Raw genomic sequence first — 288358 nt, forward strand, 5'->3', positions numbered from 1 at the left:
GAGATGGAGCAGATGGGTGTCATTGAACCCTCAAACAGTCCGTGGACTGCACCCGCCATGCTAGTCAAGAAGAAAGACCCATTCTGGCGGTTTCGCATGGATTATCGCCACCTCAACACTGTTACGAAGAAGGACTCTTACCCACTACCCAGGATTGATGACACTTTGGATTAAATCGCTGGGTCTGGCTGGTTTAGCTCCCTGGATCTCCGCAGTGGCTATTGTCAGGTGGAGTTGTCACTGGAAAGCCAAGGCCAAGACTGCATTTACCATTGACCAAGGACTGTGGCAATTCCAGGTTATGCCATTCGGGTTGTGCAATGCCCCAGCACCTGATGGAGCAGGCACTCAAAAACATTCCTGGTTGCTGTTGTTTAGTCTATCTGGGTGACCTGTTGGTGCATGCAAAGGACTTTGAAGGGATGCTGAAAAATCTGCGGGTGGTCTTTGACGTGATCCATGGAGTCTCAAAAAGTGCATGCTACTGCGGAAGGAAAACACGTACCTTTGACACGTGGTGAGCACCGCAGGCATGACCACAGACCCCATCAAGGTGGCCGCAATGCGGAATTGGCCCATGCCCAGCGACGTCGGTGGGTTGTGGAGTTTCCTGGGACTAGCCTCTTACTACTGCCGATTTATTCATGGCTTTGCCACCATCGCCAGCCCACTGCATCGGCTCATGGATAAGGGGAGTTCTTTCTGCTGGGATGGGGCTTGCGGCACCACATTTAAAAAAATCAAGCATTGGTTCAGGCTCTGGTGTTGGCGTATTCACACAAGGACCAACCTTTCTGGCAAGACTGATCTTCATATTGTGGCACATACAGCAATTCCTTTTTTGGACAGACCATACCTCGCTGACATGACTCCTAAATTTTAAAGACCCTGAGGACCAAGTAGCGAGGTGTTTGGAGGTGCTGCAGGATTATAATTTTGAGATCCAGCATCAACCCGGACGGCTGCACTGCGACATTGACGCACTGTCTCATCACCCCTGTGAGGCTGGGTTAGGCCACTACTACCAGCAACTGGAGGAACGGAAATGGGCAGTACAGACAGTGGTGGCATCTGCCAGCCCGGCATATGCTGACTCAAAAGGCATATGCTCCACTGTAGCAGTACTTCGTGGGGACCCCGATGGAGCGAGTGGCCGTGGACATACTCGGCCCGTTTCCCATCTCAGAAGCCGGGAATCACTACGTCATCGTGGCTATGGACTTCTTCACTAAGAGGCCCGAAGCATGTGCAATCCCTGACCAAAGTGCTGGCACTACGGTGGGGAAACTAGTGGAGGAGATGTCCTGTCAGTTTGGAGTTCCTGAGGAGATAAAGGCCAGAACTTCGAGGCAGAGGTATTTGTTAAGATCTGTCGACTGTTGGGGGTGTGGAAGACCCGTACACTCTCCATCCACAAAGCGATGACCTGGTGGAGCGGTTTAATCACACACACCTGTGCACACACACAGCTGGAAATATTCACCAGCAAACATCAACGAGACTGGGACCAATATCTAGCCTTGATTCTCTGGATGTACCGAACAGCGGTACAGGAGTCAATTGGATGCACCCCTGCGGCTCTTATGTTTGGCTGGGAACTGTGAACACCTGTGGACTTGGCCTTCAGCGTGCCCCCATAGCCAGAAATTCCTGGTGGCCTGAGTATGGACTACCTCCATCATCTGTGGGAGTGTTTGTGGACAGTACATGCCGTGGCTCGTGAGCGACAAGAGGCAGCAGCTGATAAGCAAAAGCGGGCCTATGACACACGTACTAATAGTCGAGACTTTAGTGCTGGCAAAAAAAGGACTCTTCCAATTTGGACAGCCATTGGCAAGGACTCTGTGAAGTGTTGGCAAAAATTTCAGATGTGTTCTACGGGGTCGGTTGGGGACTCTTAGGCATTGGACAGTGGTGTTACATATGGACCGATTGGCTCCATACTAGCAACAGGCAGGGGTCCTGCCAAATATGGACTTTGGAGCCGAGGAGAGCATGTCTAGTCATGCATTGCCAGTAGGACAGATGGCACTGGAGTCACCTGCACCTCCTTCCCCAGGAGAACAGGTTACAAGCTGGCAGCAGCAGCCGCAATGCACCCGTCGGCGCCCTGTGTTCTTATGGTATTATGTGGTGACAGAGAATTAAACTGCTAAGAGCTGCTGGGGATGGCAGCCTCTTCGGGTGGGGGCAGTGTGGCACTGGCGGGTACCCAGCATGCATTGCAGCCGGGTAAGTAATGACTGAGTTTAGACTGAATAACTCAGCCATTCTGTAAAAGTGTGTGAAAAAGGTTTGGGGTAGTTGATTGTTCTATTGAAGTGAGATGTATTTACATTCTCTTGTTTGTGTATGTGGAGGCGAGGGCGTGGTCAAACACCCGTCTGATGAGAGAGGAAGTGGTAAGGAGGTTCACCTGAGATGAATTTGCTGGTAATTACTGTTTTTGTGTTTGTAGTGAGAGACGGGGAGATAAGAACAGCCCGGTGCACAGAGAAAGCGAGAAGGGCACATGAAAGATTGCGTGTCTGTTGCTGAGTGTTTTATGTATACTAAAAAGCAGATCTTAATTTATATATGCTGAAAAGCCAACCTTTGTTGTGTGTAAGCTGAAAAGCATTTTCTGTTTGTTGATAATTAAAACCTGACTCACGTGCAAACCGGCTCCCGCTTCCTCCTTTATCTGTCCGACAATGAACTTTGCCACACTGGTGCCGAAACCCGGAATGGAGGAAGGGTAGACTGCTATGGAGTCATCATCGCAGCTGGAGGAAGTCTTCCAATCCCTCGCCAGCATCCACCAGACCCAACACCAGGCCCTAATGTATCTACGGGTGGAATAGCAACAGCGTTTTGAGACGCTGCTTTGAGGCCATGAGGAGGACCGATGGGCGTTGCGGAGCTTGGTACCCCAGGAGGTGGCGTCCACCGTGACCCCGGCAGTAGCCCCATATAATTCTTGCTAAGATGGGGGCGCAAGATGATCCAGAGGCATTTCTGGAGCTCTTTGAAAATACAGTCAAAGCTCTGAAATGGCTGCGGGTGCAATGGGCAGTCCATCTCCTACCGCTGCTGACCGGGGAGGCCCAGCTTGCGGCTCAACAACTTCCGATCGCCAACCACCTGGAATACCCCATGTAGAAGAAAGCCATTCTGCAGCGGGTCAGCCGCAGTCGAGATGAGCACTGCCAGCGGTTCCGATCCCTGACACTGAGTCAAGTCAGCTGCCCATTTGCCTTTGTTCAACAGCTCCGTGACACCTGCCGGCGGTGGGTGTTGGCTGAGGAGGACAGCAACATCGGTGATGTCATCAATCCCATGGTACTGGAGCAGTTCGTCTCACAACTGCCAAAGGGGATGGCAGAGTGGGTCCAGTGCCACTGACCAGCATCACTGGATGAAGCAGTGCAGCTGGCGGAAGACCATCTAGCAGCGTATCCAGGGGCCGACGCGCCCCGCTGTCTTTCTCTCTGTGGTCTCTCTCCTCCTCTCTCTCCCCTCCTTCCTTCCACCCTGTCCCATTCCCCTGAAACCGGTTCCCCGGCCTCGGGGGTTCTCTAACATGCCAATAACCTCTGTCTCCGGTGTGGGCTTGAGGTTTGGGCTGGTCTGCTGGAGTTGCGGGGAACCGGGACATGTCCAAGACCAGCGCCCGGTGATGGAAGTGGAGGCGTTGATCTGGGTCCCGACACTTCACAGACTGCCCCCGATAGAGCAGGGATGTACCAAATACCCGTGAGTATTGGGGGGGGGGTACATACCAAGCCTTGGTGGATTCAGGTTGTAACCAAACCTCCATTCATCAATGCTTGGTTCAAAATGGGGCATTGGATGCAAATACTCACGTGAGGGGAGGTGTGTGCATGGGAATATTTACGATTATCCTGTAGTGACCATCACTATTCTATTTCGGGGTCAGAAGCATAATATTGAGACTGTAGTTAGTCCCCGTCTCACCCATCCACTAATGTTGGGTACCAAATGGCCGGCTTTCTCAGCGTTGTTAAAGGGGTTGTGTGTGGAAGTGTCCTGCAATACAATGAGATGGTGTGGGGTGTGCAATGCGCTGACTGGGGAGGCAGAGCCGGGACCATCTATGTCAGCTCAGTGTCAGGATTCCTGCTGGGGATTTCCCTCTGGAACAAACACAAGATGAAACCCTTAAGCACGCATTTGACCAAGTTAAAGTAATTGATAGTGAACGCCTTCAGTCATGCATTGCACTCACATATCCATATTTTTGAATTATAAACGATCAATTGTATCAAGTGACGCAGGACGCTGCGGACAAAGGAAGATACAAACCAGCTGTTACTACTAAAGAGCCGTCAGGAAATGTTGTTCCATGTGGCTCATCATAGTCCGATGACAGGTCACTTGGGACAGGGGAAAACACAAAGATGACTGATGGCCCATTTCTATTGGCCGGGCATTCACGGGGATGTTAGCCGGTGGTGTGCGTAAATTTATAGAGGGAGAGGATCGCCTGGTGCTGTACATTAGTTGGAAGCTCTCTATGAGAGAGACGAAGTACAGCACTATAGAAAAGGAGTGCTTGGCCATCAAGTGGGCAGTCCTTATTCTCTGCTACTATTTGTTGGGATGGGCATTCACCTTCTGTTCGGACCATGCCCCGCTCCAATGGCTCCACCGCATGAAGGATGCCAATGCCCAGATCACCAGTTGTGTCTGTTACTGAGTGTTTTAAGTATGCTGAAAAGCGGATCTTTATTTGTATATGCGGAAAAGCCAACCTTTGTTGTGTGTAAGCTGAAAAGCGTTTACTGTTTGTTGATAATTAAAACCTTAATGGCTCCTTGTTCCTCCCTTATCTGCCTGACAATGAAGTTTGCCACAGTGTCTTACCATTATGTAACATTGTAGTCCTCAGATGTTAGTGCTGTATATCTGCCATTGTGTGTTTGTCAGTCTCTGTCAACATCCCATTTAAGTGACATCAATAAAGGAGACTTTGTTGATAGCTGAAGTCTGTGTGACGTTGCAATAAGGCTGCGTTCCACTTCACTTTTAACATACACTTGCTAACTCCCCTAAGCACTTCCCCTCGGGGGAATCCCCGGTGTCATTTTGGAAGTCTGTTCCACTTCGTTGAGTGAGCAAGGGAAGTTTCTGTTGACAGCCCCTCAACCCCTCGATTTTGACAGAGGGAGTGAGCCTACCCTGATGTACGCTTCAGGCAGCTCCATATCCCACAATGCAACTTGATTGTGACGTGACAGCAGACTGCACTTCATAAACCCCACACCACACAACCATGTGTAACCAACCAATGTATGATGGAAGTGAAGTTAGGTCAGTTAAGCAGTTTAGACAAGTTATATTGAGATTTAACAGCATAATACTTGTAGCTACCTTAAACTAAATCTGTTTATCACACAGTTATAGCCTATGTGTTCATTGTTATGTTAACATTTTCATTTGTGTAAATCTTGATTAATCCTTTCTAACAATTCATTCTAATAAAATAAATAAATAAACGTACGAGATTTATACATAAGCCTCTGAAATCAATTTCTGAAAACATTGTTTTCTCAGGTGCAAAAATCACTAAATAATTCCACAAATTGACATCAGCCTTCAACATGCTCCAAGTGATCAAGGGTTAAGGGTGTTCCAGTTAAACCCATTGCACGTCTTCTACCAGTAGTGGACACTCGCACAACGTAAGCAGTGAGTCCATGAGACAGAGTGAAGTTTGTGAGGGAAGGAGATAAAAATTTGAAATGGAACGCAGCCTAAGAATGCAACTCTGTTCTCTGTGTTCTTAGCACTGAGAAATACCTAGGCCTATGTTATTGTGTCAGTGGGCTTGATACTGTAGCTAGGCAGCTATATAGATAGCTAAGTATGCTAAGTAGTTCATTTTCACAACTGCTGTCTATACAGTATGTTGTCTCAGTAGGATTGTTTATAATTGGAAAAACAGCCCCATCTTAAATGTTTAATTTGAAGAGTAAGCAGAAATATGGCTGACTAAAAAGAACCATGTTACCATTGGTTTTGAAACAGCTATGAGCAATAAAGGTCAGCACATCTACAGTGATCATGTGGACATGCAAGTTTAAGGCTATTATCATTTCATGCTCTTATTTACTGCAAAAAAAAAAAAAAAAAAGTATATGAAAACAAGAAAATATATAGCTATAAGGTGCATGCAGTACAACCTCATAAAGATCTCATTATTAAAGGAAGTCTCATTATAAAAGAATGAAACAATAAGAGGAAAGAGTGAAGGACGTGGATTTTTTTTAAGGAAAAACTCTTGCTGGCAGAGTTTTCATTTAAGAGATAAGAGACAGTGCTGCCTGCAGACTTTCTGACTGATCTTTTGTCTCTGTGTTTTTCACAAGGACTTTCTGCACACTATCTACCAAAATTGTATTCTGTTTCAAAACTTAATCTTCTCTGTATGTCTCTGACCTTTAATGTAACTCATTTGTGTGACTTTGTTACAAAAAGTAGGTTCCATGGTGGTGGTACCATGGTGCAGTGATGGTATCAGATTGGTGACACTACAGTACTTTGATATACTGTATGCCATTGTATTGAATTATCACCATGTCCATGTCCCATATTATTAATGTGGTACTCAAAGGTACTGTAAAGAAATCCGTGGTACTACCATAGTACATGTCCAAAAACATGGTATTGCCATGGTACTTTTCATTAATTTAGGTCATCATTTTATGCAGGTCAGTTTATAAAGTATGCTTGTTTCTGTTCCATACTTTTGATTCACATAGAAAGGATCTTTTTTTTTTTTTTTTCATAAATGTTTCTTTATTTTACCAGCACCAAAAAAAAGAAAAAAGAAAAAAAAAAAAAGAAAAGAAAGTTTGTACAGACAATCAAATTAAATGCAACTCCCAACCCCTCCCATAACCCCTGCTCCAGTTGGGTATGCAACACAAATAAACACAGATAAAATAGATAGGATCTTTGAAGGTAGAGTTTACACACAAGAAAAACACATGACATCAAAATGGCCCATTATTAGAGAAAAGCTGAAGCAAGCTGAGAATGAATATGTTAGAGGAGAGACTGAAGCAAATAGATGCTTGATTTGTTTTGCCCCAGCAGTTGCAGTTCCATTGGCATCCACAGAAGGAAAGTGTTGATAATTATGTTCCTCAAGCATCCAGTGACTACTAATGATTCATAGGTAGGAACTTCATTAATTGTGGGAAAATTGGTTGTATTAGCAGCCAGACAATCAACATTGTGCATGCAAGAGCGTATCACATAATACAATAAATATAGGAAAACTAGACAAAGTCTGCATTATAAAGGAGATACAAGACACACAATATACACAATATACATTACGATGAAAATAGATGAAAAATGTTATAGGCAAGAGTAGGCTACATTTTACATAAAAGCAAGTTTTTATCACAATATGTACAGTGCACAAAAAGAATGCACATGCATCATATTGTACAGCGATTCACAAAAAATTGGGCATGCATTATATTGTACATGTTAATAATGCATAGAATTGCATCAGAACATATGTAAAGGCCAACATCAATAGTAATTCAATTTAAATTGCACATAAACTTATTGCACCATGTATTTTATTCAAACTTGAGGAAGCTGTCCCAGTGCACCTAAAGCCAATGGGGCTGTAGCACATGGTGTCTAGGAGCCATACGTAATCCAATATAAAGCTACCAGACAGTGGGTGAATTTCAACTGTACTCTTCTCATTTTGCAAAACAGATATAGACTCTAAGAAGGCCATTTACAGCCCAAGGGACCCTGCTTGCAGTGCTAACCTTAACTGTTACTGTACCTCATAAATCAAACCCTGCACTTAAAAAAAAGCATTAAACATTCCAGCACCACTGATTATCCACCTCCATCCAAAAACACACACTCCCACACAAACAAGGTTATAATCTCAAATAGGACACAAACACAGATGCAAGATGAACTTTGACCTTCTAACACCTCTCCTTGCTTGAAAGCATGTGACAAGGATAAAATGCCTTTAAAAGAAAACTCTGAAATGTTAGTTTGGGAGGAAATGTGGTATATGATGCTTGCTTGATGTTCCTAAACAATAGATTCCTAAAGCTTTTCAAAGGTTCCTCAAAAATGTATTTTTAAAGTAACATCATGAATGTACTTAACATTTTCTCATATTTTTTTTTTGGCTGTGAGTTTGTGAAATTTCTTAACATAAGTATGAGCGATTGTTATAGTGATGCTTACCTTAGCACAACAAACAAAGTAATTTTCTGTCATAACAAATTTTATGATATTACAGGTTGTTCCATTTGTAATCCTTGTAACGGAAAATGGGGAACAGGGTGATCTAGCAATAAATGGTACTGCAAGTTCTGGTTGCAATCTAAGGTCCAATTTCAAGCAGGAAGAGCAGAAATCACCAGGGGCTGAAAAGTTACTGAATCACAATCCTGCTCTGTCACTCACTGTACCCTTGAGATAAGCACTAAATCCCAGTGTCTAGGGACTTGTACTGCAAGTCACTCCATTTGGAAGGTGTCAGAGCAACAGGAGACATCCGGAATATGTTGCCGTTTAGGTCAGGACTGAGCGTAGCATTCAAGTGAACAGTTGCAGTATGTCATAATTAAGCCCCAAGCACTGAAAGTGCAGAGGCCCTATTGTTTTTCTAAAGAATATTATTATTATTATTATTATTATTGTTGTTATTGTTAGGGCCCAAGCACTGAAAGTTGAAAATGGCCATGTATGTGTGTGTAAAATTTCATGAAATTTTAAGCATGCCAAGTGCCTCAAAAACACCCAAATATAGGAATAAAGGAATAACACCAATTCATTTTCCCAAGTACAGTGCTGGAAGTTGAATGGAATACAACATAAGACATTAAGGCCAGTGTGAAACATAATGTAATATACAACATTAAATGTTTCAAACAGTAGAATGCTGCATACAGTAGTAGTTCTCACATGACCTCACTGTTTAATTCAGCAATTTCTAATTATCTGAGAAATAAAAATCTAACAAATAAATACACATTTTTAACCCAATTTTGTGCTAAAATATGTTAACTGTTGGCTATCTTATAAGATAACATAAAATAAAATGGAACTGTTTCATTCATCACAAGGTTGAGTGCATTGTGGGATAAAGTGAGTATTCCACACAGTGTGCTAGCTGAATGTTGCATATTTTGGCAAATATACTACATCATCCAGGTCTTCAAACCTACCTAAAATTTGCATTCTGTGTTCAGTATGCTTACTGCATGCTACTTTCTTTCAGAAATTGGTAGCATGTCATTCCAAACATCCCCAAGATAGATGCTATTTACACAAAGTGCAAATAGTGATAGATGCTATTTACACTAAGTGCAAATAGTGACAGATGCTATTTTCACTAAGTATAAAAAGCAACAAAAAGCATCTTCTTTGCACAAAGTGCAAATAGCATTAGATGCTAATTGCACTCTAGTGCAAATAGTGGCAGATACTCTTACACCCCTGTTTAAATACTAACATACAGTATAGTGCCATCACTGCAGCATTTTTATTGTGTTTATTTGTAGTCCCACAGACACCCTACACCAACCCCTACCCCTAACCCTACCTTACAAAAATTAACCATGGTTTTACTACAGTAACCATAGTATCACCATGGTATTTTTCTAGTAAAATCATAGTAACCACAAAATTAAACATTATGTTTAGCTTACAATTAACTACTATTAACAACATGTTACTGTTAACCCATTAAACACCATGGTTAATACATCAGAACTATATAGTTTCCACCAAAACACATGGTTACTACAATATTACTACAGTAAAACCATGGTTAATTTTATCCAGATCAAATCCTTCTCTCAACTCCCTGACCTTCACTCTGACCAAATCACTGTGAGGAATCTCTTTTATTTATTACTATAATTAGTATTATAGAAAATATTAAGAGTAAAGACATGGGGAAAAGTATGTCAAGAGGTGGGATTCAAACCCAGATTTCCAGCCTGACAACACATACACATACCATCATTACACCCACAGCTACTACAGCTGCACATGGGGGTGCAGTTTGTCATAAAATCCTGTGTTTCCACCAGACTATTGGAGTGCAGATAGTCACTTAGTTATCCAATCTCTTAATCCACTAAATGTCTAACCCACTAACCAGTTTAATGTCTCTGCCCCATTGCGAAAAATTCAAATATGTCCGCCTTCATTTGATCAGCACTTGACCCCAAATAAATCTGTCATGGCTGTCTTGGGTTTGGTCAGAGCAGTGGTGGGCGGAGTTAGTGTAAATAGCCTCTGCCAACAAGATGGGCTATTTGCACTTGGTGTAAATAGACACTGGATATTTAATTGCCACCACAATAGAGTGTAGCAGTCTTGTTCCAGAAGTAAAAATACCATTCATTTATTCCATAGGGGGAATTCATTTTATAAAAATAAATTATAAACATTTAAAGACAACGCTACTGAAAGCTCTGAGGTTGTTAATCTATGGTATTTACCTCTGTTGAAGCCATCAGTCTGCATTATTTTAACTTCATTAAAAAAAAAAAATCATGTTTAATAGCAGAATTCCTGGTGAATAACTACACTACCCATGATCCTGGGGGGAAATCAATCCACCATACAGAGAATTGCAGCAAACAAACCACAGCAAAAGAGCTCTGCAGCAACCGCCCTCTTCATGGTGTACTGTGAATGACGCAGTTGAGTCGGTCTCCCTACTCTCTCAAACTACTTATATATTTGTATATTTCTGTATGTTTTGCAATAAACTTAAAATATATTGTTTCTATACTTATATTCTACAACTTTAAATCAATAGTTTGATATTTTTTCATCTTTTTTAATTTTAGTATTTCATTCACAATGCTCATGGGATTGTAGTTCATTCCCTTATTAGAGCCGTTAAGTACACAGTCTTGTACCTTTGTCTTTTTGTAGTATTTTCAAATACTTCTCTGTTTCAAATCAATGTTTGTAATGCTGTGATTCACCTCGAAGCTGGTTGGTTTAGTTTGAACTGTTTTATGAAGGATTTTATTAAATCCCTATGGAAAAAAAAAAATGTATGGGAAAAATTGGGAGGGATCTGGTGCGCTCTATTGTCCTGGAAATAATGTTGATATAATATTAAACAATGTACAGTTGGAGATTTTTCTCTGGAGGTCAGTAAGCTCTCTACCCTCAGTAAGCTAAGTGTGGTATAGAGAAATTCTGAGCAGCAGTTGGATTCCTAATCTAGCTCAGCTGGAAGTGTCTGTTTGTAGGATATTTGGACAGTGGTTGGTGTTTATCCTAATTCTGTTCTGTTATTTTCTTCACATTCGCTGTGAGCACTGTAGTTAGTCCACTGAAGCCTGCTGCTCTCAGTAGTTTCCACCACTGCAGTGTAGTGATAAGGAGCTGAGAGTTTGTCTTGCGGTTCCATTTTATCCTCTTTCTGGCTGCTGTCCAAACCTCCATCATGGGGATTGTGTTTACAGATTGTATGGATACAGCACTGATAGTGTGGACTTTGAAGACTGTGTGTATTGCCAATTAACATTTTAATGAAAAGCTCAGAATAAACAACATGTGTTTTCTATCATAGGTCTGTATTTGTCTCCTCAAACTGCATAAATTACAGTACATACACTGCCGTTCAAAAGTTTGGGGTCACTTGACTGAAATGTTTCTGATGATCTTAAAAACCTTTTGATCTGAAGATGTATGCTTAAATGTTTGAAATAAGTAAAAAAAAAAAAAAAAAAAAAAAATTAAAGGACCGAATAATAAAGAAAAGCAGCCAATAAGTGCCCAGCATAGATGGGAACTCCTTTAATCCTGTTTTAAAAGCATTCCAGTGTGATACCTCAAGAAGTTGGTTGAGAAAATGCCAAGAGTAAGTTTCTGCAAATTTCTGCAAACTTTTGAAGGGCAGTTTTGTACACAGCCAATTAATGTAAAAAATGTGTTACTCTTTCTGCTTTAAACAGACTGCATTTGAGCATTTTGGCAATTAGTAGGCCTACAACAGATTAAAAATGCAAATAAAGGAATAACAAATGGATATTTTAGATCTAATTAGATTTGTGGCGTTTTGTAGGGTAAACAAAGTTTAGTAATTTAACAAACAAACCACAGCTTATGTAACCCACACAGTCTGTCTCACAAATCCAAATCAAGTTGATTATTTATGTGCTGATGTTTAATTAATGAGGATGACCCATTGCACACACAACATTGGTATAGTTATATAATATCAGAGAGTCCCCATAGATCCCCTTTGATCTCAAACAATAGTGCTAAAATTTCAGGGACATTTTTAACCTTCTGTTTTGTGAGAAAATTCCTAAGAACTTTTCGTACAGGTCATCCTTCCATCCATTCATCCATACATCCGGCGGAGAGCGAGGGTCATGATGTGCCCCCGGGGAAGAGATTGGTCTCTCTAGAGCTACGCTCTGCATTTAAAGACAGGCGTGACAAGACACCATTATGTGACAAATCAGGTGTATTTTGTCCCACTGCCAGTTTTTATTTATTTGCACAATTTTAAGCTTGCTTACTTATTGATGTTTGGAGTGTTTGTATAGGTGTACCTGTAGGTAGGGGGCCCCATTTTGAAAATCTGCTTTGGGCCCCCAATGCTAGGGCTGGCTCTGCATCAATCTATCCATCCATCCATACAACCACATACATACATACTTACATACATATATACATTCGTTCTTCCATCCATCCATGCATCCATACATACATTCAGTAATGTTCATACAAACATACATACAGTACATCATCCATCCATCCATACATCCATACATACATCCATACGTTCATCCATCCATCCATCCAACAATTCAGTACATCTATCCATTCATACATACAGTTCATTCATCCATCCATCCAACCATATGGTATATCTATCCATCCATCCATCCATCCATACGTTCATCCATCCATTCATCCATCCAGTACATTTATCCATTCATTCATACAGTTCATCCATCCATCTATCCATCCATACGTTCATCCAACGATACAGTACATCTATCCATTCATTCATACAGTTCATCCATCCATCCATCTATCCATCCATCCATCCATCCAACGATACAGTACATCTATCCATTCATACATACAGTTCATCCATCCATCCATCCAACCATCTGGTATATCTATCCATCCATCCATCCATCCATACGTTCATCCAACGATACAGTACATCTATCCATTCATTCATACAGTTCATCCATCCATCTATCCATCCATCCATCCATCCAACGATACAGTACATCTATCCATTCATACATACAGTTCATCCATCCATCCATCCAACCATATGGTATATCTATCCATCATCCATCCATCCATACGTTCATCCATCCATTCATCCATCCAGTACATTTATCCATTCATTCATACAGTTCATCCATCCATCTATCCATCCATACGTTCATCCATCCAACCATACAATACATTTATCTATTCATACATACAGTTCATCCATCCATACATTCATCCATCCATCCATCCATCCATACATTTTATTTTATAATGTGTATTCTATATTGTGTGTATTGTATAATGTACATTGTATGTTATTATTTGTATATTGTGTTCTGTGTAATTATGTGTATATTAGATTTTAAATTGTGCTGTGTAAATCTGATGTTTATTGTAAATTGGTATATGTCTCATCACTGTCACGACTGCTATGTTGCTCGGAACTGCACCCAAGAATTTCACACACTATTGCAATTGTGTATATGGTTGTGTGACAATAAAAGTGATTTGATTTGATTTGATCCATCCATCCATACAGTACATCTATCCATCCATACACACATTCATACATACATCCAAACACACGTCCCTCTGTCCATACACACGCACGCACACATACATACATTTATACATACAGTTCTGCACATACATACTGTGCATACATAACATGGACATTATCTTTTTATAAGTTACATTTTATATGAATGTATAAGGTAAAGTACCAAAGTACTTTTATGTTGTTTAAAATAAGTTTTGTTGTTTTCAACAGCTTTAGATTAAGTATAGCATGTCTTACTGGAGGTCACTGCTACTGTTTAACTACTTGAAATGTCATGAAATTACCCTTTATCCCACCCTGATAAACTATCCTGCGAACTCCTGAACCCACATTTATCCCAGAAAAGCCAAATTAAATCTTAAATTTATGCCAGTTTCATGCTAATAATTAAGCCCTCTGATACACTAGCCTATACCAATTAGTTTACAACGCCTTTCATGTGCCTTTATTACAGAGGATGCAGTGAACTAGACCTTGTAATAAGCGTGTGAATGAATGTATCAATAGCGGGCTGATCTCTGTGCTGTGATTGGCTGATCGGCGGGATGATCAGGTGCTGGAAGAGGATGCAGTCAGCCGCTGGATATCACTGCGTGAATGGAGGAGAGATACGTGTAGTGAGGAAGAAAAGAAAGCTGGCGATAAAGGGATAATTAGTTATTAATCATTTCATTTATTCTTAACAATATAACTTAGTCATTGCAGAAATACACCGCTGTAAACAGGCGCAAATCCTGTAAATCAGTTCGCACCAGCCGGCGCCGCTTAAGTCAGCGCGCGTGACAGTGTGTGTGTTTGTGCCCGCGTGGGAAAATCAGAGATCAGCAATCAGTTGAAGTTTACCGAGCCAAACACGCGCGCTCTCATTCCCTGTGTGCGTGAAGAGGGCATGCGTGGACGTCTGTAGCCTGCGGAGGTTGAATTCGCGTAAGTTCTTGCAGATGTCATCACTGATTCTTTGTGGATGTTTGCTCGGATTGCACAAGCTGCTTGAATATAATGACTGTGCAAAAGGTTGTGTCTGAATTGTACAATGAGAGGATAACGCGCGTTGAAATTGAGTGTCTGGTGCATGAAACTCACTTAGCATGCTTATTGTAGCGATCGATAGCTACATATTATACATGCAACATGTGCCAGGTGCACCTGACACATCTGACTATTGTTGGATAGTTTCCTAGTGATCTGTTTGTTTTTGCATTCATTCATCCTTTTTTTCTGCACTATTGCACTGATTTTGTACTTGATATTAACATGCTGGAGCTGTGCTTGTAAATGCATTTTGTGAATGTAACATCAGTGTTTATATCCCAACAAAGTGCAGTTCATTTAGGCTGATTGTTACATTAGGGATGGATTACTCAATTAATCATCCTCTCCGCATGCATTGAGACAACCTGTCTGTGCAGCTAGTTTGATTCATTTTTCATATGACAGTGTATAATGACTGACTGATGCCCACTCTGATGTTTGGCTGCATTGTTTGGGGTATGCAGCGCACATTTGGTTAAAACTGAGTAATGAGAGCAGTGTGGATTATTAGTGCTGTGTGGATTATTGGTGTTGTGAAGAAGGGAATTTGGTCCCAAGAGCAGGAAGAGTTTAGTCTCTTAGTTTGTGGCTTGCTTTCCAGGCTTGGCATGTCTATCTAGTTTTCATAGCTAGTTAACTGGTATACGGTATTTGTGAATATGGTTCAGTTTATCCATGTTTTGTGTGGAAATATAATATCTACCAGTACTGGCTGATATCAAGGAAGTGCAAATCATTGTTCTAAAAGTGTTTTATAACACAGCGCTCTGGAATACTTGATTCTGATTCTAAACTGTATAATTGACTATCCATCCATCCTAGTAGATTTGTTTAGCGTTTTCAAGGATGAGGATGTTGAGGACATCCATGTTGGCATCTGTCTAATTTTGATGGATATTTTTGTGCCAAAAATACTCAATTTGATCGGACACCCAGCCTTTGGTGTCAACAACAAAAGATATGAAAAGTGTTTTCCTCTCCTTTTTAATAGATGATAAGCCTTTTTTTAAATTTAATTTATTCTGTTGTAACTACATGATCATCACGACCCATCAGCTGAGAACCACTGATAATATATGCTTTAGAATATATGTGAATTTGCTGTTTTTAGGATATTTATCAAATATTTGTATTAGGGCTGTTGATTTACTGAAAATGTAAGCAATTAATCATGCCCCTCTAAATTCTGTAAAAAGCCTTGATGTTTTTGTGTTCTGCAGTCAGCAGTGGGCAGCCTCAGCTTGGGCTGTACCTAGAACTCCTGGGACTATACACGCAAAGCACTTTGTCAAACCAACAAGGGCAGGCAGCACAAAATGAATACGGAGCCTTTCAGACACCGTTTACATCTGGTATTAAGATGCGTCTTGGGTGAGCCCATCACATGTGGTCAGGCAAGACACATTGCCGTTTACACTGGTCGCTTAAATTTGATTCCTGTGACCATTTGTGTTTGGATTTGCAGGGGATGGACTCTGTTTCATGACAACATACATCAGTCTCTATGTCAGTGTGTTACTGCATGACATTAAAGCGCAACATGTCAAAATACGACAAAGAAAGCACAAAAGAAACAGTACGCTGTTTCTCACAGATGCATCTTAATTTAATTTTAACACAAATGCAGCATTTAGAGCAGAATTATCTGGTTTAGTGGATTACCTGTATTATAGGAGCATTGGGTGTTCGCGCTTCTCATCTGTGTTAATATCAAACACACTGAAGAAAATATATGAAGCTTTTATATCTCCGCGATTGGACGGTTATTTCCTTTTAAAGCCGCATGTAACCGACAAAGTTTAAACTCTTGTTTTAGTGCAGCGGTTGATTGACAGGTGAGGGGTGGTGCTTCACTGCTGTCCGGGACACATTCAGGACGGATTAGTGTTTACACTTCAAATGCGATGTGGTCATATGCGTTTTTAACCACATTCGTATGTGGTTTTTGTGATCTGATCACAAAACAGTTTAGACCCCGTTTAGACCTGTATTTAGCACTGACCGCATGTGATCGGATCACCAAAAATGCATCTTAATACCAGGTGTAAACGGGGTCTCACAGATTTCGTGCTTTTGCGTTCAAAGACAGTTGGACAGAGCACAATAGAATGCATAGATCTTGAGACACGTTTTCAAAAGCTGTTTTCCAAATGACACACTATACGCTGTGCACTTACAAAATATACTATGCACTCAGCTATGTAATATATGAATTTTCAAAGGGTAGTATCATCCAAAATGGAACACTCAGCCTAAAGTTTTTTTTTACTACATGGAAGCATTCGCCACTTAACAGCTGATGAAGGGCCTGTTTACACTTGGCCACTTACTGCGTTTTCACTGATCGGATAGCTATCCAATCATGAAAAGACCAGGTGTAAATGCCCTCCGAAACGCATTCGAGATGGATTGCTCAAACCACTTCAGGAGGTGGTTTGAGACGCATTCCATTCGTAACTCGGTTAAGTGGAAATGCTTCTGGCTGTTCAAGATGCATATGTAAACTTTACTACGCCCAAACAGCGCTACGCCAGCATAGGGAAAACACGACAGTGTATTTGCAGAGGGCTCGCGTTGCGCAGTAAATAATAACAAATTAAGACACGGATGCACGTTGCAGGAAAGACAGGACTTTTTCTTCATTTATTTGATGCAGATCACTAGGGAAACTGAAACTAAACACTCAATGAGCGCAGATCATCTGTTAAGCCCTAAGGGGGGAAACACTATGTGCACAGAAACACTTGTGCACTGTTCAAAGTCAGTTGGAATCAAATAATAAATCATATCTTTTAATTTTCTGCCTGGCATTAGCATAATCACGGAAGTGAACTCTGTGTTATTTGCATATAGCACGGGAATTGAAGATCGAATTTATATCTGTTTGGCGGAGACACATTGATGTGGCCAAGTGTAAATGGAATGTGCTTATTCAATGGGATAGCAATCTGATCAGTAAAAACGCATGAAGTTACCAAGTGTAAATAGGCCCTAAAGTGACATTTCAAACGCATGTGATGTGTTGCCACTAGCTTTAGCTCTTTAGCCAACCTCAGTTCAACATTTGTATCTCAAACAACATACATATTCACACACCGTGGGGTGATGGTAAGGCATTCAACTTGCATTGATAAGGTGCTGTCTTCACTGAAGTATCGCTAGTTGCCACATTCTCCATTATTTACAACAGTTTTGTCAGACCAGCAACATATCTATTTAACTCCGTGCCTTTCACTGCATACGGCAAGCCGCGAGTGCTGAGTGCATCAAGTGTCCAACTATCCCACACTCTGTTTAAACATCCAGGTACTTATAGTACACTTCTTTTTGATGCATTTTCAGTGTTAACATACTACTCGCACAACTTACACTACAAAATGAAGTAGAATAGTGCAGAAGTATGCAGTTTGGGATGCACACACAGTTTCACTCTACTTTTACTCGACATAGCATCTTAAAATGTGCATTAATAGCACGAAACAACCAAAGTGAGATGTTCCAAGTAAGAGCTGTCAAATCGATTATAGTATTTAATCAATTAACAGCCCTAGTTTGTGTACAATAATCTGATGCAATGCTTTTGACTTACTAGGAAATGAAATTAAAAACTAGCGGTTAAGGTCTTCCTTTTTTAAGATAAGTAGATGTTTGCAGGTACATCAAATAATGATATATTAAAAGGCAGAATTTGAGGCAATTTTTTTTACTTTATAGCACCATACTATGGCTACTGTACCAAGAGGCAGCTGGAATTCTGTCATACAACTCTCTTGTGCAATGGGAAATTGCACTCAGCATATTATGAGCAGCTCTGAATAATGATACTTAAATCAAACACGGCAGGATGTTGAGCTGAAATGGAGGCCAGTCTGACGGATTGTGGTAGTTACGTTTGAGCCTAAAAGAGAATGAGTTTTCCTCCTCCTCTCCAGTCCCATTATTCAGTACAGGCAAATGACCCAAATGACACACAGAGAAAAGCAATTACTCCACACAGAGTGTTCCTTATCCCGTATATTGGGGAATAGGGGAATTTAAACCTGTTTTTCTTTTAATAAAGTGGCAGACTGGTAGTTATGAAACCTGGGTATATCATTGGCATAAATGAGCTATAACTAGCTGTTTACTTCTTTTGCTACTTTTAATTTATACCTAAATGGCAGTTTAGTTTGACCCATATGTGCATCAACCTTCTTGCCTTCATTATTAACTCTGCTTGATAAGTGGTGCTTGGTAAGGAAAGCATCACTGTTAATACTATAGTTCATACTTAGGGTTAGGGGGTTTTCAGAACTCTTAACATTATAGATGATGTGTTTGTAATTATTATTTTATTTTTATATTTTCTCCAATCCAAATTTAATATGTGGAGACATTTATATGTTAACCATTCGTAGACTGATTTCCTCAAAGTGTAACACTGTGCCTTTGTGACACTTTCAAACATTAATCTGTTTGTTTGGGCAACTCATCCAGCCCGACACAGCAACACTGTCTCAACCAGTGGTGTGAGTTTGGGTCGGGACTATCTGTTTGTACAACCAATGGCAGATGGAGGGTGTATTCGGAAATGTTTTTAAAACCACTGTTTATTTTAGCAATTCTGTTTGGTGCTTGTGTGGCAGAAATTGCACACTCCAGCTTTAAGTATAAACTTTGGTACATAACTCGTCCTGCACTGTTTGTGTGAACATGAATGATGCCTCAAATCATGTGGCTTATTGAGGACAGGTGTGCTATTACTTTTTTAAGGAATGAAACTTATGATTTCTACCTGGCAGACAAAAAAATTGGTGGAAAGAACCCATAGATTAACATTGAAGGAGGGACCTGAGCCATATCTTGGAACCAGAATATCATAGAGGGAGTATTTACACTTGGTCACTTCATACAAAGTGTAAATGCCCTCCAAGATGAATTTGAGATAGATAAACACCTGATCGCTCAAACTACCTCCGGAAGTGGTTTGAGACGCATTCCATTCAAAATCTGTCAAGTGTAAATGTGTGTAGCTGTTCAAGCCACAAACAGTGCTACGTCAGCATAGGGAAAATGTGAAACATGACAGCTGCTACCGAGGATTTGCGTAGGGCTCGTGCAATAAATAATACCAAATTAAGAAATGGATGCAGGTTGTAGGAGAGACAGAATATTTTCCTTCATTTTATTGATGCAGATCGCTGACAGAATCAAATAATAAATCTTTTACATTTGCTGCAAGGCATTAGCATAATCACGGAAGTGAAGTCTGTTACATTTGCTTATAGCGATGGAATTCAAAAGTGGATTTATGTCAGTTTGGCAGAGACACACTGATGTGGCCAACTGTTAATGGAATGTGCTTATTCAATTGGATAGCTATCCGATCAGTAAAAACGCATGAAGTGAAGTGTAAATACCTGCAGAAAGTTGGAGTGTTGGCTGTTTTCACAACCTAGCAACCACATAGCAATGGACTGAAAACCATCATGAACACCTTAGCAACCACATAAACCACCTTAGCAACCAAAATAAATATGGTAGAATGGCAGCGAGTTTTGCATGGGTGCCTTTACAGAAATCGGGAGTTCATGGCAAATTGTCCGCAAATTCCCCACAGATAATTTTCACATGCAAATGAGATTTGCAGCAAACTTGCGGCAAATTGTCCATTGTTGCTAAAGGTTTGCCGGAGGTTCACCACTACTGGCGATGAGCTGTAAACTTCTGCCAAACATTTGCGGTGAATTAAAAGCTAATTTGCATGTGAAAATAATGAGCGGAAAATTTGCTGCATATTTGCGGTAAGTTTTTTAAGGGCGAGCACATCTCTTTCTTAAGAACCTCATGAAAAAGTGAGGCAAAAGAAGGTTTTTTTTATTTTATAGGACAACACCTTGTGCTGCACTGTTTGTGCTAATTAGCTGGACTCCATAAGAGGAGTTTGGACTTTGAACAGATGGTGAGTATGACACAACAAGGTTATTGTGAGGTCATTGTATATACCCTATGTGTGTGCTGTATCCAATATGCCCACCAGGAATCTTGACCATGACATTGTCCTCAAGAGTACAGCACATCCAGAGCTGACCCACATAAAATCTTTCCTCTTCCACACCCGAACTCTCCTGTTCTGTTTTCACTCTCAATGTGCACTCAAAAGGACCAAAAAGTACAATGGTATTACTATGTGTAACAGATGTTTGTATTTGGATCAAAAGGAGGAATCGGGACATGGCAATTCCAACTCAGGAATGTCACTTTTTATTAACAGAAAATAAACACGTTTGCTTAAAGCGCAACGGTGAAGCTTCAATTTAAACAGTCAAACGTTGAAACACTGCAGCGGCCAACACAGAAACAACTTCACTGCTGGGCTCTCTCTCTCACATTTGGTGGACTGGGACATCTTATCTCCCCCAACTCTCACTGTGAACATGGAAACGGTAATTAGTCACAATTCATCAAGGATACAGAGGTGGTAAATTTGATGAGCCTCACCTGTATCCATATGCACTACCTCATAATCGACTTCCCCAACTCGCCGTGTGATCTCAAAGGACCCTTGCCACTTTGCGAGTAATTTAGAGCTTGATGTGGGTAATAATACAAGTATTTTATCTCCCTGTGCAAGCTCCCGTAGCCGAGCTCCCCGTTATACAGCCGGGACTGACGTTCTTGAGCCTGTAGCAAATTCTCCTGTGATAGACGCCCCAGTGTGTGGAGTTTTGCTGTCAGGTCAAGAACGTATTGAATTTCATTTTTGCTCTGTGAAGGTCCCTCCTCCTAATTTTCCTTCATGATGTCTAAGACGCCACGTGGCTTATGCCCATATAACATTTCAAACAGGGAAAACCCCATGGAGGCTTGCAGGACCTCTCGCACTGCAAATAACAGGGGTTCGAGCCACTTATCCCAATTTCAAACATCTTTGTGAACGAACTAATGAATCATATTTTTAAGGTCTTATTAAATCATTCAACCAAGCCATCCATTTGTGGATGGTACACGCTTGTCCGAATAGATTTAATACCCAATAATTCATACAGCTCGCGTAGTGTACGTGACATGAAATTAGTGCCCTGGTCAGTGAGGATTTCTTTCAGAATCCCCAGTCGGGAGAATATTCTGAAGAGTACCTCCGCAACACTACGTGCTGAGATGTTGCAAAGAGGCACTTCTTCCGGGTATCACGTTGCGTAGTCCACCAGAACCAACACAAAGCGATGCCCGTGTGCTGACCGTTCTAATGGCCCAACGAGGTCCATGCCAATTCTGTCAAATGGAACTTTGATCAGCGGAAGAGGGCGCAATGGTGCTTTTGGTGTGGCCGGCGGATTCACCAGCTGACATTCGCGGCATGTCGCGTGAATGCCCAGCAAATAGAAATGGGCCATGAGACGGCTTAGTGTTTTCCCCTGTCCCAAGTGACCTGCCATCGGACTATGATGAGCCGCCTGGAACAACATTTCCCGATGGCTCCTTGGTATCCCCAGCGGGAATTCCCCTAAGGGCTGGGGAAGCCGAGGCTTCCCACTCCATTACGTCATCCTGACACAGAGCTGACGTAGAAGGCCCCAGCTCCACCTCACCCATCAGCGCATTGCACATCCCAGACTGTACTATTGTATTACAGGACCCATCCACACACAACCCCTTTAACAATTCGGGAAAAGCCAGCCAATTAGTACCCAAAATTAGTGGATGGGTGAGGCGGGAACTAACCACAGTCTCAAAGTTATGCTTTTGACCCCGAAATAGAATAGTGACTATCACTGCAGGATAATCGTAAATATCCCGTACACACACCTCACCTTCACCTGCTTATTTGTATCCAATGCCCCATTCTGAACCAAGCATTGATGAATGGAGGTTTGGTTACAATCTAAATCCACCAAGGCTTGGTATGTACCCCCCAATACTCACGGGTATTTGGTATGTCCCTGCCCGATCGGGGGCGGCCTGTGGAGTGTCGGGGACCCGGATCAATGTCCCCACCTCCATCACCGGGCACTGTTCACGGATGTGTCCTGGCTCCCCGCAACTCCAACAGACCGGCTCAAACCTCATACCCACACCAGTGGCGGCAGCTTCCCCCACCTGAGAGGAAGAATTTGTAAAGCGGGGAGAGAGAGGCCGGGGCACCAGTCTCGGGGGATTGTTCCACCATTTCCGGGGAACGGGATAGGTCGGAAAGAAGGAGGGGATGTGGGAAGGGGAGGGACCACAGAGAGAGAGAGATAGAGTGGGGCACACCGGCCACCGGGTACGCCGCTAAATGGTCTTCCGCCAACTGCACTGCTTTATCCGGTGACGCCGGTCAGTGGCACTGGACCCACTCCACTGTTCCTTTCGGTAGTTTGGAGATGAATTGTTCCAAAACCACGAGATCGATGACACCCCTGACGTCGCTCGGCCAGCACCCACCACAGCAGGTGTCACAGAGCTGTTGAGTGAAGGCAAACGGGTGACCGACATCGCTCAGCATCAGGGATTGGAACCGCTGGTGATGCTCTTCGGGACTATGGCCGACCCGCTTCAGGATTGCTTTTTTCAGCTCAGGGTACCTTAGGAGGTTGTTGACCGGGAGCTGTTGAGGCGCGAGTTGGGCCTCCCTGGTCATCAGCGGTAGGAGGTGGACTGCCCATTGCGCCCACGGCCATTCCAGACTTGGGCCGTGTGCTCGAAGAGCTGCAGAAAGGCCTCAGGGGCATCTTGCTCCCCCATCTTCGCCAGCGTCACATGGGGGTTCGCTGCTGCCAGGTTCGCACCAGACAGGCGCTTGACCACGGCCTCACCTCCACACTGTGTTTTTTTAAACATGGTACCATGGTAATACCATGTTTTTTTGGATAAGTACTGTACCATGGCAGTGCCATAGTATTTTTTTAAATACCTTGTAAACTGTATAATTGTAATCTTTTAGTTCTATGATTGAAAGTAACATGGTTTTACCATCTGATACTATCACTGTACCAAGGTAATGCCACTGTACATGTTATAATGGTAGGTAAGGTAGTCTCCCATTAAATAAAATAGCAAGTTTGAATGTTAAAAGACAAAATATCTATCTACACCAAAAATCTAGCAGTCTTTTGAGGCTCAATATGAAACTAGTATGACTTCAGGCTCCATCATTATCTCCCTTGTTTCTCTCTTGATATGTGCGTATTGAATGGCTAGCACTAAAGCGCTTTACTGTCAGAGTGAAAGCAGGTGCGTCTATAAAAATCTTGCCACCATCTGCGAATATAAAGGTGTGTGATGAGCTTTGGGTGGTTGTGTGAAACTAGCCTTATTTGATATTTGAGAATATTTGATAATTGCAGAAATGCTGGGTAATGAATAGTTAGTTACTGATTCATCTTAGTGTGTGTGTGTGTGTGTGTGTGTATAAGAAAGAGAGACAAAGAGAGAGAGAGAGGATTGTAAACAGGTGGAGTGTAATGTGATTGGTAGAGCTTAAAGGGCACAGCTGACTGAGTCATCACCCAGAGGCTGTGTTTAACGTCATACACTCTCTCTCCTTCTCTATGTCAGCATCTCTCTCCCTCTTTCTAGTACTGTCTCTGACTCTTATTCTGTAATTGGCCCACCTCCTTCAACACAGTCTAATCCTGATTCCTTTTTTTTCACAACACTTTATCAATAAGCAGATACACACAGGTAGACACGTCCACATAAACCATCTAAATGGGGACATACAATAGACGTCTATTGCTTTTATATAAACAAACCCTAACCCTACCACTAAAAGAAAAGACTTTGCATTTTTATAACTGTAAACAAAGTGTTTTACAACTGATGATGCCCCAAATGTCCCCAATGGGAAGTTTTTTCAGATTTAGCTCACTATTTGCTCCCAAACTATAGCTACACTCACACACAGACACATAGTCACAGTGCCCCCTTTTGTTTGTAACCCAGCTTCATAACAGTTCAGTAAGCAGAATGAACTAAATATTTGGCCGTCCTATTAAAACTCTGGTGGATAGTCTTGTGGTTTGTTACACTGCGTATTTCTCTCAATCTCTTTATATTATCGGTCACTTTTCTCTCTTTGTTTGCCTCTGCTGGACCGGTTCTGAAATGTTCTGATCCATTTCAGCCTCGCCCTCATGAACCAGTTTAATGAGAGAGAAAGAGAGCAGGGATACAGGTAGAATTCTTCCCAATAGCTGTGTGCATTAATGCAGGTCTAAAGCCATGTGTGCATTGTACCGATCATATCTCAATGTGTATGTTTGCTTGTTAAAGATAACCTTTTTATTTTAGGAACTCTTTAGCGTATTTACTTTTTAATTTTATACTTGTGAATGTATGTCCAGTTAGGTCTGTCTGTGGATAAGCTTTGGTTGCTGTGCTGTGGCATGGCTTTGTGATAAACATTTGTAATTGCATATTGCCTGCCTGACTGTCAGCTTTAGGGATGGGAATTGTAAGCAATTTAACGATTGTGATTCCTATTCTTTAACAGTTCTGTTAACGATTTGCCTTTTGAGGAAGAAACATTTTGAAATAAGAAATGCGATTTTTATTGCATTCACTGCCCTCAGCAGTCAAAAGATTCTTGTTCAGAATGACTTTCAGTAAATTTTCTCTCTTCTTCCTCAGTGACCTTCAAGCTTCCTCTCGCAACTCTCCAACAACAACCTTTGGTGATCCCAGCATCTTGACCTTTGACCCTGGACTCAGAAAGAGTGATGGGGCGTAAGCTGGACCTGTCTGGTCTGACCAATGATGAAGCGGAGCACGTAATCCAAGTCGTACAGAGAGACATGAAACTGCGTAAGAAGGAAGAGAAGAGACTCAGGTAAGAGCACGTATGCATATGAAGACGTCTGTCAAGTTTATATGCAAATTAATTTGACTGGCAATTTATGCAGAAGTGTGTATGTGTCTGAGAGGCAGTGTGTGTACGCACTTTCTTGTGTCTGCTCTCAGTTTTGATGACTGAGTCACTCCATTACCTGAGTCATTCCTGTTTTGCAGTAAATTTTCATGTCCCTATATACATATATTGTATGTCTTATAGGGGTTTAACGGTACATGTATTCATCCCAAACTGTCACGGTACTGACGTCACGGTTCAGTGCATACAGTCAGACGAAGAATAGATCTGAGTCAGTCACAGGCGATCCACACGTCAATCCAGAAGGGGGAGCGTGCGGTAATGCAACGCTGTTTGCTAACCGCCACAACAGGAAAAAGAGCAGAAGAAGAAGAGACCATCTATGCACCAACCCAAAACAAGAATGGCTTCTCCTAATACACAAGTTTTGTTTTTCATTATTCTATTTATTTTGTACTTTTATAACACAAGAGATGCTTTTCAGTTTTGTAGCTGATTGTGACCAAATACCTTTTGCTTTTATCAACCCTACAAAAAAATATGGCCTATGCAAGAGTGCATTCTGTTTACTGCTTAGTGCTTAATACACTAAAGGAGGCTGTACTGTACCAACTACCTCAGGGGGGACTAAATGCCGCTAGGTGGAACAAACTGTAATTTGCACTACTGTCTGTTCAAAATAAATGAAAAGAAACCTAGCATTTGGGATTTGTTGCTTTTTCCTGTTGTACCGAACTCGTATCAAACCGTGACCCCAATTCCGAGGTGTGTACCGAACCGTGACTTCTGTGTACCGTTACACCCCTAAAAGATAAAATATTAAACAATCAGTCTTAATGATGTAAATCAAAACATATATTTAGTTTCTATTAGTTTCTATTATTATTGCTATGCTTCGTCTAAATATTAGAACATTAAAGTCACCATGAATTCAAAATTGACAGTTCTTATTGTCTTATTGAATGTTGCTGTTTTTATTGTAAACGATTTATCTGTGCACATTATTATTATTTTTAAATGGTTTGCCCTCTTAAACTTTAATCAAAAACAACAACTTGCCCCCACCTCGCAATAACTTCTCTTCTCTGCTGATGTATGTCCTGGTGCGAGGGCTGGGGAAAAATGTTGACCAATAGCCAGACGAGTTTCAATCCCTCCCCACCAGCCCCGCATCATTCAAATGATACGATCACAGCAATTGGCAAACAACATGTTGAATGTGTATTTTATGTTGCTCCCCTCCCCAAACCCTCTTCTGGATACCCAAACTACCCTGTTTGCGTGCCCGCTGGCTTGAATTTTTACATTTCAAAGAAGGAGGGATATCGGAGAATTTGCGTTTGTGTTGCTAGGGCAAGTTGCTGGAGTTTATTTATAGTTTTTGTGCAGCCAGAGATTTCTTGATATGTACAGTTTGAGTAAGAGTTCTTCATTTATTATGTTTGGTGTATTGTGATAAAAAAATATATAATATATTGTTTTTTACTTGCTTGTTTCTCATTTATCTGTATTGGCAACGGCTCCCACTTGATCATAAACAAAGACCGCAATGTGATGTGTGCGTTTGTGGACTGGTTATGTAGTAATGTTCGGTTCTCAAAACTTTTGAAAAGCTGGCCGGTATTGAGATCACGTCACAAGTTTTCCCGGTAAGCGACACTGACATGAGCAGCATGGTGTAAAGGGGTATGTGTGTGTGTGGCTGTAAACTAAAACCTGCTGGCTATTTTTTTAAATGGGATGAGTCGATCGACGTGTCCCACCCCCAATTCCTGTTTCAGTAGGAAATACGTCAAAACAGCAAATCGAACAGCGCTCGTCAAGGCACTTCAGTGCGACTTTAAGAAATATTTCAGGTGTTTCTTCATTTTCTTTATTCCTTTCTCTATTCAAAATGTTTCAAATAAATGTTTTGTATTGGTTTTTCCTGTGTCCTCAATATCACTTTCTATCTGATTAGTCTTGTTATATTCCTTTAACAAAAGTCCTTAATGACATCATCTTCTAGGAAATGCATCATGTTTGGAGGGAAAACAACAACACAAAATGAGGAAGTTTTAGCAATTGATTTTATGAATTTTGTCATGTTATGTGGTATTGAGTAATTTATTTCACTTTAAAATATTCCATGCTTTTAGATAAAATACAGAAATTGGTATCAATATTATCAACATTTCAAAATATGGTTAAAAATATATCAAAATTAACTTTAAGTTGACGCCCTCTTGTAAGCCTCTATCTATCACCTTAATTGCTAGCTTTAGCTCTTTATCTCCATCATGTTAGTATCATTATTTCCATTCTGTTAGGTCCCATCCCTTTAGACACCCTGTTAATTTCTTAATTTTCATGCTGTTAGGTTCAATATAGTGTTGTCACGATACCAAAATTTAAGTAGTCGGTACCGATACCAGTGAAATTTCACAGTTCTCTATACCAATTTTGATACTACAGCAACAATGTGCTAATATGGGAATGTGCTATTGAACACATTCCTTTAGCCTATTTAAAGGTAAATTTCAATGTAAATAATAATTTTAAAGATATGCATGCTTCCTTAAAGTGTTTCTAAATTAAGCATGCATTGCTTAAATTTTTAAGCAGGCCCTACTGAAATCTGTTTTATTTTTCCCCCACATTTTTTAAGTAATTGTTCCAGTATTCCATGTTTAAAGTTTAATTTCATCATCAAAATGATGTCTAATCAAATTAATTGTTAAAGGTTTTAAAAACATTTAACAAGTAAAAAATAGAACAATTACTTTCCAGCACACCATTGCATTTTTTAACAAACTTTTATTCAGGATTATAGCACTCTTGCTTGTGATATATTGCTTAATTTTTATCATAATTATTATTAATTTTATTATTATTCAGTAACCATTATTTATTATTATTATTATTTTTTTTAATTATTATTACTACAGTGAATATTACATTTTACTATACAGTTGTAATATATTTCTGTTGCAGTTTCTTCAATTTCAGGCATCTAGCTTTTATTTTGAGTCATGCTTTTATTTTGACGTGTGGTTTTGACAGAAGCTTCACTTTTTCTGGCGGATAAACATTTTGCAACACGGCCCAGTGTGATCATTAAAGCGCAAATGCTGTTATTTCATTATATAAATATATAGTCTATGCTGCTTGCTTCACAGTGGTTTATTGCTCTGCTTTGACACCTCATACAATGCAAATGATTCTCAATATCTGGAGTTTCTAGTGTATGAGCAGTCGGCTTCATCATTTAAAGCACGCAGCTTAAATGCAGACTGATTGCAGCCTTTTGCAGTTTAATAATACCAAGTCAGACTTGGTACCAAAGTACAAGTACTTTTGATAACATTAGTTCCATACTTATAGGCATCCTGTTAATTTTTTTTATTGTGTTTTTGGTGCATAATAATATATAAAAAAGTAACTGTATAGTTAATACATTTTAAGTGCCTGAGCTTGACCAGAGCATATTTTTCAGTATCTACTCTACCCTATTATAGAAATACTTCCTTAAATTACAAAACAGGCATATTTCATTTTTTAAAAAGCTATAAAGCTCAAAAGGTACAGCATAACATGAATTAACTTGTTTTAATGCCAAGGGGGAAACATACTATATATATTTATATACCACTCTTTTCCTTCTACCTGTCTTTCTCTCTCTGTTATTAATGTTGCTTCATTGGTCAACTACTTTTTCCTCTTGTCATTTTGATGTATTCAGCAGCTCCTTAGAATTGCAGAGGGTATCTAATGACAGGGCTGTCAGCGTGATGTATGATATTTATGTTCTAAAACTGTGTAACGTGGTTGTTATTGCATTTCCTGGCTAGAATACGGATATGCATTGGAGTTTATGCATACGGTGAAAAGGCTGTTCTGCTTATATATCTGCCTAAAAAAAGTCAAAAATGTTAAATAACAATGTCTCTAACAACACTTCAGTTTGGCAGTTAGGATGCTGCGAGATTTCCTGTGTGAGGGTAGATAATTGGAGGGCAGAGGTTATGGATCTCGAGATTGCTCAGTGTTGTGATTTTGAGTGTTGTCAGACTTGACTCACTTTGGTCAAGATCTCTGGCTTCTTTTTGTTGAGTCAGCACTGTGTCATTGGCCCCTGAAGGGCCATACTCTCAGTGAATGTGTTAGATAATGCATCTCCATGTCTAGCGTTTTTACTGAGTGCTTGTCAACAGGGCTGTGTGAATTATTTGGCATAGAAGGGAATAATCTGTCATTGACTCAGTAACGATTTCATTGGGGCTTTCAAAGTGGCTCCAACTAAACTTTGTGGTTAAACTGTTTTAAAGGTCAGACTTATTTAGTCATTTTTGACATACTCATCATCTGACAGTACACTTAAGAGTTTTGAAGACATGTAATCAGGGCTCCAGACTAAAAAAAAAATGACTTAGGAGCCATTGGATCCTAAACTGAAACATTAAGGAACCAAAAGGCTGTTTTTAGTTGCCAAATCACAGAATTGCTCGATTTAGATTGCTGTTCAGAAACAAGAAAGAAAGCCGAAGAAAAGGAAGACAGCTGACAACCCATTAATCTGAGGTTTAATAAACAGTATATATAGTTGAGAAGTTACGTTTGCATTCCTTTTTGTTTCATAAATGTTCACACACCTTTCATAATTTGTATAAATATAAGAGATAAAAACATTTATTTAATACTGCTCTTCAGAATCTACATTACAGATATTTACATAAAAGTATAGTATGCATATAGTAATGTGTTGTCTTCTTGAGCATCAGCGAATGTGTGCACCTTGTGTAATAGTTGTGTACAAGTCCCTCAATAGACCTTTTCACACTTGGTTTTGGAACGTGGAAGTAAACGATTGCAGGATGAACTTCGACAGCGGTGAATGGGAGTGAGTGGGAGACCACAGCAAATATTATTTTCACTTACCCATTCGCTCCAAGAACAAAAGAAAAAATCCACTATTACATTTGAATGACTTTCCAGAAGAAAAAAAAAATAGAGAGCAGTGGATTAAGACTGTCAGATGGGAGATGATGGCAAATTTACTGTCACACTCTCAGCAGCTGCAATCGAAACCTCCTCGCAGCTGTGGTAATTAATTTTTTAAAACTAATTCCAGGGTAATATAACACAAAGCATAATGTTATAAACCTACACTCAATATTTTAAAAAAAATTAGCATATAAAAATGTTGCTAGATTTACACTGTTAAGTAAGGCAGAAACGCATCATCACAGTCTGTGAAAAAGGTCTATTGTCCTAAGTGTTAAAAGCTTGACTATATATATAGATAAATATAATTTAAATTGTTTTAAATATTGCCTTAGTCTTTCTTTACTGTTACCGGCTGGCCCAGACACAGAGACTACGAGAGTGCAAACTGAATGAAATCCCAGATGCAGTTTATTGTGCTACTCCAATCCCAATTAATAATTACCAGAAGAAGAAAAGTGGTACACAATATGGGACTTGTAATTATAAAGAAGCCAGAAATACACATGGGACTCTTATTTTGAAATGTCTGCATTCCCAGTTGTGAGCTCACTGATGGGTGAGTCGCTGAGAAAGTGAATCTGATTCAAACTGCTAACCTGAGCTCCTGAGTTCAAACCCTCAGTTCTTTTCGGGTGATTCATGAAAAAGACCCGGTTCAAAAGAGTCATTTGGTCACGACACTCTCACGCTGGGTTTGTTGTTGGGTGTGGTGCAGCAAGCTCATCAGAAACAGAAAGAGTGAAAAGTGGCGCATGATACACTGGTGCGCGCTATAAAGATACATTCAATAACACAAGATGATATATGACGAAACCGCATATGAATGCACACAACCCGACTGTCACCAACGGCGACTAGGTTTTAAATTATTGTCGCAATCAATTATTTTTGGTTGCGTTTGCGACCATTTAGTCGCAATCTGGAGCCCTGGTACTGATTGAATATTGTACATAACATGTCATTTATAAAATTGTACAGTCATGAGCCGAATTCCTGACATCATTGAAATGCTTTTTACCATCGAATGCTACCTTTGCAGGTTAGATACAGAGTTAAGGCATCAAGGTACATCATCATGCCATGACAAATCTTGTCTACTAATATTTCTTCATTTGGTTGGTTTTAGAAGTACAAAATAAATACAGTAAATGGATCCTTTGCTGCTTATGATATCCCACAATCCTGTTGTTGGTGGAATGAATTAAAATGGCATCTAATAGAGTGGTTGAAAAGTATATTAATTCATAAATATTAGTTTTTTATCTTTTTTTATTTTATTCTATTTCTATCGAGAAAGCAGCACTGCAGTTATTAAATATTTGCTTTACAGTATCTCACAGAAGTGAGTACACCCCTCACATTTTAGTAAATATTTTATTATATCTTTTCATGTGACAGCACTGAAGAAATGACACTTTGCTACAATGTAAAGTAGTGAGTGTACAGCTTGTATAACAGTGTAAATTTGCTGTCCCCTCAAAATAACTCGACACACAGCCATTAATGTCTAAACCGCTGGCAACAAAAGGAGTACACCCCTAAGTGAAAATGTCCAAATTGGGCCCAAAGTGTCAATATTTTGTATGGCCACCATTATTTTCCAGCACTGCCTTAACCCTCTTGGGCATGGAGTTCACCAGAGCTTCACAGGTTGCCACTGGAGTCCTCTTCCACTCCTCCATGACGACATCACGGAGCTGGTGGATGTCAGAGACCTTGCGCTCCTCCACCTTCCGTTTGAGGATGCCCCACAGATGCTCAATAGGGTTTAGGTCTGGAGACATGCTTGGCCAGTCCATCACCTTTACCCTCAGCTTCTTTAGCAAGGCAGTTGTCGTCTTGGAGGTGTGTTTGGGGTCGTTATCATGTTGGAATACTGCCCTGCGGTCCAGTCTCCGAAGGGAGGGGATCACGCTTTGCTTCAGTATGTCACAGTACATGTTGGCATTCATGGTTCCCTTAATGAACTGTAGCTCCTCAGTGCCGGCAGCACTCATGCAGCCCCAGACCATGACACTCCCACCACCATGCTTGACTGTAGGCAAGACACACTTGTCTTTGTGCCCCTCACCTGGTTGCCGCCACACACGCTTGACACCATCTGAACCGAATAAGTTTATCTTGGTCTCATCAGACCATAGGACATGGTTCCAGTAATCCATGTCCTTAGTCTGCTTGTCTTCAGCAAACTGTTTGCGGGCTTTCTTGTGCATCATCTTTAGAAGAGGCTTCCTTCTGGGACGACAGCCATGCAGACCAATTTGATGCAGTGTGTGGCATATGGTCTGAGCACTGACAGGCTGACCCCCCACCCCTTCAACCTCTGCAGCAATGCTGGCAGCACTCATACGTCTATTTCCCAAAGACAACCTCTTGATATGACGCTGAGCACGTGCACTCAACTTCTTTGGTCGACCATGGCGAGGCCTGTTCTGAGTGGAACCTGTCCTGTTAAACCGCTGTATGGTCTTGGCCACCGTGCTGCAGCTCAGTTTCAGGGTCTTGGCAATCTTCTTATAGCCTAGGCCATCTTTATGTAGATCAACAATTATTTTTTTCAGATCCTCAGAGAGTTCTTTGCCATGAGGTGCCATGTTGAACTTCCAGTGACCAGTATGAGAGAGTGAGAGCGATAAAACCAAATTTAACACACCTACTCCCCATTCACACCTGAGACCTTGTAACACTAACGAATCACATGACACCGGGGAGGGAAAATGGCTAATTGTGCCCAGTTTGGACATTTTCACTTAGGAGTGTACTCACTTTTGTTGCCAGTGGTTTAGACATTGATGGCCTTGTGTTGAGTTATTTTGAGGGGACAGCAAATTTACACTGTTATACAAGCTGTACACTCACTACTTTACATTGTAGCAAAGTCATTTCTTCAGTGTTGTCACATGAAAAGATATAATAAAATATTTACTAAAATGTGAGGGGTGTACTCACTTCTGTGAGATACTGTATGTCTAAAGCTCACTTGAATTAGTTTAAGATCATTAGACATGATGTTATGTGGCCTTCTCTGAAACCAGTTTCCTTCAATGGTACCTTCATTCTAAAACCCTACCTACTGTATTTGTTATTAACTAACTGAACAGCAATGCCTTTGATTTTAATTTTGGACACAGTCATTCTGTCTTTCAAAGTTTGGAAATATGTATATCCCACATTTACCTGATGAGTACTTTGTGTAGAATTACCGTCTTTGAGAAAGTTCACAACCTTATCCTTCAGCCGTGAATAGCCAATCAGACACCAGGCAGAGTTAGAGGAACTCTGTGTTACCCTGAAATGTGTTAGATTGTTGATCAAACACCAGCTGGCTCTTTTGAATAGCACATGGAAGTACACACACACACACACACACACACACATATGCTGAGCTGAGGGGACTGATGTCCTTGTATACCAGCAGAGGGGCTCATTAAAGGAAAGCAAGTACTTCAGGTGCCTGCTTGGAATTAGATTTGTCAAAAGCTATACACAGAGGGAAAGATGTTGCTAAAAACTGATACTGGAGAAACACTTGCATTGTTCCAAAACCTAGTGAGTTGCCAACAAAGGCAGCATTTTCAGCATCAGACATGAAGGCTATTCCAAAAGGTAGGCATCTTAGGCCACATCCACATGTTTACAGCTCTCATCCAAACTAGAATGGTATTTTCCTCCACTTTCAAAAAAGCTCTCCATTACAGCACACTTTGGAAAACATTGACATTATGAAGCTGAAAACAGAGTTTTTAAACAAAAACTGATTAATGTGTATGTGGCTCTAATTATGCTGCTTTCTAAGGTACCTGGTTTTAAACAAAAGCTAAGGCAAAATAATCCTTTGTGAAGAAGGCTATGCAAGAAAGCATTGCAACAAGCTCATTGAAAGAAATCATTTCAAGATGGCTGACGAAGCGAGAGGAATGTTGATTATAAATAAACTTGTATTACAGTCAATACTGAAAAGTATTAAAAATAGTCTGATGTAATTAAACATGCTACCCAATATTTGTTCATGCTATGTATTTTCATGCTTATTAAAGTGTCTCCCCATTAACTTAGCAACATGCTAACGTCAGGCTCTATCAAAATCAATTGTGAGTCTAATCACTTGTGTGGGGCCATGTGGAGTGAAAGCCTGTGTAGACCATTGCAAATCAGTAATTTATGAGGTTCTATTGATAGTGTCTAGTAGGGCTGCTCGATTATGGCAAAAATCATAATCACGATTATTTTGGTCAATATTGAGATCACGATTATTTAACACGATTACACACTGACTTTGGAAACATTGTGAATTTATTGAACTTTTTTAAAAAACTTTTCTTTTTAACAGTGGATTTCCTTGAAATTGAAATGGAAACTGCACTGGGTAGAGGAGGAGGCTATTGTCATATGATAATTATTTTATGTTACGTATGGTAGACAAATAAAGAAAAGCCATCGCCACCATTAACAGCAGGGATGCTCACTCTTCTATGGAATGAGATCTACTTTTTCATGATGTACTTGCAGCAAGGTCTACCATGTACAATAAAGGCTATACATTATTAAAATATCTATTTCAGTAGTCGGAAGTGAAATTTGATGATTCTCAATACCAGCTTCAAAACCACAACAAATAATAACACTAACCAATATGTTAATTATGGAAGAATGGTTTCAAGTTCTTAAGTAATTATTCAAGACTAGAAAACAGTCCGTAATATAATAAGAATAAAAAACAGCAATGTATAGATATAGATAAAAAAAATAATAGAACAAAAAAATACAAATGAAGAAAATTCAGTGCTTTTTTAACAGCTTTAAATGTTTTTTAACAGCAGTAGGCTATCAAGTATTCAAGGAAACATTCAGAATGAAATGCAACATAAAACTACTACTGGTCTTCACTGTATTATTATAATACATTAATACTAAAGTTACCTATTAAAGAGCAATGAGTTTTTTCTCGTTTTCTTGTTATGGTTGTTTGATTATTATAAAGACACACTAGACGGCAGCAGGTCAATTAGCTTACATTTATATGTTCAAGTCCGACATTTTAATACAAATCCGCTTTTTTCTCCGCTGTTTACGTTCACTTTAGATATCACTCTCTGTGTTTACATGAGTACCTCACCAAGATGGGCATTTCGGCAGAATTTTGAAAACACGTGCATGTTCAGCACACACACATACACCGCCTGTCAATCAAACAGGGTGCAGCTGTTACTAGATCGTTAGTGAATTATACAATTACGTGCTCTGGATTACTTTCAACAGCAGAATAAGAATATGAACTTTCTAATAAGTGACACAGACCTAGGCTATCACAAATATAGACAGTTATTTTTTCCATTATTGATGTTTTAATCAGTCTGCTTGTCCGGTCGGGCAAGTAAAATTCTCTTTCACTTGCCCCTTCAAAAATCCACTTGTCCTGGACAAGCGGACAAGCATTAATATCGAGGCCTGATTAAATATTGTATACAATGTTCTCCGATAACAATTTTTTTTTTCTGCATTATAGCTCCTAAAGTAAATGTACATTGTTTTAAAGGAGTTATAGATATTATTTTGGAAAACAAGCCAAAAAAGACTAATCAAAAACGTATTTTGTTCCAGTGTATAATGGGCTAAGACTACACTCTCTCACCATTTTGTTCACTTCGATCCATCTTTAACTCACAAAAAACAAACTTTCTCTTCTTAATAGAATAGCTGCGTACACAGATTTTCTTCTTGATAAGATACACACAGTTAAAGTGACACATATATTATGATTCACTACGTCGCGAGCCATCATGTTATAATCTAGCTGCAGCAAACGTGTGCGAGGGACGAGCATCCACGCAGGAGAAGTTTCAATCTCTTCCCCGGTCACTTTACGTAACTCATAGACGTGCAGAGAAATGCCAGTTTCTGGGTTTATTTTCATAATCTTATTATTTGAACTTTAATAAAGGATGCTTTAAAAATATAACACGGGATGTGTCATTGCGAAACGGAATGCGACACAATAATCGTTTTATCTCGATTATCTTGTTTTCATAATCATTGGAAGCCAATATCATAATTGAAAATAAAATTTGATTAATCGCTCAGCCCTAGTATCTAGTACCGTATACCGCATATTTTTCAACTGTATCAGTGTGAACGTGGCCTTAGAAAGCAGCTGCCTGTAGGCAGTAGGTAACAAGGCTGGTGGCTAGGTTTTTAAACAGAGCTTGTGTAAATTAAGACAAGTGTCTGTTTCTTTCTTCTCCCCCTTCTCTCCCCCTCTCTTTACATTGACTTCAGAGTTTGGACTTCAGTCTCAGCCTCAAGTGTCTGTCTGTGTCTCCGCCCCTCCAGCAGTGAAATCGATGATAGTGTTGGCCTGTGTCTTGTCAGCTTGGCTATGCTTCTGCTGCGTCAGTCATATTCCTCTAGATTAGTTTGGTTGTGGTAAAGCCCAGCTCAGCAGGGTAGACACACGATCCACTTGACACGTCTGGCTGGGCACACAGCATTGACTCTAACCATGCTTAAGTCCAACTCTTGGCTGTTGGACAGGCTTTTGTGGCCCAAATTACATTCATACCACAGACAAACAGAAGTTGATTGTTGTCCTGTTGCATAGCGGTGATTATCTAGTGAGAGAATCGGATACTACAACTCATGACATGATTTACCAAACAACCTTTACACCATCTGAGTAGCTTTGAACATATAAATCAGTCTTTATAACACTGAAGTTCCTAACAGGAACAGGAAGCTAATAAAAGACTGATTTTAAATGCTCTTCATGGTGAGAAATTCTGTTAATGGTCACTCATGCATGCCTCACTAATACTCAACAATGTTTAACAGGTGATTCCAAAATAGTTTGATGTTAGCATGTTGCTAAGCTAATGATTTTATACTATAATGAGCAAAAAATACACAACACAAACAAATATTGGGTGAAATAGTGGGATATAGTTCGATTAGGAAGTATTTTCTATTAATAGATTTAATTACTGAATAAGCTACTTATAAACAACTAGGCATGGGCATATTTACTTGAAGTGACAGCAAAGATTGATCATGAAAACATAATAATCACATGGCTTTCATTTTTAATTTTGGGATTGGTTGTGACGTTGGGTGTTAGATTGCAGTCTGATTGGTAGACACTGTACATGGTGACTTTAAGTCCAGGGCAGTAACAATACTCAGTACTCTGTTCTAGTATTCTTGCGCTCAAAAACAGCATAATGGTACGCAACTGATGGAATAGAATGGAACAAAATCAAGGGGCCTTAAGATAAGTTTTTAACACAAGAATGTACACTTGAATTATCATGTCCAATTTTAATTTCACAATGCATTATGGGATGTCCTTATCTGTGAATGCTCCGTGCGATCCTGGCTTATTTTTTGGACAAAACGAGGTATAAGGGGCCGTTCACACCGAATGCATTATTGCATCCATCTGCGCTGTTTTTCAGTAGTTTTTCTGGGTAAACATGCAATAGACAGACATCTCTGATTTTTCAGCATCTTATGCTGGCTTGCCACATTTTTAAATTGCTATGTCGGTTTCAAAAATATGTCAACTTTTTAAAAAAGTGCCTTTTTCATTGTGCTGGGCAAAACTTTTTTTTAACACAAACATAATTTTGCATAATTTTGCTGCCTACAGTTCTGTGGAGCTTTTTTGTGCTGGAGGGATGTGCCTAGAATGTTGCCTAGGTAGGAAGCTCACTAGGTTTTGGAACAGAGCTTTGAGTGTTTCAGTGCAGTTGTTCTAGTTCATTGGTTCCCTCTCTGGAAACATTTGAGTTTTGCAGAACAGCTAACATACATTTAACCTTTGCATTCACAGAGCAGGTGTCGACTAATGTAGAACTGATTAAATTATCCAAATCCTGACTATCAATTATATAAAAACTATGTTCATTTTTTATGCCTCACATTGTGATGTCTTTTTGAAAGAGAATATACCATGAGATTTTAACATTTTCTAAAGTCCCTACCATGATGCTAGGGTGTTGCAGGTTGTTGCCATTGTGTTGCTATGTGTTTTCTGAGGTGTTCTGTGTGTAGTTGGCTGCTAGGTGGATGCTTTGTGGCCAAAGTCAAAAGAGCCCATCCCCAAATCTTTAATATTCTGCTCTCTAGATATTGCTTACGTCTTTCCTTCAATGTAATGTACTGTAAATCAATGAGATTTATTTCAGCCGTTTTATGGGCGAAAATAAATCCAATAGCTTAGAAATGTAAAGCACACCTCTCCTGAAAAAGTCACTTGATTTTAGGTGTCATTAAAGACCGCAGCACAAAGCACCAAAGTTTAATACTTTAATACTTTTTTCAAATCCCTATCCCTTAACTGTACTAGTAATAGCAATAGTATTTGCTTGCCTTAGTGAGCACCACTAATTAATGTTATGTATGTGTGTGAGTATCATGTACTGTGTGAAAGGCTTCCAGCTCCTTTGAAATTCTTGAATATTCTTGAATGTAATTAGTTGTCCCTCTTTATGATATTTATAAGTAAGCCCAATGGAGAAATAATGTATTCCACAAATGCTGCATTCGCGGAGTTTAGGAGTCTCAGATGGCATCTTAAACGGTTCCTCAGTACCAACAGCTTGAATGCTCACAACAGCTGTGGGGGTATCCACCAGGAAAGAGAAATGGGATGAGTTTTAAGGTGAAAGTATTATTCTTGAAAACAGACCAGAAGAGTGCGAAGACTACATTTGAATTTCACTGGAGTGAGCATTCATTTAAAAATGTTCACAGAAAAAGATCCTTTACGAAAAGACTGAATATAAACATTTTATTGGTGTATATGCTTTGATGCAAAACACTGTTGTTATTTTGGTGTTAACAGAGTCCAACACAGTGCAGAAACTCTTGAATTTAATGATGCATCTTTGCATTCGTGATTTTTAATATATGCATTTTTGATTGTGCTTAATTATGAATCATAAAAGTGAATTAGCCACTCAATCTCTCTCCCACTGTTCTCTTTCAGCCAAAGACTTTGAGTTAATTTACTCCCTTGTTTTCCAAGATGTGATATTTATATATTTTAACAAAACTATGACACAATGCGCTAGGTATATCCTAGCTGTTCTTGACAGATAAAAAATACAAAGTCCTTTTTTCTTCACTGACAGGCATGCAAGATGTCCTGGTACTTAAAGCTAATTGCATTTAGTTGAGGAAAAATCATGGAGAGACTGCTTTTGATTAACTGAGGAGAATGCCAGTTATTCTCAAGGCAACTTAAAAAGCCCACACTTACATTAATAGAGTCCACACACGTCATGTGTATTACCCTGAAGATTTAGAAATTAGAAAAAAAAAAAAATACCATCCTAAAAGCCTTAATGTCACATGGATAAGTTGTGCTTCATTATCCTATGGACTGATGTTCTCCCCATGTGCCAGCTCGGGCACATTCTTGCATCGTAAGCACATTTACAGTGAAGCACGGCTGGAATTGACTGCTCTTAATATGTATTACTGTTTAGTTTACAGAACAGGATGTGCATTGCTACTCAAGCAAAAACTGAAGATGAAATTACATAAATACACAAATGCCATTTTATTAGCAATGACTGGTTAGTTAATTGCTTATAAGTGGGGCATATACTAAAGGAACAGTTCCCCCAAATTTGTTTTAATTCTGCCACTATTTACTCACCCTTCATATTGTACCAAACCCAACTGGATCACAAAAGGAGAGATTTAGCAGAAGGTCAGAGCTGCTTTCTTCCATACAATGAAAGTGGCTTCCGAAGTGACACTAAACACATAGCCACTTTCTTTAAGGAGCCCTGTTTCCTGTTTTCCCTACTGACTTCAGTGTGTTTTAGGCTGTCTCCCACATCTAAAGAGAATGGCAGAAAGATCAATCTATTTATATGCTAAATGGAATGGAAAAATGGCTTGCGTTAACAATGTTTGCCGCACCAAAAGCCTTGAGGTTTTCTATAACACTTGCTTCTAATTAGTTTTAGGTGTTTGTTTTGTTTTTTTACATAGAAATAAATACTGAATTTATTGGTGCTCTACAAGTGTATGCCACCCAAAGTTTGCAGCCATAACGGTTTTAGTAGCTATTAAAGTTCCATATTTTTTCATTAGTGAAATGATTTATGTACATTAATCTTTCTCACATAATGGATTAACATATTTTATTTAGTACTTAAAAAGGCTCTTTGACCCAATACTATGATGTGACTTGTATTGTTTAGGCATCAAAAAGCCTTTTATATTCCTTAGTGTGAATAAACTCCTTTATGTTTTCACAGATCTTGTAATTTAAATGAGGTTTTAACTCAACATATTAAACTATATTACAATAAGGACAGCACTAACATGTGACTTTCACTGTAAAGTAGCATTTGTCAAGGTTAATCATACCCAACACTTAACCTTACCCTTGGTGGTTAATCTGCCTCATACTGAGTCCTAAATGCAGAGTTCCCCAGTTAACGTTTATTTAAAGGAATAGCTCACCCCAATATGACAATTGTGTTATCATTTATCATTGTGCTATCATTTACTCATGTACCAAACTTGATGGAACATGAGTAGGGTTGCAAACTTTCTACCAGCCAAATACACACCCCCCCCCCCCCCCCCCCCACCACACACACACTGCAAGATGCAACGCAGCAGTCAAAGAGGTCGAGCATGTTTTCATATGCAAAAATGTGTTCAGCACGGCCCCCAGCACATGAAATCAAAAATTATTTAAAACAACGATCAACCAAATTTCTAGCAATCTTCACTTTTTATAATTACTACCTGTTGCCAAAAGAACAAAATTGCAATCAATGGCCACGACATTTGTCTGTTAAGCATTTTCTTCCATTTTTAATGCTCAACAAAATGTGCTTTCCATTTAATGTTGGGCTCATCAGTTTATAAACAGTATATTATTAATATGCTATAAATATATATCACTAAAACATAAATTTGCTTTTTTCATAGCCACTGTCTTAGTACAACCATGTATTATAATGGGTTTTTATGGTAGAGAAAACACTTAACATAAAATAGTGTGGGCTACTTCTTAGATCACAGTGTCGTAGATTGGCAGTATAGTGTTTATCACAAGGGAAATGTACGAAAATCACAAGTAATGCATAGGTGTGTGGTATTTTGGAATCACAATGGTGGGAGACAGTTATCATGCGCTTGAGCAAGGCCCTTGACCCTATCTGCTCCAGGGGCGCCGTATCATGGCTGACCCTGCACTCTGACCCCAGCCTAGCTGGGATATGTGAAAAAGAAGAATTTCACTGTATATGTGCAAATGTATAATGTGTGATAAATAAAGAAAATTATAATTAATTATAAATTATTATAATTAAATTATAATTAAATTATAATTATAATTATAATTATAATTATATTTTTGACCATATTCTCCTACTTTTAATGAAAGTGACAAAAACATGACAAAAGACAAGCACTGATTGTCATTGATCTGACTTGTTCTTTCCCCAGACCACTTCTGTCAAGTGTAGCGTCCACGTAAAGTAAAGTAATATCTCAGAAACTCACGTGAATGATGTCTGTGTTTCAGGTCCATTTCTCTCGATGTGTGAAATGTTCCCAGCAGTTTGGGTTTGAGACACCAAAATATGGGACAAACGGCTTCCCATATGATTTCAATTCAGAAAGCAAGTTTGTTTGCTTAAATACTGGACGATTCCTTATTATATGGGACGGTTGGCAACTCTGAACATGAGGGTAAAACTTGATGGAAGGTAATTTTTTTCTTCCTTCCATGCTGTTCTTTTCCATACAATGGAGGTGAAATGTGATTTCATGCTAAAATAATTACAATAACATAACATTGAAGTACCAAAAATGTGATCCATACAACTCGTGTGCTTTATTCCAAGTCTTCTGAAGCCTACGATAAATTTGTGTAACAAATTTAAGTCATTATACACTGAAAATCTTTTACATCTGATGAAGCTCTCAAATCTCATTTGTGCTTCTTCATATTCAAACCTGCCACATTGCAAATAGTTACGAGACACTTGAGAACCAATAGAATTTAACATAATCAACGTCAAACATAGTGCGTCTAATCTTTATGTGTCAAGTTCAATTACGCACAAGTGCGACTGAGATTTTCAGTGAATAGCAATTTTCATCTGTTCCACGGAAAGTTATATGGTTTTGACAGAATGATGGAACTTCTGTATTTTGCTGTTAGTTTATTTGTGAAAAGTGTTTTTGTCCTAGCTTTGAAAGTCACAGCCTGGGAGCTGAGCTGTGATAGAGTTGCTGTAAGTACTATATTTATATAAAACGCTGCCCATTCCCTTCAATTGGGTAACGTAATGGAAATCAGTCAGACACTTTAGTGTTGCTTTTATGCAGTGAAAGTAGGAGCAGTTAAGTGAGCTGGATAAGTGAGTCGCTTTTAGGATGTTGAAAATGGCAGCTATTCTTTTGAGTGGTCATGATGGGGTGTTGAAAGTGGATAGCAACATTTATGATGCCTATCCTTTCTGTTTTAAAATATTCAGGGGCAAATTTGCTAAACAGTTGTGCAACTTTAGCACACAATATTTTAGCGCAAAACCCTGCATCTTACCACCCGCAATCCAACTTAACTAGCTGCTACATCCACTGCATATTCAAAGGTACTGAACACTCAGTAATTTAATGTTTATGTTGTCTTGGGCTTGACAATTGGAAACGGACACCTAGGGGCTTGGTTGCAGCATCATTCAAACAAGAGTTTTCAGTTATCAATGCCTTTGTAGAAATAGAAGTAAACATTGTAGTCAGCCATGATTAATTGAATCTCTGATTGAAAGTATTCAATAACATGGCAGTGAAAGATTAAGTGAGTAGGATTTGGCTGGTTGATCCTAACATGGCAGTGTTGAGTGCTCATGATTTTAAACATATGTTTCAAAATTACAATTCATTTGTTTATGATTAAAACATTTTTTATGAGAAAATAATGTAATTTTTTCAGTGCAAACATACCTACTTTCCATGCAAATGAGGCTCATATAAAAAAGCTTATAAAAAGCTTTGTATTCGTAAATGTCAGCACTTTCAAAGTCTTGGCAATGCCACCAATTTTCTCCTATTAATTTTGGTATGAGTGGCCTGACTCCTTCTCTTTGTACTAGCACTATGTGCCTGACAAAATTAATGTTGCACTATAAACGTCAACTGAAAGCAGGCAGTAAATTAAATTTGCTTTAAAAGGGATGTAGTTCATCAAATGTTCATCAAATTGCGAACATCACTAATTTTGTGGGCATGTTTGCATTTGCATAATTTCTTTAGTGAATCAGGTGTTAAAACAATGCAAATGACATACAAATTCACAACGCTATCAATATTAAGTACAATTCTTTCTTAGTGGATTTGGGTGTGCACATGTGAAATGCAGATCTGGAGCTAAAGTGCATGTATAAAAATACATTCTCCATTGATGGGTCGCTGGCACAAGCTCATCCCTTCTTAAGCCTCCTTTTCATTGCATCCGTCAAACGACAGTCGATAGACCGGAAGTCATTAATTTCCAATGGAGAGTAACACGGGCACTGCGTGGGGTTCTGACCATCTCCAGATGCAAAATTTTTGGATCTGTTTTGAGCTACGGCTTTGTTGAAATATTTAATCTCGTGCAACTAGACAGTATGCGACCGCCCGACCGGAAGTAATGCATTCATACATAACTATTAGCGCGAAGTGAAAAACAGCGTGACTGTTTATCACAACTGCCACTAGGGGGAGAAATACATCATATGTGAATGTCAGAAAGAGTGAAAAGGCGGCTTTACGCAGAGTGGCTCACATGCGCGATTAATTCGGGCTTCCATCGATATCGTTGCACATGCAACCCATTTAAATTTTACATGAGAATTTGCTATTTAAAAGTACCATGGAGCAGTTCAACCATCATGTGAAACGTCTTGACAGCGCTGACATTCTGAACAGCACTAATGAGGGAAAGAGAAATCACCTGCTGCCCAGCACTAGCATCAGTTATAAGACTTTACACATTTATACATCAACACCCTTTCTAACATTTATCCCAGTTAACTGTAACAGAATTTTTCATTACAACTGTGGAAGTTTGTAAAAGGTTCCAGGAATAAGGAAGGGAGTAGGAAGCGGGTGGCAGTCCAGGTAAGTCAAGTTTTAATGGATTTTCAGCTTCACAATAGTATATGCACTTTATTCATTTTATTTTATATGCAATAGTATTCAGCTTCACAACAAAATAGGCTTCAGCTTCACAACTAAATAGGCTTCAACTTCACACTTCGGGTTTCTTTGTTCCCGACTCTCTCTGACTCTCCGGCCTTCCCGGCAGCCTTTTCAAGCCTGTCTCCATCGTCACTGTAATGATACACTGGTGTTTAGTGTTAACAATCACCAGGTGATGGTCCTTAATGCTGCCTCTCTCCCCAGTGACAGACACATGACCACGTCCCGCTTCACAGAGTTGTAGCCAAGAAAACCGCGGATAGCATGGATAGTTGGCATCAAATCATGGGTATGTAAGTACTTTGAATTGGATTAAACTGAAAAATAAGCTGTAATCAAATCATTGATGATCACTTGTGTGTGACGTTATTTTTTATATTATTATCTGTAGACTTTTTTTCAACATCTGAAGTACCTAATTTTGTTGTGGATATCCAAATGTGAATACTAAATTTGCACTTTTCAGAGAGCTCAATAAAATATTCAAATCATATTTTGGTTGCATTTGAGGGCAAAAACAATTTAATTGATTGTGTAAAATAGGCACATAATATCGGAATATCGATCGCAGGGCCCTGAATCGAATCAAATCGAAATCGTATAGCGGCAGACTTTGAAGTATCGGCAAATATCAGATCGCAGGCCAAGAGAATCGATATAAGATCGCTTTGTGATGAAACGAATGATTTACACCCCTAGTTCTGACAATAATGGGTATATCTACACCCATTCTCTGACTCTTTGTTGTGTGCTGAAATTGTCTCTGATTAGAGTCTGATTAACATTGAAATGAATGATAAACGGATGCTGTGTGTTATCGTGTCTTTCCCAGCTTGAAGTGGCACGTAATTCGACAACAGTTTTGAAGCTCTAAAAAAAGCTCTCCTGGCATATTTTTATGTGCTACACAATGTTAAAGCCTAGCGATTAGTGGGTTTCTGCAAGTTAAACTTTCTTAGGAAAACATTTTTTTAATTACACACTTCTCCTTTAGCTGTTTATTATTAGGGTTCTTTCTTAATTAATAACTCTTTGCAGTGCCTCCTGAACTTCCTCATGGATTTTCTCTCTTAATGTCCTGAGCAATACTGATCAGATCCAATTACAAACTAAATTGTATACTGGATACACACACACACACACACATCATGTTCATACTTACACAATCTAATCAGGCCTATTAATAACAGAAGCAGCAGTAAAATTAAACGATAGTTAACGAGGGTAGACGTGCGAGATTGACGCTTTAATCGACCTCATTCCCACATTAAAGATCACTGCCCGAATGGTGCTAAAAAGCAAACCAGGGAGTAAGAAAAGTCACTAAAGGAGAGAAAGAGTGAGACAGGGAGAGTTGTAGAGTTTAAATGATGGAGTGCGGGGTAATTTGCTGCGTCATGTCGCGTTCTCGGTTGATTTCACTGAGCGATCATGGGAAATGGGCTAGAAGGGATATGTCTGTTTCTGTCAGTGAACTTAAGCAATATTCTTTCTCTTCCTAAGATTTCCTCACCTCAGCCAGGGTTATTTTCATAAACTGAAACTAAGATGAAAACTATTGATTTAAAAACTTTTTCGTAAACTGAAATAAAATAAATATTGCAAAATAAATTACAAACTAAAATGAAATGAAACTAACAACATTTAGTTAAACTAACTGAAATAAAATAATAATAATCACAAATAAATTATCGTTTTCGTAATCATCAAGCACTCACTCATCACATAGCGGAATAATCTGACCTGTGTGACTGTGTAGGTGAAGACCTGTAGATCACGATTGAAGACAAGGGACACAAATGATGGTACAACAGAGCCTTGTTGTCTCGAGTTTAATTATGAAACTAGCAAAAGCAAATGCATTGTCACGTCTGATCATATGACTTGTGGTGTCTTAAAGTAAAAAAATCCCACAATTCTGGACGTGCATTTGCAAAGCAATCATCGCAAGGAGTGTAAATTAATTATGGCTAAAGATGCGGAAAGGAAGAGTACCATCAACAATGATGAAGCCTGTGCTACTTGCTCTCAATAGCTATGTTTCCATCCAAGTTGCGAATTTAATTTATGCGAAAAACCATATTATCGCAAAAACAATGTGAGAATAAAGCCACGTTTCCATCCAAGGGTGTTCAAAAGGATAAAATCATCACTTATGAAATAGCCACTGTGAGTTTTTTATTAATAAAATACTGGCGGTTTAGAGCACGCAGACAAAACACTGTAAAACTTTGTCTCATGTTTGGGAGTGACAGCGTGTCACACACTTCTGGGTGTGCTATATATATGCGTTCATCTATCCTTATGACTATACCATGTGGATCTATAAGATATTTTTCTAAAGTGTCAATAAACCTTCTCTTCCGTACAGTTCAAGTTTGTTTTTGAGTTATTTGCTCTGCAAACTCTGGTTGGATTTTCTAGACACCGTTATTTCAGGATGACCAGAGCAACATTTTAGATACGATGATTAGCCTGCTGGTTAGACCAGTAATGAACGAGTTTTTCAGTCACATGACCTTTTTGATGCGCATCTTTTATTTCTAACAAATTAAATAGGAGTTTGTTCGGTAAATGTGCTTCCATCATAGTTTATGCGCATTTCTTCTTATCGAATAAAACATTTATCCATCTCAAGCGAGTGTATACATTTTCTATGCGCATTTTGGAGAATTATTTGCATCTTGGTGTTTCCATCCAGCAGTTTTTATGCGATATCCCAAAATGCGCATAAAAAACATTGATGGAAACATAGCTAATGTGGGAAGCAACAGATTCTGACCATGTGTTTTCAAAGATATGGGGTTTTGGCAACAAGTTCATATGAATATAAGAAATGCGAAAATACACTTTTCTTATAACAATGTTTCATATAACATATAACAGTTTTATGTAACTTATGATTTGCAATCATTTGGTTCTTGGTAAAATCGAGCAGTGTAGTGTAACGGCAAGAACAATGAGTAGACTTTTGCCCCGTAACTTTTTAATGTACTGTGGCGATGCCGCAGCACCATTGAGTGGATTGTGATTTTTTTTTTTTTTTACTGTTTACCGTTTCAGTTGGCAGAGTGTTTTTTAAAGATGTTTTCAGGTAAAGTTACTTTAACAATTTTAACAATATTCATGAGTTCTGAGTATTTCTCACTTATTATAAATAGCCTACATATAATGATTCAGAATGACCATTCATTAATACCAAGCCACAGAAGTGCACAAGTTTTTGCACAGATGGTGTGTTTAAAGACTGAACATAAACTCAGCAAAAAAAGAAACGTCCACTCTCTTTCAACTGCTTTTATTTTCAGCAAACTTAACATGTGTAAATATTTGTATGAACATAAAAAGATTCAACAACTAAGACATAAAATGAACAAGTTTCACAGACATGTGACTAACAAAGGGGGGGTTAAAATTAAACAGTAACAAAAGTAAAAGTCAGTATCTGGTGTGGCCACCAGCTGCATTAAGTACTGCAGTGCATCTCCTCCTCATGGACTGCACCAGATTTGCCAGTTCTTGCTGTGAGATGTTACCCCACCAAGGCACTTGCAAGTTCCCGGACATTTCTGAGGGGAATGGCCCTAGCCCTCACCCTCCGATCCAACAGGTCCCAGACGTGCTCAATGGGATTTAAATCCGGGCTCTTCGCTGGCCATGGCAGAACACTGACATTCCTGTCTTGCAGGTAATCACGCACAGAACGAGCAGTATGGCTGGTGGCATTGTCATGCTGGAGGGTCATGTCAGGATGAGCCTGCAAGAAGGGTACCACATGAGGGAGGAGGATATCTTCCCTGTAACGCACAGCATTGAGGTTGCCTGCAGTGACAACAAGCTCAGTCGGATGATGCTGTGACACACCGCCCCAGACCATGATGGACCCTCCACCTCCAAATTGATCCCGCTCCAGAGTACAGGCCTAGGTGTAACGTTCATTCCTTCGACGATATACACAAGTCCGACCATCACCCCTGGTGAGACAAAACCGCGACTCGTCAGTGAAGAGCACTTTTTGCCAGTCCTGTTTGCTCCAGCGAAGGTGGGTTTGTGCCCATAAGCGACGTTGTTGCCGGTGATGTCTGGTAAGGACCTGCCTTACAACAGGCCTACAAGCCCTCAGTCCAGCCTCTCTCAGCCTATTGCGGACAGTCTGAGCACTGATGGAGGGATTGTGCATTCCTGGTGTAACTCGGGCAGTTGTTGTTGCCATCATGTACCTGTCCCGCAGGTGTGATATTCGGATGTACCGATCCTGTGCAGGTGTTGTTACACGTGGTCTGCCACTGCGAGGACAATCAGCTGTCCTTCCTGTCTCCCTGTAGCACTGTCTTAGGCATCTCACAGTACAGACATTGCAATGTATTGCCCTGGCCACATCTGCAGTCCTCATGCCTCCATGCAGCATGCCTAAGGCATGTTCACACAGATGAGCAGGGACCCTGGGCATCTTTCTTTTGATGTTTTTCAGAGTCAGTAGAAAGGTCTCTTTAGTGTCCTAAGTTTTTATAACTGTGACCTTAATTGCTTACCGTCTGTAAGCTGTTAGAGTCTTAACGACCGTTCCACAGGTGCATGTTCATTAATTGTTTATGGTTCATTGAACAAGCATGGAAAACATTGTTTAAATGCTTTACAATAAAGATCTGTAAAGTTATTTGCATTTTTACAAAATTATCTTTAAAATACAGTGTCCTGAAAAAGAGACATTTCTTTTTTTGCTGAGTTTATTAAAATACTTCCCCATTAATGTATTCTCATTTCAAATTGTTTGTAAGTGCTGATTAATATATAGTATGTAGCACAGAATTTTATTTATATACAGATTTACTCATTTAGCCTACTATTTAAATGTAGGTCCATTGTGTCCTTACTGCCAAACAAACTACAATTTTAAGAAGAAATTACTTGGGGAAACTGCTTATTATTGTAACTATTACTGCAGGTTATTTCATGTTTTTATAAAATATATTGCATCCCCATCATTACTGAATTCTCGTTCTTTGTGGTTTTATTTTACAGTTTTATTAGCCTGCTATTTTAACCTTAGCTGTGTTTACTTGCATTGTTTGGTGTGGCAGACAATTTATATAAAAATAATTAAGGGTCATTTCATTATACTCATATCAGCCATATCACGAGTCTCACCTTTAAAATATATTTTTGTGGGAACAACCTGTCTTTAAACATTAATGTGTGGTGGATAAATCACTTGAATTATCTTCATAAAGAAAGAAAGAAAAGGGCTGATAATGATAAACAAAGCTGGCAATATCTCAATAAAATGCATTTTAGATAGCAGTCGAACAAAATATTTATGTGAAAATAGCATGTCAAAGCTCCTTCGGTCAGAGACTGCTGTCCTGGTGCTGCAGTTGAATACTATTGCTTGCTGCAGACTGTAGTGCGATGACGTAGTGGATGTAATCCTCTGTGTAGTGGATTTTAGGGACGTAGTGGATGTTTTAATGCACATGCATTTTCACATTTTAATGTGTTGTGTTATTACTGTAGTGTACTTAACGGTCATTAATAACCTTATATTTATATAACACACACACAGCGCCAATGCTGGATGTGCTGAATAGCCTCCGTCTGCTGTTTCAGGTGTCAAGGAACCGTACCTTGTCATCTTCCCGCATCTCAACCAAGTTGAGCCATCGGTGGTGCTCCTGGACCACCAGGGTGGACATCACCTTCTTGAGAGTCCGCGCCGTGACCTTCGTCACCCGGGGAGCGAGGTCAATCGCTGAGCACAGCTCCTGCATCAATCCCGGGTCAGAACTACCCTTGTGCAGTTCTCTTAGCGCCTTGGCTTGGTGCACTTGCAGGAGAGTCATGGCATGCAGGGTGGAGGCAGCCTGTCCAGCGGTGGCGTTTTGCGGGCACAGGTGCACCGCAACCGCCTTATCCACCTGGGGAATCGCTGAGTACCCCCTGGCAGCCCCACCATCGAGGGTAGTGAGAGCGGAGGAGCTCAGAGACCAGGTTCAGGCAGTGAAAAGGTGCCGACCACGACCTCGTGAGCTCCTCATTCACCTCCGGGAAGAAAGGGACCGGGGCGGGGCGCAGCCGTGAGCGGCGCTCCGAGCCCAGGAACCAATTGTCAGGCTGCAAGGATTCAGAGGGGGTGGAGGGTTCCACTACAGCCCGACACACGCAGCCGCCCGGGTAAGCATGGCTGCCAGCTGCACGTCAGGCTGCGACTGGGAGACCGCACCTGAAGGCGGGAGCCCAGTCGAGTCCTCAGCATCAGACTGGACAGCCCACTCTCCAATGCTGCAATCGAGAGCTCATCCACTTCGCGATCGCCGAAACGAGATCGTGAACTCGCCTTGAGACGAGCCGGCGGTCTCATCCCAGCGGGGCAAATGAGTGTACTGGGGAATGGGAGGTCTGTGGGGAGTTACCCGGTGGAGTGGCTCCCATTGGGGTCCCCAAATCACCCCCAGTGCTAACCGACGTGGCCTCAAACACGTAGGTAGAAGGACCGAGGCGGGGAGCCTCTGAGGTGGTCTTTCCCTCTAACGAAGGAAAAACCATGACCGTAACGTTGCCATGGTCACACTCTCGCAGTGAGAACATGACCCGTCCACGAACGCCGTCTCCGCGTGGGCAGCGCCCAAGCACGTAAGACTGCGATCATGGCCATCGGAAGCGAAGAGGTAATGACCACAACCAGGAAATACACACAAATAGAGAGGCATCTTTAAAAAGACGTTCTCCGTTAATGCCACTCTTTTAGAAGGGAAAATATACTCTTTCAGTAGGAAGAATATACTCTTTTAGCTGCTGAAGCACCCAGAGGCGTTCTCTGCACTTCACCAGTGCAAGAGGGGGAGAAGCCGCTGTAATGCGTGTAAAACCAACAGCTTTTCGAGGTGAATGGATCGGCAGAGAAATTCAGCTTGCTGAACACAACCGCTCGGCTCCGAAGAGAAAATCTGAATGAGTGGTTGTGAGCCAGCTCCTTTTATACCCGTATGTCCAGGGGAGTGGCATGTAAATTCCACTCGCCAATTCCCATTGGCCTTTTTTCAAAGATCAGAGGTGTTCGGGGCTCCCAAGGGCGACCCCTAGTGTCACTAGATCGACACAACGTCGAGTGAGTGACAGATAGGGAACCAAGGTTATGATCATTTAAAAAGCTAAGCTGTATTAAACTTCATAATTTGCACTGTTAATTAACCTCACTGCTAAATGTGAACATATTTATGCATTTAAATACAACTTCTACTATTAAACTTTGTAAAAATACTGACTGCTCCAGTGCAAGTTTTTGATGCTCTCCGCAGATGCTGGCCAACTAATTGAGTTGTCCCATAATTAAACCAAGTGCCATTTTTTTCTGTCTTTTATTTTTGTCGATGTTGCCTTTTTTCTTGTGATATCAAATCATTTCAATTTATATTTCTTTCTAGAGAAACAATTTCACTATACTAAACATAGACGAGCACATTAGTACACCAATAACACAAATAACGTTAATTCTTATGCATAAAATATAAGATAGATAAAAAGTTTGCCAATTGATCTTAAATTTAAAGATCCTGCTTATTTTAGATGTAAATAACTTTGGAAGTTTTCTGTTAATTCCTAAACTGTAATTACTAAAACTAAAACTGAAAGTGAAAGTAAAATATGTAAAAACAAAGTAGAAATGTGTTGCATTGTGAGGACCTATTCTTCTAAAAATCTTCATATGTGTTCTGCAGAAGAGAGAAAGTCTGGGATGGCCTGAGGGTGAGTACATGATGAGATCATTTTCATTTTTGGTTGAACTATTCCTTTAATACATCTTTAAACTGAGATTTATATTTTCATTATCCTGGACATCATATTTGTAATTGACCCATGTATGAATGTAAAGTAAAGGAGAGAGAGGAAAAAAGCAGACCCGAGGAGATGGAATACAATGTCAGTATATTGTAGCTGACCGCTAATTTGTTTGAGCTGACATTGTACACACAAGTACACACACACACAAACGGCAGGACTCATTGCAGTCTAATACGTTACTTTTGTCAACAGCAAGCTGGGCAGCCATAGGGGCTATTCAGTCTAATTCTTGAAGGAAAGAGGAAGTTAAAGTAATAGAAGAGAAAGAGTCATCTGTCCTTCAGCAGATTGTTAGATCAGCAGGTGGTGTGCTTCTTCAGGCCTTGTTTGTTGCTCTTGGTCGAAGTTTTAAAGGCTATAAAATGGCCAAATGTTTTTTTTTATAGAGATAGGAGATCTCTCTCTCTCTCTCTCTCTCTCTCTCTGTTTCAAGTTAACAAACTTTAAATAATTTTGTATTTAATAAAATTAAATGCAAAAAAACAGAGGGGCCTGGGTAGCTCAGTGGCAAAAGTTCGCTAGTTCGAATCCCAGGGCGTGCTGAGTGACTCCAGCCAGGTCTCCTAAGCAACCAAATTGGCCCTGTTGCTAGGGAGGGTAGAGTCACATGAGGTAACCTCCTCGTGGTCACTATAATGTGGTTCGTTCTCGGTGGGGCGCGTGGTGGGTTGAGCGTGGATGCCGCGGTGGATGGTGTGAAGCCTCCACATGCGCTATGTCTCCGTGGCGATGCGCTCAACAAGCCACGTGATAAGATGTGCGGGTTGACGGTCTCAGACCTGGAGGTAGCTGGGTTTTGTCCTCCGCCACCCAGATTGAGGCAAATCACTTCGCAACCACGAGGACTTAAAAAGCGCATTGGGAATGGGCATTCCAAATTGGGAGAAAAAAAAATGGTTTGTTATACTATTTGTTATTTTTATTTTCTCTCTTTCAAGATTCAAGCACATTATATTAATTGCTTTCTCAGATTTGTGGATCTTTTGAGTTTGATGGTCTTTTTTTTGTCTATGTTCGAATGAACAATGACTCAGCACTGCCTTTGTTAAAGCCCTTTATCCATATTGTGTTGTTCATTTTCAGTTAAATACAGCTAGTCTAGAAAATAAACTGAGATTAAACTATAAGTGTGAACTGGGGTGTGTAGTGCATGTGTGGAACTACACACCAGAACAATACTTGGAATTCTTTACCTGTTAGTCATCACCTCATTCAGTGAAAATGGCATTCTTAAATAACCTGGATAGCAGCCTTTCTCTATCTGTCACTCACTCAGCATTGTGTCGATGTAGTGACACTAGGGGTCAGTCTTGGGAGCCCGAAACACCTCTGGTCTTTGATAAAAGGCCAGTGAAAATCTCCGAGCGACGAAGGTCACGGCGTGGTCTCTCGGGCGGACGATGTCCACATTAGTGGTCCAGGAGCGCCACCTGTGGCTCAACCTGGTCTAGATGGGTGAGGCTGACAAGACACGGTTCCTTGCTGCCCCCATCTCCCAGGCTGGCCTATTCGGCGACACAGACGAGGACTTTGCCCAGCAGTTCTCGATGGTGAAGCAGCAGAAGGAGGCTATCCGGCATATCCTGCCCCGGTGCGGCTCAAGATCCCACACCCCGTCTGCTTGTCGCCAAGGGTGTCCCCCTGCGGTGACTGCACCGGCTCCGCCGCAGCCTGCCCCTTCGGCCCGGCCCCGGCGTGGAGCCCACCGCAGGAAGCATACGCCACCTGTCTCACTGCCGGCCGCTAAGAACCCACGAAGGTCGTCAAAGCGCCCCTGAGACGGGCGACCCAGGGTCGACGAAACCCACTGCATTGGAGCTGGTAGTAAGTTCACTCCATCCCCCGGTGGAGGGCCGGGTGGAGAATCTTTTGTTGCCTTTTTATTTGATTTTGCCACATGCCCAAGCGCTGCGGTACCCAACAGTTCAGCAAAAGAGCGGTTTCCTCCTTCCCTGGGTCACATACCCAGTGTGCACGGTCGTCATCACGACCACCGTCCACGGGTTTTTCCTTGCAGGATTGGTGCTCCAGCGGCAGTCTCCCCGCCCCTGCGCACCCAGCTGTGGCACACATCTGCCCCCAGTGTGACAGTCTCCATGGGTTACGAGGACAGGCCTCTTCCTCCCCTGTCCCAGGCTGTTCCGGGGGTGGTCACAAGGAACCAGGTAAGTGCTTCGATGTCCCTAGACTCAGCACGGCCACGACATGGTGTGGCACCTCGAGCTCTGCCCCGCTGCGAGGCCCCACCTGCGTTCACAAGTTCACAAACTATGTTCCCTGGTTGACTTCCTCCGAGCCCTGTGGCAGTCAAGTTTTCGGAGAGACTCACTGCTGGCCCAGTACATGTGCTAACTAAGAGTTCTGGGGGTAGACGGTGTAAGGTAACCCCATGCGATGTATATCTTCCGCTAATTCGTTTCCCTGTTGGCAAACTGCGTCTTCCTTGGGCAGAGCCCCCTGTGCCACAGTCTCCATGTTTGTAGCAACTCCTCCCCCGTTGGGTAGGATCTACCATGAGAATCTCCACATGGTCGGCAAGACCATGTGACGTATTTTCCACTTAAATATCCCCCCCTCTCTTTGGGCTAGGTGTGGTCTCCGCGGTGTCCTTCCCTTGGGAGGGACACCCCCCAACTAGACCTGGCAGCCCAGTCGGATAATCCCCCTTCTTTTTTAGGGAGTGGAAAAAAAGAAGGGGAAAAGAGGCCACGACCGGGTTAGCCTGTCTCTATCTTTTGAGTAGTCGACTTGTCACCAAAGGGCCGTTCAACACTCATAACTATGTTGGGGGAGGTTATATGTCGGCCTGGTTCGCTGGCTACAAGGCACACAGTGGTCTGACCATCACACACCGCCAGTTCACGTAACACAGTTCAGCCAGTTGTGGCGTTTTGTATGGGGACCACTAGTGTCACTACATCGACACAACGTCGAGTGAGTGACAGATAGGGAACGTCCTGGTTACTTGCGTAACCTCCGTTCCCTGATGGAGGGAATGAGATGTTGTGTCCCTCCTGCCACAATGCTGAACTACCTGCTGAAATGGCCGGACCTTGTCTCGGCTCCTCAGCATAAAACCTGAATGAGTGGTTGCATACCAGCTCCTTTTATACCCGTATGTCCGGGGGAGTGGCATGCAGATACCACTCACCAATTTTCATTGGCCTTTTATCAAAGACCAGAGGTGTTTTGGGCTCCCAAGAGTGACCCCTAGTGTCACTACATCGACACAACGTCTCGTTCCCTCCATCAGGGAACGGAGGCTATGCAAGTAACCAGGACCATCTGACACATGACATATTATACTGCAGTATTCTTACTGAATGTGAAGATTCTGTATTCATATGACATTTTAAAAGCACAGGTCTCCTCTGTTCTGTGTGTATTGTGCCCTTTGACACCACTGTATCTGACTATAAAGTCTGTCTGAGAGATGTGTCTGATAAATAACCCTATAAAAGGCCAAACCTAGCCTATTGAAAATGAATACAAGGGTTTAATATGGTTCTAATCAGATGTGATCTAATATGTGCAGGTCTGTTAAATGTCACAGCCCAGTGTCATCAGTGACAGAGTCTTAATCAACCAGTATCAGATACTATAAGAAGGACTTTTCTCTCCCTCCCTTTTAAAAAACAGCCTAAACCAGCCTGAGATGGTTAGCTGGTCTCCTTGCCTGGCCAAGCTGGTACGGCTGGTCTGTTTTGCTGGTTTTAGAGGGATTTAGGGCTTTATACCAGCTTGTCAATCCAGGAGACCAGCTAGACCAGTTAAACATCTTAAACCAGTTTAGACTAGCAAACCACCTTAAGCTGGTTTAAACAGTTTTTTCTATCCAAGGGTTGTTTCTACGTAGATCATTCATAAAATCAGATCATTTGATCATATTTAATTAATATTCAATAATATAAACATTTATTTTATAATTAAACTTGAAATCAATTTTAATTATTTCATCATACAATTATTATTATTATTATTATGATCATTGTTATTATTTATGACCATAGTTTTATGTATTTGATTAACATAAAATAAAATAAATATAGTTTTATTATTATTATAAATTATATTTACATTTTATTAAGATTTAAATGTTAGTAATATCAAATTGAATAATATTAAATAATTAGAATACATTTTTGTTATATAAACTAAAAATAAAATAAAAATTGGAGAGTGAGCCATCCCACCTGCTCTGTAATTCCAAATCAAAAGCAGATCATTATAGAGTTTTATGACTCAAGCTTTTAGGTATATCAGGAAGATTTTGAAGCTCTTAACCAGTTCTGCAGAGGTGTGATAACTCTAGAACCTACTGGATAATATAGACACACGTACACACACACACACTCACTCGTACACCCAGTATCTGTAGTTTGTTCTCTGATCTTTTGCCAAAAAGCTCTTCTACAGAAGTTATTTCTATTTTAAGTGCACTTTCCTAAATTTTCTGAGGCAGCATTATTCCATCAAACCCAATTTGTTCTGTATGTCCTTCCATCATCTCATTTCTGTTAACATCCATCCATACATACATACATACATTTATTTTCCCCTATGATGGTTTTCAAGCCATGACTCTGCATAAATATTCCTCTTTACTTCACTGCCTGTCTTTCTGTCAGTTTGCCATCTACAGCCTCTGGCTTATAAATGTGTTTGAACCAAATCTGTGACTTGCCTTCATTCTGAGCAATCTCTCATTCTGTAGTGAAGATATTTGGCAGAATAGGAAGGGAGAGGGTTCCTCTTCTATCCTGTTTAATGTGTTGCAGGTGTCAGTATGGCACTACCATACCGATGCCCGCAGGTGCCTCTGTCTGTCTGTCTGTCTGTCTTTCTCTTTCTTACCTTCTCCCATTCTTTTCCCTAGATGAGATACAGCATTATGCATTCTATTACTCAGCATCTGAACTGACAGTACAAGTGTAGAGAAGAATTTCAAAAAGTTATAAAGGAAAGATCAGAGAAGGACTGTCAGAAAAGAGAAGGGGGGCAAGAGACATGAGGGAGATGAGAATACATGAATGAATAGTGAAGGGCAAGGTACTATGCTCATGAATGGGTTTAAAATGAAAGAATGAGCTGCTTATTTCACTGTTACAATTTAAATGTGGGAGCAGGTATGTATTTTTATTTCCATTTGTGGCCCATAATAGAGCAGGTTGTATAAATATAACTTTCTGTACTTCTTTGTCTTTTCAGACTCCACCCAGAGTTAAGAGATAGTGTCAGTCTCTGATGGCATATCCACAGAGAGTTTGCTGATTGTCTAATGTATATTGCACTCACAAGTGGCAATAACTTTCTCAAAACTGAAAACACCACTCTGATTGGCTGGCTTCATGCCTTTATGGCTTAATTTCCAATAGAGCACAACACTGCCTGCCCACTTTTCACCATTCTGGGTTCTGGATTTATTTTTCTCATTCATTTTTTCTATTGACCTGTTTCAGTGATGTCACTTTTTCCTCACAGCCACCATATTTGTGTCCATCAGCGGAAGAAAACAATGGCGGTGAATGGAAAAACACCCGAAAAACGATATCAAGAAAAACATGAAAAATTCCTTTTGATCCATGCCAAGTCCCAGGAGAAGTTCATACAGGTCTAAAGACAGCACAAATATTGCAAAAATGGACTTTCAAGGACACTTGATATTTTATCCACGATTAATCTCTGTATGGTAGGGGGTCTGAATTGTGACTGGCGAGTACACACGCCCACAGGAAGGGATGATCCTTTCTGTATGAATGTAAGAGCTGCTTTTAATTCACTTTTAAACAATGAAGTTGAAATAAGGTGGACTGATGGTTTCAACAAAGGCATGTACCATCGATTAACATTCTTGGCACTTACGGTAGGTCTATCTTTAAAGGTTTATGTTATCGTTGAAAGTCATTTCCCCTATGGAAAAAAATTATGGGATTTTTACTTCCAGAACTATAGTGCAACAAGCTGTTTCCAGAAGTAAAAAACCCATTCATTTTTACCATAGGGGAATTTATTTTTAACATGAACTTATTAAACTTTATGGACATACCTACCGCGAGCTCCATGGTTGTTCATCAGTGGTATATGTTTCTGTTGTAGCAGCTGTGTACGTTATTTAAAAAATTATGTTTAAAAGCAGATTTTGTGCTTAATAACTACACTACCCATGATCCTGAAGAGAAAGATCCACCAAACAGAGAATAGTGGCCAACAAGGTGCACTAAAAAGCTCTGCAGCAACCGCCTACTTCCATGATGCACTGCGAATGACGCAGTCTCCCTGCATTCTCATACTACTTTTATGTTCTATATCTGAATATTTCGCACAATAAACAAAAACAAAATACATACTTATAATTAAGAATTTTAAATCAATAGTTTTACAATTTCCATCGTTTTTAATTCAATTTCGCGATTTGCAATGCTTGACATGATTTTAGTTCATGATGAAAGACATTGGGTAGGTAGTCCTTGTACCTTTTGTCTTTTTGTTTGATTTTCAAATACATGTTTGCTTTAAAAAAATTTATGTTGTGATTCATCTAGGAGCTGGTTGTTTTGGTTCATGGCTTAGAACTCTTTTATGAAGGATTTTGTGAAATCCCTCTGGAAAAAAAGACTTAAACTGAGAGAGTGTGTCCGAGTTCCGAACACTGCTAGGAAGACTGTTCCATAGTTTGGGAGCCAAATATGCTAATGATCTCCCTCCTTTTGTGGATTTTTATATTCTCGGTATTGTTAACAGGCCGGAGTTTTGCGATTGTAATGAGCGCAATGGATTATAGTGTGACAGAAGGTCACTTAAGTACTTTGGAGCTAGACCATTCAAAACTTTGTAAATAATTAACAGAATTTTAAAGTTAATACAAATCTTAACAGGTAGCCAATGTAATGCCGATAGAATGGGGCTGATATGATCATATTTCTAGTTAACACTCTTGCTGCTGCATTTTGAACCAACTGAAATTTATTTATTAAACCTGCTGGACATCCTTCTAGTCATGCTTTACAATAATATAGTCTTGAGGTCATGAACGCATTAATTAGTTTTTGGCATCAGAAACAGATAGCATGTGTCATAACTTAGCAATATTTCTGAGGTGAAAATATTCATGGCATTTAATTTTTTAAAGACATTTTTAAAGACACTTAGTAACAAGTAAACAAGATGTATACCACTTATTCTCAGAGTTATGTCCAATTTTAGATTTACCTAACCCTAAACATTGTGTAAAGAAGGAACTGTGATTAGCAACTTTGCTTGTTATCAGGCAGTCTCTTCCTGTCTAAGTGAGCAGTTCTTGACCAGAATAAGCTGCATTGTGGACCAGACTGTATACACAGAGTTAACATTCTGACTCTACAAGATAATGAGATGGGCTTGAAACCCACTTTGTATGGGTGTTTGTGAGAATGTGTTTACTGCACACACGCACACACACAATCACACATTTCTGTAACAATGAATCTACACCCTGAATTTCTATGGCAACAGGAGATCCTGAGCTTTGGCTCGAGGGTTGTTGTGTTAAAGAAAGCGAGGAACCGCATTGATCTCATTTAGACTGATGTGACAAAACCAAGAGCCTGATTAAATGTGCTGAAATTACAAGTGCAGATGAACGTGACCTGAGAGAATACAGTCTCGCTGATTGAACATGTGTCAGTGAGTTTATGTGTGTGCGCACACTGTCAATTTGTTGTGGTTTGGAGTTTTAAAAAGATATTGATTTCCTCCTTTTTTGGAAGGCATGTTTCACATTCTGGGGTGTTTGTGTGTCTGACCTTGTTCAGTATACTTCCACTGGATTTTCTTTCTTAAACGTTCATCCCCCCCAAAATATTATTTTTTTCATTATTTACTCAAATTCTTGTCACCCATTATTTTATTGTATTTGGTATTTTAATTAATTTTATTTTGTTTTATTTTATTGTGAACTATTCCTTAAGTTTTCTCATACAGTATGCTCATTTCCATAACATATTCATCTACAGACATCTCTTCCTGTGACTCTCAGATCCAAGATCCAAATCTATTTTTAACTGATCGGAACACAGTGTTTTAGAGCATTGCTCTCCTCTGTTGAGCCATGTGTATGTGTGGCTTTGTGACAGGTTTATAACTGAACGTGAGGTTGAGTGTACATGTTTAAATGCAGAGGCATGAGGTTGTCTATTTAATGAGACTGAGCTTATTTGCAAACACTTCACCAGCGGATGCCAGCTGTTTAATCACTTTCTCCAACTTAAGTAGATGATTAAACAAAGCAAAGCTAGCTAACCTTTTTAATAGTTGAGCAAAGCGATAATATTGATGAGAAAGTCTCTCTCTTTGTGTATTTTTCTGTCTTTGTCTGTCTCATGGCTTGTATAGTTTCTTTCATTTCCTTGGTGGATTGAAGGCTTAGTACACTTGAGCAATGTAAATCCAGTACAGTCTGAATAATTTGGTGTGACGTGCGGCCATGGGCGGGTTTACGATTTCTGAGGCCCCAAGCAACCGACCAACACGTGGCCCCATTTAGAACATTTTTGCTTAAACTTTAAATTGCATAAAATTTATTTTAAATCATAATTTTAAATTCATCCTATCAGCCATCGTTGCCAAGTACATTCAAAACGTTTAATGAAATAGAAATCTAGTTAAAGATAATGAATGCATGTTTTCCAGTTTTTCCACAATACAGGGATTAAAAAAAGCAATATTTACCTACATTTATTTTACAAAACTTTTTTCTTCTTTTTTAATGAACAGGGTATGCAAAACCTACTGCTTCACTCAATAACATTTCAGAATTCAGTTGTTATTTATTATTATTATAACCTATCAATTATTTATTAATGTCCAGATTATCATTAGAATATGATACAATATTATTATTATTATTTTGAGGATTTGTTGTATACAATAGTAATATACTGTAAATCTGTCTTATTTACTTTAATTTCACCTTATATTCTAATGCTGCAGTGTATTGTTCACCATGTTGCAGAAGGCTGTATTTTTTGTAAGCATCGTAGGCAAAATTCATAGCAGTATTGTAACAGTAAACAAGGCATGGCGGCCCCTCAGCACACTAGAGCAGAAGGTAAAAAAACATTAACGTTTATCAAGCGCTTTGCTTGGTGCCGAACAATCTGGAATAATGTTAAACAATTAAAGTCACCTCTTTGCAACCTGAACTTGTTCAGAATGTTAAATCTTTGTGACACCAGCGCTAAAAACAATCTAGACGCAGCGCAACGAATGAAACAGAACGCCGTGCGTTTTTGAGACCTGAAGTTCTTTTTAAATTGACACAGTGCCTAAAAATGTGCCGGTCCTGCGTGAGACACTGATGAAACAGTGATATGCGGTGCAGGAGTCAAGGACATTCATCCAGCACATTTACATAGGAAAACAATGGAAAAACAGAGCAGAGGCATGCAATAATGCGTTCGGTGTAAATGGCCCCTCATCCGTTCGCACGTATCTGTGAGTGAGAGCGTGTGGGCGAAACAAGTTCGGAAGGCCTGCGTATTTTTTCATAAATTACAAACTCGAACCCAAGGTCCTACTTGAAAAACTGACCCGAGCCCGGCGGACCTCTAATGTGAACCGCTCTGAGAACACTGACAACAGCGTATTCGTGCGTGTACCCAGAACATGTTACTCTTCCAGTGGTTATTGGAGCTTTCCTAACGGGGTGGGGGGGGGGCCCGACGTCCGGGGCCCCAAACAATTGCATGGTTTGCGTGGTGGTTAAAACCGCTACTGCATGCGGCAGAGATAATTTCATAACAATTCTCTACAGGGCATCTTTTATTAATCTGTTAGGTTATGTTATGCTGACTATATTGGCAAATTTTATGAACAAAAATTATTAATAATTTAAAGTGATGTTTTACAGCCTACTGTATATGTTTGTTTTAGTTTACACATTTTGTTTTGAGATTATATTTTTTAAAATGTAATAATACTATAATAATACTATGATACTCCATTAATACTAATTAGAATACTGTCTACTCTAAAATCTGTAATCATGTGTTTTTAATCATGCTTTTACTTAAGCAAGAGTATTCAGATAGTAAGAAATGGCCAGCAGGTGGTGCTGTTGTGCAGATAGTCTGAATTGTGTCCTTCCATCTCTGCTCTTCTGTCACACAAGCCCACTGCAGCATACAGTATATTGTAGCGAGCAAAAGGTCACTCTTTTGTTAGGTAATGGTAAATGGTCCTAAATGTCTTCATGTGGCCAAGTGGGTATGACACCAGTCTCTCTGGATGGTGTGTCAAGGAGAAATTCAACACTTTATTACTTTATTAAAACACTTTGGATTGGAAATTTCTCTGTTCTTCAGTTGGTCAGTGGAGAGTGCACGCTCTGTTTTTTAGAGCCCGGATTCAGTTCTTTGTGGGTATCAGTCTTACAGTTGCACAATTATTAAACTTTTAAATATCTCCGGAGAATGTAACAGTGCTTCTTTGAAATTCTACAATATATATACTTTTCTCTCTTTTTTTGGAGTAGGCATGAATGTGTAGAAATGTTTTATTTATTTTTTTCTCCCCCTTTTGTCCCCAATTTGGAATGCCTAATTCCCAATGCGCTCTAAGTCCTCGTGGTGGCGTAGTGACTCGCCTCAGTCCGGGTGGCGGAGGACGACACTCAGTTGCCTCCGCGTCTGAGACCGTCAACCCACGCATCTTATCAGGTGGCTCGTTGAGCATATTATCGCGGAGAAATAACGCATGTGGAGGCTTCACGCTATTCTCCACGCGCCCCACCGAGAGCGAACCACATTAAAGTGACCACGAGGAGGTTACCCCATGTGGCTCTACCCTCCCTAGCAACCAGGCCAATTTGGTTGCTTAGGAGACCTGGCTGGAGTCACTCAGCATGCCTTGGATTCGAACTTGCGACTTCAGGGGTGGTAGTCAGCGTCTTTATTCACTGAGCTACCCAGGCCCCCATGAATGTGTAGAATTAATAAATGGTGTAATAAAATGTTTTTGTTGTTGTAATGTGCACATGCACATTGTTGTAGTGTGCAATATAACATCCTCTCCTTGTCTTAATTAAACCTTTAATGTGGACATAAATGTCATTTATCTTAAAGGGTTAGTTTACCCAAAAATGAAAAATCTCTCATCATTTACTCACCCTCGTGCCACCCCAGATGTGTATGAATTTCTTTCTTCAGAAAAACACAAATTAAGATTTTTAGAAGAATATTTCAGCTCTGTAGGTCTGTACAATACAAGTGAACATTTTGACACCCCAAAAAAGCACATAAAGGCATCATAAAAGCAATCCATATGACTCCAGTGTTTTAATTCATGTCTTCAGAAGTGATATGATAGGTGTGAGTGAGAAAAAGATCAATATTTAAGTCATTTTTTGCTAGAAATTCTTCTCTCTGCCCAGCAGGGGGTAGTATGCATGAAGAATGTACCAAAACACAAGAATAAAAATGTGAAAGTGATCTGTTTCTCAACCACACCATCATATAGCTTCTAAAGACACTGATTAAACCCTGGAGTCTTATTGATTACTTATACGCTGCCTTTATTTGATTTTTGGAGCTTCAAAATTTTGGCACACATTCACATGCAATGTATGGACCAAAAGAGCTGAACAATTCTCCTAAAAATCTTCAAATGTATACAGCAAATGAAAGAAGTTCATACACATCTGGGATGGTATGAGGGTGAGTAAATGATGAGAGTTTTTTATTTTTTGGTGAACTATCCCTTTAATAATACTGTTGTTAGCTATTAAGTTTGCCCTCCCTTTCTCTGTGGCACAGAAGGGACTGTGCCTATAATGATCCTACCATTCCATGAGTTAAGTTGTGATTCACATTGAAGAGGTGCACTCCAAAATAATTCTACAGATGTGGCCTCAGTGAATCGAATCTTTAATTCTCTGAGAATGAATGGAAGGCTATAAGAATCACATCAGAGAAAGCAGGCAGAATGAATTGTTCTGGTTCAATTTTCAATCCCTGACCCAGCATTCCAAATAAATATATTTTTGTCAGAAGCAACGCACTCAAAAGTGGGAAATAGGAGGTTTTGAGGAATGTTTACGCTGCTCATTTCCATACAACGATAGTTTGAACCTAATAATCATGAAAATGATGTGACTGGTGAAATTCTTGCAGAATTTAATTACGTGGTTCCTTACATGTGTTGCGGAAGTTCTGAGGTAAAATGTCCACTGTGTGGTGCTAAAAGCGAGTAAAATATTCTTTCAAACAGATTCACTTTTTAAAGTTAATGCTCTCAGGTTTTGAATCAACAAAACCTACCTCTCTACCCTAAACCGTAAACCTAACAAATAGTATAATTAAAAGCAGAGGTGAGATGAAAAATGCAATTGCTGAAGCAACCACATCATTCAGTGGTGCTTCTAGGAAATTTTGTCTCACGTGTTGACATGCTCTTCAGGACTCTTACCCCAGTCCTTTGCATCATAAGTTGGGGCTGACATCTATCAGCTGAGCCACTGCCAAATTTGATCATACTTCAACAAGCTTATACATGTAGTTGATTACATAATGCAAAGGTTAAAATGTATTACATTAAAAGACATGCACTATAGTAAAAGTGTTTAGATGCCATAAGATAGAGGTGATTTTATGAATAAATAAGATAGAAGAGTTAATGAACTGATAATCTGCAGTTTTTTCATGTGAAAGTAAATATAAAAGTCATTGCTGTTGTAGTGCCTCGAGTGATCATTTCTCCAGGAAACGGCCGCATTATGTACAATTTGCCAAGTAAAAATCATTTAGCAAAAACATATGTATGGTAACGGGATACATTGCGACCAGGATGACTATTATATGTGATGCGCTCCACCAAAATGAGTCATAAGTCACAATGGGCCGTTTTTAGTAAAATGTGAAATTTGGTCAAAAGATTTCAGTTTTTTATAAAACAAGTCTCAGCTTTCAAATTATGTCAATGTTATCATGAAATTCAAACTATAACTTTTTTTTTTTTATTTGGTTTGCCATCCTTTCAGCTGCTGTAAATTTAAACGGGAGCGCTGCATAGTGTCTCTTCTCCAATCAGGACTCCTCATTTACCTCAGGAAAGTTATCCAATGTTCATAGTTGGTTAGCTTGAAAAAAATTAACTCTACAGAAGATAATATTCCTAAAACCCAAATACCATCACTGTCAGAGATGCGACAACAGATGCGGAGTAGAACATCCGAGTGCATTGTCCGAGCCTGCACTGATGTTATAAACAGTAGATATAGATGTACACTTGTACACTGAACATGCAAGACCAGCGGTCTTTGTTTTTTTTTTTACCAGTTTTTTATGACCAGTTTTTTTTTTTTTTTTACTTAACGCTTATGCATTAACAAAAATGTCCGCATCAAAAAACTGCCATAATAATATTATATATTAATATTATTTTCCACTTTCAATTAGTTAATTTTTTAACCAACATCAGTCCTGATCATAATTACCAAATATTCATTCATTTTCAGGATTTTAACCCTTTAAATTGTTTATATAATGCCACTTGTTTTTTTTTGGAGAAAAAAAAACACAAAAGATGAATTATTTTCCATATGCTAAATGCTAAGGGGAAATTTAGTTTTTTTGAGTATCACAGTCTGGGATGTGTCAGTGATTAGCAACAACATTGATTTTGATGCATTATTATTTTTTGTGCAGTGTCAGATTAAAAATACAAAACAAAAAAAACAAAAAACTCACACTCAGTACCTTAGAGGACAAAAATGTCTGCGTCAAAAAAACTGCCATAAAAATATGATATATTAATATTACTTAGATGTTTTTTAAACAACATCAGTCCTGATTAGAACTACCAAATATTCATTCATTTTCAGGATTTTAACCCTTTAAATGCCAGTTTGTTTACATAATGCCACTGTTGTTTTTTACACACACACACACACACACACGTTTCTCAATACACACATAAAAAACACACTCTGCCATCCATACCAACACACCCACACAATTTTAGCTGCATTATTTATTCATCTGGCCTGCAGTGCTCTATAATACAGCAAACAGAAAATAGGAAAAAAGCATGTATTTGCTCCATAGGCAAACCATGAGAAAAATGGTGCCATCTGGTGGAAAATCTAAAAAATTAAAATTCTGTAGCCAGGGCTCCGGAATGAAAGAATAATATCACATAATTAATGATTTTATGCTTTAGTGGCACTGGGATCAAATAATGCAGTTTTAATGGGTTTCAATTGGGACATTTTTGTCCTTAAGATCCTGAGTGTAACTATTTTGTGTACACAGTGTGTTATAGATGTATTATAGGAAATGAGGTTGAAATATCAAAATTTCCCCAAAAATATAGTACACACCTTTGGCAAAATTTATGCCGTTAGCATTAACAAAATGATCGAAAAATCAAAAATGTCCCGAAGGTCGCACAAGGGTTAAATTGTTATTTATGTCTTAATAATTTTATGTATGCATGAATAAGTCTTACAGTTCTGTCATTTAATGTCTGAAAATTGTTTGGAATCTTCAGAGTGTTTTCTCAAACACAAGGTTTTATGACAGCCATCCTTTAAATTATTATATCTTGGTAATGGTTTGGGATAAAAACATTAGAAAGCTGAGATGTTCCTTTTTACTCTAGTGCATAAAATGTCATAATGTGATTCTAGGTCGATGCGACTCAAAATTATGGAGTTAGGACACATACTGTATAGTCATATGGTTGACTTTTATGGTACTCTAATGGGGCATTTTTGTACTTTTTGGGGCTTCATATTATAAATTCATATTATAAATTACCGTCCACTTACATTAATTTTCATTTTTGGGTGAGCTGCTCCATTAGAATTAGGGCCAAGTTAGACAATGCTTCAAAGAGTATAAATCAAAGATTCATTCAGGTCATGGGAGGCTACAGACTCTGAAGTGTGTTTTGGCTCAGGGTGCTAAAGTCCTCATTGGGGTAAAGTAATCTTCTTCAGTCTGTCACCTGCCGAGCGCTGTGAGGAATTTGCTGATGAGGGAACAGTGTGTGTGTGTGTGTGTGTGTGTGTCTCCTTGCAGTTACAGTATGTTATGTGTCTGTTTGATTTAATATTGAAGTCAAGATTGGCAAGAAAATCATTGAAAGGGGGAGAAATGAGTGAAGCCAAGTGAGGATGATGGAGAGAGTGCAAGATCCTCTGAGATGCACTGAGAGCGCCGATAATAAGCCGCAGTCGTGGGGAGGCTGACTTGCACTCTGTGCCCTCGACATGTGTTGCCTGAGATAAATTTCTCAGTGTGTTTGCTGTACTGTATGTGTGGGACTATGTTTGATTGTCTTGAATTGTTAAATGTGCTCTCTGGCTTTTTCTCTGTGAATTTTGTGGAGGCCTTGGGGCTGGAGAGCACGAATCCATGAATTCGGTTACAATAACGTCGTAAATGGACACAGCAGTTGATTTGTTTCCTCTAAAATCACATTAAAGGACATGCCCTTAAACTATATTAATCCCATAAGCTTTCTCTCTCTTTTATTTCATCCTGCTCATGTTCTTTCTCATCACTTTATGTCTTCTACTCTTCATTTGTAATGTATACTCTTCTCCAGCATTCTTTAGACTGACTGGAGAGCCCTGGAGGTCTTTCTTCTGATTTCTCAGAAGCCAGCTGCTTTGTTAATGGTTTGTGTATTGTTTGTGTCTGTAAGAGGTCAATAGGTGGTCACTAATTTGCCTTGATTGCCACATGGCATTATATTAGACAAGAGAAGGTTGCATGCCATAACAGTGTGCTAAAGCAGTGGTTTTCAACTGGTTTTGCCACAGGAAGCAAATTTTACAAGTGGCGACCCAATTCCAAAATTGTTTATCATACAAAAGTAAAGAAATAAAGTTCTTAGATCAAACAATGGCATTTTTTAATATTACCATGAATTGCACTGGCTCAACAATATGCAAAATTATTGAGTGTTTGGTTCACAAGCCATGTTTATTGTTGCAATTGAACTTGTATTCAAAGGAATATTCCTGGTTCAATACAAGTTAAGCTCAATCAACAGCATTTGTGGCTTAATTTTGAAAAAAAAAAAAAAGACAAAAAAAAAGAATAATCATTTTGAATCTTTAAAAAAAGCAGAAATTAAGCTGAGCCATTTACAATGGAAGTGATTGGGGCCAGTTTTTGGAGGGTTTAAAGGCAAAAATGTGAAGCTTATTTTTTTTTAAAAAGCATTTACATTAATTCTTCTGTTGAAACTTGTGTATTTTTTGAGCTGTAAAGTATGTATAAATTGTAGTTTTTACAGTAGTTTTAAGGTTTTAGGGTTTATGTGTTACATTGTGACGGCAACAAAATTGTAAAATTGGATAACTTTACACAGTAAAGGTTAGTAAGAGATGTTATCACACCAAAATCATGTTATCACACATATTGTTTATGTCTTGTGACTATACTTTTGAAACAGTGAGTATTTTAACGTTTACCAATTAGCCCCATTCACTTCACTGTAACACAGATTTTGGCTTTTTTATTTTTTAAAGGAAAGGAGGAAGTCAAAATTATTTTTTATGGTAATCAACATGGACACATGCTGTCGATTGAGCTTAACTTTTTTATTGTATTGTATTTTATTAACTTTTTTTTATGTATTGAACCCGGAATATTTCTTTAATGTAGTCTGCGTCATATTTTCTTTGTATAGATTTTTTCATGGTTTTTGAGGATGAGGGAATGTCACACAACACAGGAAATCGACATGTTGCTTTGGAAAGTACATATACTCATAAATTAACTCCATACTGCTGAATTACTGACAAGCACCATCCCCCACTGACATTTTTACATAATTTCAACTGTAGTCACCTTTCACTCTAGCGTGAACATCCTCAGAGACACTGGTTTTGGTCCCATGGAAACCAGGAAGTAATCGCCTTCACATAAACAATGGTGAGCGCAATTCAGAGGTTATAATTTTGCTCTAAGGCTACTGTACATTTTTATTCCACTGACTGTTAGGTTTAAGCTTGGGGTTTCGTTAGGGGGTAGGGTTAATAAAATATGCATTCTGGTTAATTGTAATACATCATGATTGCAGACCTGTCGCCCTGACGTCTGTGGTGATGAAGTCATTTGAGAGACTGGTGTTGGCCCACCTGAAGGACATCACTGGACCCTTTCTAGATCCCCTTCAATTTGCTTATCGAGCAAACAGGTCTGTGGATGATGCAGTCAACATGGGATTACATCATATCCTGCAACATTTGGACAGACCAGGGACATATGCAAGGATCCTATAAGCTATACTCCAGAATAAATTACACCAACTCTTTGTTCCCATGTCTATCTGTCAGTGGATTACCAGCTTTCTGACAGACAGGCAACAGCTTGTGAGACAGGGGAAACTCACTTCAAGCACCTGTACAATCAGCACTGGTGCCCCTCAGGGATGTGTGCTCTCCCCACTACTCTTCTCCCTCTACACCAATGATTGCATCGCCAAGGACCCCTCTGTCAAGCTCCTGAAGTTTGCAGACATCACCACTGTCCTCGGCCTCATCCGAGATGACGATGAGTCTGCATACAGAAGGGAGGTTGAACAGATGGCTGTCTGGTGCAGTCAAAACAACCTTGAGCTGAACACGCTCTAAACGGTGGAGATGATTGTGGACTTTAGGAGGAACACCCCAACACTGACACCCCCCTCACCATTCTAAACGGCATTGTGGCAGCAGTGGAGTTATTCAGGTTCCTGGGCACTACCATCTCGCAGCACCTGAAGTGGGAGACCCACATTGACTCCATTGTGAAAAAGGCCCAACAGAGGTTGTACTTCCTTTGCCAGTTGAGGAAGTTCAACCTGCCACAGGCGCTGCTGATACAGTTTTACTCAGCAGTCATTGAGTCTGTCTTCTGCACTTCAATAACTGTCTGGTTTGGTTCAGCTATGAAATCAGACATCAGAAGAATACAAAGGACAATTCGGACTGCTGAGAGGATTATTGGTTGTCCCCTGCCCCCCCTTCAAGAACTATACACTTCCAGAGTGAGGAAAAAGGCTGGAAAAATCACTCAGGACCCAACTCAGCCTGCCCATTACCTTTTTGAACTGTTGCCTTCTGGCCGATGCTTCAGAGCTCTGAGCACCAGAACCGTCAGGCACAGGAACAGTTTTTCCCTCAGGCTATCCATCTCATGAACAGTTAAATTGCCCCATTGAGCAATAACTATGTGCAATACACAACTTAGTCTTTTTTTATATTTATCCAACACATCCAACCTTTCCTGCCATTTCATTCCTCTGGAAAAAAAAAAAAAAAAAACATTTGCACTGTACATAACAGATTTGTATTTGCACTGTACATAACAGATAACAGATTTGTATTAGATTGCACTACGTATGTGTATGTGTGTATGTATGTATGTGTGTGTCTGTGTGTGTGTATGTACGTATGTGTATAACTATTTTTTATTTTTTATTATCTATGTCTTGCTGCTGTTTTTGTATTGTTTTTGTATGGTTGTACACTGGAAGCTCCTGTCACCAAGACAAATTCCTTGTATGCGTAAGCATACTTGGCAATAAAGCTGATTCTGATTCTGATCATTTACAACTAAAAATACAACTCGCTTTTGGCACCCCTGCTGGAAGGGAGTGGAAACTGGAGCTCATACATGCCCATATGTTCAAAAACATGTCTAGCTTCAGCCAAAGGGGGCATTGGTTTGAATTTCATTATGCACAAACCGATTTTAGCAGCAAAACACTCTACCTACTTTTGCCGAGTTGTCTGATCAGTCTGTTTGGCTAGCTTCTACGAGTAACAGATGAATTTTCAAAATACCTAATGTTTGATTGGATGCACAGCCTTTGATGTCAAAAATAAAAGATATGGGAAGTGTTTTCTCCTCCCTTTTGAAAGCTTAGAAACCAATTTATTTTGCGACCCCAACAGTGTTCAATTTCATGGTTAGTGGCAGTTATTTGTATCTTGCATTGTTTTTGCTGTCTGTGACCCTGCATTTACAGACCTGTGCTTGAGTGTGTGTGTGCAAGGTCTATAATGTATGGATAATATAGTTTTTGGCTTGATTTGTCTCAAAAGTGCAGCAGTTTTAATTTTAAGAGTAAGTGATTGTGCATGTCTCTCTCTCTCGCTCTCTCTCTCTCTCTGTGTGTGTGTGTGCATGTCCGTGTGCTCTTTAAACATGCATTGCTTCAGTGTAGGCTGGATGAGAGAGGATGTGATTAGTACTTCCTATCATTTGGCTGATTACAGGCTGACTGTGCGCTGAGCTCAAGTGTCTTATTTTAATGCCACTTAACACTAACATCTAAGACTCAATAATAACTTCATATTTATACCATCACAAGTCATCTGTTTCCTTCTTTTCACATTGCCTTATGTTGTGTTTACTCTGTAATGCACAGCACATTCCTGGATATGTTTTGTTTTCAGTATACAATTCAGACAATTTACTGACAGCTGTAATTGCAGATACTGTATGTTTATATGAAGAAGTACTTGGAACTGAATTTAACTGAAATGGAATGGAGCTTCAGAGTTTAGTTCAACTGAACTTTAATTGGCCGATATCAAGGTCTATTACCGGTCTTTTGAATATCAGCTTGTCCACTGCTTGCAAAAGTCACTCATCTTTATAATGGTTTCTATTCATAATTACTTATGCTTTATTAATAAATATTTATGCTTTGTGGAGTTCCTCTCTAAAGTTTTGGAGCCATAGGGGTGCAGAGCTGCTGTGATAATTAAAATCTGCTTGTGTTCTTCATCCTGTGGGCTTTAATAATTACTGAGACTCTTGTAAGTGTTGGTGGTCCTGAGAAAGCCCATCTGATCTCTAAACACAGGAAACACAACTTCTGAACTAAACGTACATTTTCCTCCTCTCCTTTTACCTTGCAGACCCATTACAGAGCAGTTTGGTTCATGCTGAACTGTTTGTGTATGCTTGAGTGGGTTTGCTCATACTGTATATTCTCATAAAGGTCACATATTTAAACAGTAGAAAACTTTAATCTGAAAACATCTGTTCAGCTAATGGCATAAAAGCCTGAACCTCTGAACATGACCACCTGTCCATCACAAAGTCAACAAGAGAGAGAGAGATACTGCGTCCTCACTATCTAACCAGATTACTGTAGCATTACTGTAATCAGTAAACATTAGAGTATGATACACTCCTGTGTTGACAAATAAACTCATCCACACATAAATGCACACACTTTTTCTTGCATTGAAACTGAGCATGTCTAGGTAATATATGTGTGTTTTTTTATATTAATGGCACTCTTATGTGCAAATGTATATGTATGACTCTGTGATAGAATTGCAGCTGGATTTTTCTCAGTCCATTAAGCTGATGCTTTTAAGATCAAGCAGAACCAACTCTCACTCCCTTTTTAGCCAAACACAAAGATGTATGACACAAAGTGTCTGCCAAGAACAAAACTGTTGAGACTACTATGATAACTTTAGACCTCTAAATCTACAGGAAAGTGACACTACAATGCTGTCAAGGCTTCTCATTGTCTGAATTCTCACTTGTACAGAATATATACCTGTATGTCTAAGCCTGGTACTGAATGTGCTGTATGTACAGTACCAGAATGTGTCTTTGGAGAGTAATTAAGATGAAACACAGTTTATTTCGCTCTATAGTGGGACTGTACAGCATATTAAAGAGCCCTGCTGTTTATTTTCTGTGTCATTTTGTGAACAGGCTTGTTGTTTTTCAGAGTGGTTCTCAAGGGAGTGGTAACTAATTAAATAAAAAGCCAGTTTCTGTCTGTGAGGTTTTTTGTAGAAGCAAATAGGTGCTGAGGTTGTTACTACTTTTTTGCAGGTCATAATTTAAAAGGCCATATATTTTTAATTGATATGGATGCATTATTGATGGTTGCTTAGCTTCATTGGGCTGTGTAAGATCGCCTAAGGTGAGTGCGAACATCTTTGTCTGTAAGTATTTTATGGTTTCACTACTAAAAAAGAACCAAAAGGTACAACGTTTTTGTCATGCACAAGTACCAAAATGGTTCTACCATATTTTTTTTTAGACATCTACCGTGGTAATACTATGGTATTCTTGGAAGTACCTCAGAGTGCCATGCAAATACAATAGTTCATTCATTTCACTACCATGGTATGTCAAATAACCACTATATTACCATCTGATAATGTTAATGTACCATAGTTCCACCCCTATGCTTTTTTAAAGGGTGGTAATGCTGTGGTTTTATGGACATGAATCATTGTAGGACCATTTTTTATGGACATGGGAATTCCAAGGTAACTACTTTGGAGTGTCATTAAATACCATGGTATATGAATGATAATCAATCAGTATCAAGTCAAGTTTATTTTAGAGCACATTTAAAAGCAACAGACGTTGAACCAAAGTGCTATACAATTGTAAGAAAGCCAAGTTAAGTATAATAATGATAGTTATAATAGAAATTGTAAAGTTGTAATGTGTATATCAATATTTTTTTTAACTAAATTAGCACTCAACTGGGCTTTTCATACTTTTTAACCCTGATAACATAATCATGGGTTATCTTGTTTCATGTTTCACAATTTTCATACTTTATTCTGGGTTAGTTATTAATCCTGGGTAATCAGATTTCAAGATTTCACACTGTATATTTGCAAACCCTGAGTTAACGTTCTTATTTGCATATTAAGATAACAGATGCAAAACCATGCATCCTGTTTTAAAAGCTTAAACATTTACCAGAATAGGATTTAAAATAATAATAATAATAATAATAATAATAATAATAACACAATCTAGGATTAATCTACTTTGCACAATGAGGCACTGGATCAATTAAGTTTTTTTTTTTATTATTTATTTTTTATTACTATTAGTTTCTCAGATACATTTAGTATGGAATGTTCCTTATTAGAAGCATGCCAGTGACTGTTCTTTAGCAGAACACAGTAGTACATGATATTGTAACATCAAGGTCAAAAATGCACATCTTCAACTTTTGATATCAGCTAAAATACAGAGGCAGTAAAAACAACAAATCAACACATTTTCAGACCAAGGAAAACAGGTGTTGTTCATTCAAATCTACTTACATTAATCTATGCACATTTTCTTACATAATCAGTACATGACATTTCTAATGGCATCCTAAAACCTGCCATGCACAATCCCACACATCCTAATGTAACATTGGGTGATTTCTATAATGCACTACATATCATTTTGTCCCCTTTGGATGAAGATGAATATTGAAAGGAAAGTCAGAGCATTCATATTCACCAGCCAAAAATGGCATTTCATTCAGATCCATCCGTCTGAGGATCATATCATCACAAAGCAGCTTATGTGTCACATGCAATGCCCACAAGTACATCCTGTTGGTACTGTGAAATTTAGGCATATGATTGTGAGACTTCTGTTTATTCTTCTATTTGAAAAATGCATGTACAGTCTGAACTATTTTGTCTGGTATTGTGAATGCATCAATGAGCGCTCTCTCTTTGAGTGTGTGTTTCTGTGTTTGCCGGCTGTCACTTTGTCGTCCCTTAATGTTTCTCAATTTGACATAGTGTGACAGGAGCTTCACTGATGCTGTGCCTTAATATAGATCTGTGAATGTGTTTGTGTGCATTAGTAGCTGTGTTATTTGTGAATGAATCACAACATGGGATACATAAACGGCTGTCTACTACACTTCACCTTGACAATTCTCCACACAAAATTGATGTTTGAAAATTTAGTGAATTCTCCCCTATGTGTCGATATTTTGTATAAGGATAGCAATTAATTCTATGTCTGTATGTATTTGTTTGCATGTTTGATACACAAAAAAAAGCTCTCTCTTTTAGTACACTCTCTCTCTCCTCATCCCTCCTCCTGATTTTCTGTCTCCACAATCTCTCCTCTATGTGCTCATTATACTTCTACTAACACACTCCTCTTCCTATCATAATCATTTTTTTTTCACTCTTTTCTGTTTCCTTTGCCTACTTTCTCATTATAATTGCTCTCCCGCTCTGTCTCACTCTCTCTCTCTTCATGTATTTGGCTTTTTCCTTTTCAATATGTCCTCTTTCATCTCTTTATGTCATTTAGACATGCTTCCTCACTTTATGACATTTACAAGACTTTGCTTTTCTTTTTGTCCCTCTTAACCCCCATACTGTAAATGTTTAAAAAGTCCTAGCTATGGAGTGATGGTAGTGATCTAGTAGAACTGTAGATACAGGCCTGGGAGGAAAATGTTTCCAGTTTTTAAAAAATCTAACCGGTTAAATACCTTTATTATACAGGAAGTATCCTGGGAGATAATGATAGTACTATCCACACAAGCTTGTAGCAGTAATGTAACTGGGGATTGTCTCTACCAATTTTAGCTCATGCCTGCATTTGTATCAGTGTGTTTGTGATGTATTTCTCAGAGTAGCATTGTGTTATGTTATGTCCCAGTAGCACATTTCAGGAAAAAACTGTTTGGCAGAGCTGCATTGCACACTGTCTGATTTAAACGCTCTTTGGCTGATTAAATCAACTCCCAGTTTCAGTTTGGCTCCTCCAGAATTCCCAAACTTCCTCTTTGCAACCAGTGTCTGACCTTCATAACCTCCATGTTATTAATCCAATTTTGGTGACAAGCTGCTGAGTGTGGGGGTAGAAATATGATCATGTGTGAGAAAGAGAGAGAGTGAGTTGCAGCAGTGAACAGGGAATTTGGACTTTGCTTCTTCCATGCAAGATACAGATTTTTCATTAGGGGACTTCCTCATTTAAAAAATAAATTTGTGAATATAGCAAACATCTTTTTTTTTTTTTTTGTATTATAAAAATTAAAAGGTTGTATTGAGCAGTATATAAACTCAGCAAAACAGCTTTTATTTTCAGCAAACTTAACATGTGTAAATATTTGTATGAACATTCAACAACTAAGACATAAACTGAACAAGTTTCACAGACATGTGACTAACAGAAATGGAATAATGTGTCCCTGAACAAGGGGGGGGGGTCAAAACTAAACAGTAACAAAAGTAACAGTCAGTATCTGGTGTGGCCACCAGCTGCATTAAGTACTGCAGTGCATCTCGATTTGCCAGTTCTTGCTGTGAGATGTTACCCCATTCTTCCACCAAGGCACTTGCAAGTTCCCGGACATTTCTGGGGGGAATGGCCCTAGCCCTCATCCTCCGAACAAACAGGTCCCAGACGTGCTCATTGGGATTTAAATCCAGGCTCTTTGCTGGCAATGGCAAAACACTGACATTCCTGACTAGCAGGAAATCATGCACAGAATGAACAGTATGGCTGGTGGCATTGTCATGCTGGAGGGTCATATCAGGATGAGCCTACAGGAAGGATACCACATGAGGAAGGAGGATGTCTTACCTGTAACGCACAGCATTGAGATTGCCTGCAGTGACAACAAGCTCAGTCCGATGATGCTGTGACACACTGCCCCAGACCATGACGGACCCTCCACCTCCAAATAGATTGCGCTCCAGAGTACAGGTCTCGGTGTAACGCTCATTCCTTCGACGATAAACACGAGTCCGACCATCACCCCTGGTGAGACAAAACGGCGACTCGTCAGTGAAGAGCACTTTTTGCCAGTCCTGTTTGGTCCAGCGAAGGTGGGTTTGTGCACATAGGCGACGTTGTTGCCAGTGATGTCTGGTAAGGCCTGCCTTACAACAGGCCTACAAGCCTTCAGTTCAGCCTCTCTCAGCCTATTGCGGACAGTCTGAGCACTGATGGAGGGATTGTGCGTTCCTGGTGTAACTCGGGCAGTTGTTGTTGCCATCATGTACCTGTCCTGCAGGTGTGATATTCGGATGTACCGATCCTGTGCAGGTGTTGTTACACGTGGTCTGCCACTGCGGGATGATCAGCTGTCCTTCCTGTCTCCCTGTAGCGCTGTCTTAGGTGTCTCACAGTACGGACATTGCAATTTATTGCCCTGGCCACATCTGCAGTCCTCATGCCTCCATGCAGCATGCCTAAGGCATGTTCATGCAGATGAGCAGGGACCCTGGGCATCTTTCTTTTGGTGTTTCTCAGAGTCAGTAGAAAGGTCTCTTTAGTGTCCTAAGTTTTTATAACTGTGACCTTAATTGCTACTGTCTGTAAGCTGTTAGTGTCTTAACAACCGTTCCACAGGTGCATGTTCATTAATTGTTTATGGTTCATTGAATGAGCATGGAAAACATTGTTTAAATGCTTTACAATAAAGATCTGTAAAGTTATTTGGATTTTTACAAAATTATCTTTAAAATACAGTGTCCTGAAAATTTGACATTTCTTTTTTTGCTGAGTTTATATATATATATATATACTGTATACAGTTGAAGTCAGAAGTTTACATACACTTAGGTTGAAGTCATTAAAACTAGTTTTTTAACCACTCCACGATTTAATATTAGCAAACTATAGTTTTGGCAAGTCATTTAGGACATCTACTTTGTGCATGGAATTAGTAATTTTTCTAACAATTGTTTACAGACAGATTGTTTCACTTTTAATTGACTATCTCACAATTCCAGTGGGTCAGAAGTTTACATACATTAAGTTAACTGTGCCTTTAACCCTCTGGGGGTCCTGCTGGATTTTTTCCGCATAACAGCGAAAACAACTTAAAATACTCTGTCATTTTTGGGCATACAGATAAGTGTAAGACATCATTAGAAAATATAAAGGGTCACAATAACAACAAAACCTTGTGCTTTTGTAAAATAAAGAAAATAAAAAGGGTGCGCTTTCAGACGTCTCTGTCTCCGCGAGCATCTTTCTGAAACACGTCACAAAAATTAAGTGAAACTCTGCGAATACTTAGACAAATATGAAACATGTCTAAAGAAAGCTTAAAATGTCTACTTTTAAATAAAACAAATCAAATTTAAAACAAATATTCTCCTGCAATATAATCTGTATGAAACAAAGCAATGTACAGTTTCTCCTGGCTCAGCTCATTATCCCTAATGAGATCACACCCACCAGCAGAGCGCGCTATTCATATGGTAATGTGCTGAGGCGATCAATGCAAATGGTAAACGCCCCCCAACAATGCCTTAAAAAACATCAAGTTCATCATCAGATTCATTCACTTTCCTGCGCGTTTGGAAGATGGCACACTACACAGGTGAGGAAGCTCTACAGATGTTCCTGCATAGTGACGAAGAGTTCACATTTTCCTCAGAAGAAGAACGGGACTCCAACGAGGAACGTTTGCATTTTGAAGAGCGTCTTGATCCAGCCGAGGATACAATTCCGGATGAGTTAGTCATTTAGTTTTACTTGCATATTAGTTGACATGCTATTTTATATAAACATGTACATATTTTACTAGCTGGACTATTTCCAGACCTGCCAGCTAGGATTCAGAGTATTGAAATTTGAAATATGTCCTAATAGGCAAGTTTTAGTTACAGTTAAATGTTGTTTCGGCTAAAGCAGGTATTTAAATTGTATGCTGGATGATATAAATATGATATATAATATGATATAAAAATAATATGAATGTTTAGATTATATTTTAACTAGTGTTTATGCTGCCTCATTATTATCAGCGAACCTTGTGCTTGCAAATATCTGTTCGGGTATAAATGTGTAAAATGTGCTGTAAATATGCCCATATTAGAAAATCAGCATATTAGAATGATTTCTGAAGGATCATGTGACACTGAAGACTGCAGTAATGATGCTGAAAATTCAGCTTTGATCACAGGAATAAATAGCATTTTACAATATATTCAAATAGAAAAGTTATTTTAAATTGTAAAAATATTTCACAATATCACTGTTTTTGCTGTATTTTGGATCAAATAAATGCAGCTTTGGTGAGCAGAAGAGACTTTTAAAAACATTAAAAAATCTTACTGATCTAAAACTTTTAAATGGCAGTGTAGGTCTAAAGTTTTAAGTAAAGTCTTTCTGTAAAGAAAATGTAAAGTCAGATTACTTCTTTTAACTTAAACCTGATTTTGTGAATAAGCTACAAACATTCATTCTCTCTCAGGGGAGGGGTCTTTGTCTCCTCAGGTGTGAATCACATCAATATTCATGATCATCCACGCTTCCTCGCATATGGCCTTTCTAACACTAAAAGTGTGTTACAGAAGTTAAATGACTATATTGTTTTGTATGAATGAGTGATCAGGATGGTTTTCACATCATTTTATAGCACAAAATCTAGGCTACAAGATCCAGTTCTCAAAAGTCTTGTAAACAAATAAACAGTATGTGTTATATTGCCTTATTTCAGTGACTTACAATTTTTGTTTTTTCAAAAACCATGCATAAATGTTATTTTCTCAAAAATACAAACATGTACATACATGTTGCCCACATATTATTGTAGCCCAGTTTGTGTTGAATACAGTGTTATCAGACTTTAGCCATTAATATGTTTTAAGCAACTGAAAAAAGCACAAATGGCAAGGCATGTAAAAACGTCTCCAAGGCCCAAAACACCCTCAGACCCCAGAGGGTTAAAGAGGCCCTATTATGCTTTTTGGGATTTTACCTTTCCTTTATTGTGTAATACAGCTGTTTGTGCATGTAAAAGGTCTGCAAAGTTACAAAGCACAAAGTCCACGCCAAAAGGAGTTACACTCTCCCACAGAAAACACTGCTCCTGAACTGCCTGAAATGCCTGGTTTGCAATCCAGCCATTACTTCCGTGACAGCTATGTCACTATGTCACACATTTGCATAATGCCTGCCTCAGGAATGACGCTGCTCATGAAGCCTCCGGAGCTGAAACCCGGTTATGGTAAGGACTGTTACATTTCCCACAAATGCTCCAAGCAGTTGACCAATCACAACAGACTGGGCCAGCTGACCAATCAGAGCAGACTGGGCTTTTCAGAAAGGGGGGGCTTTAAAGAGACAGGAGCTACAACAGAGCGTTTCAGACAGAGGGTGAAAAGAGGTGCTGCAGCAATGTACAGTATGAGAAAATTTATGTGTTTTTTGAACATTAAAGCATGTAAACCTATTCTAGTAGACCCACAAAATAAAATCATGAACCTGAAAATGAGCATAATATGGTCTCTTTAATGCAATTGCTTGGAAAATTCCAGAAAATTATGTCAAGCCCTTAGACAATTAGCCAAATAGCTTCCATGTAAGTATGGATGTATTTTAAGGCCTACCTTCAAACTCAGTGCTTCTTTGCTTGACATCATGGGAAAATATAAAAAAAATCAGCCAAGAATTGTGGACCTCTACAAGTCTGGTTCATCCTTGGGAGCAATTTCCAAACATCTGAAGGTACAACGTTCATCTGTACAAACAATACTACGCAAGTGTAAACACCATGGGACCACGCAGCCATCATACCTCTCAGGAAGGAGACACATTCTGTCTCCTAGAGACGAACATAGTTTGGTGTGAAAAGTGCAAATCAATCCCAGAACAACAGCAAAGGACCTTGTGAAGATGCTGGAAGAAACAGGTAGACAAGTATCTATAGCCAGAGTAAAAACAAGTCCTATATCGACATAACCTGAAAGGCTGCTCAGCAAGGAAGAAGCCACTGATCCAAAAGGTTGCTCAGCAAAGAAGAAGCCACTGCTCCAAAACTACCATAAAAAGGCCAGACTACATTTTGCTAGTGCACATGGGGACAAAGATCTTACTATTTTGGAGAAATGTCCTCTGGTCTATTGAAACACATATTGAACTGTTTGGCCATAATGACCATCGTTATGTTTGGAGGAAAAAAGGGTGAGGCTTGCAAGCCGAAGAACACCATCCCAACCGTGAAGCATGGGGGTGGCATCATCATGTTGTGGGGATGCTTTGCTGCAGGAGGGACTGGTGCACTTCACAAAATAGATGGCATCATGAGGAAGGAAAATTATGTGGATATATTGAAGCAACATCTCAAGACATCAGCCAGGAAGTTAAAGCTCGGTCGCAAATGGGTCTTCCAGATGGACAATGACCCAAAGCATACCTCCAAATTTGTGGCAAAATGGCTTAAGGACAGCAAAGTTAAGGTATTGGAGTGGCCATCACAAAGCCCTGACCTCAATCCAATAGAAAATTTGTGGGCAAATCTGAAAAAGTGTGTGCGAGCAAGAACGCCTACAAACCTGACTTAGTTACACCAGTTCTGTCTGGAGGAATGGGCCAAAATTCCAGCAACTTATTATGAGAAACTTGTGGAAGGCTACCCAAAACATCTGACCCAAGTTAAATAATTTAAAGGCAATGCTACCAAATACTAACAAAGTGTATGTAAACTTCTGACCCACTGGGAATGTGATGAAAGAAATAAAAGCTGAAATAAATCACTCTCTCTACTATTATTCTGACATTTCACATTCTTAAAATAAAGTAGTGATCATAACTGACCTAAGACAGGGAATGTTTTCTATGATTAAATGTCAGGCATTGTGAAAAACTGAGTTTAAATGTATTTGGCTAAGGTGTATGTAAACTTCTGACAATATTTTTATTTGGAAATTGGGAGAAATGTTGCCAGTACTTTATAGAATAAAACAAAAATATGCATTTTACTCAAACACATACCTATAAATAGTAAATCCAGAGAAACTGATAATTTTGCAGTGATCTCTTAATTTTTTCCAGAGCTGTATATAGTTAGGTATATACACAGCATATACAGTTGTGCTCAAAAGTTTGCATACCCTGGCAGAAATTGTGAAATTTTGGCATTGATTTTGAAAATATGACTGATCATGCATATGACTTTTATTTAAGGATAGTGATCATATGAAGCCATTTATCATCACATAGTTGTTTGGCTCCTTTTTAAATCATAATGATAACAGAAATCACCCAAATGGCCCTGATCAAAAGTTTACATACCCTTGAATGTTTGGCCTTGTTACAGACACACAAGGTGACACACACAGGTTTAAATTGCAATTAAAGTTTAATTTCCCACACCTGTGGCTTTTTAAATTGCAATTAGTGCCTGTGTATAAATAGTCAATGAGTTTGTTAGCTCTCATGTGGATGCACTGAGCAGGCTAGATACTGAGCCATGGCGAGCAGAAATGAACTGTCAAAAGACCTGCGTAACAAGGTAATGGAACTTTAGAAAGTTGGAAAGGGATATCAAAAGATATCCAAAGCCTTGAAAATGCCAGTCAGTACTGTTCAATCACTTATTAAGAAGTGGAAAATTCGGGGATCTCTTGATACCAAGCCAAGGTCAGGTAGACCAAGATAAATTTTAGCCACAACTGCCAGAAGAATTGTTCAGGATACAAAGAAAAACCCACAGGTAACCTCAGGAGAAATACAGGCTGCTCTGGAAAAAGACGGTGTGATTGTTTCAAGGAGCAGCATGGTCAAGTTGCCAGAAAGAAGCCTTTACTGCGCCAATGCCACAAAAAGCCCAGTTACAATATGCTCGACAACACCTTGACACACCTCACAGCTTCTGGCACACTGTAATTTGGAGTGATGAGACCAAAATAGAGCTTTATGGTCATAACCATAAGCGCTATGTTTGGAGAGGGGTCAGCGAGGCCTATAGTGAAAAGAATACCATCCCCACTGTGAAGCATGGTGGTGGCTCACTGATGTTTTGGGGGTGTGTGAGCTCTAAAGGCACAGGGAATCTTGTGAAAATTGATGGCAAGATGAATGCAGCATGTTATCAGAAAATACTGGCAGACAATTTGCATTCTTCTGCATGAAAGCTGCGCATGGGACGCTCTTGGACTTTCCAGCATGATAATGACCCTAAGCACAAGGCCAAGTTGACCCTCCAGTGGTTACAGCAGAAAAAGGTGAAGGTTCTGGAATGGCCATCACAGTCTCCTGACCTTAATATCATCGAGCCACTCTGGGGAGATCTCAAACGTGCGGTTCATGCAAGACGACCAGAGACTTTGCATGACCTGGAGGCATTTTGCCAAGACGAATGGGCAGCTATACCACCTGCAAGAATTTGGGGCCTCATAGACAACTATTACAAAAGACTGCACGCTGTCAGTGATGCTAAAGGGGGCAGTACACAGTATTAAGAACTAAGGGTATGCAGACTTTTGAACAGGGGTCATTTCAGTTTTTCTTTCTTTGTTGCCATGTTTTGTTTTATGATTGTGCCATTCTGTAATAACCTACAGTTGAATATGAATCCCATAAGAAATAAAAGAAATGTGTTTTGCCCGCTCACTCTTGTTTACTTTAAAAATGGTAAATATATTACCAATTCTCCAAGGGTATGCAAACTTTTGAGCACAACTGTATATATATATATATATATCAGTTGTTTCAGTTTATTTATCCCGTAGGAAATTACATTTGCGCTTGTGACACGAAACACATAACACCATAACAACAGACCACACAAACAGTACCATACAAGTCCAGAGCAATAGAGAATCAGGTCAAAGCATAAAAATATCATTTTCATACGTGTTAAAATACCATTGTTACAAATGTTTCAGATACAAATATTAAAAAGGGTGTAATGTTTAACATGTCTCTAATGAATTCAACATGCCAACAGATACAGGGAAAAATGAGTTCCTGTATCTCCTAGTTCTACCCCCAGGCACTCTATATCTGCAGCCTGAGGGAAGGAGTTCAAATTCTCTGTTCAAAGGATGCTCAAAACAACTAAGTATTGAATAGGCTTTCTTTAAAACACATTCCCTAAAAAGTTCCTTAAGCTGAGTCTTTTGAATTCCTATCACTTTCAAGGCAGTTTTAACCAGCTTTATCAGCCTATTCTTGCTGGTTAAACTAATGCAATTAAACCATGCCACAACACAGTAAGACATAATAGAATCTATAAAACTACAATAAAACAATGTCATTAGCACACTGCATACCTTTAAGGAATTCATTTTCTGTTGGACTTTCTTACAAATAGCATTAGTATTAGCATCGAAACTCAATTTGTCATCAACAATTGTACCCAAATACTTGTATTCTGATACAATCTCAATATACCTCCCTTGAATAACTGTCGGAGTGACAGGGGCGGCAGACCTTCCAAAGTCTATAATAATATCTTTAGCCTTAGCTGTGTTTATATCCATACAGCAGGTTTTACACCAGGAAACAAAGTCCTCCACCACAGGACCGTGAGATACCTCATCATCCACTAAAAGACTCACAATGACTGTATCATCAGCAAACTTAAAAACATATCTATTATTAAACCTACTCCTGCAATCATTGATGTACAAAATAAAAAGTAAGGGAGAGAGAACACACCCATGAGGGGAGCCTGTAGATAAATATAACTTGGAGGATAGAACCCCATCAGCTCTCACACACTGGGTCCTATTTGATAAAAAGTTAACTATCCACCCAACCAGGTTGGAATTCAGGTTAAAAAGTTTGACAAGCTTCTCATCTAACACATTCCACAAGATTCAAAAGTGTGATTATGGCATCTTCAATGCCCCTCCCTGCTCTGTATGCAAACTGAAGTGGATCCAGCATATCTTCCACATGCTTCAGTATCTCGTCTAACTAGTTTCTCTAAAGTTTTCATCACCGGAGAGGTAAGTGCTACTGATCTAAAATAATTTTAAACTTTAGGATTCCTGCATTTAGCCACTGGAACAATCGTAGCATGTTTCCAGATTTGTGGGACAGTTTGCATCTGAAGTGAAATATTGAAAATAGATGAGAATATGCTACTTAGTTGTGAACTGCATGACTTCAGCACTTTACCACCAATATTATCTGGTCCAGGGCTTTTATTTACTTTTATCTGAGTAAAAAATCTATAGCCATTATAGATGCATCACTATTAATAGCATTTGTGCGTTGCAAGACAACATACCGTTCTTCATTTTGATCCCTATTACACCTTAGATAAAATTTGTTTAATTCATTAGCTAAATGCACATTAGAATTATACCCATCCAGAGAGACCATATTTCTTTTACCCTCTTGTAGTCCAGTCATTAATTTCATACCATCCCACACAGCACTGAGACCAGAATTTGTGAACTGAAGTAAATTTTTTTCTTTATATTTAAGTTTCACCTTCTCAATTACTGCCCATACCTCTTTCCTAATAACAGAATAAGCAGTTCTACCACCACTTTTAAAAACATCCCTTTTCTTCCTAAGCAGAATTTTCAGTTTACCGTTAATCCAAGGCTTGTTATTCGAATGACAGGTGACCACCTTAGTAGCAATTACATTATCAACACAGAAAGAAATATAAGTACACACAACATCAGTAAGTGCATCTAAATTGTCAGAGGACTCGTGAAAAACAGACCAATCGGTGCACTCATAGCAACCCTGTAAGGCCACTATATTGTCCTGATTCCACTCCTGGACCTTTCGTGTCTCTGCGCAATACAGTCTTGTAGGTTGGAAGCAAGCGCACAACACTGTGATCAGAGTAACCCAGAGGAGGGTCAGAAACAGATCTATAGGCCCCCTTGATAGAGTATGACAAGTAGTGTACTGATGAAAGTGCTTTTTTACAATCACTATGGTTAAAATCACCCATTAAAAAGCATAGACCATCAGGTGAAATGGACTGGAATCCCTGCAACATTGAAAAAATCACTTCATTTGCAGTTTAGGTATTTGCCTTGGGATGAATGTACACAACCATCAGGAAAACCTAAGGAAATTCCTTGGGCAAGTAATACGGTCTCACCGATACTGACAGTAATTCAGTGTCCGGTAGGCAAATCCTCTCCCATACAGTCACATTATTGAACCACCGAGGGTTAATATAAAAACATACTCCACCTCCATGTCACTTTCCTGTCGTTTCTGGATCACGGTCCAAACGTACTGGTAAACCAAATCCATCAATATTGAGAATAGAATCTGCATCGTTGTCAGTCAAGCCACGACTCCATGAAAGCCATCACACACACGGCCCTAAACTCGTGAGTATGAGAAACATGGGCCTGAAGTTTATCAGTCATGTTTTTAAGAGACTGGACATTAGCGAGGACTATAGAAGGCAGAGGCAGGCGTTTTTTCCCAGTCAGCTTTCTCACTCACTGTCTCACACCACCCTTCTTACCCCGTTTTCTAGTTTTGCTTCCCAGTGCGCAGTTTCTTCCAGAGATGTCCTCAGAAAACTGACAGTCATTAGAGGCACTGATATCATATGAAGGAGAGTTAATAAATGGCCAAACACCAGATTATTCCTGTTAAGTCCCAGGAGAAACTCTCGAGTATACTGGATCCTGTTCGATAATGTTCCAGCCACAAGGTTAAAAAATAAAGTTAAAGATAAAGTTAAAAACATCAAAAATACGATCCCCATCTTGCTTTGGCTCAGAAACAAAGAAATTAGAGAATCAGTTTACATTCCACAGTCACCGAACACAAACAAACAAACATAATCAGACAAACTCAAACGCAGACACCTGTTGCTGGTTGCCACAAGAGCAGCGCTCTTACGCTGGTGGCCAAAAGTTTGGAATAATGTACAGATTTAGCTGTTTCAGAAGGAAATTTGTATTTTAATTCACCAAAGTGGCATTCAACTGATCACAATGTATAGTCAGGACATTACTGATGTAAAAAACAGCACCATCACTATTTGAAAATGTAGGGCTTTACTGGTTGTTTAGATCAGTGTTACTATCAGAAATAATTAATAATTATTTTTGTAGTTATTAATCAATATTTAAATTAATTAATTGCATCTAACTCATTAAAACCTCATATAGGACTCCAGTAAATGTAGTGTGCTACGTTTAGGAGCAAGTTTGGTTATTAGCAATAATTAATAATTATCAAAGATGATTATTAATTATTAAAATCAATAGAACATTGATGAGAATCAATGTTAGCTTTTTTTTAATCCTTTAAAATCAACACTTATCAATTGTTAACATCGATGAAACATTAAAATTAACACTAGCTTATTGATCATTCTAATTCAATCAAAGATAATTATCAATTATCAAAAATCAATAGAATATTAATAAGGATTAACATTGACGGGGCACCACCCTGGAATCAGGGACTAATAACCGAATATTAAAACAGTCTCAATATTAGATTGTTTTCTTAGGAAAATCGACATCCGAAGAATATCCATTTTCGAATAAAAAAACAATGAATGAAGGTTCGAATCCGAGCACTGACATCCCGTCAGCACGACACAGGCGTATGCAAAACAAACCAAAACACTTCTCTTTGTAATATAAACAAAGTTTATTTATGCAGTAATATCAATTAATAATTAATACAATGCAGTCAATAAACTTCCGACTTACAACTACAAACTAAACAGTGATATGATTAGATATGGAAATAAAAATAATCCTATAACACATAAGGTGTGTGTGTGACAGTGTGTGTGTGTGTGTCAGTGTGGTTAGTGAGAGAGAGAGAGAGAGAGAGAGAGAGAGAGATTATTCAGTGACAGCCCGAAAGCTGATTTCGCGATAGCTGGAGATGAAGCAGCCGTGTTCATCACTCAGAGACGTGGTTTTACGAGCGGGGCTCGTAAATGTCCCTTGTTATTTGACTCTTTAATGGATGAACTCAGTTGTTGTCTCACCCGCGATGGCGAAAATGCACAACAGTCCAATTTGGTTGGACTACAATACAGCAAAACAAATTCGTGATAATTAATACCCTGAGTATTAATAATGAGCGGACATGGCGGTCCGTAAACTGTACAAGCAAAAAACCTTGAAACACAAGAATAACACACTATAATATTCTATCTCTGCCCAGATGTAACCTCTTACTTGAATCGCATGAGGACACAGGTAGAATGTGTTTTCCTCCGTCCTTTAACTCTGACCCGGTTTCTTGAGGCTCGTGTGATGACGAGAGCCGTTTCCTTGCGCTGTCGGCGGCCGGTACGTTGATTCTACGCTGTTGATTCTCGGCGGGCTGGCGGAGAACTCAGAAATGTCGACTTGATTGAAGATGGAAGAGAAATCTTTAATCTCTTCACTTCTGTAGGCCAACGGATGAAGATGCGAATTGCTCGGCGGTCTCCTTCGGATCCGTTAGAGTGTTTGGTTGAACACAGAGTAATCTCAACTCGTCCAGCGAGATGGAGATTGTATGGCTACAGTTTCAAGTCGGACATTACTTCCTTATGCCACGAGGTTACACCGGAGAGCAGCAAAAAGCTACGTCCGTATTCGGTGAACGAAGTCGCCGGAAGCCACTTTGGAAGCATTTCAGAATTATTTGAAGTCCTGATGATGTCATGTTTGAGGGACGTTCTGTTGTGTGCCTCATCCAATAGGAGTTGAGAGCTCGATCCTTTAGAGGGCAAGGCTTCATGGATCCGTAGTCTGTTTTGGACTCCCTTTGTTTGATTATGGCGCGATTTTTATCAGTAAGATTTACGACTTAGAAGGTGGGGGCTTAAGTTATGTTTTTACGACTGTGTTAGGCCTGCCTTTGTCTTCTATCTGAATACATGAGGCCCAACAAAAAAAAGTCATTTTTGATCAAATCTAGACAGACTCCATTTCCAGCAGCCATCACTCCAACACCTTATCCTTGAGTAAGCATGCTAAATTGCTAATTTGGTACTAGAAAATCACTTGCCATTATAATTCACAGTTGAAAGCTATTTGGTTCGTTAAATGAAGCATAACATTGTCTTTGTGTTTATTTTTGAGTTGCCACAGTATGCAATAGACTGGCATGTCTTAAGGTCAATATTAGGTCAAAAATGGCAAAAAAGAAACAGCTTTCTCTAGAAACTTGTCAGACAATCATTGTTTTGAGGAATGAAGGCTATACAATGCTTGAAATTGCCAAAAGATTTCATACAAAGGTGTACACTACAGTCTTCAAAGACAAAGGACAACTGGCTCTAACAAGGACAGAAAGAGATATGGAAGGCCAGATGTAAAACTAAAAAGAGATGATAAGTACATCAGTCTCTAGTTTGAGAAATAGACACCTCACATGTCCTCAGCTGACAGCTTCATTGAATTCTACCCACTCAACACCAGTTTCATGTACAACAGTAAAGAGAAGACTCAGGGATGCAGGTCTTATGGGAAGAATTGCAAAGAAAAAGCCACTTATGAAACAGAAAAACAAAAAGAAAAGGTTAGAGTGGGCAAAGAAACAGAGACATTGGACAACAGATAATTGGAAAAGAGTGTTAGGGATCTTAACCCCATTGAGCTTTTGTGGGATCAGCTAGACTGTAAGGTGCGGGTGAAGTGCCCGACAAGACAGCCACATCTATGGCAAGTGCTACAGGAAGTGTGGTGAAAAGTCACCTGAGTATCTGGACAAACTGACAGCTAGAATGCCAAGGATCTGCAAAGCTGTCATTGCTGCACGTTGAGGATTTTTTGATGAGAACTCTTTGAAGTAGTTTAAGATGTTCTGAACATATTTTTCAAATTGTAATAGTAATTTTTCACATTATTAATGTCCTGACTATACATTGTGATCAGTTGAATGCCACTTTGTTTAATAAAAGTACCAGTTTCTTTCCATAAGAGCAAAATCTGTACATTATTCCAAACTTTTGGCCGCCAGTGTGTGTGTGTGTATATACAGGTGCATCTCAATAAATTAGAATGTTGTGGAAAAGTTCATTTATTTCAGAAATTCAACTCAAATTGTGAAACTCGTGTATTAAATAAATTCAATGCACACAGACTGAAGTAGTTTAAGTCTTTGGTTCTTTTAATTGTGATGATTTTGGCTCACATTTAACAAAAACCCACCAATTCACTATCTCAAAAAATCAGAATATGGTGACAAGCCACAAACATTCATTGCCAAAGAAGCTGGCTGTTCACAGAGTGCTATATCCAAGCATGTTAACAGAAAGTTGAGTGGAAGGAAAAAGTGTGGAAGAAAAAGATGCACAACCAACCGAGAGAACCGCAGCCTTATGAGGATTGTCAAGCAAAATCGATTCAAGAATTTGGGTGAACTTCACAAGGAATGGACTGAGGCTGGGGTCAAGGCATCAAGAGCCACCACACACAGACGTGTCAAGGAATTTGGCTACAGTTGTTGTATTCCTCTTGTTAAGCCACTTCTGAACCACAGACAACGTCAGAGGCATCTTACCTGGGCTAAGGAGAAGAAGAACTGGACTGTTGCCCAGTGGTCCAAAGTCCTCTTTTCAGATGAGAGCAAGTTTTGTATTTCATTTGGAAACCAAGGTCCTAGAGTCTGGAGGAAGGGTGGAGAAGCTCATAGCCCAAGTTGCTTGAAGTCCAGTGTTAAGTTTCCACAGTCTGTGATGATTTGGGGTGCAATGTCACCTGCTGGTGTTGGTCCATTTTGTTTTTTGAAAACCAAAGTCACTGCACCCGTTTACCAAGAAATTTTGGAGCACTTCATGCTTCCTTCTGCTGACCAGCTTTTTAAAGATGCTGATTTCATTTTCCAGCAGGATTTGGCACCTGCCCACACTGCCAAAAGCACCAAAAGTTGGTTAAATGACCATGGTGTTGGTGTACTTGACTGGCCAGCAAACTCACCAGACCTGAACCCCATAGAGAATCTATGGGGTATTGTCAAGAGGAAAATGAGAAACAAGAGACCAAAAAATGCAGATGAGCTGAAGGCCACTGTCAAAGAAACCTGGGCTTCCATACCACCTCAGCAGTGCCACAAACTGATCACCTCCATGCCACGCCGAACTGAGGCAGTAATTAAAGCAATAGGAGCCCCTACCAAGTATTGAGTACATATACAGTAAATGAACATACTTTCCAGAAAGCCAACAGTTCACTAAAAATGTTTTTTTTTATTGGTCTTATGATGTATTCTAATTTTTTGAGATAGTGAATTGGTGGGTTTTTGTTAAATGTGAGCCAAAATCATCACAATTAAAAGAACCAAAGACTTAAACTACTTCAGTCTGTGTGCATTGAATTTATTTAATACACGAGTTTCACAATTTGAGTTGAATTACTGAAATAAATGAACTTTTCCACGACATTCTAATTTATTGAGATGCACCTGTATATATATATATATATATATATATATATATATATATATATATATATATATATATACAGTACTGTGCAAAAGTCTTAGGCACATAAGATGTTTAACAAAAACATTTGTCTTAAGATGGTTATTTATATCTTTAGCTGTAGTGTATCAATAGCAGTGGCGAATTCTCAGGGCCAGCAAAGCCTTCTCTGCTGGCCTAACATGCCAAATAAATAAATATTTTTCATCCTTTCATTCTCAATCACCTTTTTGCCTATGTATTTTTAATCGCTTTCCACTCTTAATTAATCTACAAACAGAGAAAAATTTAAAGTTTATCCAGTCAGAATTTATTCCTTGATGCTTACAAGCAAAGTATGAAAACTGTTTCACAAATTACATGCTGGAAGCAGCACGTGAGTCTGAGCTTCACCCACTCAGGCCTTCAGAATTTCTTCAGAATCCCTCAACAGTGCAAATGAATGAGCAACTAAAGTCAGATTGTCAGATTCATCAGCCAATCATATTTATTTATTTGTTCTTGTTGGGTGTGAACTTTAGGATATGTCCCGGTCGAGGCCTTCTAGCTGGCCTTGAGTGACATAATCACGCTTTAAGTGACGTAATTTGAAAGCGAAAAGGGCGAGATCTTGCTGACGAGTCGACTGTCGTTAATGCCTCTATCGCCATTGAGAAAGAGATCCTTATGGATTTTAAATCCTGAGATGTTCTGCATGACCATGTAATTGCTTAATTTATTAATCAGGAAAGGAGGGCTGATTTTCACTTCAAGAAAATTGGTAAGTGCTTTTTGCATTGTTATGGCAACATCAGGAGTTTTCTAAGTGTAAATTAGGCAGCTTGAGAATTCAGTGTCGGATCAAGTTTTGAAAAGTTTTGATTTTACAGCTTCCTACTAGGAAAAGTGTAATGGAATGCATCTTGAAGTGAGAATTACAACTTGTAGGATCATGCAGAATTTCTCAACTCTCAACAGGGAGATATTCAAAGTAAGTGATAAACATTCACTTTATTAAGTAATATTGATAAATGAGTTCATTTCCACATTACATGATATTAAAGATTGTTTAACACACTTGCAGAAACAGGTGTATAAAACATTATAATCTCTTTTGATAATCGTACACCTGTAGCACAAATGCTAGCGTTGCAGCATTGTTTATCAGTTGGGTTGCTAGGAGATATCTCTAATGAGTGTCAAACCCCTGCCCCAGGAGCCTCTGAAAGAATTTCAGTGGAACCACTGTCTTCCGCCTGAATGCCTTCAGACAGTTCAGCACCGACTGTGCACGCTCGCTCATGAGGCGCGCCGTCATCGAGATTGAGTCCAACTCCAAGCCGAGAAAAGAGATGCTCTGAACCAGGGAGAGCTTGCTCTTTTCCCAGTTGACCCGAAGCCCCAGCCGGCTGAGGTGCCTGAGCACCAGGTCCGTGTGCGCACAGTAACTCTCGAGAGTGAGCTAGGATCAGCCAGTCATCGAGGTAGTTGAGTATGCGAATGCCCACTTCCCTTAGCGGGGCAAGGGCTGCCTCTGCGACCTTCGTGAAGACGCGAGGGGATAAGGACAGGCCAAAGGGGAGGACCTTGTACTGGTACACCCGGCCCTCGAAAGCAAATCACATGAAGGGTCTATGTCATGGTAAAACCGAGACGTGGAAGTACGTGTCCTTCAGGTCTACCAATCTTGATGCCGGACGCTCGCTAGAATGTGTTTTTGCATCAGCATATTGAACGGGAGTCTGCGTAAAGCCCGGTTCAGTACTCGCAGGTCCAAGATTGGCCGCAACCCACTGCCTTTCTTCGGCACGATGAAGTAGGGGCTTTAAAACCCCTTCTTCATCTCGGCCGGAGGGACAGGCTGTATCGCACCCTTCCGTAGAAGGGTAGCGATTTCCGCGCGCAAGGTAGCGGCATTCTCGCCCTTCACTGAGGTGAAGTGGACGCCGCTGAACCTGGGCGGACGCCTGGTGAACTGAATCGCATAGCCGAGTCGGACGGTCCGAATCAGCCATCGCGACAGGTTGGAAAGCGTGAGCCACGCATCCAAGCTCCAGGCGAGGGGGACCAAGGGAACAATCTCGTCGGACATACTGGCGGGTGGGGCCTTGTGGCGGGGCGGAGCTTGAGGCGCCACGTCGAAGGGGCTTGAGTCGAGGGACATCGAAGCACTTACCTGGCTCCTGATACCCACCATACAATCGGTCGGGGACGGGGGAGGAAGCATGTCGTCCCCGCAGTCTGTCGGAACCATCCCGGTGTGGGCATGCTTGTGCCACAGCTGGGCGCTCAGGGGTGGGGGGGCCGCCGCTGGAGCGCCAAACCTGCCGAAATGGAATGGTGGACGGTTGTCATAATGACGGCCGTGCGCACTGGATATGTGAACCAGGGAACAAGAAAACCCCTCTTTTGTTGAACTTTTGGGTACCGCAGCCTCTTGGACATGTGGCGAAATTAAATGAAAACGAAACAAAAGATTCTCCAACCGGCCCTCCACCGGGGGATGGAGTGGTCTGTTCACCAGCTCCAGAGCAGCGGGTCTCCTCGTATCTGGGTCACCCATCTCAGAGATGCTTCGAAGCCTTTCTCGGGTTCTTGGTGGCCAGCCGTGAGACGGGTGGCGTCTGCTTCCTGCGGTGGACTCTACGCCGGGGCCGGGTCATGGGGGTGGGCTGCGGTGGAGCCGGTGCTGTTGCTGCAGGAGGATGCCCTTGGCGATGAGCAGACGGGGTGCGGGGTCTTGAGCCATGCCGGGGCAAGATATATTGAATGGTCTCCATCTGCTGCTTCACCGCCGAGAACTGCTGGGCAAAGTCCTCGACGGTGTCGCCGAATAGGCCAACCTGGGAGATGGGGGCATCAAGGAACCGTGCCTTGTCAGCCTCTCTCATCTCGACTAGGTTGAGCCAAAAGTGGTGTTCTTGGACCACCAGGGTGGACATCACCTGCACGAGAGACCACGGTGTGACCTTTGTCGCCCAGAGAGCAAGGTCGGTCGCCTCATGCAGTTCCTGCATCAATCCTGGGTTGGAACTACCCTCGTGCAGTTCTTTCAGTGCCTTGGCTTGATGTACCTGCTGGAAAGCCATGGCATGCAGGGTGGAGGCAGCTTGTCCAGCGGCGCCATAGGCCTTAGCCGTCAGAGACGACGTGAACCTACAGGCCCTGGACGGGAGCTTCGGGCGTCCGTGCCAGGTGGTGGCGCTCTGCGGGCACAAGTGCACTGCGAGTGCCTTATCCACCTGGGGGATCCCCAAATAGCCCCTGGCCGCCCCACCATCGAGGGCATTGAGGGCGGGGGAGCTGAGAGACCGGGATCGGGTCGTGAAAGGTGCCCTCCACGATCTTGTCAGCTCCTCATGCACCTCCGGGAAGAAAGGAACCGGGGCCAGGGGCGCGGCCATGAGTGGCGCTCCGAGCCGAGGAACCAATCGTGGAGCCGCGAGGGTTCAGGGGAGAGTTGAGGTTTCCACTCTAACCCGACGCTTGCAGCTGCCCGGGCAAGCTTGTCGGCCAGCTCCGCATCGGCCTGCGACTGGGCGACCGTACCCGAGAGAGGAAGCCCAGCCGAAGCCTCCGTGTCAGACTGAACGTGCCCACTCTCCGATGCTGCGCTCGAGAGCTCATCGTCTTCCCGGGCCCCGAATAAGAGGTCGAACTCGCACTGAGATGAGCCGGCGGTCTCATCCGAGAGCCCGACCAGGACAAGCGAGTGTGCTGAGGAATGGGAGGTCCGTGGGGCGATAACCGGTGGAGGTGCTCCCATTGAGGTCCCCAAATCGCCCCCAGTGCTAACAGCCACGGCCTCACATCCGTAGGTAGAAGGACCGAGGCGGGGAGCCGCTGGGGTGGCTTGCTTTCTTACGAAGGCAAACCATGACCACAACGTTCCCATGGTCATGTTCTCGCAATGAGGACAAGACCCATCCACGAACGATGTCTCCGCGTGGGCAGAGCCCAGACACGTAAGACAACGATCGTGGCCATCAGAAGCCGAGAGATAACGACCGCAACCAGGAATAACACACAAACGGAAAGACATCTTTAAAAAGACGTTCCGTGTGTGCCGCTCTTTTAGTGAAGAAAATATACTCTTTTAGAACATACACTTTTTGTTGTTTGTTTGTTTCTGCCGAAGCACCCAGGGGCGTTCTCTGCACTGCACCGGTGCAGAGGGGGAGAAGCCGCTGAAATGTGCCGTAAGAATCCAGCAGAGGAGTTGAATGAAAATTGCAGAGAATTCAGCTCAATGAATAGCACCGCTCGGCTCCGAAGAGAAAATCTGAATGAGTGGTTGCATACCAGCTCCTTTTATACCCGTATGTCCGGGGGAGTGGCATGCAAATTCCACTCGCCAATTCCCATTGGCCTTTTTTCAAAGATCAGAGGTGTTTGGGGCTCCCAAGAGTGACCTCTGGGGAACTAATTCTCTCCACAAATGTCATGTCAAAAATATTCAACCCCCTGAAGTCAGTCATTTGTGGAGCATCCTTTACCCTTAATAACATCAAATAAATGTTTCAGGTAAGTGTTCTCAGGTTTCGGACACCTCTCTATTGGAATCTTTACATATTTCTCATGAGCAAAAGCTTCCAGCTCATTGACATTCTTTGGTTTCTGTGCTGCCACTGCTTCCTTGAAATCCCAACAAAGATTTGCAATGGGATTTTAATGATGGACTGAAAGAGCCATTCAAGGACATTCCATGACCCATCCCTGAACCAGATTTTGGACAACTTGGAAGTATCCTTGGTGTTATTGTCTTGCTGCAAATTCCAGTGATCACAAGCTTCAAATTAACACACTGAAGGCATCACATTTTTGCCAAAATGGCCTGATACCTGAAAGAATCCATGACGTGTGTCACATTGTCAGGATAGCCATTTCCTGCAGCCGCAAAATACCCCCATAACAGGACTGACCCACCTTTATGCTTGACTGTGTGGATGGTGTCGTTCTTGTCATCACCTTGCCTTTCTTACCCCAGATGTACTGCTGACCCATGGGTCTAAAACTCATTTTCAGTTTAGTGTCATTTGTCCATAAAACCTTCTTCCATATTCAAGTCAACATTTCCCTTGGTGAAGTTTTGCTTTCTTCCACACCCAAAAAGGTTGCTGTTGAATAATTTTGATTGCAACTGTAAATATTCAGTACTGTGCAACTGCGCAGAAGTCTTAGGCTCTTTACATTTTTCACAAAAACATTTGTCTTAAAATGGTTATTTTATATATTTTGCTGAAGAAAAAAGTAATAATAATTTAGAACAATGTAAGAGTGAGTAAATTATGACAGAATTTTCATTTTTGGGTGAACTATCCCTTTTACTTGAACTAAAACTGTGAAACTCAACTATGAATGCCATGATATTCAGTTCAGCAGCACTCATGCTCATGTGATATTGCTTAATTGAACCAGAGAAATGGGGAGAGCAGGAAGTAAAGTTGAGTGGGTCAGGGGGAAGCAGGAGCTACAGTGCAGAGAAAGCACCCTGCTGTGGATGAACATCACTCTCTCTTTTCCAGAGAGCTCATCTACTCCTCACACACTGCAAAATATGACAACTGCTTTAGCAACACTGCTCTCTTTCCCCCCCTCACATCTCTCCTCTCCATTTTACTTTAAGCTTAAGTGTTTGAAATCATAAGAGCTAAGCTTTTTGAGAAAAGTTGCTGATTCCTCCTAAAGTTTGATTTATTTCATTTTATAGAGGAAGTGGGTCATTCAGGACTTTTTGCTGAGGTGTTTAGCTTGACAGTGTTTTAATAAGTTTTTGGTTACTGTGCCCACTCTGTGAACTTTAATTTGTTTTTATATAAATTATTTTTATGTCTACCGCACTTTATTCCAAGTCAACTGAAGCTGTATGATATTTTTGTATGAGGAGTAATGATGACATTTGGTTGAACTATTAATTTAAGTAGAGCTGTGGTATTTAAATATTGCCCATCTCACTTTACAATGACATACTGTATATTCCAATATTAGTCAGAATTTGGTCATATTCCAATTACAATATGTATATGTCATGAAAACTGGTTAACACGATTACCATAACCTACCTGATGACTGCTCTTATAAAGGCAGTATTCTGATTTAAAAAAATATTTTTTTTTTTAATAAAACAACTGACATATATATGCCTGAATTTACCAGAATTTTGGGTCATAAAACTGTCACAGCTCCTGTGAGTTCGGCAGTTTTTTTGTTTGTTTTGTCATTTTCTCTCCCCCAAGTCTCGCACGTGCGGCCGGCATGCATGATCGCCGTTTCCATGGGAACATTGATTGTTCTGTTGTATCTGTTGGTTACCCGCATGTCGGGTGTGTGGTTGCCTTCCAGTATTGCTGTGTGTCAGCTGGTCCTCCACGGAGGATACCTCGTCTCTGCCCATGTGTCAAGATTAGTATCGTCCTCTTCAGCTGGGCGCTGTTCTGCATCTCACTAGCTTCAACGGAGGATTCTACGTATCTGTTCCTGACTTCCACAATGCACAAACTCATCCCACGAACACACTCTTCAAGGATTGTTCCAGAGCGCAGCCTCAGCACGCTCGCTTCCCTGTCGCCTCTTCCCGCTGATGCAGCCGGTGCCGGGATCCTCGACATCCACAGTGACTGCTTTTTGTTATTAATATATTCCATAGACATTTCCTCTGCTCTTGGGTCTGTTTGTTCTCCCTATCACATCGTTACAGAACAATCTAGCCAGTATGGACCCAGCGGAGGAATCTACCCTTCACTCCGCCCTCTCTCAGCAGGGAGCCCTGCTGGGACGTCAGCAGAACCAGATCTCTGCTTCGAACCGGGCCCTGGAGATGATGGCTTTCTAGCTCGCTGAGCTCACTTCCATAGTGCAGCAGCTCCGCCTATCTCCTGATGCTGGATCCCCTGGGAAGCCATGAATAGGTATATCAATGTGTCTCTGGCAGCCGGTCTCATCTTCCCTTCCTCGTCGCCGGCAGGGGCGGGGTTCTTCTTTGTGGAGAAGAAGGATGGCTTGCTTAGACCCTGTATAGATTATCATGGGCTGAATGACATCACGGTGAAGAATTGCCATCCTTTGCCATTGATGTCCTCAGTCCTCGAACTCTTACAGGGAGCTTCCGTCTTTACGAAGTTAGACTTGCGCAACGCTTATCACCTTGTCCAATTTATGAAGGGGTATGAGTGGAAGACAGCTTTTAACAACCATAGGGGGCACTTTAAATACTTGGTTATGCCTTTCGGGGTGGTCAACGCCCCCGCCGTCTTTCAGGGGCAGTCTTAGAGACATGGTCGATCGTTTTGTGTATGTCTTGATGATATTCTGATCTTCTCCCAGAATATCCAGGACAATGTGCAGCACGTCAGACAGGTGCCTCAGTGACTGCTAGAGAATCGGCTGTTCGTCAAGGCGGAGAAGTGCGCTTTTCATGCAAAGTCGGTTCCGTTCCTGGGGTTCATCGTTTCATCCGAGGAAGTGCGCATGGACTCGGCTAAGGTTAGAGCCATCTCCGATTGGCCAACCCCAGATTCTCACAAGGCATTGCAGAGGTTTCTGGGGTTCGCTAATTTTTACCGGAGATTTATAAGGAACTACAGTCAGCTCGCCACACCTTTGACGGACCTCACCTCCAAAAGCACTGACTTTTGTTGGTCCCCGCATGCAGAGGCAGTGTTTTCCAAATTAAAGGAGTGGTTTTCTATTGCATACATCCTCGTTACTCCTGACCCTTCAAGTCAGTTCATGGTGGAGGTGGATGCGTCTGAGGTTGGTGTTGGCGAGGTTTTGTCGCAGCGCTCTCCCTCAGATGGAAAGATGCATCAATGAGCCTTTTTTTCGCACCGCTTAACACCAGCTGAACAGAATTACGACATCAGCAACTGAGAATTATTGGCTGTCCGGTTGGCCTTGGGTGAATGGCGTCATTGGTTAGAGGGTTCGGGAGTACCTTTAATGGTCTGGACAGATCATAAGAACCCTTAATTTCTAAATCCCTAAATCTATGAAACTGTATTCATAATTGGGTTCAGCTGGACTAGACACACCCAGGCCTGATTAATGCCAGCCCTGTTCAATCAAATCAACACCTAAATAGAACTTTTTCAGCAGCATGAAGTTAGCTAAAAGGTCTCACTCAGTAGCACACTATGCCAAGGTCAAAAGAAATTCCAGAAATGATGAGGAAAAAGGTGATTCAAATACATCAGTCTGGGATGGGTTACAATGCTATTTCAAAGGCTCTGGGACTCCAAAGAACCACATTGTGAGCCATTATCTCCAAATGTAGAAAACTTGGCACAGTAGTGAACCTTCCCAGAAGTGGCCAACCTTCCAAAATTCCTCAAAGAGCACAGCAACGACTCATCCAGGAAGTCACAAAAAAGCCAAGGACAGCATCCAAGGAATTGCAGGCCTCTCTCACATCAATAAATGTCACTGTTCATGACTCCACTATCAGATAGACACTGGCCAAAAATGACATCCATGGAAGAGTGGTAAGCTGAAAACCACTGCTAACCCAGAAGAACATTAAGGCTTGTTGGAATTTTGTCAAAACACACCTTGAAGATCCTCAAACCTTTTGGGAGAATGTTCTGTGGACTGATGAGTCGAAAGTGGAACTGTTTGGAACAGGGGTCCCATTACATCTGGCATAAATCAAACACAGAATTCCACAAAAAGAACATCATACCTACGGTCAAGCATGGTGGTGTTAGTGTGATGGTGTGGGGATGCTTTGCTGCTTCAGGGCCTGGGTGACTTGCAATAATTGAGGGAAACATGAATTCTGCTCTCCACCATAAAATCCTAAAGGAGAACATCCGGTCATCAGTCCATGAGTTGAAGCTCAAGCACAACTGGATTATGCAGCAAGACAATGTTCCAAAGCATAGGAGTCCACCTCTGAATGAAATTCTTGAAAATAATAATAAAAAGCCTCTATATGGCCAAGTGTGATCATTAAACAGCAGATGGATGTCATTTAATGAAATAATATACAGTCACATGCTCTGCGCACCACAGTATGTATAAGAGGTACGCACACGAACACACACACAAACGCAACACACACAATGAATGCTTGATTTTCATGCAGTGTGTCCAATAGTATCCATCTGCAGAGCCACAGATCAGTGTGTTGAGTGTATAAACGGCTGTGAACTCTCAAAGTAACTCTTTCTCCATTGCAGGTCAGAGATTTTAGCTTGTGAGTCGTGGGAAGCTTGATATAACGAACTCTTCACAAACAGGAAGGACTTCAAAGATCATTCAAAATAAAAGTCCCACTGAAATGAGAGCTCTATTCAACTGATTGCGTGAAATTGAAGACATTACGACAGAAAAATATTACAACTGTATAAAAGTGTAATATTCAAAACAGTCGCAGTAATACCCAGTAACAATAATATAATATTAAATGGTTATATTCTTAGTATTATTACCTGTAAGCAATATCACATATGCAAGTGTACTGAATATCAGCATGTTGTGATTCAGCCATGGCAGCCTTTTGCCTCAGGTAATCAGATTGTTTTCAATTAATGTTTTCATTAATACTGTGCTCTGTTGTGCATCTTTTTTTTTAAAACCAAAAATTATATATATATATATATATATATATATATATATATATATATATATATATATATATTTGTTGAAAAGTATTATACTTTCATTTGATTAAAGCTGTACAGTATGTATTTAATTAAACATAATTTGATCATAACATTCAATTAAAAAATGTATCATGGAATCCAGAAAAATTAAAACAGAAAAGGCATCATTTGTATCTAGAAGACTTTATGCAGTCCTTTTAGACAAGTAATTTTCTGTGTAATTTCATCAAATTAAATTTTTTATTTTTTTTATTTGTTGCCTAAGCACTGAGGTACCAAGGCTGGTATCGTACCGAAGCCAAAATTTTGGTATCGGAGCAACCCTAGTCAGTTGCTCACATTGGTCTTCGAGTCCTACAAGACATATATGCTGATATATACCTATTAATATTTGTCCCAGCTTTTGGACAAAATAACTCGATATCATAATGTGTAAAATGCAAATTGCATTACTGATTCACCTCAGATGCTCATTCCACACCAGGTTTCTTTTAAAAGGATTCTTCACGCTGTGTGGCCTACCTCACAAGCCTATGCAGTTTGCAGTAACAGTATTTCGATTAGTAAGTCTTATCAGCTTCACTGCCTCAGCAGAAGTTAAATTACTTTTCGTGATTCATTAGGGCTGAATTACGTAAGAACAATCAGTGATGGTTTAGCAGTTTTTTTTTTTTAAATCATGGCTCTGCAATGGATTTGTCAGTAAATTTATTTTTGTTTGTTTGTTTATGTGTTATATATTTTACTTAATTTTATTACTATAAAGTATGCATGTTAATGTTCTGTCCTGTCTTTGCTGGGGAAAAAGAGTCTAGGTTGTTAAACCAATCTCCCAGCCTGGCCATGCTGGTTAGGCTGGTCTGTTTTGCTGGTTTAAAGGGGTTTGGGCATTTGTCAGCTGATCAGGCTGGGAAAGTAGCTGCTCAACCAGTTTAACAAGCTAAACATCTGCTTGGCCAAGCTGGTATACAAGTTGAATCAATTTAAACCAGCCGAGTCCAGCTAAGTACCATGGCTGGTTTACTCTGTTGTTTTTGAAGAGGCATCTTGTCATTGATATTTATGATCTTACCTGAAGTATATGTATGTGTACACAGACCTTTGACCTTAATTAAAAATAGTTTTGTATGTATGCTATAGATCAAGTGCACAGAACACATCACATGATCCCACTGGGTGATTGTTAACTCTGGAATACTCCCTCCAACTCACATCTTGCCATGTAGCTTTCAATTAGTACACACATTGGGGAGAGCGCTTAGATTCTTAAAATATACATGGAAATTAATATTGAAATATACTCTTTAATATTTTAGTGGTGCTCAGTGCATTCCAAGGTCAGACGATGACAGGTTTAGCATTGGAAACAGAATCACAAGAGACACTTAAAATAGAAAGCAAAAAATCCCACTCAAGAGCTCTGTTAGGATTCAAAACTCAGCTGTAATTATACTTTTATCTTTGCTGAACTATCATGAGCTTAAAAAATATGTTGGGAAACCCAACTGCCCTGGATAGATACAGACCTTAGTCAGATTAGACACCATGTTGATGCAAATGAAAATGAGGCTGTGTGGGGCGTGCATGTACTGCCACTCAGTATGTCGTATTGTCCTGTACCTGCCACCTGGGTGTCAATTATGAAACACTGAAAATAGATATTTTTTGGTCCACTGGGAATTTGAATGATCAATAGGGTTAGGGCCATCAGAAGTTTCTGGGAGGGGGGAACAAGGACAATCTAAGGGGGCAGTTCCCCCCTTAGTAGCGGTCTGCAACCTGAGTTCGGTTTTGTAAAACATGAAAAAATACCTACCTAATGCGCACATGCTCTCACTCACAGACACACACAAACAAACAAGTTATGGGCTGTTCACCATGAACATATTTTTGTTCCCGTCTGTGCTGTTTTTCAGTTGTTTTCCTGTGTAAAGCCTTGCAGGATGGAAGTCTTTGACAGTTGCAACACATCTTGCTGTTTCTTCAGTGTCTTGCACAGGGCCGCTGCATTTTTTAGACACTGTGTCAAGTTAAAAAGAACTTACATTTTTAAAAACATCTCGAGACACCTGAACTGTGTTTCATTTGTTGCGTTGCGTCTGGATTGTTTTTAGCGCAGGTGTCACAAAGATTCTACGTTCTGAAGAATTTGAGGCTGCCAAGAAGACTTTGCAACTGTTAAAGGTTCTGCGCGTGATAAACAGTAAGCACACTTTTTTTTTTTCTCCCTTTTGTTAAAACTGTGCACGAATGTTGCCTAAGATGCTTAACATAACAGCGAATTGAAATACATCCTATTGCAACAATACTTGCTTGGAAAATAAATTATAAAGAGAGTGAGTGATTTTGATTTTGGACTTAATATGTAGTGGTACCGGTCTGGTCGGGTAGGGTCAGGTCACACGGTCCCAGGTATGGTAATTTTAAGGCACGTGCAGACCTCTACCCCCTAGCCCCCAAGTAGACTCTACTATGGTACAAAAGGTCAGATTTTCTTGCTTCCACTGAAGCACACATGATGCTCTTTGGAAATTTGAACATTCTCATATCATGCTTAATAACATGGATCATCAGGTTTTACAGAAACTTGTGGAGTCCATACCAGCTCGAGTGTATGCTGTCATTAAAGCAAAAGAGGGACATAACAAATACTAAGCTATACATGTATATTTTCATCTTTGACTTTTGGACACAAGCACAATCATTCCCGGAGCTGTGAGTGGCTTTGCAAAGACAGCAAATGAACAAAGCATCACTGCGCTCTGTGGCCTCATGTTAATTTTGCTGTCACTTTGCAAAAACAACAAAACAAAAACATGCAGCTCCTGTCTGCACTGTGTCACAGACGTGTTTTATTTCAGTGTCATGAGTGGTTGAGTTATTTATCCTGATAGATAAGTTCTCTCTCTGATGTGTCTTTGTTGAAAGACAAATAACTTTTTTAAAGTTCCTTTATGCTGCAATATTCCACCCATATAGCACTATATGACTAAGAAATGTAGTCTGTCAAATGGCCCGTCTCATTTCTAACACACATGCACACCCACACAGGGTAAACAACCTGCCATTTTGTCTATAATTAGATAAATGAATGAATGGATGAATTATTTATAGCATTCCAAAGGACAGCCAAATGAGTTCACGGGAATACACTGGAATAGTGCTCCAGTACACACAGACGTGCACACACAGCTGCGAGGGAGGGCTTGTCAGATTGTAAATGCATTATTGATAATGTCATATTCACATTTCTGCTCAGATGGGCCATTTCCTGTTTGTTCTTAATCTCACACATTTACACACACACACCCTCTATGCTATATACTGACACGCAGAGAGCTTAATATACAGCAATAATTCATAACACACACTGTAAACTTTGAAATATATTGTACCATGCTAGTGAATAGGTACCATAATAATATACCATGGTGTTTGTGTAATACTTCAAAGAATAGCATGGTGTTAGCATTTTACATGTCTAAAACATGGTATTACCATGATATATGCCCCAAAAAACATGGCATAATTCATGGCAATCCCATGTATGTTTGAACATACACCATTATGTTCAAACATACATGGGATTACCATGGTATGTCTAAAAACTTGGTATTACCTTGATACATGTCCAAAAAACATGTCCAAAAAAACATGGTATTAACATTATATGTGTCCAAAAAAATATGTCATTACTATGTTATATATACAAAAAACACGGTATTACCATGGTACATACATGTCCAAAAACACGACATTACCAAAATACTATACAGTATCAAAACAACCATGGTATTAGCATTCTATATGTTAAAAAAGGCCAATTGAATTACAATGATGTTTGTCCAAAAAACATGGCATTGCCATGGTATGTGTCCAAAAACATGGTATTACCATGGTATATGCCCCAAAACATGGCAGTGCCATGGTATGTGTCCAAAAACATGGTATAGCTCCAAAAAACATGGTATTGTCATGGTATATGCACAAAAAATATGGCATACCCATGGCATAGGTCCAAACAAATATGGCATTGCCATGGTATATGTCCAAAAAAAAAACATGTTATTACCATGGTTTATGACCAAAAACATGGCATATCCATACACCAATCAGCCACAACTTTAAAATCACCTGCCTAATATCATGTAGGTCCCCTTCGTACCGCCAAAACAGCTCTGACCCATCGAGGCATGGACTCCACAAGACCTCTGAAGGTGTCCTGTGGTATCTGGCACCAAGACATTAGCATCAGATCCTTTAAGTCCTGTAAGTTGCGAGGTGGGGCCTCCATTGATTGGACTTGTTGGTCCAGCACATCCCATAGATGCTCAATCAGATTGAGATCTGGAGAATTTGAAGGCCAAGTCAACACCTTGAATCCTTTGTCATGTTCCTCAAACCATTCCTTAACAATTTTTGCAGTGTGGCAGGGCACATTATCCTGCTGAAAGAGGCCACTGCCATCAGGGAATACCATTGCCATGAAGGGGTGTACGTGGTCTGCAACAATCTTCAGGTGGGCGGTACGTGTCAAAGTAACATCTACATGAATGCCAGGACCCAAGGTTTCCCAGCAGAACATTGCCCAGAGCATCACACTGCCTCCGCTGGCCTGCCTTCTTCCCATGGTGTATCCTGCTGCCAACTCTTCCCCAGGTAAACAATGCACACACACCCGGCCATCCACGTGATCTAAAAGAAAACGTGATTCATCAGACCAGGCCACCTTCCATTGCTCCATGGTCAAGTTCTGATGCTCACGTGCCCATTGTAGGCGCTTTCAGCGGTGGACAGGGGTCAGCATGAGAACTCTGACCGGTCTGCAGCTATGCAGCCCCATACGCAACAAGCTGAGATGCACTGTGTGTTCTGACACCTTTCTATCATGGCCAGCATTATGTTTTTTAGCAGTTTGTGCTACAGTAGCTCTTCTGTGGGATCAGAGCAGACAGGCCCTTGGGTGCCCATGACCCTGTCGCCGGATCACCGGTTGTCGTTCCTTGGACCACTGTTGGTAGGTACTAACCACTGCATACCGGGAACACCCCACAAGACCTGCCGTTTTGGAGATGCTCTGACCCAGTCATCTAGCCATCACAATTTGGCCCTTGTCAAAGTCACTCAGATCCTTATGCTTGCCCATTTTTTCTGCTTCCACAGGGCTCCAGACTGTGACTAAAATGGTCACAAATGCGACCAAAAATAATTTTATAGCGACTATAATTTAAAATCTAGTCACCATTGGTGACAGTCGGGTTGTGTACGTTCATATGCGGTTTCGTCAGATATCATCTTGTGAGTTATTGAATACATCTATAGAGCGTGCACCAGTGTGTCTCGCGATGCTTTTCACCCTTTCTGTTTCTGATGAGCTCGCCGCACCGCACGCAATAACAAACCCAGCGCGAGAATGTTGTGACCAAATGACTCTTTTGAACCAGATCTTTTTCATGAACCACCCGAAAAGAACTGAGGGTTTGAACTCAGGAGCTCAGGTTAGCAGTTTGAATCAGATTCACTTTTTCAGTGAATCAGCAATCAGTGAGCACACAACTGGGAGTGCAGACATTTCAAAATAAGAGTCCCATGTGCATTTCGGCTTATTTATAATTAAAAGTCCTGTATCATATATATGAGATCAAGCTTTTGACACTTTGGACAATTGAGGGACTTGTTCACAACTATTACCCAAGGTCCAAACATTCATTGATGCTCAAGAAGACAACAAACTACTATATGCATACTATATTTTATGTAATTATCTGTAATGTAGATTGTGAAGGGCAGTATTATATAAAAAACATATTTTATCTCTTATATTTGTATAAATTATGAAAGGGGTGTGAACATTTATGAGACAAAAGGGAATGCAAACTTATCTTCTCAACTATATACTGTAACTGTTTATTTTTTTAAAATTATATCCCCTTTTCTCCCAATTTGGAATGCCCAATTCCCACTACTTAGTAGATCCTCATGGTGGCGCGGTTACCTCAGTCCGGGTGGCGGAGGACAAGTCTCAGTTGCCTCCGCTTCTGAGACTGTCAATCCACGCATCAGCACAGGTGGCTCATGCTATTCTCTGCGATCCACGCACAACTTACCACGCACCCCATCGAGAGCGAGAACCCCTAATCACATCCACAAGGAGGTTACCGCATGTGACTCTACCCTCCATAGCAACCGGGCAATTTGGTTGCTTACGAGACCTGCCTGGAGTCACTCAGCACACCCTGGATTCAAACTTGTGACTCCAGGGGTGGTAGTCAGCGTCAATACTTGTGTATACTGTTTATTAAACCTCCGATTAATGGGTTATCAGCTGTCTTCCTTTTCTTCTGCTTTCTATCTTGTTTCTGAACAGCAATCTAACTTGAGCAATTCTGTGATTTGGTGACTAAAAACAACCATTTGGCTCCTTAATGTTTCAGTTTAGGAGCCAATGGCTCCTAAGTAGTTTTTTAGTCTTGAGCCCTGTTCCAACTCATGAAATTCAAGAACTGTCTGTTCACTTGCTGCCTGATATATCCCACCCCTTGACAGGTGCCATTGTAACAAGATAATAAATGTTATTCACTTCACCTGTCAGTGGTTTTAATGTTGTGGCAGATCAGTGTACATGTCCAAACAAACATGATATTGTCATGGTATGTGTCAAAAACAACATGTTGTTGTCATGGTATATGCCCAGAAAACATGGCATAACCATGGCATATGTCCAAACAAATATGGTATTACCATAGCATGCGTCCAAAAAAACAAAAACATGGTATTAGCGTGGTTTATGCCCAAAAACATGGCATATCTATATATGTCCAAACAAACATGGTATTGGCAAATGCATGTCAGAAAAAACATGTCATTACCAAAGTACTATATACAAACAACCATGGTATTAGCATTGTAAATGTTCAAAAAGTACCATGGTTTTACCAGGGTGTTTGTCCAAAAAACATGACATTGCCATGGTTTGTGTCCAAAACCATAGTATTACAATGGTATTTGTCAAATATATGACATAATCATGGTACAGTATATTTCCAAACATTGTATTATCTTATTATGTATCCAAAACATGGTATTACCCATGTTATATGTCCAAAAAACATAGTATTTCCATATTACAAAAAACTACTTTTTGGTACTATTATGTCAGTGTGCATTAAAAATTTCAGAGAGACATGGAGGGAAAGAAGGGGAGGGGTTGGTTTTCTTGGTAATATGTACTGTATTTTTTATTTCTTTTTTTACTGCAGGAATTTTATGTGTAATATTTTATGACCATGACATGCTCTTCTGTTCATGTGTTAGGACGCCATGCAGGTCAAACAGGCCCCTCTCAACTGCCACTTGTGGGTGGGTGTGTGTTTGTGTGTGACTGTCAAGCCTTTTTTACTCCCTCCGTTAATGAAAGCAGAGCTGGGTGGAGATCAGGCTCTTGGTGTCGATATTTATGTGTGTGTGTGTGTGTGTGTGTGTGTGTGTGTGCACTGTAGATTTGCAGGAAAATGCGAGACAGCCTGTAAAGACAGGTGCTGTAAATTTAGCAGCTCTTAGCTTCGATATACAGCCTCTGGTATATTCCTGTTGTGACCAGAATTGATAGGTGGGTGTGGGTGTGTGTGCAGATGTCAGTTCACATGCTGTGCATCAGTTTGTTTTATCTTTAAAACCCAATAGACCAACCTGATTATGGATGATTAATGGCCATATATTTTCAGTTCTGTTGGATATTTTATCACTTTTCTGGCTGATGAATTCAGGCTTACTCTCATAACTCAATGTTTCTGTACCTCTGGCTGCCCACTAAATTAATATTTAGTAGCTCTGAAATAATTAACAGGTTAATTTTTCTCACTCCCCTTGTATAGACCACACCACATCGTACCCCAAACAGCATCTATGTCATTAGTTTAAATAAGCTGAACTGAATGCACTACATGACCCTGATCCCAGAAGGATTGTGAAGACAAAAATTATGAGTTTTGTAACTCATCCTTCCAGAAGTGAGGTTTACAAAACTCAATTTATGGGCACAGTCTAAATCTTTACAACCAAACATGGGAAGGTGATATCATGAAACCTTTCAAGAGCATGTCCGGGTCATATTGTAGCCTGAAATATGGAAGGAAATGTGCTTTATTGTCATAAAAAATAATATCACATTAACAAAAAAAAAATAAAAAAATAAAATAAAATAATATATATATATATATATATATATATATATATATATATATATATATATATATATATATATATATATAAACCAGTTTGGACTAAAATATGATTTTAAACATTTCTTCATCATATTCACTCAGGTGTGCCAATGCTTTGGTGTCAATATGTGAAGTACAGGATTGTTGTCTGTGTGTGTGAATGCTGCAGATTTGGAGTCTTCTGAATTTAAAGAGAACCACAAGTAATGAATAAACACCTATAGAACACATTACTACACATACCTGTGAGGTGGGGACAGGATGGTCAGATAACAAGGAAATAAATCAATATTCCTTCATGAGATGTACTTGTCAATTTAACTGCATATGGAGCTCCTTTTATGTTCTGATTGATTGAATGTCAGCTTGCAAGAAGAGGAGAATGGAGAGAGGCAGAGACAGAAGATGTGTGTGCCTTGTTCATTGAGGTGATCAATGTCTGCACTACAATCAGGGCTATGATATGTTAACTGGCCCTTCATTATGACCAGTTAAAGAGGAAGTGAGTTACAGAGGGGAAATGATGCATGTCTGGTGTGGTGCCCTGGCTATTATAATTGATGTGCATAATATAACCTGATGTAAAACAGACCACAAAACAAACAGACAGTCTTTTTTAATCTCTCTCACTCTTTCCTTTTTATTTATCGTTTTTATTATTAAATTAACATGGAATCCTTTAAATTATTTCAAAATAAAAATTAAATGTTTTTTAAATATATTTTAGAACAAATTATACATTAAAGGATTTTTAAATGTATTTAAAAATATTTTAAAATGAATTAAAATATTGTAATATATTTCATGTAAAATTTAAATGCATATTCAAATAGTATTGATGTTATGTGACTTCTTTGTAATATGTTTCTATTACCTGTTGCAAATAATTTAGTTAATCATGCTCATTATCTTTATCAATGCAATCATTAGTGTTCATCTACTGTCCCAGTTAATCCATAATAGCCCATTGTGTGAATAACATACTCAGTTCTTTGTTGTAATCCATTTGATATGGATTCAGCAGAAAAAATTGTGTTATACCCCAGTGCTCTGGTTAAAACAGATCAATATCTCTCACCACTTTCTAATCCTGAATGCAAATCTGTAAAGCCTAATGAATTCCAACAGCTTTGCTTAATTATAAAATAAAAATGTGTTGCTAAAGCTCTATCTTTACTGCAGGTCTCAGATCAAGTTTGAGGATACTCATAATGCATACACTGTAAAAAGTGGTAACCTGCAATTGTTACCTTAAGGAGCTCTACTTGATCTAACCCTTAAGATTAGTTTTGATGGTGTAACCTAATGTGTAGTCAAGTGGTGGCGGGTTAAAATACAGTGCCCTTATGTATTGTTCCCTTTCGTAGAAACATCAACGTTGCATAATGATGCAGTTGGTACTAGATCAGTGAGTCAAGTGGTCTGAAGCCTGTATACAATCATGGCAATTCATTGGCTGATAGGCTTAAGCGATGCCCAAAGGGAGCCGTGTCATGGACTCCATATAAGCGGACACTTGGTGCCATTTTCTTTCATCAGTGCACAAATGTATAAGTCCGTGTTGGTTACTATTGGCTCACGCCGAAGCGAGGACTATGTTCTCCTTTGTGAGTGACAACACGTGAGGACGTCTTTGGAAATGAGTATTTCGTGTGCAGATTTAACCGCATTGTTAAACAGGCTCAATGGCACTTCATCGAGGCTCTGTCAACCCTGCGGTCTCTGAAATGAGCCATGTGAGCCTTGAGGCTCTGGCTCTTGTCATAAGAAGAAGGATTGAGGACAGGCACCGGACTTTTCTTTGCGTTTCTTTCTCCCTCTGGACGGATGCACCATTCTTGCCTTCAAAACATCCTCCTTGATCTGGTGCGTGGCCTAGTTTGCCGTCATTATGCATCACGCAGGCTGTTTTCCATCAGGAAACGCTGATTTGGAGGGGTTTTTTTCATCTGTTTTTTTTTTACCTAGAGAGTTCGCAAAAACGTAATGAGGCAGTTCGGGGCACGGCCCCGACCTCTCTTTCTTTCTCTTCTGTTTTTGGAGCGCTGTTGCACAGCAGGCGAGCTCCCTTGTGATCGGTGCTCAGGCCCAGGAACTTAAGAGGCTCAAAAAAGAGCATTTTTCTCCAATACAATATTGTGAACCGGCATGCAGGGTGCTTTGTCGGCATTACTATTCTCCCTGGGTCCCAGGAGATGGCGGGGCTGTGAAACTCAAATGGTTGCGCAGCTGTCTTTGACGTGAGAAGATACGCAAATGCTATCTCTGTCCCTGTTCAATGGTGGCACATATTTCGCGCTTCTAAGATGTGTTAGTTCTGCACTCATTAATCTTTCCGTTGTTAAGGAGTTGTGTTTTGAGTTCTCCGTCGGTCACGCTCTTCTCCTCGTGCGAGTCTGCCATTTTCTACAAGCAGTATGGCATCCTCATGGGCATTGGTTAGAGGTGGGTCCTCTGCATACTTTTGTTAGATTTTATAATTTGGATGAGAGTTTGACTCCTGTTTCCCAAGTTCTCTCTGTTGGATCAAGAGTAAGTAAGATTTTCTTTAGCTCGCTTGTGCGCCGCTGTAAGCTTGCCACATGGGCTTAGAGAGTTGGCAGCTACTGTTCGCATGGCGTGATGGTATCCAATTGTGCCATTACGCAACGCCGATGTTTCTTCGAAACGTCTCAGTTACGATTGTGTAGCTGGCCATACTCTCTAGTTGCTGCAAAGGTTCATGCCTTTTGCAGAAAATCTGGCGAAATGGTGCCAAGTGTCCTCCTGTATTGATTCCGTGATGTGGCTCCCTATGGGCGTCGCTTAAACGACATCAGCCAATAAATTGGTGTGATTGTATACAGGCTTCAGACTAGAGACCTGCACGGGACGGATTTTTCATTCCCACTCCTGCCCGCTCCCGCGAGATTCTGTCCCGCTCCCGCAAAAAATATATCTTATCTTCTCCCACTCTTGCCCGCAACTTTCACGTTTTGTCCCGCTCCCGCCCGCAAAAGCCCACAGGTAAAGGTATGCATGGATTTGTTTCTGCCTGCTCCTCTGTTATCAGACAGTTTTTTAAAAAGCAAAAACAAACACCACAGACATCGTCACCTGAAAAAGACGATGAAGCATCAGTAAAAACTTCCTCAGGCTTGAGGCAGCTGCAGTCCACACCTGAATGTTGATCTGACCCAGGTAGACTACTCAGGTTTAGTCCATAGCAGTTATTTATGCTGAAGACAGTAGCCTACCAGCTGCAAAGATATAAAACTACAGTTAACTTCGTGAATGAATTAAGTTATATGTATTGTGTTTTTTAATGTCTTCTGTTAAAATAGCTCTTTTAACATAGGATGATAGCTGATATTATCAATATTATTCTCAGTTAAATATAACTATAGGTCTGCTTGTCTGCAACGCGCTAACATTAACAAAAGCAACTTAGTTAAGTCAAGTGTATAAGTCAAGCCCCAGATGCTGTTTTGGATATTTCTTTTAAACTTAAATAATAATTGAAAGAGAATTGGAATGTATTTGTGAGCTTATTTGTAGTACATCAAGATTACATAAATGTATGTGTTTATATTAAACATGTTGTATTTTGAAGATTAAAATAAAGTTTGTATTAAGTGAGGTCTCTCTTTATTTCAGGTATCATTAAATACTATGTACTTACATTAAAATTTCTGTCTCCAATGTCTTAAATATGGAGCGTGCCAGAAAGAGTTACGAATGAGTCACCGTCCTTGCGCCTGTAAATGTTTTTTTTTTTTTTTTAGTTGTTGTTGGTGCTCTTGTGCAATAGATGAATAACAGTTTATTTATTTTTAGATATTTCTATTTTGCGGGAGTCCTGCGAATAATTTTATTCTCCCGCAACCTGCATACACGAGTGTCTTACCGCCCGCCCCCGCACTCACCAAGTAAAACTTGTCCCGTGCCGCAATCTGTTGCGTCGGGTCCCTCGGGTCCTGCGGGTCCTGCGGGAGTGCAGGCCTCTACTTCAGACCACGTGACTCACTGATGTAGTCCCAATTACATCATTACGCAATGTCTCATTCCCTCTCAGGGAACCAAGGTTACGTTCATAACCGATATGTGTTCACATGCCTAGAAACAACTCATAGTTTGATTCGACAGTGGCTAATTTTTATGAAATGTTTGTCTGCTTTGGCTCACAGATTTTAGGTGATTTTAATTATATTTTGCATTCATTATTTAATTCCTCTTCCCAGTTTATAATTTTTTCTAACTCTCCTTTCCCCTAAGCTATTTTTTATTACCTAATTTTGTTTCCAGTGAAGAATAATCATACTGAAACAGAGCTGACAGTTTTTCATTATCAATATAGACATTGCTCTTTATCTGCTATTTGTGTGTGTGAGAGAGAAAGACGAGAGAATATATGTATGAATATAATTCCATATTAGTAATGCCATAATTTGGTGTACAATTCGACATCTGGGGTCATACATATTCCACAGAAAGATATTGGATATTAGCAGACATTAATATAAGTGGAAACGTTCGTCTGGCCACATGTACGCCTTGGAGATATAAATTAGTCCCATAGTTTTATAGAATTACCTTATTCACGTGTACGAAACCAGACTGCTACTGTGCTCATATTGCCCTACTCACATGCCAAAAACAATAGAGACACCATCCTAAAAGCATGAATGTTTGCTTTTAGACTTGATAGCCATTGAAGCAAGTATATTTGTTATTGCTAATGTTTTTCAGAACCGTGGACAGCACCAGTACATTGAGAATGGCAGTTCATAGCACCATGCCGGTACCACTGTTGAATTCATAGCTTAAACTGTATATTAAAGATGCTGTACATCTGTGAGAAACACTGGGCACAGTAAAGGCTTCTGAAATTCAGATTTTGTCCTGTTGAAACAGCCCATTGCCATCTGGTTGAATGATGGACTTGAATGGGTGCAGATGGTGAGTAAGAATTCATCTGTCATTGACTTGTGCTTACCATGCAGCTAAAACATGTCAGTGACGGCACCAGATGTACCAGTGATTCGAGAGTGTCGCAACTGAGCACATCAGAAACCAGGGTGGCCCATCCACTGCATATCACCACCAGCAGCAAAAATGATGACTGTCTTTATTTTCTGAATTCAGATTTTTTTTTTACATTGTTGACAGAAAGGCACAAGAAAGCTCCAACATGTTCATCACTTCAGTGATGGATGGACCCTTTCAAACTCACTGCTCCATTATAGCTTACTTACATTGCAGTGTGGAAGTTCTGTGCAACTGAAGCATGAAAGGAAATTGCAAATATAATGATTATTTCCAAAATACTCTAAAATACTCACTTCACCTTTAAATCAAAGCTCTGCTCACTTCTGCATTAGATGCTGCCATAAGTCTTATTATATAGTGACTGTTGTTTTTTCATGTGAATATTCTTACATATACATGTGGTTTCAGTTAATATTATATTATAATATGTATTAATAGCAGTTAATGTGTCTGCTATTTCTTTTATATACTGTATGAATGAAGAGATAGCAGTTTATGATTGTAGGTGTTTTGAACATGTTTTAATCAAATATGCAAACCTCCAGAGCATTGAGCTGTTGCTCTTATTTGTACAAAGACAGACCTCCTTTGAGACCAAGTCACTAGTTTAGGAATGATATGCAACCATTCAAGTCTGAATACTTATGAAGTTCCGCTGAAGTGTGTGTGTTTAGTGTGCACTCCCGAAAGAATACATGTTTTGCATAAACCCTCTCTTCTCATCCACACTTTCGGATCTCTACTTTAAAAGATTTCCGCAATTAATTAGGGAACAATTAAAACCCACTATAGTAAATACCATCACTAACCTCTCATATGAAATAAACATGATGCTGGTCTGCATGTAGCTCTGGAATATAACAGTTTGTCTTGTATATGTGTGTTTGTAGGCATCATGATGTGTGGTTATCAAAGCAATGCATTTGTTCTGAACACATGAAATGAATGTTATACACATGGTTTTAGTGTGACAGTGGATTTGCAGAAGATCATATTTACAGTATATGTTATACATGTAGTTACATTCTAGTGTTTATATACATATTCATTATATTATTATAATATTGTTATATGTACTGTATAATACTGTATATGAATATTTTGAGGGGCCAAAGAATAAATAATTATATTAATTTTAAATATACTGTATATTTATAAAATCTAAATTTATATAGTTGCAAAATGGAACATATAGTAAGAAATCTGAATGTATAGATATAAACCCAAATATATACTTATAAATCTTAAATATATAGTCATAAATACAAATATATAGTTGTAAATTTGAAAAAATAGTTATAAATCTTAATTTATAATTGTAAATCCAAATATATAATTACAGTATATATACTGAATATATGGTTCAGTCATAACAACTCTCTGAATGATTTAGCATGTTAATGTGGGTATGACATATTGATAGGATATTGGTCTTAGTAGACTAGATCTGCTATGCTGCTGCTGCTGCTGCAGAGGAAGTACAAAGACTTGCTATCAGACATGTTCACAATCCCTGAGGTCTAAGTCAAGTCTTAAGTCTTTGAGGTGGAGTCCAATCAAGTTTCAAGTCTTTCAAGACCAAGTCTAAGTCAAGTCTCAAGTCTTTGGTCACAAGTCCAAGTCAAGTCTTATTTTTATTTTTTTAAATTTATTTATTTATTATTATTTTTTTATTTTTTTTGGTTGCTGTTTAGTTTAATAAACCCTGTATAAGGCTAATTCAATTTTCAAATATTAAAACTGACTACTTTAAGGGATTGCCTTGTTTATTTATGTATGTCTAATAAAGTATGTAAGGTTTTACTTTAATCGTGGATTTTATTTATATTCAGGAAACAATCAATTAACTATCCATTTTTTTTCTTCATAAAAAGAGAACAGATTTACACAGAAGGAAAGCTATCTTTGTCCATACATTCTTAGGGCTTTAAAGCCCTTTATTCTATTTTGCATTTGCCCTTATGAAAATGTAGCATAGTTTTTATAGTTTAAACTGTGGTATTTACTTGTAACAAGACCATGGTTACCTCAGATAAAATCAAGTATGGATCGTCATCATGGTCAAATGTAACATGATTTCTATAAAACAATCTTTGGTGTTTTTTTTAAAAGAAAAACAGTATCCTACAACATTTAAAACTATAAATACAAAATTAAAATAAAAACAGTTATAAACTGCCTTATAAACTTATAAAGTTGTAACAAAAATGTATGAAATTCCCTTACTTCCCTGGTGTAGCCTATTATAAATTTTAACAGAGCTATAGTACTAATATCAGTGGCGATTTCTCAGGGCCAGCAAATCCTTCTCTGCTGGCCTAACATGCCAAATAAATAAATATTTTTCATCCTTTCATTCTCAATCACCTTTTTGCCTATGTATTTCGCTTTCCACTCTTAATTAATCTACAAACAAATAGAGAAAAACAAAAAGTTTATCCAATCAGAATTTATTCCTTGATGCTTACAAGCAAAGTGTGACAACTGTTTCTCAAATCGCATGCCCGAAGCCGAGCTCCTTAGCCGAAGTAGTGTGTGAGTCTGAGCTCCACCCCATTAAGCCTTTAGAATTTCCACAGAATCCCTCAACAGTGCAAGTGAATAGGCATCTAAAGTCAGATTGTCAGATTCATCAGCCAATCAGATTGATTTATTTGTTCTTGGTGGGTGTGATCTTTAGGATATGTCCCAGTCGAGGCCTTCTAGCTGGCTGTAACTACCTGCGTGGCTGTGACATGGCATGGAGCACACTGAGGATCTGGGGCAGAAGGTGGCGCAAGCTCAGTGACCATGACATGGAACTCTGGCTTGGCGGTCATGACGTGGAACACGGGCTTGGTGGCCATGACGTGGAACTCGGGCTTGGCGGCCATGACGTGAAACTCGGGCTTGGCGGCCATGATGTGGAGCAAAGTCATGGAAGGCAGAGCCAGGGCAGGCTCAAGAATGACCTCTGGGGTCATGGGCACAGACAGAGACTCGGGAATGACCTCTGTGGTCGTGGGCATGGACTGAGACTCGGGAACAACCTCTGTGGTCGTGGGTGTAGTCAGAGACTCGGGTACGACTTCTGTGGTCGTGGGCATAGACAGAGACTCAGAGACGACCTCTGTGGTTGTGAACATGGACAGAGACTTGGAAACGACCTCCGTGGTCATATACATGGACAGAGACTCTGAAACGACCTCCGTGGTCGTATACATGGGCAGAGACTCAGGAACCGAAGCCTTTCTCCTCCTCCTCCTCCTCTGGATGGCGGAAGTTGGCAATGCTGGCTCTGGGACTTGTAAATGTTTATGAGATGGTTGAGTTTGTGGATAGAAACTATCAGTATAAAAAGCATTACGCCTTCATAATGAGTGTCTTTGTAATGATAGGTGTACCACCGTGCATGTGTGTGTACATGTTTGGCCAAATGTCCTCACTAATATAGAGAAATGTGATGACAACCGATTTGGTAGAACATTTCATGTGTTTGGATGTGTCTCACACTCTGTCTCTCTCTCGGTGTTCACTATGTTCATTGGAGCCTTGAATTCATGAACATAATTTACAGTGGGGATGGGCAGGTATCCCCACCACGTTTTGAAACAGATTGCAGCAGAGATACTTATATATTTGTTCTGTGTGTTCATGAGGGCCGATGTTTGTAATCAGTGAAAAAAAGCGATGGCAGCTCTGTTCTCTGGAGCACACTTAACTCCATCAATGCGTTGCATTGTGTCATGTATTGGAGCTTACATGCCCGCGGAGAATATATAAAAACTAAATATAACTACTGTGGACCCCCATCCTGTTTTCGCGCCGACAAAAAAAGTTGCCAATCACCATTTTTTAACATTCATCTTATGAAAACAACATTACAAAATAAATTCTCACAAAAGTTGGAAACCCTGGCCTGTACGCATGTTTAACATTATACATTCGATATGTAGTAAATTGCCAACTAAACTTAGAACAGGAACAGGAACGTGTATCTTCAGAATATTTGATAAAGAAAAGCTCTACTTATTTCACATAACATATATATTTAATTTCCTTCACCGTGGATCAACAGAATAGGTCTGGTCGTCAAAAATGTCCACCCCAAATTGCGCGCTTCAATCAAGTTATGCTCTGTATCACGTGGTAATCTGCCTAGATCCTAAACCATTTTGTTAAATTGACTAAACTCCAGATTAATGTTGACTTTACTCAAAATTACTTGTGTTTCTTCAATATTAAAAGTAAACCATAAACTCAACAATTATAGCTTTAAATTAAGTAATGTGCAAAACTTAATTTTATAAGTAAAATCTGTTTGTTTTAAAGAGTCATATTTGCTGAAGACAGGAATCATTTTTTACAGTGTATAAACACTTTTGATAATCGTACACCTGAAGCACAAATGCTAGCGCTGCAGCATTGTTTATCAGTTGGGTTGCTAGGAGACATCTTAATGAGAGTCAAATCCATGCTAAGCTAATGGGAGCATTGCAGTTCCGAATATCGGGGAATGGAATGCATTTATGGTCGGAGATATCAAGTAGGAATATCCCTCATCCGACTTGAATGGAACACAGCATAACCGTGTACCCTGACGAAACAAAATGTATTGCAAGCAACATTTAAATCGCAAATATTATTAGATAGATTTTTCCAGGTATTAAAGACCTCCTTGGTAGATTCATATGAAAAATTATGATTTTTGAATGTCTGTTCGGGAGACGTTCATTTCACAAAACAGTCATGCTGCAGTTAAAATTAGGCTTGAACATTAAGTGTCATTTCAAGTTTGGGCTTTCGTGTGTGGACGTGTTTTTAAAATGTCAATTGGTATTATTAGTTAGCCTCAACATAATGTGTGATACCCAAAGGCATAGGGTGTCTTATTCATTGTGCAACTGTGTTTTCTTTAGGGATGCACCGATACCACTTTTTCTCTTCTGGTCCGATTCCGATATCGGATCCTGATCCGATACCAGTGTTGTTTTTTTGCATAATCAGTTTAGAATATCTTTACATTATTGTGTGGAACTAATTGGGTGTACTCTTTAATATGTAAAGAAACACAAACCTTTAACTACACATTATTTCAATATAAATGTATAGCTTATTAAGAAAAACTTCATTGATAACTAGTATACTGGATAATGTGGCAGCAAAATTAACAGTAATTCCAGTATAAGTCATCTGTAGAAAGGAAGCAAAAATTTTTCAACTTGTATCTGGACTTTTGTTCAATTTAGTTGTAAGATATCAGCTCACTTTTCATTCACACATTGATTTTTTGGAACCCATTCAACTTAAATATTATTATAATTTGTAAACAAATTATAATAATAATAATATATTATAATAGTAATATATAGTAATATATCTCAATCGTGCACCTTTTGTCACGGATCCATCGGTCTCTCTTTCTTCCTCACTGCCGTCAGCGCTCACTCTCCCCTGAGTTCTGATTACACGCACCTGCATATCATTAGTGGCTAATCAAGGACTGCATATATACCCTGCTTTCTCACACACTCTTTGTCTGTTCTCATCGATAGTATCTCTGAGACGGCACGCCTTTCTACTATGTCAAACATACCTGTGTCTTTATTATTTCCTGCAAGTATCATAAGACTATCGTGAGTTATCTGTTCATTGTGTCTTTATACTTTATATATCTGTTCATTTGTAGTCTGAATACTACTCACCTGCTGTTTACCACTCTGCTCAACTGGATTTACTCACAATGTTTACATCACTGTTTCAATCATCTGTTCAATAAACCCTGCTACTGAGTTCATATCTCTGCCTTCGAGAGTCTCTCCGTGACATCTTTAACTTTTAAAAACCCTAGTGCTTTTATTTTGACATTCTGAACTCTCCAGGAAGTCCTGTATGTGTCTGTTTGTAGGAAAATTCACAGTAGTTTAATTAGCTTCTTATTCAAATTCTGGTCAAAATGCACCTCTGGTGCCATTCTAAATGCATATAAGTGAACCAAACTATTGAGCATCTACATCTGAGATGTTGTTCGTGAGTAGCGCTCAAATATTGCGCACTGCAGTGAAGGCTAAAAATTACCGCGGGTGTGTGCGTAAACGGAGCAGCGCCATTCAATAACGCGCTGGAGCTACGCGTGCATTTTATATATTTACTTATTAAACACAGCCTTTTGTGATTCACAGAGCTACCGCACATCTTCAAGTGGCTTTGCATAAAATGCATGAGTCATATGAACCACTTTAATTGTGTTTTAATGGTTCTTTAATGTCATTTTTTTTTAGCTTGACAGTAACGAAGATGACTAACACACAGTATTGGATTTGGATCGGGCTCGTCGGACTGATACCCGATCCGTTTAAAATCATCAGTATTGGAGCCGATACCGATCCAGGTATCGGATCGGTGCATCCCTAGTTTTCTTAATGGCATGAATCACACTGAAGTCTTAGACTTAAAATGCACGGCCCGCCACTGAGTAATATAATATTTATTATGACTATATTTCTGCCTAAAATACTACAGTCAATACAGTTAGTGTTACTATAGTAAATTCATGATAAAGGTGGTGATGTGAAAAGTATGCTTATTTATGTCTGTGCATCATGTCGCTGTGTTTTCTCAGCGTCAATGTTGTTTTGTCAGGCGGTTTAATGTTTGCTCACCGAGAGGTTTGCACCAGAGAATTCCGTGCCGAATACAAATGTTTCTGTTACTCGCGACGTGCATCTCACTGGTCCTACTTTACTCGCAGCGCTGTAATGTGAGCTGTGAGGTTGAAAGCTCAAGACCGGTCCACGAGACACGTAAGCGCAGCTGCTTCTTCGCTCGGGCTGCTTTGTCCATTATTCTGGGCAATGAAAAGCGCTGTTTCATTCCACTTTTGATGCGTATGTCATTTGATATCGCTTAACTGAAAATGGCAGCGCATAAACGGAGAGAGAGAGAGGGAGAGCTGGCCAACTCTGTAGTCACACCGGCGGGGAAAACAGTTGCAAAATGACTTGTTTTTCACGAGTCTATGATTACGAGTCCAAGTCGAGTTGCAAGTCATTTTATTTTTTTTTTGCGACTTAAGTGCGACTCATGTCCGAGTCTCAGACTCGAGTTTCTATCTCTGCTTGCTACTGCTAGAAAATACACAGACATACTGTGTTAAGCATGTGGACATGCTGCTGCTACACAATTAGAAAAACACAAGACATGCTACATCAAGCATGTAGGACATGCTGCTGCACAATTAGAAATGCATACAATCATTATGTAGCAGATATAGACAAGTGAGCTGGGGTGGAGGTGGGTTTCAGAGTAAACTCTAGCAGCGTGCTGCAGTGAAACCAGCTTATCTGCAAAACGGAGCAATTTAAATGTTAGACAAAGAGAGATAATGCGAGTTTATTGCCAAACTGATTACGTCAAAGGACCAATCAGCTTACACTATGCGAGGCATTGGCTTAACACATCACATGTAAGCGAGCCGATTGGCTAACATATAATAAATACTTTTAAAGAACCTATTAGTTGTGCCATGTAGAGTTTCATGACTGAACTTCAAGTCATTTATAGTTGAATTCAGAAGTTTACATACACTTAGGTTGAAGTCATTAAAACTTATTTTTTAACCATTCCACAGATTTCATATTAGCAAACTATAGTTTTGGAAAGTCATCTACTTTGTGCATGACGTGAGTAATTTTTCCAACAATTATTTACAGACAGATTGTTTCACTTTTAATTGACTATATCACAATTCCAGTGGGTCAGAAGTTTACATACACTAAGTTAACAGTGCCTTTAAGCAGCTTTGAAAATTCTAGAAAATGATGTCAAGCCTTTAGGCAATTAGCTAATTAGCTTCTGATTAGCTTCTGCTAATTGGCTAATTGGAGTCAATTGGAGGTGTACCTGTGGATGTATTTTAAGGCCTACCTTCAAACTCAGTGCCTCTTTGCTTGACATCATGGGAAAATCAAAAGAAATCAGCCAAGACCTCCACAAGTCTGGTTCATCCTTGGGAGCAATTTCCAAATGCCTGAAGGTACCACATTCATCTGTACAAACAATAGTATGCAAGTAAACACCATGGCACCACGTAGCCATCATAAAACTCAGGCAGAAGACGCATTCTGTCTCCTAGAGATGAATGTAGTTTGGTGCGAAAAGTGCAAATCAATCCCAGAACAACAGCAAAGGACCTTGTGAAGATACAAGGTAGACAAGTATCTATATCCACAGTAGAATGAGTCCTATATCGACCTGAAAGGCTGCTCAGCAAGGAAGAAGCCACTGCTCCAAAACTGCCATAAAAAAGCCAGACTACAGTTTAGTAAAAGCCAGACTACAGTTACACCAGTTCTGTCTGGAGGAATGGGCCAAAATTCCAGCAACTTATTGTGAGAAGCTTGTGGAAGGCTACCCAAAACTTCTGACCCAAGTTAAACAATTTAAAGGCAATGCTACCAAATACTAACAAAGTGTATGTAAACTTCAGACCCACTGGGAATGTGGTGAAAAAAATAAAAGCTGACAAATCATTCTCTCTACTATTATTCTGACATTTCACATTCTTAAAATAAAGTAGTGATCCTAACTGACCTAAGACAGGGAATTTTTCTACAATTAAATGACAAGAATTGTGAAAAACTGAGTTTAAATGTATTTGGCTAAGATGTTTGTATGCTTCTGACTTCAACTGTATAAATACGAATATATAGTTTTAAATCTAAATAAAAATCTCAATATTTAACTGTAAATCTGAATATATAGTTGTAAATCCAAATGTATAGTTATAAATCTCAATATATAATTGTAAATCCGAATTTTTTGTTATAAATCTGAATATGTAAATCACTTTGAAAAATGATAATTTATTAAAGCAATTTTTATGTCAAAAGTTTTCTTTTATGTTTAGGGGTCAAATTTAGGTTGCTCATTTGTAATTATAATTAGCTTTCTATAAATACAATAGAAATCTATGTTACTGTACATCCCCATTTAGATAGCTAAGTAAAGATGTGCATATGAACAAATATAGAGCAAAAGACACGGACTGTGTCCTTAAACCCCACACTCCTCCCTCTGAATTATTCTTTCTTTTAATTTTTCATTCCTCACAGCTTCTCCAATTATTCTGCATGGCTGTGTGCCTGCAACCTCTCCTTCAGATGCACCCACTCACCTTCTCTCTCTCTCTCTCTCTTTTCTCTCTCTCTCCCTACTTTCTCTTTAACCCCTCCCACTCCCTCTCTCATTCGCTCTCTTCAAATCCCTCCACTCCCACCCCATCTCTCTCTCTCTCTCTCTCTCTCTCTCTCTCTCTCTCTGTAGTGAAATGAAGCAGGAATTGGAAGAGGAGGGCAGTCGCTGTTTGCTTCTGTCTAAGCAGCACAAGTTCAACGAGCACTGCTGCATCCGCTGCTGTTCTCCGTTCACCTTCCTCCTGAACCCCAGACGCCCATGTCTGGACTGCCACTACAACGTCTGCAAATCCTGCCGCACCTACAGCCAGAGTGAGAGAGGCTACATCTGCGCCGCCTGCCAAAAGAGCAGGTCAGTGTCACACATGCATACATAAACATGTGCATACACACGCACACATATACACCTAGATGGAAGGGGCATGTCTGTACTACCTGTCAGAGGAGATAGTAAATGCATGGTGTTATGCAATTAGAGCCGGACAGAGAGACTGTACACCATACAATAACACACACACATACACACATGTTTGTTTTTCTATCATGGAGGAGACTTTCTAATCCTTAACCCTAAACCTAACCCTTACAGTAAGTATTTGTATTTTCACATTTTCCATAAGATATTTACAGCATTATATAGTATGTTTAATTAAGACGGTATGTTTAATAAGCCATTTTTCAGGTGGGGACTGTTGGCTGCTATGTTGATGATTTCCTAGGATTTTCTATCCTTTTGGGAACATTTGGTCCCCACAATGTTGGCAAAACCTGACCTACATACACACAAAACACACTCATACACATGTTTATAAAGACTGAGATGCACACACAGAGGTGAATCCATGATTCCTGTATGATACTCGCACTCACACAAATACAAATGCATGAATGAAGTTTCACTAGCAACTCGAACAGGGAGAGATGCATACACAAAAACCAGCAATGTTAATGGGGGAGAATGTCAGGGAATGAAGGGAAGAATGAGAGTATAGATGGAAGAAAGTGTGTTTTAGAGTAAATGGAAGCTAGGAAGAAAAAAGGTGTGTGTGTGTGTGCGCGCGCATGTGTGAAAATACTATCATTGTTTTGCCTGTTTGTGTTGTTCAATAGTAATAGATGTTTGTTTGAACACATTTTCAGCCCTGTTTGAGTTCATAAACGCTGTTGTTTCGACTGCTGAATATGTGCCCAGCCTCATAGTGATGTGACTTTGTGTGTACGTGTGTGTAAATACTATCAGGGATTTGCCTGTTTGTGTTTTGGCAATAGTAGTAGATGTTTGAGCAATGATAGCACATTTTCAACTCTATTTTATTTCATAAAAGCTGCTTTTACGACTGCTGAATATGTGTCCAGTCGTCTGGAGATTTGACTGTGTGACTGTGTAAGTGTATCTGTAAGGAGTGGTGCAGATAGAGAGGGGAAGGGAATAAGGAAATAATGTATCAGAGAGAGAGAGATGGTGAAAATCTTGGCAGCACATGTAGATGATTTATAGTTTTTAGGGGTCATGTGGTGTGACAGTAGATCCTGAACTAAAGGTGTATGTATTAAGAGTGCACATGGGTGCTCCTTAGGAGATTAGTAGTGTGCAACACAATATAAATCAATCAGAGAAATGTTTCCTATCATCCTTTTGCTGTTTCTCTTCCCTATCTTTCTTACTCTGTCTCACACTCTCTCATTTGCTGTCTCTCGCTCTTCATATTTCTCTCATGTGTACGCTCACTCTGTGCCCGAGGCGTGGATTCTCCACCAGAATTAATTCCTGGAGAGATTCCTTTCATGTTTCCTCCATAAAACACTACCTATATGAAAAATCAGACTCATGAATTTCATATTACTAAATATCATCTTGCATTTTGTGGTATCAGCAAATAATTAATTCCCCTGTCTCTCACTTGGCAAAAATTCGAAAGATGTAACCCAGGCTTTAGCACACTAAATTGATTACACCAACGTGAAATTAAATTGCGTGTTTCTTGAAATTAATGCGGTTAGGCAATCAGATGGCCTTTTGAGAGAGATGTGATTCACCATCTAAATTACGGAACTTTTTTCTTTGCTGCTATGATCATTACCCCATGCGTCTATGATAAGAAAATATTTTAATTGCTTTTGTAAAGAGCTTTAAATGGCATATTTATTGGGTTTGTAATTAAAGGAATGTTCTGGGTTCCAAACAAGACAAGCTCTATCAACAGCGTCTGTGACATGCTGTTGATTACCACAGAAAATAATGTATTTTTTTCAAAAGTAGAAAAAAAGAGACCGTCAAAAATTGCATTTACTGTAGTACTCTTTTATTGAATGACCACGCATTCTGGAAGGTTTAAAAGCGTATTTAATTTCAGTCATGACAACTCTTGAAATAAATGTATGGCGTAACAATGGATTTGACAAGTTGGTGGGTTCGGTCTTGGCAGACTAGATCTGCTTACACTGCTGCTGCAGAGTAAGGACAAAGGCTTGCTATTTCAAGAACATACACAGACAAGCTATCTTGAGCATTTCAGACATTGCAATCCCCTTGAGCAGATCTAGACATGTGCTGCTGGGGAGGAGGAGGGTTTTAGAGAGAAAACTCTTGTAGTCGTGGCAGTGGTACCAGTTTACCTGCAAGTAACTAAGACAATTGAAATTTTAGACAAAGATAGAGTATTCAAGTTAATTGGCTAACAGATTAACAGTTGCTGAAGGACCTATCAGATTGAGCCATGGAGTGTGCAGACCGATTGGTTAAAAAAATTACATTTCAAAGGACCTATCAGTTTGCACTGTGCAGATTGTCAAGACCGTACTTAGTCATTCTTCTTTAAAAATGTGTTTTTTGAGCTGAAAGTTGTCTAAACAGTCCTTTTGCATGATTTCCTAACCAAACACGATGAAATAAAGCAACAAGTATTAGAAGCTTTCTTCTTTTAAGAAAAAAATATGTTTTTGTTCTAACCAGTCCTCACCACGTCAAGTGATCACTTTGGTCGCTTAGATTCTATTTCTGTAGCATTGTGCTGGGTAGCCCTGCCCACAGTGATATCTCATTCATTCAAAATTCAGCTGAAATTGTATTTAAGACATCAAATATGTTCTGATTGGCCATGATTGCAGTGTGTCACTTAGCATTTCCGCTTTTATTGTGGACAGACACATCACCTCTCGCTGGAAACATGTTGTCGCGACTGATTAGGACAGTGTTAACGGTGGGACAACTATTCTGGACAGATGTAATTTGTAATTACTGTGGATAGATTTTCTTTTTTCTATGTAAACATATCTTTATCTGGTATCCTTGCATGTTTACCATACAAGTTTACCAGCTTTACATAGTCATGACAGGAGTTGAAAGATTCTAAATAACTTTAGGTGAGTAAGTGAGTTTTGTGGTTATACATTTGAAATAGTGTGTATTTTAACATTTATTTTAGAACAGTTCCTGACAGACTTCAATTTTAAGTGAATAGCTATACTCTCTTTTAAAGTTTGAAAAGTCGAAATTATTTCTGTGTTAATTGATAGCATTCCACAGATGCTGTCAATAGAGCTTAATTTATATTTAATTAATTTAATTTAAGTAGATTCTTTGGGGCGAATTCACTAAACAGTTGCACCACTTTTGCATGTGGTATTTCAGCGCAAACTGCAAAAACCTGCATTGTATTCACTAACCACCCACACTGTATTTTAAGCGATGTGGCAGAATGATCCGCCCCTCTGGCTCGTCATCGTCGCCCCACCTCTTAGGGCCGCCCTTAAGCCAGACTCACGACGGGAGTTGGGCGGGAGAGCATGAAGAGGTACATAATTAATAAGCCTCATTTGGTCAGCGGTGAATGAAGCACACCTGATGGGGATAATGCTTCATCACCGCTGTATTTAAAACGCAGTGCGCACCTCTTCTCAGGGAGCCGGCTTTAAATCTCCATGTGTGCACACTGGCATCCTCGCATGCCCAGGACCAGAGCTGGGAGGGATTGGACGAGTGGACGCGCTGCCGGACCCATTCTTCGGACCCCCGGATGTTGTAATGAGTCGCAGGGGGTGAAATGCTCACGTTGCTGCCGATAGGCTAGATGCCGGGCCATCTTCCCCTCACGCTTCACGTGGGCCTGGGAAGACAGGCCGCCAGTGACGCCGCCACCCCACGCACCGTGGACTTTGGATGGGAGCGTGAGCGGCCAACTGACCCAGCCCGTGCCTGGGCTATCCTATGAACACTACCCTGCACCTTTCACAGGGGTGCCAGATTCCCCCTTTTATTATGAACACTATTCCCCCTTGGACACTTTATTACCCCTTTTGGACATTTTTACATTTATTATTGTTTCCAATAAATGCCTCTCCGAAGCTTGACGCCACATCCACTGTGTCTGTCTTTTGCTCACCCTACCACAGCAGGCGCAATCAGCGCTGAAACTGCGCTGAGTATTGAGTATTTAAATTAAGTCATTGTCATTCCGTTTCATGCAAACACGGCATGTAAATTAGGCTCATTATAGACTGAGCTTCAATCACAAAAATTGCCCGGCGCAATTTACAGTGCACTATTACCCCCAGAAAGCAAGTGGTAAAATAAATGTTATTAATTTTAAGACAAATGTTATATTTTTTTATTAATTTATTCATTTGAGATCAGATCAGGTCCACTAGATGCATGCAGAAAGTGCGTTCAGCTGTGATTTTGTTGATTTGTCGCTTGATCTGCATAAATCCTTTAGTGAATGGGGCTATAAACCAATGCAGACAGCGTGTGCAAATAACCGACAAGTTTACCGGGCACAATTAATTCTTAGTGAATTCCCCCCTTAGTGTGTGTGTGTGTTGCTGACTCACAAGTTACAGTCACACACTCACACTTACACTCATTCCATTAACACATCCAGTAACACATTGCAACAGTGTATGTGCCTTTTTAACTGTAAATGTATGTGTTCTTGAGTGTTTGCCTGTGTATAGTGTTCCAATAGCTCAAATGGAAGAGCATGGCACAAGTAACACCAAGGTCATGGGTCTGATTCCCAGGGAGTACACATACTAATAAAAAGCATCCTTCAAATGCTTTGGATTAAAGCATGTGCCAAATTCATGAAAGTAAATGTTTATGTTAGTTTCATTTTGCTAGAGATTTTTTTTTTTTTTTTTTTTGCACTGTCACTAGGTATCATTGTGTCTTGTAAGCTTCAGACAAAAACACAGACGCGAGGGTTTGGATGGCTCAATGCACAGATGGTGAAATCATGTTGTGTGAGTGTGCAGATAGAGCCTGACAGGTGTAATACTGTAGGTTGAGGTCTGCTCCAATCATCTTCACTGTGGGTGGATAAGAAATACATACAAGAAAAGCTGTTTAAAGCCAGGGCTGAAGAAGAATCATCTAGAAAACTTCTAGTAATTAAAATGATTTGTCAGCATAGCCTGCACATCCATCTGTGAAATTAAAATTACCACATTTTCCCTTTGCATTCTATGACATGTAACCTTTGATATGCTTGTGTGCATGCATGTGCAAGACATAAGATTTTTGCATGGCTGATGTTAAAATGTGAGTAAAATTCCAATACAATTACACTGAAGGAGACCAGAATATAATACAAACTTGAGGGTGGGCTCTTTGTTTTGGGTCAGTAAGCAACAACAAAGCAACTCTAGCATCGTGGTGGAAACTTTTGCATTGGCAAGTACCACTCACATTTTCTTCAGATAAAGTAAAAATATACTTTTAAAATATAATCATCAGAATAATTCATCTTTAACACATTACCACAACAGTTATTCTGGAATGCAAGTTTTGTAGATTAGTGTTTTTGTGTTTTAGCCCTTTCAAACTCATATTCAGGACAGAGGGCAGTCATAAAGCATCCGGTGGATGAGTCTGACGGTAATTGAAGAGAGCAGAGCAGCTTTTAAATGCTCTGTAATGTGAGTTGACAGAGAGGACGGCATCTGGAAAGATGTGTTCACTCAAAATTGAATTATACGTCTCCTTACTTGACCCTCTCCTGCAGGCTTTTACCTTGCATACACTCCCAGTATCAGTATACAGTATGTGAGAGAGTAAGTTTCTTGACGAAGTGACTGCTTTCAGGAACAAACATGCTTTTTTAAATTCTTTTATTCCTTTATTCTTTTGAAAAAGAAGCCCACAGTGCCAATCAATTATCAATCAAGTTTACATAATTTATTGCATAATTAGAAACTTTATAGAGACTAGGGGTGAGCCGTTTGACCACAGTTTTATATCTTGGCATGAGTAATTTCATATCACAGTAATGACCTATATCACAAACATGCTGGAAATCAAACAAAAATGTTTCAATTATTAAAGAAAAATGTGATAATGTTAATTTCATAAAGTGGATAGTTGCGACTCTAAACTGGGTTTGGATGAGATGTGTTCAAAGCCATTAAAAAATGCAGATAGATGATAGACATACTGTGATCCCTGTGAGCACACATTCAATATTAATGTGGTAAGTAAATGCTCGATACATACTATCAAAATGTACAACCCAGCCCTCAGACCTTTGTTTTATTTTTAAATATATTAATATGATAGTTGGAAAAAAAAACATATGTTTGAGGGGGCACCAAGGTCAGTCACCACAACCCTGGTGTAAATCACGGGACACAATATCACCTTTTTAATATAAAAATTTAATTTACAACTATTTGTTAATAAATGTGTATCAGTAATGGTTTCGTTACATTTTATGAGGTGGAGTGCAAGTCTGACATCTACAGGCGATTTTACATAACTTTTTTTGTGATCTTGCCACCTCTTTGTGCAGGCATTTTGCATACATGACACAAGAGGTGGTGCAAAAGGCGCCAGCACAAACGCAATGATGCCCACAACTGCTTCAGCTTGATAGAGTGACTGTATTCCATGTTTAGTGTACTTGTAAGTGATAAAAAAAATAAAAAAAAACCCTATAGTTTGAATTTCTCCAAGAGTGAGTTACCACAAATAGAACTCAGCCAAAATGTGAAATTGTTGTTTACTATTCTCTAAAGTGATTGTCACACAATGCACTAGTATATAGGAAATTGGGAGCAATATATTATAGATCAGTGGGAGCTATCCATCAGATCAGACTGTGCTTAAGGGAACTCAATAAATAAAAGCAAAAATTCAGATTAAATAAAGCTCTCTGAGATGGTCAATGACACGCAGCAGCCCTGAAAAAAAAAGAAAAGAAAAAAACATTTTTATCTTGCGCAGTGTGTGCTGTAAGCAGTGACTAAGTCTCGTAAACACAAATGCTGCTTCTTTGATCCGCTGAGCCGCCCGCTGCTTTTCTTCCATGGAAAATACGGAACCCTCGGCTACCGAGGAACCATGTAAAACCTCCTTTTGTTACTTAAAGTTTTAATAATGACCGGAAGGGGAGAATTCACACTGAAATAAGATAATAAGTGCTGCTTTCTTTAAACATGAAGAAAAGAGAAAAGACGTGCAAAACCAGTCAAATGCATTTCAGCCCCAAATAAATGAACAGTGACTGAACAAACAAAAACATAAACATAATCTATTTTAGATTATAAAAACACCGATTGACTGTTCCACCGAGGTCAGACATAGTTGGCAAATGTTAACTGCACTGAAGTTAAATCAATGAATTCGTTTTTTATTACCATAACACTGCACTATCCCATAATGCTCAATCTTCCCTGTGAGTGCATTCTGCAAAGCAGCCACAGAAAGTTGTGTGTAGCGGAACATACAGTATGTGACTGGTTTGGATTTGGACTGATGAAATTTAGACATATGAATAAAGATTCCTGCCACAGACATTCTTTTTTTGCATGCAATGATCATTTAATTTAATTATCAAAGGTACAAATAAGTTTTTTGGAAGTTTAAATAATCCATTCAAAATCCTCTTGGCTCAGAAATCATTCAAAAATCAGGGAGTCTGCAAATTATTGTTTGATCCACCATTAGTATGAAGGGAATGGCAAACATTGTTAAAGTGTGACGAAACTGTGCTAGTTAACAGAAGCTCACAGTGTGGAAAAAATAAATAATAACTGCTTCTCACGACACAGATCAGGTTCAGCTGCGCAGCAGTAGAGTATTGCCCAAGTAAACGTGTCTGCTTTGCTTAGGTCATGCTGTGCGGTTGAGCAGATGACAGCCTACAGTTTCTTTTATTATTATTTGCTTTTTGCTTTCAGAACAATACCCTACTAGGTTTAATTAAATACTTCTGAGATCAAATCAAATCAAAATCAAATCACTTTATTGTCACACAGCCATATACACAAGTGCAATGGTGTGTGAAATTCTTGGGTGCAGTTCCGATCAACATAGCAGTCGTGACAGTGATGAGACATATACCAATTTACAATAACATCAAATTAACACAACACAATTTAAACATCTGTTATACACATAATTACACTCAACAATATACAAATAAAAACATACACTGTACAGTATACAATACGCTATATATAGAAATATATATAAAAAAAGTATATATATATATATATATATATATATATATATAGAATGTACAGTATTGTACTGTATTGACATTCAGGCTGTTGGTTGATAGTCAGTTGTTAAGAGAGAATATAATATAATAATAATATAATTTATGACAGTCCGGTGTGAGATATAAGAGTAAGGGTAATAAAGTGCAGTGCTGATGTATTTGATCGTGGGAGATCAAGAGTTCAGAAGTCTGATTGCTTGGGGGAAGAAGCTATCATGGAGTCGGCTGGTGCGGGTCCTGATGCTGCGATACTGCCTACCTGATGGTAGCTCGGATCCTCCGAGCTTTTTTCACACACCGCCTTGTATATATTTCCTGGAGGGAGGGAAGCTCACCTCCGATGATGTGTCTGGCAGTTCGCACCACCCTTTGCAGTGCTTTGCGGTTGTGGGCGGTGCTATTGCCGTACCAGGCGGAGATGCAGCCAGTCAGGATGCTCTCCACAGTGCAGGTGTAGAACCGTGTGAGGATGTGGCGGTTCATTCCAAACTTCCTCAGCCGTCTCAGGAAGAAGAGGCGCTGATGAGCCTTCTTCACAACGACTTCAGTGTGGACGGACCATGTGAGTTCCTCAGTGATGTGGACACCCAGGAACTTGAAGCTGCTGACTCTCTCCACTGGTGCTCCATTGATGGTGATGGGACTGTGTTCTCTGTCTTTTCTTCTGAAGTCCACCACAAGCTCCTTTGTCTTACTGACGTTGAGGGAGAGGTTGTGCTCCTGACACCAGTGTGTCAGAGTGTGCACCTCCTCTCTGTAGGCTGTTTCATCATTGTCAGTGATCAGACCTACCACCGTCGTGTCATCAGCAAACTTAATGATGGCATTGGAGCTATGTGTTGCCACACAGTCATGTGTGTACAAGGAATACAGTAGTGGGCTGAGAACACAGCCCTGCGGGGCTCCAGTGTTGAGGGTCAGTGATGAGGAGATGTTGCTGCCTATTCTAACCACCTGGCGTCTGCTTGACAGGAAGTCCAGGATCCAGCTGCACAGCGAGCTGTTTAAGCCCAGAGCCCGGAGTTTCTCATCTAGCTTGGAGGGCACTATGGTGTTGAATGCTGAGCTGTAGTCTACAAACAGCATTCTCACATAAGTGTTCTTTTTTTCCAGGTGGGAGAGAGCAGTGTGTATTGTAGATGCAATGGCATCATCAGTGGAGCGGTTGTTGCTGTAAGCAAACTGCAGCGGGTCAAGATTGAGTGGCAATACAGAGCAGATGTAATCTCTGATTAGTCTCTCAAAACATTTGCTGATGATGGGGGTCAGAGCAACAGGACGCCAGTCATTTAAACAAGTTATTTTTGATTGTTTTGGTACAGGCACAATGGTGGATGTTTTAAAGCATGTGGGGACTACAGACAAAGAGAGGGAAAGGTTAAAAATGTCCGTAAAAACATCAGCCAGCTGGTTCGCGCACACTCTGATGACGCAGCCCAGAACGCCGTCTGGGCCCGCGGCTTTGCGGATATTCACCCGTCGGAAGGATCGGGTTACATCCGCTACAGAGACGGAGAGTGAACTAACCTCTGTAGCTTCAGCCGCGAGAGCTCTCTCCGCGAGGGCGGTGTTATTTCCCTTGAAACGAGCATAAAAAGTATTTAGCTCATCCGGTAGAGAGGCAGCGGTGTTCATGGCGGAGTTTTTATTCCCTTTAAAGTCTGTGATGATGTTAATTCCCTGCCACATGCTTCTAGAGTTGGTGGTGTTAAACTGTCCTTCAATCTTGCTCCTGTACTGGCGTTTTGCTGTTTTGATTAGTTTTTCAGAGGGCATAACTGGCTTGTTTATGCTCCTCCGCGTTCCCGGAATTAAAAGCGGAGGTCCGCACATTAAGTGCCGTGCGAACATCGCTATTGATCCATGGCTTCTGATTCGGATAGATTCGTACAGTTCTGGTCGGAATCACTTCCTCTACGCACGTTCTGATGAAACACATTACGCTATCAGCGTAAAGCTCGATGTCGTCATCAGAGGCGGACCGGAACATCTCCCAGTCCGTGTGATCAAAACAGTCCTGTAGCATAGAGTCTGATTGGTCCGACCAGCACTGGATCGTTCTGAGGGTGGGTGCTTCCTGTTTCAATTTCTGCCTGTAAGCGGGCAGAAGCAGAATGGAAGAGTGGTCCGATTTGCCAAATGGTGGGCGGGGGAGGGATTTGTAGCCATCCCGGAACGGAGAGTAGCAATGGTCCAAAACCCAGTCCCCTCGTGTGTTGAAACTAATGTGCTGGTGATATTTTGGTACGACTGATTTTAAACTGGCTTTATTAAAGTCCCCGGTCACAATGAACGTGGCCTCAGGGTGCGCGGTTTCCTGCTTATAATCTTATAATCCCATACAGTTCCTTGAGTGCCCGGTCTGTGTCGGCTTGTGGGGGAATGTACACAGCTGTGATAATGGCCGCTGTGAATTCCCTTGGTAGCCAGAATGGTCGACACAGAAGCATAAGAAATTCCAGATCAGGAGAACAGAAAGACTTGATGGAATGTATGTTCCTCTGATCACACCAGGATTTGTTGATCATAAAACATACACCACCTCCTCTAGTTTTACCTGAGAGGTCTTTCGCTCTGTCCGCTCGGTGCACGGAGAACCCCGCGGGTTCAATGGCTGAGTCTGGAATCTCCGTAGGCATCCAAGTTTCTGTTAGGCAGATAATGCAGCAGTCCTTCGTCTCTCGTTGGAAAGAGATCCGCGCTTTCAGCTCGCAGAGCTTGTTATCCAGAGACTGAACATTTGCCAGTAGAATAGTGGGTAGCGGGAGTCGATTTGCGCGGCGTCTTACTCTGATGAGAACGCCGGCTCTGTTTCCCCTTTTTCTCCTGCGTTTCCGCGGCCGTGCTGCCCAGACAAAGGGCTCCGCTTGCGTGTTTGTAAACAGCGGGTCGGCATTGAGGAATGTGAAGTCCGGTTTTCGGTGTGAGATCGCTGAACCAATGTCCAAAAGTGTTTGTCTGTTGTAGACAATAAGGCAAACAACATCCAAGACAAAAAACATAAGAATTGTGAACAAAACAAACAAAACATTGCTATGTTGTGTCGGAGCTCGCAACGCAACAGCCATACTCGGCGCCATCTTGAGTCCAATTGAGACTCAAGTCCAATTGAGATTATTAACCTGACATAGGCTACTCAGTCTTTAAAGGAATAGTTCACACAAAAATGAAAATTCTCTCATCATTTACTCACCCTCATGCCATCTCAGATGTGTAAAAATTTCTTTTTTCAGCAGAACACAATTTATGATTTTTAGAATAATATTTCAGCTCTGTAGGTCCCACAATGCAGATGTGTCAAAACTTTGACCCTCCAAAAAGCACATAAAGGCAGCATAAATGTAATCCATAAGACTCCAGTGTTTTAATCCATATCTTCAAAAGTGAAATGATAGGTGTGAGTGAAAAACAGAACAATATTTAAGTCCTTTTTTTGCTAGAAATGTTTCTCCCTGCCCAGTAGAGGGCGATATGCATGAAGAATGTGAATCACCTAAAACACAAGAAGAATGTGAAAATGAAAGTGGAGATTGACTGAGCAGGGAGGAGAATTAATAGAGAAACAATTACTTAAATATTGATCTGTTTCTCACCCACATCTATCACATCACTTCTGAAGATATTGATTTAACCACTGGAGTGGTTTTGGATGGATTACTTTTATGCTGACTTATGTATTTTTTTTTTTTTTGGAGCTTCAAATTTTTTGGCACCCATTCACTTGCCATTGTATGGACCAAAACAGCTGAGAAATTCCTCTAAAAATCTTCATTTGAGTTCAGCAGATGAACAAAAGTCATACACATCTGGGATGGCATAAGGGTGAGTAAATGATGTATATTTCATTTTTGGGTGAACTATTCCTCTAATGTTCCACAGACACAAGCCGGTGACTCATAAATGGACTCAACATAATTAAATGTGCACTCATTAAAAAAAAATTTACTCCTAAAGTATTAACAGTAATTTTGAAACATACTGTATGTATACAACTGACATCACATTAGATGAAGAATCATAGTCATATGAGTAACCTTAAGTTTTTTCTGCATGGGTCTACCTGTCTGTCTCTCTATCTTTTTTGGAGGGAGTATGGCACATAGCACACAGAGAGGAAAATAAAAAATGGCACATTATCTCAAAAAGGTTGCAGACCCCTGCTGTTCATCACTTAATGATTATTTTAATGGGGTCCTTGGTGGGTAAAAGGTTAAAGAGCCCTGTCATAGACAGATTTAAGCAGACAAAATATTCAACCTCCTTTTGCCGATTTTACTGTAAGATCAGTCATGCGTCACCTAAAGTGCGCTAACCGCAAGACAAATCACACTTGTATGTACGTATGTGCACTAAATCAGGGCCATGGGTCCACTAGTATGAAGAACTCATATTTGCACATTTACTTGATGTCTGCCTTCGTAAATAACAAAAAACTGGAAACCATAGTGATTTGCTTGGACAGTTGTCTTCAGTTTTAATGTCTTGTGTATCGTTTGTCATGTTATGTTGGCAGGCTATATGCTTTACGACTAATTGTGTTTGCCAGAATGCATTTCAGCACCAACCATGTACTAATGTGTTATCGTGAGCATGTTGGACATATGTCATCTTTGTGTGTGTCTGAGTGCATTTTAAACTGTTGTTTGTGTGTATATATGCATTTTCCTTTCTTAGATATATTTGAGTTGACCACAAGAATTTATCTTATGAAAAACTAACGATGGCTTTTTCTTCATTATCATTAGCATTAATAATGCATTTGTGTTAATGCTTTTTGTGTACATTAATGGTTTGAGATAATGGTTACGTTAGTGTGTATCTGACATCTTAACAGATGAGGATTCCCCACTGTGCTATTAAAAGACATCAAGAAATACCTTAAAATGACTCATCTCTCGTTATTACTTTCTTCATTTCTCCCTGTCTTGCGGTTGTGTTTGGTAATGGGTCACCACGTAGTGCACATGATTCCAGAAGCCTCTCTTTATTCTGCTGCCCATAATCATATCCAGTCGTCCAGGTGACATGCTTATATAATCAGCCAAACACACTTTAGATATGATCTGCTCTGCTGGGTATATCTGCCATGAATGCGTCGCTGAGTCCTTTACCCAAGAGCACTGTTTTACTGGCTGCTGCTATATGAACTGATGACTTTCTCTGATCTAGTTTAGACACACTCCCGGCAATTGTTTTATTTGAATATCTAAGGCACTGGTATTTCATCTGTCTGATTAGTTTGGGCTTTATAGTTGTGCATGTGTTCATTTCTTTGATTGTGATGATGCCATCCAGTTTATTACATATAGATGCTGGGTAAGAGCTTTGGCTTTTGAAGCAGCTCATACAGTATATAGAAGTGTCACCAAGAGCTTATATTGCCTGTATATTCTCTCCTTTCTCTGGTCTAAGTAAAAGGATGCGAGGAAAAAGCCCAGGAGGGATGAAGAGAATGGGTCCCTCTCTTTTCTCTTTGTTCATTTTCAGCAGAGGGGTATTTTTAGTTGTGGGTCAGGCACTGCAATTGAAAGAGAGGGTTCTAAACCTCATACTTCTAAAAGCTTGTTGGCATGTGAAAGCTCCCTTCAACAGAGTGGGAGTTTCCTTAAAGGGGGAAGTGTTTTTTTTTTTTTTTAACTCATTTTATTTTTTCCCCTGATGTCCTCTTATTATGTTAGTAAAGGTTTCTTGTGCCAAAAATATTGTAATTCATTTGTACATGACCATTTTTTACTCTATTTGTGACACTAAGAACTAAATGGGCTTTTTTTTAGTCCTTGATCATAGAGAAGCAAAAGTGTGTAAGCCCCCTAGAACAACAGTGATGCTTCACAGGATGTTTAAAAATCTTGGTCTTACAGATATTTGGAGACTTTTGTACCCATGTGGTAGGGACTATACATTTTTTTCATCAGTCCATATGATTTATTTTAGAATAGTTTTTTTTATATATATATATATTTAAGTCCCTCATTTCATCTGTTGTTGATTGCTCAATTGGAAACATCTCAGTCTCAGATCACTCCCTGGTGAGTTTAGAGGAGTTGCCACATACGGAGAAAAAATCTTTTCAAAACATGGTTCAACATTTTAGGATTCCCAGATCTCAGTTCTTCAGGTATTAACAGCTGCACCATCTGCTTTGTACTATTTTTGGGTAGAGTAGAATACACCCCCCCTAAAGCAGCAAATACTCTGGGAGTGGTGATTACTGCCACTCACAGAGTATATGAGGCATCAGTGTATTACTCGCTGCTAACTCAGAGTCTGGGGGACGGAGCTTTAACTTCTGTCAAGAGATTATGGGAGAAAGATTTAAACTTGGTATTGGAGGAGGGACTGCGGGCTAAGATTCTAAAAAACGTCAAGTCTGTATCTAGAGATGCAAGGGTGCACCTCATGCAAATCAAGATTTTACATAGATTCTATTGGACCCCCTCTAGATTGTATAGGCTTGGTCTTAAAAACACACCCACCTGCTGGCAATGCCAATCGAAGGATGGCCCATGTCTTTTGGTGGTGTGCTAAGATCCAGGAATTTTGGTTGAAGGTTCAGAGTGTTGTGTGTGACGTGTTGGGCACTCAGGTTTCATTTAGCCCCAGACTCTGTGTTTTGTGGCGAAGGGGCGGTCATCAATATAGGAGATAAATGCATAAAAAATTGGGTCCTGACCAGTGTTATGGCAGTCAGGCACATTGTTTTAAGGGGATGGAAGTCCTCATTTCGGGAGTGGTGCACGGAAATGGGGAGGGTGGCAGCTTTCGAGGAGGTGTGGTGTAGAAGGCTGGGGATCTGGGATTCATTTGATGGGAAATGGGGCAGTTATTTGACATTTTGGGGGGACTCTCGGGGAGGGACTGTGGAGAGAGAGGCGTGGTTTTAGATGTGTATGATTATAATATATATATATATATATAAAAAAATTTTTTTTTTTTTTCTTTTTTTTTTTTTCTGTGTGTGTGTACTCATGTGAGACCATGGGGATGTTCGTTGGGGGTCGGGTTGGGGTTGTTGGAGGGGGAGAGGTAGTAGTGGGAGTTAAATGTTGATTCATTTTATATATATATATTTTTTTCCTTTGTCATCTCTATGAATCAATAAAAAAGACTGGTGTATGGATGGATGCATGTTTTTCTCAAGCATTTAATGCAATTAAGTGTTTATTTACCCATGTAAAAGAGAAACAAACCAGCATGTTTTCTTTTGATTAGGAAAATTAATATACATTGTTATTTGAACATAGCGAAGAGAAGTTGTTTTTTCTCTGTTTGGACACTGCAGCCTCTCATTTCGGAACATATTTTCAGAAGGGTGTAAAAACAAAAAATACATAATGTGAAAAAAGAAAACTGAAACAATTAAGTAATTAAATCGAATTCTCAAAATTATTTATTTTTCTGAATGATTTCATAAATTTGCATCTCATTTTAGAACAACCCAGAATTTCAATTTAAATACTTTAAATAATTTAAAAAAGGCATAAGCAGTTGTGTCACCTGTATTTCTTTAAAATTGTTTAAAATCGAAATGTTCTTAAAAGCTTCCATTTTACTGGATATAGCACAGTAAACTATTTTTAAACACATAGCAATAAACTATATTTTTAGACGAATAGCATTTTGACAAATTTCTGCCTCTTGTTTGCCAGTTGAAGAATGACCTTTTGCTAAAGCCAGAAATGGCTAATTCAGCGGGCTGGTGTTATTTGGCTGCGGTTTCTCCTGAGAGTCCTCAAATAAGTAACTGAATCACTCTGGGTTAGCTGCAAAGTTTGCTATATTTAATTCTATCGGGCACAGAGGAGCATTCCAGACACATTTAATGAGTATTAACCTGTTTGTACTTGACCGTGTTACCATTTACCACCTCAGCACAGCTGAATAACACTAGCCAGGATCAGCTGACAGTGTTGGGCAAGTTACTCAAAAAATGTAGCTAGCTAAGCTACAAACTGTACCAGCTACTGCGCATCACTGTCAGTTGAATTATGTATAAAAAGTTTTTGTGTTTTGCGGTGTAATAAATCTGACTGAGGCATGGGTATGAAATCTGTGCATATTTAAATGAAGTCATAACATTTTCTTGTAATCATTTAGCAGATGCTTTTATCTAAAGCGACTTACAAATGAGGAACATCACAAGAAATTTGTCAACCGAGAGCCAAGAATATCTGCAGTATCGCACTACCAACTTCCAGTAGTAGCTAGAGTACTGTGCTGTGGAACCTAAAGCAGAAGTAAGAATTGGCGAAAAAAAAATATATATATATATATATATATATATATATATATATATATGTCATCATTTACTCACCCTAATGTCGTTCTAACCCCGTATGATTTTCTTTTCTTCTGGGGAACACAAAAGGAGATAAGGAGAAGTGTTCTGCAGAAGAAACAAAGTCAGACGGGTTTGGAATAACATGAGGATGAATAAATGATTACAGAATTTTCATTTTTGGGTGAACTGTCCCTTTAATTCTATGAGTGTCTTTCTCAGTGTGGCATAGTTAGCACCTGGTTTCAGTGCCTTAAATCCCATGAGCCCTCAAAGGATGTCAGTGCTAGAGAGGTGTTTTGCAGGTGGGCCGAAAAAAAGAAAGTGATTCTGTTTAACAGAGCAGTAAAATCAAATGAATTACTACTCGAAGCATTTCAAAACTCTTATGAACACCTGTTCTGTGACTATTAGAATTCTGACAGTTGTCCAAAAAACTGTTGTTTAACTGTTAATGTGGCCTCATAAACACTCACAGCTGCACTGAAACATGTGTATAAGAGCAGAGAAAGGAGAGTTATGAAAAATGTATTAGTTTGTCTCATCTTTCTGTTGCAATCCCCCCCCTCCCTATTTGTCTCGCTCTGTTCAAATCAATTCTAGGTGGTGTTTTACTGCTTGAATAGCCAAAGCTGGGTTAAAATTACTTTCATAGTGGATTTTCTTTGAGCGAGAGACCAAAAAATATCTCTTTGCACATTCCACTAATCTCAACTGACCATTTTGCATTGATGATACTGTCAGTCGAGAATCATCTCCTCCCTGTGGTTCCCTATGGTTCCGTTGCAGTACATCAGGAAACTGATGCTGTCTCCTGAGCACCTTCTGTTGTGTCATAATGCTTTACTGTGTTTTATTGATTTTGGAGATTGAAATTCTCTCCTTTTATTAAACTCATTCTATCGGAGCCCCATTGTATGTGTGTTGCGTTGTTTCTCCTTTTGGATCCACCTCAGCTAGAAACATGCTCTGCATTTACAGTATGTGTGTGTAGTAAAAGTGCATATGTTTGACTAATGATCACTCCACTCTGGTTCTACAGGTTTTTCATTGTGCTTGTAATTGGAGATGTGGCTTGAAAAGAGCCATACAGTGGCATAGATGAATCACCTTTATTTAAAGTTATCTGTTGCTTACCACAATGTTAATTTAGACTCCATGAAAGTGAATGGGACCAATTTTTTGAGGGTTTAAAGGCAGAAATGTGAAGCTTATAAATTTATAAAATTACTTACATTAATTCTTCTGTTAAAACTTGTGTATTATTTGAGCTATAAGGTTGTATAAATAAACGTTATTTTATGGTTGTTTTAGGGTTTACGCCATTATGTCGTCTTGGCAACAAAGTTGTAAAATTGGATTTTACTTTACACAGAAAAGGTTAGTAAGTGATTTGATCACACTAAAAATATGTTAACACACAAATTGTATATGTCTTGTGGCTATACTTTTGAAACAGTGAGTATTTCAAAATGTACAGATTGGCTCCATTCACTTGCATTGTGAGTGCATCACTGTAACACAGATTTGGGCTTTTTTTAAAGAAAATTAGGGACAAGTTTTTGAGTAATCATCTGATTTGCTGTGATTGTGTTATTGTGTCATGATGGTTTTCACAGAAAAATGACATACATTTTGTGTTTGTCCCCAAACCTATCAAATGTCTTCTGAAGACTTGGGATATGACGCACAAGTCGCATGGACTACTTGTATGACAGTTCTGTGTGCTTTTATAAGCTTTAAATTGAGTGTCTATCAGTTGCCATTGTGTCGAAAAGATAGCCTGGAAAATTCATTAAAAAAACTTCTGTTTGTATTCCGCATAAGAAAGTAAGTCATACAGGTTTGAAGCAACATAATGGTAATTTGTGACACAATTTTATTTTTGGGTGAACGAGTCCTTTAAGTAAGGACTGTCTGAAAGATCATGCAATGCCTTTGCTAAGCTGATCGGCTCTTTTTTTTTTTTCTTTTTCTTTTTTTTTCTTTTTTTATGCAGGCCGCTCTGTGGAGCCTGCCAATTTCTCCCATTAATTTTTCAACCAGTGGCTTGTATCCTCCCTTTACAATCTCTGGTGTGGTTCAGAGAGACACTTGCTTGTTTCATTGCTCCCCCTTTCTTTTACTTTGCCTCTCTCGCTCTGTTTTTCTCCCCTGCTGTCTCTGACTGTGAATTCATGTGAAATCAGATATTGACATTTCGGCATTTTCATATTCACAAGGCAAACTCCATTCCTCTAGAGCACCGTTTGAAGATGAGGGGGCCGAGGGAGAGAGAGTGAGTGGTACTGAGGGTGAGCAAGAGATGTGAGGGGACTGTGGTAGGGAGGGAGGGAGGGGATTTCAGCTTCAATGCAAACATTTCCATAATTGCAGAAATCCCTCTACTCATTGTCACAATGCTGCAAGTCTCTCGTCATCTTTTTTGTTCTCTCACTGTGTTTAGCATCCTCACTTTCTCTCTTTAGAACTTCCTTTGAGTCTGTCCTCTGCAAATATTGCACCATTCTGTCTATTTAAGGTAGTACCACAAACACAATGTTTTGAATCGAATACTAGCTTGCTACATGCTGATTACTGTACCATATACACTGTATACTGCATACTATATGCATACTAAATTATGTATGTGGAGCAGTGCATAATATACAAAAAATTAAGTTTCACTCAGTAGTATGCAACATTGTTGTCCACATTATGTTGCGAATAAGTGGCGTCCAGTAATTATCTTGGAAATAAAAACCGCAGCGTATCCTTTTTATCCAGATTTGTGGAAGAATATCCTAACATTAAAGTCGATCAAATATTGACTAGAAAAAGAGATTAAAAAAGTAAATAAGTACAGCTTTAATTACATTCATCACACTGGAAATGGAAAATCAAATTGAGCATATTGTTTTGTGGGAGACAGTATTCTGTGCAATGTGCTTTGTAAACTGTGCATTTCTGAAAATATAATAGGTCATCCAGCTGTTCTATGCATACAGAAAATTCACATATTGCACACAGACTACATATGTTAGTATGCTATTATGAACGTAACCAACTGTCTCCCTCTCTCGCTCTCTCTCTCTCTCTCTTTTACTTTCTCTGCAGTTGTCTTGCACAAAAAGGCGTATGAATATCTAACCATGCTGTATATACACACTTTTAGTGCAGTGCATTGTTCGGTCTTTTGAAGGAGACTGGGTGTGTGCATAAATTCTTCATAGGCACTTCTAATTGATGTTTCTCTTCTTTCACTGTCACTCAAACACACACACGCACACACACACAGTCACTTTCTGCAAATCAGTGATTGCGCAGTGGAAAGGTCCCATGGCACTTTGATATTGGTGTGTATTTTCTCTACTAGAGATATACTGAGATTCCTCTTGAAAAAAACACATGCTTCCCTTTTATGTTCAAGAAAAATCTTGTAGGGGAAGAAAATCTTTAGAGACGTTTTCATTGATAGAAACCAATTTACTTCATTGATTTTTTTAAGTGAGTTTCCCTGTGCTGTAGTTGCTCTTTGATTCATTTTGGTGAAATGAGTCATAGACTGTTTCACAGACTCGGTTTGTCTTTTCTGTGTTTCTGGCCAACTCAAACTGGATCTGTTTGCAAGTATGATAGTCCCTTGTAGTCTGATTTACGCTCATGGAAAAGGGCTGGGCCGAGGCCCTGAGTAATCAGGTAAAACAAATGGTTGTATTCTCTTAGCATAGGAGTTCAAAGGAGTTGGATGCTGTTTTGAAACAGTTTGGGAGTTGTCTGTTGTTTGTTGTGGAATCTACCGGTCTATCTAGATTGTATGGAAACTGTAATGACGGATGGATGGATGGATGGATGGATGGATGGATGGATAAATGGATGTACAGATGGATGAATTGATGGATTGTCAACTGGATGGATGGATGGACGGGCAGATGGATGAATTGATGGATAATGTACAAATGGATGGATGGATGGATAGACAGATGAGTGGACTGACGAATGGAGGGACTTATGGATCAATAGACATAGAGATGGACAGATGAATATATGGACAGACAGACTGATGGATGTATGGGCAAATTGACAGATTGATTGATGGATGGATGGATGGATGGACAAATGGACAGATGGATGAACAAATGGATAGATGGATGAAAAAATGTACGTAGGGCAGACAAATGGACAGATGGACGCACAGATGGATGAATGACTGGATAGACACGAATAAAGGGACAGATGGATTGATAGACATACAGATTGACAGATGAATGGATGGATGGATGGATGGATGTATGGGCAAATGGACAGATGGATGGATGTTTGGATGATGGACAGACATGGACAAACCAATGGATGGACAGATGGATTGATGGATAAATGGACAAATGGATGGATGGACTGTTTGGCAACTGGATAGACAAATGGACAGATGAATAGATGAATGGACAGATGGATGGATGGACAGACATGGATGAACAGATGGATGGATGATAGATGGACAGATTGGCAGCTGGATAGATGGATGGATTGATGGATGAATGAATGGATGGACGGACAGACAGACGGATTAATTGATGGACAATGGACAAATGAATGGATGGATAGATGGACAAATTGGCAACTGGATGGTTGGATGGACGGATGGTTGGATGGACAGACGAGTGAATTGATGGATAATGGACAAATGGATGGATGAATGGATAGACAGACAATGGACTGATGAATGGAGGGACGGATATATTGATAGACAGACAGATGGACAGATGAATGGATGGACAGGCAGACTGATGGATGGATGGATGGACGATTGGAAGGATAAATGGATGGATGGACAAAGATGGATTGATGGACGATGGAAAAATGAACTGGTGGATGAATGGATGGATGGACGAATGGATAGAAAGATGGATGGATGGACAGTTGGACTGATAGATGGATGGATAGACTGAGGAAACAAAAATGTGTAGATTGGGTAATGAATTATAACATAAATACAGGCCAGAGGAACATCCAAAACAACTAGAGGAAAGAAATGCATTATTAATAAGTGTTGTCTCCATGTTAGTTGTTCAACGCAACAAAAACAGGGAGGCAAGTACTGAATTTAAGAAAAAACTAAATTGTTTCAATTGAACAGACATTGCACAGATGCACATGTGCCCTGGGGTAGTGTGCGGGTGCACTTTTGTGTGTGCTTGGAGCCTCATCAAAGCTGTTGCTGTGTGTATACCTGAGGTTTGAGACATATTTTCTGTGTGTGTGACTCCAGGGGAAGCAGGCATTGAATTGAAGTCCTTGCACTAGCTCTCTCATTATTCTCAAATCACAGTATGGCTCCAGCTTCATGCACATCTATCTCAACAGCAGCTGCAGATCAGAATCAGAATCAGAATCAGCTTTATTGCCAAGTATGCTTACACATACAAGGAATTTGTCTTGGTGACAGGAGCCTCCAGTGTACAACAATACAAAAACAATACAAAAACAGCAGCAAGACATAGATAATAATAAAAAATAAAAAATAGTTATACACATACGTACATACACACACAGACACACATAGATGTGTTCTATATGAGCCTGTAGTATTTAAGTAGCGTCTTAATGAGTTAGGCATGTCTCTATTAAAACAACAATCTGCACCAAACATCTACATTTTACAAATGTCTCTCACCTAAAGATGTCTGTGCAGGTGCTTTTATGAATGACTAATGAAGAGTTTTGAGAAAATGCAAATATGCAGGGTTACACTCACCATGGTGTTTATTTTAGTGTTAACAATTATTTTTAACACTAAATGTGTATAATTATTTTTCTCCCTGAAATCTATTTATAAAGTTTCCCAAGGTTTCTTGCGCCACGTCTTAATACAGTTTTTCATGATCATTTTGCACCCTCTGTGACCCTTATGAAAGAGTATTCTTTTCTTGCTATTGTACCTTGAGGAGTTCTTGTGATGAGGAGGAGGGTGTGGCCAGGCTGTGAGTGTGCACGCCTGGTGCTGAGCGACCCAATCAGCAGGAGAGAGATAAGAGGAGGAGTCGTGAGTGTGTTCGTGGTCGATGTCTGTTATTATGTCCAGTTTGATGTTACGTTATAATTAAAGTCTTGTTGAGTGTTGCTCCGGTTACCGCCTCCTCCATTCCCGAACCCCGTTACACTTCTATATGAAAATGGCCTGTGTTATGGAAGGCTAAGTTTTTGGCAAGTGAAATGAGTAACAATGCCCTTGCCAAGCTGCTTAATACTGAATGAATATAAATCAAGAATCGATATATAAACATGTGCGGTCTTACTGTATGTTAATGTCCTGATGACATCTTAACTGTAGCTGTGTTTCCATCCAAGTTGTGAATTTAATGTATGCATAAAAAACATAATATCCCAAAAACAGAGTGCGAATAAAGCTGCATTTCCATCCCATGTGTTCAAAAGAACAAAATTGTCACTTCTGAATAAATTGTAGCCACTGTGACTCTTTTATTAATAAAATACTCGATGTTTGAAAATGCAGACAAAACACTGTAAAGACTCAAAGTTCTGGGATCACTATGTGTGTGCGTTCATCCAACCTTATAAATTTACCATGAGGATCTATAATATATTTTCAAAAGTGTCAGTAAACCTGCTCTTTGCCACAGTTTGTATTCAACTTATTTGCTCTGCAAACTTTTTGCAGGCTTTGGATTTTCAGCACCGTTATTTCAGGATGACCAGAGCAAAATTTCAGATTCGATGATTGGTGCAATGGTTAGTCCAGTGACGAAAAAAATTATTGATTTATATGACTTTTTATATGCGCATCTTGTATTCCTAATAAATTAAGTAGGAGTTTATTCGGTAAATTATTTCTTCACAGTTTATGCACATTTCTTATCGAATAAAGAAAATTATCCAAATCAAGCAAGCGTATATGTTTTTGTCCGCATTTTGGAGATTTTATTCACATTTTGGTGTTTCCATCCAACAGTTTTTATACAAGTTACCAAAATGTGTATTAAAATATGTGGATGGAAAACCAGCTGTGATTGTTCTGAAAAACATGTTTTTAGAAGAATCAGAATCAGAATGAGCTTTATTGCCATGTATGCTTACACACACAAGGAATTTGTCATGGTAACAGATGCTTCCAGTGCAAATGGAACCGTATATAGGCTACATACATACAAACATATACATTTAAGCATACAGTATATACATATAATGGCAAAAATAAAAAATATAACATATAACAGATGAAAAAAGAGAAATATACAATAGAGCAGTTATGTTGTTTGAATATTTTATATACAGATATACAGTTATGTGCAGGTGATGTATTGAAGAAGAGGTAGGATTTGTTAAAGAATAGAAATAAAATATGGATAAAAGTAGGAACGGATGGATTGAATATTGCACATGGTTGTTTTGACAAAAGGAAAGTATTCAGTATTCAGCTGCAATTTAATGGTCTGGGAAGTTGTTGTTTTTTTGCATTGTGAACATTAGAAAACAGAACAAACCCTTTTATTTCAAACGAGCAAGAAAAGTCCTGTTTTCCGTGACATTCTCTTTAAAATGAAGTGTGTGAACATGGATTACCCGCATTCACTCATAGTAGGGGTAAATTCTTACATACACACAAAGTACTACATAACATTTAGAACATAAAGTGTGCCAGTTAATCTTCTCATTCCATCACAATGTTATTTGTTAGGTTGCTTGTGTTCAAACACTACCTAATAAACAATGTTAGGTGTAGTCTAATGACAAAGTAATTAATTACTGTAATCTAATTACTTTTTTAGTACAAAAAGTAGTGTAGCACATTACATTTCAAATTCTTGTTATCAGATTACGGTTATGGACTTTCAATAAAAAGTTAAATACTTTTAAATTTCTTAATTTGGCTTACACATATTTCTAAAATAATATTATATACACTATATTGCCAAAAGTATTCGCTCACCCATCCAAATAATTGAATTCAGGTGTTCCAATCACTTCCATGGCCACAGGTGTATAACATGAAGCACCTAGGCATGCAGACTGCTTCTACAAACATTTGTGAAAGAATGGGCCGCTCTCAGGAGCTCAGTGAATTCCAGCGTGGTACTGTGATAGGATGCCACCTGTGCAACAAGTCCAGTCGTGAAATTTCCTCGCTACTAAATATTCCACAGTCAACTGTCAGTGGTATTATAACAAAGTGGAAGCGATTGGGAATGACAGCAAGTCAGCCACGAAGTGGTAGGCCACGTAAAATGACAGAGCGGGGTCAGTGGATGCTGAGGCGCATAGTGCGCAGAGGTTGCCAACTTTCTGCAGAGTCAATCGCTACAGACCTCCAAAGTTCATGTGGCCTTCAGATTAGCTCAAGAACAGTGCGTAGAGAGCTTCATGGAATGGGTTTCCATGGCCGAGCAGCTGCATCCAAGCCATAAATCACCAAGTGCAATGCAAAGCGTCGGATTGCAGTGGTGAAAAGCACGCCACCACTGGACTCTAGAGCAGTGGAGACGCGTTCTCTGGAGTGACAAATCACGCTTCTCCATCTGGCAATCTGATGGATGAATCTGGGTTTGGCGGTTGCCAGGAGAACGGTACTTGTCTGACTGCATTGTGCCAACTGTGATGTTTGGTGGAGGGGGGATTATGGTGTGGGGTTGTTTTTCAGGAGCTGGGCATGGCCCCTTAGTTCCAGTGAAAGGAACTCTGAATGCTTCAGCATACCAAGAGATTTTGGACAATTCCATGCTCCCAACTTTGTGGGAACAGTTTGGGGATGGCCCCTTCCTGTTCCAACATGACTGCGCACCAGTGCACAGAGCAAGGTCCATAAAGACATGGATGAGCGAGTTTGGTGTGGAAGAACTTGATTGGCCTGCACAGAGTCCTGACCTCAACCCGATAGAGCACCTTTGGGATGAATTAGAGCGAAGACTGCGAGCCAGGCCTTCTCGTCCAACATCAGTGTCTGACCTCACAAATGCGCTTCTGGAAGAATGGTCAAAAATTCCCATAAACACACTCCTAAACCTTGTGGAAAGCCTTCCCAGAAGAGTTGAAGCTGTTATAGCTGCAAAGGGTGGGCCGACTTCATATTAAACCCTATGGATTAAGAATGGGATGTCACTTAAGTTCATATGTGTCTAAAGGCAGGTGAGCGAATACTTTTGGCAATATAGTGTATGTAGAACACATTTAAAACATAAATTATATCAATATGTTGGCCTACATCTGTTTGGGTTTCTGGGACAGCTGAAAAGTGTGCGCCTCCTAACGTGTCAATGAATAAAGAGGAATGTGGCATGGGGGCGTGGTCATGTGTCTGTCTGCAAGAGAGGGAGAGTGGTAAGGCTCGTCACCTGGGCTGTAATTACACTAACACCTGTCTCTTATTATAGTGATGGTGTAGGGAGACCTGATAAGGCACGCCAGAGTGTCAGAGTGGGAGAGAGAGTGGCGAAGGGATCTGGTGTCTGAAGGACTGTGTGGGGAGATACTAGAGAAAGTCCTGTTTGAGTTGGCCACTGAGAGCCATTTTTGTTTTGTTAAACCCCTGTTCAGTGGAACTAGATTTGAGTTGTCTGCATGATTTTGAATGTGTACAGCCTGAGGGTATTCTCAATGTCCTTCTTTGCACATGCAAAGATAATATTGCATGGTAAATTATTAATTAATTAGACTAGACTCACACAGAGTCTAATACACACACATTAATTCATTGGTTGCACACCACTAACATACTACAGCAGCATCACTGTATAATTCCTCAGTGCAAGTCATAATTGTAGTTCTTTTAGAATTGACTGGAAACAAAAAGTTGTTTGAAGTTGGTTTTGCATATGTAAGATTTCAGAATGGTTGTATCTGGTGATGAAGTGCAATCACACATTTAAAATCACAATTATAGACACTGCAAATACTGTAGGTCAATTATAATAATTTTTATTTTACTTTTTAACATTGTTTTTCTACGTAAACATACGCTACATGGATCTCTTTGACCGCTGCACCACATCTTGTTTTTTGGTGTGTCTTGCGCAGGAGCGCCCAGTTTTTCAATGCCATAACATATTAAAAGAGCTTAAGAACACATCTCGAGTCACCTGCGTTCTGTTATATTCACTGCGTATTCTATGTGAACAGCTCCTTATGCATCTACCTGCTACCCATCCAAACTACCCGCTAGGGTTGCTCCGATACCAACATTTTGGCTTCGGTATACCAGCCCTGGTACCTCGATATCGATACTAAATCGATACTATAATCAACAAATAAAAAGCCTCAGACTTTTTATGAAATTGCACAGAAAATGGCTTGATTTTTTTCAGATTAACGTTTTTATTGGTTGCTCCTCAAACATGACACATAACAAAGAAAAACATTCATATACAGAGTCAATCATTATCCATCTTAAACCCCATTGTTCCTCTTCCCCCCTCCCGACCCCCAACAAACATCCCTCTGGCCAAAGCCCGAGTATACACGCAGATAAAAAAAAAATATATAATAATAATAATATATACAGTATATAATAAATAAATAAAAATAATAATAATAGATGTTTACTTATCAATGTAATGACTCCCCTGCTCTTACTTGTGCCAGCACTAAAGAAATCCACCCCATATCTTCCCAAAATTTTCAGCTTCATGCGGGGAAAGATGCGTTTCTTGAAGAAACACTATATCATATTTCTTACATTTAAAAAAACAAATAACCTTCCTTCTTTTTATGGGGTGCCCCAACCCATTCACATTGTGTTTCAAAAATAAAATTATAAAGACCACATTCCACATTGGTGCAACAATCAACCTCAGAACTTTCCCCAGAACAAAACAAACAGAAAAAAGAAAAACATGCGCATTAACCCCGCACACGACAGCACCAACCGGTGTCTATCCATCTAAACTCAAACAGTCCATGTATGCCTATGAGAGCCCCCGTGACAACTTTGCCATCAGATTGCTCAAGTCCGGTGTTTTTATACAAAAATTTGTAAAACAGAATTACACAACAGAAGATAATCTATAAAACAGACTCCAGTCAATAAGTGAAATAAACACACAAAAAACATGTAGATTCATCCACTTAATTGTCTCGAAGGTGTGTTCCTCCACAAAACAAGCTCCAGCCGCTAGCGGAACCAGCACAAAAAACAAAAACAAAAAAAACCAGACCATTCAGTTCTTCGGGCAGTCAAACTCACTCCAATGTCCTGCAAGAAATATTCAACAAATACAACTTCTGCCAACAGGAGGCATAAGCACCCAAAACGAGCAGATTCATCCACAAGCTGTCCCAAAGAAATATTACACAAAGCAAACTCCAGCCACTAGGCAGAACCAGCACAAAAAGAAACGAAAAAGGCGCCCAGTTTCCTCAAGCAGTCAAGTGTATGTTCAATGATTCAGTCCACTAGGCGGCAACATGAAAATCACCAAATGGCTTACTCCAATGTTTTTATGAAGGACAGTGCTTGCTGTGGGCATGTAAATTCTCTATGTCCATCCTTAGTATCTATTCTCAGTTTGGCCGGAAACATCAGAGCAAAAGCGATCTTCCGTTGATGTAAGAGTTTCTTGCATTCCCTAAATAGTTCCTGTTTCTCTCTTGTCGAATTCACAAAGTCTGGGAACAAGAAAATGTTGTGGTTCTTCCAAGAAAGCTTTTCTTTACTACTCGCCTCGCATAACACGAGATCTTTATCAGATGTTCTCAGAAATTTGGCCCGAATTGATCGGGGCCTGTCTCCCTCCACGGATCTTCGAGCCAGAACCCTGTGAGCTCGCTCAATTTCCAGCTAATGGCCTGTTATGTTGAGCAGACTCTGGAAGAGCTCGTCTAGGAATTTTACCAAATCTCTGCCTTCCTCATGCTCAGGAATTCCAACAATTCGGACGTTGTTTCATCGATTACAATTCTCAAAATCCTCCTGTTTTTCCCAAACGTGTTGCAAGTCTGTCTTGGTCTTGGCTAGTGGATTTGCAGCTAATTCCCTCTCCAATGACTCCAGATAATCGATCCTTTTCTCGACGTCCAACAATCTTGTAACCAACTCAGAGAATTTCATCTCCATGGAAGTGATCGATTGATGTATTACAGCAAGATCCTCCAAGTCTGCAACAACCTTCATCAGCATTGCAGACACATTCATCAATTCACACCAGATTTCTTTCAGTTCACCATCCGAATTGAGTCTGGTCTGCCCCTGCGGGGAATCAGCTTTTGCACGTAAGTGTCTTTTAATGTCTCCAGAGCCCGAGGATTTTGAATTTTTTGACATTTTGTCTTCCTAGAACAGTTAAGAATCAGGGTGTACTGGGTCACTGATTTATGACACAAATAGTATTAAAACTAGCAAAGTGCGCAGAGCTCGCCATTCACATGTCCACTCCTCGCACGGCGTCACGCGACCCTCTCCAGAAAATGACATGATTAAAAGAACTGCATAAAGTCTTACAGATTCAAATTATGCTTTTTCAGTTTTAATTTTTCTGGATTCCATATTAAATGTTTTAATTAAATGTTATGAACATAGTTTTAATCAAATAAAAATATTTTCATTATTTTTTTTATTTTATTTTTTTTTACAAAAAATTAATTTTATTTTTGGTAAAATAAAATGCTGCACAACAGAGCTTCAAAGTATTAATGAAAACATTAATGAAAAAAAATCTGATTACCTGTGGCACAAGGCTGCTTGCGTTTGTGATATTTCTTACAGATAATAATAATAATAATAATACAACCATTTAATATTGCATAATAGAGTATTATTGCTTCTTTTTGAATATTACATTTTTATACAGTAGTTATATTTTTCTGTCTTCAATTTCACGCATCCAGTTGAATAGCACTTTCATTTTAGCGGGACTTTTATTTTGACAGACTTTTGAGTTCTTCCTGTTATTACGGGTTAGTTATATCAAGCTTCCCATTGATGCTGGGATTCTCCCGTCGCCACTCTTGAGCTGAATTCTCCGAGCTGCACACGAGGAGTTAATTTAAGTGTTAACAGCCATTTATATCCTAAACACACTGCATGAAAATTAAGCACCAGCAGTGTGTGTATGTGTGTGTGTGTGTGTGCGTGTGTGTGTGTGTGTGTGTGTGTGTGTGAATCATATGAATGAGCAGAGCGGCATCTCTTGTTTATTCTGTAGCGTGCAGCGCATGTGAATGTATAATATCTAATTAAATTACATCCTTCTGCTGTTTAATGATCACACTTGGCCATATCCAGAGGTTTTTTATTTTATTTTCAAATTGTCATTTGAATTTTAAATTTTTCATTTTCATTTTTGGGTGAACTATTCCTTTAATGGCTCTCTCAGAGTCTCAGCAAATAAGGAAAAGAAGTAGTTTCCACTGACTTGACAGACAAATAATGTTTTGTGATTATCTTAATTGAAATTAGTCTCAGTATTTAGTGCATGCTTAAAGAAATGGTTCACCTAAAAATTCAAAATCTCATCTACTCAGCCTATTTTTTTTTTTCAAAGCCTTATGACCGTTTTTCTTTCATAGAACACAAAGGGAGAATTTTAGCAAAATGCCCTAGCTGCTCTTTTCCATGTAACAAAAGTAGACAGCGACCAATGGCTATCAAGCTCCAAAAAGGACAAAACAGTCCTTTTATGTGAGCTGTGACAGAGGGGGAAGACTTTCAGTGAATAGCAGATTTCTGTTCCTCACACAAAGCCTTATGAATTCAAAAGACTTGAAATACAGTGGAACTATTTTTATGGTGCATTCTTTTTGTTTCTATGGAAGAAGAAAAAATCATAATGGTTTAAATCAAAATTTTAGGAAACTTATTGGAGTTCACAGTTTCATTTAAGTATCAACTTTGTCTCAGATGTTTCTCTTTAAACGTGAAATAAAAATAGACAAATGAGACTATTGTTAATATACAGTAAGAGCATAGGGCGATACAATTATGTTGCATAGCTTAGATAATTTGGTCTGGAAGATTTTAAGACAGGTTTGCTGTGTATTCATTGTAACTTGGTAACACAACATGATCACATCTCTCTAGAATTACAATTGTTTGACATGTCACTTTTAAATTGATGGGCACAGAAAAAGCCTTATGAGACATAAAATGGTGATTTCTGGTGTAGAATGTTGACAGAATATGACATACTTGCAAATGGCATCCCATCAATATATGCTGGTGTGTCTTATCCTAAAATTATAGGGACAGTCTTGTGCTGTTAGTTGGACAGAGGGACAAAGTGCAACAAATTTGTGTACCCTAAAATCAACCCCATTCAACTGATGAACTGACAAGTGCCATCCCTCTTCAGACATTTTTGCATCAATTAAAAGCAGTTAACCTTTCCCAGTGGCACTACCGAGCTACTTCCGAGACACGTGTTGTGATCCCATGGAAACCAGGAAATAATTGCGTTCACATAAACAATGGTGATTCCGAGGTTGCATTTTTACTTTTAAATCACTTTTTTACTCCACTGATGGTTAGGGGGTAGGGTTAATAAAATATACATTCCTGTTGACTGTATTACATCATTTACAACTGAAAATTCAACTAGATTTTGGCATCACTCTGTGGACATTTCACCCATTTCACAATCGACCTACTGTCACTGAATTCAGTGTAATCAGTCTGCAATAGGAGGGACAAAGAGAGTGCTGCAATGAAAACTGTGGTCAGTGAGCGATAGTGTATAAGCGGGAAACAGAAGGGATTGCTCGTGAAATGAGATCCCGCCTTGCCTGGGAGGCATTCAGTGAGTCATCTAACTTGTATAGTGTGATTTTGAGTAAGAACACAGATGCTTCTGAAGTGTTCTGAAGTTTGGATGTCAGAACACCTCCTGAGGACACTTCTCACCCGAGGCATTAATTCCCGCCTCTTTATGGGCTCAGAAGCCTAAGTCATGTCGAGTCTGTTAGCTCAGCTAATGCAAGCAGAAAAAATAGCTGCAATGCTGCTAATTTTGAGCTCAACGCAGAAGCTCAGCTTGACACAAATGAATACATATTTTGAGCTCATTAGATGTACTGACAGATGTTTAAAATGAAAGGATATTTTTGAGGGTTTTCATGATTTATAATGACTTTTAGTCAAGCTGAGCACAGTAGAGAAGAACATTTAAGCTTGTTGTAGATTGAATGATCAAAGAGAAAAAAGGAGGAGAGGGAGACAACAAAGAGAATAAAAGATTATATTTGAGCATTGCATATTTTTTTTAGATGTGTTGTCCTAGCTTGTGCTGTCGTTATCCCTTTAATTGGCCATTTATGATGGTCTGTCTCTGTTTGCTGAGACATTTTGGTATTTTCCAAAGTCCTTTTTCATTTTTTTCCCCCCATCTAATCACACTTTGCTCTTATGCTCTCGTGGGAAAGCTGTTATATTTTATTCTTAGATGGGATTTATTTATTCCACAGATGCTATGTTTTTCCATATGACAGATGTCCTGTTTGAAGATAGTGGGACATATGTGACAAGAGGGATGGGATGATCATGCATCATGCTTTGGAAGGAGACAGAGCCAGAGAGTGTTTTACAATTTTATCTGTGGGTGTATGTTGTCAGTATGTAGTCGGGCCTCTCATCCATCTTAGTGGCCTTAGGTTGAATTGAGGAGCATTTTGGTGTGCAACTATGTATTTGTGTGTCTGTTTGGGGGAGGGTGTTTGCAATTCCAGTGGTTCTGTACTCCTGAGGGGGGCAGAGATGAAACCCATCTGCGATCCACACTGAGCCCTCATTTGCTGTTGTTCTTTATATATTACACAGTCACCCTATCTCACACTAAAAATAGACATTCATCTTCTGTCTCCAGTAAAGAAAACTGTAGCTCTAGTTTTAGCCCTGGGTGGGTAAGTAGGTAGATAAATGGATGGATAGATATTCATGTGTGTAGTACCACTTCACTGTGTTTGTAGTGGCTGTTTTGAGTGTGGCCATGTGTACATTATGTCCTGGACATACTGTGTGTGTGTGTGTATATATAATATAATATAATATAATATATATATATATATATATATATATATATATATATATATATATATATATATATATATATATATATATATATATGTATATGTATGTATATGTGTGTGTGTATATATATACACACTGTATACTCACACACACACACACACACACACAGTATGACTGTTGTATAACCCATTATAAATACTCAGTAATAAAAATACACTTATAAATATGCTCTATATATTTATATATATATATATATATATATATATATATATATATATATATATATATATATATATATATATATATATATATATATATATTACTGAGCATAAACCAGTCAAGATCTCTGTGTTTAATACAGAGGTGGGACTGTCTGTTTTCTAGATGTGGGCGTTACACAAGGTTGAACACATCATTGAATTAATTTAGGTTATGAAATTAACTTATCTTTTAAACTTTATCTGTTTAAATCATTTTAAATAATTAATTATTTTATTGATTAATTTAATTTTAATGTAGTAATTATACATTATAAAATACTTATTATATAAACTTTAGTCCAATAATCTTCACATGAGTTTATAGAAGTGGCTGTTTATAATAAACCCAATGAAATAAGACTTATCTGTAAATTATATAATTAAAACATTACACAATTGAGCTGAGTAATTATGGTTTATCATCTTACCTGACTCTGATGTTACAGTGGCCAGTCTTAGCAGTTTCTGCGATTTGGCTCTTCTTGTTAAGGCGCACAGCAGACAGAAAATTGGCGTGCACAATTACGATCTTAATGGTAGTTCATGTAGGTCAAAATACATGAGGAAAAGCGTTGTGGAAATTCAGTATCTGCAATCACAGACATTCGCATTCGGATGGGATTAGATTTCTCAGAGGACCCTTGAGTTAGCCAGAAATCAGTATGTCCTTTGCCCTGAAATGTTTACACAGGTTGTGAGAGAAAAACACAGACTTTTCAGATTTGGATTAAATGGGATGGGATTAAAAATCACAAAGTACATCTTTGAAACACAAATCTTCCTAACCTCCTCAGGGAAATCTATTCCCGTCCGAATAGGGTTTTAATTTCAAATATTATTCCAAATATTACATTTATTATTAAGACAGTTATTATTAATTTAACATCCAGGCCTATACCTCTTTGTACTTTTTCCCTCTGGTCAGCTCTACGGTGCACTTAGCCATAAGGGAGATGAAAACTCCATCACAGTTTCCCATAGTGCAATATTCCACTACGTAAAATTCACTCATATTTATTCTACCTGTACCCTTACCTCCTCTGTATATTACATTCCCTCTGTCTGATTTTCTTAAGACAAATAAACAGATAGTTCAAAATGTTTTAATAAATTTTCATTGAAAAAAATCTGCAATGAGAGTATAATACTTCTGTATTATTTCTACTAGTGTCTGTTCTATTATAACTGCTTTTACAGGAATTCTAACAGAAACAGGACACTGAAGAAAACTTTTTATATTCATAATAAACTTATCTATATTTTTGCTGCTTAATGCTACATTTGTACATTTAAAGAAATTACAAATGATCTTATTTGAGATATAATAAATGATGGATATTATTAACAATAACAAGTTATATTAAATACAGAACACAATTTAATCAGCTGGTTTCTTTGAACTTTTTGCTAAATAAGCAGATAACAAACAATCAGCCATTTCCAGTAGCCAGAATAAAAAGGTTCACTTTTTAACAATCATGTCCTCAATTACACTGCGAGACAAACCTAACCCTTTCCCTTTGTAAAATAAACTGCTCACACGGATAGATTTTAAATATGTATTTTGCATATCCATATCCCTTAGACATGCAAATGAAAGCAAAGCAAATGCAACATGAGTCCACTGCCAAACTGATGTCTTTGTGCCTGTGAGAGCACAATGTGTTGCCAGAAATATTGCTGCATTGATGGAACATTCACTCTTTTGAGCATGCAACAAAAAATTGTTGTACTACAGTAATTCCTGCTAATTTCCACTACAAAAGTATTGTGTACCATGATATAGTTAGAGTATTCAATGGTAATACCATAGTACTTTGATATACGTATACCATGGTTATGAATGATTATCATATTAATATACCGGTACCATGGTATTTACTTACTGGATTAAAGTACTTCACTGAATATTATTGTGCTATTATAGTACTGTGCATATCTAAAAAAAAAACAACAAAAAAAATAAGCATAGTAGTACCATGGTACCATGTCTGTAAAACCTGTTTAAAAAGACATTAAAACTTCTTTTGATTCGCATCATGTTGCAAAAGGTTAGGACATATTTGATGTTGTTGAGATGCGGTTTACAGTTCAAGACTAGTTAAAGATGTTAACTTTTTGATTTTACATTTTCCACCTCACCACACTCAGTGTGGACAAATCAGCATGTGCGAAGTGTGTGCCATCATAAATGTAATATAAATATTAATACAGTCTGTTTCACCCTCGTTTGTGAACTTCATTTTGATAAAGGAAGGACTTCAGAGGGAAGTACATGAAAGAGTTTTTCAATGTGAAACGGGTCCTTTATTACTTAAATTAACATCTAAACAGAAAAGTATGTGTGGAATGAGGATGCTGTCTCTGCTGAATAATTCTGCTTCATTAGATCACATCAGGTTTTATAATGTAATTCACTGCAGAAATAGCTGCTAATGTGGTTTATAGATCTCAAAGTCCACAACTTTATTATAAAAGTGAGACATAAAAATGCTAAATACTAAACTGCATTATGAGATCTAAATATCTAATATTCTGTTAGATTTATGCAAGAGATAAAAGTTTATAGGGTTCACTTGTGAAGATTTTTCTATTTTACATTTTTCTAATAAAATGTTTTAAATTATATAACCAGCATAAAGAATTGAGTGAAAACCTGATTTGAAAAAATGACATTAATTGTTTCTTAAAGGGATAGTTCACCCAAAAATGAGTAGTCTCTCATCATTTATTCACCCTCATGCCATCCCAGATGTGTATGACTTTCTTTCTTCAGCAGAACACAAAATAAGATTTTTAGAAGTATTTCTCAGCTCTTTTGGTCCATACAATGCAAGTGAATGGGTGCCATAATTTTTAAGCTCCATAAATCACATAAATCAGCATAAAAGTAATCCATAAAACTCCAGTGGTTTAATCCATGCCTCCAGAAACTATTTGATAGGTGTGGGTGAGAAACAGATCAATATTTAAGTCAATTTTTACTATAAATTTTCCTCCCTGCTCAGTCAATCTCAACTTTAACTTTCACTTTCCCATTCTTCTTCTTGTGTTTTTGGTGATTCACATTCTTCATGCATATCACCCCCTACTGGGCAGGGAGAAGAATTTCTAGCAAAAAATAACTAAAATATTGATCTGTTTCTCACCCACACCTATCATACCACTTCTGAAGATATGGATTAAAACACTAGGAGTTGTATGGATTATGCTAACTTCATGATTTTTCAAGTGTCCAAATCTTGGCACCCATTCACTTGCATTGTATGGACCTAAAGAGCTGAAATATTCTTCTAAAAATCTTCAATTGTGTTCTGCAGAATATAGAAAGTCATACACATCTGGGATGGCATGAGGGTGAATAAATGATGAGAGAATTTTTGGGTGAACTATTCCTTTAATATTTGTATGCAGTATTTTGGCAGTGACTACACAGTTGATTTTAAAAGTGTTCTAATGTAAATTAAATAAAGCAATTGCTTTATGGAATTTGTATTAGAGCATTGATTTCACATCACCATAACTATTGAAAATTCTGTTTAACTGTGCACACATTTGGCTTTTCAGACCTTGATAAACAGAAACACACACAATACACAAAATATACCCAAATACATGCATACACTGGCCCCCAAAAAGTATTTGGGCACTTAAAATGTATTATTATATTGTATCAATATAGACTGTAACAAAACATTTCAGCAAAACATTTTATATAAAATAACTTCATTACACTTCAAATAATAACTTTAAAATAGAAACTACATAAATATGAACAAAAACTGTTAAACTAAAAATTGAAATACTGTTCAAAATTAATTTTCTGAACACTTTCAGGTTGTCAAACTAAGTGAAACACTTGTAATTACTCTGCTAGGACACCTGTGTAAAATTAAGGGGAACTGCCTTCATACAAACACTTAAAATATCTTGACACCAGTTGGTTTAAATTCACTTTAAAAATGGCTCAAAAAAGTGAAAAATGTCACTTGATTTGATATGTTGATATGTTAAGCAATGACATTCATACATTTTTATATTTTTTGGTGCCATTGTACACATGCACACACACACACACACACACACACATGCTGGTATTTGTGGTTTACGAGGACTCCGTAGACATATTGATTTTTATACTGTACAAACTACCTGTTCTATCCCCTAACCCAGTGGTTCTAAAATGTATATGGTTACGCCTCCCTTTGAAACAACAAAAACATTCATGCCCCCATTTGAAACTGCCGTGCGGGAAACGTCTTTGTTTACATAAGCGCATCGAGAACGCACTTGACACTGCTACATGCTTTGTGCCGTTTGCGCTACGGTGCATGCCCAAAGTTTAAACAAGGCAGGAGAAAAGGCAGAGGTGGAGAAATTGCACACATTGGTTTTTGCAGGTATTGTCACAATTTTTGCTGAAAGTGTGAAAGTGATTTGAGAACAGGTCAGTCCTCTGCGCCCCCCTTCCAATACCTTCACACCCCCCCCTTACGGGGCGCGCCCCACACTTTGAGAACCACTGCCCTAACCCTACCCCTAAACCTAACCCTCACAGAAACCTTTTGGCATTTTTACATTTTCAAAAAAACATTGTTTAGTGTGGGGGTTTTTTAAGCCGTTATAATTATGGGGACATTAGGGATGTCTTCATAAACCACCTTTATAGCATAATACCCTCGTAACTACTAGTGTATAACCTACATTTTTTACAAAAAAAAACCCACCAAAACCACTCACAAACACACATGCACCCTGTCTCAGATTTTCAGGTTGCATATAGGAACTTAATGACATTCACACCCAAATACAAATGAATGAACACTGCACACAGGATGTGATGGGGAAATAGTTTTTATTGTCCTCTACTGAGGACAATATATAAAGATGTGCAATTGGAATGAAAGTGGAGCATTTCAAACGTGTAAGACCAGGCTTCCTAGTATTGCATTGTCGTCTATTTGTATCATCTGTGCAGTTAAGCTGAATTTACTTTGGGTTTCATTTAACATCCACCAACTCTATTTTTTTGTGTGTGTATAGGCTCTTGAAAACCCAGTCTCTGGAATGGTACTACAATAATGTGAAGAGTCGCTTTAAGAGATTTGGCAGTGCCAAAGTGCTGAAGACGCTTTACAGGAAACACATCATCGAAAGAGGTGCATTATCAGAGTTACCAGGTACCACAAACACATACATACACAGCATGGAGTGTGTGTATTCTTATAAAAGGGTGACTATTTTCAGCCCAGTAGTCATAACCTATGTTGTTATATTACATACATATGTATGTTATCATATTATTATTATAGTAATAGTAAACATATGCAAATATTATATGTTAGTGTTATATTATTCTGTTAGTTCTAAATGTATGCTATTATATTGCATTAAGAGTAATACAAGTACTAGAGTATGTGTGTGTATATACAGTATATACCGATCAGCCACAACATTAAAACCACATGCCTAATATTGTGCAGGTCCCCCTCGTGCTGCCAAAACAGCGTCAACCCGCATCTCAGTAAAGCATTCTGAGATGCTATTCTTCTCACCACAATTGTACAGAGCATTTATCTGAGTTACCATAGACTTTGTCAGTTCGAACCAGTCTGGCCATTCTTTGTTGACCTCTCTCATCAACAAGGCATTTCCATCCACAGAACTGCCCCTCACTGGATGGTTTTTTTTTTTTTTTTTGGCACCATTCAGAGTAAATTCTAGAGACTGTTCTGTGTGAAAATCTCAGCAGATCAGCAGTTACAGAAATACTCAAACCAGCCCGTCTGCACCAACAATCATCCATGTGAATATCTAATCAGCCAATCATGTGGAAGCAGTGCGGTGCATAAAATCATGCCGATACGGGTCAGGAGCTTCAGAATGGATCAACCATCAGAATGGGGAAAAAATTTGATCTCTGTGATTTGGAGCGTGGCATGATTGTTGGTGCCAGACAGGCACCATTACCTTTACCTACACAATATTAGGCGGGTGGTTTTAATGTTGTGGCTGATCGGTGTATACTGTACATATACATATACATACAGTATATTAGGGCTGGGAGATGGGACGATGTAATCTTACAAATATCCCGATGCCGATTGCGACACTCAGTTGACAGACGATTGACAGACAATATCAGAAAATGGCAAAATCATGGATCTGGAAGTCGCCAAATATATTAAACAATAGCCCAGGGCTTTATTTCCATGGAGCAGTTCGCTGTTAACATGCACTGTGAAAGCAACTCAGCAGATTCAGTAATATATATCTTTGTATTAAAGAAATAAAGATGAAAGTGATTAAATCATAAAATAATACAAGACACGTTCACATTGAACCTAAAATTGAGTTCAACTTTATTTTCTTTAGGCAGCATTAACTGTATTACCAAAACACAATACAAACACAAATTTGATAAGAACACACATTTGGCAGCATTATTTTGGGAACACAAGGGAATTTATTAGGCTTTATTTTTATGATTATTATTGTCTTAACATTTATATTTGTTTTTAGTTCTTAATCTGTAGGCTATTAGTAATTTTCCACCTGTTATCTTTGACGAATATTTGCATGATGGCAAATGGAGCCGTTCGAGACGGTAAATGTTTGGATTGGAGTTGGTTATACAAGACTTTCTAATCACGTAGTTATTTTAATTGCTTTTTTCGTTTAGTTTAAAGTGTAATTTGAAATTAGAAATGTCTTTTGTTTTAAGTTTTTCATGCTTTAATAAATTAATTTAAATTTAAAGCAAAATCAATAAAGCAAAATTATTCACCAACCTTTAAGGTGATTATTGATAAAATCTTTTTTATATATCACCCAGCCTTACAGTAAATATATACAGTGCATGTTATTATACTATATATAAGATACACTTTATATATGTTATTATATTAAATGCTATTTTATAATTGTAAGTTTTACTAGACAAAATACATCTGGGTGCAAAGTGTCTACCACTTTTTTTAAACGTGTAAAAAAACATGTGAACAGTATCATCCTTCCTTTTCACTTAGTGTAAATAGCCTCTTCCTAATGCTAATGCTGTAAGTTACTGTAGATATATGCAGATGGAACACAAGCAGATTGTCAGTAAGATTAATGGATGTATATCCCTGCTGTGTCAGAGTGTGTCAGCGGTCTGTGTGTCATTGTCATTTTTCGGCCTCTCAGTAACAAATGCTGAATATGCTTAAATATCGGTTCTAATTGTAACGGTCTGTGTTCTCTACAATGTTCATTATATTCATTATGTTATGTTTTCATCACTATATTTAGTGGTTTTCTTTACATCAATTATTATAAGTATTCTAAGACTTTAAACTTACATTGAAAAAATACCACTTGTGAATGGTCAACAATATCTCAAAAGTTACATTGTATAAACTTAGGAGTCTTAGTGTCGTTAATCTTAATAAAACGGTAGGAAAAATAGGCTACCTTTAATGTTATGCAGGAAACAGCCTGTGCATACAGCACAACACTGTGTAATTAGTTCCTCTGTAGCCCACAGTTCACCAGGGCATTTCTGAGAATTAATTAGAACATCTTTTTCTCATGAAAAGGTTGAGTGTATTAAGGTGACATGAAAGGCTTGAACAGTGAACACAGCTACACACGTTTTAGTGGCTGACGTGTCGGTGCCAAATTAGCAGTATCAGCACTATGTAGGTGGTAGTTGTGCTAGCCAGACTGTGCAAGTCTATCTACATAGCATCTGGTGCACAGCTTGTTCTGGTTAAAAACCACCCACCTGACCGGCAGGTAAAATGACCAGCCACATAGTTGGGCTTTTGTTTTTAGCGTAGTAGAGAGAACAGAACACAAAATAGAAGAAAAATTGAGGCATTTCGTATTTGAACCTACGTCTACCACACAAGCACCATAGCTCAGTGTGCTTGAAGCACATTCGCTAACCACTAGACCACAGCTCCTACACACTCTTCATGCCTTTTTATGTGATATTTAGAGGCAATTCAACTGAAATTAGTGATACCACAATAATAGACCAGTGAGCAACATGTGGTTCAAATAATGGCACCTCTGAGTCTACCTAAATGTTGTACAGAAAACACAGGGGGGGAAAAAGTGTAGACTTTGACATTAAAATGTATTTCCATCCAGAAGTAAGATGTACAGGTTATTACACAACTTTGTTTCATGGAAAACTGATAAAAGTCTGCACCTTGTGAAAGTTGTGTGGTAGCCAGCCAATCAAATTGGAACTGGTTGATTTCGTCAATTATTGGTATCTTGGCCCTAAATTACTAAAGGTTTGCATGTTTAAAAACATATGCAAACTTGAAAACACATGCAAAAAAGGTCCAAGCTGATCTACTTACATAGTCTTCTAAGGATCGCATCTTTCAGATGCGCAAAATAACACGTCTTGGCAATTTTTGTGTGTTTCCCTAAAATGAATATGCAATTTAGAGGTGTGCCTCCAAAGTATGCCCAAATTATGTCATAATTTAATGTTTTAAATATTGTTTTAACTGGCTAAATATTGTGAAATATATTAAGTTTTGGATCCAGTACTGCATTGAAGTGGGCCGGCCGGTGCGCACCAGTACACTGAACAGGTGTCTGGCTACCGCGACACGAGCAGCGAGTGCTGGTTCTCTCCTATGCAGCCTCTGTGTCTCTCTCAAGCGCAGCTTTATCATGGTCACGATATTTATGGTTTACATTTACATTTATTCATTTGGCAGACCATTATATCCAAAGCGACTTACAAAAGAGGTTTGAGAAATTCAGATTTCATTAAAGCATACATCAGTGTTGCGATGGTGTAACGTGTACCTAATACTGTATTTTTTTTCTTTGTGGATTCGTTTTTAAATAGTTAAAGAGAAGAGTGTCATATACAGGTATTCTTATTAACTGCACTACACTTGCTAAATAGCAGGGATTTAATGATGATATTGTATAATCCTGTCAATAAATATGTTATCACTAAATGCCACATTATATTGAATACAAATAAAATAGTATTATTTAGAGAGAGCCATACTGTAAGTGAGTGTGCATTTGGTGCAATTGGTACACGCAAAAACCTCTTTTTGGAGGGTGTGTCCAACATATTTGCACATGTAGCTATTTGTGCAGTTTTTCTTAGTAAATAACCCGCAATTCACCCATAACGCGCAAACGCAATTTGATAGACTGCACAAGCAAATTAGCACCAGTTATTTGGGGTCTTAATAAATCAAGGCCTTAGTGTATATTATTAGTGGTCGACCAATATGGGTGTATGAATGGCCGATGCCAATCTCTAGAAAGCAGGGTGGCCGATATAATACCAATTCAATGATAGCAAATATGTTGTACACAAACTTGCTTAAATGTTGTGCAAAATAAGTTTTCTTTACATTTACTCAAAGGTCACAAAATTTTTTAAATCATTTACTATCCATTGACAAAACTGTAGAATTTTGAACTGACAAAGTAAGGAGATAAACACTTTTGTTTATTGGCCAAGTGGACATGGTTATCGGCCTATGCTGATAATCCCAAAATGGCAAAATATCAGCCGATTAAACACACATGATCGGTCCATCACTACACATTTTGCATCAGTCCCACATGATCTCATGAGTAGTCATAGGTATTTATACATAATGTTTGGTTCTATCACACATTCAATTTCATACATTTAAAATGTACAATATTGACATGAACCCCTTTACGTCTGATGTAAAAATGTTTACGAATGGGGTATAAAAAAATCTTAAATCTCAGAACAATTGTAACAACACACACATACATTTTCAGTAAAGTTTCCGTTTCAACCAGCCATCAGTGGATTCTTAACGCCTATAGTATTATAAGCAGTCCATGGGATAAAAGGGGTAACTGTGTAGTTGTAATAGTGGTAGAAACTTGCTGCTGAAATCATTTCATGTGTAGCGTAGTGTAGAATCAAATAATCCCCTTACCATCATGCTACACCCCCATATACCTTTCATCTCTCTCTATCTTAGGAAATTGGATTACTTGATGCTAGACTTTCATTTCAAATGAGAAATACGGATTATCCAACATGAGTCAGTGAACTGCCGTACCAGCCCATTGAATATGTGTGTTGAGAACGACGTAATGATTTATACCTTCTTCATCCTCATAAATGATCAGTGACTAACTCCTTTATAGTTGCACTCTGGTCCACATGACAGCAGACCCCATGAGGAAAAAAGCTTAATTAACTTACTAAATAATGACTCAATGAAATGTAAAAATGCAAAAAGGTTTGTGTGTGGTTTGGCTTTAGGAAAGAGAAAATATAATTAGCTCTGTATAAAAGCAATAGAAGTCAAGAGAAAGTCACCACCACAACTGAAAAACATTTGTGTGTGTATTTGTGTATGTGTGCTTGACCTTTTCATGTGTGACACACACACACACATGTTTTAAATAGAGAGAGAGAGCTCTTAAGGGTTTCTATTATAGTAAATGCTGAACTCATCTGGTTGATGAACACTACAGTACGTGCTGATCTCTCTTACTCTCTCTCTCTCTCTCTCTCTACATACATACATACACACACACACATGCACACACACACACACACATATGTATGTATGTATATATATATATATATATACACACACACACACACACACACACACACACATATACATATATATACAGGGCATCTGGAAAGTATTCACAGCACTTCACTTTTTCCACATTTTGTTATGTTACAGCCTTATTCCAAAATTGATTAAATTCATTATTTTCCTCAAAATTCTACAAACAATACCCCATAATGACAACATGAAAGAAGTTTGTTTGAAATCTTTGCAAATTTATTACAAATAAAAAACGAAAAAATATCACATGTACATAAGTATTCACAGCCTTTGCCATGACACTCAAAATTGAGCTCAGGTGCATCCTGTTTCCACTGATTATCCTTGAGATGTTTCTACAACTTGATTGGAGTCCACCTGTGGTAAATTCAGTTGATTGGACATGATTTGGAAAGGCACACACCTGTCTATATAAGGTCCCACAGTTAACAGTGCATGTCAGAGCACAAACCAAGCCATGAAGTCCAAGGAATTGTCTGTAGACCTCCGAGACAGGATTGTATCATGGCACAGATCTGGGGAATGGTACAGAAAAAGTTCTGCAGCATTGAAGGTCCCAATGAGCACAGTGGCCTCCATCATCCGTAAATGGAAGAAGTTTTGAACCACCAGGACTCTTCCTAGAGCTGGCCGCCTGGCCAAACTGAGCAATCGGGGGAAAAGGGCCTTAGTCAGGGAGGTGACCAAGAACCCGATGTTCACTCTGACAGAGCGTCAACGTTTCTCTGTGGAGAGAGGAGAAACTTCCAGAAGAACAACCATCTCTGCAGCATTCCACCAATCAGGCCTGTATGGTAGAGTGGCCAGACGGAAGCCACTCCTCAGTAAAAGGCACATGACAGCCCGCCTGGAGTTTACCAAAAGGCACCTGAAGGACTCTCAGACTGTGAGAAACAAAGATTGAACTCTTTGGCCTGAATGGCAAGCGTCATGTCTGGAGGAAACCGGGCACCTATCATCACCTGGCCAATACTATCCCTACAGTGAAGCATGGTGGTGGCAGCATCATGCTGTGGGGATGTTTTTCAGCGGCAGGAACTGGGAGACTAGTCAGGATCGAGGGAAAGATGAATGCAGCAATGTACAGAGACATCCTTGATTAAAACCTACTCCAGAGCGCGCTGGACCTCAGACTGGGGCGAAGGTTCATCTTCCAACAGGACAACGACCCTAAGCACACAGCCAAGATAACAAAGGAGCGGCTATGGGACAACTCTGTGAATGTCCTTGAGTGGCCCAGCCAGAGCCCAGACTTGAACCCGATTGAACATCTCTGGAGAGATCTGAAAATGGCTGTGCACCGACGCTCCCCATCCAACCTGATGGAGCTTGAGAGGTCCTGCAAAGAAGAATGGGAGAAACTGCCCAAAAATAGGTATGCCAAGCTTGTAGCATCATACTCAAAAAGACTTGAGGCTGTAATTGGTGCCAAAGGTGCTTCAACAAAGTATTGAGCAAAGGCTGTGAATACTTATGTACATGTGATTTATTTTATTATATTTATTTATTTTTTTTATAAATTTGCAAAGATTTCAAACAAACTTCTTTCACGTTGTCATTATGGGGTATTGTTTGTAGAATTTTGAGGAAAATAATGAATTTAATCCATTTTGGAATAAGGCTGTAACATAACAAAATGTGGAAAAAGTGAAGCGCTGTGAATACTTTCCGGATGCACTGTATATACACATACACACATTTACATACACACACACACACACACACACACACACACACACATATATATATATATATATATATATATATATATATATATATATATGGGAGGGGATTAAAAGAGAAAGAGAGAGAGAGTGTGTGTGTGTGTGTGGGCGGGTTTGTGTGAGCGGGTTTGGATGGTTTACGAGGAAATTTTTTTTAGGTTACAAACTGGTAATTACAAGTGTATCATGCTATAAATGTGGTTTATGAGGACATTTCTAGTGTCCCCATAAATCAAATAGCTTAAAAAAAACATACTAAACTATGTTTTTTTGAAAATGTAAAAATGCAGAAAGTTTTTGTGAGGGTTAGGTTTAGGGGTAGGGTTATGGGATAGAATCTATAGTTCGTACAGTATAAAAATAATTATGTCTGTGGAGAGTCCTCATAAGGATAGCCGCACCAACATTGATTCATTTGAACATATCATGATAGTGTTCACAGCATGGCAACACAGTTTTATTTGATATATTTAATGAAAAAGCTTGTGATTTACATTTATTTTCTTGGCAGATATTTTCATATACCAAATCAACTGATTAGTCCATATACTGTTTCACACTTGGTTTGATTCCTCAGTTGGGCTTTCCACACTGCGCTTAACCTTAAGACAGTTACAGTGTAATTACCCAAGTAAGTACAGAGTACTAAATAATGTAATAACAGGAAACAACATATATATGTAATTAAGTTATGGAACAACATGTACTTACACATTGTAATTACGTAGGTGTAATAGACAAGTATTATTACATGTGTGTAACAGGCTAGCCTTGTTACATACCTATTTGTGTAATAGGAAGATCTTGTTACGTACATGGAACAGACAAATCTTGTTACATGTAATAGCTTCATAATTACATTAATATTACTCAATATTACATAGTATTAATCACTGTAAAATAAAGTGTATCTATACTGTACTTAAGTGTACTTTATGTGTAACTACATACCTCAAAAAGCTGTGCTTACTCTAAATTTAAATTAACTCACTATTATACAGCTCAATAGATGATAATACAATATTTAAGTGTACTCATACATCGACCTGCCTGGCATGACATGAACATTAATGAACGAGACATGCACAAATGTATTTAAGAATATAAAACCTTTATTATAACATCACAATGACGGCAAAGGTTTCTCATTGAAAGCTATGTGTTTACCACTTAGTATTTTCTTTAATATTTTTTTTTTCCATTAACCATTCATTTTGGCACTACAGCTCCATGGAGCTGGTTTTATCTATGATTATAAATAAATAAATAAATGTACATTCTCAGAATCAAGACAGAATACAACAAAATACATTTAAGTTACCAATAAAAAATCTTTTGTCAGTCTGATAAGAATCTTCTTCAATGGCCACTTTTATATCATCTGCCAGTCTCATTACACCTCCAATGTTCTGTTCTGTGTATTTGCCACCTTCAGAATAATTATCCACACAACAGTTTTGAAATTAAGCTTAAAACAGGCTACTGTGTTGGGCATGGCAGATATACACATGCACATATGTACTGTATATATTTAGCACAAACAATATGAACTTTTTTAAAGACCTTTAATAATGTTTACACTTTCATGATAATTGTGTCTTATCTTATTCTACAGTAATGCACAAAATAATTATATATAATTTAAATGGTCAGATATTCATACATCTTGGTAGTGTATGTTGTGCTGCTTTTAATTTATGCTTCTAAAATTACTGTAATGAGAATTTATCATCAAATCATAATTAAAATAAAACATATACCAAAAAGTAAAACATCTAGACAAAATAAAGTAATAAACAGCATAATAAAAAGCATTTTTTTAAGAAAAAAAAAATGAAACAGACTTGTTTGTCATTGTAACGAATGACTGCTGAGATGAGACAGGAGATGTAGGATCTATGTGCAGGCTTTAATAAAAATGATGACAGTCAAACAACAAACGGGAACTCAAAACAACAACAAACAAGAACTGAAAAAGAAGGAACTAAACTAGAGGGTATTTATACATACAAAAGCTAATGAGGGAATGGAAAACAGGTGAGAACAATCAGGAACAGATGGCAGTGATGAGGGCAGTGCATACTGGGAAATGTAGTCTGGAAAAACACTTCAAAATAAGAGTCCTAGAAAACATGAGGGAGACAGACTGTGACATAACCCCCCCCCCCCTTTAATGGGCAACTCCTGGCGCCCCAAAGATGGCTGAGGAGGGCAGGAAGATACTGGTGAGGAAGGGGACCCAGAAGATGACAAGATGGCCAGGGAGGTGACCCCAGGGTAAGGATTGGGTCCGGAGGGGGGCCACCTCAGGGTAGAGACTGGGTCAGGAGGTCTGGGAGGTGGCCTCAGGGCAGGGACTGGGTCGGGAGGTCTGGGAGGCGGCCTCAGGGCTGGGATAGAGTTGGGAGGCCTGGGAGGTGGCCACAGAGTGGGAACAGGGTCAGGAGGCCTGGGAGATGAGCCAGCACTCATGCCTGTAGCCTGAACCGTCCCAGAGCCAATGCCTGTGGCCTTGCCCGCTCCTGTAACTATGCTCCCAACTGTCCTGAAAAGGAGGAGAAGGAAAAGGACACCTTCTCCCCAGTCTCTGCCCGTGCTCACGACCACGGAGGTCATTCCCCAGTCACTGCCCGTGCTCACGACCATGGAGGTCGTTCCCCAGTCTTGCTCCAAGCCTGCCACGGATCCTTGCTCCAAGCCTGCCATGGCTCCTTGCTCCAAGACTGTCACGGCCTACAAGCTGGCGCCCATGCCTGCCACGGCCAACGAGGCAGCCCCTGCCATGGCCAACGAGCCAGCACTCATGCCTGTAGCCTGAACCGTCCCAGAGCCAATGCCTGTGACCTTGCCCGCTCCCGTAACTACGCTACCAGCTGTCCGGAAAAGGAGGAGAAGGAAAAGGACACCTTCTCCCCAGTCTCTGCCCGTGCTCATGAACACGGAGGTCATTCCCCAGTCTCTGCCCGTGCTCACGACCACGGAGGTCGTTGCCCTGTCTCTGCCCGTGCTCACGACCATGGAGGTCATTCCCCAGTCGCTGCCAGCTCTCGTCGAGCCTCCCAGACCTCCCGACTCAGTCCCTGCCCTGAGGCCGCCTCCCAGACCTCCTGACCCAGTCTCTACCCTGAGGTGGCCCCCCTCCGGACCCAATCCTTACCCTGGGGTCACCTCCCTGGCCATCTTGTCATCTTCTGGGTCCCCTTCCTCACCAGTATCTTCCTGCCCTCCTCAGCCATCTTTGGGGCACCAGGAGTTGCCCATTAAAGGGGGGGTTATGTCACAGTCTGTCTCCCTCATGTTTAATAAAAATGATGACAGTCAAACAACAAACGGGAACTCAAAACAACAACAAACAAGAACTGAAAAAGAAGGAACTAAACTAGAGGGTATTTATACATACAAAAGCTAATGAGGGAATGGAAAACAGGTGAGAACAATCAGGAACAGATGGCAGTGATGAGGGCAGTGCATACTGGGAAATGTAGTCTGGAAAAACACTTCAAAATAAGAGTCCTAGGAAACATGAGGGAGACAGACTGTGACAGTCATATTCAACAAAAATATTGGAAGGACAACATGAATTATTGTCACTTATTAACTATTAAATAATGGTAAAACCATGTATGGCAGCGGGGGCGTGGTCGAGCGTCCGTCCAGAGAGAGGGAAAGCTAGATTATGTCTGAAACCTAATGTCTGAAGTCTCTAATTCCAGTGAGCATGGGGGAGAGCAGCGGGGCACCGTAGCTGCTGGGGGTACCGACCCCCACGCACGGGGAACTGGCCTCGGTGGCGGGACTCCTCGCCTCCGCTGGGCAGGAACGGGCTCTGGAGAGAGAGCATTTTGAGATAATATTTCATTATTTTGAGAAAATATCTCAAAATTTAGATATAATATCTCAACATTGAGATAATATTGCATTATTCCAAGATAACCATTTCAAAATAATGACATAATATTTCAAATTATTGAGTTAGTATTCAGGGGTATTGCTTTTTTGAAGTGGCCACCTCGAGTATATATATATATATATATATATATAACCCTAACAACAGTTAGGGGGTAGAATACCTTTTCCCTTCCGGTGCGCGGGATTGCTGCTATGGCAAGAGCTATGGCTGTCTTTGCGTGCTGCACTTGATTGTTCTGGATAGACTACTTAAAATGTTCAAAATATTGAGATATTATCTCATAATAATGAGATTGGCTCAAAATAATTAGATATTGTCTCTAAATATTGTGATATTATCTCTGAATAATGACTTTTGTGCTGGACTTTTTTATTTATTTTTTTTTTTTTTTAATGTGGCAGAAACAGGCTTCCATATTTAATCGTTTTTACACAGTTTGTGATTTCAAAAACAGAATTAAGTTTTCTTCTCCTGTTGCTAGTAGTTAGGAGTTTGAAAGACTAGCAGGATTCTGACATTACAGTACATTAACTATAATGCAATCTATTTATACAGTCAGATCAGTGCATTTAACAAACCTTAATTTTTTCAGTCCACATTTCAACCGTTTTTTACAAGTTTATCTATAAGCAAAAATCCAGCAGTACTTCCATAACGTACCCTTTTATTTTTTTTTTATTTATTTTTTTTTTTCACGTAATAAAGTGGTTCAGTGAGGCATCGGTGCCAAAATAAAGTGGCTAAAAACCGCACCAGCGAAAATTTAAAGATGACATTATACAGGGGGCCTGGGTAGCTCAGTGGTAAAAGATGCCAGCTACCACCCCTGGAGTTCGCTAGCTAGCTAGTTAGAATCCCAGGGCGTGCTGAGTGACTCCAGCAAGGTCTCCTAAGCAACCAAATTGGCCCGGTTGCTAGGGAGGGTGGAGCCACATGGGGTAACCTCCTCGTGGTCGCTATAATGTGGTTCGTTCTCGGTGGGGCGTGTGGTGAGTTGAGCATGGATACCGAGGTGGATGGCGTGAAGCTTCCACAGGTGCTATGTCTCGTGGCAACGCGCTCAACAAGCTACGTGATAAGATGCGCAGGTTGGCGGTCTCAGACGCGGAGGCAGCTGGGATTCATCCTCCGCCACCCGGATTGAGGTGAATCACTACGTGACCACGAGGACTTAAAAGTGCATTGGGAATTGGGCATTCCAAAATGGATGAAAAAGGAAAAAATAAAAAAATAAAAAATAAAAAAAGATGACATATACAAATCATTAGACACAATATTAGATGGAAGACCTCACAACAAAGAAGACAATATTAAGCTTATTAAATGACTGCAAAAAAAAAATAGTGTAAGTGAAATCAATCAGAGGTGTGGTTTGCAGGATAAAAGTTAATTCATTTGAAATGTTTTAATGTAGGTTTCGTAATCGTAATTTTAATCATACACTTAAATATTGTATTAGCATCTATTGAGCTGTATAACAGTGAGTTAATTTAAACTTAAGCACAGCTTGTTAAAGTATATTGTTACACATGAAGTGTGCTTAAGTTCTGTCTAGTTACACTTTATTTTACAGTGATTAATACTATGCAATATTATGTAATTTTAATGTAATTATGAAGCTATTACATGTATTTAGTGATGTACTAGTGAGTTAATTTAAACGTAAGCACAGCTTGTTAAAGTATTTAGTTACACATGAAGTGTGCTTAAAAACTGTCTAGTTACACTTTATTTTACAGTGATTAATACAATGCAATATTGTGTAATTTTAATGTAATGTCAAGTTTATTTTTAAAGCACATTTTGTACAAGTGCTGTACAATATCATGCATGAGAAAAGCAGATAAAATAGACAATAAAAAACCAACCAGGAAAAAGAAAAGTGAAAAAAATAAAAAATAAAAAAATAAAATCAAACACACCAAAACAAAGGATTCAAGGTTAAAAGCCAATGAAAATGGATAGGTTTTAAGCATAGATTTAAAAATGGATAGAAATGGAGAGGTTATGTGACGCCATGCAAGGGGCAGACGTGTGAGCGACGAGCTCTGCGCACTTTGCTAAATTTTTGATTATTTTCATGTTATAATCTGGTGAATTTTGATACACCCAGTTACACATTTGCTGGAGACATTAAAAGACACTTACGTGTTCAGGACGAAAGCCCTGACAGGCCTACAGACCGGGGACTCGATTTGGATGGTGCGGTGGGAGAGGAGATCCAGCGTCAGTTGTCCAACATATCGGTGATGTTGACGAAGATTCTTGCTGACTTGGAGGATCTCGCTGTAATACGTTGATCGATTACGGTGATGGAAACAAAATTCTCTGAGCTAGTTACAAGAGTGACTGATGTTGAGAGTTGAATACATTTTTTTGAATCTTTGGAGAGGGAATTAACTGCTAATCCGCCCGCGACCAAAGTTGATTTGGAACATCTCCTTGAAAAGCTTGAAGATCTTGAGAATAGAAGCCGCAGGAATAACGTTCGAATTGTTGGAATTCCTGAGCATGAGGAGGGCAGAGATATGGTGAAATTCCTAGACAAGCTTTTCCAGAGTCTGCTCGACATAACAGGCCACAAGCTGGAAATCGAGCGTGCTCACAAAGTCCCAGCTCACAGATTTGTTGAGGGAGACAGGCCCCGACCGATTCTGGCCAGATTTCTGAGATCATCCGATAAAGATCTTGTGTTGCGCCAGGCGAGGAGCAAAGGGAAGCTTTCTTGGAAGAACCATAATATTTTCTTGTTCCCGGACTTTGTGAACTCGACAAGAGAGAAACGCAATCAGTTAAATTTTCTCACAAATTTGTGAGGCAAAATTGCGCAATCTGATGGCAAAGTTGTCATGGGGGCTTGTGGGCATACATGGACCTTTTGAGTTTAGAGGGATTGTCGCCGGTTGGCGCTGTCGTGCGTGGGGTTAATGTGCACGTTATTCTTTTTTCTGTTTGTTTTGTTCGGGGGGAAGTTCGGTGGTTTGTTTGTTTCACTAATGGGGAATGTGGTCTGTATAATTTTGTTTTTGACACACAATTTATTTTGTCTATTATATCAAAATGTCAAATGTTAATATGAGTGTACTATCTCTCTCCACATGGAATGTAAATGGGTTGGGGCACCCCATAAAAAGAAGAAAAGTTATTACTTTTCTTAAACGTAAGAAATATGATGTAGTGTTTCTTCAAGAAACACATCTCTCCCCGCAGGAAGCTGAAAGATTTGGGAAGATATGGGGTGAACATTTTTTTTAGTACTGGCTCAAGTAAGAGCAAGGGAGTCATTATATTGGTAAATAAACATTCACAATTCAAATGTCTCAAACAGATTAAAGATAAATTAGGAAGAGTAATTATAGTTTTAGCTGAAATTCAAGGGCAAAGGTTGATTTTGGCTCATATATACGCACCTAACACTGATGATCAAGGCTTTTTTATAGATCTTGAAGGGATGTTGCAAACTGCTGGCACCCCTCATGATATAATATTGGGAGAAGACTTTAATCTTTTGATGGACTCAGTCCTTGATCACAGTGAAGCAAAAATGTGTAAACCCCCTAGAGCAACACTGACGCTTCACAGGATGTGTAAAAATCTTGGTCTTATGGATATTTGGAGACTTTTGAACCCATCTGGTAGGGACTATACATTTTTTTCATCAGTCCATAAGATTTATTCTAGAATAGATTTTTTTTTTATATGCAAATCCCTCATTTCATCTGTTGTTGATTGCTCAATTGGAAACATTTAATCTCAGATCACGCCCTGGTGAGTTTAGAGGTGTTGCCACATATAGAGAAAAAGAAATCATATAGTTGGTGCCTTAATGTGTCCCTTTTGCAAAATCCTGATTTCCAACAAATGTTAAAGACTGAAATCAATGTTTATATGGAGACCAACTGGTCCTCAGTATCCTCTGTGGGCGTGGCTTGGGAGGCACTTAAGGCAGTTCTTAGGGGTCGGATCAGTATGCTTCATTCATCAAAAAATCCAAAGCACGAGAACTTGTGGAGTTGGAAGGAAATATTAAAAGTGCAGAGGCAGAGCTGAAGTGCTGTATGTCAGCTGATGGCCTCAGAGAATTGACCCGATTGAAATATAGATATAATACTATTTTGTCGCGGAAAGTGGAGTTTTGGTTATTCAGGGCAAGACAGTCATACTTTGAATCGAGTGACAAAGCAGGGAAGCTTTTGGCTAGAGAGGGTCTTTTTCTATCATTCTCTCAGTGAAATCTGCTGGTGGTGAAATTTTTACTTCAGCTAGTGATATTAATAATGTCTTTAAAGAATTCTTTATAGTTCCACGTCTTCGTCTATTGATGAAGATATTAGAAACTTTGTGGAACCATTAGATCTTCTTAAACTGACGAATAAGCAAAAAACTCTCTTGATTCTGAGATAACCCTGGAGGAGCTTGACGAGGTAATTAAGTCCCTACCTACTGGCAAGGCTCCGGGGCCAGATGGTTTTGCCGCAAATTTTTTTAGATCTTATGCTACAGAACTGGCTCCACTTTTGTTAGAAGTTTATACTGAATCATTAAAGAATGGAAAGCTTCCTCCAACCATGACACAAGCCCGGATCAGTCTGATTCTTAAACAGGACAAAGATCCAAGCGAGTGTAAAAGTTACCATCCAATCTCCCTGATCCAACTAGATGTAAAAATATTGTCAAAAATTTTGGCTAATCGATGAAGTAAAGTTATGACATCACTTATACATATAGATCAGGTGGGATTTATTCGGGGCCATAGCTCTTCTGATAACATCAAGTGTCTCATCAATATCATGTGGTCAGTAGCGAATGATCGATCTCCGATCGCTGCCATCTCACTTGATGCCAAAAAGGCGTTTGATATGGTAGAATGGGATAATCTTTTTAAGATTTTGGAAATTCGGGAGTACATTTATTGGTTGGATTAAGTTACTTTACAGACACCCTGTAGCAGCGGTACAAACAAATGGATTAATTTCAGATTATTTTACTCTGAATAGGGGCACTCGGCAGGGCTGCCCTCTTTTCCCATTATTGTTCTGTCTTGCCCTGGAACCATTAGCAGCCGCGATAGGAAAGGAGGATGATTTTCCAGGGGTGGTTGTGGGAGGTTTGGCGCAAAAGCTTCTGCTTTACGCAGATGATATTTTATTATTTGTCTCTGAACCTACTAGATCTATGCCTTGCCTCCACAGAATTATTAATTCCTTTTCCAAGTTCTCAGGATACAAAGTCAATTGGTCTAAATCCGAAGCTTTGGCTCTGTACAGCATACTGCCCAGTAACGGCTTTTTAGCCGGGCGCCTTCCAATGGCCCAAACAGGGCATTAAGTATTTGGGGATTTTATTCCCAGCAAATTTGTCTGATTTATTTAGTGTTAATTTTTACCCTTTAATAAAAATGTTTTCGAGCGATGTGAGCAGGTGGGCTTCATTACATTTATCGATGATTGGGAAGGTTAATGTTATTAAAATTTTGGATTTTGTATTCCAAAATTTAACTACCTGCTACAATCTCTCCCTGTAGATGTCCCCCTCTCTTATTTAAAGGAATTTGATAGCATAACGAAGTCCTTCATTTGGAATGGTAAACATCCCAGATTGCATTTTAATAAGTTACATAGGCTGATAGACAAAGGAGGGATAGGCCTACCCAAGATTTTGTTTTATTTTAAATGTTGATTTATATATATATATATATATATATAATGTTTACATTTCATTGCTAGTGTATGATTTATTAAAAAATGTTAATTACAAAAAAAAAAATGGATAGAAATGGAGCAATTCTGAAATGTACCGTCAGGCTGTTCCAGCTTAGCACGATCACTTCTTTGCTTCAGTCTGGATCTGGAAACAGAGAGCAATCCGAGATCCCCAGATCTAAGAGTTCTAGACGGATTGTGTGGGTGCAATAAATCGGAGAGATATTGTGGCGCCTGGTTATTTAATGATTTAAAAACAAATAATAGAATTTTAAAATCAATTCTGTATCTAACCGGCAACCACTGCAGTGAAGCTAAAATTGGAGTGATGTGTTCCTATTTGCATCTGCCCTTCAGAAGTCTGGCTGCAGCGTTTTGGACCATTTGAAGACAAGAGAGAGATGATTGATTTACTCCAATATAGAGGGAGTTACAGTAATCTAAGAATGACGAAATAAAGGCATGAATCACTTTTTCAAAGTTCCTCATGGAAAGAAAAGGTTTTACTTTCGTTAAAAGTCATAAATGAAAGAAACTCAATCAACAAGAAGCCTAAATTCTTCACGCATGATGTAGTATAATTAAAAATTACATACATTTTTACAGTCTTCATGTCCAAACAAAATAACTTCAGTTTTGTTTGCATTCAAATAAAAAAACAAAATTGTGTCAGCCATGATTTTAATTCCTTTAGGCAGGTTAATAGCGGCTCTAGGGCATATTTGTCATTACGCTTCAGTGGAAGATAGATTTGGGTGTCGTTAGCATAGCAGTGAAGAAACACTCCATATTTATTAAGAATAGAGCCCATAGGAAGCATATATAGTGAAAAAAAAATGGGGGCAAGAATTGAGCCCTGTGGCACACCACAAAAGAAATGCGCTGCAGAGGATGTAGACTGACCAAGACAGACAGACAACCTTCTATTGGTTAGATAGGACCGAAACCATTTTAGAACTGTAACATGAATACCAGCACAGAGCTCCAAGTGGGAGATAAGTATATTGTGATCAACCATATCGAACGCTGAGGTAAGATCTAAAAGAACCAAAGCCATAGAGTCCCCAGAATCCGCCGCTAATAAGATATTATTTGAAACTCTTAATAGAGCAGATTTGGTACTGTGAAGTGTTTTAAAGCCAGACTGGAATATTTCATGGAGTTTCATAACAAAGTTCGGGAGGAGCATGTTCATTTAATCCGACCAATCTCATCGCCAGAGTAAGCATATATAAACAGCTGCTTACCTCCATGGTGGCGACGATTCTTCTGGCATCCCTCCATCCACCCCATCTCCTCCATCAACTCATCAATAACTCTATGAGTCCAGGGGGGTATTCGAGCTCGGGTTAAGTCTCGAGCCTCGAGCCCTCCTCCAGGGACAGCGAGACAAACTCGTTTACACTATCCTAACTACAGGATTACATTAACTTGCGAACTACTGAAATGTATGGAGTTAGTGCTCAAAAAGGTCTGTAGTTGGATTAATACCACTTTCTCCTAAATTTTAGATATAAAAGGCAAATTAGAAATGGGTCTGAAATTAACTAGGGTTTAACTAGCAAGTTTAAGGTAATCAGGTACAGTTCCAGTTCTAAGACACTTATTGATGATAGTCAGAAGACCGGGCCCAACGGTGTCAAAGATTTGTTTAAGGAAGCATGAGGGAATAACATTTTGAGGACAAAAGGTGGGCTTTAAATGTTCAATAATTTCTTTGAGGGTCTGGAGTGAGATAGATTCAAACTCACTCCATGAAGCAGGGCAGTTTGGAGTCTCGGACAGGTCATAAACAGAAGGTGAGATCTGTTATATCATAACAGTGATCTTGTCAACAAAAAAATTAAGAAAACTTTCATGGAGAGAAACTGATGTCTCAGGAGAGACATTTACAGATGGATTAATAACAGAATTTATGGTAGAAAAAAAGATTTTAAGTCTATGACAATTTTTTGTAATGATCTCTGAGAAATGTTTAGACTTTGCAGCCTTAACGGATTTCTGAAAAGCAAACAGTGAGTCCCTCAATTTAATAGGACACTTGAAATGTGTCTTTTTTCTATTTGCGTTCCTTTGCTATCACTTTTCTGTATTCAGACAGTAATTATGAAGCTATTACATGTATTCAGCTGTGTACTAGAGAGCTCATTTAAATGTATGCATAGCTTGTTAATGTGTGCAGTTACACATGAAGTACACTTAAGTACAGTCTATATACACTTTATTTTACAGTGATTAATACTATGTAATATTGAGTAATTATAATGTAATTATGAAGCTATTACATGTATTCAGCTGTGTACAAGTGAGTTAATTTAAACTTAAGCTCAGCTTTTTAAGGTATGTAGTTACACATGAAGTACACTTAAGTACAGTCTATATACACTTTATTTTACAGTGATTAATACTATGTAATATTGAGTAATTTTAATTTTATAATTAAGCTATTGCATGTATTCAGCGATATACTAGTGAGTTAATTTAAATTTAAGTACAGCTTGTTAAGGTATGTAGTTACACATGAAGTATACTTAAGTACAGTCATGATCACATAACTTAGTGTATTATTCTTTTTAATGCTTTACTTTGATATTTCAGTGTTTATTACCGTACTTGTATAGTGAATTCAGTCAATGCCAGAGGAGACTGAAAAACATACACTTAAATGCATCTTGACACACTTTATGGGGCATAACACTTGATTACTTTTTAAAAAGAGTGAGTATGAAGCCATTACTTGCATTCTGCTGTGTAATAGTGTGCTAACATGTTATTATTTTTGATTCTCTGTCTCTAGACTGACAGGCTGGTGGAATTTCAGTGTAGGACTATTTGCCTAATATCAGTAATTGTGTGTGTGTGTGTGTGTGTGAGTGTGTGTGTGTGTGTGTGTGTGTGTGTGTGTGTGTGTGTGTATTTTTTCTTCAGATATATTTTCTACTTGGAACAAAATGCAACAGTTATACAGTAAAAAACAGTTTTGAGAACCTGACTTATGCCCATACACACAATAGACCAGTGCTGCTTAGAATTTATGTGGAAATCACATGTACAAAAGGTAATAATCTTAAAATAATTTAAGATTTGTCTGTTCCATGCATGTAACAAGATCTTCCTATTACACAAATAGGTATGTAGTAAGACTGGCCTGTTACACACATGTAATAATACATGTCTATTACACTTAAATAATTACAATGTGTAAGTACATGCTGTTCCATAACTTAATTACATATACATGTTGTTCCATGTTATTAAATTATTTAGTACTCTGTACTCACTTGTGTAATTACACTGTAACAGGGACACTAAAATAATGTGATAACAAACGAGTATTTGGGTAACACTATACAATAATTTTCCATTTGTTAACAACATTAGCTAACATGAACTAACAATGAAAAATACTTTTACAGCATTTATTATTTATAAATGATTTATTAATGCTTTATTATCATTAAAAAAGATAATAAATGCTGCAAAAAAAAATATATATATATATATATATATATATATATATATATATATATATATATTTTAATTGTTCATGTTAGCTAATGTTGTTAATAAATGGAACCTTGTTACCAGTATTTGAAAATCAGACAAAAAAACAAAGTTACAAGACAATGTACTTAACGTTTTTAATGTGGAACTTCAATCCCATGAAGCATTGTAAACAGGGCAGACTGGGACTAAAAAGTGGCCCTGGATTTTCTGGACTGGAGCGACCCACTACAACCGGCCTGCAACACACTACACCATAACTCACCAGCTCAGTGATTTCATTTTCCGGCGCAAATCACAACTGGGCGTGGGTGGGAGTGTTTGCGCTATCTGTGGGTGGATGCACGCAAACTGTGGGTGTATTGCATGTCAATAAAGTGCAATTTATTGAGAACTGAGGTCATTGTGCTGACGATTTAGGAGCACATCTGTTTTCAGTGCAAAGACTAAACTCAGTTCCTACATTTGCTGTTTGGAGATTCCACCAGCAGGTGGAAAAAGTTCAAGTCCAAACTCTGAAAATACAGTGAAACATCAAATTATGTCCTTGTTTATATTTACAATTGTATTTATGATCTTATTTGTATTAATATTTTTTCACCTGTTGTCATAGAGTAATTTATTAAGTATTTGCAGAAGAGGCTGGTGGAAGAAGCTGGAGAGGGTAGAATGTTTGGATTTTACGGGATGTGGTTGTTTTGGATTTTTTGCTGCTTTTAGCGCTAGCTCTCTTAAAATAGGTCCCCTAGTCTAAAAATGCCTTAAAGCTAAAGCATTTAATTTCAGCATCACTAGCGCCACCAAACGGAATAAAGTGGCGGAATGACTGTATCCCCAATTGTAAATTAGCTTTTGTTTGTGTTCTGTTTCTTCCTGTAGACCAATATTCTGTTGAAATCCCTAAAATATCCATAAAAATGTGTTGTGGTAACCTCAAGCTTTCTGTAGAGCATCTCCTTTGCACAGGTCTTTTAGTATCAAGCGCTCTGTGCATGTTTAGGATCTGGCAAATAAGTGAATGGATGTGAATGTTTTAGCTCGGTTAGTTTGTGTGTGTGTGTGTGTGTGTGTGTGTGTGTGTATCCTGAGATAACCCAGTGAGTCAGTGACCTTGATGTGTGTGTATGCTTGTGAAGTGTCTGTGAGCTGTAGGGAATATGACTCATTCATACCCTAAAACACTGTGTGTGTGCTTATAAATAAGAGAGAGGGAGAGTAATGTACATAGAAATAGTGAAAGTGTGATGCGTATGTATTTGCTTAAAAAAATGCTTTGAATGGGTTACACCAATATGTTTATTTTTGTGGTTTGTGTGTTTGTACACAGCTACTGTTACTAAGTTAGTCTATTATAATTATATTCAGCTTTATATAAAACCAATCGAAGACAATCTGTGTAAATTTGTTTTGTTTTTTTGGTGTTGCGGCATGTGCGTGTGTGAGGATGTGTGCATGCATGGATATGAACTGTCATTCGCTAAATTAACTCATTTGAATTCACAGTGTTTCTAAATTGAAAGCTATTTTATAGACGTGGTGTGTGAGTGACAGTCCCTAAGCTTTGAGCCAGACTCCCTTTAAATGCATTAGTGTGGGTGGAAAGCAGTGAACTCAGCTCATGAGTTGATATAATTTCTGAGGATAATATCCTGTGGTCTGTTTCACTCTGGCTGCTAGGAAGTAAGGTGTGATGTTCTTGTTAGTGCCCAGCTCTGTAGGTCCATACAATGCTAGTAAATGTGTGCCAAAATTTTGACTCTCCAAAAAGCACATAAAGGCATTATAAAAGTAATCCATACGACTCAAGTGTTTTAATCCATATTTTCTGAAGCGATGTGATAGGTGTGGTTGAGAAACAAATCAATATTTAAGTCCTTTTTTGCTATAAATTCTTCTCCCTGCCCAGCAGGGGGTGATATGCATGAAAAATGTGAATCACCATAAACACAAGAAGAAGAATGGGAAAGTTAAAGTGGAAATTGACTGAGCAGGGAGGAGAATTTATAGTAAAAATGGACTTAAATATTGGTCTGTTTCTCACTCACACCTATCATATAACTTCTGAAGACATAGATTTAACTATTTAACCACTGGAGTCATATGGATTACTTTTATACTGATTTATGTGATTTTTGGAGCTTCAACATTTTGGCACCCATTCACTTGCATTGTATGGACCAAAAGAGCTGAGAAATTCCTCTAAAACTCTTCATATGAGTTCAACAGATGAAAGAAAGTCATACACATCTGGGATGGTATGAGGGTGAGTAAATGATGAGAGAATTTTCATTTTTGGGTGAACTTACCTTTTAATTGATAAATAAAAAATAATTATGGCATTTCTTTTGAAAATATCCTCACTATTCAACATTTTTCACAACTGCCTAATTTTTTGGCATAGTACTGTATGTAATGCATTTAGAGCTGTCAATCAATCAATAAAAGAAATGTATATTATTACATTTAAATTTAGATTTATATAATTTATATATATTGAAAAATATATAAAAATATATATTTTTTAAATGATATATTGTCTACAGACTAATCCTAACAACCGCTTAAAACATTTAGCAATTTTTTTATTTTATTTATTCTATTATTATTTTCTTTCATTATTTATTACGTTTTATCAGATTTAGCTCAGATTTGGGGAGAAATTTGTATTTATTTCCAACTATCTACACACACACAGTGTGATCCCTGGAATCCTCATGATGTTTTGTCTCAGACATTTCTCATCAGCCTTATCAGCAATATATTGATCCTTTGTCAGTACATTACAAGCCTGAAAATATAAAAGATCATTACATCCCATAATGTCATGCTCTAAATCTTTCCCAGAATATAAGGAAGCATGAAACTTTGACATTTAAAGAGGAATGGAGAGGGGGGAATTTTAGATCAGCCCCCCAGCCACTTTAAACCCTGAATGTTTTGAGGAAGGACACTTGTTTTTATCAGTATGACTTACTCATTTATGTTTGTCTTTCTCTCTCTCCTCTCTCTCTCTCTCTCTCTCTCTCTCTCTCTCTCTCTCTCTCTCTCTGTTTTATTTATTTATTTATTTTATTTTTTTGTCAGAGGTCAGTGCTCATGAAGGCAGTGTTGAAAATGGCAGTGTTTGTGACGGCAGTGACTCCACGCTCTACAGGCAGAGTGAAGGTAACATGATAAATCAATACACCTCTGCTCACTGTACATGTGTTACATTTCAACCAATATTTCAATGTGTTTAGTCCATTTAAAAGGTTTAATCAATCCTCTGCTGTCCTCATCATAATTTTTAGACTCTCAGTGTATATAAATGCCAGTTATATGTGTTTCTTAATGTTTTTTTAAGTGTGTAAATTTTTTGATGATGAAATACTTTCTCCTATCCCTGTTTAATATGCAGAGACAACTATAAGTAAACCATTCGTGCAGTAATTCCCTAGAAAACGTGAACACTTTTGTCTTGTCTTCCAATAAAAATATCTAAGCATCCAAAGACCAACATACATTTACTTGAAAAGCTAAATGACAAGATATCAGGTCTTGTTTTCAAAGAAATCTAAACAAATTAAGTAAGGTTTATGCTTCAAAACAAGAAAAAAGTATTTGTCAATGGGGTAAGAAAAATATACTTGCTCTTCCTTTGAATAAAATGTATTTTCCTTTAATGACAAGACAAAAATACTTGGTAAGAAATTCGTATCATTGTACTGTGTATGTATCGATCAATTTACAATCAATATGTAAAACAGGGGTTCCCAAACTATGGACCGTGGGCCAAATACGGACCTCTGAAATGTTTTGATCGGCCTGCGGAACCATGTCTGTCACACGTTTTGACCGACCCGCACTGGAAGCGTGAGACTGCTGTGGTGGCATTTCATGCCTGTAAGACTGACTATAGCGTGAGCCAAAAGCATTCGAGTGCAGGCTGTTAAGGAGTATATAATTGGTTTCTCACGCTGAATACGCCCCTTCACTGAAGTTCGAGTCAGTCGTTTGAGTTTGAATGAGATTAAGACATCTCATTTATGAAGGAAACGAACATACTGGTACACTTGTTCATGAACGAAATGCATGAATCAATCATCACTAGCGAGGATCTACTGAACAACTAAACGAGAGGAGGAGGCAAGTTGTTTATTCTATTCGGCAATCTCGTTCAACAAGAAAATGAGCCTGATGAATTATGATAAACAACTTATTACAATGTCATACAGACTTTATTGAAGCTCATAATTATTTTAGAGTTAGTTCACAATATTATAGATATGCTTTGTTGTCATTTGTGGGGAAATGCTTATGATGCTTAAACACACTCCAGTGCTGAAGGATCTTTGTAGAATTGTTAAGACACAAATTTTAAGTAAGGAATAATTGACGACAGACCGTTGAATTGTTGAAAAATAATGCACACCCAAGGTGGTAATACATGGAGTTATCGTTGCACCTCGGGTGTGCATTATTTTTCAACAAATCAACAGGCCAGAGTCAATTATTTCGCTTATACCACGGTTACCACAATTTAAGTCATCGTTCATGGTATTATCTCAAGACATTTTCTGGTTTTCATCCCTAAAATGCTCTTATGAGAGGAACTACTTTCTTCTGCCACAGATTGAGTGTCTTACTTTAATACAGTCTGAGCCTTCAATGCTAATTCGAAAACGTGACGTTAGAATTAGAAATGGAGGATTGCGCTGCTTTATTCGAGGACATACTGGAGTAATAAGGTAGTGCGTTTGTGCATGTGTGTGTGAGTTTGTATTTGAGGGATCAAAAGAGAGAAACTCAGAAAATGAGAGGGATCGCTTCTGGGATTACCTTTTTTGTTGCAGCTTTCGCCAAGATATGTGCCACCATATTCCTGTTATAAACCTTTTTTCATCGTGCGCTTACATGACGACTTTTTTCTCTCACGAGTATGTTTGGTCCTAAAGTGTGTGCATTACGCGTATAATGTGTGTCCACGAGTGTGTGTGTGTGTGTGTGTGTGTGTGTGTGTGTGTGTGTGTGTGTGTGTGTGTGTGAGAGAGAGATGGGGGGTGGGGGGGCACGAGGGTTTTTCCCACAGATATCTCAGATAATATACAACAGTTAGTTCCGGTCCTCGAATCTGATTGGATGAGAGATATTCCATGAGTACTGATGGTCTCACACCATCATCACCCAGACGCTTCACTGTGTGTATCACTCTGCTTTTGTTCGTGCTGTTCTAAAGTGTAAGAGCAGTGCAGATGTGTTCAGAGCTACTGTATATGTGTCTCTTTACATGTCATTTTTTGACATTACATATGTTAGCCAGCAGGTGGTGGCAAAAGATCATTTTTGTGTGTAATATGAGCCAGTTAGGTGACGTGAAGTAAGTCAGTGTCAGTCAGTGTTTACATACAACAGCACTACGTGATCGCTCGTATTACTACTACACTACTAAAGCTAGGAAATAGCTTTAAACGGCTTTAAACGAACAACTTCAGCATTACAGCTCATCACAGCTGAGAGACACAATAGTTATTTACACAAATATTAATTACACAAACTCAAGGTGCTTACCTCTTACCGGACTTTTCACATTGGGGAGGACATACTGTTCATAATGGCGGAGGAGACTGCAGTTTCTATAGTGAATGACTCTCATGCACCGGCTACTGCGAAATAGGGAGAAATACCCCCACTTGGATGGCTATTTTTCTACTGAGAAATCTGATCTTCAGACAGCTGACAGCATCTCTGCTTGGGAATGGCAACAGGTGATGCACACTCTCTCTCTCTCTCTCTCTCTCACACACACACACACACACATCCATCCATCCTTGTTTATCCAATAACTTGGTAGAAACAGCACAAGCCATGATACTATTTCTGAAGTGACATTTTTGAATTACTAACGAAGGCTTGGACGCATCATTTGGTTTGAACCAGCAACGGCAGATTCTGATCCGTCGCGTAAGAAAGAAGTTCCATGCACAAATGCGTTTTTATGACCGTACTCAGTTTTTCCTAATTTTTTTCAAATTGACTTTTCATTGAACTGTTGTATATAACAATATCACACTCGCAATCATGCTATATGGCCCTAAATCAGCACTGCTGTGATTACCTACGGCACTTGGCCTGTGGCCAAATCACAGCAGTGCTGATGTAGGGCCATATCGCACTCTTGCTTGTGTAAGTGCGGGGGAGACGAGGGAGCGTGAGGGCTCTTTTTAAATAAATGTAGGATATTTTAGACATTGTTTGATGTTCTTAACCGATTTACTTTAACCAATGACTTTGTTTTAACTGGTTATTTTGTTGTGATAGCTTGTACGGCTCTTTGAAATAACTAAAATAATTTGCCGAAGTGATATGGAACCGTTATACGGTCAAGACCTGGAACTACTTTTTAACCGTGCGTTTCCTTGAAAAATAATTGCACACCTTAGAATGTCCATGAACCAATCAGAATCAAGCATTCAACAGACCCGTGGTATAATAAATGATAATTACACTTTTTTCCAAACTTGAAATACAATAAAGTTACCAATATTAAAATCATGTTCTGTGAATGGATTTTAATTGTAAAATTAATCCATGTAATAAAAGCAGAAGAATAATCTCTGTGACAAAAATACATTAGGCTCAGTTCGGCCCCAATGAAAACGTAGCAGAGTGACCTGACTCTGGCAGCAAAAAGTTTGGGGACCCCTGATGTAAAACAACCTACCACAGTTTGCTTTCTGTAAATAATGTTTAGAGGCAGGTCAATCTGAAATTGATTACACCAGAATAATGAAAGGGATGAAAACCTAAAATAAATCAAAAACCTCAAAATTGTCATTTAGTCATTAGTCAAAAAATAAAAACAAAAAGAAACTGTTTATGCACGATTGAAACTAACTAAAGCATAATTAAAATTCAAAAAACCATATGAAATAAAAATAAAAAATAAAACAAGACTATAATAACCCTACACTCAAGGAAATTGCATTACCTGTTGGCATGAAGAACAAGGGCTCTTGACCGTCGAGTGTTCGTTCAATTACTGTAATCACAGCTGCACTCGAAATGTCTATGAATTGCTATGAAGATTAACACTCACACAAACAAAACTACACCCTCATTTATTGTGCAGCCATGTTTCATAGAAATTAAAAGACAATGCTCTATAATTATATGTTTGTTTGTGTGTGTATATAGGTCACAGCATGGCAGAGACGCTCACCGTCGCTCTACGTGTTGCAGAGGAGGCGATAGAGGAAGCCATCACTAAAGCTGAGAGCTACAGAGACAGCCTGGTTAGAGACCTGATTTTACACCCATCCAACTACCAATTCATCTTTCATCCAACCAAGTTTTTGTCCATCTATTACGCCATTCTTCCAAATTCTTAGTGTATCAATCAGTTCGTGCAAACATCCCTCCATTCATCCACGAATATAACACAACTGCCAACAGAATATCACTTTATTTTTTAGTATTCAAACATTTCTGTTGACTCATCCACCTCTCGGTTTTGACCATTACTCATTTACTTGTCTGCCCCTCTCTCTCTTTCTCTCTCTCTCAGGAGAAACAGAATGAGGCTCGTTATTTGCGGGACCATAAAGAAGAGCTCATAGAGGAACTCACCACTACCATTGTTCAAAAAGTAAGTTGTCCTGTGACTGAGAGAAAGATATTTTATTTTATAGTATATAGGGATGGGAATCGTAAGGAATTCAGTGATTCCAATTCCTCTTAAAGTGGTCATGACATAAAAAAAATTTTTATTTTAATATGTTCCTTGAGGTTCCACCCTCTATTTGACCCTCTGTCAGAAACGCTCGGTTTTGGTGCTATTTCTCCTTTAAAGGTGACATATTATGCCCCTTTTTACACTATGTAATATAAGTCTCAGGTGTCCCCAGAATGTGTCTGTCAAGTTTCAGCTCAAAATACCTCACAGATCGTTTATTCTAGCATGCCTTTATACCCCTGTTTTGTAGCCCTGTTCCAAATGGGCTGTTTTAGTGTCTGTAGCTTTAAATGCAAAGGAGCTGCTGCTCCCCACTCCCCTTTCTGGAAGTTGATGAAGCAGTCCAACATAAAATGTTTTGCACAAACATAAAGGGATTTTCCTATTGTTGTGGGTACATTGCCATCAAAAATAAAACTAATCCACTGGGTCTTCAGTGGCTCAGATGCCGGGAGTACATGAAGACTCTTGTGTTTGCTCTTGCAGCCAACAACAGAACAAATGGCATGTTTACCTCATAGCTGGGACATACTTGAGTTAGCACAAGCAGCTCTAGCGAGGAGATAAATATGGCAGACTGTGTGCTGCTCACTTAGGTTTTAATGAGGGTGGATCTAAGCTACTCGGGCAGATCTCTTCACCAGCCATGGGCGGTACCTTTCCCCTTTTGACATTATAATGGGCTGCAAACTTGAACGGCTCGTTCGGAGACACTGATTTTTATTGATGGCAGAAGTAAAAAAATGAGGGGATGGTCTTTTACCATATTTTGTGGTTGTCTACACACACTGGGGACACATAATTATGTTCAAAAAAATTAAAAAGTGTTATTTTGCATAATATGTCCCTTTTAGGACTTTAAGACAGTAAACAGCCACTGTTCTGATTGGCTCTGTGCCCTTGACTGACCTGCTCTCTCCTTGACGTCTCACTGCTCACCGCTACTAGGCCGGGCTTCAGGAGTGATAAAATAGGCTTTAATGTGTTGTTGTGGAGGCGGTCAGATGCAAATGTCTACCACAGTGTGACATCACAATGTAGAGGAAGTAGAGAACGAGTTGTTTTGGCAGCTTGATTTCAACAAATGCTCTTTTTGCAGTGAGGAAGAATTTTTGAGTTCTGAAACTTATAGTATGTTTTATAGTACAATGACCTCTGTTAAAAGACCTAGGAAAATTAGATTCCTCATGTCATGACCCTTTAACGACTCTGATTCTTTAACAGTACTATTAACGATTCTTACTTTTGTGAAAGACATATTTGAAAATAAGAAACACAATTATTATTATATTTACTTCCCTGAACAGCATGTTTTTTTTCATTCATTCGTTCATTTTGTTTTTGTTTTTTTTTTGGGGGGGGGGGATTTTCTCCCCTTTTCTACCCAATTTGGAATGCCCAATTCCCAATGCGCTCTCTAAGTCCTCGTGGTGGCGTAGTGACTCGTCTCAATCTGGGTGGCGGAGGATGAATCTCAGTTGCCTCCGCGTCTGAGACCGTCAGTCCGCACATCTTATCTTGAGGCTTGTTGAGCACGTTACCGTGGAGACGTAGCGTATGTGGACGCCCATGCTATTCTCCATGGCATCCACACACAACTCACCACACGCCCCACCGAGAGCGAGAATCACACATTATAGTGACCAGGAGGAGGTTACCCCATGTGACTCTACCCTCCCTAGCAAACGGGCCAATTTGGTTGCTTAGGAGACCTGGCTGGAGTCACTCAGCACGCCCTGGATTCGAACTTGCGACTCCAGGGGTGGTAGTCAGCATCAATACTCTTCATTAGTTTATTCTTATAAAAAAACACTATAAAATGAACCTTTAACTACACATTGTCATTATCAACAACCATCCAGTAATTACTTGGTTAATCTCATAAGCCTTAAAGTTATAGATCACCCAAAAATGATAAATCTCTTATTATTTACACACTCTGATGCTGTCCCATACTAGTATGACTTTCTTTCTTCTGCGGAGGTAGTGACTTTCTGTTTTGCAAGGTAGATTTAGATTAATTTAGAAACATTTAGAATCCTACATTTAAAAACTGTTGAAACATCTGCCACACATTACTTGCCATTTGTCTACAAATGAAAAGGTCCAGTCTCAAACTCCACCTCTTACATAGCATAAAGGGTGTGGACAAATGTAGCCCAAAAAGCATGCAAAAGACTGTATACTTTGTATAGAAAAAGATGTAAAAGATTGTATAGATTCAAAATCCATCCACGTACCTTCGGCACAATATTTTTTTTGGGGGGGTGGGGGTGGCAGCACCCAGTGTACAGTGTATTACTGTAATAAGGGTGCAGCACATTACCTGTTTAATAGTTGTATGTACTGTACATATAGATAGCTTTTACCTGTTTTTCCTCAGTTTTTTCTATCTCTCTTTCTGCAGATCATTCAACGGGGGAAGCAGTCTGAGATTCAGGCTGAGTATGAGTTTGTATGGCCTCAGATTCACAGTAGCGATCTTCCGTCCCCTACCTCAACACAAAACACACAAGCAACACAATATTCACATACCTCCTCTCAGCATGGAGCAGTAGCCCAGCCCGACATCACCAGCTCCTATTTGCTGTGGGTAAGAGTACACACACATATACACTGCATGAAACCTGTTCAAATGGGTTTTACATTTACAAACACGCATTGTGCAGTATTACGAGCTATACTTGCACTTACTGTACTTGATCTCTAGTGGTGAATGAAAGTGCCATTTTTGTGTTTATGTCCCACAGTTCTGATTATTTGTTGATTGTCTTGATTATCTGATATAAGTATTGTGAAATTCTATGAACAGTACTGGAGTTTAGCAAAAACACTTCAGAAATTACTAACATATGTGTTTCTGTGGCTTAGCTGGTAGAGCACAGTGATAACAACACCAAGATTATGGGTTCAATTCCCAGGGAACTCACAAACTGCTAAAATATGTACCTTGAAGCACACTTGCACTCTCTTATAAAAAAACATATTAATCTGTTTATTGCTGTGGTACGGAGTTTTCTGTATTCTGAATATGATCTTCTGGTGCTCTCTGCTGGTGGAACTTATTTACTGCAGCCTATTCCCATATATTCCCAATGAAGGGCTCACATGTAATAAATGGTGTTAAATGTAATAAAGTCCCTAAATGTAATAACTGTTGGTCTTAAACGTAATAAAGACCCTAAAAGGATATGTATAATAGCATTTAGTGTGACATGTAATAAAGACCCAGAATGTAATAATGTTTGGTCCTATATTTAATAAAGACCTTTTATTATAATAAAATCCCTAAATGTAAAAAAAAAAATAAAATAAATATGGTACTAAATGTAAGAAAGTCCCTAAATGTAATTGAAATTTGGTCCTTAATATAATAAAATCCCTAAATGTAATAGAAATGTGGTAGTAAATGTAATAAAGTCCCTGAATTTAATAAAAATGTGGTCCTTAATATAATAAAATCCTTAAATGTAATAAAAATTAGGTCCTAAATGTAATAAAAATGTGGTCCGTAATATAATAAAATCCTTAAATGTAATAAAAATTTGGTCCTAAGTGTAATAAATGTAATAACTATTGGTCCTAAATATAATAAAGGCCCTAAATGTAGAGTAATAACATGTGGTCCGAAGTGTAATAATGGCCCTAAATGTAGTAGCATTTGGTGCTACATGTGAAGACCCAGAATGGAATAATGTTTGGTCCTAATTTAATAATTCTTACATTTTACACCACCAATGAACCATTTATCAGATAGAGTTATTATTTGTTTACAGCTCGTACTCACCATTTATTTTAGTGACTACCTAGTGCAATCCTGTGTATCAGTGTACTTAGAAAATGTCAGCAATTACCATTCATTTTAATTTATATACATCTAATATAATAAGATACGTCCCCATACAGTATATTTATTCCAGTAAAATAGAATCAAGGATATTAGTGAGAGTGAACTTCTTTAATGAAGACTTATGACCGTTAAAACATACTGAAATGTATTTAAATAAATAAACACATATACAGTTTATCTTCATTAACCATACTAATATCATTATACTAATTATCATTAGCCAAATGCACGAGTGCATAAACGTTATATCTATGTACAGTATATTCTCACATGTGTAAAGGCAAGCATAACAAGCTTACCTAAAATATAACAAGCACACTTCTGGTACATTTATTGGAAGAAAATGAACCTTAAACATGCCATAGACTTCTTTTAGCAGTTGAGATCTCTCCCTTTTAATCTTACTATAATAGCCTGTTGTTGCTGCATCATGACATGCATCATGAATTATAGCATTTTATGTTTTTGATTAAAAGAAGTATGAATAATTGTTTATTACACATTTATAGGATTTGAGTTTACAAAAAAATGTCTCACTATTTGGCAAATATTACTTGTAAGTGGGTTTAATTATGCCTCTTATTATAACGGCATAATATTCGCATTATTTCCAATGCATTTGGAAATGAATTATTAGTCATCAAAAATACGTATTTATAACCCCTTAACAAAGGGAACTTTTTAAGTGGTACCATTAACACATTTAGGACCCAAAGTTATTACATTTACACCCTTTTATGCCTAACATTTATTATAGTTAGACCCTTTATTACATTTAGGACCAGTTATTACATTTGTGCCATCTACACACATCACCACAGGGAATCACTGCTATGGTGGTCTAGTTGGAATTAGTAGAATTGCTAGTAGAAGTTAGTGTGCAAGAAAGAATGTAACATGAGCTAACAGTACAACTATGACAAAGATTTTTTATGCTTCATTTGACACTTGTTTTGCATGTGGTGCGTGTATCTGTGTTTTTAGAGGTCAAGATCAGTGCTCTCTTTGACGAGTGATGATTCACCAGAGAAGGGTCCTGGGGTAGAAACAGACATCCAAAACTACTCTTCACTCAGGAGAGAGTCCAGAGCGTCATCACTTCCGGGCTGGAAGAGTGTTGACCGCTTGGAAAACTCCAGTAAGAACAGACACACAAACACACTCAAACTCTAACTGTTGACTAGCTGTAACTGTTTTCTTTTTCCCATGTACAGTATGTAACTAAATATAATGTTTACATGATGTAGTTTTCTTGTAAAGCAAACTTTGGAAAGTTGCTATATGAATTAAATGCATACATGTTACACATACACATATCCTTTGTATTTGTTTGTCCAGGTGTTTGTCTCTCTCCCCACAGGTGCGTCCTCAGTGCTGCAGTCCCCGGATGGTAACTGGATCGCCCTGCAGAGCTTCCAGCATTCCCGGCCCAGTCTACTAACCAAGCGCAAGAGCCTCGTCTTCAGTGTGCTTGAGAAGGAATCAGGCGTTGTTTCTGCATATAACGAGATGGGCTCCAACTCGGACCCCGAAGACCAGGGAGGTTGGGGAGCTGCCCTGTTACAATTTCGCAGGCGTCTTTCTGATGAAACATACTACACTGACTCTCAACACGACCCTGAATGGACTTACGCCCAACACCCGCCTGTGACCCTGTCACCCTCCTCGGGTCAGTACACCAACACTGAGACTCTCAACTCAGATTCGGAGACGTCTACCGCTCCATCGACCCGAGCACGCAGGCCTGCCCATGTTACATCCCTGAGGAAAAAAGGGCCACCAGAACCACACCTGTATCCACCCTACAGAAACCCACCAAGCAGTGCTGCTTCAACCCTGCTGAGACAAGAGGTGCTGGATGTGAACTTTAACCCCCGTTTGGCAGGGGACAGTAGTGATGGGGAGGAGCGGAGCGAGCAGGTGAAAAGGTCACGGAGGCGGCGAAAGAGCAAGCGTGAGACAACGGAGCACAGCCGAGCACAGAATGCACTGTACAGCGCTGCAACAGCAGTGAGAAAAACAGCTTCGTTATTGTTTTAACCTTAAAAGAACAGTTCACTGTAAAGTATTTTGTTGTGAATCATACAGTTATTAGAATACAGTATATGATTGAGTCTGTCTATTACTTTAAACTAGTGGTTGGCCATGGGTTATTCAAAAGCTGATGCCAATGGCAATATTTAGGGAGCAAGATGGCCGATGGCCAATAATAACGCCTATACTATATATATATATGTATTTAATTATTATTTTCCCATTCAGAAATCTGATATATGGCAATATATGCAAAACACGTGTATATATATATATATATAGCAAAATTATGATTTTTGTATGAGTTTCACATTTTAAAATATTATTAGTCTTCAAAAAAGTCATAAAAGTGAACACAATTTTTTTAATTGAACAGTTTAAAAAATTCTAAATAGTAAATTTTTACTTTAAAAAAAACATCCCAAAAGGTTTTTAAATAAATATGATATATAAAATAAATCATATATTATTATTTTATATACAATAAATACAATTAAATAATATAAATAAAACAAATGAAAATAAAATATAAATTAATTCTATCATGTATTTTAAAAACTTCAAAGATAGGGAAAGCCATGCTTTTCCTGTAACTGCAAACAATTGAATACTAGTAAATGACATACACAATAAACATTTCACACAATATTTATTTAAATGTATTCAAAAACTTGAACTTTGTCAAAATTTAAAATAAATACATCCAGAGCTCAAATAAATAATAAGTACAGAGCTAAATATATTATTAGCTAAAAATATTAGCTAAGTCAATGTTACTATCCCATTATAGTAATATTTTCCACACATAAAGACATACAAAAAATAATAATAAAAAAAAAAAAAAAACATTAAATGAAAAAGTAAACAATGATAACAACAATGCAAGCAATCTGGTAAATACTGGGAATCGCTTGTTAATCTTGTTAACAATATGCTAACATTTGTCTCCAGTAGGTGGCAGTGCAGGACAGGGTTATTAAAAACCTCTTCTTGGAATGGATGGTGTGGAAAAAACTTAGACGGCATCTAAGAGTGCTCTTCATATGTCTTTCTACTCTTCACAACTCTCTCTCTTTGTCTTAGGAGAACAGTGCTCTCCTCCTCAACACCATGATGGTGCGCCGACAGCAGAGCCAGGAGACTCCAGCCCCCCTCAGTTACCAGACTCCAGACTCTGTGACCCCTCCTGAGCTTCTGGTCTCTGAAGCCATGACCCCTGAACCTGACTATCAAAACACAGTGGCTCACAACTCCAGTGCCACCAGCCCCCCAATGCTGAGCCAACCAGGGGCCAGTAAACAAGGGTTCAACATCCAGGGACCATTGCTGAGAGGCCCTTCTGTAAATGAAACCCTGGAACAGGAACTGAGATCCAAACTCTGTGAGCTGGTTGGCCAAGTCAACGAGAGGGATGTGACAACACCAGATTTTGAGGCAATCAGAGAAGCCGGCGACGAAAGTGAGAAATTGAGACCAAAGGAGAGGCTCGAAAGTAAACGAGACAAGCAGACTGATAGAGAGATCGAGAAGCTGCGTGAACAGTGGCTGGAAAGACAAGCTGTTGAAGAGATGGATACAAGTGATGCTATAAGACAGATAAATATCGACAGAGAGATGAAGAGGGAAAGGGAACGAAAGAAAGAAATAGAGAGGCAAGTAGAGAGGGAGCGAGAGAGGCAAAGAGAACCGGAGAAGCAAATTAAGAGAGACCGAGAAAGGCTACGAGAAATCGAGACACAAGTTGAGAGGAAACAGGAAAGACAAAGAGAAATGGAGAAACAACTGGAAAAAGAGCAAGAGAGACAATCTGGGATCGAGAGAGAAATTGAGAAGCAAAGGAAAAGCATACGCATGGGAAGACAGGTGCAAAAAGAACCTGAAGTGAGAGCAAAATCCAATGAAGGAGAGAAACAGGAAGTTGTCAGTGGAACAGAGGAAATATCCGGTGAAGTAATAGAGCGTAACAAGAATTTACAGGAGGACAATAATGAAACAGACAAGTCCATTGAGGAAAAAGTGAGGAGGGTATCACCACAGAGAAGCAAATCAGAAACAGTATTCGAAGAACACAGAAAACCTGAGGTGAAGAGACCTGGATCTATGAGCACATTTTCAGACAGCACCCCCTGTAGTCTGGAGGAGCCAGCATCTCCATCTGAGGTAAGCAAGAAACAGCATTGGTTCCACCCCATTCCAATAAAAGTTCCTCTCCTGGCTTTGTTCCAAACCATAGTGAGCTGCCTACATAGACATTACTTTTAGGAATTATGGACTCCCAACGTGAAGACCGTTCCAAACACTAAGCAGCAAAATTTTGTGCCCTATATGATACCTTGTTTTGTACAAAATCGACGGCAGCTTTGAATGTATCCTTCATTGTTAAGACACTGCAGCAAGTTTAGTTCCATTTTTATCTAATAGAAATATCTATTATTGAAGTATATGTTATTGAATACTAAAAAGCTCTCTTAAATGTGATGTAAATGTAATTGTTGTGCTAATTAAAGTATGGAGTGTTTGGCTTAGTGACATATGCTAACATCAGACCAACCTGGTCTCTTAGATTCATGTTACTATACAGTACCTACATAATTACAAAATTATTTTTACGTGGCTTGTTGTACATATCACGCCGGTTTTCTGCTGAAATGGTGCTACAACAACAGTGCGTTTTATTCCCCTTCACACAAATCACGAGTAAAACAGCAGATTAGCAGTTCATAAAACACATACTTTTCAGACTGTTCCTCACACAATACTATCTTATGACATTAAACACTTTTAGTACAGTACTTGACTTGAAAGGCAACACATTTTAATGTTTGTACAGGAACCACTTAGTAACTTTTTGCAAAAATGTCGACACAGTCATGTAATTTTTATGAGATCAGGCCTGAATTAAATGAGAAGTTGGAATTAACTGTAGGCTGCCCTTGAAAAGCTCTTTCCCTCACATATGATTTTCCATTTCAGTTTGCTTTTTGCCATCAGTGGTAGCTGGCTATACTGAAAAGTGTCATTGTATAACAGTGGGACTTTGGACAGGTACCTTGGTAAATTTTGGTAATGTGATTTATTTTTATTTTATTTTTTTACATGTAGCCTTTTTGTACTATTTAAATACCATGGTGAATTCATATTGTAATCATTTATTACCAGGGTATTTATTAAAGTGCCATGATATTACCATGTGATCCCACCAATGAACCATACTAAGTGGTACCCTTTGTAAGGGTTTGTTCAAAGCAAGGCAGCTCACCATAGTTTGGAATGGAGCTGGATTTTGTGAAAGTAAAGTTTCACTTTAAGCTTTCCTTTATCCAGTTTTATAAAGAAACAACACTTTTAAGTTAAGTTAATGAGAATTAAAGTGATGTGCACAAGTGGAAAAAGTTGGTGGATCAACATCCAATTATGTTCCTAGAACAAAATTCCTAACAACCAATTATAACCCAGACCCTATAATCAGAGGACAGTGACTGGTTACATGGTGTTCCAGGAACAACAAAGGAGGCTGATCTAAGAACATGTCCTACTTTTGTAAATCACATTGTGTCTCATAAGAGATGGGGCTCCCTCAGCCTGCTTCTCTAGAAACTACCAGCTCTCTCTGACCCTCTTGCTTACATCTATGTGAGGGATTGAACTCAGTATGAAAGACTTGGCTTCCATTGGTGATGAGAAGCCATGATCAAGTGCACACTCAGAAAGCACGTCTGAGAGAAGTCTAATTTCTGTTTGCTACTTCATGCAAGTGTGGTGTATGAACTTGATGCATGAACCAGCCTGCCATGAATGTAGAACTCTAGATGTTGTGAGAACATCTGTATGGCACGAACCAGGGAATGCACACAATCTGGGAGTCCTCTTCACCTCTGGACACTGTATCTGGTCTTGTCCTTTCATGTCTAGCCTGCATTCTGTCCATTATAATAAAAGGATAGTTCACCAAAAGAATGAAAATTCTGTCATTATTGATTCACCCTCATGTCACGCCAAATCCATGTGCATTGAAGAATCGTAACAGCTGTTTCAATAACGGAAGTTCATAATGACCACATCTTTTAAGCTCCATAAAAGCACCATGAAAGTAGTCCATGCGACTTGTACGTCAAATTTGAAGTCTTCTGAAGCCACACGTGTAAAGGAGCAGATCGAAATTTAAGTTGTTTACATCAAGTTCAAATGCCTATGTTTGCGTTCAGAATTCAAGTGGCGCATCGTCTTTGGTTGCTTTTTATAAATTTGTACATCAATGCGGAATTTTGGAATTCGAACGCGAACACATGCTACATGCAAACTTTATCAGAGATGGATATTACCTGTGAATATCGACTTACATTTCAGTCTGTTCTTCACACAAAGCTATTTTATGGCTTCAGAAGTCCTGGAAAAGAGTGCATGTATCATATGTACTTCTATTATGGTGCATGTGTTATAACTTGATGGTGTTTTTTTGTGTGTTTTTTTTTTTCCTGTTTGGAGCTTGACAGATGAGGTCACTATGAACTGTCATTGTACGCCAAGAGCTGTGTAAAGATTCCTCAGAATTTCTTTATTTGTGTTCCATTAACAAAATAACAGCATGCGGGGTCTGGAACAATATGAGGGTGAGGAAATAATGACAGAACTTTCATTACTGGGTGAGATATTTCTTTAATATTTTAATTGTCTTCTGTCATTTATCCCTCAACTTTTATCTGTCTTTCAACCTCCTTCTATATCTTTGTCTGTCTTTTTCCCTTGTTGTGCTTCTCTCTTTTTTTTACACCATGGTTTCTCTGTCTTTGTCCAACCTCTCTCTCTCTCTCTCTCTCTCTCTCTCTCTCTCTCTCTCTCTCTCTCTCTCTCTCTCTCTCTCTCTGTCTCTGTCTCTTTTTCTGTCTCTCTCTCCACCCCTCCCTGTTGGTTCAGGTGGGTCTGAGTGATCATGCTCTACAGCAGAAGCTTGTGTTACTCTCATCTCTCTTACAGCAGGTGAGATACATTATGACAGAGATCTACAGTAGATGCTAGCTGCTACAGTAACATTCTGGTGGTTACTGTATGGTTCTGAGCTGCTCAGTTGTCAGTCTTACTGTCTCTTTTTAGGAATAGAGTTAAAAATATGACATGAAACTCTTCAGAAATGAATTGAAAGTATTCTTGTTGAGAAACAGGACAATAGTACATAAGAAAACAAGATAAATAATAGAGAAAATGGAATGAGAGAACTTACTTGTCTTCCTGCCATGCTGTAGAAAGCATCCATATGGTGGGTGTCAATTAAATAAATTTTTTTTTTTTAAAACAACAATTGTTTAACTTTTAGTTCCGGTCCTCAAATCTGATTGGCCAAGCAGCATTCCAAGAGTGCAGATAGTTCTAAAGCACTGGGACGCTTCACTATTTGAATCACTCTGCTTGTGTTTGTGGCTTTCCAGATAGTGGTGGGGATTTTGATTCATCGTTCATTTTGATTTCTGTGCATATTTACACCAGTAGGTGGCAACAAATGATTGTATTTTATGTTATGAGTGAGACATGTACTCAACTGATTTGTTAAAAAGCACAGCGTCGTTCACAACCGGAACATGGAAGTGAACGAGAACGATTTGTTAACTTAAAAGATTTGTTCAAAAACTCTGAACAAAATAATTTTGTATATGAATCTACCAAGGAGGTCTATAATACTTGGAAATATATATCTAATAATATTTGCGATTTAAAATATATAAATTTCGTTTCGTCAGGGTACACTGTAATGCTGCGTTCCATTCAAGTTGGATGTGGGATATTCCTACTTGATATCTCCAACAATAAATGCATTCCATTCCCTGATATTCGGAAGATGACATTTAAGGAAACAAAACTGCAGCGCTCCCGTTAGCTTAGCAGGGGTTTGACTCTCATTAGAGATGTCTCCTAGCAACCCAACTGATAAACAATTCTGCAGCGCTAGCATTTGTGCTTTAGGTGTATGATTATCAAAAGAGATTATAAAGTTTTATACACCTGTTTCTGCAGGCGTTTGTTAAACAAGCTATAATATCATGTAATGTGGAAACAAACTCATTTATCGATATTTCTTAATAAAGTGAATGTTTATCACTTACTGTATATATCCCTGAGTGTCGACGTGTTTGTGTGACATCATGCCCCTGCATCTCGACGAAATTGGAGTTGAGAATTTCTGCACGAGCCTACAAGTTGTAATTCTGATTTCAAGATGCATTCCATTGCACTTTTCCTAGTAGGAAGTTGGAAAATCCGACTTTCCGAGTTGAATGGAACGTAGCACTACTTTTCAAAACTTGATCCGACACTGAATGCTCAAGCAGCCTAATTTACACTTAGAAAACTCCTGATGTTGCTATAACAATGCAATACCAATTTACTTGAAGTGAAAATCAGTCCTCCTTTCCTGTTTAATAAATTAAGCAATCGCACGGTCATACAGAACATTTTGTGTTTGTAAATCCATAAGGATCTCTTTCTCAATGGCAATACCAGCAGTGATGACAGTCGACTCGTCAGCAAGATCTCATGCTCTTCGCTTTAAAATTACGTACATCACTTAAAGCGTGATTCCGTCACTCAAGGCCAGCTAGAAGGCCTCGACTGGGACATATCCTAAAGATCACACCCACCAAGAACAAATAAATCAATCTGATAGGCTGATGAATCTGACAATCTGACTTTAGTTGCTCATTTGCACTTTTGAGGGATTCTGTGGAAGTTCTGAAGGCCTGACGGGGTGGAGCTCAAACTCACGCACTGCTTTGGGCATGTGATTTGTGAAACAGTTGTCACACTTCGCTTGTAAGCATCAAGGAATAAATTCTGACTGGATAAACTTTTCATTTTTCTCTGTTTGTAGATTAATTAAGAGTGGAAAGCGATTCAAAATACATAGGCAAAAAGGTGATTGAGAATGAAAGGATGAAAAATATTTATTTATTTGGCATGTTAGGCCAGCAGATAAAGCTTTGCTGGCCCTGAGAAATCGCCACTGTCCATAGGTTATATATATGGAACGTCAGCACTGTTGCTTGTTTTATATTGCGTGATTATTACATTGTTGTTTGATAAAGGGAACAGGCTGAAATCACCACATTAAACATTAATTTGTGGTATGTTAATTTTAGGTCACATAAAAGATTTTCTAACACATCTACACATCTCTCCAAAGAACATAGGCTTTTTGTGCTTTCTTTGCTTAAAGTATTGGAAGAAATGTGCACGTAATATGGATCTGGCTGTAGGTTTGCTTGTGTGTGTTTGTATCCATGCTTTTGGTTGGTATTGGGGTGTTGAATTTATTCTGTGTTGTACACCTACCCTTTTTCTGCATGTTCTCTCAGTGTACACATCCATTTTTCATGCACACAAGGTCCCTTTCATAGCTAGAGCCACTCATGCCCTGAGGACTGAGTTTGGATCAATTATTCCTGTGATCAAAGCATAAACCAACCCAACCATTAATTGATTCCTCAAGTATTCATTACTGAATCACACTGGTCCTCTCTTTCTTCCTGTCCCTTTCATTCACACATTCTCATCTCGAAAAGTCATTTATCTCTTCATCTCACAATTTTTTTTTTTACCCTCTCATGCATCCTTACTCTCTCAATTACACACAAACAGAGAGACACTCACATCAAAATTGATATCTAACATTGATGGCTTATTTGTAGTATAGCTGAACTCTGATGCTCCTTGCACTTTGAAAAACGTATTGACAAGAGAACGGATGTTCTTTCCCTCCCCATCCTTTCACAGTCTCGCGGTGACGTGTGTTGTGGTGTTATACTGTAGTTAGTGGACTCACATGGGTGTGAAACGCATACTAAGTCACGTCGCATTCTGGTTCTTAATCTGTTATAGGAATAGTTATTTTGGTAGTCATTATTTTTTCACCCTCATGTCATTCCAAACCTGTATGCTGTTTATGTTTTTCATAGAACACAGGATACAATTTTTTTGTCTTTTTTCTTTTTATCTTTTAACAGCTCTTTTCCACACAATGATATTTCAAAGTGACCACATTTCTGAAGCTCCAAAAAGGACAAAGAAACACTTTAAAAGCACAACATATTAATTGCATATGACTTATGTTCCTATATAAGTCCTCTGAAGCCATATGATAGCTTTATTTGAGGAACAAACTGAGATTTAAGTCGTTATTCTCTGATAATCTTCCCCTCTGTACAAGCTCTGAATTGGACTCCATATGGACCACAAAAAAAAATTCCACTTTTTAAGAACTCATGCCAGGTTTGACATCATTAAATGCCAAAAAACATCTCGTAACTTAATGTCATATGGCATAATTGATTTCAAAGCTTTGGCGAAGGGGAATATTTTTAGTGAATAAGGGCTTAAATTTTGCCCTGCTCCTCACACAAAGCTACTATAAGGCTTCAGAATGACTTGGAATATTGCACATATTCATATGGACTACTTACAGGTTTATGTTGTTTTTTTATGGATGTCCTGATAACATTTTTTGAGACCGAGTAAGTACCAAAACTTCCTTTTCAGTAGGCACCAATACAAAAACATGTTATTTGTTTAATTTGATTTATTTATTTTTGTAATGTTGCATTGTTGACAAAAATACTGTGAGACTGATGATTTGAGTCTGTGGACAGTGTGGTTATTATTTTTAGCAACTGTTAATCAAAAGACATCATCAAAAAAAAGTCATTTGATCTGTCACACTGACTATAAATTAGGATTTAGGCTGCCTATAAATTAGGATTTTTTTGCAAATGTAAGGGGCAAGTTCTTTTTCATGAAAAGAAGCATCTCTGTACATTAAGTTGTTTTATTAGGTTACTTGTAAGAACCTGCTTTTAAAGTTTGTATTCTGCCACGCTTTGGTTTTTAATGTTAATTTTGAAATATTTCCACACTGCTGACATTGCTGCTGGTGTTTCCGTGTGCTGTAAGTTTACACATTGACATTCGTACATCATATGGTGTAGATTTTTGGTATCAGAGCATTTTTACGGTTCTTAAAGGAATATTCAGGGTTAATACAAGTTAAGCTCAATCGACAGCATTTGTAGCAAAAAGTAATTTCGACTTGTCCGCCCTTTACTTTTAAAAAAGAGATGTGAAGCTTATAATTTAATAAAAGCACTTACAGTAATTCTTCTGTTAAAACTCATCTACTATTTGAGCTGTAAAGGTGTCTAAAGTGTCATTTTTACAGTCATTTTAGGGTTTCTGTCACGGCTCCGGTGAGTTTGTCGGTTTGTTTTGTATGTTTTGTCATTTTCTGTCCCTCATGTCTCACAGGCACGGCCGGCATGCATGATCGGCATTTCCATGGGAACACTGATTGTTCCCGGGGGAACGCTGATCATGCCACTGATTAGCGTGCCGAGAAACACCTGTTCTCCCCTTATTCACTCCCTTCTTAAGCCCTCACTAAGCTTCAACGGAGGATTCTAAGAAACTGTTCCTGACTTCCATAACACACACACTCATCCTACGAACACACTTTTCACGGATTGCCCCTTGCGCGACTATGATGCGCACGCCATTGGAGATTGCTTCCCGCTGCTGCAGCCGGTGTCAGGATTTTCAACATTCCTCAACCCAGTGACTGCACAGTATTACTGTTAATAAATCCTTTGAACTGTTCCTCTGCTCTTGGGTCTGTTTGTCTAACTATCGTACGTTACAGTTTCAGGGTTTGTTGACATTACATCGTTATGTCAACAAAGTTGTAAGATTGGCTATAACTTTACACAGAAAAGGTTAGTAAGTGATTTTATCACACTAAAATCATGTTAACATGCATATTGTTTATGTCTTGTTTTGAAACATGAATATTTTAACGTTTACAGATTGGCCCCCATTCATTGCCTCACTGTAACCCAGATTTCTGCTTTGGAGAGGCAAGTCAAAGAAATTTTTGTGGTAATCAATATTGTCACAAATGTTGTCGATTGGCCTTAATTTGTATTGAACCTAGAATGTTCCTTTAAAAGAAACTTTTTATGGTCTTAAGAATGTTTTTTTGTTTGTTTTGTTTTTTTGTCACTGTAAAGAATCTTTTGTCCAATTGGAAGTTTCCACGGATGTTAAAGGTTCTTCATGGAACCATACATGCAGATAAAGAACCATTATTTTAATCAGTGTACCAGTAGCGGTGTCGCGACATCCCTAGGTGATTTTTTTTTTTTTATTTTTTTTGGAACTTGACAAAAGAACAGCTTGGAACAGTGTGAGGGTGACTAAATAATGAATTTTGATATATTTTGTGGTGTGAACTATTCATTTAACAGGTATAATAGCCTATATTTATGTTGATGAGTGTGTGTTACTCAGTCACATTGAGGCACCCTCTAAAGTGAAGCTTCCCCTTGATGTGAAGAGTACTGTAGGTGCACGTCACTCTCTTCTCCCATAATCCTCTTATTCTCTTCATTGATCCATCAGTTTGAGCATGACAGGTAATACATCCATGCTTAATTGTGGGACGAGGGTTTTAGGAAGTGTAAAAGTCATGATCCATCTAACAGTGGAATTTTTCAGCGGATATTTATGTTTTCATATTCTTTTTATTTTCTTTTTTTTTTTATGCTATTAAAACTATTGTATAGTAAGTTCATTCTTAGAGCACTAGTAAATACATTGGAATTCTACTTTGTTTTTGTGTGTCTTTATTTTATCACTGGTTCTCTCCTTTCCATTTCGTGTGCACACTCACGATGGGAGCAGAAGTACTCCGCTGCATCTTTATGCTGCATTACCACAGAGGTTCTGAAGGTTTTAAATGCCACTGAGGAATTGCTCGGAGAGGCTGAAGTTCATGACCCTTCTCCAGCTAGCACGCCACTGTCATCTGGACCAGGAAACAGGAAGTTGGACCAGCACCTCACCAAGATGGAGGAAAATGTGAGACCTATGATATTGCTTTTGTTTTGGTGTTGTTTGAATTTTATTGCTCTTCTGTACCAATGATCTGCTGTTAAATGTATCCATCCCTCTAATCTGCTTTCTGACATGAATCTACCTTGTGTGCAGGTGTATTTAGCTGCTGGTGCTGTTTACAGCCTTGAGGGGGCGCTGAGTGACTTAGAAGAATGTGCTCGCAGCATCAGCAGCTCCACCACAGAAACTGAACTGGCTTTCTTGGAAGACCAGGTGGCCACTGCTGCTGCTCAGGTGCAGCAGTCTGAGCTCCAGGTGTGTGTGTGTGTGCGCGCGCACGCGCGTGTGGAATAATGCCTTTCGACTGTACAATGAAATTGTTTTTACTGTCACTCTGTTAGATTATGGTGCATAGAAAGGGCTCTAATTTAAATCTTCCTATATAGAACTCTCAGATATTAAGGTTTGTTAGGCTAAATGTGCTATTGACTGAGTATCAAGCTTCTTGAGTACAAATTCAGGAGTTTTTATTTATTCTTTTCCCTGTAGATCTCAGATATTGAGGCAAGAATATCAGCTCTCAAGTCAGCTGGTCTGAATGTATCTACATGCACACGGTTTTCCAAATGCAAGTCTAAACCTATGGTGAGTTTTATCCCAACTTTGACATTTGACTTATGACTAAACTTTAAAAAAAATAACACTGGATATATTTAAACTAATTATAACAGTAATAAGTTGGGTTCATGATTCTCTTTGTGATAAGGGTTTGGTGTTTTACATTAAAAGCATGTTAACATTAATATGTAGTAGAGGTAGGCCGATATGGTGGTTTTACCGATCAATTAATCGGTACCGATGGTAGCTTTTTGGAGCTATCAGTTACTGGCAAAAATCAATGGTGATAGTTGCAGATAATATTTTTTATCGTGTCTCCAACTTGGCAGAAATCCATTTTGATTGGCTGGCTGCTATAGGCAACTCTTATGAGACAGGGATGTACAAGTTTTTATCAGCTTATCAGTAAAGTTTTGTTCGGAAATTACCAGGCTGCTACAATAAGCACATCTGAGAAAGAACTAGTTGAAAAACTATTTGATTTTTATATCAAATTTTATATAAATTATTATATATGCCAAAACTTGCACATTTTTTGGCATTGAAAATTTAAAAAGAAATTAAAGAGTGCTGCTTGAAGCAGATTGTGTGATTAAGTGATTATTTAAAAGAGTTACCACTTTGTTGCCTCTCATGCCACACTAAATATTACAAATAATAAGTAAAAAAATTTAGATATTTTAAACATACTTGTATATTTTACATCTTAGGATGGAATCCCTTCCTTTTTCTGTAAAATCTCTTACAGAATTTTTTTTTTAAGATTCATTCACGAATTTAAATTTCATAACACAATTTTTGAATTGTGTAATTTTTAACAAAAAAAACAAAACAAAAAAAATGAATATTTTAAGTTTTATTAATTTAGTTAATTAATTTGTTGAGCCATGTGTTACTCATGCTATTCTCCGTGGCATCCATGCACAACTCACCATGCGCCCCACTGAGAGTGAGAACCACATTATAGCGACCACGAAGAGGTTAACTCAATGTGACTCTACCCACCCTAGCAACTGGGCCATTTGGTTGCTCAGCACGCCCTGGATTTGAACTTGTGACTCCAGGTGTGGTAGTCAGTGTCTTTACTTGCTGAGCTACCTAGGCCCCCCTAGAAATGTGTATCTTAAAATATTTTAATATTGATGTTATTGTTTAATTGAATTATATCCTATACATTAAGTAATTTCCATATTAAACAAGGAGTAAACTGTCAAAATAATGTTTAATTTCTTGTATGATGGCCAGCAATACGTTTTTCAGTCACTGATCATGTTTCCAGGAATTTTACAGGACCAAGGTGGCAACCCTAATATACTGTGTGTGTGTGTGTGTGTCTATATATATATATATATATTAGTACATACATATATATTTAAGCAATATCACACGAGCAAGAGTGCAATATGGCCCTACATCAGCACTGCTGTGATTCGGCTGTAGGCTGAGTGCCGTTGGTAATCACAACAGTGCTGATTTAGGGCCATATAGCACTCTTGCTCGTGTGATATTGCTTATGTACAACAGTTCAATGAACATGTAAATTTTAAAACAATTTGTAAAAACTAAAAATACACACAGTGAAGCGTCATAGAACGTCTCTCGTCCAATTAGATTCGGGGACCAGACCAGAATATTGCTGCCCATTCGTCTTGGCAAAATGCCTCCAGGTCATGCAAAGTCTTTGGTCGTCTTGCATGAACCGCACATTTGAGATCTCCCCAGAGCGGCTCAATGATATTAAGGTCAAGAGACTATGATGGCCACTCCAGAACCTTCACCTTTTTCTGCTGTAACCACTGGAGGGTCAACTTGGCCTTGTGCTTAGGGTCATTGTCATGCTGGAAAATTCAAGAGCATCCCATGCGCAGCTTTCATGCAGAAGAATGCAAATTGTTTGCCAGTATTTTCTGATAACATGCTGCTTCATCTTGCCATCAATTTTCACAAGATTCCCTGTGCCTTTAGAGCTCACACCCCCCCAAAACATCAGTGAGCCACCACCATGCTTCACAGTGGGGATGGTATTCTTTTCACTATAGGCCTTGTTGACCCCTCTCCAAACATAGCGCTTATGGTTGTGACCATAAAGTTCTATTTTGGTCTCGCCACTCCAAATTACATTGCCAGAAGCTGTGAGGCATGTCAAGGTGTTGTCGGGCATATTGTAACCGGGCTTTTTTGTGGCACTGGCGCAGTAAAAGCTTCTTTCTGGCAACTCGACCATACAGCTTATTTTTGTTCAAGTATCATCGTATTGTGCTCCTTGAAACAACCACACCGTCTTTTTCCAGAGCAGCCTGTATTTCTCCTGAGGTTACCTGTAGGTTTTTCTTTGTATCCCGAACAATTCTTCTGGCAGTTGTGGCTGAAATCTTTCTTGGTCTACCTGACCTTGGCTTGGCTTGATATCTAAGAGATCCCTGAATTTTCCACTTCTTAATAAGTGATTGAACAGTACTGACTGGCATTTTCAAGGCTTTGGATATCTTTTGATATCCTTTTCCATCTTTATAAAGTTCCATTACCTTGTTACGCAGGTCTTTTGACAGTTCTTTTCCGCTCCCCATGGGTCAGTATCTAGCCTGCTCAGTGCACCCACGTGAGAGCTAACAAACTCATTGACTATTTATACACAGACACTAATTGCAATTTAAAAAGCCACAGGTGTGGGAAATTAACCTTTAATTGCATTTAAACCTGTGTGTGTCACCTTGTGTGATAATAAGTAAGTATATTCTGGGCTTGTTTATAGTTAATATTCCCAAGTTATGCATGAAATCTTTTTTTTTTTCCTCTGGTTATTATTTGGGATTTTGGTTGATCAGTAAACTGCATCTGGGATTTTATATATTTTGTACTCCTATAGCCTTACCCATTATAATAAGGAAAGACTGTGAAATGTTTTGTAACATTCTATATATTGATTTAAAAAAAAAAAGAAAATAACTTTTAAAATAAAATCTGCCAATTAATCGGTTATCTGCATTTTCCACCACCTTAGTTATCGTTATTTACTAAATCCACTATTGGTCGGCCTCTAATATGTAGTTTACTTATTGTTAGTTGTCTGATGCACTGACAGAAATGATCTTTTCCATAAAGGGGCAATAATTGCCCCCTGGATTTGTTTTTCTGGGGGATTTTTTATGTTTATGAGGGCATTTTTTTCTAAACATAAAAAATATACTTTGTAATCCTTTTATTCAAATAATTCAATTTATACAATTCATTAACAAAAGTTCTCAATCTAAATATTTAGCCTCCTACTCAAAAATAAAAACACTTTTGGTAGCATTTTGCCTCGAGCCCCACTTAATTTCTGACCCTTGTCTGATGTAATGTTTTTCCTGTGTCAGCCCCAGACGCTGGACTCTTCGCGCCATCAGAGGAGAAAGTTGCCTGCTCCTCCTCTCAGAAGTCTATCATCAGGTATGAACACACTTACAGTACATACGTCACTAATATTTCACACTCTGTTTTAAAAGTTCACCCAAAAAAGATCTCATGTCGTTCCAAACCCATATGACTTTCTGTCTTCTGTGGAACACAATGTCCAGAGTGCTCTTTTTCATAATGGTTACAGCAACTGACAAGCTCCAAAAAAGGACCTTAAAAGGTCCATAGAAGTAGTGCAGATGACTTTTGCACTATATTCCAAGTCTTCTGAAGACATATGATAGTTTTGTGTGAGAAACAGACCCAAATTTAAATCGTAATTCGGTACAAGATCTTCCTCTCCACCATCGCTCTCAAATATCATTTGCTCTTGCATTCAGTTCACATATGGCATGTCAAGACATGTCGGGCCATGGTCCAACATTAGCCTATAAAAGATATTAAATATCCAGTATTACATTATTCCCAGTCTTGTTTCATGTTTAGGATCTTATCTATTGATTATCTTTAAAAAGTCTTTCAAATCCTCTGCCACAAAATCAGTCACATTTTCAGAAATGCAAAAATGAATACATCCTTTGTTGTGGCTCAAGTCTTTTATTTGTTGATCATGTGCAGTAGAGTGTATGTGTGACCACGTCTTATCAACCTACTAACATCCCAGAAGCAACAATTCCATCTGCTTCACAGAAAAGAGCACTTTTTTTCTTCCTTCGACATTGAGCATGAGAAGAATGAAAGAAAAAAAAATCTGGTTTCACACCAAGTGACATTACACATTTTGATTTGTAAAGAAAGGTGAAATGGGCAACCAGTGAAAAGGTGCGAGACTAAATGCAACATGTAGAGAAGAGGCTCCATTAGGGAAGACACAGTGAGCCGGCTGGCAGTATTATCTCTTTTTCACTCTTATCTACTAAATCTTCCCACTAATTAAAAGGGTTTCTCTTTAGCTCAAGCCATTGATATGAACATGAATCATGTAGATTCCTTTATTTCACATTAGCTGCTGCTTCAAAGGACAAACTCATTTGTTCCAGATTAGCTGTTAGTCAGACGTCCTACCAATGGCAAAACAAGGTGATGGCCAGCTCTAAAGTGGTTCTTCAGTCAATGTTGCATCTCGTAACATTGTTTGATAGCTCATTTTCTCCTTATACTCTTTTGTGTTGAATCAGAATCCATGTGGTTACATCAGAAAGCTCATATGTTATGTTTGCAGTGTGTGATATCGAAGGGGTCATAACGAAAAATCTAATTTTCTTTGATCTTTTGAAATATAAGAGTACTGTGGATGCATACTGTAACTTTCAGAATTCAAAATTGCTCCCCTGTCCAAAAATACCAATTATTGAAAATACTGTAAGCTACCAAAACAGCTCATTCTGAAATGCTTGGATTTATAACATCAGAAACCCAAATTAAATAAAAGAGAAGATTAATTACTCACCCTCGTATTGTTTTCAAACCTATATGATTTTCTTTTTCCATGAAACAGAAAAGGAGATGTTTGGCAGAATGTTAACCACTCTCAGCCTTTCACTTTCATTGTACTTGAAAAAAGGGCAGCATCTATGGGTGTTTCTTTAACTTTGGACACTTTCATTAACCAGGGGTTGATTTTTAATAATATGAACAGATTTCAAATGTTTTCTTTTTGTTATACTGAATTGCATCCTTTTTACCAGGCCTTTATCATTTATTTTTGGTACTTTTCAAATGTCTTTTATGTATAGATTTGACTGTTTATGCTTTTCCCAGACACAGACTTTCAATATTAAGCTATGAAAATCCATTATAAAATACAAATTATTACATTTAAAACTATGATCATATAAACAGAGAGTGACATAAACCATTTCAATATTTATATTGTATTTCTATCAATTTCCCAAAAATTACAACTGTCCCGCACACAAATCAATTTGCTTTCCACCACACCAAACAATTTTTCTCCTAATATAGTTTATAATATAAGTTAGTGTACTTGTTTACCTAGTCGATAAAAGTGTCAGTAAAGAGCATGCTTGAGATTAAATATGCGACAAGTGATGTTTGAAGTAAAAACAATCAATGTTAATATCGCTTATGAGCAGAATATTTTTATTGGGTGTCATGTCCAATCAAGCTTTAATTTTGGCAAATTATGCAAAAAGTGTGAAAATATTATTTAATTGTATGTATTTAGGAAGCATAAAATGTTAGCTATGAAAACAGACTTGGCAAAACAAAGGAGTTGACCATTTTATTTATAAATATTAAAAATGACACTGTGGTGGGAATTTTCATTATTTAAAAAAGAAAAGTGTCAAAAATGACACAGTAAATATGTGGTGCATGTACATACACAGTTAGACATAGTAGATAATAAATAGTGAAAGTGTGGAAAATGTTCTGTCGAGACTACTTTCTAGAAGTCCACAGTGCTAAATGTGCCCAGACATAAAGAAAAACTCATCCTTTCTTCAAACAGTCTCCTCAGTGTTCCACTGAAGAAAGTCACTGTAACACATTCATGGAAAGGAGGAGGCGAGAACCGGCTTGATAATATAAATAATAGTTTAATAATGGACTTAAACCAAAAGACACAAACACACACAGGTGTCGGACAGCTGTCCGTAACTCTCTCTCTCTGTCGCACTGCCGTCTCCAGTCAGCCTTTATCCCTCTTGGGCTAATCAGCCGGGTGTGTAGAATCACGACCCGCCCTCCGCCCTGCCACAGTCACTTAGGGTAAGTAGAAGGCTGGAGTTTAGGGACTTATTTGTTAAAAAATGGGGCAATTATTTAGTTGTTTGGGGGGAATCTCGGGGAGCGGATGTGGAGAGTGTAGTTTAGTTTAATCATGTATGTTTATTATTATTTTATTTTATTAATTTTCTTTTTTTTTTTGGATTGTGTGTGTATGTGTTATTATGTGGGACCACAGGGGTGTTCGTTGGGGGTCAGGGTGGGATTGTATTAGTGGGGTTTAAATGTAAAATGTTGATTCTTTGTATACGTGTTGAGTCATGTGTATATCTCTGTCATGTGTATATGAATCAATACAAATGTTAATTACAAAAAAATAAAAAAAATAAAAGTCACACATGTTTGGAACGACATGAGAGTGAGTAAATAGTGACAATTTAAATTTTTGGGTGACGAATCCCTTAAACACACAAGTGTCCATATTACACATCATTAACACCTATTTGGTGTTCAGAATCTTAACTAGCCTAGTCACATTGAACTTAAAAAGATAAAGTAGAACTGTTTATACAATTTAAATATTTATACAATTTTTATATAACTAGTTATGGAGTAAAATGTTGGGAAGTCTGGCAACATTTGGGCTGTCCCTGGCTCTGTGTAGCACCTGCCGCTCCACTTTATGTTTTTCCCATAATGCCCATGACAATTATAAGAACAGCCTATTTAAGGTAATCGATTCTTGAAATTAGATTTTGTACATTTCTGTGCAGGTCTAAGAGGCCCAAGTTTTAAAACACATCTGCGCAATATGGCGAAATAAGATAATGAAAATTGATTTCCACAACAACTCTATGTCTGTTTACCATGTTTGCCCTTGTATGAGATATATTTTTATGACTCAGAAATTACTTGCACGTGTCCTCTAAAGAGTGTATTTTAAATTTCATCCATGCAGAAAAGGAAGTCAAACCCGAGCCACAGGTGAGATCAATGAAGCCATTACAACAGGAAATGTGACCCCCAGTGTTTCTCAAATATGGCTCCATATCACTTCAGTATTTGACTGCTAGGACCATCAGGCTGTTCCACACTAGTGCCTTGATCCAACTTCTGGTCCTCCAATGCGATCAGCACTAACTCTACTTGTCAACCCCAAGCCTGATCACGACCCATGTAGGTTTGGCCTCACATCTGACCCCTTGAACTCTACCAAAACCTGGAGCTCTACACCTCTGTGCTTCAGAAACTGGGGGACTTCCCTCTCTGCCTTAATGGAGACCACACTCCTCCAACGAACCACCATAGAGGGTTGTAATTATAGAGTTATACACATGTAATTACTGGATGTGTAACAGAGATGGACAATGGCAAACGTTAACAAGCTGGGACTTCACCTCTTAATCTTTTTCTAATTGTTTGCTGAGTGTTGTACATGTTTGAATTCTGTATGTTGGCAATGTGACTGGAAAAAAAACATGGGATGACTATGTGACCTGCAAAAGAGGCTGGACCACATTTGGTTATAGTTTTAAATGTTTAAAATGTCTATGTGAAAGTAAACAAAATACCTGCAGGACCTGTTTGATGTAAATTCATCAGTTTTGTCTCATATCTGGCGCAAATAACTCAGGTTTCTTTTTCCGATCATCTTGTTTTGAGTTGTTTCTTTAAGGCGCTGTTGTCAATGAAACTATTCAAAACAACTGTGAAAATTCATAATTTTGCAAATCACTTTTTGAGGAAAAGTGTCTACTACTATTGCAAGATACTCGACCGCCTTGCCATATAATGAGTTTGTGTGTGTATAAGTGTGTGCACACATGTAAATGTGTGTGCAGAATAATAAACACTCTGTGTATTCACACTTGTGTACAAATCAACCCAGGCTAGCCGGTGACCTCTTGAGTGTGAATATCAAATCAATGCCAACTCAATAAGAAGCACTTTTGTAATTTGTCCTAAAGCATTGTGGACTTTGTCAACTCTGAAATGCCCTGAAGTTACATGGTGTTCTCAGAGCTTTGCATTTGTGTTCAAATTCAGCTACAAACAAAGATATGTATACATTTTTGGACATGCCAAACTAGTAATATTTCAGTAGTGCAAATTGCTTCGTAATTGATAATAATCTATAGGAATAGTAACTATAACAATTAGCAAAATACTAAAATAGCATGTGTTACTCTTTTTTTCCCATTTGAGGAAAAATATACCTGATATTATACCTCAGTGTGCTGAAATTGTAAAGCTAAAGTAGGTCATATTGTCTTACAAAGTGACTAAGATGACTCTAGGCTACTTGTATATCCAAGCACATTATGCAGACTGTCAGGCCTTCTAAATAATGGAAATCACAAAATCATAAAAGAAAGTTGATTTTCTGTTGTCGTTTGATCTTCAGTTTGTAACCTAAATATAAGTATTGTGTTCTGTAACAGAGCAAACGTTACCTTGAGGTATTCCACAGAAGCATTTACTTTTCCCCCCATTGGAGACCCCGTGTTTATTTTGTTTTGTTGAGGCAGTTGAGAATAACCTAATCATATTTAAAATAATATTTGCACCGTCCTCCTACTTTGCCTTCACCATTCGACTCCCCACAGAGGAGCTGTTCTTTCCTCTGTGTCTCAAACGGGTCCTGCTCCTTGTTGTTGTCTATGGCAATGTTGGTGTATAATAGCATGTATCGCATTTCTAATAGATGTAAAAAGTCCCATGAAAAGCACAGTCAAGAAATTGAATATGTCCTACAGTGTCATGTATTTTTCTATTTTAAAAATTATGAAAATAAAATACAAAAAGAGAAGAGGCAGTTATGAAGTATCGTAGGCTCTATTGTGTTTTGGGTTTGTTTATAGACTGAAAGGACATAAGCCTTGTGGATTTTAACCATAAAGTATTAACTGGATGAAAAGGAAACTATTCTGAAAAGAAAAAGCCAATGAATTCTCATGTGCCAAATTTGTTCTTTCAGAAACAGTGTTCAACTATACGTGAATAAATTTGCATTCCTTAAGAAACTCAGTACTGCTCCTGTTTCTTGTGGTAGAATGGTTTGAAATGGCTGAAACTTTATTTGCAAGACATAGGCCCAATTAACACAGTTAATTTGTTTACTTCAGTTGTGGAGCTGTAGATGCATAATCCATCGTAATAGGCTAATATGCTTTGGTTTACTCTTGAACTTTTGTTTTACTACTTCAAATGTTGGCTCCTTTATAACAAATTGCTTGTGTTTTTCCTCATTCGCAAAGTTACTTTGGATAAAATAGTGTGCCAAATGAATCAATGTAAATGTGCTAATAAGAGGAAAAGGGGTCAAGTATACATACATTTGTTGATTTATTTATTAATATAGATTGCATTTAAAATATGTACAGATATTTTCATTTGCCAGTTAGATTATTGGAAATAAATACTGAGGGACACATAGCCAGAGAGAGTATAAGAGAATGGTAATTATACACACTAATACACTTGAATAATTACAGGAAGCAGGCAGCTGTATGCATGAGGATGTCACGGTAACCAGTCTGAATCCTCCTCTGCCACCGCGCTTCGCAAGCTCTCTTTATTCCTGAACGTGTTCAAGAGGATCTCCAGAGATTTGACCACCGGCTGCAGCCCACCTCCACTCTGTCTCTTCCCAAACCGCCCAATGGGTCTCACACCGCGCCCTACATACCAGAACGGGTCAATCTCTGGACCTGATTAAAATGGATTTAAAAAATGGTTACTATTAAAGTGCATATTTGAGACATACAATTTCAAACTGTTTTTGTATTTTTTTCTGAATAATACGTCTTAGTAAACAAAACTAGAAACATCTTGGGAACACTTTCTAAGAAACCTGTCAACGCTGTAGAAAATGTTTTATCGGGTAATTTAACAATGCGCTTTACAAGATAACAAATTAACTGGTTTCAATACTAAATGAAACTGACAACATTAGGTTAAACCAGTGGAAGTAATGGAAAGAATGGGTCACGTCAGGTAGAAATAACTCCTTAAGGTATCTACTGTACAATTTTATGTATGTGCACAGTGTACTGTATGTATAGCATAATAAAAGTATTTTAAGGCATTATAATGCATTCACTTTTTAAAGCACCTTGTAATCATACAAATGTTCTCATAAATAACTGTAGCACTGTTTAACACATTCATACTCACATATTCACGGATAAGCCTTTAAAGGGTATAATGCATTAAAACGAATTATCAATACCACATTTCTTATATAATGTGTTATAATGCATTATACTTTAAAAAGTTATAAACATAAAAAATACATTTATTATAACTTACAATTATTTAGGATATCATACAATTGATTATAAGGAATATTATAAGGCATTATGAATGCATTAAAATACATTTATAATGCATTATATGCTTCAAAGAAGGTGTTACCCAGATCTTATTGGAATGTGCTTATAACTGTGATTACAGTTATTTATTAAAAAGTTATAACGGATTACACTAATTATTAGAAGTAATTATGAATACCTTTATAAAGCAATAACTTAAGCGCGTGCGTAAAACTCTAACAGATGCTCCACTGTCTTGCTATATTGCACACTGCTCTGTTTATCCTTCACGCGCAACAGTCACTTGTGGCAATTTAACAGTATATGAATAACGTGTATTAAAATGAAGTTAAACTCACTTCTGTTATCGACGTTGTGGACGATGTGGAGGTCGTGCTCTACTGTGGTTCCGTGTGCATATGTCGCAGTCGTGGACAGAATGAGCAGCAGCAGGAACGCGACAGTCCCCAAACGCGACCGCATCAGGCACTTTGTCACCGGCTGAGCTAACGCGTCAGGCAGCATGCTGGGTCTGGATACAGGGCACTGGAGAAGACAGAGTATGTGCAGAGAAGTAAGCGCAATTTTATACACTTCAAAATATACATGTTAGTTTTTATACTTTCATATAAACTTGTATTAATACAATATTAACATTAAAAAGGCCTAATGCTTATAAGAATAGTGGTTCATCAACATTCAAATAGGATAGGATTAAACGTAGCCTTAAAACATATTAAAACATTTTCTAACTATTTTAATGTACTGCATCTAATAATTTGGGTAACACTTTACAAAAAAGTTCCATTTAGTTAACATTAGTTAACAGCATTAGTTAACACGAACTAACAATGAACAACTGTATTCTCATTAACTAACTTTAACAAATAGGCTACCTGTTAGCGGGCGTTCACACAGGACGCGTTCTTGCATTCAAAAACAGAACCAGAAACAGGAGTCTCCTGTTAAAAATGAAAAATGAAAAAATCCTATGTGAACGAGCGCTAGATGAACATATTTGAAGATTGCGCCGCGTCTCGTAGACTCCGTGTCAAGTAAAAAATAAGGGGGGGGGAAACGTCTCGATATATATATATTATTTTCAAATTAGTTTCTGTATAGAAATTCTCTTTACAGATCACCTAAAGCTGTTGAAACTGATGAAAGTTTTTTAGACTTACGTGTGTGTCTTTGGACGCTTGCTCTTCAGTAGGCTAGGTGTTTCAGGGACGAGAGTTCCTTCTTCAGTCTTTCAGTAATTCAGATATGTGAACATGTCGCGTTTTTATAGCCCTTTCGCAAGTGTCACAAAATGGATTAGATCGCGTCAATCTCACAGGACATACCTCCTTACACGCACGTATACATCACCCCCCTCAGTTTCAGCTTCAGCTTCAGCATCCTCTCTACTCCTTTGATCCCTTGACTCGGACCCATCACAGTGAAAGAGAATCGCACACGCCCTGACGCACTTCATCAGTGAGTCTCTGACACACACACACACGTTGGTGAGGCTGTTCTGAGGACTCTCCATAGACATCATGATTTTTATACTGTACGAATTATAGATTCTATCCCCTAACCCTACCCTTAAATATATATATATATATATATATATATATATATATATATATATATATATATATATATATATATATATATATATATCGTTTTTAAGCGATTTGAATTATGGGGACACTAGAAATGTCCTCATAAACCACATTTATAGCACAATACCCTTGTAATTAATTGCCAGTTTGTAACCTAAAAAAATGTCCTCGTAAACCACCCAAATACGCCCACAAACACACACACACAAACACACAACATTCATTTCTTTCAAGGTGCAGTATGTAAGATTCAGAAACCCTTGTTATTAATGCCACCTGTGGCCGTTAAGTGAACTGCAGCCAGCTACCTGTTGCTCGTGCTCGCGCTCTTGCACACACTCCATAGGGATGCAAGCATCGGCCAAAACAATGACGTAACGTACAAAGCGACAACGTGATTCACCGGCATCACGCTGACAGATGAGGTAGCATAATTAAAATTACACATTTATGATTGTTTTACTTAGGGTTGCGCGCTACGACTAATTTGACTGTCGTTTAAATGGAAGTTTTGTAACCAACTAGTTGACTAGTCTAAAGAGAAACCAACCTTCAGAAAACAGTAAAAAAAAAAAAAAAAAAAATTCACACCATGCAGTCCTGCATTAGCCATTGATCTAATATGACAGCTGTTCGGTAAAGAACATCAACCAATAACAGTTACGATGTGAAAAGAAAAAAAAAGTAACTATAGGACAGAAAAAATTGGCCTGTGATGTAGTCTGTAATAAACCTAATGTATTCTAAACATGATGTGCACACAGAATAAAAGATAGTTTAACATGTTAAGCAGTCGACACCTTGTTGAAAATAGCCCTCTTAATCAGCAGATTACAAAATGGCATACCTAGCCTAAAACAGTCATTTTCTAGGCTACTTACTCAAAAGCTTACATTTTTTGATGAGCAAAATTAACATGTCAACATGGTCCGGTGAAAGACGGGACTTGACTCACCTGAGGCGATTATCCTGCGCTTGAAAAAGCCCGCTCAGCGGAAAAATAACGTACAAGCATGCACAGATGTAAAGAAGACTCAACTGTGAAAACATCCTTAGGGACTGTTAAACATTTGGAAAGCTGATTCCCGCACCACGGAATGATTTCATAACTACTTTGCTGAGTTTGCTTGCCTAGCGAGAGGACATTTCCTGAGGTGAAATTAAACTCTGTATCTGCTCCAGATATCCTCTTTTTAAATAATATTTGTATTATTAATTCTATTTAAAATATGTAACATTAATGACAGTAATTTAAGTGCAGCCTCTGTAAAAATATAAAGCCAAACGTAAATGTGTAAAACTTATTATCAGTTTAAAGGGGGGAAATATTAACCGACTAGTAATTCCAGAGTCGATTAGCAGCATCAGAACCGTTTAATCGACTAGTCGACTATTCTCGCACATCCCTACTACAAACTTTGAGACTGTATATTATATTTGACTCTCCAGTGCTGGAACAGGGCTAAAACAAAGTGTGGATATAGGTCTGACTATGCGAGACTGTAGTTTGAAGTAATCATTTTTCTTTGCATGATACTTTGACTGCATTTATAGATAGCCAATGTCGGCTTTAGCTAGCTAGCCAGTTTTATCAGTAGCTGTTAGCTAAATTTGGTGGACGATGACAGTAGCGGTTTATAAAATAGACTGTACATTATAAATATGTTGACACAATTCAGTATTGATGTGATTCCATCACAACTGAAATTCTGATATATCAATGCGTTATTGTTTTATAATAATAGATTGTATATATTTTCTGTATAACCAAGTTACGTTACACTAATGAATAGAGCTTTTTGCATTATCTTGAACATTGTCTAGCATTCATTTCATGTGTTATTGTAGTTTAGCTAAAATTACACTGATCAATCCTCATGGCACTATATTTCACATGCTTTGCAGTTATGTAAGCTTACCTGTCCAATAAGAAGAATGCCAATTCAGGGTCAGTTTTGATCCCCAAAACCGAACAAAGATCCCTCCAGGAATCAAATGCACTACCGATGTTCACTCTAGTTTTCGCTCAACCACGATCACGTTCCCACTTAGCCAGACTGGATTCAGTAGATATTTTTTTTTTTGTTTGTTTGTTTTTTTTGTGTGTGTGTGTTTTTTTTTTTTTTTTTTTGGCTTACTCTGAGTTTGTGTAGGAGTCGGTGTTGTGCTGGGAGCCAGACGTTTGCTGGATTCCATCTCTAAGATAATGTTTCCTAGTGTTGCAGACTGTCTGTTGACGCTGTTGAATAGCGGAAGAGTTACTGTCTGAGGCAAGTAATAAATAAATGTCACATCCTTTGGATTTTCCCGGCAAAAGCGACCCGCTCTCTTCGCATGAAAATCAGTCTACAGGCTTTAATAGGCAACCTAGGAAGTCCGGGAGAGGCTCATTTTTTAAGTTGCATTACAAGCCGTTCACACATTGGCAAAAAACAAACAAACATACTGCATCTTTAAGAAACAGCAGCGTGCCCAAGTGTTTAGTTCCATCAGATCACTGAAAATGCACAATTAAGCCTGCTAAATATGTGATATAGGCTGTACTTTACAATTGTACTTATGCCTTATCCTCATTAAAGGAATATCATAATCAGAATCAGAATATTCTGGGTTCAATACAAGTTAAGCTCAATCTACAGCTTTTGTGGCATAATGTTGATCACCACAAAAAATTATTTTGACTCATCCCTCCTTTAAAAACAACAATTTAAACAACTTTACAGCTCAAATAATACATATGTTTTAACAGAGGAATCAATGTAAGTGCTTTTATAAAATTGTAAATTTCTGCCTTTAAACTCTCCAAAAATTGTACCCATTCACTTCCATTGTCAGTGCCTCACTGTAACCTCAATTTTTGTTTTTTTAAAGAAAGGAGGGATAAGTCTAAATATTTTTTGTGGTAATAAACATTATGCAAAAAATGCTTTTGTTTGAGCTTAATTTGTAATGAACCCGGAATATTATTTTAAAGTGTTACATCATGGTTGTAATAACTTTAATTAATATTAACCAACCCTGGGGGGCCTGGGTAGCTCAGTGGTAAAATACACTGGCTACCACCCCTGGAGTTCGCTAGTTCAGATCCCAGGGTGCGCTGAGTGACTCCAGCCAGGTCTCCTAAGCAACCAAATTGGCTCAGTTGCTAGGGAGGGTAGAGTCACATGGGGTAACTTCCTCATGGTTGCTATAATGTGGTTTGTTCTTGGTGGGGCACGTGGTGAGTTGAGCATGGTTGCCGCAGTGGATGGCATGAAGCCTCCACACACGCAATGTCTCCGTGGCAAAGCGTGCAACAAGCCATGTGATAAGATGCGCGGGTTGACGGTCTCAGACGTGGAGGCAACTGGGATTCATCCTCCATCACCCGGACTGAAGCAAATCACTACGCAACCACGAGGACTTAAAAAAAGCACATTGAGAATTGGGCATTCCAAATTGGGAGAAAAAGAAAAAAAACAACAACAAAAAATTAACCAACCCTATCACATATTATTCAACAGATTATTATTTAAATTATATTTAAAGCAATAGTTTACAGAAAAGTAAATTTAAAGTAAAGTAGATTGTGGTATAATTTACTCTCCCTCATGTCATTCCAAACTCGTAAGACATGGTGGACCACAAAAGGTGATATTGTGAAGAATGTTCAAGCTGCTCTTTTCCATACAATGAAAGCATACCAGGTGCTCTCAAGGACAAACTAGTTGGCCTACCATAAAGGTAGTCCATACAACCTTTGCAGTGTATTCCAAGTCTTCTAAAGCCATATAGATTTGTGTGAGCAACAGACCGAAGTTTAAGTCGTTCACAGAAAATCTTGCCCTCAAATCTCATTTGCAGTTCTGCATATTCAAACTCGACGCATCACCAGTGGCATTTGGCAACACCAAACCTGGTGCGACCCATCTTTACATGCCAGGTTTGGCTATGTCCAAGGATAAATTAGATTTGAGAGCTATGGAGGAAGAGTTTTTATTTTTGGTGGGTAAACTATTACTTAAAATAGTTACAAATGTTATGGAGTAGTAGAATATAGAGGAGAGTATAAGGGGCTGTTCAGACAGAACATATTCCTGAGCTTAAAAAATCAAGATGCAGTGAAAGGAATAAAACAGAATGCAGGTGTCTCAATATGCATTTTTAAGTTTTTAGTTTTTAGCTTGGATTGCAACTTAGAAAAAACTATTGAAAACAGTATGTACTGACCCAAAACGTGTTCGATGTGAATGGCCCCTAAGTCCACAGGATCTTTATGTCACAGGGTTTAACAGGATGGTTCAGTTTGAAGATGTAAATGTGTATGCGCTTGCATAAAATGTTATGCTGTTGTGCTGCAAGCAGTGAGCATCAGGTGCAGATCTGTGTAGCCCCACTACTACATGACTTTTCACAAACCATGCAGATAGGCAAATAAACCCCAAATCCATTGTCATTTATTACTGCATTCAACATTTATGGTATTACAAATATGAGTTGTCTCCGATCTAAACAGATGCACCAGAATGGATCGTCTCCCCTGCAGCATCAATCCAACGAGATGGAAAAGATTATGAGACATACCTAGAGGCTTTGTTGGTGGATGTGTTGCAGTTGTTGCTGTTGCAATAATCTAAGTTATAACAGGTTCAAGCATTGAATCTACTGGAATGTTGTTGTGTTTGTTCTGATTGTCTTCTTCTATAGTATTGTTATTTTCAACCCTCAAAGTGCCCGGATATCAGAGATAATAAAGTCCAGAAACAACAAACTTGGTAGGATTGTCCCAAATCCCCCCTTCCATGCAGGCAAGCATCCACGTTATTGCAAATATTTTTATTTATTTTTTTTTAAGTATGTTGCTTCAATACAGCTTCAAAATTCACATTTGAGGTATGAATGTGTAATTTATGTTCCCTATCGATTCAGTTCACTCAACATTGCGTAAACGCTATTGGGGATTCCTTCCCAACGACCTAGTTGAAGCCTGTGTACAACAACAGCAATCTTGTGATTGGCAAATGGTGTTTGAGCCCCGCTCCTTTAGCTGCACAGTTGGCTTATATAAGCATGTGCGAAACCACCATTTCTTCAGAATTTTCTTCCTTCAAGACTGTGATATCATTCTCGTCTTGGAAGCCCTCTCTTCACCATCAAGATACACTTCAGAAGACGTGATCTTCTCTGCAAGACATGATAGGACAACTCATCACCTGTGCGACTCAGCACCTGCAGCGAGAAGGCTCACCAATCCCCTGCAGTGTTCCGGTAAAGATTTTCTCTGCCTTGCCGTCGAAGGCGCTCTCAGTGAAACGGGCTCTTCGCTTCAGATGCTCATCTTTGATCAAAGTGGCGCTTCAGCGAAACGTCATGGTTACTTGTGTAACCTCCGTTCCCTGATGGAGGGAAGGAGACATTGTGTCGATGTAGTGAATACTAGGGGTTACTCTTGGGAGCCCGAGACACCTCTGGTCTTTGATAAAAGGCCAATGAAAATTGGCGAGTGGTATTTGCATGCCACTCCCCCGGACATATGGGTATAAAAGGAGCTGGTATGCAACCACTCATTCAGGTTTTATGCTGAGGAGCCGATATAAGGTCTGGCCATTTCAGCAGGTAGTTCAGCGTTGTGGCAGGAAGGACACAACATCTCGTTCCCTGAGTTACACAAGTAACCATGACATAACCTATCTGTCACTCACTCGACGTTGTGTCGATGTAGTGACACTAGGGGTCCCTATACAAAACGCCACAATTGGCTGAACTGTGTTACGTCAACTGGCGGTGTGTGGTGGGCAGACTACTGTGTGCCTCATAGCCAGCACACCAGGTCGACACGTAACCTCCCTCAACATAGTTATGTGTCGAACGGCCCTTTGGTGACAAGTCAACTACTCAAGAGATAGAGACAGGCTTAACCCAGTCGTGGCCTCTTTTCCCCTTCTCTTTTTCCACTCCCTAAAAAAGAAGGGGGATTATCCGACTGGGCCGTCAGGTCTAGTCGAGGGGTGTCCCTCCCAAGGGAAAGACACAGCGGAGACCACACCTCACCCAAAGAGAGGGGGGGATATTTAAGTGGAAGAATATGTCACATGGTCTTTCCAACCATGTGGAAAGTCTTCAAGGTAGATCCTACCCAATGGGGGAGGAGTTACTACAAACATGGAGACTGGGGCAGAGGGGCTCTGCCCAAGGAAGACGCAGTTTGCCAATAGGGAAATGAATTAGTGGAAGATATATATCGCATGGGGTTAGCCTTACAGGGAGCCACCACATGCGGAGCACCTACCCCAGAACAGGACTCTTAGTTAGCTCGTGTACTGGGCCGGCAGCGAGTCTCTCCAAAAACTGCTCGGAGGAAGTCAACCAGGGAACAAAGTTTGTGAACACTACTGGGAATTAATGGCACACGTCTTCAGCTCAAAAGGAGGTGGAAGGCACTATGTGCAAGTGATACACCCGGCCGGCTATCCCGGGCTTATCCGCTTGTATTGCATGCCACTACCTGGGATGAAACCGGTTCCACCCGGAGGTTGTAGAACCTTGCAAAAGTGTTGGGTGTTGCCCAGCCTGCTGCTCTGCAAATGTCTGTTAGAGAGGCACCCCTGGCCAGGGCCCAGGAAGCCGCTACTCCCCTGGTAGAATGGGCTCATAGCCCTACCGGGGGCGGCATGTCCTGGGCGTGATATGCCATAGTTATGGACTCAACGAGCCAGTGGGCGATCCTCTGCTTGGAGACAGCGCTTCCTTTCCGCTGTGCACCAAAGCAGACAAAGAGCTGCTCAGAGATACTAAAGCTCTGCATGCAATCCAAATAGATGTGTAAAGCGCACACCGGACACAGCAACAACAGGGCTAGGTCTGCATCCTCCTGGGGCAGTGAGCTAGGATTAGCCAGTCATTGAGATAATTGAGAATGCAAATGCCCACCTTCCTTAACGGGGCAAGGGCAGCCTCTGCGACCTTCGTGAAGATGTGAGGAGACAGGGACAGGCCGAAAGGGAGGACTTTGTACTGATACGCTTGACCCTCGAATGCAAACCGCAGGAAGGGTCTGTGTCGAGGAAGGATCGAGACGTGGAAGTACGCGTCCTTCAGGTCTACAACCACGAACCAATCTTGATGCCGGACGCTCACCAGAATGCGTTTGCATCTTGAACGTGAGTCTGTATAAGCCCCGGTTCGGTACTCGTAGGTCCAAGATTGGCCGCAACCCACCGCCTTTTTTCGGACGATGAAGTAGGGACTGTAAAACCCCTTCTTCATCTCAGCTGGAGGGACAGGTTCTATTGCACCCTTCCGTAGGAGGGTAGCGATCTCCACGTGCAAGGAAGCAGCATTTTCATTCTTGACAAAGGTGAAGTGAATACCGCTGAACCTGGCCTGGCAAACTGATCAGCCATCACGACGGATTGGAAAGCGCAAGCCATGCATCCCAGTTCCGCGCAAGGGGGACCAAGGGCACAACGTCGTCGAACGTACCGACAGGTGGGGCATCGTGGCGGGGCGGAGCTCGAGGTGCCACACCACATCGTGGCCATGCTGAGTCTAGGGACATCGAAGCACTTACCTGGGTCCTTGTAACCACCCCCGGAACAGCCTGGGATGGGGGAGGAAGAAGCCTGTCCTCGTAACCCGTGGAGACTGCTACATCGGGTGCAGCAGTGTGCCACAGCTGGGCGTTCAGGGGCGGAAGGACCACCGCTGGAGCGCCAATCCTGCAAGGAAAAATCCGTGGACGGTAGTCGTGATGACGACCGTGCACACCGGGTATGTGACCCAGGGAGGAAGGAAACCGCTCTTTTGCTGAAATGCTGGGTACCGCAGCCACTTGGGCATGCGGCAAAATCAAACAAAAAGGCAACAAAAGATTTTCCACCCAGCCCTCCACCGGGGGATGGAGTGGTCTTCTTACCAGAGTGGGTTCCTTCGTCCTTGGGTCGCTTGTCTCAGGGGCGCTTTGATGACCTCCATGGGTTCTTAGGCGCCGACTGTGAGACGGGTGGCATCTGCTTCCTGCGGTGGGAGCCGGTGCAGTCACCCCTTGGCGCCCTTGGTGACGAGCAGACGGGGTGCAGGATCTTGAGCCGCGCCGGGGCAGGATGTGCCAGATCGCGTCTGTCTGCTGCTTCACCGCTGAGAACTGCTGGGCAAAGTCCTCGACGGTGTCGCCGAATAGGCCAGCCTGGGAAATGGGGGCAGCAAGAAACCATGTCTTGTCGGCCTCACCCATCTCGACCAGGTTGAGCCAAAGGTGGCGCTCCTGGACCACTAATGTGGCCATCGTCCGCCTGAGAGACCGCGCCGTGACCTTCGTCGCTCGGAGAGTGAGGTCGGTCACTGAGCGCAGTTCCTGCATCAAATCTGGGGCGGATCTACCCTCATGCAGTTCTTTCAATGCCTTGGCTTGGTGGACCTGCAGGAGAGCCATGGTGTGCGGGGCAGAGGCAGCTTGTCCAGCAGTGCTGTAGGCTTTAGCCATCAGGGATGACGTGAGCCTACAGGGCTTGGATGGGAGCTTTGAGCATCCGCACCAGGTGGTGGCGCTCTGCAGGCATAGGTAGTGAGAGCAGGGGGACTGCGGAATTGGGGCCGGGCGGTAAAAGGTGCCTCCCACGATTTCGTCAGCTCTTCGTGCACTTCCAGGAAGAAAGGCACTGGAGCGGGGCATGGCTGCTTTGAGCGGCACCACGAGCCCAGGAACCAATCATCAAGCCGCGAGGGTTCAGGGGAGAGCGGAGGGTTCCACTCTAACCCGACGCTCGCGGCCACCCGGGAAAGCATATTCTTCATTTCGGCATCAGCCTGTGACTGGGCAATTGTCCCCAAGGGGGGGGGAGCCCAGCTGAGGCTTCTGCGTCCAACTGGACAAGCCCACTCTCTGATGCTGCACTCAAGAGCTCATCATCTTCGTGGGCTCTGAACAAGAAGCCAGACTCACCATGAGACAAGCAGGCGAACTCATCCGGAAGCCCGACTGGGGCAGACGAGCGTGCTGGGGAATGGGAGGTCCGCGGGGGGATACCCGGCGGAGGCAATCCCATTGGGGTCCCCAAATCGCCCCAGTGCTAGCCGCGCTGGCCTCATACCCGTAGGTAGAAACACCGAGGCGGGGAGCCGCTGGGGTGGCTTGCTTTCTTACAAAATACTTTTCAGAGGTCCACATAGAGCTCACAAAGACCTGGCGTGCAGCCTACTCATTCTTATGAAAGCAAGCCGCAACCGCAACATTGCCATGGTCATGTTCTCGCAATGAGAACATGAACCATCCACAAAAGCTGCCTCCATGTGGGTCGCACCCAGACACGAAAGACAGCGATCATGGCCATCCAAATTTGAGACATAACGACTGCAACCAGGAATAACACACAATCGGAAAGACATCTTTAAAAAGACGTGTCTTTAAAAAGACGTTCCGTGTGTGCCGCTTTTTAGAAAAATATACTTTTTAAGTGGAAAAGCTCTTTCAGAAAATATACTCTCTTTATTTTCTGCCGAAGCGCCCAGGGGCGTTCTCTGCAGTGCACCAGTGCAGAGGAGGGAGAAGCCGCTGAAATGTGCCGTCTGATCCAGCAGAGGTGAATGAACAGTAGAATACAGCTCAGTGAGCATGACCATTCGGCTCCGAAGAGAAAATCTGAATGAGTGGTTGCATACCAGCTCCTTTTATACCCATATGTCCGGGGGAGTGACATGCAAATACCACTTGCCAATTTTCATTGGCCTTTTATCAAAGACCAGAGGTGCCTTGGGCTCCCCTAGAGTCACTACATCGACACAACTTCGAGTGAGTGACAGATAGGGAACAGCTACCCACTTTCTGCAGCATTCCGGCAGGAGCTACTGTATCCTTTTACAATATACAATATCTATCTATACTGGGCCGAGCCCATATATTCACAAAAATGCCCACTTGCGTGTAATGCGTATTTTTCAAGATGTCGTTCCACAAGTGTTTCATATGCAAGAGACACACCCTGCCGTCAGATGAACATGAGAGCTGCTTTCGCTGCCTGGGCAGCACCCACGCCAAAGCAGCTCTCATGGAGACAGACTGCCCTCACTGCGAGGACATGAGTCTCCGGGTGTTATGCTCAAGGATGGCCCTCGTTCTGAGGGACAATCAGCCTCCCACACCCTTCCACCCACCTCCTCTGTGTTAGATCCTGAGGGACCACATGAGGAGGCATGACTGGGCCGTGAGGTTGAGATGGATGAATTTGAGGAGGACATTGTGCTTGCACAAGCCCTGCGAGCCCCCCGAACTTCCGATTTAACGTCCTCGTCTGTGCAATGTGCGTGTGGGCATTTGGCGCTCATGTTTGATGGTTCTGACGAAGGGGATGAAGTCGTGTCCCTCGCAGCGTCAGGCGAGTGGTCCAAGGAGGATGTTGCAAACCCTTCCCCCAGTGAGGGTGAGGAGCATGCACGCGCCACTGACAAGGAGCTTCTTCACATCCTCGCTAGGGCAGTTGAGGAGCTTGGTCTTGAGTGGTCCCCTCCAGAAGATCCGGAAAAGTCTCATCTGGATGAGTGTTTTTTGCAAACCGGCTGTCGTCAGCAGACCACAGTCCAGAGAAATGCACCATACTTTTCAGAGGTCCACACGGAGCTCACAAAAACCTGACGTGCGGCCTACTTGTCGCGCCCTCAGATCGGAGGGGTTGCCGTTCTCACTATGGTGGACCACACCAAGGAAAAAGGCTATTCGAAGCTTCCCCCATTGGAACAGGTGGTTACAGCCCACCTCTGTCCAGCTATCGCCATGGGATGGAAATCCTGTCCCGCCCATCCCTCCAAGCCATGTTGACTAATGTCCGCACTGGCTGGAAGGGCTTATACAGTTGCGGACCAAGCTGGTTCAGCACTCCACAGTATGGCGGTGCTCCAGGTTTTTCAGGCCAAGATTCTCAAGCAGATGGATGAGCAAGGCCCTGATCCAGAGCTATTAAAAGAGCTCCGCACTGCTACCGATTGGCACTATGTGCCACGAAAGCCACCTCTCAGGCCATCAGAAAAGCCATGAGCAACCTGGTGGTTCTGGATAGGCATATTTGACTCTCACAATGATGCGTGATGCAGAGAAAGCCGCCCTCCTCGACACCCTGGTGTTACCTGACGGTCTCTTTGGCAACGCTGTGGAAGACTTTGCAGAGCACTTTGTCGTGGTGCAAAAGCAGTCACAAGCAATGAAGCACTTTCTACTGAAGATAAGCAGCACTTCCTCTCACCCAGCCCGCTCCCACTCCACTTCCGGTCAGCGCCTAGCAAAGAACCCCACTCTCGCTGCTCCACCACCACCAAAGGCTGCCACTTAGCCATCGGTGAAGCCATGTAAACCGTGGCCCTAGCGAAAACCTGAACCACCCCCCAATAACAATAAGTTATTATAATAAGAAGGCTCGATTCGAGGCACCCCTCTTCACCACTGCAGCTCATCAGGAATGGGATGTTTTACAAAATATTGTTTCTGTGTGTTCTGTACAACTAAAGAATGTTTTCACAAAAAAGAGAAAAGCACTCGGGACGCTCATACATTCTCAATAAAAGGGTTATTTCTTCTTCACATCTCTCACACCCTAAATATTATGCTAAACCGCTTCCCTATGGTGAGCGGCACTCTATCTCCTATAGTGAGCAAATAAATAAGCCCATCACTGGATGCGCCGGTGTTGCGCGTAGAAATTCACAATCTTCTTGCAAAAAACGCAACAGAGATTGTTCTGAACTGCGACACCCACAGAGGGTTTTACGGCTGTTATTTTCTCTTTCTGAAGAAAGACGGTGGGCTTCGGCCCATTTTAGATCTGAGATGCTTGAATCGCGAGCTCGCAAATCTCCCATTCAAAATGATAACTCAGAAACACATCTTATCGCACATCTGTCCTCAGGACTGGTTTACGTCAATAGATCTGAATGATGAGTACTTTCATGTACAAATTGCACTGCTCACATGTGTTTTTTGAGATTCGCGTTCAAGGAAACTGCGTATCAGTTCAAATCCTTTCCTTCAGTCTGTCTCTGGCTCCCCGCATGTTCACAAAATGCATCGATGCAGCGCTCGCCCTTTTGAAAATGAACAGTGTGCCCATCTTGAATTACCTTGATGATTGGCTATTAGTAGCCCAATTAGAGGCTCTGCTGTGCGAACACAGAGACTTGCTGCTTTGTTATTTGAAAACCCTAGGTCTAAATGTACATTGGGCGAAAAGCATGCTTTCTCCTAGCCAACAGATCAACTTTTTGGGGGTTCAACTCAACTCCATAAGCATGCATGCGGACCTCACGAGCGAGCGCGTTCAGGCCACTGTTTGGTGTCTTTCTCAGTTCAAACTAAGGAAAGCACTTCCACTGAGGTAATTTCAAAGAATACAGGGTTTTATAGTGGCTGCATTCGCCACCATAACGTTAGGTCTTTTATACACTAGACCTCTCCAGTGTTGGCTCAAACATCATGTACCACGATACGCCTGGCGCCACGGGTGTATGCGCATTGGTGTAACTTGCCGCTATCTGGCTGCTCTGGCACCATGGACAACTCAAGCCACGTATACTATATATAGTTGCTAGACATGCATGACATAATGGAAAACCATAGCAGTTCTTTTCTAGCAACATGTTGGTAATATGCAAATTTTCTTCAGGGTTTTTGGACTACAGCCTTTACATCTCTGTTATGCTGCTGATATTGACCTTATTTTACCGAAATTTGAATCACTGCTCCCAGTGGCCTAAGCTGGAAGTGTTGTTGAATGTGTGGAAACATGTGAGCTCCAGTTTATGGGTGAAATGTCCACAGAGTGATGACAAAATCGGGTTGTATATTTAGTTGTTAATGATGTAATACAGTCAGCAGGAATGTAGGCCTATATTTCATTAATCCTACCCCCTAAACCAAACCCCGTGTCTCAGCGTCTGCTTACGCAATGTGCTATCAGTAGCGCTAGAGGAAAAGGTAATCATGATGGAATTGATGCAAAAATGTGTGGTTGATTTCAGGGTATATGAACTTTCTCTGTGATAATGTTGCTTTAGCACTTAAATTTTGCACTGTGAGTAGGCTATTTACATTAAGTAATTGACATTCTTTTCAGCATATGCCAAACTCTTATTTAAATAAGCTAAATAATAAATAAAATAAAAAAATGTATGTGAATTAATTGAGTGCATTAACTTCTAATTTTGCTGAGGAATTCTCTGGGTTTCATTGAGACTGCATATTTGACAGATTTATTAACAGGCTTCACCCCAAAGACAGCAGCTTCAATCATTCCCATTCACCCTGTGCTGTTTTAGGGAGGTTTGGGGTGTAAATCTAAGCCTACACAGAGAGTGGGCTGATACAACCATTGATCAACTGTAGTTTTCTGTGCACTAAATTACAGATTACCAGCCATCCTCGCAAACTGTTCAAAGGACAATTAACTAACCAGTGTGGGTGTGTATGTGTGTGTAAGCAAGCATGCCTTTTGGAGACGATTACAGCAAAGGTCAACATCACCATGCAGATAAAACAGCACACATAAAGAGAGTCCCGATCTCATGAAAAGTCGTACATATTTTACGAGTTGGCTATTTCGTATGATGTCGTACGATTTAGTTCATATGACTTTGTACGATTTGAACACGTGCAATTGCCCGGATGTGTAATGTAGAAGTAAGCACGAGTTCCGCGTGCGAGGTCGTCAAGGACATGCTTATTAATATTATGCCCTTACCCAAACCCCTTATCTAAACCTAACCTATCAGTAGAGTGTGTAAACTGGATTGGAAGCTGCTGTGTGTGACAGAAGCAAGTATTTTCGCATATTAGATGGAAACAATGTTTTACGACGTCATTGGCTGTTGTGAAAGTCGTATGATAAAATATGAATTTGCCAAATTTAGAAATGTTGTATGAATCTTTACGATTTCACCATGAGAGTGTGTTGAAGGAACGCAATTATTTTTAGTGTGAAACATTCTTCAAATCTCTATCTTTTTCAACTTTTCAACATACAGTACACATTTTTTTTTTATCAAACTATCTTGTTTAATGTGGACACAAATATTTAGAGTATATAGTATACATAATATCAGTAAATTTATATAAATTAAAATAGGTCCCTCCCCCAAACTGTTGCCAGAAAGTTTAAAGCACACAATTAGCAAGAATGTCATTGTATGGAGTAACATTAGGTTTTGTTCTCACAGAAACTACTGTAAGTGCCAAACCAGTTAATTAGAAGGGGGTGTCCACATACTTTTGCCCATATATTGTATTTTCCTAAACAACAGTCCTGCTTATCTTCTTCATTGCTGTTGATATTGATGAGTCTTGTTTTGTCATAAGATAGACATTTCAAATTAGATAGACATTCAGTGGGTCTTTTAGAGGCATTATTGCCCTTGAGAATAGAATTTTTAAGCAAAGACCCCTTGAAAGAACATTAAGAAACTTCACGAAATCAATATTGCATATCTGTGACCTAGACTTCTTTAATTATTTACATTTCACTGACTTGCATGTTTGAACTCATTTCACATACAGTATCAACATTCTGAAACATTTTCTTTCAGATTTTTCCAAGACCAAATTATCAGAGCGATGCTATCCACCTTAACTTTATATCTCTATATTCTTCCTGTATATTGACATTGTTCTCATTTGTTTCTATTTCTATTTCTCCCAAGGAATGCAAGGAGAAACATCCACATGGAAAAGAGTGACCAGTACATTCTAAAACATTCTCTTTTAGTGTTTCATTGAAGTAATAAAGTTATACAGGTTTGTGATGACATGATGGTAAGTAAATTATGACAGAATTTTAATTTATGGGTGAATTATTAACCATGTTAAGGCAAGCATCACTAATAATTTGTTTATACACAGGTTTAGGGTTTGAACAAACTAAACAAACTGCTGTTACTTTTCTCAGCAATCCGACTTATTATTTCTACACGGTGGGTGATAAAACAGGTGGAAAAAAAATCCAAGGTAACATTTTACAATAAGGTTCCATTTATTAACATTAGTTAACCACATTAGTTAACATAAACTAATAATGAACAATACTTTTAGAGCATTTATTATTCTTAGTTAATGTTAATTTCAATATACACAATTAACACAATTAGTCATGTGAAATATTGGATATTAAAAGAATCTGACACCTGGAATATTTTTAGTCCTTGACGTGTAGGCTACTATGTTACTGATGTACCCTATATAAGATCGGCTGTATAACAGACAGACATGTAAAACCAATGCAAAAAGTTTTTTATATATATAAATATATTGTGGTATTTTACAAAGAGCTTAATTTTTATTTTGTGTTCAATAACGCACTTTTTAAAGTTTAATGCGCAATAATCAGGTAAATTGCAAACTCTCTCCCCTGCCCTTTAACCACCATATAACACCATGCACCTGGTGATTGTCCCTTAATCACTGCAGTGGTAAAAAATTGCCACCGTAACAGCCCTAATAAAACACAAATTCATCCTTTAAGATATTAATACTTAAGGTTAATAGACTCGATTCATTTTTGAAATATTCACGAGTCCTTTTTGTAGAGTCCAGTCAAGTCTGAAGTCATTTTAGTTAGAGTCTGGAGTTGAGTCTGAAGTCTATTAAAATGCGACTCGAGTACGACTCAGTCGAGTCTCTAACTCGAGTCCCCATCTCTACTATGAACTAACAATGAACTAAAAATGGACTATTGTGTTTTTATTTAACTAACATTAACCAAGATTAATAAATACTATAAAACATATATTGTTCTTTGTTTGTTCATGATACCTAATGCATTAACTAATGTTAATGACTGGAACCTTATTGTAAAGTGTTACCAAATCCATTATATTTACATTGAAGTACAGACCCAAGTCATATCAATGGACCAGAATATCACTTGGGAGTGGGCTCCTTTTTTTTTTTGGGCCAGAACGCAACCGCCTCGCAACCACTTAGAATATATAACATTATTATACTGTCAAATGTCGAGAGCGCGTTCATGTGAATATCCTAGAAAACACCAAGAACACTTTTGAAATGCCCAAGAAACCACTCAGAACACTGTAGCAACAATTGGCTTCGCAAATACTGGAAAAGTGGTTAGTTCAATAAAGTATTAGAATATAGAGTTCTGTCCTGTTAATGGGGCATATATTATTTTAGCAAAGTTGAGTGAGACATGGGAACCAACTGAAGTATCACAGCTTATTCTACTCATTATTCTATTATATTCTGTAACTTAAGCTAAATCACAGATTTTATCAAGTGATCTGTGACTAAAGCCCAGAGAAACAGGAAAAATGTCAAATGATCTGACGTAATACAGCTTCTGATCCTCTCTTGCTCATTTAAGGAATTTGATTAAGAATAGATTTTATCATCATGTTTACTTCACTGCTTATATTCATGAGAGTAAATGAAGCTTCCTCTCTGTATGTGTATAATTATTTTTTATTTTTTATTATTATCTATGTCTTGCTGCTATTTTTGTATTGTATTTGTATTGTTGTACACTGGAAGCTCCTGTCACCAAGACAAACTCCTTGTATGTGTAACCATACTTGGTAATAAAGCTGATTCTGATTCTGATTCTGAAAATGTACCTTTCAAAATATCTCTACAAATCTTTAAGTTCTTTTTAAAGTCATGTTAGTGTACATTCAGAAAAAAAGAAATTCTCATGGCATGTTTCAAAATGCTTTTTATATTGCAGTACATTAAATGATCTGAGATTCAGCATATAAAATTTCAAGAAATAATAAATGAAGTTTTCCACAAAGTGGCATTTTTCATATTTCAAGTCATACTTGCCCTTTCAATATTAAAGGAATAGTTCACCCAAAAATGAAAATTCTCTAATCATTTATTCACCTTTATACCATCCCAGATGTGTATGACTTTCTTTCATCTGATGAACACAAATGAAGATTTTTAGATGAATTTCACTGCTATTTTGATCCAAACAATGCAAGCGAATGGGTGCCAAAATGTTGAAGCTTCAAAAATCACATGTCAGCTTTAAAGTAATCCATATGAGTCCAGTGGTTAAATCAATATTTTTAGAAGTGATATGATAGGTGTGAGTAAGAAACAGATCACTTTCACACTCTTTTTCTATGTTTTTGGTAATTAATATTCTTTAAACATATCTGGGCAGGGAGAAGACAAAATGACTTAAATATTGGTCTGTTTCTCACCCACACCTAACGTATCATTTCAGAAAATATGGATTAAAACATTGGAGTCATATGGATTACTTTTATGATGCCTTTATGTGCTTTTTGGAGCTTCAAAAGTTTGGCACCCATTCACTTGCATGGTATGGACCTACAGAGCTGAAATAATCTTCTAAAAATTATAATTTGTTTTCTACAGAAGAAAGAAAGTCATACACATCTGGGATGGCATAACGGTGAGTAAATAATGAGAGAATTTTCATTTTTGGGTGAACTATCCCTTTAACGTTAGCTTTACAGATACAATGCAAACTAGCGATCTGTGTGTGTGTTTCTGAAATATCTGATGTTGCAACAAACTGATTATGAGCAAGAACAAAGGTCTGTCTTTGCCTGCCTGCAGACATAAAAAGCAATTAGGAGATACATCAATGTGCCAAATCATGCTTAATGGGTCTGTAAATGGTGAGAGAACACATACATCAGCCACAACATTAAAACCACCTGCCTAATATTGTGTAGGTCCCCCTCGTGCCACCAAAACAGCGCCAACCCGCATCTCAGAATAGCATTCTGTGATGTTATTCTTCTCACCACAACTGTACAGAACGGTTATATGAGTTACCATAGACTTTGTCAGTTCGAATCAGCCTGGCCATTCTCTGTTGACCTCTCTCATCAACAAGGCATTTCCATCCACAGAATTGCCACTCACTGGATGTTTTTTGTTTTTGGCACCATTCTGAGTGAATTCTAGAGACTGTTGTGTGTGAAAATCTCAGGAGATCAGCAGTTACAGAAATCCTCAAACCAACCCATCTGGCACCAACACTGGTTTGGCTGGTTTGAGTATTTCTGTAACTGCTGATCTCCTGTGAGCGGCAGTTCTGTGGACGGAAATGCCTCGTTGATGAGAGAGGTCAACAGAGAATGGCCAGACTGGTTCGAAATGACAAAGTCTATGGTAACTCAGATAACCGCTTTGTACAACTGTGGTGAGAAGAATAACATCTCAGAATGCTATTCTGAGATGCAGGTTGGCGCTGTTTTGGCAGCACGAGGGCGACCTACACAATATTAAGCAGGTGGTTTTAATGTTGTGGCTGATCAGTGTAAGCACATAATTTCTGCCTGACAACTGTGTGACCATTTCTCTCATGTTTTGTAATGACACGATTCCTAGAGTCTTGCACTTTTGCCTTTTGTGATTCTTAGAACTATGCATTTATTCAAAACCCTTTCATTTTCAACTTTCGTTCAATTGGGAATTCACAGCCAGGTTTAATCTGTCTATAAAACAAGCAAATCCAATTATTAGATTGTAATGAGTCAAAGTAATTAATTTACAGATCATATTTATTAAAAAAAAAATATTGCAGAATATATGTACAATGGCTTTCTTTTCCAAACATGGACAAATCCTTGGAAGCACTAGTTTAGCTCATGTTGTCAGCGAGCAAGTCTCTATCTTACTCAATTTAGCACACAATTGCATTAATCCAATGAATCTTTAAACCACAATCCTTCAGTTATCAGTGTAACACTCTCTGTTTTACACTTTACTATTATAGATCTCTTCTGAAAGAAAATTTTGGAATCTTTTATCAGGAGGACAGAATATACACAGCGACATCATCCATTTCGATGCTGTCTTTCTCCAGGTACTCCAGAATGACGTTGCCTCCGTAGTGGAGAGGAAACTCAGCGTTGGAGAGCAGTGAATGTAGGGAGACGTCCATCTTAAAGGCCTCCCCCATTTCAGGATGACACAAACGCAGTTTCTGTACAGATTATGCAATGATAATAGAACCACACAGTAGTGGTTAATATATTATAAGCATAAATATTAAGTAGCTGATTTCACTAGTAATTTAAAAGGGGTCACATCATACATATTTAAAATGTAGTTTCCCTGAGGTACACTTATTTCTGTTTTCCGGATAAGATGTTAAATGGAGGTTCTGACTCTGTTCTCTGTATGTGGTCATAAAAAAACCCAGGGCATTTCTCGTAAAGAATGGGGGGTGTAACTGTGTGTCCCTCGTGTCCTGGCCAAATTTGCCCACTGGCCCTTTATCTGTCATGGCTTTCTAATAATCCCCTATACATATGAATTGGCTCATCACTGTACTCTCCTCACCACCAAAACCTGGTGTGTGGTGGGAATTCTGGCACACTATGGCTGCCGTCGCATCATGGATGCTGCACACGTTGGTGGTGGTTGAGGAGATCCCAGATTAATTACAGTATATGATGTGCCAATTAATGAATCAAATTAAATTGCCTATATCAATAATTGCTGAGAAAGTCCCCAAAATAAAGATAATTTAATATATAATCATTTAAATAATTATAAATATAATATACTGTATAGTAATTCTGATTCAAATTAATTACTTTATTGTTCAACTGACCCAGCTGCCCAGTGCACTCTTTAAGGACCCTCTTGGCGCACACAAAGTTAAGCATCCTCCAGCCCAGTGTGGCAACGACTACTGGATCGCAAATCTGCGCCCTTCCCACTGCATGCTACCCTCATCACCAGTGGAAGACATCTCTATTGCCGGACTGAGCACCCGACTGTGTGGAACATAAATATAAACTTACCAAACCTCTTTCTAGAGACCTTGGCATTAGTTTATACCTGCAGCATATGTTTTTCTAACTTGCTTAGATAACAGTTATCTGGGGTCAGCTTGTTACAAATAATAGGTATATTATTTGTTTAATGATAAATAAGCATTATTTATCACCATTTTGCCAGAGCCATTATGTGGTTTCCCATAAGGAGCATTCCCATACAATTCTCTCTCATTGCTACATTCAGTTCAACAGCATTGCATTTATCCACTCTGCGTTCAAATCATTTATTTGTTTTATTGTTTAATTCAGTACTTTCCTTTTTGGTTATTAGTTTATTATTCTTTAGCAGTGCATATTCATTATTAGCATTATTAACCGTTGTGGTATTTACTCTTGCATATCTATTGTTAATACATTTCATTAATTTTATTACAACTGTGTCTTCATTGTGTTTATGATCAAAGACTCTACTAGTTGTCCAGACTCTCACAAATCCTTCAGATAAATCAGCTGACCAACTCCCTCTAGTTTACATTAATTCTAAATTATCAAACAGTTCTTTTGGTAGTGTTCTTAAATTGTTAAGATTGTATTCTGAATTGGTGCCCTGTATTGCAAAGGGGGAGGGGTCATCTGATACACTCATAACCACACCTTAAGTGACACGTGATCAAAAATCACTACGTCATCGGTGAATTGAGTAGAAATCACTACACATGGTGCCCTGTGTGAGGCCTACTAAGATTGAAATGAGTCTTCTGTTCATCAACACAAAAGAATTCACCTAAAAGATTGCAAGGTAATTACTTTAACAGGAAACTAAAATTATTAGTATTAAAATTATTGGTCAGTTACTGTTTGCTTAGCAGGTGGTTCCTCCCAAGCCTGATTCATAGTTTCTTCACTCAGCTCTGTGGTACTTTTTATGAATAGGATTTGTTGCAGTTGAATTGTTTGCAGTAAATAGAGTTGTTGTTTAAGCTTTGGACTATTTTACAGTGGTATAGTTCTGGTAAGGGTTTCCTCATTCAGGAAACTATAGTGTTAGCAGAGGTTTTGATTATTAATTATAACTAATTGCTACTACTAAGTATAGCAACGGGCTCATATACCTTGTAAGTCTATCAAAAATTTGAGAGTTCTGTGTGAACTTAGATAAGTGTCAGATAAGGGTATTTCCCTCTGACCACTCATAGCCAAGGGCTAAAATCCTTATCACTAATCAGTGTGTGATTTACATTGTCCCAGTGACTTCAAACTATCAACACTTTTGTGTTAAATACTAAGACTAGCTAGTTGCTAGGTGCAGTAAAGTATCTGTCAAAAATGGCAGAATTAACCCTACCTGAACAATTGGTTGTAGACCTGACCATTGCTGTGAACCCAGGTTACACAGAGATGATTAAGGGCTTAGATTATGGTGAAATCAGCCTCAAAACAACACAGCTAACTGCTGAAGCAGCAGGCCAGGCCTTAAAAGGCACCTCGCTAATCAAACTCCTCTCTAGCTTAGCACTAAATTGGGCTGCTCGGTTAACCCAAGCAATAGACAGAGTATCCCTTGCTAATGAACAGATGAGAGATGATCCAAGAGCTAAAGAGTGAGCTGGATGATCTGCGTCATGCAAATGACCATTTGAAGGTGGAAGCTAATAGGTTGTCTGCAGAGAAAGAAGACTTGCAGTGTATTACGGAGAGCCAAGAAGCAGAAATTAAAAGGTTAAAAGAAGAAAATATAGACCTAGAAACTGAGCTTGAACAGCTCAAGAATGAGTGCTTAGGTACAGTCACTTTACCCAGAAACCAGGATGTAGCCGCTCTGCAAACAGAGCTGGCTCAGGCTCAAAATGATTTGACAACACAGGCAGACAAATTAAGAGTAGTGAGTATGAGTGAGAAACAGGCCAAGGATGAGTTAAAGTCAGCCTTGTTTGAAATTTCTAGTTTGAAAATGGACTTAGAATATGGACAACAAACTTCTTGAACTAGAAGTGTCAGAACTTCCCCAAAGTGGACCAGCCTGTACTAGCCGCCCCTCTCGGCCAAAGTCCGGTGAGTTCCAACAGGACACACAGGGCCATAAATCCTCAAGCAATGAAGGATACTAGGCTGGCAGGCATACACACAGAGAAGAAAGGCACAGGAGGTTCAGAGATAAATCAAGGGACATTCACAAACAGGGCAGTCAGAAGAAAAAGGAGTTCACAGGGACTGAAGAAAGGGATCGTGATAACTTGAAGCAAATTCAGAAAATACTTGCTAAAGCCCTCAAAGACCTTAAGTCACAGGAGCACACATCCCAGAAAGAAAAGGACCCTCCTTCTAAGCAATGACTAGGCCGGGACCCCTCCCCTCCCCCACCTAAAGTGTACTTCATAGGGTGGGGGAAGAGCCAAGGAAAGGGGGAACCATGCAACAGAGTGTGAGGCCTAACCACTCAGATGTCAGCAGACCTGACCCTAATCTCTGTCGGTTCCTTGTGACTTGACACAGAGAGGCAGGGCCAGAAGGATTTACATTTCTGTGTCCACTGAAGGTGTATTAACATGTGACGCACTGCTAGACACTGGTTCAGAAATGTCTTTGGTGTCACCTGGGTTGTTTAAAAACCTCACCCAAGTAACCAACTCACTAGGTAAGTGGCTCAAGATAGAGAGTTGTCAAGTCAAGGTAACTAGCTACACACAGGATCAGGCCCCTATTAACCAATGGGTGTGGGTGGAGTTAACATTTGGTGAGATGAAGATAGTTCACCCTCTCTATGTTGTTGGTTTTGACACAGAACAACTTCTTATTGGTCGGGATTTGTTGAATAGGCTCACACCATTAACTGACTATCACAGCTGTCAATTGTGGGCACAGGTCAGAATCCCATGGCCCATCAAAGAGATTAGTTCAAGTCAGAAGCTATGCAAGGCAGTGGAGGTAGAGAGGACATCTCTAGTCAGCTGACAATGAAGGATTCCCACCTTAATGAAGAGGCACCCACTGTGAGGGAAATGCAAATCATCAGCCCCAGTCAGCAGACACAGCTCATGAGAACAAGATCCCCCTAAAGCTGTTAGAGAAGAAAAAAGCATTTTTGTGTGCCCTGGAACTTCTTAACACCCAGGTATATAATCCGCAGGTGGTGAGGGGCATTCATGTTAATGAAGTACTGGTCGATGATGCTGTGGTTGCACTCTGGTCAGAGAAGTCAGCAATAAGTCAGGAACTGTATCAACTGTTACAAGAGAAACCTTGCATATTTCCCATGGTAGAGAAGAAACAGAAATGTTGGCTTGCTAGTTGCCCCAAACAACAGTTAAGAGTGTTGGAGTTTGCTCTGTCTCCCTTAAGCTTGGCCATAAACAGTTCAAGCACTACATGCTTGTAGTACCTGACCTGACACATTCAGTATACATTGGTTCTGATGTGTTAGTGAGACTAGGGGTGCAGTTAAACACAGTCAAAAATGTGTAGTGGTCTAGAGCAGATATTGGCCCTAATGTATTAGCATGTGATCCTAACAACATGCGTTCTGGTCAGACAGTTCCCCAAGCATGTCAGGTTATGAATAAGTTTGACACAGTGGTCCCTGCTCAAACTGCAGAGGATCCGGTCAGACTAGTCATAAAAAGGGGTCAAGAAATGAACCAGATAGTACTAGCCTTCTTCCAGCACTCTGCTCAGTTTTGCAGTTTGGGACTCACAATCTGTGGTAACCCACAGCCTGAATTGTACAACTGCTCAATTTAGCTACTTGTACAAAATCTCACCAGAGGAAATATTCGCATTCCTCCACACACTCCTCTAGGATACCTGATTGATAGCTCCTTTCATGATTTTGAATGAACTATTCCTGTCATAGGAGAGCTTCCTGACTTGCCTATTGAGAGAGACAACTGTGAGCAAGTGTATCTCACCTACCCTACCAAGATGATTTCCATCATAACACACCCAGGGGCGTTTGAGGGAGCTATGTGTTTAGCAGACTTTGAAAGTGACGGTGAGATAGTGGTACATACTATGATGGCCCAAGAGTCGCATGCACCAGTGAACTGTGAGAAAGATGCAGGAAAGTGCGCTGAACCATACCCTGGCTTCGAGTCAGTAGTTCAACAACAGCTAGACCAAGCAGACACTCTTGACACAGAGGTTCAGCGTCAGGAATTAAAGCAGGTGTTTTATGAGCACAAGGAAATCTTTTCTAAAGTTTCCTATGATTGTGGAGACACAGATGCCCATACAGTCCGTATTCCCACAGATCCAAATGCCCCACCTACCTTTGTGCAGCAATGCAGAATTCCACTCACTGCTTTTGACTCCATTCAGGAAATTATAGAGTCCCAGTTAGAGAAAAAGATCACACGTGAGTGCAGTTCCACCTACAATTCTCCAGTTTGGCCTATCTTAAAGTTAAGCCGAAAGTGGCGTTTAACTGTAGATTACCGGCAGCTCAACAAACAGGTTCCCCCTATCATGTTGGCCTATGATACATCTTGACCAAGAGCTAGCAGAGATTACTACAGCTAAATATTTCTCTACAGCTGATGTGGCAAATTGTTTTTTGGACAATGAAGGTAGACCCATCAGATCAATATAAGCTAGCATTTTCTTTTGGAGGTAGACAGATCACTTGGAACAGGTGCCCATTTGGCTATTCAAACTCCCCTGCTGAGTTTAATATATTTCTATACAAGGCAATGGGTGATGCAGCCACACGTGGTAACCTGATCTATGTTGATGATATACTTATGCGTCGTCAGACCTGGTCAGATCATCTAGCAGAGATACGACATGTTCTCACCAAGCTCACTGAGGCAGGTGCTAAACTGTCATTAGCCAAAGGACAGTGGTGCCGAACAAAAGTGGAGTATGTTGGACTGACTGTTGGCCCTAATGGTATTCAACCTCAGTCTAATAGAATAGAAGCAGTAAAGAATATTAAACCCCCTACAAATGTCTCTGAACTGCGTAGCTTCCTATGAATATGCAGTTACTCCCTTCAGTTCATAGAATTTTATGCAGACATCACCAAACCACTGCATGAACTACTACAGAAAGGTAGAGAATTTAGCTGGGGGAAAGACAGGCACAGGCCATGAAAGAACTGAGGAACAGGTTGTGCACTGCCCCATGCCTAGCCTGCCCTGACAAAGACAAAGAGTTTTTCCTTCAGGCTGATTTTTCCGAGCACTGCAGCACTCTCCCAAAAGCACGACCAAGACAAGCGGGTTGTTGCCTATGCTAGTAGGGCACTCAGTAGTGTAGAGATTAAGTTCTCAGACTGTGAGAAAGCCTTGCTTGCTACAGCGTGGGCAATTTAAAATGTTTGTAGCTATACTGGGTGTCAGAAAGTCATTGTTGAGACATTTCATCAACTGTCCAGTTCCTAAATAGCCAAACACTCAGGGAAGGTAGAGTCTCAAACAGTCGCACTGCCACATTGATGATGGCCTTGCAAGGTTATGAGGTGGAGGTGAGATTCGCACAGAACAATAAGATGGCACTAAGTTAAGGATTAGCTATGTGCCAGCATTGCATTGATGGAGAATACGCACAAGCCAGCACAGTAATCACCACACCCTTGCTGACATCAAGCCATCATTACTATGATGAAAACGTCTGCGCAGGTCTTCCTAAGGCCTACATTGATGGGTGCTCTTATCACCATGAACAACACATACAGGCTGGAGTAGGATTAGTCTGGGAGGCTGATGCCCCCTGTGGTGCACAGCAGTTCAATTTAGGCTCCAAGTCTAGTCAGTATGCAGAAATCGCTGCTGCACTCATAACTTTGCAACAGGCAGCACAGTACAGTATCAGAGACTTGGTAATCTGTCTGATTCAAACAATGCCAGACACATTTTTGTCTCTCACCTCCCTCATTGGAAACAAAATGGTATGAAAAATGCCAGAGGAAAGGAAGTTAAGCATAAGGAATTGTTTCTTGCTTGTGACAAACTTGTCAGTCAGAATGGCATGACCGTGTACTGGAAGAAGGTAGAAGGACATTCACAAGCCCCTGGTCCAGACAAAATGGGCAATGATGAAGCTGACAGGCTAGCCAAAGCAGGCGCCATAGCAGGCACCTCCTGGCAGTTCCAGGAGGAGTGGCTTCCAACATCAGAGCCTACTCTTGTAAGTGTTAATGCTGTCACACATAGGCAAGCAAAGGAAGCAGGGACAACCCTTGATGACAACAACCCTGTGATCAGCGCTGTTTACCTATTAATTTCTAACCCAGTAGAGCATCCAATAACTGAGCAAAATCTGGCAGAGTCAAGTGACCTGAAAACTATGTACCTTATCAGACACCATTTAAAGTTAGAGAAGGGTTTGCTAGTATACTCTCCTGATAAGAATACACCACCTTGATGGGTGGTCTGTACAGCCCACAGAGGGTTATGCTCCTGCATGCCCATGATGAACCTTGTGGAGGCCACAGGGGGGTGAAGAATATCTTGAGTCTGGTATTGCAGGGAACCATGCAAACACTGCAGGTACATTTAGCTTATAGCCTGGGAAGTGCTATACCAATCCATGTTAACCCAGAGGCTAAAGAAAATTCCTGTTAAACCTCCCGACAATTGACACTAAAAATATATACAGGTTGAAATCAATGTTAAACGTAGGGTTTTGGTCTCAAGATATACACATACAAATTGAGACACCCTCACTCATAGCTTATCAAGATGAAAATCCTGACATGTATCTGACACCTAACCTACATATGTGTACAGTCGTCAAAGATATTCACTGGTTATGCCCCAGTAAACCTTTCGTAAGAGACCCAATTGAAGGCCTATGTGGCATTAAAAGTTAATCACAGAAGACAATGCTGTTGCTACACACAGGGATGATGTGACTACCACCCAAACTGAGAGAGCAGGAAATAAGTGGTTAGTTAATACACCTGTTAGTGAAGCCATTATGACATATAACTGCCATGATACAGCTACTCCAATACACCTCCCTAATGAAACTATGTTAATTCAAAATCAAGTAGGAGCAATTCTCCACATCAAACATTTAGTTCTATACCATCTTGATGCTGATGTGCATGATGTGGAGTTTGAAATAGTGGATGCCTTTAAAGGACACACTCTGGAAGTAGATAAGTCACTCAGGAATCAAATTCTGTTTGAGGGACCTAAATTAGCAAAGATCAGTCTCTAGTTAGGTAGCCTCTGAGCTACACCTGTGGAGCCAAAACCTAAAAAGTTGCCATTCACTTGGGGGTGGGATATCAGTGACAGCCTATTACTTATTTTCACACTATGTGGGTGGGCTACAATGGGCCCCCTGGGGTCGATACTGTACCAGCAAATCCACAAACTGCAGGCTAGCCTGTCAGAGCAGAAAAGGGTGAGACTTAGTGAAGCTCTTGAGCTCAAATCTAATATGTGTAGACCACTCCCTGAGCTTTCTCCTGCTGTAACAAGAAACGCTGACTAGACGGAAGTAGCAGGAGACTGCTTTATTCTCTAGACACCACTCACTGAATAGTCTCTCTTTTTGACTATCCATAGTTTCCCTTTCTTTACATGTAGGTTCATGTGTAACCTTTTTAGTAGTACTGATAAAGGATGTCATTAGTATACTCACTAAATTTAGTATATGAACTATTGAATTATAGTTACTCAAACTGCCAATGGTCGAAGGATGAGGTGAGGTTTGTGTTTTGTTCCTGCTGTTCCCCTTTAAGTACATCGCCCAGATCAACGACTTCAGGTCCTCGATCAGTCCGAGCAGGGGGAGATGTGGTGAACATCAGTAAAGATGGCATTCCAGGGACCATTATGGCAGGGCCCCTCTCTAACTGCTGGTGTGGAAGAAGATGTACCTCACTGTGATTGGATCCTTGGTGAATGAACATAAACAAATGTTTAGCAACATCAGATAAAATGCTAAGATAACTGCCAGACACCTCTTACAGTGCAGAAAGGGGGACCTTCTGCACCCACCAAACTCATCCCTAAGGTTTAAGCAAGAACTGCCATAAATTCCCTCAGGACCTCCCGGATGCAGCAGCAGTGGACGGCCACGGAGATCTATTTATACCTAGGTTTGGAGGCCTTAAATTAATATAAACTGCAACACATCCACTCCATCTTCATGCAAAGCACAGTTTATGTTATGGTTTTTGACTGTTAACACAACAGTTCATGGGACAGACCTGTTTAAAGATAAATGAATGCATGACACCAGTGGGCAATCACACTCCAGGATCGGAAAGGCGCCAGATTACAATCTCCTCCTCATCAGAAAGGGATAAATATGTCCCCCGGATAGACACACCCTTGTCCTGCATTTCCAATCCTACGGCACTCAGCCTGCGGCTTCGTGCCTGCGGCCGAATCACAGCAGTGCTGATGTAGGGCCATATCGCACTCTTGCTCGTGCGATATTGCTTAAATAAGCATTATTTATCACCATTTTGCCAGAGCCATTAGGTGGTTTCCCATAAGGAGCATTCCAATACAATTCTCTCATTGCTACGTTCAGTTCAACAGCACTGCATTTATCCACTCTGTGTTCAAATCATTTATTTGTTTTATTGTTTAATTCAGTACTTTCCTTTTTGGTTATTAGTTTATTATTCTTTAGCAGTGCATATTCATTATTAGCATTATTAATCGTTATAATTAATTTATTGGGCCCTATTTTAAGAGCGCTATGCCTAAAGAAAAGTGCTATGTAATACATCCCAATTCAGTGGGCATGGCCATGAAGTTGTGTTTTCATGCAAGCATGTGCTAATTCGAGACGCAAGTGGGTTGGCAAAATCGGTTATTATTATTACTAATCATATTGATCTACTGATACACAAATCATGTCTAGTATTAAAAATGATCGATAGCTCTCTGATATCATCTGCTGGTGGAATCCCCAAACTGCAAATACAGGAAATTAGTTTAGATTTTGCACCGAGATTAGACATAGTTCTCTAGCGCAATTACCTATTTCTCAGGAATATAGCAACATGAGTTTTACATCACTTCATAACATACAATGTACCCACAGTTTGTGCACATACACCCACAGACAGCGCAAACACTCCCAACCATGCCCACTCGCGCTATGCGTTGGCACGAAAATTGCACTTAGAATTAGCGCTCTCACGAAAATAGTATAAGACCCAGCACACGGATGTTGCGTGTAGCGCAACGCTTAGTGCGGTCACAAAAACAGAGCTCATTATGTGTTTTATTTCAATATTATTGAACATAAGCCTATTATTGGTCTACTCTTGTTATAAATCAGTTTTTAACTGAGTTTGTCAGTCTCTCACAAGGCGCATTCCGTAAGCATTTTTTAAAATACTTGTCTATGTAATACATTCATCAAAATAACAAAAGTGGCATGTTAATGCTGAGAGTGAATTCACCAAATAACACATTTTGAACTAAGTTAATGTAGTGCTCTGTTGACTGACCTTAGCTGTGAGGACATTATTGTTATTCTTCAGACTGGCCTGAGATGCAGCAAAGTCCACTACTTTGCCGACAGTCTATTTGGAGCTGAAGAATATTGGCAAACTACAGTCTTTAGCTTCTTTTAGCAGAAACACCTGGAAATAAGTCTGCTGTCTGAAGAGGAGATTAAAAAGGGAATTTTTAAAAAGGGAACTATAAAGTGATATAGAGGTAACTTCAATGAAAATTGCACTATGGTATAGGTTTTGCTCTAGTACCTGTGCCAGGCCTTTGTCTCTGAATGCATGCATCTTAAGCTTCATCAGAGCAACTTTTGCAGCAGTTGCTGCAACTGCTATATTTTTCTATATTTTTCGCTCCTTTTCTGCCTTTACTTGCTTGGGCGTTCTTTTTTGACTCTGATGGAAAATATCCTGGAAATTATTATCTGACTTTCTGAGAATTTTTGTGGTATCACAAGGCCTCAAGACTGGCATTAATGTAAGTATCTTCTGCCCTCATGTGGACAAGAAGAGTAAGTACACAAAACAGATTATCACCCGACTTGTGATACCAGCAAAAGACAGTTGTAATCGAAATGGGTTAGTCAACATGAAACAGCAACCAGTTTCACTTCCATAATGTGGAATGGATCATGAGTATTCCATACCAGAATGGAGCCAGATAAAAATACAAGTTTGTTGTCAACTGTGGAGGACAACTACCCTGCAGAAACACCCCTGGCATACATTTTTGAGGAAGCTTTTGGGCTGGGACATGAGCATGAAGGTCAAGTTCTCCCTTTAGAGTATCTCAATGTATTTTAGAAAGGCAGAAATGTGAAGCTAATAATTTTATAAAAAACACATACATTAATTATTGTTAAAACTCATGTATTATTTGAGCTGTAAATTTGTTTAAATGGTCGTTTTTACAGTCATTTTATTGTTTTGGCCATTATGTTGTCATAGCAACAAAGGCTATAACTATAACTTTCAAAAAAGGTTAGTAAGTGATTTTATCACACTAAAATCATGTAAACTTGTATATTGTTTATGTCTTGTGGCTATACTTTTGAGACATGAGTATTTCAGCATTTATGGATTGGCCCCATTCACCTCCATTGTAAGTGTCTCACTGTAAACTAAATTGTAGCTTTTTTAAAAAGAAAAAGAGGGACAAGTCAAAAATTAATTTTTGTGGTAATCAAAGTTGTGCCACAAATGCTGCCGACTGAGCTTAGCATTTATTGAACGTTGTTTCAAAGGCAGAGCAATTTATGACATTTTAATGAAAGATTTTCTTAGGAATAACATCTACTGATACATTTTGCACAATAAGACCAGAAACGTATATTACGAAAGTAAATAAGGTCAACTTTGATTTCATGTGAAGGAAATAAAAATGAAGCCCTATAAACTGACCATCTATTTTCTACACCAGTTCTTGTGTTGCTGCCATGCGAGGCTTCGGTGTCTCCAGCTTTTCACACTTATGGTCATCTTGATGACGATGCCTGAGAACAGAGGAAAACAGTCAGGTTTTTATAGGGGCAGTGTGTATTAGATCAGGATACTAGGTCAGGATTATGTAAACATAACATGTATATGAGCAGACAGGAGCAAATTAGTGAAATTATTTGACTAACGTCTATATTTCTCTTTCTAAAATAGGACTATTACTGTCACATAAGATTTAGATTTGATTCCCTGCGACAAATACAAAATGAACAAGACAACAAAAAAGAGCTATGTGGGGAAACTGAGGGTTTTATCTCTTGATTTCCCACCAGGTTCACTCCTATTAGGGTGAGTTATTAGTGGTGTCAGTCAGTAAGAAATGTAGGGAATATGAATATAATGTTTGTAAGTGAGGCAGAAGTGTTTTTCACAGTGTGGGCAGATGACGGGCAGCAGTTCCCTCCCTTTACAGTCTTCAAAGCTGCATGGATATGATGTTGTACCCCCAGACCCAGAGATCTCTTTCTTCACTGGCACCTGAAGATACATAAAGTGAAACCACTGATTTGATGAGTCAAGAGAATCATCTATTTAATCATGAACAAAAGAACAAAGTACATACAGCTGTCCAAAAAAAAGTTTACCATTTTACATGTGATTGTTACACATTCAATCACAACCTAAAGCATTTACAGCATTTGTTAGTAAAATGTTTTATTATTCAATAAAACTGGTACAGGGATATAACTGTCTGCAATTGATTGTCCTCTCCACAGTGATCAAGCTTTTCAAGCACATCGGTGAAACACAGTACTGTACAAATTATTTTTTACTTGTAGCATCTTTAAGAAAACTAACAGACAGACTTGAACTGAGCAGACCCCTAAAATGATCACATCATAATGGCACAAGCACATCTCCTGCTGTTACTCACCTCTTGACAAGAGTGGGAGTCTCTTCTTCTGTGCTCCAAACTTAGTACAAGAGACCTAGTGTTACATGAATTGAGAAAATACTAATGAATGAAATAAGTTACATTTCTCATATCTGATTGCCTACCTTATTAAGTCTAATATCTGTGGTGCATTTTACAATAATTAATTATTATATTTCTGCACAAATAACTTGCACCTGTTTCCAGGTGCTTTGCTAGATCAGTAATTATGGTCTAACTATTTATATTGTATGTTCAAAGTAGAGGTAGACGATATATTGTTTTTACTGATTAATCGGTGCAGATAGTTGCTTTTTGGGACTATTCGTTATCGGCAAAAATCAACGCAGATAGTTTCCGATAACTTTTTTGCTTTTATTCCTCCATGTTCCTCTGTGGCCGGCTAGAGGAGTCTACAGTTAGAATGGCTTGATTCTACAGTAAAACAGTAAAACTACAGTGTGTGTGTGTGTGTGTGTGTGTGTGTGTGTGTGTGTGTGTGTGTATATATATATATATATATATATATATATATATATATATATATATATATATATATACACATACATACATACAGAAAAATATATAATAGGCTATAAAAAGTATATCTGAATATATAGGCTATAAAAAGCTTAATTTGGTAAATACATAAATATGGAGCATTGTAACAGAGCCAAGTCTCTGTCATTTTAAAATAAGAGTCCCAGGTGAATTTGGGGCTTGTTTATAGTTATAAGTCTGCGATATGCACCAATCCTATTTTTTTTTCTGGTTATTATTGGGATTTTGTTTGCACAATAAACTCCATCTGGGATTTTATTCATTTTGGACTCTTGCAGCCTCCAAGTCTGTGCCCGTCTATTGTAAGGAAATACCGATATATATTATTATTTATTTTTTTACATTCTATAAATACATTTTTAAAACTTTCCAGGATTAATTTTTCCACCACCTTTTTTCTTTCCCCCGCCACCTTAGTTATTGTTATCGGCAAAAAACAAAACAAAAAAAACAAAACACTATTGGTAAACCTACAGTACCTACTGTAAGTGTACTTTATCATTTTTAATCCTTTAAACTAGCAGAATATTTTACCAAAATAGTCCAGAACAGCTGCTACACACGAACGGTAGAAAATCTGTATGGAAATAGAATAAAATGGACAAATTAACTTGTTTACCATCATGTGATATTCCTGACTTATATATGAAAATATAGCAGATGGCTGCAGCTGCTGACTCACATCACTTAGTTTTGCTGCCTTGAAATAACGAGCACGTATATTTTGTATTAGTTTTAATCTACTAAGAATGTCCAAAATGATTTGGATTACATAATTAATACGGATCATACTGTTTGCAAGATTCAATGCCACAATGTTTTCCAATATCAAGTTAAGCCATGTTTAAATGACGTAATGAACACTTTTCAAAATGAAAGTACCTTCAAAAAGGAAATTGCACGTTTGTTTCATTTCTGTGTGAGACACTGTAATAACTTTCATAACAATAAGGTTAACAAACATTATTAGGTGTCCAAGCAGAGCAGATTTCTTCTAATTTTCATCCTTATTCCTGTTTAATGGACACGTCAAAAGTGACATGGACAAATTGAGTCACCACGTTTACGTGTACAATAATATTCCAGTATAATTCCATGATTATGATTATGAAAATGAATAACTTAAATAATCAATCAGGCCAATTGGGTCAATAAGTTGAATATAGGACTACTGTTTGTGGGCAGAAACCTAGAAATAGCACCTGCCTGCTTTTAGAGGACCCTGACAACTGCACATTATTCATGCATGAGGAATGAATATGTTCAAGCCAAATCTACACCCTTGGTCACACCTGTCACACCAAACAACCTGTTTTGCACACGGATCTCAAACACAGAACCAGGAAACTATTTTAACACTTTCTCTTTCAGGGAAACTGAAACTTAAGTGCTGTTGAGGTTAGGTGTTTTTGTCTCTCTGTCCATGTGTGTACTTGATGAAAAATGGCAGAAGCCAGTATTTTATGGGCTCAGGACCAGTTCAGCTGCCCAATCTGTCTGGATCTACTGAAGGATCCAGTGACCATTTCCTGCGGACACAATTTCTGTATGGACTGTATTAAAGGCTGCTGGGATCAGGATGATCAGAATGGAGTCTACAGCTGCCCTCAGTGCAGACAGACCTTCAGTCCAAGACCTGCTTTAGGCAAGAATGTGATGTTTGCTGAAATGCTGGAGAAACTGAAGAAGACTGGACTTCAGACTGCTGTTCCTGCTCAGTGTTACGCTGGACCTGGAGATGTGGAGTGTGACATCTGTACTGGGAGAAAACACAAAGCTGTCAAGTCCTGTCTAGTGTGTCTGAACTCTTACTGCCAAAATCACCTTGAGCAACACGAGAGTTTATTTAAAGGTAAGAGACACAATATGATTGATGCAACTGGACGACTACATGAGATGATCTGCAGAAAACATGATAAACAGCTGGAGATCTACTGCCGTTCTGACCAGCAATGCATTTGTTATCTGTGTACAATGGATGTACACAAAAATCATGATACTGTGACTGCTGTGGAGGAGAGGAATGAAAAACAGGTAAGAACTGTCAGAAGACAGTACATGGTATATTGATGGATGATAAATGTTGACTGTACAGTAAATAAGAAATATAAATATATTATGTTAAATATGTTCCTAATATCATTATAAAGTGGTTGCAAATAATAATAAGAAAAATATTGTCTAAGTCGAGGTACAATGGGAAGCTTTACTATAAGGGCAAAAGGTAAGGTGGCCCAGGGGTGCACAACAGAATTGGCAAACAAAAGTTAAAAACTCAGTGAAAATAAGCCACAACACAATAAAATTAAGCTGCAGCACAACAAAATTAAGCTAATTTGTGGCTTTTAGTTTGGCTTAATTTTGTTTTGTGCTGTAGCTTATTTCAGCTTGGGCTTGCTTTGCTAATTTTGTTGTGTTGTGCAACTCTGGGCCACCATACTATAAAGCCTTAAAAATAGAGATAACAATATGACTAATAATTGTAACAACTCTTATGTAAAATGACAAGAAAGTTATAAAGCCAAAGAGTGCAACAGTGCCTGCCCACTTTTTTTACCTGCCTGGGTTCCGGAAATATTTTTGCCATTCATTTTTTCCATAGGGATTTCATAAAATCCTTTATAAAAGAGCTCTAAGCTATGAAGCTAAGCAACCAGCTCCAAGGTGAATCACAACACTACAAATTTTGATATTCAACAGTACAAGATTGTGCACTTACTGCTTTCACAAGGGAACGAATTTCAATCTGGATAAAAAAAAACATGAAAACAAATAAAACTATTGGCTTTATGTTGTTAATTATAAGTATAGAAACAATATATTTCAATTTTTTTTTTTTTTTTTTTTTACAAGTAGTTTGAGGGTGAAAGGAGACTGACTTGATAAGTGGGCTTAGCAGACTTTGTTGGCTGCAATTCTCTGATTGTTGAATCTTTCTCTGCTGGATCATGGATAGTGTAGTTGTTTACCGTACATTTTATGACGTTTACTATGATTTTTTTTTTTTTAAAGAAGTTGAAATACTGTGGAGTGATGGCTTCAACAGAAGCAAATACAATCTATTAACAACCTCGGAGCTGATGGTAGGTCTGTCTTTAAATGTTTATAAGTTATTGTTAAAAAAATGTTTTGCCTTTGGTAAAAATGAATGACATTTTTACTTCTGGAACCCACCTGTTGAGCTCTGTTAGCCATGATAGGCCATGTGTTACAGGTACATAGGTGAGGAGTGTTTTTAGTTCAATAAATACTTTTATTAATTATAATTATTGGAATAAATATAGTTCATTAACCTAACTGTAAGCTGTGTGCGGTTGCTAAGTGTGTGTTTATAAACATTTTTGCAACCTAGCTCATCCAATCAGAATTTCGAGTCAGAAATCTTTGTAATCTTTCAACTTACAACAGTATGATTTTCCAACAGAGCCTTTTGGAGGAGACTCAAAGAAAATATCAACAGAAAATCCAGGAGAGAGAGAAGAAGCTTCAGGAGCTGAAACAGGCTGTGAACTCTCATAAGGTGAGTTTTGAGCAGAGGAGAAGAATCACTGCTGGCTGCTAAATAAGTGTCTGGCTGAAGTAATTTCTCACTGAAGCCTACTATTGGTAACAGTGTGTACCATACCAGTAAGAGCTGACTGTAATGTGTGTGTAACAGCGCTCTGCACAGACAGCAGTGGAGAACAGTGAGAAGATATTCACTGAGCTGATCCTCTCTATTGAGAGAAGCCGCTCTGAGGTGATACAGCTGATCAGAGATCAGGAAAAGACTGCAGTGAGTGAAGCTGAAGGATTCTTGAAGCAACTGGAGCAGGAGATTGATGATCTGAGGAGGAGACATGCTGAGCTGGAGCAGCTTTCACACACATATGATCACATCCATTTCCTGCAGGTAACAGAGTTCTGAAAAGCAGGACAGTAAACAATAACAAGTTCTAGTTAATAGACAGAGTTTTTAATTGTACTGTAATTATAACCTTGTGGGTATGATTTAGGGGACTAAAGAACACAGGTGAGGTGACACTGACTATAGTGTTTTTTAGAAGTTGACTGGAGTTAATTAATTAACTAACTATAGATAATTAATCACATATATTACATTTCTGTGATTTTTAAAATGTATTTCTTTTCTCTCTGTAGAGTTTCAAGTCTTTCTCTGTTCCTCCTGGATCTACATATATATCCATCATCACTATCAGTTCTCTCTTTTCTTTTGATGATGTGGGAAAATCTGTTTCCAGACTGAAAGAAAAACTGGTGGATTTCTGCAAAGAAGAGATCAAAAAAATATCTGACGAAGGTAAAGTAATAGATGTTCACTTACTTTAAGCTATTACGCTCGTGTCATTACATATCACCCACCAGAACATATTACAATTAATATGGAAGGGATTCACATTAGTTATACATGGGAACACTAATTATGTCTGTTTATTTCCATAGTAACATACAGAAAAATCATTGCTCCCAAAGAACCTAAAACCAGGAAGGAGTTCCTACACTGTAAGTTATCTTAGCGCACGCGCGCGCGCGCACACACACACACACACACTAACCTCTTGTGCTGCCTTGATTGAAAACGATCCCTAATTGTCAATGTTATTATTAGACTCTAGCCTGCTTCTAGCCTGACATAATCAATATGGCTCTGATATCATGGTTATATGTGTCAATTGCAACTATAAACTCTATAGATAAAGAGTGTGTTTTATAACAGAGTGCATCTGGTTCCAGAAGAAAAAAAATCCCATACATTTTTTCCATTGACTAATTGATTTTCAATGATAACTTATTAACCTTTAAAGACAGAGCTACTGTGAGTGCCGAGGTTGTTCATCGATGATACAGTATATGCTTCAGTTGAAGCCATCCATCTGCGTTATTTGAACTTCATACAAAGACGTAATACAATGAAATACTTAAATATTTTTGTCCTTATCAGAATACTTTACGTTAAACATAAAATACTGCATATTGTTTCTATACTTATAATTTAACATCCTAAAATCAGTAGTTTGAAATATTCCCATTGTTTTTCATTTAATAACAAAATTGCAATTCTTCATGGGATTGTAGTTCGTGCCCTCATGAAAGATGTTAATTACACTTTGTACCTTTGTCTTTTTGTCCAATTTTCAAATATATTTTTGCCTCAAAACCTATAGAAATTACGTGACGTAAATACAAATTAGAGCAAATTGTTGCTGTTTCTTTAAGATCATCAAGATCTCTGTCATACTTTAAGGCCGTTAATTGTAGCATTCCAAGCATTAGCTTTTTCCAATCTAAGAAAGTAGGCTGAATTTTGTTCCCCCTCCTCTAGACATTTTCTTCTAGATCTGACATAGGCTCCTTCAGCTTTTGATCTAGGCTACCACTTGGTGCTTTAGAGCTGTGACATCTATATCTAATATGAGACAGGGAAAAAACAAGTCAGTTTTGTGCTATTAGGAGCCTGCCAAATGAAAACTGTAAAAAGATGTAGGACAATGTAAAAAAAAATCATTGTTCATCAGAATGCATGGTTGTTTGTCAATGGCTTTCAATGGGGAAACTGACTGACCAGAGCTCAGATGTTTAAGCTATCCATATAAATCATTTTGGGACTAAAGGTCCATGCACTCTTCAAACAAAATATAAGAACTAACGGATGTGGCGTCATTTAGAACAAAAAGTGGTCTAAAAGGGGTTTTCGAGTTTGTTTTGGGGTTTCGTAACAGCTTGCTGTAGCAAACTTTCAGGAAAACTTTGTACTGTCTGCTAAAGACCTTATTATTGTCATTGGTCCATGTTATCGGTAGGTGTGTCCTGGAGCTCCACCTACTTTGAGGTCGACAACTAATTCCCATTCAGTCCGTTAAGATCAGTCAACATGAGCGAACTGGTGCAAAAATAACCTACATCTGTATGATCATTCGTGTTTTTATTTAGTTGGTCTACAAAAGAAATCAAATCTACTCAAATACACTTAAGTGTCCATTCTCTCATGTGCCATCTGCAGCGAAAGCCATTCACACATTTGTCCAAAGTAAGAGACTGTATGTCTATCATAATTCTTTTGTCTGTATTCTGACCATTAACACTCTTTCATACAATCTTTGCAGAAGAATCAGTGTCATCATAAATTACAATACAATAACAGAGTGTAATCAGTAGACTTGCCACGGTATCATCATTTTCACACCGGTGCGGTGTTCACATTCAAACCGACTAACCGCTGGTTGGATGCTTGGTGGTACTATGGGGTAATTTTCGTTGAGCAAAAGCCTACACAATAATGCAAGGCAGCTTGATTTCAAACTTTGAACATTATTTTTTATTGATTTTAACTAAAAATTCAAATGAAACTGGAAAAAATTTTAAATTGTGTTGTTCAACTTTCAGAAAGATGGCTTTTCAACAGTTGTGAAGGGCAACATCTCTTTGGCAACAAACCTACTTCATCCGTGCATTCTCTACCGGTCACAATACATTTCAAAATTTGTTCACAATATTTTTATTAACAAATTATATATATTTGAGGGATCTGTGAAGATTCTTGCTTTAGTGATTTTGCATAGAAAATGTAATCCATTTATTTAAAAAATGAAAAACTTAAACCAAAGACATTTCTAAATTCAAATTGCACTTTAAACTAAACAAAAAAGCAATTAAAATAATGAAGTGGTAAAAAAAACAAAAATATGTATAACCACTTTTCATTTACCGTCAAGCAAATATCCGTCTATGACAACAGGTGGAAAATTACTAAAACAAATTAAGATCTAAAAACATTTCTAAATGTAAACATAACAATTATAATGATGATAATAATCACTGAAATATAAATCATGGTTCGAGGTGAGCGTGTTTTTGTATTATTTTATAATTTAATCACAGATGTATTGGTTATATGTAAAGTGACCCTGCAGAGTTGCGCTCACAACGAACTGCTCTGTGGAAATAAAGCGAACTGAACTCCTGAGCTGAGATGGTCTGAAGTCATTTGCAGCATTCTCATAGACGATACTATTCTTGCAACAAAAAAAAACAAAAAAACAGAAGACTGAAACAAAGAAAGATTGAGATCCCTTTACATACGCGTGTTCCACGAGACTGCAGGCCTCTGAATTAACAGCGCGTCAGACATGCGTTCTTAAAAATATTATAGTGTTTCTAACAGCATTTCTTGTGCCATTTCGAATCCGAGACGTCACAGTTACCCACCATGCACATTATATTCACTACCTGCAATTAAACATCTTCTGTCAGTACGTGTACTTTGCTGCCTGTGTAATTTGATACACTGGTAAAGAACATCTGACTTTCAATGCGATATTTAGGTTAATTTATCATGGGTCGCAAATTTAAGGCTATTCTATTCTTTAGGCTATTGGTTTGATATTGGAAGTTCCATTCATAATGTTTCCACAGGTATAAAATTTCACACCGATGTTGTCCCTTGTACCGAGTAAAACCGGTAACACCATACACCGTGGCAACCCTAGTAATCAGTGCATATTATGGCTGCGTATAGTGTGTTAAAGCATTAGTGCCATGGATGCAAAAGGTAAATATTACAAATTACACATTATCTACTGCATATACAGTATAATACTTTATATAATCATCAAGTAGTTAAAACAGCTTATTTTATTGATCTTGTGTGAATTCTACTCATAACATGAGGTATAAAGTCATTGATAACACATTTTAATATCATATTAGTTGATGTTTTACATGTAGTCTTGTGCGTCCTCATATTTAAATGTACCGTACCTCTAAACGCCTCCACCAGCTGCGTGGCCGGTGTCTGAATGTTTGCAAACAGTATGTTGTTGCTCAGCTGTTTCTAACTTCCTTTTGCCTCTGAACGAAGAAGAACTTCTCCATTAGTGTGCTGGGGCCTTGAGAGTATACCATAGAAAAGAAATGTTGTGAAGCTCATATTTTTCTGCTTTTACATGAACTGGTTCTGAATTAATCACTGGAGAACCATTAGACTATAGATGGCTAAGATGTTAAATAAATAGAAACACAGAAAATATATAGACATGCTGTATAAGTGTTATGTTATACTGCTGCAATGGCTCTTGCCTCAGATTGAACAAATTCAAACCCAAGGAAATATGTTTGTGTGAAAAAATGGACAAACCATTTTAAAATATTTTGCATTTTATCTTTATCAGATTCCAGTCTGCTCTCTCTGGATCCAAACACAGTGAACAAAAACATCTGTCTGTCTGAGGAGAACAGAGTGGCTACTTACACTAATACAGTTCAGCAGTATCCCGATCACCCAGACAGATATAATTATTTCTACAAGGTGTTGTGTAGAGAGAGCGTGTGTGGACGCTGTTACTGGGAGGTTGAGTGGAGTGGTGGGGTGGGTATATCAGTGACATATAAGAGCATCAGGAGGAAGGGGAAGGGTGATGAGTGTAAGTTTGGATGTAATGATCAGTCCTGGAGATTGTTCTGCTCTAACTCCAGTTGCTCATTCTATCACAATAACAAATGCACTGCTCTCCCTGCAGTGTCCAGCTCCTGTAGAATAGGAGTGTATGTGGATCACAGTGCAGGAACTCTGTCCTTTTACAGCGTCTCTGACACAATTACCCTCATCTACAGTGTCCAGACCACATTCACTCAGCCGCTCTATCCAGGGTTTTGGTTAAATGAGGATTCAACACTGAAATTATGTAGATGTATCATAATGTAGATGATAAAAATAGTGTCATACCACAACTATGACAAATCTGTAACAGTGAGATAAACCTCAGAATATGATTAAACCCTTCACGCCAACAATAACATTTTTAAACAATGACATTATTATTATTTTTTTCTTCTGAGTATTGTAATGCTTACAGCACTGTAAAGAGTAGCAGTGTTTTTCCAAAGATGCAGAATTGTGTTTCACCTAATTATTGTTGAGTCTGTGAGTATGTGTCCATGCTCAAAGTACTGGCACCCTATTATTCAGAATTACTGTTGTACTTTTACTGCCTTAAAATTGAATGACCAAATGGTAAATTATAGAAACATTAAACGTGATGATTGATTCATTTGTTTTGATATAAGTTCCTATTTGAACATTTGAGCATTATTTTGTTAATGACTAGTGAAGGATAGGCCTTCTGACTTTTACTTCATATAAATTCATTTCTTTGGAAATAAATGTGTGACAACATCAAAAATGTCTCTTACGTTTTTTGTTGTTGTTGTTGTTGTTGTTTTTACATTTAAACACCCAAATGAAAATATCTATACAGTGAAAAGGTTGCATTATTAATAACTTTTTATGATTACACTTGATATGATTTTGCTCCACAGTGTAAAACTTACATTAAGGTTTCGTATGAATTGTGTCAGTTAAACAGAATTCAGTGGGTGGCGTCATGAGGATTACACCTGTGTGAGGTGTCCATTGAACTGCAAATGTCTACAGTAAGAACTGTTTCCTAGGGGACACTGTATTCTCCACCAGGGGGCGCTTGTTGGCTAAGAAAGTCGAATCCTTAATTGAGCACCATTTAAATCTCAAAATGTTTTATTATCTTAATGGAGGTATTTGTAAACTAAATGTTTCATATTTTGGTCTATTATTTGATATCTGACAAACGATGTTGGTCGATCCTGAGCCAGGGCTGAGAAAATTATCAGGTGTCACGTGATTACACCGTCCGAGTGCTTCTTCAACAGCGTTTTGAAAAATATTATACACCTGAATAATTTCACTTACAAATCAATGAAGTGAAAATATATAGTAAAAAGTTACAACGGAGAATTGTTATTTAGATCTATCTGACCAATGATAGGCAATATCCGGGCCGATATGCTACGCCCATTTATTGCACTCAGCTGTGTGCCTTTCTCTCTTGCTCTGTTTCTATGGGCGTGTCTTAAAGAGACAGTAGTGTGGATTTACCTGCGCATTGGTGTTTAATTTCAGGAAGAGAGGGGTTGGCTTATCGGTGTTTTGAATTAGGTCTCAAAAGTAGACTGTCAAGAATTGTCACTTTCTCTCGGGATACTGTATCTACCTGGTATTTTGAACCAGCAGCATCTTTAACTGGAATTTAAAGCAAACCTTCAAAAAATGAGTAAAATTTCAAAGTTGTTTAAAGTGAGCTCCTCTTCAAGCTCGTCCAGCTCCAGGCCCAGTTCTGGATCTGGATCAAGCTCTAGATCTCGGCACCACCGATCCAGGTCTGGTCCTTCACCCCAGGAGGCCATCCACAGACTGAGAGAGACAGAGGCGATGTTAACTAAAAAACAGCAATACCTAGAGAGCAGAATCGAGCAGGAGATCACGATTGCCAAGAAGAATGGCACCAAAAACAAAAGAGGTAAACAGAAATTAGGATGATGTAGCCAACATGTTTGTGTAACAGTATTAAGATAATTTTCCCCCACCAAAAGTATTTTTTATAATCAACTGCAAATGCGAGAAGTATTGGGGGGAAAAGTTACATAATCTGTCCATGAATGTGAAATAATCTACATTTGGAAAGTGTATCCGAAACATGGCTTTTGTTTTTGTGGAGTAACGCCCTGTTACACCAAAAGCATGCTGCTCAGCTGGCCGCTCCTTATTGCTAATCTTCATTTTTGTACGCCTACATCAACATGTAGTTTTCACCCAAGTTTTCAAAATATTTCTCACACTTTGATGAATGAAAATGTCTCAGATTTAAGTCTTGATATGTATGTCTTTCTTTTGCTGAACACAAATGAAGATTTTCAGAAGAATATTTCAGCTCTGTAGGTCCAATCAATGCAAATTTATGGTGGCTAGACATTTGAAGCTCCAAAAAGCATTTATAGGCAGCATAAAAGTAATCCATATGACTCCAGTTGTTTAATCCATGTCTTCAGGAGCATTATGATAGGTGTGAGTGAGAAACAGATCAATGTTTAAGTCCTTTTTTACTATAAATTCTCCTCCCTGCCCAGTAGGTGGCGATATGCATGAAGAATATCGAATCACCAAAATCAAAAGAACTATTTGGCGAGAATAGTGTTTGGGATGGCTCTTTGAAAGTGGAGATTTAATGTAAAAAAAAAAAAAAGGATTTAAATATTGATCTGTTTCTCATAGGGCTCGGTATTGATACAGATTACCCGATTCAATTCGATTCTGATTCACAAGGTCTCGATTCGAATTCGATTCATATGAGTTTATTTCAGTTATAATGTCCCTTTTGCTTGCATAGAAAATAAATTAGCTCCCAGCTAATGCTTTTAATCATACATGGGACCTTTTAACAAGGTGCATTATGAAACTAATAATTTTACAAATTATATTTTTATTACTTTTTCATCATTTTGGTCACATTTTGGCTATATTATTTTTTGTTACACATTTCTTGTTAAATTGCATAATTTGCACTATTTACAAGTATTTACATTGATTTGTTGAACACGTGCTAAAACCGGTACTGCCTCTTTAACAAAGAACGGCATTTCTGTAAACAGCACCTTTAAACAAGTGCATGTTAACTAGAGAGGACTCAAATGGATTTACCTCATCTGTGCGATGCATGATTCGAATTAAATATATATATATTAGTTGTTTTTGATTAACAACTGACTGTAAAAAACAGAAAGGGTATTAAAAGAGACAGTATTCCATGACAAATGGGTTGCATGGAGCTCGTCTTGGACACTCATTACACGGAACAACAACTTCTCTCTACACGCTGTGAAAGGATCTCGCTGCTGAACACTTCATGACTAAACTACACAATTACTGGTGAGTGAAATGTAAACATTTACCAGCCAGTTGGCAAAAATATTCACTTTAGTCACATAGCGTGAAATTGGGTTGCAAATGCAATTTATTTCCTCTTATTGTAGTAGAGGGTTGCGCATTGAGTTAAAGATTGATCTTGGGATTTAAGAATCGATATCTCACAAATGAAGATCACGATTAATCGGAAAAACAATATTTTTACCCACCCCTAGTTTTCTCACCCACACCTATCATATCACTTCTGAAGACATGGATTTAACCAATGGAGTCCTATGGATTACTTTTATGCTGCCTTAATTTGCGTTTTGAGCTTCAAAATTTTTGGACCCTGTTGACTTGCATTGCAAGGTAAAAGGGAGCAGTTGGGGAAAAAATGGTCTAAAAGGTACAAAGAGTTCAAAATAAAAATGACTTTAAATATAGCTGATCATGTTTCGAATAATCAACAGCATTTATCCTAAAAACCTTGATGAGAAAAAATATAACCTAGTAAATTGTCTTTAATTTTTTCATTGAAATGTTTAATGTTGATGATAATAACAACAATAAGATGCATTATACTGATTAGATGGGATAAGGATGCCTTGCTTTGACAGTGGTGGTGTTAACATTGGCTTTAATGATGACCATCTTTCTCAGCTGCACTTCAGGCTCTTAAGAGAAAGAAACGCTTTGAGCAGCAGTTAACGCAGATCGATGGGACTCTGTCCACCATTGAGTTCCAGCGAGAAGCTCTGGAGAATGCCACCACAAACACAGAGGTCCTGAAGAACATGGGTTACGCTGCCAAAGCCATCAAAGGGGTTCACCAGAACATGTGAGTGTCATAATTTCTGTTCTTTATTCACTATAAACTAAATTATCATTGCTTATTCTGATAGAGCTCTGATTGTTGAACTGTTACATTTCTGTGTACTATTTTATAGTGCTTGATTTGTATTATTAGCTACTTGCTGAAATCACGAAACAGTATGTGCACTTTCTTAAAAGTTACCTTTGTAAAATAGAACCTGCCATTAAAATTAAAGAGGCCCTATTATGCTTTTTGTGATTTTACCTTTCCTTTAGTGTGTAATATAGCTGTTTGTGCATGTAAAATGTCTGCAAAGTTACAAAGTACAAAGTCCACGTCAAAGGGAGTTACACTCTCCCACAGAAAACACTGCTCCTGAAATGCCTGAAATGCCTGGTTTGCAGTCCAGCCATTACTTCCGTGACAGCTATGTCACTATGTCACACATTTGCATAATACCCGCCTAACGGCTACTTCAGTTATGGTAAGGAGCATTACATTTCTGACACATGCTCTAAGCGGTTGACCAATCACAACAGACTGGGCCAGCTGACCAATCAGAGCAGACTGGGCTTTTCGGAAAGGGGGGCTTTAAAGACACAGGAACTACAACAAAGAGTTTCAGACAGAGGGTGAAAAGAGGTGCTGCAGCAATGTACAGCATGAGAAAAAGAATGTGTTTTTTGAACATTAAAGCATGTAAACCTATTATAGTAGACCCTCATGTAAATGAGCATAATATGGGCTCTTTAATGCAATTGCAAATATGGCCATTAACTTACAGTATTAGTATCATGCTAATAACATGATTTCCTTTGGCTCACGATCAATGGCAATTTCTATTCTATTCGTATTTTAAAATCCATTAATTATGCACTTTTTAGGCAGGCATATCAGTAATATTCAGTTTTACCTATAGGCAGCATTGTGCTGTCAACTAACTGCTTCAGTGGATGAGCAAATGTCTCTCTATTTTGCTCTCTCAAGAGATCTGGATAAGATTGATTCCCTCATGCAGGACATTACAGAACAGCAGGAAGTCGCTCAGGAGATCAGTGATGCCATCTCACGACCTTTTGGTGACCAGTTTGATGAGGTATTATCGTCAGCATTCATTTGTGTTTACATTTCATGAGCACAGAGTTGACTTCTAATAGTTCTTTCACCAGTTAGGCAAGCAAGGAATGCCAAAATGTAAATATTACTATTGATCTTCTGGGCTGTGCTATTGTGTTCCTCATGGTTAGTCAGACACAAAGGAAAATTGGTAGACAGATTGTTTTAGTTACAGTTTTGGTGTTAAATGTCTTTTTTCCCACATATGTAAGGATAGGTATCGCTGTGTAGTTTGTTGACTGATTAATAATAATTTCTCTCATTCTTTGAAGGATGAATTGTTGGCAGAGCTGGCAGAGTTGGAACAGGAAGAACTAGAAGAAAGTATGAAGAATATGGGTAGATTACCAAGTGTACCGACTACCAAACTACCCAGCACAAGACCAAGCCACCCTGCAAGTAAGTATGCAAAGTACTCATACTTTTGTACAGCACATATTATCTAAACTGCTGTTTGGTTTCTCACTTTTTCAGCATCCAAGAAGAGAGTGGAGGATGATCATGACATGAAGAGGTTGGCTGCATGGGCTTCCTAGACAGCAGTACAGACAAAAACTTTCTATGCACTCTCAAAATCATAGACATGCACTGCCAATAATTTGTCACATTGTTAGAACTTAAAAAAAAATGTAGAGAAATGAAGTTGAGACAAATAGCGGATTGTTATATATATGAGTTGATCTTTAAAATGAAGGATTACTTTGCTGGAGACAACTTTGTGTAAATAGCAGCATTTAATGAGTGAAGGATCATGAACTGTTTATTTTTGATTAAATGTAAATGTTGAATACTGGGTTTGGATGAAAATAAACTGATATTAACTACATATTGCAGGATGATTGAATTATTTGCTTAACAGAACAGTTTTGACTAGAGTGTAGAGAAAATGGTGGGAGCCAGTTCTCCTCTGACTAGAACTGAATGGGGCCAGCCCATAAATGCTAAAACACTCATCATACAAAATACATGTAAACATTTTCTTATTGTGATAAAATAACTTAATAACCTTATCTGTGTAAAGCTATATTGAATATTACAACTTTGTTGTCATGACAACGAAACCCTTTAATCCTAGTTTTGGATATAACATTACACAATCAAATTTGTTGCTATACTTCTGTGATTTTACTATTTTTAAACTGGCCCCATTCATTTCCAGTAAGTGCTTTAGTGTTACTAAATGAGCATAAGTCAAAATTACATATAAATAATTATTTAACTAACAATTCCTTACACTAGTTTATAAAATAAATGTAGGTTTTGAGGAATAATTGTTAAAAGGGCCTGCTATATCTTAAATAGAAAGAACTGTTGTGGTGTCATGGTGCAGTGATATATGTTACTTTGATAGTAGTCCTAAATAATAATTACGTGTACATGTATCAAGGTCCTTCGTAGAATACCGCGCTAGTACCATGGTGCCACACATAAAACACTGTAACTGCCATTGCACTTTTTTGGTAGTTTTCTTAACTTTTGTTGATGATCCCTTACTGCTGAAAAAGCTCATACTGACAGTCTTTCGCTAGGTGTCGTCATGAGCTCTCTGTGAACGCGCGCGCATGTACTTCCCGCCCTTCACACGAGCAGGAAATGCCTCTCTTTCTCCCCGATCACTGACACACACGACAAAAAGTTACTGACACAGTACCGACATGAACTCAGACAGACCGTCAAATTCATCCGGTAAGTGCTATAGTAATATAGTGTTCAACAAAAGTGCTATATGATAAATTATTAACACAGAGTAACTGACATAAGCGTATGTTCCTTTAAAAGTGTCATGCACACGTGTTTATTTTACATAGAACCACATTTAGTCCCACATCATCACTCTAAAAAGGCTTTTAACCTTAAAGAACAGTGTTTAAGTTAAATCAAGTCTCTAAATATGATGTTTTTGTAGGAACAAGGATACAACTTTTAGTTCTGATTGGCTTGGCAGTAAAAGATTATGTATCTACCCTATTAAAAAGCTCTTGGTCATCTATTTCCTCTTTGGTGGAAGTTGCTCAAGGAGAAACTAGATATCATAAGATGACATTTCAGATGGAGACACTCAATGCTTTCAGAGCTGACATAATTGGGAAAAACCCATTCTATGCAATGATTGTTCTACTGAAGGTTTTTTAACTCCACCTTTATTGTATTGGCCTAGCTGTCAAAATGAGTAGGCTAATATACGTAACATTACTGTGTACCTTTTAATGTTCTTTAAAAAAAATATAGAACCCTTAAGTTGTCTAATTGTATTAACATATATTCATAAAATAAATAACATGTTTTACTTGAAAAACTGTCAAATTCTTAAATCTGAAGTATGCAACTTTCTTTGTGCTGAAATACTTTCTCCTATCCAAGCTTAATTTGCAGAGACAACTATAAGAAAGCCATTAATAGGTACATTTTCTCAAAAACTGTAAACACCGTGTCTCTGTGGCACTATGAATATTTCTGTTTGTTTTGAGCAACCCACTTAGACCCGCCCCAACAACTTTAATCATCCAATGGTGTGATTTGGGGGCGGGACTATCTCTTTGTTTGCTCAACAGCAGATGGGGCATATTCAGAAAGCTGTTTTGAAAACAAAGTTTAATTTTGCAATTCCGCTTGTTGGCGCTAGTGTCGCAGGAATTACATTAGCTTTAAAATTATATCAAGTTACTTATAACTTACAAAGTAAAATTAAACACATCAAATCAACAAATTACAATAAATATGGGTTTATCAACATAGCTATAATTAGTTGATGATGGAAATAGGTTTTGCAATGGCCGATACCTAGATAGAGGGTGGCTGACGACCAGTGAACATAGGCTAATACAAATAAATAATGACATATGAGATGTTCACAAAAACACAAACATTGAAAACAGAAAATTTGTATTATCCATTGACAAGGTTCTAGAGTTTGGGATTGAAGAAAGAATTAACGTTTCTGTTGATCATCAAAGTGAGCATGGTTATTTCCAGATGCAGATAATCTCAGATAGGTCGATTAATGGGCCTATCATTAACACTTATTAAAATCCATATAAATAATTTCACACATTCTGGCTGCTGGCAAATGGATTAGTCTGACGATCCTGACTCTTTGTTTGTATAATATAAGATGTAACATTCACAGAAACAACTTAGTGATGCCATTAATAATGTAATTATGCCCTACAGCTGATGACCAGCTTGACCCTGAGGATGAGAAACAGTTTGCAGCAGCTGCCCGTGGGGCTATCCGTCTCCCTGAGCTCCGTTTGATCCTGCTGGGGTGGAGATGGCCAGGTAAGAGCCTGACCGGCAACACCATCCTGGGACGTGAGGAGTTCCATCTGGAGCGTGCTGCTGAATTCTGCGTGAAACGTGAAACCGAGGTGGATGGACGCAAGGTAACTGTAGTAGACACACCTGGCTGGTTCTCAGCCCAGAACACACCAGGGGATTACCAACAGGAGATGGTCCGAAGCGTAAGTATGTGCTCCGCGGGACCCCATGCATTCCTGCTGGTTATACCTGTGGGCATGTTCACAGAAACGGACAGGGCTCATATTGAGGAGAACTTGGCACTGTTTGGAGAGGACATATGGAAGCACACCTTGGTGGTGTTCACCTGGGCAGAGGTTTTGAAAGACAGGTCCATAGAAAGGCATATACGAAGGGAGGGTCGTGACCTGCAGTGGGTGGTGGACAAGTGTAAAAAAAGGTACCACGTCATCAATAACTATATTTTTGGTGAACACCTGCAGCTGCCCCAGCTGATGGAGAAGGTCGAGAAGATGGTGGCTGAAGAAGGGGGTTACTTCACCCTTAAGACAGATGAAAAAATAACATCATGCAAAAAACAAAGTCATGCTCAGAGCCTGTTCCAGCATGACAATCTGAACACCAATGGTGTGAAAGAGAACCAAGAGCTCGGTGCGAGACCCAAACAGAATGGTTCCTGCAACTCACTACGCGCCATGGACGTCGACCCTCCACAGAGTGAGTTAATGTAGTTTTGTAATAGTCAGGGTGATCTCATTCCTGTTCATACATAGTGTTCACATACATTTTCATACGTTTGGACAGAAACTGTAATGTACATGATCAACATATTGAGCGCCTTTACATGCACAAACATACACTGATTATGCTTAATCCGACAATGTGTAAACACCTTAAATGTCTTTCCTTTATCGGGGTAATGGCATAAACGGTTTAAGCAAAGAACGATCGGCACACAGCAATGTTTGCCCTTTACCCCGATTTTGTGTTGCGTGTTAACACGTTTACCGGCGTTCTTACCAGCTTATCCAGTGTGCGCAAATGTCGTGCGCATGCCTGTTTACATTTTGACGCCAAAAGTAGTGAATAATGCAATGACTTCAAATCCCATATAAACACAGGATTATTATGTTGTCAGTTTTTTGTTTTATAAGCTGATTTTTTTAATGTTATCAGTGTATTGCTGTGCATGTAAACACACTCATTGACAGCATCTAAAACCCTGTTACATACTGTATGTACTAGAGGTCGAGTGATTGTTGATTTTACTACGATTGTTGATGATACCGATAACTAAGTTGGGCAGTACCTGATAACCAATTAATCAACCGATAGTAGGGGGGAAAATGCTTCAATAGACAGTTCACATGGTGTTACACTTGCACTGATTCCTACTACTCCACACTCAAGCTTCATAATAACAGCAAAATGCCACATTCTTTTTATTCAGTACAGTTGTATGTAGAGTAGTAATATTCACAGATAGCAATGGTATTCGGCTGAACTCGGTGGTGAAGCAGCTCAGACTATGAGCCCAGGCCAGGGGCTGTTCAAACAGACGGAACCGAACACTAGGATCTCGAGTCACACATTTCCAAGTTGAACATCTTTTCTGACAAAGCATTTAAACAACTCATTGCTTAATCTGAGAAACGCTTATAAGACAGCAAGACGCAACAGCCAAATACCTCCACCAACTGTAAGGGGCTGTTCACACTGAATGCTTTTGCAACCATCCATTTGTTTTTCTGTGTAAACGCGCGCTAGACAAACGTCTTTGTTTCCCTTTGTTTTTGTTTATTCAGGGTCTCGTGCAGGAGCGCTGTTCTTTAGATGCGGTGTCTAATTAAAAAGAACTTAAAGTATATTGAGACACCTGCTTTCTGTTAAACTGTATTTGTTGCGCAGTGTTTAACCTTTTTTAGCACAAGAATGTGATTGATCTTAAGTCATTGTATTACGAGGATAATTTAAAAAAAAATTAAAATCAGATGCATTTCTGATTTGTTTATACGTTTCTCTCGGCTGTATTAAGATATTAATTTGCTCTCTCACATCACATGCTTTAAATATGCAACTTAGCTGGCTAACGAATACATAAATGTGACCAGCTGGATATAAACTAATGCAAATACACTGCTTGCACTATTATTAGGCAAATTGTATTCCTCAGGATACATTTTATTGTTGAACAAACACAGTGCTCTCAATCAATCCAAAATGTTATTGAACCTCAAACCTGAATGTTTAACAAAGGAAAAGTGAGTTTTGTCTTTCTCAGGGGAATATATAAGTGTGCACAATTATTAGGCAACTATTAGCGTGCACAATTATTAGGCAACTAAATTACAATTGTTTATTTTCAAAAGTGCAACAAAAAAGTAACACAAAATGACAATTAAATATCATTTTTGGCCTTTCAAAAATATTCAGTGACCAATATAGCCACCCTTCTTTTCAATAATTGCCAAGAGCCTTCCGTCCATGGAGTCTGTCAGTTTCTTGATGTGTTCAAGATCAACTTTCGCTGAAGCAGCAACCACAGCCTCCTAAATGCTGTTCATAGAGGTGTATTGTCTTCCCTCACTATAAATCTCATGTTTGAGAAGGGCCCACAATTTCTCAATAGAAAGTCAGGTGAGGAAGGGGGCCAAGTCATTATTTGGGCATCTTTGAGGCCCTTGCTGGCTAGCCAAGATGTGGAGTACTTGGATGCATGTGATGGAGCATTGTCCTGCATAAAGATCATGGCCTTCTTGAATGCTGAGGACTTCTTCCTGTACCACTGCTTGAAGAAAGTACTTCCCAGAAACTGGCAGTAGGTTTGGGAGTTGAGTTTCAGTCCATCTTCAACTCAAAAAGGTCCAGCTACCTCATCCTTAATGATAGCAGCCCATACCAGTACCCCTCCTCCACCTTGCTGGCACCTGACTCGAAGTGGTGCCTTGTGTCCATTAGTGATCCAGCCACAGGCCCATCCATCTGGTCCATCAAGAATCACTCTTATTTCATCTGTCCATAAAACCTTTGGAAAATCTGTCTTCAGATATTTCTTTGCCCAATCTTGACGCTTCAGCTTGTGAATCTTATTCAGTGGTGGTCGTGTTTCAGCCTTCTTGACCTTGGCCATGTCTCTGAGCACTTGACACCTTGTACTTCTGGACACTCCAGGTAGGTTGCAGTTCTGGAATATGGTGGCACTGGAGGATAATGTGTTCCTGGAAGCTACATGTTTAATTCTTCTCAAGTAGTGTTGCAGCGGTATACCGGTTTGGTATACCACGGTATGAAAATTGACGGTTATCATACCATGTACATTTGCTTATCTACGGTATTGAGAAAAAAATGCATCCGGACAGAGGATCTCATCTGCGCGTGCGCACCTCCTTTCCTCCTCGTCTGGCTGTCAGACTCGTCAGCTTGCCCCACACACACACACACACACATGAAGCAGAGAAAATGTCAGAGAGAAGCGACGGGGTCTGACAGAGTGTGTGTGTGAGTTAAAGCAGTGTTTCTCAACTGGTGTGTCGCGACCCAAAAGTGGGTCACAGGTCTATTCGTACTGGGACAGCAGGGAAAGAACAATTACATGGTTCTCCCATTGAAGATAATTTGGCAGCCATCCAAGTGATAGCCTATTAAGGACTGCCGAGGCAGATTTAATGATAATCTCGCAATCAGCTAAAGGCCTCTTATCTGCACTTTCGCACAAGTGTAACGGAACCAGCTCTCGATCATGATCTGCTCTGATCTCTGGCGCGTGCGTGCAACAACCGTGCTTCCCTCGATATTGCGGAGTGCAGACCTCAAAACTGATGTGACCAATTTCAATTCTAGTGAGACTTTTCTAGTTTAAAGCGTTATGAAGGAAGTCAAGTCGAACCTGTCAAACAGTAGGCAGCCCTGACATGCCAAACCGCACTGAGGAGGAAAAGAGCAAAACTGTGCTATGCGCCAAACAATTTAATGAAATCATTACACATCATCACGTTATAGTTATAGAAATATAGTTTCATATGAAATAATCTAAAGGTAGAATCTATTAGACCTCATTTTATATCAACAGTGGCAGTTGTAGTTAAAGTTTCAAGATGTGTTTCAGCTAGTATTTATTGTTTCATAAATACTATAATTTATTATTATTACTATTATTTAAGACTAGCTACACTGACCTAACCATGGTAATGAGGAGCCTTTCCTCCTGTGTAATATGTATGTTCTGTTTGAATTATGTTTAAAATTAGGAAACAAATGGGATAATAATGGGCTCATATAAGTAAATATACTCTTCAATTGTTAAAAGGGGAGAGAGAGAACTTCTGTTGCTTTTGTTGTTGACGTCAACAACAAAAATAATGTCGCTTGATGCATGTCCTTGTACTTGAAAACCATGAACAAAACTATGCTATATAAAAGGAAATGTGACCCAGGATACATGTTATGTTTTAACTGTGGTGAGTCATCACTTGACAATGTAAAATTTGGGTCCTGAAGCAAAACCAGTTGAGTTAAAGGTACAGACAGGAGCAGTCTGGCTGTGCTGTCGCGCACTTACAGTGTGTTAATTATTAATAATCATAGGACATTACTTTTAAAAGCTCACACAGCTGATGTTATTTTTCATTTAGTAGTTAATGCTATGCTATGCTAACATGTAAACTAACATGCTTTAGTTATATAACATGTTATAGTTACGTGCTATTTTTTTATCATGTTTATAATTTGGTTTATTATTATAATTCTGTTAACTTTATTTATTCTATTTACTTTATTTTCAAAAGGGAGACTTTTTTTTTACACAATTGTTTCAAGTTTCAATTATAATAGTGTTTGTTCAACCAAAAAAACAAAACACTGTGAGACCATGATATTTTCTGAGACAGTTATCGTACCGTGAAAATCTCATACCGTTGCAACCCTATTCTCAAGTCTATTGCAGTTAATTTGCGCCTTTTCTTCTCCATGCGTTTTTGTGCCCCAGTTGATTATTCGCAATAAAACGTGCAAATCAAGCTTTTTCAAGAATGTTGCATCCGTCTGAAAGGCATTTTACAATTTTTGACTTTTCAGTGTCAGGCCCATTTTACCTGATGTAATGAAGCTGCCTAATATTTATGCACACCTTGATGCTAAAGTGTTAGTCACTTTCACCACACCCTCCCTCATTACGCAAAAACATACCACCTGAAAATGATTGAATCCAATAAGCATTCAAGTTTATATGGTTTGGAGTTGGAAAATGTGCATGAAAATAATGATAAGATCAGAATACTCACTTGCCTAATAATTGTGCATGCAGTGTAGATGGTAATAGATAGTAACAATCATGGCATTTAAACATTTGGGTTGGACTTGTGTGTATTTTTGTGTGTATTTTTGCTTTAGGTTAGCTTTAATATTAGCGTCCTCTCAGCCTTGTCGGCAATCATACTGCTGTTCTCTACTAATGCAGCATCTAGTCAACAATTTAATGACTTTATAATGATATAACGTGTACTGTAGTGTGCTGTATACATACCTTTTCGTTGTTGATGTTTTAAATCTGTATCTGAAGTCTCTAGAGACCGCTCTCATAATTTATAATGACAGCGGACCCTTCCCAGCTGCTCCAGAACTGGACGCAATGGGGAAAATTTTTTGTGTTTTTTGCAGATAACCGTTAGTTCCAGAAATCTGTTATCGGTGCTGATTAATCGGCAAAACCGATATATCGGTCGACCTCTAGTAGGTACAGCTTTAGTGAAGTACGAATTGACGTTACAGTTTAACATTAACTTGTGTTTCACTCAATTACTGATTTGTGTGTGTTGTCACAATAGTTCTGACCAGCCTTTAGAAATCACACAGAACAGAATGAAACCTTTGTAATGTCTAATTTAGGTAAATGTATTAACTGCATTTAATAATGACCTCGAAGGATTCATAAACATTGATGCATCTCTTAAGTTGCACATATGTAAAAGCCTTTGTGTTTAAGATGCTGTCAACGTTGATATTTAACATAGGAAAATGTAAGTGTGCTAGAACTTACATTACACACATTACATATGAATAATACCGTATGAAATTACTAATGATGTCAATCACATTGCATTAGCATACAATACTCAACAGCTTTCACAGTGCTGGTGCTATTTAGTTGCATGTGTGTCTGCAGAGTAATTTTTTTTACTTTGATTATTTTTGTCAGTGTTTACTGATCTGAAAAAGCTTGACTTTATTTCCTGATACTGCCTGCCATTCATACTCATCTCTTCTTCATTCCCTCCATTCTAAAGAGTAGAATTAGAAGTGACTGATTAATGTATGTAATTCAAATAGAAATATATTATGGGTTTTCGAAGGAAAAGTTTGGGATTCCTTGGTCTGTACTCACACAATATGTGTTTACTTTCTTACAAATCATTATATAAATAAGTGCTAATAATAAATAATATTGGCATGTAAAACCTTTTAAATAAAATAAAAAATATAATGATATAATATAACGGTAATAACCAAATAAACTAAATACTATATGAAACATCATTAAAAAAAAACAAAAAACATATCAGTCAGAACAATCAAATACCCTAATAACCTACAACAAACTGGCCTGCTGTACCATCTACCAGAGACTAACAACTGTAGAGTTTGTGATGATTCTCATAGTATCTTTCTTGCTTGCATGAGAATGGACTGCTTATAAAATAACTCATGGGACAGGTATACATTTTTCCCCCATAGTCATCTTTTGTCAGAAATTAAACGTTGTATGTACTTAAAATTGCCAGGTATGTAGAATACAGTCAAAAACAGGAGGAAGTTTTCTACCTCCCAATTTTTATTTTGATTTTTGATGGTTCAGAGAAGCACTGTAACATAGAATTTGTATAATCTCATGTATTTGTTTGTTTCTTTGCAGGTTTGGTTGAAGGAGTGAGTGAATAATGATGTACAGACTGTTCCAGTGCTACTGTGTTTGTTACCTCAATTCAGGTACATGGAGTGGTGGTGGTGTAGTGGACTATAGCACTGAACTGGTAAGCAGAAGGTTGTTGGTTCAATCCCCACAGCCACCACCATTGTGTCCTTGAGCAAGGCACTTAACTCCAGGTTGCTCCAGGGGGATTGTCCCTGTAAGTGGCACTGTAAGTCGCTTTGGATAAAAGCCTCTGCCAAATGCATAAATGTAAATGTAATTCCATTGCACTAAATAGTGCCTAAATTATTGGTGAAATACCCAAATGTGGCCCAATTTACACCTTGCATTAACATGCGTTTTCGGTGATCGGATTGCTATCGGATAGCACTTGATCACATTAAATGACAGGTGTTAATGCATCCAAGATTGTGATTGGGTCGTGATCAGATAAGTGAAACCACATTCGGAGGTGGTCAGGGACAGATTCTGACCACATTCACAGAAGGTGTAAATGCAACTGCCTTTTCATAATCCAGACACAACTAGGCAAGTAATTAATTATGTGGTGAGGTTACGCGCTACAGTCATCCATTGTTAAAGTGCTGTGTTGTGGTTTAGGTTTGTTTTGCCATCGCAATGTGAAGAGCACAACAGACACCGACATCTTGCAACTTGTCACCCAAACAATGAATAATATCCCATGAATTATTCCATTGGAATACACTTGGAATATCTGTCTCTCTTTTCAAATCCCACTCGCTCGTATCTCTCTCCTGTTTTTTGTAATCACTATGTGGCATGCGCAACGTTTCAGATGAAAAGCATATTTAGCACTTGCAAAGTGCTGAATTTGCTTTGGCAAATTTAATTTTAAGCCAACAAAAATATCCAATGAGGGAAAAACCCTGACTGTAGTGATTAAGTGATGGAAAGCATTTAAATTATCCATCAATATTTTTAAACTCGCTAAAAGATGAAGAATTTTCAGTTACCACAGCCTCTGATTTAATATGTAAGTAGAGTTTTCCATTTTGTGCTGTATCGGATCTCTATCTCATCACAGTGGAAATGCATTTGACTGCAAGGTGTAAATGCAATCTAGCTAAAGAATATCCAGATCCTCTCCGGATATGAAACACATGTTTAAGCAAGGTGTAAATGGGGCCTTCAGTCCGTCAATCCAAGCAGCTTCAGGTGGTAAGGCTTACAGTAGGGAAGTATCCATGTAACTACTGAACCTAAAGAATTGAACATATACTGTAACGTCAACAGGAATTATCATCATTCGAAGTTCCATTATTGTTAGTAAATCTGTAGTTCAACCTCATATACTAATTGAAAGCATTTGTATGGTATGTCATGCAAATATTACTACTACTGTGCACTAGTAACACAGTGAGTCATCCAGTTGGCTAATCAGGATATACGTTGTATTAATGCAGTTTCTTTAGAAAATTCTTACAGTAATGGAATCATCAGTTTGAGAGAGACACTCCCCGCTCATTAGTTATTTGCATTATTGAATTTAAAATGACGTGATAGCCTGTGAAAATGCCTAAACGAATGCACTAATAACAGTTATTAGAGATGCTGTGTCTGCTGCATTTGGAATAACTGAATTATTTACTGACAGTTGCTATGGTTTTATCAATTATTCCGAACAAGAATTTCCAGTTTGTCACATCACTGTTTGCTGATGCTAATATATGGCCTTAATATAAGATATGTCCCTAGTCGTTCTTAACAAAAGCATATTACTAAATGTCTGTAGATGTTTTTCTAATAATATTATTGCTGTATTATTCTATGAGTGTTAAGTGTTTTCATGCCTTGATTTATGCTTTTGCTAAATGTTTTAGGATTGCTGTGATGTTTTCTTTATAAATATTTTTTTAAGACAAAAATTTGAAATCACAGATGTGTGTCGGCCCATTTATTTTTTTTTTTTTACCTAATTCTGTACTGTTATTTTTCAACAAAGTAAGCACTCTCCAGTTAATTGGGAGATATAACTTAACTTAAATGTTTTTCTTCCTATGTTTGAGGCTACATAGCTGTCCTTATATTAGCACTCATCACTGTATTTACCTAATAAGATATTTCATGCTATAAAGAAACCAATTTCATGTATAGCTAAATTGTCTTCTAATAACTATGTTTGAGATGACATAATGCATTCCTTTTTAGATGTTGACATTTCTGAAAGCCATAAAATCTCCACCAGATGTCTGTGGATCTTGTCTTATCATGGACTGTTTTTAAATAAATTGTCCAGTTACTCTAACTGATAGTATATATGCTGTGACTAGTACTGTAATGCAGTTAAATACACTGAAAAAATATTCAATTCTATTGAATATACTAAAGCAGTACACTTAAAATCAACCTAATACATTAATGTTTCAGATGAGAACATAATTATATTGTGTAAAGTCCAAGTAAAATTCAACACAGTCATAAAAAAGGGAAATGATTACATTGATATGAAATGATCAGATTGATAGTGTTAATGGGTAGTGTTCACTCAACATGACTTTTGCTGCTTTCTCAATTTACTTAAATTGAGTTAAACCAACACAATTCTCTAGTATTTGATCTCAATTTAATTTCATTGTGTACAATCCAACTATATTGACTTAATCCAGTTGTGTTTAATCCATCAAAGTATTTCTGAAATGGGACAGGGGATTTACATTTCCCAGCATACTTCATATGAGACTGGATTGGGAGAGTACATTTTGAAATTAAGTGTTATTTTAATGTATTTCTACACAAAATGAAAGTAGGAGACTTGTTAGTGTTTACAGTAATGTTCTGTTATGTTGGGATTTAGAGAAGTTTCTGTCATGGTGGATATTTTTCGGAGGTTACCATTGTGGAGAAGAGTGAAGCTGATGGTTAGGTCAAGGATGGGTGATTTACAACACTGTATTTTGCTGAACATGTTTTGTATATTACTTTTGTCTTGAAGCAAAGACTGAAGGATCATCAGCATACAGACTGAATGAGGATCAGTAGACCCTCAACAGCACCATCCTTGTCATACTGAACAAAAAGCTATCTATAATATGCTAATGTGCATTACAAAATTGCGTGGGGCCCCGGACATTGAGAGGGCCCCCACCCCGGTAGGAAAGCTCAGCAAAATCCGCTTGAAGCGACATGTTCTGGGTACACGTGCGAACACACCGTTGTCAGCCCTCTCAGAGTGGTTCATGTTAGAAGCTGCCAGGTTCAGGTCAGTAGGACTTTGGGTTTGTAATTTATGAAAAAATATATAGGCTTTCCGAACTCATTTCACTCACACGCTCAGATACACGCAAACGGATGAGTTAGGGGCCGTTCACACCAAATGTGTTTTTGTGTGCATCTGCTCTGTTTTTTCATTGTTTTCCTATGTAAACGTGCTGGACGAACGTCCTTGACTGTTGCACTGCGTCTCGCTGTTTCTTCAGTATCTCACGCAGTGACCGGCACATTTTTAGACACTGTTTTAAGTTAATAAGAACTTCAGGTTTCAAAAATGCATGTCGAGACACTTGCGTTATGTTTCATTCATTGCGCTGCGTCTAGACTGTTTTTAGTGCATGTGTCACAAAGATTTAACGTTTAACATTATGTCAGATTGTTCTGCACTGGAAAACATGCATTCATTATAGTTAACTAGATTTTTATTTCATTAAACATTTTGAATGTACTTGGCTACAACGGCTGATAGGATGAATTTAAAATTATGATTTAAAATCAATTTTATGTAATTTTTTTAAGCAAACATTTTCAAAATGGGGCCCCGGGTTGGTTGGTTGCTTGTGGCCTCAGAAATCATAAACCTGCCCCTGCTAATGTGTATTGTTGCTAGCAAGCAGCAAGCTGTTAAATTAGGTGGAGTAATTTAGACAGATCTAATTTAAGTGAGATTAACTTAATTCCTTTGGGTTTATGCAGCACAAAACATTTAAGGAGTGCCTACATTTTCATTATGTGGAACTGATGTCCATAATTGAATTACGTAAAACCAATGGAATTTTTTTTCAGTGTACCTTATGGTTAACTTTTGACTTCAACACATAAAAAAATGGATAACTAAGGGACCGTTTCCTCAAATTGTTCCCTTTATTTGGCATTATGTACAGTATATCTAGCACCACCAATCGTTATAATACAAGTATAATATTAATAATTATTTAATGTATTATAACACATATTTAGAACATTTTGCATACTTTTTCATTTATCGGTAATATAAATGTTTATATGTAGTATCAAGTAAAGCCCCTAAATATTTGCTGTGCAGGTTGTATTAATTAACATGTGCTAACATTAAACAATACTTTTAAAGCACTTATTAATCTAGGTTACTGTTAATTTAAACATATACTATGAAGGACACATGATTGCTTCAACAGCACTCCTTACTATTCTAATCTCAGATGCGCATGGTTTTGACCATTGCGCAAGGGGGGAGGTGATTAGAAAAATAAAATTGTACAATAAAAGAAGCCCCATTTGCAACAGCCAGAAAGCCCTGGGGAAGGATGCGTTTTAAATTGTGAAAACCAAACTCTAGTTTTTCCTAGGATAAGAACATTTGAGGAACAAACAATAGCCATAGCAGACTACTTTTGGATCTGTGGAGGAAGATGATTGCGGCCTACATTACCCAAAGGTGTACCAGAGTAAGATTAGTGCAAGAAATAACAATATTAGACTGGAACCTAAAAGAATCTGAAAACCTGGATGAACCTAGAGAGAGAAAAAAAAGCATATCAGCCAGACCCTGATGTATACTTAGATGCAACTCGTCAACCAAGAGGAATACCTCATAAATTTAAAGCTAGATATGAAGTAAAATCAGGCTACGAGTCTATATTTTTATGGATAGTGGTTAATAAGAATACAGAATGGATTAATTACATTTACTACAATCAGCAAAGATTCATTAATTACATTGATGATGCATTGAAGGCCTTAGGAGAACAACTAGAACCTACAAGTAAAATGACATGGTTAGAAATTGGTTTGACAAACTATTTGGATCCTGGAAAGAATGGCTTACTAAAGTGGGAGTAATAATAGCCATAGCTGTTGTTATTTTTGTGTTGTTGTGTTGTGCCTCTCCTCAGATCAATGATGGCCACTGTTGCAGCTAAATAGATGCTCAATGTGTCGGTAAAGCCATCTGGAGTTGATATAGGGTTCACCATAGGCCCTGGACTGGATGAGCTGGATGAATTCTAGTAAAACCCTTGAATAACACAAGAATTGTAGGGGAGGGGAGCCTTTTGTTTTGACTTCTTATTTTCAATTGTCTCTTGTTTTTGGATAGCAAGGGAGTCAGTTGTTGTCTAATCAAGCCATGAGAATGAAAGGGGATGATGAGAGTCTGAAGCAGATCATTATCCGTGTTATGAGGTAATGTAACCAGAATTAAAAATGAAAGAAGGTGTACAATGATTATCTGCACTATATGTACTTTATAAATGTTTAAGATGTTCGACTCATCTCTGAAGGTACTATTAACCAAATAAATTACTATAGAATGTGCATTTATGAACTCTAAAAACACTGAAAGTGCCACTGGAGGTCCAGAGAATTAAACATCACAAAGACAGGATCGATGAGCACCTCAGTGCTTAGTAGCAAGAGCAAGACTCTACTGGTGGTTTAAAAACCTGCTGTCTGCTCCAACACCACCAGATAGTGCTCCAGGGTACCGGAAATGTCTGTGAGTTCCTCTGGCACCATAGGATGTATCATATGCTGAATGATCTACTGATATTGTCTAATCACTATAATATGTTAACCTACTGAAATAAGTCTAATCACTTATGTAATCTACATAACGGAAGGCCACTTTTGCATGTGTTGGGCCTCATGTATTCAGATAGAAGACAAAGGCAGGCCTAACAGTCATAAAAAACATTCCTCAAGCCCCCTCCTTCTAAGTCGTAAATCTTACTGATAAAAATCGCGCCAAAATCAAACAAAGGGAGTCCAAAACAGACTACAGATCCATGAAGCCTTGCCCTCTAAAGGATCGAGCTCTCAACTCCTATTGGATGAGGCACACCACAGAACGTCCCTCAAACATGACATCATCAGGACTTCAAATAATTCTGAAATGCTTCCAAAGTTGCTTCCAGCGACTTAGTTCACCGAATACGGACGTAGCTTTTTGCTGCTCTCCGGTGCAACCTCGTGGCTTAAGGAAGTAATGTCCGACTTGAAACTGTAGCCATACAATCTCCATCTCGCTGGACGAGTTGAGATTACTGTGTGTTCAACCAAACACTCTAACGGATCCGAAGGAGACCGCCGAGCAATTCGCATCTTCATCCGTTGGCCTACAGAAGTGAAGAGATTAAAGATTTCTCTTCCATCTTCAATCAAGTTGACATTTCTGAGTTCTCCGCCAGCCTGCCGAGAATCAACAGCCGTACCGCCCGCCGACAGCGCGAGGAAACGGCCCCAGTCATCACACGAGCCTCAAGGAACCGGGTCAAAGTTAAAGGACGGAGGAAAACACATTCTACCTGTGTCCTCATGCGATTCAAGTAAGAGGTTTACATCTGGGCAGAGATAGAATATTATAGTGTGTTATTCTTGTGTTTCAAGGTTTTTGCTTGTACAGTTTACGGACCGCCATGTCCCCTCATTATTAATACTCAGGGTATTAATTATCACGTATTTGTTTTGCTGTATTGTGGTCCAACCAAATTGGACTGTTGTGCATTTTCGCCATCGCGGGTTAGACAGCAACTGAGTTCATCCATTAAAGAGTAAAATAACAAGGGACTTTTACGAGCCCCGCTCGTAAAACCGCGTCTCTGAGTGATGAACACGGCTGCTTTATCTCCAGCTATCGCGAAATCAGCTTTCGGGCTGTCACTTAATCATCTCTCTCTCTCTCTCTCACTAACCACACTGACACACACACACACACACACACACACACACACTGTCACACACACACCTTATGTGTTATAGGATTATTTTATTTCCATATCTAATCATATCACTGATTAGTTTGTAGTTGTAAGTCGGAAGTTTATTGACTGCATTGTATTAATTATTAATTGATATTACTGCATAAATAAACTTTGTTTATATTACAAAGAGAAGTGTTTTGGTTTGTTTTGCATACGCCTGTGTCATGCTGACGGGATGTCAGTGCTCGGATTCAAACCTTCATTCATTGTTGTTTTTTTTTTTTCCCGAAAATCGATATTCTTCGGATGTCGATTTTCCTAAGAAAACAATCTAATATTGAGACTGTTTTAATATTCGGTTATTAGTCCCTGATTCCAGGGTGGTGCCCCGTCAATGTTAATCCTTATTAATATTCTATTGATTTTTGATAATTGATAATTATCTTTGATTGAATTTGAATGATCAATAAGCTAGTGTTAATTTTAATGTTTCATCGATGTTAACAATTAACGATTATCTTTGATAAGTGTTGATTTTAAAGGATTAAAAAAAGCTAACATTGATTCTCATCAATGTTCTATTGATATTAATAATTATCTTTGATAATTATTAATTATTGCTAATAACCAAACTTGCTCCTAAACGTAGCACACTACATTTACTGGAGTCCCATATGAGGTTTTAATGAGTTAGATCCAATTAATTAATTTAAATATTGATTAATAACTAATTATTTCTGATAGTAACACTGATCTAAACAACCAGTAAAGCCCTACACATGCACATGCTGTATACAAGAATTTGATTAATGTTACCCTCCAGAAAAGAACTTAACTAGGGAGCGATAAGATCTTTTACTTCCTTCTAGTCAAATGTGGAGGGAGATGTTTGGTCTTATTGCTCCTCCGGAGTGCAGTTCCATAAGAGCATGCATTTTTAGAGGAATGTGTGACTTATATTGGTCACTTGAAAGAGATGGAGACTGGCTTGTGAGGTTGAACTAAAAACATAGAAACTAACTAACATAGAAAGCCTGGAATTTGTGTGACCCAGGAGAGGGCATATGAGGTTACTGAAAAGTGCTGATGTTGCAAGAAACACTCTGTGTCCTCAGCTGTAGCAAAAAACAATGGTACTGAGACATGAGAAAACTCTGGGAAGCACAGCAAAGTTAAAGATTAACACAACCAATAATCAAAGTAACTATATTATGCTCAGATTGTGATGTATGATTCACTCAGAAAGTATACTTTCATAATAAATGAATTTAAAATGTTTTTTTTTTTTAAATGGACTAAAAGCCAGGTTCCCAGGTCAGAGACTCTGTCAGTCTGACACATTTTTTGTAAGAGGGAGTACACATGAGGTAATGCTAGATAACATCTGTATAAAAAAGGAGGGTTTTGACCAAGAGAGTCAGATCTGAGCTGACATCTCGGGTTTGTTGGTTTGTTCAATAAACTCTAACCTTTGACACCTGGAACTCCTGACTTCGAGAGTTTTCTTACAGAGTGGGGAGAATTCCACGACATTAGGAGATTATCAACATTATTTGCGTCACCTTTGAGTGGTCATAATGTTTTGGCTCATTGTGAATATGCAGAAGATATTGTGTAATTTGTAATGTTTACATTTTGCATTCATGGCCCTAATGTGCTAACATGTTCTAAACTGCCATAATATGCACCATTTACACTCTGTTATTGTAATTAATGATGACAGTGATACAACTGCAAAGACGGGTGTATAAAACAGTGTTAATGGGCAGAATACAGATAAAAAAATGATGATGAGAGGACTCTCTCACTTCAGAAAGTTTGTGCCGGCAAGCTGTTACAAACCACCAAAGCAAACACAAAAACACCTTAGCTTTGTCCAGATTTTGTTCAAAATGACATCTGTTCTTCGTTTTCAGATGAAATATACCGGGGGCCTTAAGACATTCTATTCTATTCATGATATAGGAGTCCTCACTTTCCTTCAGGCTGCACACACACCTGAGATGTGTCAAACAGCATGCTGGCAGATTGTCCAGCTGATATTATGTGTCCATTTATTTATATAGCTATATATTAAAGAAGGAAATAGAACAAATACAGAGTTTTTTTTTTTGATGGACTCAAGATGGCGCCGAGTATGGCTGCTGCGTTGCGAGCTCCGACACAACATGGTAGTGCTTTGTTTGTTTTGTTTACAATTCTTATGTTTTTTGTCTTGGATGTTGTCTGCCTTATTGTCTATGACAGACAAACACTTTTGGACATTGGTTCAGCAATTACACACCGTAAACCGGACTTCAAATTCCTCAATGCCGACCTGCTGTTTACAAACACACAAGCGGAGCCCTTTGTCTGGGCTGCACGGCTGCGGAAACGCAGGAGGAAAAGGGGAAACAGAGCCTGCGTTCTCATCAGAGTAAGACGCTGCAAATCGACCCCCGCTACCCAGTATTTTACTAGCAAATGTTCAGTGTCTGGATAACAAGTTCTGCGAGCTGAAAGCGCAGATCTCTTTCCAACGAGAGACGAGGGACTGCTGCATTATCTGCCTTACGGAAACTTGGATGTCTGCGGAGATTCCAGACTCAGCCATTGAACCCGCGGGGATCTCCGTGCACCGAGCTGACAGAGCGAAAGACCTCTCAGGTAAAAGCAGAGGTGGTGGTGTATGTTTTATGATCAACAAATCCTGGTGTGATCAGAGGAACGTACATTCTATCAAATCTTTCTGCTCTCCTGATCTGGAATTTCTCATGCTTCTGTGTCGACCATTCTGGCTACCGAGGGAATTCACAGCGGTCATTATCACTGCTGTGTACTTCCCCCCAGAAGCTGACACAGACTGGGCACTCAAGGAACTGTATGGGATTATAAGCAAACAGGAAACCGCGCACCCTGAGGCCGCGTTCATTGTGACCGGGGACTTTAATAAAGCCAGTTTCAAATCAGTCGCACCAAAATACCACCAGCACATTAGTTTCAACACACGAGGGGACCGGGTTTTGGACCATTGCTTCTCTCCCTTCCAGGATGGCTACAAATCCCTCCCCATCCCACCATTTGGCAAATCGGACCACTCTTCCATTCTGCTTCTGCCCGCTTACAGGCAGAAACTGAAACAGGAAGCACCAACTCTCAGAACGATCCAGTGCTGGTCAGACCAATCAGATTCTACGCTACAAGACTGTTTTGATCACACAGACTGGGAGATGTTCTGGTCCGCCTCTGATGACGACATCGAGCTTTACGCTGATAGCATAATGTGTTTCATCAGAAAGTGCGTAGAGGACGTGGTTCCGACCAGAACAACACAGATCTATCCGAACCAGAAGCCATGGATTAATAGCAATGTTCACGCGGCACTTAATGTGCGGACCTCCGCTTTTAATTCCGGGAACGCGGAGGAGCATAAACAAGCCAGTTATGCCCTCCGAAAAACTCTTAGAACAGCAAAATGCCAGTACAGGAACAAGATTGAAGGACAGTTTAACACCACCAACTCTAGAAGCATGTGGCAGTTAATTAACATCATCATGGACTTTAAAGGGAATAAAAACTCTGCCATGAACACCGCTGCCTCTCTCCCGGATGAGCTAAATACTTTTTATGCTCGTTTTGAGGGAAATAACACCGCCCTCACGGAGAGAGCTCTCGCGGCCAAAGCTACAGAGGTTAGTTCACTCTCCGTCTCTGTAGCGGATGTAACCCAATCCTTCCGACGGGTGAATTTCCACCATTCTGAGTGAATTCTAGAGACTGTTGTGAGTGAAAATCCCAGGAGATCAACAGTTGCAGAAATACTCAAACCAGCCTGTCTGGCACCAACAATCATCCATGTAATTCTCTAATCAGCCAATCATGTGCCAGCAGTGCAGAATATAAAATCATTCAGATACGGGTCAAGAGCTTCAGTTAATGTTTACATCAACCAACAGAATGGGGAAAAATGTGATATCAATGATTTGGACCATGGCATGATTGTTGGTATTAATGCCCATTGTTGACTACATGTCAGTGTAGTACTATCTAATGGAATATGTGGTATTCTTACTTTATCCAATAATGGGGTGTATATTGTGAAATTGTCAAATCAAACACCTTTATGAGTGGACCAAAATAACTGTACTGGATTTTGCGATTAAGACATAGAAATGGCCGACTCCCTGATCAGTGCCCTAACTATAGAACTAGAGAGCTGACTGAGACGCACCCAGTTTTTCCACCAAATTCTTAATAGTGATATTTTGTTTGAGCCATTTCAACTTCTGCCTGTTGAGTGGTTAAATTGTTATATATATATATATATATATATATATATATATATATATATATATATATATACAGTATATTGTTTTTTTTTTCATGAATTAAATTTTATTTTTAGATTTAACACATTCTTTTTCCAAATCATGAATTTCTTGTTCTAATTTAACAACGCACAGTTTATTTTGTTTCCGCTTATTAGACTCTTAAGAAATAATATGCCCTCTAAAGTAGGCTTTCATACAATCCAAAATTATTCTATGAGAAGTACTTCAACTTTGGAATTAACATTACTTGCATTTAAACATATTTTCAGGTAAGTCGGCATCATTCTTTCAGAGAAATTATGTACATTTCCATTGAAGCAAGGAATTGTGGGTTGTGAGTGTCAACAAAGGATACACCTTTTGCATCCTGTGAATTCCTGTAAAAAGAAGATTGTATTCGGAGTGTCCTACTTGCTTTTCTGAAACGAGACAGCCTCTGTGACATTTGTGTCTGACAAACGCGACCTCTGGAGCACACAGCCTTCGAAATGAGACACAACCAATGTTTCTGATGTTGTCTCAAATTAAGGATTACCAAGTGCAGTATTCTTGTTTCGTTTGTGCTATTCCTTTATTGACATACTTGAAGTGAATAGTCGCGTTTGTGCTCTTGCAATATGCAACCAAAACTGACACTGTTTATTTGTGTTGCATATAGGATTACTGTATGGTTGTTTTTTTGTTTTTTTTTGGTGACATTTCCCGCCACCACCCCCTCTATTTTGAGGATATTTACTTTTTATTGGCTTAATTGAAGTGAATTGTTCCATTGTTGTTCTTGCAATATGCGAGCAAAACTTGTTTATCTGTCTCACATATAGAATTATTGAATATTCTTGTTGTTTTTTTGGTGACATTTCCCACCACCACCCCCTCTCTTTGGAGGATAATGATTTTATTGAATTACTTGAAGTGAATTATGTTTTTGCTTTACGTACTTGCTTCAATAAAAGGATTACTGAATATTTTTGTTATTTTTTGTGACATTTTCCGCCACCGCCCCATCTCCTTTGAAGATTTTTCTATTATACTATGTTTCGTTTGGTTTGAACACTGCAAAATGTTGCCACTTTGTTTATCGTATTTGACTTTTGGTCTTGTGTGCCATTTCCCGCCGCCGCCTCACCCCTTTTTGGAGGACATTGGCTTTTATTGACTTTCAGTTGTTTGTCGTGTTGTTGCTCTTGCAATATACGTTGCCTTGTTACACTGATTTTTTTTTTGGGGGGGGGGGGGGGGGATTTTTCCCCTTTTTCCTCCCAATTTGGAATGCCCAATTTCCAATGTGCTTTTTTAAGTCCTCGTGGTCGCGTAGTGATTTGCCTCAGTCTGGGTGGCGGAGGACGAATCCCAGTTGCCGCGTCTGAGACCGTCAACCCGCGCATCTTATCATGTGGCTTGTTGAGCGCGTTGCCACGGACACAGTGCGTGTGGAGGCTTCACACCATCCACCGCGGCAACCATGCTCAACTCACCATGCGCCCCACCGAGAACGAACCACATTATTGCGACCACGAGGAGGTTACCCCATGTGACTCAACCCTCCCTAGCAACCAGGCCAATTTGGTTGCTTAGGAGACCTGCCTGGAGTCACTCAGCACGCCCTGGGATTCGAACTAGCGAACTCCAGGGGTGGTAGCCAGCATATTTTACCACTGAGCTACCCAGGCCCATAAGTTACAGAAAATATATTGTTATAGAGCAACACAAGGGCAAACTCTCTGACCTGATCTAGTAGGCTCAAACCTGACTGCAAGAGATGTGAAGTCCTGCCATGATGTCCTACCATATACTGGGCAACCAGTGGAATACAAACACCAATTAGCAAAAGGGAAAAAAGTAAATTAATAAATTAAATACATTTTAAATTCATAATTGTATAATTCATAAAAAATAAATGCAATTTTTTTGCAAATAGTACCACATAAAATGTTGTTCTTGTTTATTTTATTATATTTCTTATTTTTAAATTGCATGCCTTTGAGTATAAATTTGTGTGTATATAATGTTACTAATTCTTTGATATTGTTTCAATATAGCTCCTTACCTTCCTCGT

General features: G+C 39.1%; 4 protein-coding genes and 1 pseudogene across 6 annotated transcripts; 4 read left to right on the forward strand and 1 right to left on the reverse strand.

The window, feature by feature from the left end:
* The first annotated feature begins 25525 nt into the window (after positions 1-25525).
* Positions 25526-216244, forward strand: LOC127434721 (rab effector MyRIP-like). Of its 3 annotated transcripts, none has more exons than XM_051687646.1 (16): positions 25526-25658; positions 123775-123996; positions 161670-161806; positions 185155-185235; positions 189244-189341; positions 189614-189694; positions 192189-192374; positions 194616-194769; positions 194992-195641; positions 196749-197825; positions 200580-200642; positions 206382-206558; positions 206688-206849; positions 207084-207179; positions 210509-210581; positions 214198-216244. In XM_051687646.1, exons 1-16 carry the CDS (start codon positions 25549-25551, stop codon positions 214257-214259), a joined length of 3429 nt encoding a protein of 1142 aa, XP_051543606.1. In that variant the 5' UTR covers positions 25526-25548; the 3' UTR covers positions 214260-216244. The 3 variants fall into 3 exon arrangements, with proteins under 3 accessions (XP_051543606.1, XP_051543607.1, XP_051543608.1); XM_051687647.1 differs by having other exon boundaries at positions 161670-161785; XM_051687648.1 differs by lacking the exon at positions 200580-200642.
* Positions 216245-237917: 21673 nt separating this feature from the next.
* LOC127434750 (AN1-type zinc finger protein 1-like) lies at positions 237918-252094 on the reverse strand (annotated as a pseudogene).
* Positions 252095-252640: 546 nt separating this feature from the next.
* LOC127434732 (E3 ubiquitin-protein ligase TRIM16-like) lies at positions 252641-260417 on the forward strand. The gene is made up of 6 exons (XM_051687676.1): positions 252641-253286; positions 254677-254772; positions 254911-255144; positions 255393-255552; positions 255696-255755; positions 259421-260417. Exons 1-6 carry the CDS (start codon positions 252696-252698, stop codon positions 259951-259953), a joined length of 1674 nt encoding a protein of 557 aa, XP_051543636.1. The 5' UTR covers positions 252641-252695; the 3' UTR covers positions 259954-260417.
* A 774-nt stretch (positions 260418-261191) lies between these two features.
* LOC127434747 (charged multivesicular body protein 4c-like) lies at positions 261192-265724 on the forward strand. The gene is made up of 5 exons (XM_051687700.1): positions 261192-261583; positions 263629-263806; positions 264770-264878; positions 265171-265297; positions 265373-265724. Exons 1-5 carry the CDS (start codon positions 261334-261336, stop codon positions 265432-265434), a joined length of 726 nt encoding a protein of 241 aa, XP_051543660.1. The 5' UTR covers positions 261192-261333; the 3' UTR covers positions 265435-265724.
* A 755-nt stretch (positions 265725-266479) lies between these two features.
* Positions 266480-277347, forward strand: LOC127434744 (GTPase IMAP family member 9-like). Its single transcript, XM_051687697.1, has 3 exons — positions 266480-266584; positions 268070-268873; positions 275064-277347. The coding sequence occupies exons 1-3, from the start codon at positions 266554-266556 to the stop codon at positions 275087-275089; spliced, it is 861 nt and encodes a 286-aa protein (XP_051543657.1). The 5' UTR covers positions 266480-266553; the 3' UTR covers positions 275090-277347.
* The last annotated feature ends 11011 nt before the right edge of the window (positions 277348-288358 follow it).

Source organism: Myxocyprinus asiaticus, chromosome 44 (assembly GCF_019703515.2).
Source record: "Myxocyprinus asiaticus isolate MX2 ecotype Aquarium Trade chromosome 44, UBuf_Myxa_2, whole genome shotgun sequence".
NCBI classification, from domain to species: Eukaryota; Metazoa; Chordata; class Actinopteri; order Cypriniformes; family Catostomidae; genus Myxocyprinus; species Myxocyprinus asiaticus.

What these genes read in the sequence shown, in the direction of transcription:
- LOC127434721 (XM_051687646.1), top strand. Translation starts at nt 25,549, where the DNA reads ATGGGGCGTAAGCTGGACCTGTCTGGTCTGACCAATGATGAAGCGGAG. An exon ending in TCTCATCTCTCTTACAGCAG is followed by an intron (nt 200,643 to 206,381) that starts GTGAGATACATT and finishes CGATGGGAGCAG; the next exon opens with AAGTACTCCGCTGCATCTTT. An exon ending in TCTCAGAAGTCTATCATCAG is followed by an intron (nt 210,582 to 214,197) that starts GTATGAACACAC and finishes TCATCCATGCAG; the next exon opens with AAAAGGAAGTCAAACCCGAG.
- LOC127434732 (XM_051687676.1), top strand. Translation starts at nt 252,696, where the DNA reads ATGGCAGAAGCCAGTATTTTATGGGCTCAGGACCAGTTCAGCTGCCCA. An exon ending in ATCACATCCATTTCCTGCAG is followed by an intron (nt 255,145 to 255,392) that starts GTAACAGAGTTC and finishes TTCTCTCTGTAG; the next exon opens with AGTTTCAAGTCTTTCTCTGT. An exon ending in CAAAAAAATATCTGACGAAG is followed by an intron (nt 255,553 to 255,695) that starts GTAAAGTAATAG and finishes TTATTTCCATAG; the next exon opens with TAACATACAGAAAAATCATT.
- LOC127434747 (XM_051687700.1), top strand. Translation starts at nt 261,334, where the DNA reads ATGAGTAAAATTTCAAAGTTGTTTAAAGTGAGCTCCTCTTCAAGCTCG. An exon ending in AAAGGGGTTCACCAGAACAT is followed by an intron (nt 263,807 to 264,769) that starts GTGAGTGTCATA and finishes TGCTCTCTCAAG; the next exon opens with AGATCTGGATAAGATTGATT. An exon ending in AAGACCAAGCCACCCTGCAA is followed by an intron (nt 265,298 to 265,372) that starts GTAAGTATGCAA and finishes TCACTTTTTCAG; the next exon opens with CATCCAAGAAGAGAGTGGAG.
- LOC127434744 (XM_051687697.1), top strand. Translation starts at nt 266,554, where the DNA reads ATGAACTCAGACAGACCGTCAAATTCATCCG. An exon ending in CAGACCGTCAAATTCATCCG is followed by an intron (nt 266,585 to 268,069) that starts GTAAGTGCTATA and finishes TATGCCCTACAG; the next exon opens with CTGATGACCAGCTTGACCCT. An exon ending in GGACGTCGACCCTCCACAGA is followed by an intron (nt 268,874 to 275,063) that starts GTGAGTTAATGT and finishes GTTTCTTTGCAG; the next exon opens with GTTTGGTTGAAGGAGTGAGT.